This window comes from Symphodus melops (genome assembly GCF_947650265.1).
Source record: "Symphodus melops genome assembly, chromosome: 7".
Classification (NCBI taxonomy): Eukaryota; Metazoa; Chordata; class Actinopteri; order Labriformes; family Labridae; genus Symphodus; species Symphodus melops.
Genome location: NC_136697.1, coordinates 12,819,327 through 13,077,121, shown reverse-complemented (window position 1 = coordinate 13,077,121; position 257,795 = coordinate 12,819,327). Strand labels below are relative to the sequence as shown.

General features: G+C 40.1%; 14 protein-coding genes across 19 annotated transcripts in view; 9 read left to right on the top strand and 5 right to left on the bottom strand.

Moving 5' to 3' along the window:
* LOC306827198 (nuclear receptor subfamily 2 group F member 6-like) overlaps positions 1-3,356 on the bottom strand; it is a 6,940-nt gene extending 3,584 nt beyond the window's left edge. The window contains exons 1-2 of the mRNA XM_079348868.1: positions 2,303-3,356; positions 466-574 (exon numbers count right to left, since the gene is read on the bottom strand). Coding sequence (XP_079204994.1) covers positions 466-574; positions 2,303-2,571 — 378 coding nt within the window. The 5' untranslated portion in view covers positions 2,572-3,356. The remainder of the gene's footprint in view (positions 1-465; positions 575-2,302) is intronic.
* Positions 3,357-28,093: 24,737 nt separating this feature from the next.
* On the top strand, positions 28,094-34,264 carry plvapa (plasmalemma vesicle associated protein a). Its single transcript, XM_079348867.1, has 6 exons — positions 28,094-28,802; positions 30,531-30,594; positions 30,738-31,450; positions 31,893-32,670; positions 33,284-33,341; positions 33,952-34,264. Exons 1-6 carry the CDS (start codon positions 28,407-28,409, stop codon positions 33,983-33,985), a joined length of 2,043 nt encoding a protein of 680 aa, XP_079204993.1. The 5' UTR covers positions 28,094-28,406; the 3' UTR covers positions 33,986-34,264.
* Positions 34,265-38,749: 4,485 nt separating this feature from the next.
* Positions 38,750-45,475, top strand: LOC306827273 (uncharacterized protein). The gene is made up of 6 exons (XM_079348978.1): positions 38,750-39,447; positions 40,851-40,914; positions 41,058-41,770; positions 42,224-43,346; positions 43,960-44,017; positions 45,144-45,475. The coding sequence occupies exons 1-6, from the start codon at positions 39,052-39,054 to the stop codon at positions 45,175-45,177; spliced, it is 2,388 nt and encodes a 795-aa protein (XP_079205104.1). The 5' UTR covers positions 38,750-39,051; the 3' UTR covers positions 45,178-45,475.
* Positions 45,476-58,713: 13,238 nt separating this feature from the next.
* ano8a (anoctamin 8a) lies at positions 58,714-74,679 on the top strand. Its single transcript, XM_079347939.1, has 18 exons — positions 58,714-59,147; positions 61,652-61,762; positions 63,291-63,423; positions 64,315-64,453; positions 64,588-64,684; positions 65,707-65,823; positions 65,912-66,039; positions 66,389-66,550; positions 67,480-67,632; positions 67,982-68,108; positions 68,321-68,376; positions 68,463-68,537; positions 69,647-70,144; positions 71,292-71,462; positions 71,563-71,754; positions 71,839-71,970; positions 72,291-72,401; positions 73,397-74,679. The coding sequence occupies exons 1-18, from the start codon at positions 58,961-58,963 to the stop codon at positions 74,057-74,059; spliced, it is 3,252 nt and encodes a 1,083-aa protein (XP_079204065.1). The 5' UTR covers positions 58,714-58,960; the 3' UTR covers positions 74,060-74,679.
* Positions 74,680-75,268: 589 nt separating this feature from the next.
* On the bottom strand, positions 75,269-77,977 carry LOC306826562 (DET1- and DDB1-associated protein 1-like). Its single transcript, XM_079347947.1, has 5 exons — positions 77,612-77,977; positions 77,270-77,350; positions 76,849-76,900; positions 76,555-76,616; positions 75,269-76,452 (listed from the first exon to the last, which is right to left on the bottom strand). The coding sequence occupies exons 1-5, from the start codon at positions 77,618-77,620 to the stop codon at positions 76,348-76,350; spliced, it is 309 nt and encodes a 102-aa protein (XP_079204073.1). The 5' UTR covers positions 77,621-77,977; the 3' UTR covers positions 75,269-76,347.
* abhd8a (abhydrolase domain containing 8a) lies at positions 77,385-90,728 on the top strand. Of its 3 annotated transcripts, none has more exons than XM_079347942.1 (5): positions 77,385-77,546; positions 86,008-86,840; positions 87,436-87,606; positions 88,164-88,380; positions 88,465-90,728. In XM_079347942.1, the coding sequence occupies exons 2-5, from the start codon at positions 86,017-86,019 to the stop codon at positions 88,675-88,677; spliced, it is 1,425 nt and encodes a 474-aa protein (XP_079204068.1). In that variant the 5' UTR covers positions 77,385-77,546; positions 86,008-86,016; the 3' UTR covers positions 88,678-90,728. The 3 variants fall into 3 exon arrangements, with proteins under 3 accessions (XP_079204068.1, XP_079204066.1, XP_079204067.1); XM_079347940.1 differs by lacking the exon at positions 77,385-77,546 and adding an exon at positions 82,445-82,881; XM_079347941.1 differs by lacking the exon at positions 77,385-77,546 and adding an exon at positions 85,794-85,895.
* A 2,345-nt stretch (positions 90,729-93,073) lies between these two features.
* Positions 93,074-108,927, top strand: kdm4ab (lysine (K)-specific demethylase 4A-b). Of its 2 annotated transcripts, XM_079348619.1 has the most exons (23): positions 93,074-93,283; positions 94,295-94,456; positions 95,110-95,285; positions 95,410-95,524; positions 95,709-95,902; positions 96,061-96,110; positions 96,206-96,309; positions 96,413-96,550; positions 96,663-96,883; positions 97,956-98,122; positions 98,243-98,910; positions 99,291-99,401; positions 99,608-99,722; positions 99,894-100,069; positions 100,773-100,986; positions 101,964-102,043; positions 104,184-104,239; positions 105,049-105,157; positions 106,026-106,217; positions 106,722-106,892; positions 107,005-107,124; positions 107,351-107,443; positions 107,588-108,927. In XM_079348619.1, exons 2-23 carry the CDS (start codon positions 94,316-94,318, stop codon positions 107,723-107,725), a joined length of 3,549 nt encoding a protein of 1,182 aa, XP_079204745.1. In that variant the 5' UTR covers positions 93,074-93,283; positions 94,295-94,315; the 3' UTR covers positions 107,726-108,927. The 2 variants fall into 2 exon arrangements, with proteins under 2 accessions (XP_079204745.1, XP_079204746.1); XM_079348620.1 differs by lacking the exon at positions 99,291-99,401 and having other exon boundaries at positions 93,075-93,283.
* A 2,294-nt stretch (positions 108,928-111,221) lies between these two features.
* On the top strand, positions 111,222-162,762 carry st3gal3b (ST3 beta-galactoside alpha-2,3-sialyltransferase 3b). 3 transcript variants are annotated; one of them, XM_079347945.1, is made up of 13 exons: positions 111,222-111,245; positions 124,052-124,199; positions 131,992-132,060; positions 132,524-132,565; positions 133,753-133,795; positions 135,076-135,168; positions 139,164-139,258; positions 143,690-143,753; positions 143,848-143,943; positions 145,395-145,581; positions 154,795-154,941; positions 156,779-156,925; positions 159,240-162,762. In XM_079347945.1, the coding sequence occupies exons 2-13, from the start codon at positions 124,091-124,093 to the stop codon at positions 159,327-159,329; spliced, it is 1,182 nt and encodes a 393-aa protein (XP_079204071.1). In that variant the 5' UTR covers positions 111,222-111,245; positions 124,052-124,090; the 3' UTR covers positions 159,330-162,762. The 3 variants fall into 3 exon arrangements, with proteins under 3 accessions (XP_079204071.1, XP_079204069.1, XP_079204070.1); XM_079347943.1 differs by lacking the exon at positions 111,222-111,245 and adding an exon at positions 119,389-119,821; XM_079347944.1 differs by lacking the exon at positions 111,222-111,245 and adding an exon at positions 120,300-120,324.
* Positions 162,763-167,724: 4,962 nt separating this feature from the next.
* Positions 167,725-185,002, top strand: LOC306827138 (uncharacterized protein). The gene is made up of 5 exons (XM_079348805.1): positions 167,725-168,226; positions 168,877-169,179; positions 181,703-181,773; positions 183,011-183,224; positions 183,428-185,002. Exons 2-5 carry the CDS (start codon positions 169,065-169,067, stop codon positions 183,937-183,939), a joined length of 912 nt encoding a protein of 303 aa, XP_079204931.1. The 5' UTR covers positions 167,725-168,226; positions 168,877-169,064; the 3' UTR covers positions 183,940-185,002.
* Positions 185,003-186,434: 1,432 nt separating this feature from the next.
* Positions 186,435-188,128, bottom strand: ptger4c (prostaglandin E receptor 4 (subtype EP4) c; the record flags this gene model as incomplete). The annotated part of the gene is made up of 2 exons (XM_079348985.1): positions 186,435-187,120; positions 187,268-188,128. 2 exons carry the CDS (start codon positions 188,126-188,128, stop codon positions 186,530-186,532), a joined length of 1,452 nt encoding a protein of 483 aa, XP_079205111.1. The 3' UTR covers positions 186,435-186,529.
* Positions 188,129-207,437: 19,309 nt separating this feature from the next.
* pif1 (PIF1 5'-to-3' DNA helicase homolog) lies at positions 207,438-216,010 on the top strand. The gene is made up of 13 exons (XM_079348236.1): positions 207,438-207,592; positions 207,882-208,435; positions 208,526-208,649; positions 209,153-209,278; positions 209,912-210,065; positions 210,472-210,586; positions 211,495-211,601; positions 212,050-212,189; positions 212,854-212,960; positions 213,094-213,181; positions 213,872-214,017; positions 215,342-215,533; positions 215,668-216,010. Exons 2-13 carry the CDS (start codon positions 207,893-207,895, stop codon positions 215,710-215,712), a joined length of 1,887 nt encoding a protein of 628 aa, XP_079204362.1. The 5' UTR covers positions 207,438-207,592; positions 207,882-207,892; the 3' UTR covers positions 215,713-216,010.
* Positions 216,011-216,675: 665 nt separating this feature from the next.
* LOC306826739 (cytochrome b-c1 complex subunit 6, mitochondrial-like) lies at positions 216,676-218,420 on the bottom strand. The gene is made up of 4 exons (XM_079348238.1): positions 218,265-218,420; positions 217,731-217,790; positions 216,968-217,129; positions 216,676-216,838 (listed from the first exon to the last, which is right to left on the bottom strand). The coding sequence occupies exons 1-4, from the start codon at positions 218,310-218,312 to the stop codon at positions 216,806-216,808; spliced, it is 303 nt and encodes a 100-aa protein (XP_079204364.1). The 5' UTR covers positions 218,313-218,420; the 3' UTR covers positions 216,676-216,805.
* A 90-nt stretch (positions 218,421-218,510) lies between these two features.
* nsun4 (NOP2/Sun RNA methyltransferase 4) lies at positions 218,511-221,947 on the top strand. The gene is made up of 8 exons (XM_079348237.1): positions 218,511-218,688; positions 219,142-219,361; positions 220,056-220,215; positions 220,426-220,580; positions 220,691-220,851; positions 220,950-221,074; positions 221,199-221,331; positions 221,537-221,947. The coding sequence occupies exons 1-8, from the start codon at positions 218,596-218,598 to the stop codon at positions 221,678-221,680; spliced, it is 1,191 nt and encodes a 396-aa protein (XP_079204363.1). The 5' UTR covers positions 218,511-218,595; the 3' UTR covers positions 221,681-221,947.
* Positions 221,948-228,192: 6,245 nt separating this feature from the next.
* On the bottom strand, positions 228,193-235,810 carry dmbx1a (diencephalon/mesencephalon homeobox 1a). The gene is made up of 5 exons (XM_079348796.1): positions 235,540-235,810; positions 232,002-232,171; positions 231,693-231,871; positions 230,609-231,014; positions 228,193-230,341 (listed from the first exon to the last, which is right to left on the bottom strand). Exons 2-5 carry the CDS (start codon positions 232,153-232,155, stop codon positions 229,893-229,895), a joined length of 1,188 nt encoding a protein of 395 aa, XP_079204922.1. The 5' UTR covers positions 232,156-232,171; positions 235,540-235,810; the 3' UTR covers positions 228,193-229,892.
* Between the last annotated feature and the right edge of the window lie 21,985 nt (positions 235,811-257,795).

Sequence of the window (257,795 nt, the reverse complement as noted above, 5' to 3'; positions counted from 1 at the left end):
GATTCTGCCTGATCGAGCCAACATGTCGAGGGGCTTCTGCAGCATCAACCAGAGGCTTAAGGCTGTGACTGGGACACAGGTGTCTTAGCACTGGATCCTACTCAGTAACTCTAACACAGGCACTAGATTAAGCCACTTAGTACATGGCATTGAGCTGACATGCATGGTTCGCTTAGCCGTGATATGACCCACACAGCCATGTGCCACATTTTCTCTGCACTGAGGAGCTCATGGAGCCGAAAAGGCAAGATAATGACAAACGCAAATTTGACTGTGATTGATTCTGTTCTTTTCTTTGAATAGCTGATAGAAGGAATGAAAAGACTTTCTGGGGCTCCTCACTGAATGAAATATCAATAATTGTCCTTTTCTATATAAATCCAATTGCATTATTTCCAATATTGGAAATGTGCATTCATAGCATGTTCCGTCTTTTCAAGGGGTTCGGAGTTTATATATGCATCAGTGCAGACAGATACCTTCTTTGCGCATGCCAACACGGAAACACTTCTTTAGTCGACAGTACTGGCACTGGTTCCTGTGGTGCTGGTCGATCTGACACTCTCTGTTTGACCTGAGGACAGAACAAAGTAATTAAAATGGAGCTTAAGGTGTGCATTGTACCAGCCTTCTTCACATTTTTAACAACTTTTCCAAAGAATAATGATATTGCAATAAATGAATTCAGTGTGATTTATTGTAGGTGCTCTATTTCTTTTTTTAAGGCAGTTTTTTTCCACTGATCATCCTAGCTAAAAGGCTCATTTCTTTTACATTTCAGTTATATATCCCTGTTTTACAGGAATGTTGCATCAAAATACAATCTCTAAAAGTGTTAGTCTAGACCATGCAAGAGCAGTTTCATTTTACACCACATATATTACACTAAAGTGTTGGTGTGAAATATGACCTGCGTGTTAAATGAAAAAGTAAAGCTGCTCATGCAGTGAGGCAAAGCTGTAATCTTGTGTTCATCAACATTTTAATGTGCATAATACAAAGATGTTTTCACTGATTATAGAAGTATTTAGAGCATGACAATGACATGAACGTTTACAGTGCTCCAGTCATGATTGTCTGCAATCAATATCTAATTAAAAAGAAGTTCCAGCTTTTCTTCATCACATTTATCTATGAATTGGAAACATTTAGGATTTGGTCAGACAAAACATTTGACTTAAAGCTTAAACTTCTTCCAGAATGTTCTGTTAAAATCTGACATTTAACTTATGACAAGTTACATCTCGTTTCTCTTCAACAATCAGATGCAGGTGTTATTTCAAGACTGCAAAAAAATCCTACACCGCCTATTTATGACACACAAACAACATTATAACAAAGTGGGGCTGGGAGGAACAATTTTCATCATTGATTCATCTGCCACTTTCTTTTTGAATTACTAGTTTAATGATAAAATGTGAAAGAGAAACAGCACATGTAAAATGAACATCACGATTTCCCAAAGACTGAAGGAAACATTCGACTTGATTTTTTTAGAAATCTGGCCAAAACATAAAGTTTATCACACAAGTGGGAGGACATTTTGATTATGACATTTAGAAAGTAAAATAAAACACTGATCTGTACTTCAGTAACTCTAAATTGTTAGTGGTTCATATTTTTCTTGACATAATTGACAGAGTTTTTCAGTTCTATAATACTGACACCACAATACCAGTATATTTAATCATTGTTGTGAGGTGTATTTATGTATTTGTGAGATTCTTCAATTGTCATGCACAATTACAACTGTTCTGAGGTTCCTTCGTTTAGAGGTCTCTTTTTCTCGCACATATTTTCTTTCTTGCACAGGTTATGTACACTTCTTTATATCAATATGAGTCTATTTTTATTGCACAGGTTTAATTTGTAATTTGTTTACTCTTAGTCATATACATCTATCTATCTATCTATCTATAGTTGGCAGCAGATGTTTCTTTTTTTATTTACTTTACAACTATGAGTTAACTAATACAGCCACGAACTTATTGAATTAAATTACCTCATACTGAGGTCTTTCATGAAACACCTAGCGATAGATAGATAGATAGATAGATAGATAGATAGATAGATAGATAGATAGATAGATAGATAGATAGATAGATAGATAGATAGATAGATAGATAGATAGATAGATAGATAGATAGATAGATAGATAGATAAAATCCTTCAACATTTAATCGACAACGCATCTTAAGACTAAATGGTCTTACATTGTGTATCAATCACTTGCTGGCGTGTTAGGTATTCGGTTTCAAGTAGCTCACTTATTCATTTGACCCAGAACAGCCCTTTCTCTCACCTGCACGTGTAGCTGAGGTTTCGTCTGACGCTCCTCTTGAAGAAGCTCTTGCAGCCCTCGCACGTGAACACGCCGTAGTGTTTCCCGCTGGACTTGTCCCCGCAGACCACGCAGTCCACCACGCAGGCCTTGTCGTCGTCCCCGGCCTCCATGTCGCTCCCTCCAGCCTGAGGGGAACCGTCCTCCTCCTCGCCCCGAAGGTAGCTCTTGTCCCCCAACCCGTTCGTGCCCCCATTGGGATCTCCCCAGCCCCCACTCACCATGGCCATCGCTTGGTTACCGAACCACCGAGGAAGAAAATGGGACAGGCAGCCAAGATTTCTGGTTGCTGTCAAGGTAACACAAACATCAAAAGTCCAGCTTGTTGTTTCCTCTTTACCGCCGGAGGATCAATATGTTCTGCTTGTTTGCACTCTCATTAACGCATAAAAGAGTATTTAATAGTTGAACTGCAAAATAAACAAAACGTCATCGGGTTTAAAAAGCCGATATCAATGACAGAAGAATAGACTTTAGCTTTGAAGATGAGGGTGTCAAGCAAAAAAAAAAAAAAAAAAAACAACAGTTATGTCTCCTCCTACTCCACTATGACCTGGAAACAGTCTCAGTGTGACAACTTTAAGTTTTGCATCCCCGTTGGTTTCGGTACCACTGTTTTCTTCCTATTAAATATCCGAATCCTGCGTTTTGTTTTGTCCTTTTTTTTCCGGAAGTCCCTGAGAAATGGTTGAAGCCAGTCCTGCTCGAGCTGCCCAGTCGATCGCTGTCACGCTTCAGCCGAGGCACCTTCACACAGGAAACAATGAGTCAACCGTGTGCTGCACAATCTCTCACACATTAGCAGATAACGTAGGAAAATCCGTCTCTATGTCCCCTTTTTACCCTTTCTCTCTCCCTTTCTCACACACACACACATACACTCCCTGCTCGGTCTCTGTAGCAACGGTAATGGCTGAAAAAGGACCTCAGTGTAGCTCTCCATAGCACATGCCTGGAGAGGCTTTGACCAGCCCTCTTAAAGCAGCCCTCACACAGATTTATCTGCACACACCACTTATTCCTGCTACTCTGGCTAAATACAACTAGAAATGATGTCAAGCTTACCTCTGTGCGTCCGTGGCTGCCCCTCACTGGGAGATAAATAAATCCTTTTCTCAGTCTAGATCTTGCCAGGCTGCAAACACAGCTCTAGTATCATGCTGTAATCCTCTCAGCAGCAGCATTTTGACCCACGATGAAGAAATTCCTAATGTTCTCGAAACGACAACATCACTCTCTCATGGTCATGGGGGAAGCGGCGACGTAAGAATGCCTGCACTCCCATGAAGGAAAACAAAACAAGGGAATGATCTCTGATCTCTGTGTTTAAAACAAACACAAGAATAGCTTTGAAAAAAAAAAAAAACCTGTCTGTCTCGTCCGCTCAGCCCACCATAGTTCCTGTTGAGGTTTCCCTCATGCAGTCTTCTCCCTCCAGCCTTTTGTCAGTGCTTGTCCACCAAGAACTAATGACTTGCGGCCTAGCCCTGTGTGCTGCTTTTTCCTTGGTGTGTGCGTGTGTGTGTGTGTGTGTGTGTGTGTGTTTGAGAGGTGGGGGTGGAAGGGATGTGTGCTCCTCTTCCCCCTCTTTTTGCTCAGTCCAGAAATCAAATTAGAGAAAGAAGAAAGACTGGATTTCTCTGCGTTTGCTTGCCTTTTCCCTCATTGTCTGTTTTCCTCCAACCTATTTGTGTGGTTTTTTTTGAGAGAGAGAGAGGGAGAGAGGAAGAGATCAAGCAAAGCCAGAGCGAGAGAGAGAGGGAGGGAGGGAGTGTGTGCAGAGGGGGAGGGGGCAGGCTATGTATGTGTGCGTGTTAGCTCCCAGGGATTTGACACTGCTATTCAAGCCCTGCGGTTACCATGGAGTCGGCCGCCTTATATGGCCATCGGAGTCAAAGAGCAAAGAGAGTGGGCTGTGAGGGGCAGCATGCATGCACAAACACACACACACACACGCACACACACACACACACGCACACACACACACACACACGCGCACACACACACACACGCACACACAAAAAGGATGTGGAGGATCTCTCTCCTCAGATGCAGAGAGCATGACCCCGAGGCCTCAAGAACCACCCCGACAAAACCAGATTACTTTGGAGCCCTGCAGCAAATACAACCCAGCTCATCTCCTGCTAACCCTTTGTCTTTCAGGAAGCAATCAAATGCTACAGCTTAATGTGTCTAAACAATTTAAAAAGCCACAACATTTGCCAGATAGGCTATCTGTATGTCTCAAAGGGAGGGTATTTCTCTCCTGTGTGAATATCGCACTTTGATCCTGCATACATGCAATCTGCCCGCTTGAGAGCAGCTTATTGTTCTGGAAGTAGAGGTTAGCATTTTGTGGTCAGTGCTCATTTGCTGAATGCCCTCCTGTCTGAGCGCTTTTGTTGCTCTCGCTGAGATTTGTGTTCATGTTAGCCCAAGAGGTCAAACTGACTTTCACACCCACGTTGTGCTAAAAAGCCCAGGGTCAAATCCAGATAAAGGGAGTGGGGAGGAGGAGAGGTGACCCTGGATAAGAACTTTTAAGAGATAAGTGATGAATCTGCTTGTAAATGTGCAGCTCTTTTGGGGGTTAGTGGGCCTGCGCTCGCAGATACGTTGAGATGAAAGTGCGAGCTCCCTGAGAGATTCACTAGATGCAACCTGTTGTCTTATCTGGAGCATTTAAAGGCACTCTTCTCCCCTGACCGACACTTTTATGGCATCCCTAAATCTAAACCCAGCTTTACCCCCTAGGGGACAGAATTTATGTGTGTGTGACAGAGAAGCTTTGTCTTAGCTATTGTGCGACTAATGAGTCATCAGAGGATTGTGTGAGTGTTAATTTGAATGAAAGTCCCCTTAATTAGGCCTCTGTGCCTGCTTATTGTCACTTTTTGTGTTGGGAAAGATTAGGCTTGTCAAATAAAAACAGGGGTTGTCAAAGGAGAGGTGATAACCACAACACTGATAATCAATAGATTACCCAAGAAGCACTACAAGTCAGTTAATTAGTTCTATTTATAGTTAAATGTTTCTGTTTTTGTTGGAGGTATTCTCTCAGTGTTATTTGGTTCCTTCTTGTTGAAGTCTATTTTTAGTAAGATTTAATAGTCGCATTGTACTGATACAGTGCAGTGAATGTCTTCAGTCAGAAATGCCATCTTACTTTAGTGCACATCCACATTTACTTTTCATTATATCTGCACAACATGTCTGCTGTTAAGAAATGCGAGACTCTGGATCTCTGACTTCCATCATGATGTTGCAGTTTAATATTGAAACGTTCTGTCATCACCCTAAGTAACATACTTTGCTCTCTACTAGATATAAAATAAAACCTTTTTTATAGGTGTCGAACATCCAATCCAACTTTGTTTAATTAAGCACTTTAAAACAACCACAGCTGACCAAAGTGCTGTACAATAAATTAACAAAAGTTAAAAAGCCATAATACACAATCATTTAAAAGACATAAAAAAATGACTCATGATATGCTGTAAAATAAATACATAAAATAAATCATCCTATTCGGTGTCAAAGGCCAGGGAGAAGAGATGGGTTTTAAGACACGATTTAAAAACAGACAGAGAAGAGGCCTGTGTAAGGTGCTGAGGCAGATCGTTCCATAGTTTTGGAGCTGCAACAGAAAAGGCACGGTCCCCTCTGAGCTTCCGTTTCGTTTTGGGCACCCTCAGGAGCAGCTGATCAGCTGACCTGAGAGAGCGGGTCGGTGTGTAAGGGTGTAGGAGCTCAGAGAGGTAGGGCGGGGCAAGACCACTGAGAGATTTAAAAGCAATAAAATCATTTTAAAATTGATCCTTAAATGCACAGGAAACCAGTGGAGGGAGGCTAAAACATGAGCTTTAATGCTTTGCAAATAGTATCGTCGTTAAGATAACATGCAGTGTAAGTAGAAACTGAATATACTCAATCTTTTACAAAGTATGAAAAAAGATTCAAAGCGACACTGTCCATATCTATCATTTCCACTCCAGCGTCTGTTTGAGAGATACCACTGGGGGCAGGAGAGACGTGACCTTTGAACCGCCACTCAGGAATGTGTTTGCTCCATGGAGAGGAATCCACAAAATGCAAGACTGCAAAGATGTCTGCCAACCCGCCAACCCCACACATACATTTTCTGTGTATAACACTGAAAGACAGCTGAGACTGAGACACTGAAGTCTGAAAGCTAAAACAGATCAGAAAAGTCAGGTTCCTCACATGCCAAATATCAATTTGCTCATAAAATCCAAATGTTTTTTTAATGCCTGAGTTGCAGTGCCGCTCTTGTCGACTTATAAAAAAACTATGTACAGTATGTTGTTGAAAATGTATGAATAAATACACATAGTAGTTACGCGTTTCCTCAAACACATAAATGACCTTCCCTAGACCTTTGTCCTGCTAGCCTCTTTATTGTATTTCCACAATACGTCCAGGTCAACCAATGTGGGAAGACACCAGATAATATCCTGGAAAACTAACTGTAGCCCGCTGTTGGCCCGGTTGTGTATGTTTATATACTGACCAGCGCATGAAAAACAGCTTCATACTCTTTTCTGCCTTTTCAGTTTAAACTGTGATTACATCCAGTCACACGTCGTGTTATGTTGTGACCGTTGATGTTAAATCCATAAGATGACGCTCGACTGACATCCTTTTCACGAGTAAGGTTTATAACAACAGAAATAAAGAAAAGCACTTTGAGAACCATATCTCAAACTGACCAGAAATAGCCCCTGATAATAAGACGTGCTATTCTTTTATGTCTTACTGTAATTAAAACAACTCCCCGAACCTGAGCTGGTGTGGGTTAATGTAATTTTAATGACCACTTAAAATCCTCACACTGCACAGCTACCTTCTATTACAGCAGCCATTTTAAGCCTTTAGCCCTACTGTATCTAGTTTCCACCCCCCCCCCCCCCACACACACACACACACACACACATTTATTCCTAATGCACCTGCAGGAGTGGATGTAAATGGAAAAAAATGTGTTTGAAAGTATTCTTTAAGTGAGCATCATCTACTTAAAAAAAAAAATCCAGGGAGAAATATATTTTAGACAATCGATCTAAATTGTCCACATTTATATTGATTTTTAATCGCAGTGTGAGTTATAATCACATCTCTCCTAAATCATAAAGCAAATAATAAAGTATACTTTGGAGTCTCTTTATTTATCCGACAGATTTTCAATCTAATAGAACAGAATTGATCCTCTCAGTAAGTGCTTGGAAAGAATTGATGCTTGAAATAGAGCTTATACCTATTTCATTAATGTGCAGGCTGCATACGTTCCTATCTGGCAGTTGCAGATATCTGAACAGCGTGTGTGCAAATATTCAGTCATCCGAAGGGTCACCGATTTTACCATTAAGATCTAAGTACACTGTTCTGCATTTATGATTTCTAAAATAGTAAAACCATTTCTTTTCATAATTGTACCCACAATTTCAGTTCCACAACGTCAACATTTTTTGTTTCTATAGTAGGCCTAGTCTTTTCAACTTTGCTCTTTTGCTTTTTTTATCATTTCCATAAAGAAAAAAACATACTTTCTAGTGAATGATCAGTTGATTGAATTGGATCAAAATGAATCACATCCAATTGAATGAATTTTCCCAGAATTAGCTCGTAGTCTATGCCTTTCTGCTTGTTAAAAGAATCTCTTTCTTTGTTACTCGTGTGTGTTTGCTCATTTGTGGTTTGATGTTGTGTCTCAGTCATTTCTATTACAAAGAAAACACAATAGACCTTGTTTAAGTTTCATGAGATACATTTTGTTGAGATAAGGCACTTTTCAAATGGAAACTGTTTGATAACTGCTCAAAAATGAATCACTGTAGTCAGATTTAAAATCCTTCACAGTTTTATTTGGCTTTGAATTGGTTGGGTCATTAAATCCACGCTTTGGCATTTCTAAGCTGGCTCAAACACAAGACGCTCAGTTATTGACTTAGTTAACATTTCAACCATTTAAGTTAACCATTAAGGTCTGTTACAGAGGCTCATACATTAACAAATACGACCCTCCACCCCCACTGTGTGTCCGGGTGTCAAACGTTAGCCTGGCCTCTCCCTGAGGCATCCCCAGCAACCACTGTAATTTAATCCCAGGGTGTTAGCGTGTGCTTTCAACCACATCAGCATATGGAAAGCAGGTCTTTACTTAAGGTAATCATGAGGCGTCTGTGCAGCCTTCTTTGCGGGGTCTGCATTCTTCATCACGTTCTGCTGGCTGTTAAATGTTTAGACTTGCAGTGACAGCTTCACCCTGAGACCACGGCGACCTCTGACCTCTGAGGAATGGACAAGCCTGGAAACAAAAACAGAGGCTTTTGTTCGGGTCAAAGGAAAAACATCTGCTGGGCTGAAGACAGAGAGAAGAGGGGGATTAACTCTTGGGTATTCATCATTCGCTCCTTTCAGTCACCTCTGAAGAGAGGTGGCTGATGGGAACATGCAGAAAGCCACTGTATGTCATGTCATTACAAGCCGAATCTCCTCCTTATTTCACCCGTTAATGCCCCAGCTGCCTCTTGGCTCAGCAAGAAAAACTGATTTCAGAAAAACAGAAGATAAATAGAAAATGAGGGAGAATTCCTTTGATATGAATGCTGCCGTCTCTCTTATCTCATCACCACAGGAGCCACCGGTCACAGCTACTCTCTCATTTTTAAATTCAATTTGAGCTTCAATAAATGATCTGAGAGGATTGCACATCACTGTGCCTCTTGAGAGAAATTCATTTGAACAATTCTGTCTTTGATACCATCCTGCATTGTCATGATAAATGAGTGTCTGGGTTTTTTTAAACCCGACTGAAGCCGTACAGTGTAATTTAAATTTGTATGATGGGACGTTGCCCTCTCAGGAGCGTTGATGACAAAAGAAACACATTTCTACTCTTTCACTACCAAACACAAACTGTGGTTATGCACATGTGGTCATTTAGCATCACATTGTTTATTTGTCTCTGTTAAGTCTGATGCTCATCTCAGGTGTTTACCACTTCCCCTCTGTTCCCTCTCGGTCTCCCAAATAACAGAGACCTCTTTCTCCAGGCAGGACATTTGATATGGCACATGGCTGTGATGTGAGTAACCAGATCCTTCAGAGCAAGTTAGCAATTAGCTTAACATCTCTGTCGAGAAGTGTTACAGTATGACTGAATGTAATTCAGGCATTATTACTGAAAGCTTGTTTGAGCAGGTTGACTGAGAAGTGTTTAAGTAAAAAATACAGTTGATTTGTTTCCATTAAAGATAGCAGTTATTTTGGATATGCATTTATGAAGCAGTTACCAGGCAACCAGTCTGGAAGTTACTGCACCCAGCAGACAAGCAACAGAAATCACAACGTTTGTTGAACTCGCAGTTACAAAACTCCTGAGGCACTTTGTTCATTTTAATGGTACAGATCATACTGTGATGGGGGACTAAGGGAAAGCATTACGTCTTGTTTTGTATGGGGGTGCAGAGCATTAATAAGAGTGGGAAGGGATTAGGTTTTATGAGATAACTCATCTGTAGACTCAGTGTCTGAAAAGGGAGGAGTAAGCTAGGCTAACGTTACCGACCTTAAAGCTCTGAGGATCACATGCTAATGTCTTGTTACATTTCCTTTACACCGCCAGTTCAAAATTAGACCAGTATACGACCGATGCGCCTCGCTGTCAATATAAATGTCACGGAGGAGTAATGGTGGGGCAACACCAGTGTTGTCCTGTCTCTTCTGCTGTTAACACTGATGCTGAGTTTGTGTCACGGTGTGTGTGTTTGTGTATGTAAAGCTAGCATTGTAAAAACAAAAATACAAGTTAGGTCATAGTATGTGTTAATGTAAATGTAAATAATGAATTGAAAAGAACCACTTTCATATCAGTTACATATGAATGATTAGGAAACAGTTTATGTAAGCGGAGCATGAAATTAATGGATGGATTCTGTCTAAGAGATAACAGAACGCTGTGGTCAGGAAATAGTTTTGTCACCTTAAATGTGAAACTGTTTATATTTGATCACATTTTATTTCTTTTTGGAAATGTAAACAAACATGAGGCGGTTCATCTTTAAATGGCTACAAAAAAAAAGGAAAGTCAACTTTAGAAGAGGCCTATTTTGTCCAGGTTGGACAAGCATGCTAGCTGTTGCCCTTGTTTTCAGTCTCCATGCAAAGCTACGCTAAGAAGCCAATAACAACAGGAATATTGTTAGCAAGTGGCTGAATAAAAGTATTTCCCAAAATGCTCAACTTTTGCTTAAAGAATTCAAAATGTGTTGTTTATATGACACTGTTACGGCCCCAGTCACACACCCTCTCTGGTGTGTGTGACTTACCTTTGTTTTTGAGTGAGTGTGTATAACTGTCCCGTTAGTCCTGATTTTGTTCACCTGTGCTGCCTGCTGGAAAAGCAGGAGGCAAATAACCAATCAGAGGCCAGTCCTGCAGCCACACACTTTAAGAAGCTTGGTCAGCCAGCCGTTGGGTGCAGCTCTGTTTGTTTGGAGCTCGCCACTGTGCCTCTCATTTGTTTTGTCTGTGTGTTAATGTTTCTTTAAATAATTTCTTTTTTACTGTCTTTTGTTTTCTGAGGCTTTCGTTTCGGTGTTTGGCTGGGTCAGGTATTAGTATTTTTGTTGACACACTCTCGCATTAGGTTTTGTATTTGTTTAGGAACACTAGGTTTACAGGTGCTGTTTGATTTTGGTTAGTGTAGTTAGGTGTTTTCATTTATTTCACTATCTAGATTTAGTTTAGAATACTTGTGTTTTTTATTTGAACAGCACTAGTTGGCCCTTTCAGTTTGCCTCACCTTTTGTTATGTTTCGCAATTTGCTTCTGTTGTAATAAATAACTTTTATTTCCCAAAAACATCTGGTTTTATGTTGTTTCCCCTTCCCTCCACGAGCCGGGTCACAATGGACACAAACATGTTTTTGTAAAAGTGCATTGAAATCAGAAACGCTGAAAGCACATTCCTGCCAGGTTTGAGTTCAGTAAGTTTTTAAGTCATAAATAAACAACATAAATAAAACAAACACCTTTTTAAAAAATTGGTTATCTTATTCATCAGCCACTACAGTTTACATGCTTAGCATGGAGGTATAATCTCCTGACTTCTAGCATGACTACATGTATTCTCTAAAACCAGGTGGCAACATTCAGCTGCATTACATTGATTCCCCACTAAGTGGCAGTGTTTCACACATTTAAGACCACAGGTGTTGAATGTTGGTTCAGTCCTCACTGGGAAATTCTACATACAGTAAATCACTTCTATCATAATGTAATTCACCAAGTTTCCACAAAACATTAGCATTATTCAAACTGTAGTTTTCTTGCAAATCAGCAAAGACTGTAAATACCCTGGGCTGAAGAAGCCAGATCTCACAGACTTCAATAAGAAGTTGCTTATTCAGTAACATTTACTCAAGCTTTGTGTAAACTAGATGTGTCTAACTCTTAACTTGTATTCAGTTTTAACTCACCTGTTCACAAAGGTGAAACGTCTTAAGGGTTGACTGAAGGGGCTGATGAGTCAGCTTTTGCAAAAAACAATAAATACCCCGATTTTAATCATTTTCTGGATAGGAAGGCCTTTTTATGGTGTCAGCGACCTCTCCTTCTCAACAATGTGCTTCTAGTCCCAAACCAAGGGCAAAACAATCCCATCAGACTCCTTGGTCTGACAGGAAAACAGTCCTGTAAACAGTTTGTTTTGTGTCTGACAGAACATTTCAAAATCTCACAGTAGACAATGTGCAGTATGAAACTCCTTATTTGATTAGGCTAATACACACTGTATAACTCATCATGTTTTTCAGACAGTTGTTTAAGAATTTGGCCCCTCATTATGCACAGTACCACTAGGAGTAAGTGAATTCTTGTTTCTGTAATTTGATGGCAACAAAAGCAGTTTACTGCTTCACCTCTCACTTGTTGAGGCGCTCTCATTGTTAGCGTTTTACCTCAAAGTGCAGGAGTGCAGGATTACAGTGTTACAAACCCTTCAAACAGGATACACATATATCCTTTCTGTAGGCTAGTGGATATTTCCGTTTCAGACATACACCATTTAACCTTTGACCAACTCAGTCTTTGTTTCAGTCATTACCCAAAGAGTAGGCAGACAAACAGTTTCATGTTGAGAAGGTTTATTGAGATAACAGTAAGATGGACTGAATCTGACAGCTGCTGTGAGGTTATAAAGCAGCTCAAAAAAGTCACTCACTGTTTAAATAAGTGATGTGAAACTGACACTACTCTCATGTCTGTTTGGAAGCAATGAACCTGCAGCAAGCAGGTGGTTAGCTTAACTTAGCATAGCGAATGGACGAAGAAACAGTTAGCAGCCCTTTGTTGTTGTTGCTTTGTACTTTTACACTTGTTGTGGAATTTTTCCATTACCAAAGAGTGAAAATAAAGAGTGAGAAAATTTATTCAAAAAAGAACCCCAAGATCGATCTGGTCTCAGTGAACATTTATTCGAAGGCAGAATCAGCGTTCGAAGACCCCTTACTCACACGATGAGGAGAGAAAGAGGCCCCGAGAAAAAGCAAACATGAACACTTATACATTTCCATCACATTACACAGGGCACTCCCCATCACCACACAGAGCCACTGCCCACCTGGCAGGGCACGATCTATCTCCTTGTGTGAGAAAAAGAGCCTTCTTGACTATTTACCATGTCCAAAGGCTGAGAAGGAGATGGAGTCTAGTGAGAAAGAGCCTGGGTGACTCTTCCCACATGTACAAACGGTGAGAAATAAAAATAAAGGGTGAGAAATGATGGAAAACAAAACACCCAATAGGCTGTGCATGTAGTATTATAAGACATTTCAAATACATTTTATATGACAGATTCTATGAGACCTTTGTACAACGCATATATTACACATGGAGTAAAATTTTCCATAACACTGCTCCCTTTTGATTACATGTTAATCACACCATATGAAACTTGGGAAATGTTCTTAAATGTGTGAGCAGTCCCAGTAAACCAAACATCACTGTCACTGCTGGACTCTCACAATTCTTAACAACAGGGGAAGTCATGGAAAGGATTTGATATTGAACAGTTTGGTTAACTAAGCGCTGAACCAGAGCTCTGGTGCAGGGAATAACACAACAAGATAAAACAACCAAAGTCAGTTGCACAACTCCAATAAACATAGCAAATTTATCATAGAAGAAAGAAAGAGCAGGAGTCATTAAGAGGGATATTACATCCTGCAATGGTACCCAAATATGTGCCTTTGGGGTCTTGACGAGTAATACAGACAGAAGGGTTAACAAAGACGTTGAGACCTTTTTTAAATTTTTTTTTACATGTACACTGATCAAGATTGAACACAAAAAGCATTCGTCGGTGCAGTGAAGGTGAGAGGATCACGAAAAACAATAACTTCCATCACATTCTTACCCCATGGGTAAGATTCAAAGTCTGAGTCTGGTTTCTTTTCCAGTGAAAAGTTTGCGTGTGGTTGTTTTCCACAGTAAGAAAACAGAAGTGAAAACAGCAAGCCGTAGGTGTGGTATGGGGCAATAATCCACAAACTATGCAGCTTTCATTAGTCATCCTTCCTGGCCACCACTTGAGCAGCCAGATGTCAGATATTGTCTGAGACGAAGTGACAGGGTCTTCCCAAAGGGACAACCACAAGAGGAGGCAAAAGATGGTAAAGGCAATGGCTCTAATGGTGGCCACACAGGAACGCTCTGAACTCCTCGGCGTCATTATGGGGCTGGATTAGGGGCAGCTACTGGGGGCTCTCCAGTGAAGAGGCGGCAGAATCCAAGTGGCCATCTCTGCGACCTTCAAACGATGTGGGTCAGCAGAACCTGGTACGGAAGTAACCGGCTTTCTTTTCCAGTGAAAAGTTTGAGTGTGGTTGTTTTCAAAACAGAAGTGAAAACAGCAAGCCGTAGGAGTGGTATGGGGCAATAATCCACAAACTATGCAGCTTTCATTAGTCATTGTTACTCCCTCCGAGGTCTTAATCAAGGCTCAAGTCGTTTGTTTTTGCTCACAGACATTTATTTAGCCACGTCTTCTTCACGTTACCAACGATGCCAAAACAGTGCCAAATAATGCCGTCAGAACTAATAAAATAAGCAAACAGAACTTACAATTAGTCTGACATCCAAAAAGAAAACACATTGATTTCACATACATATCAGAAATAATCATACCTCATTGGCCTCATAAACTCCAAGGGAATAAAGTTTCTTTTAATCCGAGACTCCATTAACGCCTTCCACATCAAACACTTGTCGTCCCATGCTGCTTTCTTTATGCGCCACCTATTAATTTGTCCCCCCAACAACTCAATCAACCGGAACAAAAAATATGTTCCCCACTCAATATACATGGGTTTGTAACCAAAATAAAAGGCACATGAACTTGCATAAATTAACCCAAAAACATACCTTTTTACTCACACTTTGTGTACAATATGAACTTCTATTTATGCATTGTATTTATTTATCTTCACCAACTATGAAAATTATGAATTATATACATGTTGCTTCTATCAGCAGCTACAGTCATCCTTCCTGGCCACCACTTGAGCAGCCAGATGTCAGATATTGTCTGAGACGAAGTAACAGGGTCTTCCCAAAGGGACAACCACAAGAGGAGGCAAAGGATGGTAAAGGCAATGGCTCTAATGGTGGCCACACAGGAACGCTCTGAACTCCTCGGAGTCATTATGGGGCTGGATTAGGGGCAGCTACTGGGGGCTCTCCAGTGAAGAGGCGGCAGAATCCAAGTGGCCATCTCTGCGACCTTCAAGCGATGTGGGTCAGCAGAACCTGGTACGGACCTAACCGGCGCTTGGACTTTCAGTGGCGGTGCCTGTGGTCCTTAACAGCAACCTACTGTCCTGGCCAGAAAGTGTAGAGCAGTCCAGAGTCTATTTCATCATGTTTTGTTTTAATAAAGCAGTAGATGTAGGAGTTAGTCTTGTGCTGGTTTCCCCTCCAGTGTTATCTGGATGCACAAACAATGTTTCATAAAAGCTAAGTGAGGTGCGTGCACGTGTGCGTGTACGCATTGTGATGGTCTTGGGTCCGTTGCTATGTTAAGGCCATGGAGAGTGGAGGAAAACGGCAGGCAAAAACTCACGTCCACACGGATGCGGGGATTTCAATGCTCGTCGTTTATTAAATAAACACTCCAACCTTATCAAGCCCGGTTGTACGGCTACTATCGTTTCACACATGAACAAAATAGTGCCATATTTGACCATCACTGTTATTCTATGAAGTAAAGAAAACAGGAGCGAAACAAAATACGTCAGACCAGCGTAGTGTGCGGATCGTTCCACGAGGAGCAGGAAGCACAGGCACTGCTTGATGACGTCGCCACTAAGCGACACAGTATACACATTGGTAAAGGTACATTCCATAATCACAACTGTTACAGCATGTACTTGAGAACTAGCGGAAGTGCTTTTGTCCAGGGTAACTTGGTGTCTTCACAACATTTAGCCAATTTGCTTTTTTAAGTGCCATTAACGGCACCACCTGACTGTAGATGGGGAGTGTTTTTTAGCTTGAACCTGAACAGAGCACTTACTTTTTGTTTGGGCTTTCTTAACAAAATGGATGCAATTATCACTGGAATTTAGGTTGAGGTATGTCCCACCTTGGGACAAAATCTCTGTCAAAAGAGCTTTTGCGACGGCACTTCTGTCAACATGTTTAGTTGGAAATGCTTCTACACACATGGACGAACATGCAAACCACAGTTTAAAAATAGGTTCACATTCAAATTTCAGAGAAGAGCAGTGTTTTCATAGTGCTCCAAAGTCAGGAACTACTCCGAAGGGATAACGGGAGTTAGTGTAGATTGTGACAATTTTAGCAGATGCTAATTTGCAGGCCTCAGTTAAAGCCACAAGTTCTGCTGTTTGTGCAGAGCACTAAGGTGACAGTGAGCCAGAGGCCAACACATTGGTTTTAGAGCAGACAGCGTATCCTACCCTATTCAGTCCAATGTCAGAGCGGCAGGAGAAACCATCAATGAACAGATTATGTCAGGGTTAATCAGCGGTCGGTAAGAGAGGTCAGGACAAGGTGTGTAGACCTGACAGTGACATTAGGGAGGCCAAGCAAGATGGTGGAATAGCACAACCACCTGGCAGCAGACAAGTGTCATGCTTTTTGATCAAGCGAAATAATGTAAAAAAATATAAGAAACAAGGACTGTAAGATCAGAGCCAACAATGTCACCTGTGAAGCCAAAACAGCTTCTTCAGCTGCTGCTACAGCTCTAAGAAACCCAGGAAGTTCCACAGCCACAGGGTCAAGTTTGGATGAAAAGTAGGCCACCGAGCGAAGTTTATCACCATGCATTTATAACAAGACAGAGGACAGAAATCCTCCCTTTTCATCCGCCGTTTGAACAACAGGACAGGAGGGGTCGGGAAGACCCGAGGCAGGTGACGACTGAGACAGAGCTTGTTTGAATCAGAATCAGAATCAGTTTTATTGACCAGGTATGTTTAACACCCAGGGAATTTAATTCGGTAGACTGTGCTCTCTTTCTACAAAGTAAACATTAAATAATAACAATTAGCGAAAATATAAACAATTGCTCAAAGGAGCGCTCAGCTTCAGGGAGAAACATGCAGAGAGAAACTCTAAACTCTAAACAACTCCTCCTGAGGCTCCATCAAGGACACACAGATAGCCGCCACGTGGGAGCTCCAAAACAATGTTTCTGGAGTCAGTCTGTCAGAGGTTTTTCATAAACACGGTCGAAGTCGTTAGACGCATGAGAGGTTCAGTGTAAGTCAGTAGGTCGCTTGAGGTCTGAGTCAGGAGCAACTTTTTCTTTTGTCATTTTAAGAAGTTGCTGGGTCGATTGTCCTAACTGTAGTCTCAACTCATAGATACATTTCAGTTCAAATAGGGCACATTGTACTGCTGCAACACGAGTCAGGATCATCATCAATCTTACAATCGAACAATCTTAATATGATCAACATCCCTCATAGTTTACTGATTTTATTTAACCTTTACTCAAGGCCATTCAGATTCAACTTTTGTTCAAGCTTTTGAATATTCCACATCTTTCAAAAATGACTGATAACGTTCAAGATTTTACCCAACATGTTAATTCAATGTAAACTTTTCAACTAACCACAAAATGTTCTTCTTTTTTTCATTTGAATTTTTTTACAAATGTTATTCAGACTATACATTTTTATTGTCATCGGTCAGAAAATGAACTCCAGAAGAAAGTAAAATATTCATGCAAAGATTGACTCTTTAAACAAGTTATACAAACATGCTCAGTGTTTTTAATCTAAATGGACTAACTCTTCCTTTTTAAATAGAAATAACAGTGTATTTATTGCATATACTGTGATAGACTTTTTGTCTGATTAGAAAGTGCTGTGTAAGTAAACCCACCCAAAAAGAAATCCCCTCCATGTGTTTCCTTATTTGAAATTAAAGTAAAAAAAACAACCCACTTCAATGTCTTTTAAATCAAAACAGTGAGTGTTTATGTCTCTTCTGTTTCTGATATCCTGCTCTACTGGCGCCTTTTATCTGCAATCACATCCAAAAAGATGCTACAAGTTTGACCATCAATAGTTCTTCTATGAGTAACTGCTTCCTGTTAAGATGAGGCTTGGCACGATGGCCGCCATTCCAGGAAATCTTAGTGGCAGTCACAATTAGTCTCTTGATTTTTTTTCAACTGAAAACGATTGGTGTGAGAGTGTGTTTGCCCTACGAGACAAAGAGCAATTTACCAACATCATCGTGTTGGACTGAGACGTGCAGTTTCTTTTCTTTTTTTTTTTTTTGAAACAGTGATGTCGGTGACCTCTCCTTGCTCAACAATGTGCTCCCAAACCGAGGGCAAAACAATCCCACCAAACTCCTTGGTCTGACAGGAAAACAGTCCTGTAAACACACACACAGTTTGTTTTGTGTCTGACAGAACTTTACAAAATCTCACAGTAAACACTGCTTTCACAATAGAGCCCTTACTTCAATACAAGATGAGTTACTGCACAGCACGTCCTCTGTGACAACTCAAGGCTTTTTGAACATACTGTCCAACCTGTGTAACCGTTAACAACATGAACAGATGAAACACCTGCAGGAGCTTGGTGGGGTGAGGGAGCCACGTCACATTTGGCATTTTCACCATGAGGTGCTGCCAAATAAGGCTGTTCCACACCCACATGTTCAATCTCTGATAACAGAGAAAAACAGTTTGATGGAGCAGTATGAAATTTCTTATTTGATTTTTCAGACAGTTGTTTAAGAATTTGGCCCCTCATTATGCACAGTACCACTAGGAGTAAGTGAATTCTTGTTTCTGTAATTTGATGGCATCAAAAGCAGTTTACTGCTTCACCTCTCACTTGTTGAGGCGCTCTCATTGTTAGCGTTTGTCGTGGAAAATTCTCCTTTTACGAGGTGGAGAGTTGCTAATTCTCAAAAGAAGAACTTCACGGTGGCGCTTGAATCAGATCTCTTTTAATACGTGCAGCACGGAGGAGAGGCCAGAGCATCTTCTCCCGAACCTTTACATTACAAGTCCTTTTATACAATACAGAGAGATATGGGGAGGTGACCTTACACTTAACAAATGGTGATCTTAAAGTTTAGTGTATTCTGTCTGTCTGGAGACAGTGACTCTGTGATAATCAAATAACATTTACATTCGTATGGTACTGTCTGCGAAGGAGGAGGCCCTCCTGTGGCTCTCTGACACCTCTGTTCAGAGATGTCTCCTGAGAGTCTAGGTAATTTCCCACATTCCTCCCTTTTTGACACAAAGTGTCAACACAACATTTGTACCAGAAATTACCATACAAGGTCATTATAACAGACTGTTCGTTACAGTGGAAATGAATGAAAACAAATAAAAAGTAAAAATAAAACAAAAACAAAACAAAATAATAACAAAATAGGCACTTATGTTGTTGAAACAGTTCTCTGTGGCAAGTTTTTTGATCATGCCCTTGTTGGATGTTCCGATCCTGTGTTGAATCTTGTGTCTTCATCTGTTGTTGCACACAGTCCATGTTTACCCTTCTGTAAGAGATGGGGTGTCTAAGTATCAGTATAGTGAATCAGTTGATGATAGGTAATCGTCCCACGGCGTCCTCTCTCAGCACTCCGTAGGTTAGATCGTCGTTCTTCCGTCGGTGCCATGGCTCGAAAAAGGTTTGCAGTGATCTTGGTATCCCTCTCAGCTATCCGATCATCAGTGGATGTTGTCATCATCTCCAGGTGTCCCTCTCAGTTATCTGGACAGCAGTTGTTGTTGTCAGCAGCTCCAGATCTGGTTCTTGTCCACCGTGGTTAAAACGTCCATGCTTCCTTCTCAAGTCCTTTCCATCTCCAGGCTGGATGTTGTGGAGTCTCACCAATGTAGTCCCCAGAAGGGCCGCTTTCACCTTAGGGAAGACAACTTAAAAAGCATGGTTATCCACCCCTTTGACACATGGTCAAGACCATGTGTCAAACTTTTGACGCACAGAGATGTCTTTGAGGGGTAGAAACATATTTTTTACAGGAAAAAACATTTGTAGAGTGGGGGAGACAGGTGAAAGAGCAGCAGTCCCAGGAGCTTCAAATCCCAGTGACTCTGGGTCATTAGCACCTGTATGAGCTGACATTTACATACTGATGAAATGCATATTTAAAGTCAGTATGTACTGTGAAATCCTTCCCAATAGTACAGCTGCCTGAGCAGACAGGTTAGCAGTGTTAGTACAAACAAATCAAAGTTAATGAAAGGAGTGTCAAAGAGTGCATCTCTTGGTTTTGACACAGACAGGGGTGTGGTTCTCCATCTTGAGCTGTAAAGAGTAAGGTTAAGACTGTTCTTCATTTTAAAATCACATGAGTGCACAAAAAGATTTAAAAAAGTTGGTAGTGTCTGGTAGTCGTAGACAGAGAGAACTCGATAAAGCTTGTGTCAAGTCAGTTGAAGCTTTATCTGCGTCAGGAGTTCAAGTCAAAAAAGTCAGTCATGGCCAAAATTCTACCCCCATGTGTGGGGGTAGGGAGATCTCCACTATTTTATAAAATCCATGGACAAACAATAGCCTGTTGAAACCAATGAGGCAACCGTTTGTTTGTTTTTCAGTTTTATTAACATCCAAGATTGTGGAGGTATATCAGGACCAAATTTATGAAACTCCGGAGTAAAATAATGCATTTTTAACAAACTAAAATAGTTTGCAAACTTGTCCTGCAAAATTGAAGACCGTTTTTTTTTTTTTTCCCAGAAAACAAAAATGGACAAACAACAAACACTGTCTCAGCTTGACAATGCCTCTGCATAGGGAAACATATACACAGACACTGCCAACATACTGAACAAGTGTATTAATACACAATGGTTGATAGAAACTAATTTCTCAGCTCTATTTCAATCCAGAGTGAAAAATTGAAGAAGAACACCCTATGGCGTCTACATCCAAGAATAAAATGCACCATTGATTGTGAAAGCAACCCAGAACTGTGAGTCAAGATGAAAAGAAATGCTAGAATTTGCATTTGTTAAAACAAACCAAAAAACCCAAGCTGATTAACATAGGTGTTACAGACATCTGTCTGATGCTGACCACCTTCATTTACATCCCTTAAGTACTTTAATGAATTCCAACCCCAATTTGTTTTTTTCTTCAGGCACGATGGGGGAGGTATGGTGAGATTTAGAAAATTCAACAATAGCACCTTAATTTATAAAACAATGATTTCAAAACAGTCTCAGGACTAAATGGATATCTTTTAATCTCGTCTAAAATAAAATTTTTGACTGGAAAACAATATACTATTCTATTTCTAAAATTCAAGATTGTTTAAAATTTTAATTATCATTACAGTGTTAGTTGCTATGTTTATTCTTTTTCAGTCGAATCAGTGTTTCTCTGTGTGTAGGTGTGTGTGTGTGTGTCTCTGTATGTGCTGCTCACTACTCTGACCTTCCTCCACTGTCTCCTCTGGCTGTGTCAAGAGGAATCCTACAACAGACACCTTCAGGTGGTGAATGTGACCAGGATTCTTCTGGATCTTGTATTAATCTCAGGATTCCCATCTCCTTCTCTCTTGTAGCATTGTTCTTGGAGTCAGTGCTGTTGCACTTTTCAGTTCGATATGGACCCCGTCTTCTTCTCCTTCTGCTCTTTGGTGGCAATCTCTGTCCAGGACTCTGTGGCCCATCAATCTCCAGTCTTTTTCAGGTGTTTCCTCTGCAACCTCCTTCATGTTGTTTGGTTGACATGGCCTGTGTAAGAATTCTTTCTTGGAGAAACAGAGTTACTTGCTTAAAGAGACAGAAAAAAAAAAAACTTTTAAATCCAGGTGTGTGGTCGGCCCCCCTTCTTTCCAAGAGTTTGTCTGGTGTGCTTGACCTCCTGTGGAGGAGGTGTTGCTGCAGAGTTGTAGGTGTGGAGACAGAGGAGGAAGTCACATCTTAAAATCTAACCCTACATTTCTACTTGTCCTTCATTTCTTACTTAAAACCTCATTTCTCTTCCCTTTCAATCTCTACTAATTTTGAAAAAACAAAAATCAGTCTATCTTCTTTCCTACTTTCATTTTTACCTTTTAGTCTAACATACTCAACGCCATCATAAAACATTCTGTGCTTAATTTCTTTTAATAGAGGACATCTCATGTGTGAAAAATTGCTAAAGTTGAACATCTCTAAATCACATAATCCCCATTTGTCTGCTCTTAATTCAGCAGAGCCTGTCAGAAAAAGAAAAAATCAGATATAAATGTTTATTTTTCCCCGTTTTGTTTTCTCATGTTTTCAGTGACTCACTGGGACAGATGTGCTTAAACGTTCAATGGGCTTATCACTCACACAACTTCACAATCACACTGATCTTCCCATACAGTGTATGGTTGGATCTTATCAAACATACACTAAAACTTTTTGCAACTTAATTCAGCCAGGTGGTTTGTATGACACATAAGTTCCGAGCAACGCACCTCAATAGCATACAATCTGCATGCCAGACACTGAATGTCGCAAACAAAGTTTTGATTTTTGATTATCACTCATACGCCCATTTTATTTTAGTGGGGCCTTGTATATCTATAATAATCGTTGTTTCGCATGTTTTATTCTTTAAGTGCAGACAGCCTCGTGCTGTTCGTTAGATATTTTAGTTTCATTTTTCGTTTTTTCTTTTTCTTAACTTTTCTCGTTTAAGACACTCTAAACATATAAAACGCACTACACAGCAACAAAACACACTACACATCAACCTCCATCACCGCGCAGGGTATGGGAATTACCAAAACATAAACCTCCAAGACCGGTATTACATGGGCATGGCGTCCATAAAACACTATATGGACCCGAAAAGCATAACTGAAACCACCCCAAAGGACTTAAATTACGTTTCAGCTACCTAGGCTTTTACAAATTGAGCAAATGATTCAAACGCCGTACTCACTTAGATAGAGCGTCCGCTGTCTGCACCCTGTATCTGACGTCAGGTGGGATCCAAAATCTCCTTTTGTCGGAGCGGAATTTCCCCGGCCGACAGCTCCTTCAGTTCAGTCTCAGGGAACAATCAGCGGAACGTCTATCCCATCCTCTCGTCGCCATAATGTCGTGGAAAATTCTCCTTTTACGAGGTGGAGAGTTGCTAATTCTCAAAAGAAGAACTTCACGGTGGCGCTTGAATCAGATCTCTTTTAATACGTGCAGCACGGAGGAGAGGCCAGAGCATCTTCTCCCGAACCTTTACATTACAAGTCCTTTTATACAATACAGAGAGATATGGGGAGGTGACCTTACACTTAACAAATGGTGATCTTAAAGTTTAGTGTATTCTGTCTGTCTGGAGACAGTGACTCTGTGATAATCAAATAACATTTACATTCGTATGGTACTGTCTGCGAAGGAGGAGGCCCTCCTGTGGCTCTCTGACACCTCTGTTCAGAGATGTCTCCTGAGAGTCTAGGTAATTTCCCACACGTTTTACCTCAAAGTGCAGGAGTGCAGGATTACAGTGTTACAAACCCTTCAAACAGGATACACATATATCCTTTCTGTAGGCTAGTGGATATTTCCGTTTCAGACATACACCATTTAACCTTTGACCAACTCAGTCTTTGTTTCAGTCATTACCCAAAGAGTAGGCAGACAAACAGTTTCATGTTGAGAAGGTTTATTGAGATAACAGTAAGATGTGGGTGAAGTATCCCTTTAACCAAGATAAGAATCAACAAAGAATAAAGTGTCAAAGAAGAATTAGTGTCAAGAGTGTTATTACAAAGTTAGAATATGTGGGGTATTAATGTTATTATTTGTGGCTGTTTGACCTTTCGGTCTCACCGTAGTTTTGTTACTGCCTACTGCGCATGTGCATGTTGTTGCCGAGGAACCATGTTACCTTTCGTGCACGTTGTAATGTTGCTCTCCACAAGTACGCTACATAAGGTGTTGAAACGTGTGCATCGCCTCGTTATTTAGGCTAAGTACACCACAGAATACAAAATCACAAAGTTAGATACAAGGAACAGCAGAGATTAAAGTGTCTAGATGTTAATACAAGTTAAAAAAGACAAGTTACAGTAGATACAGAGGACAGTAAAAGGACATGCATGTAAACGGATGAAAGCAGACGTGAACAGACGTATATGATGTAAGCAGACATGCAGTAGACTATTGAAACAAACTGTAGTACAAGAGAAGATATAAGTGGACAGTGATCGGACTAAGATCTAATCATTCAAAATGTATATATGTAATGTAATGAACAGACATAACAGAACTATAGTGTAGTAAATGAGAGTATAAATATAATCTATAACTATAAAGCTATATGCAGATACTAAATAATAAAGTGATAGTGGTGCATGGCAGATGGTGCATTCGCGCTAGCTCCGTCACAAGTACAAACAAGAGGCGTTTGCAGCCCAAACTCGACTAAATAACTGGCTTCAGGATCAAAATTAATAATTCAATGTCTGATAAACTTACAAATTCATTCACTGAATCGGTTGCTCTGGACTGCAGACCACTATGGTAATGGTGGAAGATAAGGGGTCAGAAAATGTACTACAGATAACATATGATCCACTTTCAAGCTGCTGTGCAGAAAAACTTAAAAAAGTTATACAAACATGCTCAGTGATTTTAATCGAAGTGGACTAACTCTTTCTTTTTAAATAGAAATAACAGTGTATTTAATGCACGCCTACGCTTTGATAAGACAATGTTTTGTCTGATTAGAAAGTGCTGTGTCAGTAAATCCACCAAAAAGAAATCCCCTCCATGTGTTTCTGTATTTAAAAATTGAAGGTAAAAACAACCCACTTCAATGTCTTTTAAATCAAAGCTGAGTGTTTATGTCTCTTCTGTCTCTGATATCCTGCTCTACTGGCGCCTTTTATCTGCATTCATCTCCAAAAAGATGCGACAAGTTTGACCATCAAGAGTTCCTCTATGAGTTACTGCTTCCTGTTAAGATGAGGCTTGGCACGACTACAATTCCAGGAAAACGTAGTGACAGTTACACTTAGTCTCTTGAATTTTTTTTCTGGAAATGATCAGTGTGAGAGTGTGTTTGTCCGACGAGACAGAGGGCAGCTTACCAACGTCATCGCATTGGACTGAGACATGCAGTTTCTGAGAAACACTTAAAGAAAACGTCAGAGTGAGGACGAGAGCTATTGTCATCATGGCCTGCTGTGCACAGGAAACCCATAAAAATGTGTTTGGCATATTTATGGAGAGGCTGCACACATCACAGAGAGCCTGGTCAGGTCCGAATGGCCTGTCGGAATCCAAAAGTGTTGTCAATATGTAGGACACCTAATCCATTACACCAGTATGACTTTTTTTGTTCTGCACTCTTAAGTTAAACACACTGCCAAAACATTAAACATGATCTTATATTTTATGTGAAAGAAATAACGTCAATTTTTTAATTTCAGTTTGCTTTGACGTAAAGCACATGAACATCCTAAAATGGATTCACATAAGAAACCCCAAGGCTGTGTTGTGCCTTTGTTAAAATAACAAAAATGTTATTATAGGGCTTTGAAGCCTTTAAATGTGTTCTATGCTTTGCAGAGAAGAATTTAAATTATAAACTGAGTGTATGAGTAAAAGAAGTTAACATCAAAGTTACCACCAATGTTTACTCACAAATACAGATTTCTGATGTCTCTTATAAGTTATTGGTTACCAAGAAAAGGTGTGTGTGTGTGTGTGTGTGTGTGTGTGTGTGTGTGTGTGTGTGTGTGTGTGTGTGTGCAGGTGTGTGTGTGGTGGGCGGAATGGTTCAGCTGCCTGCACGATGCATGCATGCACACACATGTATGATTATTACAAGAAAGTAACACATGAACACATGCATGTGCGTTCTGTAAGTACTTTTTTTGTATTGTGTACACATGTAAAAAGACAAAGAAATATGTAAACAAGATATTTAAGAGACAGAATCCCCTCAAAGCAGCTGGACCAGACTCTGTCTCTCCCTCCACCTTGGAGCAGCACTGTGCTGATCCGCTGCCTGCTTCGAGTCCTACGCATTCATCCCTGTCCCCAGAAAACCAAGGACCACAGGACTTAATGACTTCAGACACGTCGCCCTGACCTCTGTGGTGATGAAATCTTTTGAGCGCCAGACTTCCAGGTGAAGCTGGGGAAGAATGTCTTAAACACCAGGACCATCAGCACTGGCTCCCCTCAAGGCCGAGTTCTTTCTCCTCTGCTCTGCTCCCTGTACACTAACAGCTGCACGTCCACTCACCAGTCTATCAAGCTCCTCAAGTTCGCAGACGACACCACCCTCATTGGACTCATCTCTGGTGGGGATGAGTCTGCCTACAGGTGGGGGACTGACCATCTAGTGACCTCGGGCAGCGACAACAACCGAGAGCTTAACTCTCTGAAGACAGTGGAGATGGCTGTGACCTTCAGGAAAAAAGCAGCCTCCCCCAGCTCCATCACCATCGATGACTCCATGGTGTCTACTGTGGAGTCTTTCCGCTTCCTGCTGACCACCATCGCCCAGGACCTCAAGTGGGAGCTGAACGTCACCTCCCTCATCAATAAAGGACAGCTGTACTTCCTGCAGCAGCTAAAGAAGTTCAACCTGCCAAAGACCATGATGGTGCACTTCTACACTGCATCATCGAGTCCATCCTCTCCTCCTGCATCACAGTCTGGTACGCTGCAGCCATAACAAAGGACATGTGCAGGATGCAGCGTATCATTCACTCTGCAGGGAATGTGATCCGCTGCAATCTACCATCTCTCTACGACCTGTACACCTCCTGGACCCTGAGGCGTGCAGGTAAGATTGTGGTCAACTCCTCTCACCCTGCACATGGACTGTTTGAGACTCTCCCCTCTGGTAAGAGGCTGAGGTCCATCAGGACCAAACCCTCTCACCACAAGAACAGTTTCTTCCCCTCAGCTGTCAGCCTCATGAACAATACCCTAAGTACAATACCCTTTGCTAAGTTTAGCTGTTAGCTGACGCTGACAGTGAAGCTGAAGTGTCTACACCATTTCCTCTGTATCATCATGAAAAGAACAGGATGGAGAGAAAGCAATGATGATTGATGAGTAAAATCCAGAAGTTAAAGTACTTAAAATCCCTATCAGAAATGACTGGGTTAAGCCTAGCCACCAGACTAATAGTAAACTCTGTCAAAACGTGTTAATAAAATCATCAGTATAATAGGAGTGTGAAGTGAAATGTTGCTTAAAAACTTAAAAATCTTAATCTCTGTAATAGGCTCTGTCAATCTTTGACAGAGCCTATTACAGACCAGTTCCGACTCATGTGGCAATAAATGTTGGATGAGCACAGAGGAGCAACAGAAAACACATGGTGATGTGATTTTATTTTTAACAGATATAGAATAAGTGTTTAACTCACACACCACTTAGTTTGCTTTTCTCAAGAAGCATTAGGCTACCTGTTGTGAATCATGCCTCACACAAAAAAGCTCTCAGAAAACCAACATTAAAGAATTTTTGACTTGCATAAAGCTGGAAAGTGTTACGAAAGTATCTCTCAAAAATCCTTGATGTTCATCAATCCATGGTAAGTCAAATGGTCTATGAATGGATAAAGTTCAGTACTGTTGCTATTCTTCCGAGAAGTCGCCGTCCTGCAAATATGACTGCAAGAGAACAGCGCAGAATGCTCAATGAGGTGAAGAAGAATCCTAGAGTTCCAGCTCAAGACTTATACAAATCTATGGCACATGCTAACAGCTGTGTTGACAAATCTACGATATACACAAAACACTTAACAAGACAAGACTGGAGTTCATGGAAGGACACCATGGAGGAAGCCACTGCTTTTGCAGTATTCAAAAGAGCCACTGAATGAACCGCAGCACAATGACAAAACATCCTGTGGACAGATTAAAATAAAGTTGAGTTGAATGAGGCAATAGTTGTACCCATGGAAAGGGTTGTCTGTTGATTAAAAACCAGGCCCCCATAGATGATATAAATGTGTGTGTGTGTGTGTGTGTGTGTGTGTGTGTGTGTGTGTGTGTGTGTGTGTGTGTGTGTGTGTGTGTGTGTGTGTGTGTGTGTGTGTGTGTATGTATGTGTGTGTGAGAGTGATGCTTTGCATTGGGAGGAATGGCCAACAGAGCAGGGGAATAGCTTTCCAAGGGAGGCGACTGAGGTCAGGGAAACCTCCTATCATAGGAGGTGGCCACAGTGGGTTTAAATTCCTACCCATGTTTACATCTCACAAATTCTGATCAATTCTTGTGCTATCAACACTGCATAGAGGAAACATCTGGGCTATGACTGTTAAATGTTTGGCTTTTGTTAGAAAGAGAGGCACAAGCTTTCCAGGAGACAGACTCTGAGACCTGCAGTTTGGTCTGAGATAATTCTGCTTTGTTTTATCTTTTGGATCTGTTAGCTCTCAGAGTGCTAGGGAGGACCGTTTCTGTCTTCAGGTTTAGAGATGAGCCCTATTTGAACTTGGCTGGCTGCTCATAACTTTCCTCAAGTCTCTGTCTGCACCCTACATCTCAGTTTTTTGAACCTCCATCAGCACCCATGTACAGCAGTGGATACTCCCATGTCTCTAAGTACAGCCCGCAGGCCAGAAAGAAGATGAAGCAGCACTCAAAAGGAAAGAGCTGCGGCTACTACATGCGCATCGTCTTCTTCTTTTCTTCGCTCATCCAGTCTCTGATCATAGTGAGCCTTGTGCTCTTTCTGATCTACGGGAAGGATCAAGACTCTGCTTTAACGACACGCATCCACGACCTGGAGGAAAGCCACAGCCGTCTCTCCATTGAGAATGTGGCCCTGAGGCAGGAGAAGAAAAACCTGACCACCTTTCTCAACGCCACCCTGACTGAAAAAGCTTGCAACGACAGAGACCTTGCCAAACTACGAGACTACACCAATGCCTCAATAGTCCTCATCAAAGATATGGACATGAGGCTGGTGAGAAATTTAGCATTTTTTGTCTTGTTATTGAATGACTCTACTCTGAATTACTCTAATACTTATACCAGAAAATGATATCATACATTTTAGTTACATTACTTATAAGGGAGGGAATATGACATTTTAGAAGCTCCTCTTGTTAATGATCTCTAATTGTTTAAATTCCTAAAAGGCTGCCATATGTAATTTTCTTAATTAATAGAATTTTTTTCAAAAATCTGATGGTTTGATGTAACTGAGGGAATATTGTCACACCCAGAAATGGTTTATAGTCACAATTCCAAAAGTAAGTTGTAGTCATTACAAAAAAAAGATGGAGGCCACTGTAACATGTATGTTTCTCTAAAGATATTGTATTGGAAACAAAAAGGAGCAATGATGGTGATAAGGTTTTCATGAAGGAGCCTTTTAGTTGCACTGAGAAACAGAACCTTTGGGATGCTGTAAATAGATGTTCTTAATGGTGAAATATCATGAGCACCTGGTGGCAAAAAGGAACTGAAACAAAAATAACCCATTGTGCAGGTGTTAAGCAGAACAAGAAATCATCAGATACCCTCAAACAGACATCTTTCTTAATGCATGATGAGAATCGAACTATGAAGGAACAGATTTTATTCATGGGGCTCAACTCCTGTATGGGGGAGTAATTGCAGTCTAGATTTAAAATGTAATATGTTGTTAAAATGTCTTTAATTACTAAGGTGTACTTATTAAAGAGTTAGTTAGTTGTTAGTTAATGAGCTCAGATATGATCAGTGTCAGCGCTATGGAGGGGCATTCGCGGGCCAGGCCCCCCCAAACACATCGCCCCATGATTTGTGAACTTGTTTTATGCTGGGGAACCACCAATAGTTAATTTATCTCCAAGTATCCAAGGCAGTATATATAGTCCCTACCTTGACATTGTCTTCTCAATCACGGTGGGTAAAAATAACTAAAAAATCAATATGATTTTATGCTCATTCACAGCTGTCAAATGTCGCATTAGATTGTGTTTTGCATGACTAGCTCACTATTCACTCAAAATTGATGCCAATTTTTCAAAGAGATTGATATTTTCTCCATCAATTCTGGTTTGGCTTATGTCATCAAACATCCACCAATTACAGGTCCCAATCACTAGCTAGCCCCAGTCCACAGGCCAGATGTGCACAATAGCCTAGTTGATGACGAGCAACGTGAAGTTGAAGGTCCAAGGAATGATCATGCTGCCGCGTGTCAAACGTGTCAAGCGTGCCTAGGGTTGCCGACCCCTGGGTTACATCCACAATGGTGTGCGTGCCCCCCGGAGTAGTCTCAATGCCCCCCCACCTAACTTAGGCTGGAGCCGACACTGGATACAGTCATCATGTTCAAGCATTTTTATGTATGATTTGTGTATACTGATATATCAATCTAATGAACTTCAAAGGAATCCTACTGATTTAAAAAAAAAAAAAAGGAAACCACTACGGCTAAGGTGTGTTTTCTTTTCAAGTAAATACGATAGTCAAAAAGACTCATACAGATATCTTTTGAGAGGGATTAGAAAGGCAATAACCAATATTTCTTGTCATGTCGGACTTTTTCTAATACTTTGGTGATTTTTCAGTAAAATCACCAGGGCTTATGTTAGAGGTCATCTGTAAAGTAACAGCTTTTGTTCCATGTATAAAGCTAAATTAACAATTCAGTAGCAAACATCTCAAAGACTAATGACTTTTCTTCCTTTTTTGTGAACAGATGCAATGCTGGAGAGAGTTGATGGCTAATAAGCGGTGTGCTCCTAACCCATGCCCAGTGTGTCGTAAGTATGACATCTCTTTGATGAGAAGTCAAAACAGTCAAATAATTCAAACATTGTGACAACATGAATTATTTACTCCAATGCAATTGAAAATGGTGCCATTTTTGTTTCAAGCTTTTCTGCCTCTTCTTTTTTTATATCAGCAAATAACCCGTGTAACTGTGGGTTTCTGGTGGATCAGCTGAAAGCCAAGCTCCAGCTTGAGGAGTCCAACTTCACTCAAACAGTACAGAGGATGAGGATGGATATGGAACAGACTGAAAAAGAGAGAGACAACGTAATCTTGGAGGCCATCCATCTGAGGAGAGAAAAATCAACACATGAAAAGCAGTTGGAGGACTTTCGACAGAAATGCAAAGATGACTTTACCCTGTCCCTGAGTGGTGTCTCCAGTGTCTCCAAAGCTTTCCTGGAGAAGATCAACTCCGTCTTCCCATCACACATTGCCTTCCAGCTCACCTGTGACAAACAGAGAGAGCACCTGGAGCAAATCCGCACCAATTGCTCCAGCCTGTCCAGAGAGGTGGAGGACAGGTTCCAGCGTTACCTGAACAGCGTAGCAGACCAGGTGTCAAGCATCCAGGCCGAAAGCAGCCGCATGAAGGCAGAGAACTGGAGACTGTCTGAAGACTATCGCTGGTGCAGCCAGAACCGTACAGGCCTGATCCAACAGAACAGACAAAACCAAGAAAAGCTTCAGCTGAAACATGATCAGGAGAAGGAGAAACTTCTGATGGACAAGATGAAGCTACATGGAGAGATTGATGTCTTGGAAAACAATGTCAACTATAAAAGTAAAGAGGTTGAGTACCTTTCAGAGAAAATCAAATTGATCAACATGTCCTGCATGTCCAAGGTAAGAAAACAATTAGCTCAAACAATTTCATGACACTCATAAACAGCTCAGCAGGGGTTAATGCATGCTACATGCTGGGCATTTTAGCTCTTTTGTATTATCTTCACTAAGCTTTTCAAAACAAAAGGTTTAAATTAAATTTTGCTTGAAAGAATCACAAAAAAAATAGAAAAATACATGTACAAAACAGTCCAGCTCCAGTCAAGGTGCAGAGCTAGTTGAGACAAGCATCATGAATCATAAATGAACAAGAAACAAACATGTGTAGTTGTTTGTAGTTCTAACTAATAAGGTTCAGGTTGTTTCATTGTTCTGTATATCAGCATAGCTGGGATTCTCTTGAGTATCGTAATGACAGTTTTGACTATACATCACAAAACATTACATCAAATGTAATTAGAAAAAGTTTTCCCAAATTAACATTGCTCTTATCTCATTTCAGACGGGATTAAACACATTTCAAGGAAGCACACTCCAAGGTGGAGGCCCAAATCTATTCAATAAGCCAGCGTCAGGGTCGAGTTCAAGCACTGGTTCATTTGGGTCATCAGCATTCAATAAGCCCTTATTAAATGGGGCAGGCTCTTTCAGCTCATCTGGTTCTTCCCTTCCTGGGTCAAGCAGCTCAACTGGTTTAGGATCAAGTAAGCCTGCATGGATTGGGGGATTTTTTTCAAGTAGCTCCACCGGGTTAGGATCCAATAAGCCTGCCTCAACTGGGTTGGGCTCTTCTACTTTATCTAGTTCTTCCCTCTTTGGGTCAAGTAGCTCCACTGGGTTAGGGTTCAATAAGCCTGCATCGACTGGGTCAGGATCTTCTAGCTCATCCCTCTTTGGGTCAAGCAGCTCAACTGGTTTAGGATCAAGTAAGCCTGCATCGACTGGGGGACTTTTTTCAAGCTCAAGTTCTAGCTCTAGTGGAAGAGGGTCTTCACCCTCTGGGTCCAGCCCAAATCTTGGTATAGGAGGACTTGGCTCAAATAATCCATCGTCAACTGGGAAAAGCTCCTCAGGGTTTGGGTCATCTTCTGCAGAGTCATCTACTTCATCTGGATCAACAAGTAAAAGTAGTTCATCCAGCTCTGGCCTGGGTTGGTTTGGGTTTGGAGGCAGTAGCTCAGGTCAAAGTAAGACAGGAAGTGGAACAGGGAAAGAAACATCAGGTGGGAGTGGATCATCATTTGGATCAGGAACAACCGGTCGGTTCGGAGGTGGCTCAGGTAAGGAACACATAATGCAGTAAACATAGTTGTTTTATTTCAGCTCATAGTTCATCCTAGATGATAAAAATGTAATATATTCATATATTTGAGGAGTCCAGCACATTGTTTGTTTTAATCTGACCAGTTTTATAAGTAGTCCATCCATGAGATCTGTCCCCCAGTATAATAGAAGTGTAGAACAGTATAATTGGTGTGTAAAACATTGAGGATTATTACTAAGAATTACTGGCTAGTGTAATGGACCACTGAAGGCTTCAAAGCTTCGATAATAAACCAAAGCCAGCTGCATGGATGGAACAAATGAATTGAGTGAATTGACCATTTAAAAGCATTTTAAGACATGCACATGAATACATACATGATACACATGTACCAGGTGAGCGCCACAGATATTACACTAAACCATTGGTTTGTATATAAAGTGTCCACTGTGATTCCACAATTTCAACCAAATTTACATGAAGGACTCTTATTTTTGTATGTTAATCCTTGGTGGGCATACAAACTGTTAGCAGGTCTTTAATCATATAAGATATTTAAAGCTTTTCAATGTTTCAGATTTTTTAGCTTTGTTCAAAAAAATCTCTGTTTTCTTTTGTTTAACCAACAGTCAATGTTGCTCAGCACCTTAAGGACCTGCAGCGCCTCATCAACCCTGCCGTCCCTGAGTGAGTACAACATTTCTTTAGCTTTAAAAGGTCTAAATCCATCCAGTCATGGCACTAGTGAGTGTGGTTCTGGTATATCAATAGATACCAAAGTGAAGAGTGTAGTCTTGTTCTTTTTATGTGCCCTTCAGTAACTGTGTTATGATTTGGCACTGTATGATTAAAAAGATTATTGATTGAAATCCAAAGGCACATTAGTTTTTTTCAATAATTAAAAAATTATAACTTTACTCTGTAACCCTCAGCCTTGCATGTTACAAACTTAATAGTAAGGGACATCACAATTTAGGAACATGACATCCAGCTCAAAATTATACCTCACTGATGAATGTGCATTGTTTAGTAGTCACAGAATGGTTTATGACATAAAGGAATAAATGTAAATGTGTTGTTGACCACATCTCCACAGTTCATTTTTGCCTTTTTGGATAGCATAGCTGAAGAGAGACAGGTAACATTGAGAGGAGATGAGGTTGGATTTAAATCCAGGGCCGTTGAACTGCAGCCTCTGTCAATGGGGTGTGTGATATAACCCCTTGGCTTTCCAGTGCATCTAGTTGTTTTTGTTTACAACAAGACAAATACATCATTTTCTTTCTTTTTTCTCCAGGGAGAAACAAGATCAGTCCAGGATGTTGGGTTAGTCATCTGGATGAGAAAAAAAAACAAATCATTAAAGAGTTTTATCTGCTACATCTTTAACACACATCTAAATAAAAGATACTCATATTATGTTAACATATTTTATCAGATGTAGCGTATACTATAAACTGTGACAACTTATACTCCAGTATGCATTTAGTAATTTGAATTTCTTAAGCTCTTATGAATGTGAATTTTGTATAAGGATTTGTTTTATAATAAGCACACTTTTTTTTTTTTACATTGTAGATAATTTGAAATTAAAGGCTTTGGTTGGACTTAAGCACCTTGCCTGTCTCCTCTTATTAAACAAAGCTATTTAAGATATATCACTATACAGATCAGGAAAGAACTGTTTGTCCCTATGTGCGTCACCTATTGTGTGGGTAATAATCAACAAATGAACATCAACACCCCACCCCTGTCATGATTCACACACAGTTTATGTTTACCTGCCAAACTGTCAGTAGGCCAGCTGAGGGAGATGGGAGAAACCTTTGGAAACGTTCTGGTACATGTTGTTAAAACAATGTGCCACTTAACTCTGAGAAACACGGATATGCTTAAATAAATCCCAATATATCTCCTGTAAACAATAAAACAGGAGGTGGGGATGAAGGGGCCCTTGTTCTTTCTTTATCAAAGCCAGCTTAAAATTAACATTTTATTTTTAATCTTCAGGTATTTCTTGGCAAAAATCAAAATGTTCAAATGATTTTTTTAAAAATATTTTTGAATACCTGATTCAGAGTTTATGAATGGCACTTTTCTTACATATTGTGATAGAATTTTAAAATATGTTATCACCGTGAATCAAACAATTTCAGTGCATATTGACTTTAATTTTGACCTGCACATCAAGCACCATGTAGCTAAAATGGAGCAGAAAAAAACTTCATTGGAAAAATCACAATCATGATGCTATTCTGTGCAAACATTTCCTGCTATCAAAATATTATCCTGTTGACTCATCTCATTTCTGTATTTCATTTATCTACTATTTTTAAGGTGCTGATTGTTCATATGCACACATGGTGAGAGTGAATGGAGAAAAGGGTGGATTTTTCAGTTTTCTACAGGGCTGTGTTCGCTCACCCCTGCTTTATATATTTACACAAAACATGCAGAAGTAAAGAGAGCAGAACCATTTTGAAATTTTCTGACAATTCAGTTATTATGAGTTTACTGCATGAGGATCAGTACAGCCATGGCCTGATTGTTGTTGAGTCTTTCTTTGAGCTCAACATCTCCAAGACAAAGGAGATGATCATAGACTTCAGAGCCCATACTCCAAAACATCACCCCACAATTATCAAAAACCAGGAGGTTGAATTTCTAGAATTGTCTTGGGATGATAATTGAAACTTACCTTTGATAGAAATTGTGTTGCAGTCTGCAAAAAGGGGCATCAATGTTTGTTCTGTCAGAGGAAACTTTCCTGATTTCATGTTGACATGAAACCTGATGATTTTGTTCAACAGAGCTTTTATTGAATCAATCCTGTCTTTTCCTGTTGTTGCGTGGTTTGGTAACCTGACTCTGAAAAACAAAAATGATCTCAAGCAAATTGTGACGTGGACGAGCAAACTTATAGGACAGTCTAAATCCATCTGATGGATCTCTGTTCTTTACAGCAGCAGCGCGTGGCGAGCCGCGAGCATTATTCTTAAAGACAGCTCTCATCCTTTAAATGGGGAGTTTCAGATTTGCTGCTCCTAAAGGGAGAGCAAAGCACTACAGGAACTCTTTTGTACCTTCAGCTATAGCACTGCTGAATAAAACTAGCACAAGATGATGCACTGTAACCATTAGTCAGGTTCACTATATAATTTTGTGGGATTTTGGGGGGGATTTGTTAAACTATACATTTTTGGAAAGGTTTTGGTACAAGGACTCTGAAAATCAATGTTTGCATTTGCCCAGACGTTTATGTGGCGGCCATCTTGGATTTGAAAAAATGGCTGCAGTTAAACTTTAAATTGTAATATCTCAGCTTCTGAATAAGCTTAAATGTTGATTTTAACTGCTAAACACACATTTTCAGGGTCAGAGAATCCAATGGTTCTAATTACACAGCTACACAACTTTACCATATTAACCCATAGATGCATTGGTGGGTCAAAAATGACCTGGTGTGGTTGTTTTCTTGCAATATGATTAGGATGAAAAGTTGCTCACATTTCCTCAAAAAACATGTATTTTTTCATCATCTGATAGAAATACATCAGTTTTTTCTTTCAGTTTAAAATTAGCTAATATAAAACGTAGATGTTTTGGAACTATCAACATGCACATTTAGACCACAGCTGGGAGAAATTGTTGTTTACTCCAGGCTGCTTGACATCACAGATTATTCTAGGTGGGTCACTGTGGCACGACCCTGATAATGATATCTGTTGAATATGTGCAGAGCCTTTGGAAGTGTCTGGCAGTTATGTTTAAGCATGACACTGAACCACAAGTGTGATGCTAAATCATGTCTCCTGCAGTATTCATCTGATGTATAAATGTTCATCAACATGAGCTGTCTGAGTCTAAAGAGTCTTATTGTGTGAAGTCAAGTCTTGATAATTTCCTCGACAATGATCAGCTTTTCTTAGTTTTGGCAACAAGATAGTCAGTCAGATCACTTAGTCTTGTCATGGGAGACAAACCTGCTCATTGGGATGTGGTAGATGTTGGTATAATCTCTGACGTACTAATGAATAGAAGGTTTTTTATAGCTTATTATCAGGTGTCTGTTGGATGACTTCTCCATGACCAGATGTAATCGATGTAATCGATTTTCATATGCTGTTTCCTTTGAATTGCTTTCACATAATGTTGTATATCGCCACCTTCCTAAAGTGCATACGCATAAACGTGTGCTTAAACCTGCCTTAGAACTTGAATGTAATTGCCATGATTGCGATGCCATGATGCCATGATGTTACGAAAACCAGCTGATTGATTGGAGCCTAATTGGAGCATGCAGTGAACATATGCACGATTGTGATTTACCTCTCAGAAAGTGTAAAGATCCAGCCTTGCTGAAAGAGAAATTGCAGCTGGTAAACCATCTTAAAGTCTCCTTTATAAAAAAAAAAAACATTATCATCATCATGAATCATTTCAAAAACCATCATGACCATCCTTAAGGTTACTTACTACTTACTAGGTATTCTTGAAAGAGTCTTTTGCCTTTTCTTAAAACTGCAAAGAGCCTTGGGACGCTGTTGTGAAGGTTGGATCATAAAACTTTAATTGGCAGAACCTAGTGAGGAGGGAGTGTAGACCTGGATTGGATTAGATAAGGAGGAGTTGTTTATGTCGTTGTTCTGTTAACAAGAGCACAATTTTAAAATATGAGCAATAGGAAGCCAGAGCAAGGAGATGAACAGCGGAGTGGCATGCTCTTTAAGATATATTGAAGACCAGTCATGCTGCTGCGTGTTGTATTATATGCAGGGGTAGAATATGCCGACAACAGGCTGACTAAGGAAATGAGAAAACCGTCTTAACTAGCCGTTAACACTTATTGCCAAAGTCACAAGGACATGTTCAAAGAGTCATTTATTCCTCTTATGTTAAATAAATGACAGATCATTTTATTAGTATGTAAATGGTCATCTACTCTCATAACCTTTTGGGTAAAATTATTTTAAAAAATAATATATTCAACATCTGGTTCAGTTTTTTGTGTTTTCCGTCGGCACAACAAATCTACCTCAGGGTAGGCCTATTAATAAAGAAACCTTCAACCTTGAAGTCGAAATTACCGTTAAACCGTAAACGTATACGTATACGAACATAAAGATTTGATAGTTACCATGCATACACCGTAAATATTAAAGTCCACACAGATCACGGACTGTGTTGAAAAGTAAAAGTACAGTGCGCTCTGGTTTGTTTGTGTGTGTGTGTGTGTGTGTGTGTGTGTGTGTGTGTGTGTGTGTGTGTGTGTGTGTGTGTGTGTGTGTCAGCTCCGTACTAAAACATGCACACAGCAGAGAGGAGCTGCAGGTCGGATACACCAGAACTCCGTCAAAGTCATCTTATTTATGAAAACACTCGGTTTGAAAAACGTAGTTTTTTTTGTTGTTGATAAATCACATCCCTGTTGAGACAAATACCACGATATTCTGAGCACAGTTGATTGTTTATTTCAATGACAAGCTCCATTATTCCGTCAGTGTTTTAAGCAACAAGGAAGTCATTGCGACCTGAAACAATGACACATTAAAAACTCAAGTGTTTTCAAGTCAATAGGCTCAAGTCCAAGTGAAGTCACGAGTCATTAGTTTTAAAGTCTCAGCGGAGTTGCACATTTTCTGTGTTGTGTCCTTTATTAAAATAACACAAATGTTATTATAGGGCTTTGAAGCTTCTAAATGTGTTATATGATTTGCTGAGAAGAATTACAATTATAAACTGAGTGTATAGTTAAAAAAAAAAAGCTTTTTTAAAAAAAAGTTACCATCAGTGTTTGCTCTGCACAGAAATGCAGATTTATGATTCCTCTGTGCATGTGTGTTTGAGTGTGTGTGTGTGTGTGTGTGTGTGTGTGTGTGTGTGTGTGTATGTGTGTGTATGTGTGTGTATTTGTGTGTATGTGTGTGTGTGTGTGTGTGTGTGTGTGTGTGTGTGTGTATGTGATCTTCACATTAGCCAACAGAGCAGGGGAATAGCTTTCCAAGGAAGGAGACTGAGGCAACTTCCTATAATAGGAGGTGGCCACGGTGGGTTTAAATTCCTACCCATGTTTACTCTCACAAATTCTGATCAATTCTTGTGCTATCAACACTGCATAGAGGAAACATCTGGGCTACCCCTGTTAAATGTTAGGCTTTTGTTAGAAAGAGAGGCACAAGCTTTCCAGGAGACAGACTCTGAAACCTGCAGTTTGGTCTGAGATAATTCTGCTTTGTTTTATCTTTTGGATCTGTTAGCTCTCAGAGTGCTAGGGAGGACCGTTTCTGTCTTCAGATTTAGAGATGAGCCCTATTTGAACTTGGCTGGCTGCTCATAACTTTCCTCAAGTCTCTGTCTGCACCCTACACCTCAGTTTTTTGAACCTCCATCAGCACCCATGTACAGCAGTGGATACTCCCATGTCTCTAAGTACAGCCCGCAGGCCAGAAAGAAGATGAAGCACCACTCAAAAGGAAAGAGCTGCGGCTACTACATGCGCATCGTCTTCTTCTTTTCTTCGCTCATCCAGTCTCTGATCATAGTGAGCCTTGTGCTCTTTCTGATCTACGGGAAGGATCAAGACTCTGCATCCATGACACGCATCCACGACCTGGAGGAAAGCCACAGCCGTCTCTCCATTGAGAATGTGGCCCTGAGGCAGCAGAGGAAGAACCTGACCACCTTTCTCAACGCCACCCTGATTGAAAAAGCTCGCAACGACTGGGACCTTGCCAAACTGCGAGACTACACCAATGTCTCAGTAATCCTTATCAAAGATATGGAGATGAGGATGGTGAGAAATTTAGCATTTTTTCTCTTATTATGTAAATGACTCTCTTAACCTTTTACCAGTCACATAAGATCAGTACATGTCTGAGTCTGAGTCGTTTTACTGTCAAAAGTGTAAACTTACAGATGAAGGTTAAAATCTGAGAGCGATACTTGCATTGCTTTACTTTAGTGAATCCAGAGCAAAGTTGTCAAAGCTGCAGTTTCAATATTGTGATACTTAAATCATGACAAGACGTATTATGTGTAGAATTGGATTATATTAACAGATAACATTTAAGAGAAGGAGTACGTGTTCCTCAAAGGCTGTCATGTTGAATACATGTCCAGAAACATCAGTCTAACATCTAGACACTTTACTCTCTGCTGTTCTTCGTATCTAACTCTGTGATTGTATTCTAACTTTGTACTAACATCCTTGACACTTATTCCTCTTTTACACTTCTGTGTTGATTGGTTAAATGTTTTAGTATAGTTGCACTGTCGTAATTTGCTGCTCTATGTGCCCTTGAATTGCCCCCGGGGACAAATAAAGTTTTTTGAATTGAATCGAATTGAAAATTCTATTTTGTTACATTAGTTATAAGGGTGGGAATGTGAAATTTTAGAAGCTCTTCTAGTGAATCTGATGGTATGATGTCACTAAGGAAATACTGAACAGTGATGGTGATCAGGTTTTAATAAGGGAGCCTTTTAGTGGCACTGAGATACAGAACCTTTCTGATGCTGTAAATATCATGAGCATCTGATCACAAAAAGGAACTGAAACAAAAATAACCCACTGTGCAGGTGAAAACCCTGCCTAGAACAAGAAATCATCAGATACCCTCAAACAGACTTCTTTCTTAAAGCATGATGAGAATATTCAATATGGAATATTTATTGACTATGGTGATAATTACACAAACTCTACATAACACATGTAGAACTTAGTTAATGTGCTGGTTACAAAAGAGATACTTTTGATTTCATTCTGTCCTTTAGGTATTTTTTATTTATTTTTTTTACAAATATTTTCCTCCTTGTCTTGTGAGATCAAATATACTCATCATGTTCAAGAGTTTTTACGAGTATTATTTAGGTATACTGATGCATCAATCTAATGAACTTCAAAGGAATCCTGCTGATTTAAAAAAAAAAAGGAAACCGCTACTGTTTTCTTTTCCAGTAAATACGATAGTCAAAAAGACTCTTATGGATATCTATTGAGAGCGACAAGAAAGACAATACCCAACATTATTTCTTATCATATTGGTATTTTGTAATATTTTTTCAGTAAAATCACCAGGGCTTATGTTAGAGGTCATCTGTAAAGTAACAGTTTTTTTTCCATGTATAAAGCTAAATTAACAATTCAGTAGCAAACATCTCAAAGACTAATGACTTTTCTTCCTTTTTTGTGAACAGACGCAATGCTCGAGAGAGTTGATGGCTAATAAGCGGTGTGCTCCTAACCCATGCCCAGTGTCTGGTAAGTATGACATCTCTTTGATGAGAAGTCAAAACAGTCAAATAATTCAAACATTGTGACAACATGAATTATTTACTCCAATGCAATTGAAAATGGTGCCATTTTTGTTTCAAGCTTTTCTGCCTCTTCTTTTTTTATATCAGCAAATAACCAGTGTAACTGTGGGTTTCTGGTGGATCAGCTGAAAGCCAAGCTCCAGCTTGAGGAGTCCAACTTCACTCAAACAGTACAGAGGATGAGGATGGATATGGAACAGACTGAAAAAGAGAGAGACAACGTAATCTTGGAGGCCATCCATCTGAGGAGAGAAAAATCAACACATGAAAAGGAGTTGGAGTACTTTCGACAGAAATGCAAAGATGACTTTACCCTGTCCCTGAGTGGTGTCTCCAGTGTCTCCAAAGCTTTCCTGGAGAAGATCGACTCCCTCTTCCCCTCACTCATTGCCTTCCAGCTCACCTGTGACAAACAGAGCGAACACCTGGAGCAAATCCGCACCAATTGCTCCAGCCTGTCCAGAGAGGTGGAGGACAGGTTCCAGCGTTATCTGAACAGCGTAGCAGACCAGGTGTCAAGCATCCAGGCCGAAAGCAGCCGCATGAAGGCAGAGAACTGGAGACTGTCTGAAGACTATCGCTGGTGCAGCCAGAACCGTACAGGCCTGATCCAACAGAACAGACAAAACCAAGAAAAGCTTCAGCTGAAACATGATCAGGAGAAGGAGAAACTTCTGATGGACAAGATGAAGCTACATGGAGAGATTGATGTCTTGGAAAACAATGTCAACTATAAAAGTAAAGAGGTTGAGTACCTTTTAGAGCAAATCAAATTGATCAACATGTCCTGCATGTCCAAGGTAAGAAAACAATTAGTTCAAACAATTTCATGACATTTATATAAACAGCTCAGCAGGGGTTAATGCATGCTACATGCTGGGCATTTTAGCTCTTTTGTATTATCTTCACTAAGCTTTTCAAAACAAAAGGTTTAAATTAAATTTTGCTTGAAATAATCACAAAAAAATAGAAAAATACATGTACAAAACAGTCCAGCTCCAGTCAAGGTGCAGAGCTAGTTGAGACAAGCATCATGAATCATAAATGAACAAGAAATAAACATTTGTAGTTTTTTGTAGTTCTAACTAATAAGGTTCAGGTTGTTTCATTGTTCTGTATATCAGCATAGCTGTGATTCTCTTGTGTATCCTAATGACAGTCTTGACTATACATCACAAAACATTACATAACAGTACATCAAATGTAATTAGAAAAAGTTTTCCCAAATTAACATTGCTCTTATCTCATTTCAGACGGGATTAAACACATTTCAAGGAAGCACACTCCAAGGTGGAGGCCCAAATCTATTCAATAAGCCAGCGTCAGGGTCGAGTTCAAGCACTGGTTCATTTGGGTCATCAGCATTCAATAAGCCTGTATCAAATGGGGCAGGCTCTTTCAGCTCATCTGGTTCTTCCCTTCCTGGGTCAAGAAGCTCCACCGGGTTTGGATCTAGTAAGCCTGCATCCACTGGGTCAGGCTCTTCTAGTTCTTCCTTCTTTGGCTCAAGTAGCGGGTTAGGATCCAATAAGCCTGCCTCATCTGGGTCAGGCTCTTCCAGCTCATCTGGTTCTTCCCTTCCTGGGTCAAGTAGCTCCACTGGGTTTGGATCTAGTAAGCCTGCATCAACTGGGTCAGGCTCTTCTAGTTCTTCCCTCTTTGGGTCAAGTAGCTCCACTGGGTTAGGATCCAATAAGCCTGCCTCAACTGGGTTGGGTTCTTCTAGCTCTTCTGGTTCATCTTTATTTGGGCAAAGAAGCTCCTCCGGGTTTGGATCTAGTAAGCCTGCATCAACTGGGTCAGGTTCTTCTAGTTCTTCCCTCTTTGGGTCAAGTAGCTCCACCGGGTTAGGATCCAATAAGCCTGCCTCAACTGGGTTGGGTTCTTCTAGCTCATCTAGTTCTTCCCTCTTTGGGTCAAGTAGCTCCACTGGGTTAGGGTTCAATAAGCCTGCATCGACTGGGTCAGGATCTTCTAGCTCATCCCTCTTTGGGTCAAGCAGCTCAACTGGTTTAGGATCAAGTAAGCCTGCATCAACTGGGGGACTTTTTTCAAGCTCAAGTTCTAGCTCTAGTGGAAGAGGGTCTTCACCCTCTGGGTCCAGCCCAAATCTTGGTATAGGAGGGCTTGGCTCAAATAATCCATCGTCAACTGGGAAAAGCTCCTCAGGGTTTGGGTCATCTTCTGCAGGGTCATCTACTTCATCTGGATCAACAAGTAAAAGTGGTTCATCCAGCTCTGGCCTGGGTTGGTTTGGGTTTGGAGGCAGTAGCTCAGGACAAAGTAAGACAGGAAGTGGAACAGGGAAAGAAACATCAGGTGGGAGTGGATCATCATTTGGATCAGGAACAACCGGTCGGTTCGGAGGTGGCTCAGGTAAGGAACACATAATGCAGTAAACATAGTTGTTTTATTTCAGCTCATAGTTCATCCTAAATGACAAAAATGTAATATATTCATATATTTGAGGAGTCCAGCACATTGTTTGTTTTAATCTGACCAGTTTTATAAGTAGTCCATCCATGAGATCTGTCCCCCAGTATAATAGAAGTGTAGAACAGTATAATTGGTGTGTAAAACATTGAGGATTATTACTAAGAATTACTGGCTAGTGTCATGGACCACTGAAGGCTTCAAAGCTTCGATAATAAACCAAAGCCAGCTGCATGGATGGAACAAATGAATTGAGTGAATTGACCATTTAAAAGCATTTTAAGACATGCACATGAATACATACATGATACACATGTACCAGGTGAGCGCCACAGATATTACACTAAACCATTGGTTTGTATATAAAGTGTCCACTGTGATTCCACAATTTCAACCAAATTTACATGAAGGACTCTTATTTTTGTATGTTAATCCTTGGTGGGCATACTAACTGTTAGCAGGTCTTTAATCATATAAGATATTTAAAGCTGTTCAATGTTTGAGATTTTTTAGCTTTGTTCAAAAAAATCTCTGTTTTCTTTTGTTTAACCAACAGTCAATGTTGCTCAGCACCTTAAGGACCTTCAGCGCCTCATCAACCCTGCCGTCCCTGAGTGAGTAAAACATTTCTTTATCTTTAAAAGGTCTAAATCCATCCAGTCATGGCACTAGTGCATGTGGTTCTGGTATATCAATAGATACCAAAGTGAAGAGTGTAGTCTTTTGTAATGTGCCTTTAAGCACTGTTTCCTCCAAGCGGCTCAGTTCGGGTTGTCTCGGTTCAGCACGCATTTTGTGGCATTTCCATAGACTAAAGCCGGAAAAGATTCCCAAATAACTGATTTGTACCGTCCTACTTTTTGGGACCCTTCTGTTGAGGTGCCAAAAATATCAAGCCGATCCTAAAAGTTGGAGCGAAACACTGAAGTTTGTTGATTGGTTGAAAGAATTGTCACTTCCCGCATGACAGCGGCAAACACAACCCCACTGTTTCAATACACAGTCAATTGTTTATTTGTCTGTATTTCTTCTCGCAGCATACAGCCCTCTCTGAAACAAAGCTTTACTTGCGTTTCGTAATAAAAAGACATGCCAATGACAAAGTAGATGAACTGCTGGATGTCTTCCATCATTGGTCTTTGTTTATTTTATGATGTTTTTCTCCTTTGTTGAATTTATTTGAGGGTTAGCTGTTAACGATTAGCTGCTATCATGTGACGTACCAAAGTTTGGAAACCAAAGTCACATTAGTTTTTTTCTTAATAATTAGAAAATAAAACTTGACTCTGTAACCCTCAGCCTTGTATTTTAAATCATTCAACAAATGTATATTTAAAAAAAAATCAAATCAGGCAATTTTAGTCTTTGGTTAATAGTAGCTATAATGGGTTTGTATATGTGGCAGTTAAGGAACATGACATCCAGCTCAAAATTATACCTCACTGATGAATGTGCATTGTTTAGTAGTCACAGAATGGTTTATGACATAAAGGAATAAATGTAAATGTGTTGTTGACCACGTTTCCACAGTTCATTTTTGCCTTGTTGGATAGCATAGCTGAAGAGAGACAGGTAACATTGAGAGGAGATGAGGTTGGATTTAAATCCAGGGCCGTTGAACTGCAGCCTCTGTCAATGGGGTGTGTGATATAACCCCTTGGCTATCCAGTGCATCTAGTTGTTCTTGTTTACAACAAGACAAATACATCATTTTCTTTTTTCTTACTTTTTTTTCTGCAGGGAGAAACAAGATCTATCCAGGATGTTGGGTTAGTCATCTGGACAAGAAAAAAACAAACCATTAAAGAGTTTTATCTGCTACATCTTTAACACACATCTAAATAAAAGATACTTATATTGTATTAACATGTGTCAAATGTAGCGTGTACTATAAACTGTGACAACTTATACTCCAGTATGCATTTAGTAATTTGAATTACTGAAGCACTTTTAAATGTAAAAAATGTGAATTTTGTGAGGATTTGTTTTTGTATGCAACTTTGTATGAATAAGCGCACATTGGGTTTTTTTACATTGTAGATAATTTGAAATTAAAGGCTTTGGTTGGACTTAAGCACCTTGCCTGTCTCCTCTTATTAAACAAAGCTATTTAAGATATATCACTATACAGATCAGGAAAGAACTGTTTGTCCCTATGTGCGTCACCTATTGTGTGGGTAATAATCAACAAATGAACATCAACACCCCACCCCTGTCATGATTCACACACAGTTTATGTTTACCTGCCAAACTGTCAGTAGGCCAGCTGAGGGAGATGGGAGAAACCTTTGGAAACGTTCTGGTACATGTTGTTAAAACAATGTGCCACTTCACTCTGAGAAACACGGATATGCCTAAATAAATCCCAATATAGAATTTTAAAATACACTATCACTGCGAATCAAACACTGATTTCTTAATTTTGACCTGCACATCATTACGGTAGATAAAATGGAGCAGAAAAAAAATAAAACGTTATGAGAACAGACAAACATCCTGTACCTGCACTGTGAAAGGATGGGAGCCTTCTGTTGAATCAAGTTCCAAAAAGTATTGTGTTGGTGCCAATTATTAAATACAGTTAGTCATGAGAGAATGGAGAGCTCTTTCCTGTCTAAAGGATATCCTTTGTTTAACATCAAGTGTTTTTCCACATTTGGGATGTTGAGCTCGCTGCAGTAGCTATGAGGATATTAAAGGTCAACTGTTGGCTGCTTCAGGGACTTGCTTTAACAGTCTGACTCAAACACAGGACACATTAAAACAACTTCATTGGAAAAATCATGATCATGATGCTGTTCTGTGCAAACATTTCCTGTTATCGAACAATTTTCCTGTCGACTCACCTCATTTCTTTATTCCCTTTGCCCTAATTACAGAGTTGACAATCAATATGTTCTGCACAGAACCATTTTATATTGTAAAATACATCTTCTTTACCCTATGTACACTAAATACAAACCCTGCAAACAGAAAATATCCTAGCACTGTATTGTAGGTAACACTCAGCAAAAAAAACTCAGGAACACATTTTGAACACCCCGGGATTTGGCAAGTTCTACTATTTAGAAATTATGGAGGGGTCTGACATTTACAACATCGGTGTATTTCCACTGTGAAAGAAAGAATTAAAAAAAAAAAAAAAAAAGTAAATCACATTGTATGATTTTTAAATAATTTGATTGTAAATTATTGCTGCACATAAGTATTTGAACACCTGGTAATCAGCAAGAAGTCACAACTCTTAGTAGCACCTGTTTGAGCTCGTTAAAGACACCTGTCCACCCCACACCTGTCGGTCAGACTCCAACTCCTACAATGGACAAGACCAAAGAGCTGTCAAAAGACTGTTGGAGCAATTGTTAGAAAATGGAAGAGGCTGAGGATGTCAGTCTCCCTCGGACTGGGGCTCCATGCTAGAGTTCACCTTGTGGGGTATCAGTGATGAAGAAAGGTGAGGAATCAGCCCAGAACTACACAGGACGAGCTGGTCAATGACATGAAGAGAGCTGAGACCACAGTTTCAAAAGTTACCGTCGTCATGGTTTAAAATCACACTCACATTGTACGGAAGGTTTCCCTGCTCAAGTCATCACATGAAGTTTGCCGATGACCATCTGAATGATCCAGAGGAGGCAAGAGAGAAAGTCATGTGGTCAGATGAGACCAAAATAGAACTTACAGCATTGTTTAAAACTCTTCATGCCTAATCTGTTAATTAATGTTGCTTACAAATTATGTGACAGCTAAATGCACCTTTGGTTGACTAAAGTCCAAAATGTTGTGACCTGTTTAATGTGTATGATAAAGTATGGTGGAGCCTAGAGGCCACAAAGACTGAACAGTTAAAGCATAGATGTTTGTTAATTCCTCCACTATTTTTCATATAGATAACGATATTTCACTTTTTGCAGTTTTTTGCAAAACTGTTGTCAAATTCCCTTACACCGCACGTTCTTTAGGATTGAGAAGCAAATATTAATCTCTTTATTAGTCTCTTGGCCACAATAGGCATTGGGTTTTACAAGAGAAAGAGAAAAAAATAGACCTCCATCCTTCCTTCCTGTTTACTTTGTAACTAGTGCCCCTCTTCTTCATTGTTGGATCATATATACTGTGCACACTGTGTGATGGTTTCTCAGAGTCATGCACCTCACTCAGTACTAGTTGAAACATATAAAACTGAGGGATGACCTCTATTTAGTTATAAGGTGCCAAAATTTCCCCTTAAAGTTTGATACAACGAACTAAACACATTACACTTTGATGTTTTTCCTCATCTATAAGCTTGTGCATCATAGAGGTTCAAACAGAAAGGTTGAAAGACCTGACATTTAGTCCCGCTAATGATGGTGACTTTGCAACAAAATCAAAAGATTTAGGTGCACAATCTGTCATTTTCGAAAAAATCTTGTCAACTCTCTGAAATGAACAAGCTCTGAGATTGAAACAAAAACGTGGTATTATGTAATGTACCCTTATTAAGGTGCTCACATCAGTTTGTAAGTCTATCAATAGTTGTTCTTGTTATCAAGTAGGTCATTATTTAGGTCACATACTGGGGTCAGGATCGTCCATTGTGAATGGCTTGAGGTTATGTGACTTCCACATTTAGTTTAACTTTGCGGACATTGACCTTTAGTGTTGTGGACAACACAGTCACCAAAGATGTAAACTTGGGGCCGTTGTGTCGCCGTTTGCCCAGCCACCTCCCTCCTCATCCTCCTCCTGATGCAGGAAAGGGACCTTGTGCTCATGATTACGACCTCCTTCCTCACGTGGGGTAGCAGGACCATGAGCTCTTTTGTCTTCCGCTGCTAATGTGGCTGCTTTACTGTGACTTCTAATTGCATTTCCTCTTTGCCTGGCCCCTCTTGGTCCCATAGCAGCCCAGGCCGGTAAAAACATCAAGGGGCAAATCCCTTTCTTTAGTGAAGATACTGTAGTGTTTCATGGCAGTAGACGTAAATGCTGGAAACAGCTGGGAGCGAAAACATACCCAAGCAATGTCGTCCTTTTGTTTTAAAGTTCTTTACTTTCACCTTGACCCCTTTCTCTGAAAGAGTTAGTGAGGAAAACATTGTCTAGTTTATTAGCTCAGAATGATTGAGTTTGACTTGATGTAACCTGTGTTTTTGTCACCACAATCAGGAAGCCTCAGGTTTGTGGGGAATCCTGAAGTCATAAAACTGTGTCCTGAAGTCAAAATTTCATGAAACACAAATTACAACTTTTCTACGTCTTATTACTGTACCCCGAACATCTTAGCTCTGCACCTCATATCTGGGGTGTTTTTGAAACCTATTAGTTGGCAAAGTAGAAGCTATTTTAGACCTACTGGATTAAATTGCTTTGAGTTCCATCGGTCCAAACCAACCATCTTAACTTTTAGCATGCTAGCGCTTACTTATTAGATTTTGGAAAAAAAAAAAATACTGAGGTTGTCAATGCTTAGTTGTAGATATGGTGAAAGAATGTATAAGCACATAAAAGTGGAATAAATGCAGAAATCAGGAACAGTGGTTTGTATTCAGTATAATAGTAACCATATTCAACATCTTTCGACATAGTTTAGAATTGTAACAGACATTTGTGAGTTAGCATAATTGAATTATTGGGGGATCAAATCAAACAACAGTGAGCAACGAGGGAGGTGAAGTAAAACGAGTGTCTGTGCTCTCCTGTGCGCGGTGAGGTGAGTGATGATCCCAGTGAATGAAGGGAGTGTGGAGTCGCAGAGCAGCAGGTGAGTATTGTTGTAACACTGATGAGGCAGGGAAGAAACATGAGAAAGTTAGCAACAAGGTGAAACATGAGAAATAACATTTTTATTAAGAAGGTTACTGGAGCCAAGATTCGAGGTACGCTACCACTGAAGTAGTAACAATAATCCAGCAAGGAGTGGTTGAAGAGTCCAGGTATATATGCACCGGTGGTTGATGAGATGATGAGGATCAGCTGGCTACCACGCCCCCGCTGATTACACACAGAGGACACACATGGTCAGAGAAACAGGAGTAGCAAGACAGACAGGTGAAAACAGACAACACACAAGTGGGAGGGCACTATACAGAACTGAATTGTAACAGAGCGTTTCCTTAAAGCTGAAAACATTGTGAATGTCGTAAGCTGAGCTGCTGTAAACTATCCCATACTCAGAACCTCACAGCTTGTTCAATTAGGACAGAGATACTGAGATAAATACCAATTCCCCTCATCTGGTAGAAAAGACAAGCAGGTGAACTTTGTAATGCAGTTAATTTAGGATGTATTATCAATTCCTGTTGCACCACATGACTGTATAAACTGGTATATACCATAGTAGCTGGACATGCTGGTTTATTTTAGTGCTTTTCAAATGCTCATTTTAAAAACATATTTCTAAGAATAATCGCTATGTATCTGTTTTACATAATTAACAACATTCCTGTACAAAAGCTTCTGGTATCATTTGTTTTATTTTTAATGAAAGGAATTCACTCATTTAAACAAGCTAATTAATTAAAGTAACTGTGAATTAAGGTTGTTTATCTCTTTCAAAGTTGAGCCCCTCAATTCAGATTCAGACTCAGACAACTTTATTTATTCCAGAAGGACAATACAGTGGTTAGTGCGCATGTCCCATACATATATACATGTTGACCCCTTTTCATGATTGACTCAGTGTTTTCCGAAAACTTGAGTTCAAAGTTGAGCATTGTTCCAAGGCATTTGTATGAGTCAACTATTTTTCTTGGTTTGATCCAACAGGCAAGGCAGACAAGTGTTCGCAAATTGTTGGCAAATTTTGCAAAGACAGTAGGAATTGGGCATGATCTGACAGCACTCACTCTCATTGCCCTGTTAAGTGTCGCATGCATTATTGCTGTCTGCCCAGGGCTCCAACAGACCCTAGAAGTGCCCCTGCCATGGCCTGATTCTTAGCCCTGAAAAAGGGACAGCAGATCTGTGTTGTCAGCGAACTTTACCCGATAACTGTTCTCTTGTGAAGACATTATTGTCTTGGACATGTGACCGTTCACGAAAACCTGCTAAACTGTCTGTTAAAAAGTTTGAAAGCAGCATTAGCAGTAGTTCAAAATGAAAGAGTAGTCTTTCAGTTAAGATATGTGGCTGCATTTTGTTAAAAGCTGAAGAAGAGTCTGCAAATAAAAGTCTTACAATGAGATTTAGATTTTTCAAGGTGCTTATATACAGCACTCTGGCTTAAATGAAAAACCTGACGTCATCCACACCATTGCCAGCTTGAAAGGTAAACTGAGGTGGATCAAGCTGATTGTTTATAAAGAAGATGACTTCTAATTACTGTGATAGTTACTTCATCTCAGTGTTAAGAAATATAAAGTCATCCATGATCATTAGTAATGCATTGTACTCCTACTTTCAAGTGTTACCAGTAACAGAACTGCAGTTCTCCTGTTTTAATCCATCACAACCACTGAGAGTCATGTAATAGAAACATGTATGTGAGCTAGCATACTCTGGGGTAATACTTTCCTTTTTTTTTTTCTCCTGGTAGTAAAATATATTGTTTGAGGATTCTCAATTCTTATATTATTTTGACTAAACAGAAATTAAAGCCATGAGAAAAAATAAGCTCAAAGAAAACCCCCAAAACTTTGATTTAAAAATCAGTCGTCGTTTCTTGAATGCTTCCATGAAAAGAGTCATCTGATGAAAACTATATATACAAAACAGAAGTACTGTTGCCAAGAGACAAAATACTACAATATTTCAATAAAGGTCCAGTGATTGCAGGCCAATATAAGCTTGCATTAGATTTTTCCATGTTACAGTATTAAAAACTTCTTCTTTTTCTTATTGTCTTTTCTTACTCTGCATTCTGATGATCACATCTTTTTTTGTTCTACCACACTTCCACAGGAGTGGTTTCTTTTGTCCTGTTAAAGAATACTTTTTCTGCTGAATTAAGAAATTAAATTGACTTGAGAGTTAAAGTCAGAGGGCAGAAGGAGATATTTGAACCACAACGTATACGGTTTTGAACAAAAAAAAAAAGAGAAGAGAAACAGCAGTAGGATTTCATTGTGATCGTGTTCGCAATATTTGGCAGCAGATGGCGAGCCCTGCTGGTTTAACTGTCTAATGCCTCCATCTAGTGCCCATAGTAGTGTATCGTTAACTGCAATTGGAGCTAGATTACTGAGTTAAATATGTAAATACATTCTAATAGTATGCACAAGCTTAATCTGGTGGATAACCTTCTTTTTTCCCCCATAGTCTTGAGTCACTTTCTTTGCTTCTCCCTATTTAAAGAAGAGAAACAGCAAACAGGAAGAACTTAGGGAGGGACGGCCAAACAGAAGATGTGAACAAGTAATTCGAGAATTCCAAGAAGTGTCTCCCTGACTCTGTTATGAAAACATACACAGTTTTATTTGTGTTGTTTGTGGAAAATGACACTTACAGAATTAAATATAGGACCATATGGGGTTCTGATTTAACTCTCTAAGCTGTTTCTTTCAGAGTGTTTTTAAAGTGCAGTGAAGTGCCTGACAGGAAACAGCATGTGTACGAAGTGGATGTATAACCTTGATTTTACCAATTGCTTTGTGGACTCATCCCCCTTTCACTGTGTGTTAGAAATGATCACATTTAGACAAGATGGCAGATAGCATTTATATTGGCCTGATTTCATAGTGAAGTGATAAATGTCCATGACAGATACACTGCTTTATTTTCGATTTTACTCCAAACAGAACCAAACAACAAGCTGCTTTAATATTATACTTACATGTGGTATGACTTCTATTTTCCTTCAGTGCAGTCAGCCTCTGCTGGCCATGTGAAAGAATGCAGGTTAAAGGCACTTTAACACTGGCCTCTCTCTTAAAATCGAGAGGTTATGTTCACTTCTTAGTCCATTTTATTCATTTCTTAGTCCAAGTATGTAGGGTCAGTTTTTATAGACTTTTCAGAAGATTTTTTTTGTCTTTTGTCCAAAACAGAATGGATATGTTCAAGGAGGCAATGGCTTTACCTCTCAGGGATCTTGAGAAGAAGTTACAAATAAGGGCTTCTTGATTAGCCAATTAATCTATGGACCCTGTCTCAGTTCTGTTTAAGGCTGGATTACCCACCACTCAAAGCAAGAAGATTCCCTAAAAATGGTGCCTTAAAATGGGGGTTGAGAACCCTCGGTAGGTCGTGAGATGGATTCCAAAAAGGCGATTGTATTCTTTTGTGTTTGAATATTAGTGCATGTGTGGCTGTCATGAGCTGAAAGCTTATACCTGCCCTAAAAGACCCCCTAACACCAAAATGCTCATTTTAACCAACAAGATGACAGTTGATTTTATTTGACTGATTTATTAGCCTACACATTTGTTGGTAAATGAACACTGTTACAGGCCACATCAAAAGTTTTTACTTAAAAGCCATCCTGTGAAACTTTTTTTTACTACAATAATAATTTTACTATAAGTTATTTTCTATCTTCTTTTTTTTTTACTTGCACACAAAAGTGAGACAGTAACAACTTGTGTTTTTAAAGAAGTAGCCCATCTGACCAAACAGCCATGTTGAGAGTTTTGCCTTGAAAAAGGACACATTGTACCCATTTCGCACCTTTTAAAAACAGTCTCATTTGAGTGACACATTCTTTGGTTCAAATATAACTTGAATCAGGCACCAGAGGAGGTTTGTGAATCTGTATCAAGTAAACCAGCTCTCTCAGAGAGCTCTGTTTTGGTGATCTATTTTGACCTCACTTTATCGTGAATGAAACCTTCTATCATTGAGACCAAAATATCAACTAAGTCATGTGACTGATTTTAGCGAGACATCTCTGAAGCATAAGCATCTGGGATGCAGTCATGACAAGTTTTTTTTTTAAACTTTCGTTAAGTTATGAAGTTGTAGCTCTAAGTCCAACTCGCTGTAGCCTGACTGCAACAAGGTGTCGGTTTGGTTAAAGCAATGTTCCTCTAATGCTTAAACGGTCCGGGAAAGCCGAATCTGTGAATGCGTGAACTTTACCGAAGTTTCCTCTTTGCCTTTCACGCCTCATCTAAGTGTGGTGATTAAGGCCTATTGTCACGCTCCGGGGTAGGAAACAGGGAGGAGGACCCAATTGCAGAAAATAATTATTTATTTTAACAAAAAGGTAAAAACAAAAACTTACTGAGGAAAAAAACTAAATCCAAAACGCCGAACATCCAAATCCAAAATTCCGGGCACTAGCACAGGAAACAACCGACAGCAAAAGACATCCAACAAGACAATGACACGACAAGAAACTCAGGCAAACACAGAGACTAAATAGACATGGGGTAATCAGACACAGGTGAGACTAACGAGACAGGTGAGGAACATCAGGGTAATCAGGAAGGCGGGAAACACAAGGAACAAAGAACACAAGACCAGAACACTGAAGACAAGTACAAAGTAAAACCTAACACTGACACCACCAAAACCAGATATACAAAATAAAACAGGAAACACTAAAGACTAGACTTAAAACACAAGACAGGAAATAAACTAACAGGCAACATAGGAGGACACAGGGATACAGGAAAACACACTAAGGACTAAAGTAAAACACACTAGGAACATACATACACAGAACACGAGGGAAATAATGAAAACTAAAACAGGATTAAATACTGAACAAAACCAAACCATGACAGTACCCCCCTCTTAAGGGACAGCTCCCAGATGTCCCAAAACTCAAAAAACCACCCCAGGGTGGGTGGAGGGGGTCCGGAGGAGGGACTCCGGACCTTCAGGCATACAGGCCTTAATCAGTTCAGGTGGACGGCCTGGAGGCCGAACAAACACGGGAGAGAGTTCTGGGGGACGGCCGGGAGGCCGAGCAGACACAGGAGAGAGCTCTGGGGGACGGCCGGGAGGCCGAGCAGACACGGGAGAGAGTTCTGGGGGACGGCCGGGAGGCCGAGCAGACACGGGAGAGAGTTCTGGGGGACGGCCGGGAGGCCGAGCAGACACGGGAGAGAGCTCTGGGGGACGGCCGGGAGGCCGAGCAGACACGGGAGAGAGCTCTGGGGGACGGCCGGGAGGCCGAGCAGACACGGGAGAGAGCTCTGGGGGACGGCCGGGAGGCCGAGCAGGCACGGGAGAGAGTTCAGGCATCGACTGGGCCGCCGAGGAAACGTCATTGGACGTCGGCCGGACTGCCGAGGGAAGCTCAGGCGTCGGCCGGATCACAGAGAGAACATAGTCGGACGTCAGGCGGACTGCCGAGGGAAGCTCAGGCGTCAGCCGGACCGCAGAGGAGACGTCGTCGGGTGTCGGCCGGACTGCAGAGGAGACGTCGTCGGGTGTCGGCCGGACTGCAGAGGAGACGTCGTCGGGTGTCGGCCGGACCGCAGAGGAGACGTCGCCGGGTGTCGGCCGGACCGCAGGGGAGACGTCGTCGGGTGTCGGCCCGAATGCCGGGGAAACCTCAACTTGACTCCAACAGCGTTCAGCAGGCAGGGGAACAGGAAGCTGACAACGCTCTGCCGAAGCAGGTGGCAGACGGCGTTCAGCTGGAACGGGAACAAGCAGACGGCGTTCAGCTGGAACGGGAACAAGCAGACGGCGCTCTGCCGGAATGGGAACAGGAAGCAGACTGCGCTCTGCCGGAACAGGGACAGGAAGCAGACTGCGCTCTGCCGGAACAGGGACAGGAAGCAGACTGCGCTCTGCCGGAACAGGGACAGGAAGCAGACTGCGCTCTGCCGGAACAGGGACAGGAAGCAGACTGCGCTCTGCCGGAACAGGGACAGGAAGCAGACTGCGCTCTGCCGGAACAGGGACAGGAAGCAGACTGCGCTCTGCCGGAACAGGGACAGGAGGCAGACAGCGCTCTGCTGGAACAGGGACAGGAAGCTGACAACGCTCTGCCGAAGCTGGTGGCAGACGGCGTTCAGCAGGAACGGGAACAGGAAGCAGACAGCGCTCAGCCGGAACGGGTACAGGAAGCAGACGGCGCTCTGCCGGAACGGGTACAGGAAGCAGACGGCGCTCTGCCGGAACGGGTACAGGAAGCAGACGGCGCTCTGCCGGAACGGGTACAGGAAGCAGACGGCGCTCTGCCGGAACGGGTACAGGAAGCAGACGGCGCTCTGCCGGAACGGGTACAGGAAGCAGACGGCGCTCTGCTGGAACGGGGACAGGAAACGGACAGCACTCTGCTGGAACAGGTACAGGAAACGGACAGCGCTCTGCTGGAACAGGTACAGGAAACGGACAGCGCTCTGCTTGAACAGGTACAGGAGGCAGACGGCGCTCTGCCGGAACGGGGACAGGAAGCAGAGGCTTAGTATCGGGCTGAGGCTCTGGGGAGCACAACGGCAGAGTTACTGGGGGGCTGGGCAACCGGGAGCCACGGCGACCACCTCTCCTTTTGGGGCCACCACGAGTGCCAGTAAAAATGGCCAGGCGGGTGCCATCAAATGGAGACTGCGCCGAGGCACCATAAGGCCGAAGCCAGGACTGAGGCTTAGGCTCTTCTTTGGGCTGAGGCTCGGATTGAGGCCTTGTGGAGCACAAAGGTAGAGTCACTGCTGGGCTAGGCAACCGGGAGCCATGGCGGCCTCTCTTCCTTGGGCCTCCTCGGTTCCCAGTAAAAATGGCCAGGCGGGTACCAGTCCATGGAGACTGCTCATAAGAAGCAGTGCTCCGGGCCAAACGAAAAATATTTTGAAAATAAAGTATTTTAGAAACACCGTCCATTAAATCAAAATCTTCTGCTGGGTCCATTGTTGGTCGTGTCATTCTGTCACGCTCCGGGGTAGGAAACAGGGAGGAGGACCCAATTGCAGAAAATAATAATTTATTTTAACAAAAAGGTAAAAACAAAAACTTACTGAGGAAAAAAACTAAATCCAAAACGCCGAACATCCAAATCCAAAATTCAGGGCACTAGCACAGGAAACAACCGACAGCAAAAGACATCCAACAAGACAATGACACGACAAGAAACTCAGGCAAACACAGAGACTAAATAGACATGGGGTAATCAGACACAGGTGAGACTAACGAGACAGGTGAGGAACATCAGGGTAATCAGGAAGGCGGGAAACACAAGGAACAAAGAACACAAGACCAGAACACTGAAGACAAGTACAAAGTAAAACCTAACACTGACACCACCAAAACCAGATATACAAAATAAAACAGGAAACACTAAAGACTAGACTTAAAACACAAGACAGGAAATAAACTAACAGGCAACATAGGAGGACACAGGGATACAGGAAAACACACTAAGGACTAAAGTAAAACACACTAGGAACATACATACACAGAACACGAGGGAAATAATGAAAACTAAAACAGGATTAAATACTGAACAAAACCAAACCATGACACCTATGTTATTTTTTAAATCTTTCAACATTGTAAAAAATAAGACAGACATTATTTATAAATTGATGATTGTTCCTCTGTTGAATGCTTGCCTGGTGGGTTCATTTCTTTTTTCCTCATATGTCCACATAGAGGTAGGTCAGAAAAGTTGTATTCAATTTTGTTCTTTTTTTTTCTCTCAACCTTAACCCGCGTGATAAGCATCAAGAGTCCTTCATGTTTGAGCAAGGCTCATTTTTTGACTGTTGTCGACGGCCCATGCCCAGCAGCTGTGGTGTTACCTCTGGAAGAGAGGGCCTGTAAATCCAGGCTGGGAGATCTCCTCCCTATGCTGTAGTAGCCCTTTCTCCTTCATAGGTAACAGAGGCGTAACATTGACTGCCGCTCTCACAAGCATCAGCTGGCACATTCCCATGGGCGTGGTAAAAAACAACCCCCAAATGTCCCTCTCCACCACCGGATAGATCAGTCCTTCTTCCAGGGGATGCTGTGGGGCCAGAGGACGCACAGTTACAGATTTTGGCTGCCATTTGTGGTCTGTCAGACAGAGTGGCAACCATTGAGGCTCGTTCTCAATGTGTGGCCCAATCCGAGGCAGATCATTTAACTGGGACTTCCCAGGCTCACCTGCCAGCATATAAGGAGCCACTGGCTGTTCATCCCGATTCAATATCCCTGTATATAAGGATCCCTTCTGGAGGAAGTCGGACACTCAGAGCCTGCTTAGGGAATACAGTGTTCACCCCACCAGGAGGACTCTGCAGCTGTGGAGGTCTGTGCTGAGGAGACTAACCACATCAGCAGGCTCTGCGTCCATGGTGGAACTGCAGGATGCTCACACAGGGAGTCCCCTTTGGGACATCTTTCTTCCAGGCGGACAATAGGGTTCACAGATGCCTCCCGCACTGGGGTGCCGTCTGGGAGGGAAGAATGGTGAGAGTTCTTTGGATGCCTCCATGGGGCACTGAACACATCAATGTGTTGGAGCTGAGAGCAGTGTATCTGTCCCTGAGAGCTCACCTGCCACTCTATACCACATAAATCACCAAGGGGGCACAAAGTCTCCGTGTCGTCTCAAGGCGGCTTGGAGACTCCTACTTTGGCCCTTCCCAAGCCTGGCCTCCTTCCGGGAGAATGGCGATTCCAATTCCAATTAATTCCATCAGACCCGTGTGGTAGAAGATAGAAGGATGGCTTCATTCATGGCAAAGACCGTGGTGACTGCCATCATTTTACTGTACAGTGATGGTTATCATTGAGTCTCATAGATCCATAGCTATGAACTTACATAAGCTAATTTAGGAAACGCTCCTATGAGTCATATTACGTGACAGATGGCCTCTACGGTCGTATAGGTTGGAGGACTTGTTGGAAAAAATGCAGACCTGGGCCATTTTTTTTCTCGAGGCTGAGGGTGGAGTCCATTGGTGGAGATATACATATGGGGGAGGAGACGGTATTATTTTACCAAAAATCCCACTTGTGATATCACAAGTTGTAAACATTTGAACAGAGCATTTTTCTTTGTGTTGTAAGACTTGTGCAGACCACAAGGAAAGGACTTCATAGGTTTAATTCACATTCTGAGGGTCAGTAGACACCCACATAGATGTTCAAAAACACTGTAAAAGGGGATTTGTGCGGTCAATAAGACAATGTTAACATTTCACAGCAAAAAAATGTTTTTAAGTATTTGCAAATAAAATTGCAACACAATGTTGGGCTATGTCATGACATAAAACTTGAAAGAGCAAATAAACCCCAACTATGTTAATTTATTCATTTAAAAAATATAGAACGTGATGCATTAAACCACACAATTATAAAATGTGCATCCCCCATACACATATTCATTATGATCAATATAACCGAAGGCATAGTCAACTGATCCCCTTGTAGCTCTGCATGAGGAGTTATGACTATAGGACACCTAGTATAGTCCATGTTATGTCACTGTTAACAGCCCTGCAGCCTGCGCGGTGTTCCCCTCAATTCTTTCGTCACTCCTCAGTCACGACTGTTGTGCGTAACGTGTAGAAGCCATGATCATCTCACTCCTCCTCCTCACGCTCATCTACCAAATACACTGAGGGCTTTCCGTTTACATACACCAGGCATGCAATAAAAACACAGTCCCCCGTACTGTGTTGTTTTCCTGTCCCACCAACACACATACACACACACACACACACACACACACACACACACACACACACACCACCATGCAGGCGGCGGGCACAGGAGCAGCTGATACCGACGCTGCTGTACAGAGTAGCGGAACCGCAGACGTCGACGACAGCGACGGGGCAGGGGAGAGGATGGAGAGGACGGTGCCAATCGAGCAGCAGGACAGAACCAACAACCAGCAGCAGCAGCAGCCCACGTCCTTAACGCCGTCCGGAGTGCTCGGTGAGAGACACAACGTCAACACAGGAAATACAGTTTTTGTCTTACGCTTGCACAGATCGGATGAGTGTTTGTGCTCAATTGCAACGAAAAAAACATGACAGGGATAAAAATAATAATAATAATAATAGGCTACTGTGCATGGGTATAATGATGCAGTCATTGGTGCTAGATAGCCTTCAATGAATGACTCACGAGATACTTAGGAGTCAATCATCAGTCAATGATTTCGTGCGTTTTTTTTCATGGTGCGCATTCCGTTTCACACAGGCCCGGAGAGAGTCCGACTGTGATGGTCCACAGGTGCATGCAGGAGTCATGTGCACGTCCTGACGGGCTCTGTTACTTTCAAGAGTGTAAAAGATGGATTTGCGCTGCAGGCTTAGATGGGTTAAGTGTTTACATGAGAGCTATCCTCGTGAGTGATTGAACAGTGTTATGGAGGTTTTAGGAAATGTACGATGAGGATTTTTAGCAGCAGCATTGTATACTCAGATGATGCATGGTGATCTAAGGCATACCTTGCATACCTTGTTATAGGTGTACTTATGTTTAGTCGTCTACTGTAGATTTTGTGGATATGAACATTTACAGCCTGGATGTCTTTACTGCAGTTTGAGATATTTCAACCACATTCATGACCATACAGACTCACAAAAGTCTAAACAATTTTGTCAGCCAATAGTGCTTGTCAGTTACACTTTCGCATTCCGAGGATATCTGGCACAATAGGTTTCTAGTCCCTTTTCTACATCTGTTTCAAATGTATCAGTGAGATAGGCTTAATGATATCTGTTAGCTGTGATAGAGTATCAATGATCATTTGACAATCACCTTAGTTTAGGGCTATGGCAGATTTATTACAACAGTAGTTGTGTGATGTTGTGGTGCATCGGATCATTTAGTGTAAAAGCCTTTACAACATGTGCTCTGGTTCTCCCGAAATATTGGTTTAACAAGAGATTCATATTGACATTGTATTGCATAACTGTAATTGATCAGCTGGGTAAACTGTCTGACATTTAATAATTGCGTACAATAAAGAACAGGCTTATCCAGTCACTTTCTTAGAAGGGCCAGATTTAAAAAGAGGCGTAAAATGTGCCATACATTCATGTCAGACCTTCAAAGAAACATTTAAATGTGTCAGTGATGCTCCTGTCATTCTTTAGGGAGAAGTAGTTTCCTGTTTAAATTCAAATGTTTCTACATTTGATACAATTTCCTTATTCCATTTGACTCAACTATAATCCATCTGCTTCCCCAGTCTGATAAAATGTTTGATAAATTAAGTATCATAGATAGATTAGGGCATTGCCAAATTGTGATTATAGAAAAAAAAAATTCTTACCATGTGGCTACTAATTGAATCAGTGTGACACAATTAATATATATGACAAATTTAAAAGCTCAAAAAATAAAGTGTAGTTTAGCAGTTAATGTCTATATGTGTACTGGCTTTAACAAGCAATTTTGTCAGTATGAATTAGAGAGACCGTCACTCAAGTCATTAGAAACAATGCATGTGAAAGAGCATTCAATGTCAGTGACACAGTTTGAATGCTTCGACATTACACACACAGTCAAACACAGCTGAACCATCAGTGTTGCTCAGGGATTCATACACCCATCATATTAATAAACCACGAATAAACTTCTTGTATAGAAGTGCAGCTCTACAGCTTTAGAAACATGATCCTTTCGCCTTACTTCCTTTAATTTCTTATTGTACCGTTTGTATTGCTGTCCCAGAGTGTGAAACATAATAGTATATCAGAGAGGTGACTTTAAATTAGAGCAATATGACGTGCTCTGGATGATGTGCTAATGCAGTTACGCTGCAGAAAGTGGACTCTTAATCCTCACATGCAATGACAGAGAGTTACAGTGAGACTCAGAGAACAGTGGAGAGAGCGGGTCGTCACTGGGGCGGTTATGCAGCGTCAGACACAGAGTGTGACTTGAAGAGTGTGACTTTAGAGTGAGAACCAACGTGCGAAAGAAGAAGAGCAAAAGTGATGACCTCAGCTCTTACGTTGTTTTGTGATAAGTGGGAAAATACAACTGTGAGGGCCTGTTGCTTCAGCTCCGTTTAACAGCTTTAGAGATGGACTTGAAAAGCAAGTTTGTCGGTTATTTACACAGCATCCAGTTTAGAGATCATCTGTGTTTGTGTAGAGCTCATTGAATTTGCTCAAGGTCATGTGACCAGTGCTGCACAGTAATCCTTCACGCTGGTTGAACAATTGTCTTAGACATTTCTGTCTTTTGTCTCCACAACAAAGCAAAACACAAACAAACAGGAGATGACAGAGAATATGTTAGAGAAATAACATTGGGATGGGTTGCAAAGTGAGACTAATGACTGTGTCCTTGATTGCCCTGATGCCAAAATATCACCAGCTGCCTATCAGTCTTTCTGCCCGTCTGACCCTCATTTAGATTATTAACCTTATTTTAGCTCATTCTCACCTTTGCAGCTTGCTGATCCTTTATTTCCTTTTTAGAAAAACTCTTTGGGAAGCGTCTTCTGCAGGCCAGACACTACATTATGTCCCGGAAGTCCTGGCTGAAGATGGTGCCTACCGAAAACTGTGACATCCTGATGACATTTCCAGGTATAGTAGGCGCTGGCCTGTCCTCCATGTGATCCTCATTCAGTGTGTTTGGTGGTCAGCCAGCCATTCAGGCATGTCATTGGGACTTTAAATAGTCCCAAGTTTTTATCATTAACTGTTTCTCTGTCTATAGACCAGCCTGTCCTGCAGCATATAAACGTGATGCTGTATTTTTAGTTGCACAAAAATGTGAGTAGGAAGCATATTATCAACCTTATAATAATGTGAGAAACTTCATAACTAAAGACAATGTTGACAAAATAAAAAAAACACACCACATCAAGTAGCTTTATCTGCTGAAGCTAGATTTTTTCAAAGGACATGTGAAAGAATAATCTGTCCCAACTGGTTGTCTCTGTTATTCTTGTGAGTTGTGGATTTTAAGTCTGCCAAGTATTATCATGATTTTTTTAATATACTTTTTTCTTGTGTTATAGACATTCATAAATAGAACGTAGTTTAATGTCATAAGGATTCAATTGAATTCAAACAAGTAAGAAGTACAGGCATGCACACAGAAAACTGTTTTAAGAACTGATGTTTTTTATAGAAAACACAAAAAACTCCAAAGTGCTGTCTTTCTTGCATGGTTATAAAAACCTTCCCAACCTTGTCAATGCAATGTAAATAAAGGCCTTTCAATCATTTAAAAAGAGAGTGCCTTGAAGTTTTCTCTTCTATGTTATCATTTTAATCCTCCTTCCTGTGTGTGTGTGTGTGTGTGTGTGTGTTTTTTTTTTCTTATTATAATAATAAGACTGAACAACATGCAGTATACAAATGATATTGAGTTGAAATACAATTCAACAAACTAATATTTTAGAGAGGTCTGCATCTATTCTATTTGCCCTTCCTGTTGAGAATATATGACGGTGCTGCTGGACTCTCAACTAAACAAATGTCAACAGGTTGAACAAGTGGACAACATGAATAATTCAGAATAATGGTTGGTTGGTAGTTTGAATTATATTATTGGAAGGTTGCCTCAGAACGTGTCTAGAAATTGGGGATATTTTCCAACCAAAGTGCTATTTTACTGTAAATCTGTAGAGTGAAGTGAGAGAACGATAAGACCCCTTTCAGTATAAGACCTATAGATGATAGCGCCTTCATTAGAATTGAACAATAGTGATCGATTGCTCCATTGTTTTATTAAAATAAAAAGCTCACAGAAAGGTTTTATTCATACAGTTGGCTTGAATCCGAGTGTGGACAGTCCTGAGTTATAGCACGTCCTCTCAGCATATATACAATAAGAAGTGACGCACATAGACAGGGTTTTAATGGGACTGAACTTTAATAGTCACCACCCTCACACTGCTTTCTGCCATCCTGTCAGAGGGGTGACTGATGTCGTGCCTCTTAATGCAGCAGCAGCTCATCATGTCCTGCCTCTGGGTAACAGGCCTGAAAATATCTGACGAATTAAATTATTGTAGACAAAGAATGAATTGTTAAAAGCTAAATTCAATGGTCCGTAAATGATGAAAAATCCACCATCAAACAAACTACTTTTACTCCCTTGTAGATAACATCGATGACCACACTCTGCTGTGGCTGCTGAATAAGATTCGTGTTGGGATCCCACAGGTCAGCATTCAGATTCGACAGCATAAACACACCCAGACACAAGCCTTCTTCATCACGACAACATTCGAGAAGTAAGACTTTAACTGTGTTTGTATGTGTTCATGTATGAGTGTGGGTGTGTGTTTGGATGTATGTGTGGGCTGTTCATTTCTTTCTTTGAACTGTTCTCAGAGTGGAGTGTGGCTTGTTTTCACTTTTCGAAGCAGCTGATGAATTTAGGACTGTTGTTAGATTAATGATGAGGCAAAGTAACTCCAAATCATTCCTCTTGGTTAGTAGTAACAATTTTAGCTGCATATAAATGTGATGGAGCACAATTTTTCGTAACGGAAGGATGAGGACCAGGTTTTGATGGTTTAAGTAATAACCCAAACTTAAAGTTGTAAATATATCCATTAGATTTCAATCAATCTTTATTTGTATAGCACCAATTCTTAACAATTGTTATCTTGAAACACTTTTACCTGCAACAAAAGAGAGGGCAGAAGACCATATATTATTTACAAAGACCCAACATTAATCCAACATGGCAAAAAATAACAAGAAACCTTAAACAAACTGAACAGGAAAAAAAAGAAACCCTCAAGATTTACAGAGGAATACAATGTTGTAAAAAAGGAAATATTCTTTCAAAGATAGGGCTGAATTTACACTGAGCATTTGTTTATTATAGACGTAAAATTCAAACAAGGAGTGAGTTAGTTTAGCATAAAGTGATGACATATTGTGTTGTTCCTATTGTGAAACTATTACTTGACGCACTTCTCAGCACAAATTCAGAATTTCTAAACTAAGATTTAGAGTCATTATCAGTCACAGCTTTTATCTGAAGCTGTTTGTGTTTTTCCTGTAAATGCACTTAATCTGTTGTGCATCTGCAGGCCAGCCTGCTCTCACTCACAGTGTTTGTCCTCAATCAGATTTAATCCTGCTTCTCACTTTCCCTCTGTCCTCTCCCTCAGCTTACTGCAGGGGGCTGAGCAGATGGGCATGCACAAGGCCGTCAAACCGCAGTTTGGTGGCGGGATGCGGCGCTTCGCCTGTGAGGAAGACAACATCTATGAGAACATAGAGAGCGAGCTCTGCTTCTTTACCTCACAGGTGTGAGGTGCTTGTTTCTAAAATGCAAATTGTTACTTTACTTGTGTTAAGTCTGTCTTTTGCAGGTTCACTTAAAAGCAAAAAACAGGATGTATGTAATTAGTAGGATCTGTCTTCCATGACTTTGTTTTCAGGAGCGTCAGAGTATTATAAAGTATTGGCTGGACAATCTGCGAGCTAAACAAGGGGAGGTGCTTCACAACATTCACTTCCTGGAGGGACAGCCAATCAGTATGTAAACATTTATTACAAAAGCCCCTTTGTTCTATTTATCGTCCATTCTACATTTTTAGTGCATCGAATTAGGTTTTTCATTGAGGACCTTTATCTAAGGCTTTCTTCCATAATAATCAGAGTGAATTTTCAGGTGTTGTTTGTAAAGTTTATTTGTTAAATATAACTTGAGCTGCTGGTCATTTCTCAGTTCTCAAGCTGCTAGATCTGTCTGTCAGCAGCTGAGGATCTGCCCTCTGCTGGTTTGTGTTTTACTTCTCAGATCTTTTAGACTGTCTTGGAAGGGAGAAGTGTCTGAAGTGCACAATTTATGCACAGCAGTGCCTCTCGGGTCGGTGCTTGGTACCCTTCTCTACTATATAAACTTCAACCTACCTAAACAGCACATCTCCTTACACTGGCTCCCAGTTACTGCTCACATCAAATTGAAAACCCTGCTTGTTTGCTTACAAAACTGCAACAAAAATGGTTGCCCTTTTACCTTAATTCTCTCATCCAGGTCTACACTCCCTCCTTCCAACTATAGTCTATCAATGAAAGGTGTCTCTGATCAGGCATTCACAACAACACCCTAAATCTCTAGACTCTTCTCCTCTGTCGCCCCCCGGTGGTGGAACAAACTACCAAACCCCATTTGATCTGCTTGGTCTCATTTGAAAAAAAAAAGCAAAAGACCTAACTCTCTCATGTACACCTACAAACTTGATGATGATATGTTAATATGTTTTAGGATGTGTAAAGCACTTTGAATTGCCTTGTTGTTGAAATGTGCTATATAAATAAACTTGTCCTGCCCTGCCCTGCCCTAGGCTGATATATTAATTATGCCTTGTGTCACTTCCTGTAAGCTTTGTTTAACCACACTTAAAGCTGTACATTTGAACTTACTGACATTCTTTCCTCCTCTACAGATCCTTGCTTATGTTGTACCCACTTGATGTATGTGGCTTAGTCTGCTAAATGATTAGGACCAAGTGTATCAGTGTATTGACATGTATCATGTATTGTGTCCTATGAAGTACCAGAGCTGGTAGCTCGAGGAGTGATCCATCAGATGTTTCCTCTCCATGAGCAGAGGATCCTCAATCAGCTGATGACATCATGGGTCCAGGCTGTATGTGAGAGGCAGCCACTGGGTAAGGAATGCACGTTCAATGTAAATGTTTGAGACATGATGAATGTGCTTTTTTAAGGAAGTTGTTTACAAAATTATCGGCTTTCTAGATGATATCTGTGACTACTTCGGGGTGAAGATCGGCATGTATTTTGCCTGGCTTGGTTTCTACACAAATTCCATGCTTTACCCTGCTGTCATCGGTTTCCTGCTGTGGATCCTCGCAGAGGCTGACCAGGTACTGAGCTCAGTTCTTTAAGAAGATCTGTCTTTTCAAACTCCTACATTAGTGAAAAACACACTTTAACTGTCACATAATTGGGCACTGCCACTTTGTTTTTTACTTCATCCACAACTGCTTCTGCTATGTCAGGAAAGTGAGGATGCTACAGTCTTTAGTGCCTAATTTGCTACCTATCTTGCAACATATATTTGATTTCCTTTGTGTGTTTTCCAAGCATAAGACAACAAGAATCAGCAAGTTGAAGCTGCACAATGCTTCAATGAGATCATTAATCAATTGTGCCGATATAGCAAAGTCAGGCTTACAAGGGTTATAAAGTATGTATCTTTTGATTCTCTCACAGACCAGTCAGGATATCTGCTGTGTTGTGTTTGCCCTCTTCAACGTTGTCTGGGCGACACTGTTTCTGGAGCGCTGGAAGAGGCGAGAAGCTGAGCTCGCCTACAGGTGGGGGACCCTTGACACCCCAGCTGAGTCCTTAGAGGAGCCGAGACCACAGTTTAGGGTGAGAGGATTGCTTCTTACGTTATAGTATGCAAATATGAAAAAACAGTGTTGTTTTGTTGTGGATTTACAAAGGCTTTATTCTTTTCCTTCTGCATGCGCTTAGATACTGTAGACCTCCCAACATTCACAGTTGAAATCTAACTGGTAGTGTGCAGTGACCTGTAGGGGACACTTTAAGGGTTAATAGACCTCTAGACTCTGAAAATGTCATAAATCAACAATCACATTAGATACAATTTATCAATGTCAGATCCTTTCTCACGTAGAGCTGCAAATGTGGTCTGGCTGCGGGTTTTGTCAGTGAGCAATTGCGTAACTCTGCAGTGACTGGGTTAGCACACAACACATGGAAACACAGTCATGTTTACAAGAGTAGTGTGTCTTCAGTCAGCATGTGCTCAGAGACGGAAGGAAGAGGGGTTTGGTATTCTCACCCCCCACACTCAGCCTGCACGCTCAGCCCCCACCTCCTGTTGTGAGCAATGAATAGAGGGAGGGGACGAGGGGGAACCAGTTTGAAAAAAACATGTGAGACGCACATGCAACATGCCCGGCTAGCTCAGTCGGTAGAGCATGAGACTCTTAATCTCAGGGTCGTGGGTTCGAGCCCCACGTTGGGCGCAAAATGTTTTTGGGATAGCAGCACACAGTTAACACGTGACCAAATGATGTGGAAATGTATGGCCACAGTCAATAGAGGGATTATGGGTTAATACAAGTTGTGTGAGAAGTTGCGAAAGTTTGACAAAACCAAAAAACGAATGCCAGAAATAAATTCATTTGATGATTAAAGATGGATTCGAAAAATAATTAAGCTTTTGGGTATTTTGCATATTTAAAAGCCACTGTCCAAATAATGGGATTGTAATTGTGATTTTAAATAAAGCCTTTTCCCAGCTGTTATCTCTTCCTCGTCTGTCTCTGCAGGGAGTGAAGCGCTGCAGTCCTATAACGGGCTGTGAAGAGTTCTACTACCCGCCCTGGAAGAGAGCTCTGTTCAGATGGCTGGTCAGCCTGCCCATCTGCCTCCTCTGTCTCTGCTTTGTCTTCCTCGCCATGCTGCTCTGCCTGGAACTGCAGGTCTGAATACATAACACGGCATGAACGTTATGCAAGACATGGCCTACTACTGAAGAAACAGGGTTGATATTGTTTGAACGTATTTCTTTTGAATAAACTAACTGAAATGGCTGGAACAGCTTTAGAAACTGAAACAGCAGCATTACAACACATTATAAGGACAAAAGTTAGGATCCAGTAATACAGTCAACTTTGTGTTAATTATAAAAGGTTGATTAACAGGTTAAAGAAAGCCCTTTTCAATATACTTATGCTATTGAATTTATATCTATTTTAAAAATAGACGTGGGATTTAAGAAAATGAAAAGGACTTATCAAATATTTATGCTGTGTCTAATGCACCAAACAGGAAGTGGTGATGGAGATCCAGGAGCTACCTAGTATCACAAGATTCATTCCTAAGATACTCCTGGCTCTTACTGTGACTGTATGTGACGAAGTGTATAAAAAGATCGCCTACTGGCTCAATGACATGGGTAAGAGACTTGAAATATACTCTGGGCAAAGTTGTCTTCAGTTTTCTCTGTGACACTTGATGAGATAAATAAATTCATATGTCTCTGATTGTTATCAAGGTTTGCCTCTCAGTCTTTTCTTTTTATTCTCTGAAAAAGATCAATGAGACACGTACACGATAAAACCTTTACCTGTCATTCTACCTTCAGTTAATAAACGCTTCTTTCCCCAGAGAACTACAGACTGCAGAGTGCCTATGAGAATAATCTCATCATCAAGATGGTTTTCGTAAGTCATTGTTCCTCTTAAGATTTGGGTTACAGAGAGTTTGTATGACTGCTTGTAATGTTTCCTTCCTGTCTTTGTTTTTACAGTTTGAATTCATCAATTCTTACCTAAGCCTTTTCTACATTGGATTCTACCTCAAGGACATGGAGAGACTAAAAGAGGTGACAAAAACTGTGGGCAGTAACGCAAACCTATACACAAAATAATGGTCTTCAAGTGGCATTAGCCTTCGCAAAAAAACTGACTACTAATTCATGGTCAAGTTTGTTACAGTATGTCTGCCTGGCAAGTTTTTCAAAGGGCAAAAATGCAGCGAACAGTCATAAAGCTGAAAACATACTGCTCAGCATGTGTTAATATTTAACAATAGGATTTCTGACGGTTCGACAAAGGCAGCCTTTTTACATCCAGCTTTTATGGCGCTACATGAGTTGATTGAAAAGCGATCAAGTGTTGACACGTTTCTAAAGAAGATGATTGTTAAAGGGGGTTTTAATTCACACTCAATGGCTCACTTGCTGATGACAGAAAAAGAATTGGTGGAATTCTGCGTTGTGTGAGATTCATGCTGTGACACCGGGATTCTTTAAACTCTTTAATCTGGCAGGCTGGCAGCAGAAAAGCACAGACAAAACTCCAAATGAATTTCTCAGTCCGCTCCAGATTCTAAACAGATTAAGTAAAAGTACAGTGTGTATTAATGGGCGTGCACGTAGCGAGCTTAAATTGTCGTACACTACTAGTTATGCTCCTTAACAAATAAAATAATATATATTTAGAATATTTCAATGAAATCAATATACCAATGACCAAGAAAAGACTGTAAAACACTCACAGAAATATCCACAAAATAACGTAATAATTAAAGGATGGAAGGTGATAAAAACTTAAACAAAACAAAGGACACTCACCTCTCCCAAAAGCATTTGTAAGAAAGGGCAGAGGGGAGGCAGCAAAACGAATACATAATAACAACCAAAGAAGAAGAAAAGAAAGGAAGGAGGGGCTGCAGACTACAAAACAAGACTTAACAGACAATTGGCAGGTAATTTTGTGTAATTATAAGAACAGACAGTGAAAAATGCACAAACATATATGACCCTGTTACACAGGGATAGCACTGACACAGTGCACACTGGGATCATCAGTATTAAAATATAGTGATACCATGTCCCTGTTCATCTGTAACAAGATGTATTAGGGACTATGTGCATGTCATATCTTCAGCACTCATTCAGAACACTTACATATGTTGTCCTTCTCCTCACAGATGCTCGCCACTCTACTGATCTTCCGCCAATTCCTACAGAACATCAAAGAGGTACTGCAGCCTTATATCTATGAGCAAAACAAGCTGGGTGTCTTCACCCCAAAGGTGCTGTGGGAGCTCCTCCAAGCCATCATGCTCAAATATGGCCGCTTGGCTCTGGGAAAGGCTCAAGCCTCAATGACAGCTTATTCCTTCCTGAGTCCCAGAGGGATCGCTGTCAGTCACACCGCTAACGGTAACCCTGAGCCGAGGAGACGAGGGGATCTGAAAGCCGGATTCAGGCTGTCAGAGGAAGAGTGGGACATGAGTGACAGCAATCTGAAGCAACGTAAAGTCAGCTTCACAGAGAAGGTCGACTACCAGGACGTGACCACAGAAGCACAGCCGGTGTTTGACAGCTTCCTCGAGGACAGTCCAACACTGGTGGAGGAGGGGATGGACCCGTGCAGTATTTTTGACAGCTGTGACGATGACAGTGATTGTGAATCGCTAAGTCAAGTATGTGATCTGCTTACTTTTATGACAAATCACCCTTCCACCTTTCTGATTTTATCCATCCCAACCACTGCTTTGATCCAGACATGGCATACGACCTGACCTGGAGAAAAGCACTTCTGTGCATATTAAATGGGTACAGGGCAATCAAAGCAACACTTTAAACAACAAAGGAAAGTCTGTAAACTGTCTCCATGCAAAAACTATACAACCCAAGGCCAAATGTATATTTATATTTAAGTTTTCAACTAATCAGAATTGTATCCAGAATTTTTTCATTAGGCCGTGACATTTTTATATAAACACATCTTATTTATATGAACACGTCTGAATAGCAGTTATTTACCATTTTTGCTCTCCTAATCATGCCTAATTTAACCACACACCCTAAACTTTCACACAGTTATTAAATACACATGTATTGGTACTTTTATTTACTTATTAACATGACAGTGATGAACCAGATACATTTGGCTTACACGCTTGATTCTCAAGGACTCATCAGTAAAGTGTTCTTCCAAATGACACAGTGAAACTAGCAAGAAAAGCTGCTGAAAGAGTGTCACAACAAAGCCCGATAAGTTGGTTTTAACTGAAGTCCACCTCTTTATGAAGGGGTATTAATGAGATGTCTGGAAGATTAGATTAGATTAGATTAGATGACTTTATTGAGACCCATGCAAACCCTGAACGCCCTCAACATCAATAGGGTGAGTGTCTCCTTGATGGTCAGTGTGCATAACTATCTAGCCCAGGGTGACAAACCTTCACAAACAACCCTTCAATAATGACGCACAAAAAAATATATACAGAAAAATATAGTATTACATTATCGTTTTTAAATATCATTAAAGCGAGATAAAAACACATTTGTTTTATTTTCATTAAATGTTTTTCTTTTTTGCTGTCTTACTTCATCTTTTTTTTCCATATCTCGGAGATGAAGATTTCTGTATTATGCATTTATTAAACTAAATGACAACTGCAGCCATATATTAATCTAAATATATATTAAGAGAGTTCCAAATCTTAAAATACATGCTACGTATCTAATTTGTATTATTAGACAAAAGTATCCTTAAACTGTAGATTTGACAATACCTTAGCATTGACTAGAGAAAGTATTGTAGTCTAATGTTTACCTTGGCAGGAAAACAAGGAGCGTGGGACCTCTCCAAAGGAATCTGACTCTCTCTGTCAGAGAAGAAAGACCACAGGTGAGGGGAAAGAGGAGAAGAAGTCATGGATTGATCCACCTAAAGAACCTCAAACTGTCACTCTGACCCAGGCTGAGATTGAGAGCTGTATGCAGACATACGAGGTGAAGAGTTTTACTTTTTCAAAATGATCTTTCATCTTGTTAGAACATCTGTAACCATTTTATAACAACAGCTTCTTTTTTTTTTTTCACTTTTCGACAGGACACGCTGCAGGACTATCAGGAAATGTTCATTCAATTTGGTTATGTGGTGCTTTTCTCCTCTGCATTTCCTCTGGCAGCCATGTGTGCACTTATCAACAACATAATTGAAATCCGCAGTGACGCGCTGAAGCTCTGCACTGGCCTGCAGAGACCCTTCGGACAGAGGGTGGAGAATATCGGACAATGGCAGGTCAGTGTTAGCAAAATATCAGTGGGGCCTTCAGGCTACATTGAACACAGGCTAAATGTCTCGATCTCTTCCACTCACCATCAGACTGCAATGGAGGCCATGGGCTTGATCGCCATCATCGTAAACTGTTACCTGATTGGTCAGTGTGGTCAACTGCAGCGTCTGTTTCCCTGGCTTAGCCCTGAGATGACCATCATATCAATCGTCTTACTAGAGGTAAGAACTGTGTTGTTTTTGATCAACAGGTTTGTCTAAGATGAGTTCTGTAAGTGTAAGAGAATTTAGTTTTTATTCCCAGATTTTACCTTGAAATGCTACCACAGGCAGACGTATAAAGCCAGCTGCTTTTATGGGATTTGTAAAACTTTTAAATATGAATGAAGTAAGTGAGTTAAGTTATCGATGAAAACCAAACCTCATCCCAGTTTTCAGTATTTGTTGTGATGTGCTTGCTAGAAATATAGAAAGGAAAATTGATTGTGTCACGATGTAAACGTTTGTTGAGCCTGTCCCTCTGTGGTCTCGGTGGTTTTCAGCACTTTGCAATCCTCCTAAAGTACATCATCCATGTTGCCATCCCTGATATCCCTGGCTGGGTAGCAGAAGAGATGGCCAAGCTAGAGTACCGACGAAGGGAAGCTTTCAAGGTATAGTTGTGTGATAGCTTGAAAGACCTTCGGCCAACACAAGGCTCGCTGCTGGCTGGACGCTTGTGTGCAAATGATATCATATTTTCCAACATGTATGCCTGTGTACCCTGGTTTGTTCGTTGTCTTGTCCAAACATAAACACTATTGCAGCATTTCCTGAATGCCCTTAAGAAATGACTGTATGTGTTTGACTGCTTGTGTCATATTGGTATCACATAAGCGGCTCCTGTTTTGATGGTGTCTTAGGTTTGTCTTGTCTTGAGATAGCGAAGTAACATATGTGTCATAAACACATTATTGTGTTGACTAAGCACGGGACAGGGGGACAGAATTATTTAACAGTAAAGAACGAAGATAGGCAGATGATACCAATCCTTGATAACTCCTGTGAAAAGTAGCGATTTACCAAATATCATGTATTAATGTAGTTAAATAATAAGCTAACTAATGAATTATATAATACATCAAATTTTGAGTAAAAATGTCAAGTTAATATCAACTCTAAATTTCAGAAAGTACAAGTAAAGTGGAAGTACAAAGAAACACAGAAAGAACGTCCCCACATAACTACACTACATTTAGGTTGATTTGACAATGCAAGGTTATTGTAATGTTTAACACAATCACATATGAATTATATACAGAACCTGTGATTAAAAGTACACATATTGCTTTAACTGAAAACACCTAAGCTTCATGGGTTTGTTGATCACGTGAGCCTGAAAATGTTTCATTCCAGGGCCTCTATAATAATCATTAGCCACCAGAGGTCGCTGTGTTCACCTAGTTTAAAGCCCTTCGTGTCAAATAATTTCCAGCATAAATAAAAATGACAAAGACTCAGGTACTCCTCAGTAACACTTCAGTGTCAAATGATCCACCATGTGCTTGTCAGCATTGCTACCTTACATTACTTTATGTGCTTCTTACTTGGTTTTCTTCCCTTATCCATGTTTCCCTGTGTCTTAATTGTATCTCTCTTACCCCTTCAGAAACATGAGCAGCAGGCCCAGCAGCACTTCCAGCAGCAGCTCAGGCGCCGTCGTGACGAAGAGGAGCTCCAGCGTCAGGCTGAGCTACAGGTCGAGGCCCGCCAGGAGAGCGACTACCACAAGGCAGACTCCCAGCACCAGCACCACCATGACAAAGCAACAGGGGGCAAACCAGGAGACAAGCCCAAGAGACCAAGCTCCCTGCTGGGAAACAACAACGTGATGAAATTGAAGCAGATCATCCCTCTGCAGGGGAAGTTTTCCTCTGGCACCTCACGCTCACCTGCTCAGTCCCCTACAGGAGGAGAGGCAAAGCTGCCCGGATTTCTCAAGTTTTTAAAGTCACCTGAGGTGAAAAAGGAGCCAGCAGTGGCAGCTGGAGCAACTCCGGGGTCGACCATGGCTTCTTCAGCAGTCCCCGGTGGCCATGAGAGATCACAGTCTCCTAACAGGACATTCAGTCCAGGAAAGCTGTTCAGTTTCAGCAAATCAGAGGGGACTGTGGTGTGTGTGAACGGGACACAAACAACAAGTCAACCTGCTAACACTCAAGCAAACAGAGCTGAGTTAAACACAAGCCAGGAGGAGTTACCCTCTAATGAGTCAGAAAAAGGAGAATCAAAACAGTTGACTGATTCTGAAAACTCGGGTCCCAAGAGTTAATAAATATTCAATGATACCAGTGTAATATAATGAACTGATAGCAATGTAAACAGACTGTAAGAATCTGTACTGTAGGGGAGCACATAAGTCACAAGGACCACATGTAAGGTCAGCAAGTGCTTGACTTTCACTCTCAATGCAACTTACTCTGCACAAAGTATTCTACTGTATCTATTAACACTTGATTATCCAGCTTCCATGTAAAAATCTGTACAGTATGCGTTACTCTGTGTGAACAGGGCTCGATGATACAGCCACAATACTGCATGACCGCCTGGTTTCAACAGCTGGATTGTTTTTTAAAAAAAGGACCTGAGCATCAGTGATTTGACCTGCAGCTTCCCGTGCTTCGTCTGTTTGTCGTTCTGATGCCCGTTTTTAACGCATGCTGCCTCATGTGCATGCATTACGCATTTATCACCTATTTTCAGTTGCATAGCACTTTTAAAGCCATTGTATTCCTCCGCAATAGGTCTGATTATACTCACTGTGACCTTAAAAAATATTCTATTTTTCTGACATTTTATTTTCTATGAATTATTTTACTACATGAATTAGTGAATGTACTTCGATGATGCAAATAAATATCACACTTGAATAAACATCCATGAAGAGATAAAGCATGGACTTATTTTGTCATCATCTAAACAAGGAGCATGCATTTCAACTAAACTGATGAACTGAGTTACAGCCTTTACCGTATGTCACAGTGCAATCTATACAAGAACAACTTCTGAAATCAACAATATGATTACAATCAACTCAAAGCAAAGCATTGAACAGGTGATGGAGTACACTGCATGTTTGTGGTTTAAAGTCTTTCTGGAGAAACTTCAACTGTCTATTTAAGACAAGAAGCCAAACTGAACATGTACTGGGTAACCTTTGATTTGTGACCAGAGTAATAACATGCAAAAATAATCTCAACTGTCATTTAGAGGAAACATGATTGAGAAAGTCTCACACATTTGGCTTTTTTTCAGACATGCAAAAAGTGATATTTGTGTGAATGAGAAGTGTTTATTATCAACTTGTTTTGACTTCCTTCAGCATAAAAGAAACAGCGGCTGGGCAAATGAATAAAAAAACAACTGACTTAAAGCAAATTCAGAGTGAGTTGTTCTCTTGTTACCTGATAAAGGACAAATAGAAATTACAATATGTATGCCGTACAAAAAATATTTGTGGAGTATTTCAATGAGTTTTACGTTTATGACCAGCCCACAATTTATTAAGCCCTGCAGTCAAAAGCCAAAAATAACTTCTGAATACGATTCAAACGAACAGCCTTTTTAAAGATGACGTGAATGGCACATTTATACATCAGTCCAGTGAAACACCTGTAATCATTATCTCTTCCATAATACTACAACTGTTTCTATAAAGTTATAAGAACGAGTGATTGAATTAGGATTTTAATCTAGACATCAAACTGAAGATATGGCTACAAAATACAACTGTACAAAACAAAATGTGCATCCTCTAGTATAGGACTGTGTTGGCTTGAATAAATCCAAATTAAGGGAACATGCTAGAGACCGTTCAACAGTTGCTCCCTTCATCACCTGTAAACACATAGGTGAATCTGAGACATGGTGAAACCTCGCTTGTTTCCATGTAAGGCAATTAATCATAACATTTCTTTCCTTTCAGTCCACAACAACCACCCCCAAAAAAAGGTTTTGTTTTCAGTTACTGTTAGTACAGTAAAAAATTAGAGATGAACTAAAATACATTTTAAGGATCATCCACTTCACGTTTTAAAAATAAAACTTCTGAGTAGAAGCCACACACGATGGCATGTCACTTAAACATATACACAGACTTGACCTAAGACATGCATATCTCTAAGATGATGTGAACAACGACCGCTGTACACCCTGAAAGAGCAGCAGAGGCAACAAATGTACTTCTTGCATATTTCAAAGAAACCTGTGTGAGCCAATGTAAGGGAACACAAGAGAGGAGAGGGATAAGGAGGTAGACGCCTGTTGTTTCAACTACAAAGACGAAATATGAGGCAGAGGTTTTTCTGGGAGTTAAGAAAATACTAGGGAGAGTATCACACAAGGTGATGGGACTGTTTTTTTAAGTAGGAAATCTGAAGCAATAAGCAAACATCAAGAGCAGTGTTTATTAATGTCATGTTGGTTATGATTTGAAATATGTCGCTCCTTGTGGGCTTCAGTTGTCAGTCCTGGGTTTGAAAACAAACATCCTGCATCTGTGCGAACACTTTCTTGGTACAGCTCAGTCTCTGCTGGGTGTGCATCAACAGCACAGACATTTTATGAATCCTCATTCAGCTCCCGGCAGTCTGTTCTGGCAATTTTTCGTGGAGGCGCTGTGTTCTCCCCCTCTGTTTGTTCTTGCTCTCGCTTCTTTGCTGCATTCTGATGAAAGGAAGACGGTAACATAATTAACAAACAAATGAAGCATCTCACAGAAGACTGCTAATGTCTTTTTGATTACATTCAATATCTTCAAACCATTACCTTTTTGTCCCACTGTTGATGAAGATACCGCAGTAGGATGTTTGTCTTCTCCGTGACAATGACTGAGATGAAACAACATAAACAATGACCATGGCATTGTAAAAAAAAAAGAAAAAAGATGCAGCTGAGATCGGCTGTTACTATGGAGATTACTATCTAGATAAACATGTTAAATAGCTAATGTAACAAAGATGAATATCAAGAGAAAAGTTTTTGATGGATTGGTTCACTAAGATATTGTGACAGAAAGTATGCTTGCAGTATCTGTGAAAATTCAAAGATCAACACACTTACTCTGCTCTGATGGATACTCCCGAGTTGGAAGATACACAGATGGTCTACGGTTCTAAAACAAAATCCAGATCTCTGTTAGTCCACACAGTGGATCAAATCATTCAAAATGGTACCACTTGAACAAAAGAAAGAACATTTACAGGCGACATTATGTTAATCAATTAAAAAAAATGTATTTGTCCCCGTGGGGGAATTTAAGGGCACACAGAGCAGTAAATAAACAACACTGCAGATATACTAAAAAATTAACCAAAGTGTCAATAAAAGAATAAAGTGTCAACAAAAGAATAAAGTGTCAAGATGTAAGTAGAAAGTTAAAATACAAAATTCCAAAGCTAGATAGAGCGGACAGCGATCAGAGAAGAGGTAAACAGACTTTATGATGGTTGTGTCTTCATTTGGAAACATAAAAGAAACTTACTGAAGCTTTGCATACAGAGTCCGCATGAAACCTGCTGAAGTTAGTCTTGTTGTACACAGGTAGTCCCTTTAGGAAGTCTTCCTGAGAACAAAACACACACAATAGAAAAGAAGCACCACACAGTTTAAAAGTAAATAGTATCCGGGATTGTAGCGTTGAAGAAAACCACCACATCCATATACAACAGAGGAGTAACAGAGATTAACTCCGTGACGGTATGTTGGACTAGATAACGTGGCAGGGACGTTTACTGTGGCTGTTTCACAATCCCACACAGGTGAGGATCAACTAGTTCAGGCAAACATACATTAAAAACTCAGAAAGGTTCAGCTGTGAACGTACCTTCTCCATTTCGCTCCGTGTCCCCTCTTCAGGCCTTGAACTAGAGAACCGACAGTGGAAAAACCAGCAGATGCTACTGGTGTTGCTAGCTCGTCACTAAGCCTTGTTGTCTTTGTCGTAGCCAACACACCGGTTTGTTTACCCTTTTGAGAGCTTCTTCTGGCGACTAGAAAACGTAAAGTGCTTTTATGGCTTTGGGATTATGACATCACGCCACTTAAAATGAGTCGAAAACGTTCCCTTATTATCAGATAACTACATGAAAACACTAATGAACGTTTCTAGAAAGCTAACTTGCTACTTGATCACAACCCCATTTTTGTTGTTCCTTTGGCGGGGGCGTGTTCCTCATTGAGATTCCACGGATTTGATTGGTTGAATTCTTCTAGCCTTGTGACGAGATACACACAGCACCACGCTGATTGGCTAAATAGTGATTATGTAACACATTTGTCTTCCAATAGCAGCGGGCTTATGACATGAAAACAACTCAATAGACTTTCTACAGTATGACCTCCATGTAAATTACTTTTCAATGTAATATCTGCTTTATGAGGGTGAGTGGATCTTTATCTACAGAACTATTAAACTATTAAACTATAAAACATTTAGTCTCATTAGATCTGTTGTTATAGCCACGTACACGTTATTCTTCATGCTGTTGCTTCTGTAATAAGCTTTATTGAGAACTCTTTCATTTTTCAGCATTGAGCACTTGGACAGATAAAGAAATAAAAGTTCCCGGATGTTCTGCTACAATATACCAGATAACTGAAGAAAACTGCAAACAGCTAACTGAAAGAGATCAAGATGTGCTGAGAGCAGGGCGAAGTCAAACTCTATATTCAATCATGCCTGCAAGACTGTGCTCTGAAGATGTGTACATATTTCATGCAATACTGGCATGTTGAGGTTATCAATGAATTACCTTTTGTATTGTAAATTACACCTATAGATTCTTATGAAAAGGTCTCAGATACCAGGTCAGATTTAAATCAGGACTGCAAGGACCTGGGATTGTAATCTCAGTATAATTAAGCCTTTTCCTTTACACGGAAACTGTGACATTAGACTAAATATGTCACAGCGGTAAATACCTTTGCAACTTTTTCATATACAAAAAGATGGCAGCCATTTTTCTTGTAAGTCAAACATTCATCTTCTTAAAATATCAAACTCTTCATTACTCCACCTGTAGAAACCAATTTATTGTGTGTATAATTGTGTATTGTATTTAAATTGTTTGGTTTAGATGTCTATTGGTTTACTTAATATGAAGATAGATTAATATGATATAATATGATTATAGCTCACTCATGGGTGAACAGAAAGTATGATTGGACACTGGAAAGACACCACACCATCACAAATACATATTCAATTTATATCATTGTTTTTAATTTTCTAGACATCTGCTACAATTAATTAATTTTGACCCAAAGGTTATGGATCAAAAACACTGGTTGAAACCACCAGGCTTCATGTTTCCCATGGCAACAGCAGTTTCTTTATGTTGAAGGTTAGTTTTAGTCCTCCTGCCCTGAACTAAAGCAGTGGGACTGCCAAACAAAAAAGGTTTCATCACTGAATCCAATACCAGTGTTCTTTGTAGAACGCTGCCAGCATTCAAAATCAATGCATGCTTCCTTGAAGTCTTGCAGTTCTCCAACAGGGCTCTTCAGTGTGAGAGGGATTTGCGTCCCTTAAACATGCGTCGTAGAATCACCTCGATGCCCCCTTTTGAACTGAGCCTCTTGATCCAGCCGTGGGTCCTCTTGCGTTTGATGTTCTTGGGCTGATACTCCGTGCCTCTTTTCCGTGTTCGTACCTGCTGGTATTGCCATGGAAGCTGTTGGAATACTCCTGAACCCTCAGCTTGTGAAGACAGAGGCCCACATCTGGAAACTTGAGTCCCTGCAGCTGTTCTGGGTACGATCCAGTTGCTGAATAATCTAATGTGAGAGACCCCAGTCACTGCAAGGCTCCCTGCAGGTGAGCTGTTAAAAGAGCAGAGATTAAAATTGTTATTGAAATGTTACTTTGAAATACCAATATAGTGATTATAGCAACTCATGTGTTGATTAGTCTCATTTATTGATCCTGTGCTTTGTTTTTCTAGGTTGTGGAATTGTATTTAATCACATTAGCTACCTTTTTTAATAGAGATGGGACCAAGCCAATCTTACATCAGTATTGGGTCAGATATTGATGTCATTTAAATATCGGATATTGGACTGACGGGCCGGCGCTAATCCACACCAAAGACTAAGAAAGACGGTTGGGCACTTTTAACACTCAACTCGTACAGTCGCTATTTAAAGATATTCAGACTGAACTGTAAGAAGTGTCCACAAATCATCAACATCAAGACAATGAGATGGGACAGATCCTTCTATATGATCAAAATACAATTATTACACTTAAGTTAAATTGAAAAACTTAAGCCTGTAACTTCTTCTTGTTTTCATGTAAAGCCAGCACAAAGCAATGCAATGCCAGGTTTACTTCAACTTTCTGTAGCTTTACACATAATACCACCACCACCACCATCAACAGCAACAACAACAAAACATTGTTAATTATGATTTAAAAGCAATATAAGATACACTATCAGTGCATATGTATCGTAGCTGAAATAAGAACATTAGTGCATCTCTATTCTTTAACTAACTCAATGTGTTCAAGCATAGGACATGAGTTAGATTTCGCACGTGTGAAGTTATATTTTATTGATACAGAAAGACTGAAAAAAAGAGTTAAACTTGAACACAACGTGTGGCAATGCAACTCAAAATACTTGGACAAATACATTTTTATTCAATCACATGATTAAGCATGGAGGTTTCACTTCATACTTGAGTGCAGAAATTAAAGATAAATTTGGCTTTGTTTAAATAGTTATTAACATGGGTTACATACAATCTCAATGAAAACATGATGAAAGTAATGCCTTTCAAGAACAATACAATGCACACTTTTCTAAATACTTACACAATGAAGTTAGTTTGATACAATGTTATGAAGCTTAATAAAATAAACAAATTGGACGTCTTCTAGCATGATGATGCTAACGATGAGCTAACGCTGTAAAGCAGCTTGCCGATGTTTCTATTGTAATAAAACAAGACTGCCTTTTGTTTTCATCTAACATAGAAGTACGTAGACTCTGTTACCTGCTGAGACGGGATATCACACGTAGTCGAGAAAATGACGACTGTATAAAGCTCATTTTAGATATTTATACAGTTGACACAAGCATGAGAGCAGTGAATGTCACAGGTCCTGCGAATGTGAAGCCAAACTATTGGCTGAGAGGTCTTAACCAATTGAAAAGCTTGTTGCTGCACTACGTCACTGTATTTCCCTGCGTTTGCTTTACAGGTGAAACCCTTTGAGCACTTTACCGACCGATGACAACTTGAATATATAAAACTGTTTTCAGGGGCTAACAGCCACATTGTTCGAGCTATTGTTTGATTTGATGTTCTGCCAGGTGTCGAAAGCGATTTGTATACCATCCCTATTCAGTGTTAAGATTAGCCATCTCTCAGGAACATGTGCTGACAGATTATACATGTGTTGTTTTAACGTGGGCTGTTACTCCACTGTTAAAGGTCAGTGCTTTCCTCAAAATGCTGTCCTAAGAGCTTATGTCATTGTATTTGTGGACTTCTTGACAAACTATTTGAAGATCTCCTCTGGTAGATCTGAAACAAAAACGGTTACAGAGTTAATTTGTAAGTTCTCCCTATATGGCCTTGTAGTCCTAAATTAGAAAAAAAAAGAAAGAAGAAGAAACCATGCAGTTGTCTGCGAGGTGTTGATGATGGAGGGCGTTTGAGATTTTACCCATAATTATGAAGCAAAGACATGCCTAGTTCTAGTCTGCAGTTGTGACACGTATTGCCATTTGTCCAGGTAGACCTACAGTAGGCCTACAGGTACATTGGCCTTTTTGTACATTTCCTCATGCTAGGTGGATGCATATGTCACCATAATCAATCACAAATCAATTGTTCTTTTCTTGGCATTGAAAGTAAAGCAGGACTTATTTCTCAATAAGAAATCAATTCTCACTTTGAGGATGAAAAATGTAGGCCTATACTTTGAATAAGCACACCTAGATAGCCTATGCCAGCAGGAGGATATTCAATGGATTTACTGAAAAGGTAAAGGTATTTAATATACCTAACATCTTTTCACAAACCCTTAAATAATACAAAGAGTTTGGATACATAATGTTAATGTTAATCAGATCATTTTGATTAGATGTGTATGTTCATTGGGTGGATTAAAACAGATATGCACTGATGGACTCTTATTGATAGTGATGCGATTGAGATTAATAACTGTTCTTTAAATGCTACATCAAAACAACCGATCTAATACTAACCTTACAGTCATATAATTGGATTTGGATCTTGAATCATTTGAACGAAACTAAATGTGCATTCACAGTCACAGCAGTCGTTTCCACAACAACAGACAGTTCACAGCTGTTGGCTCTGCTTCCCACAATCGTCACAGCTGCTCAATCCGTGACAGGCACCGATCTGTCCCAGTTTGTTGATCAAAGTTTCAGGGTGTCACAGTTTATCTTAATCCAATAGTCATCATTAGAGTTTAAGCAGCAATAACACGTATTCAGGTGTTTTTTCGTGATAAATACAGTACGGGTTGTGACACACATGAAGGCTTGATCAGGGTCAAGATCCATCTATTTAACTGGTCAATTGTTTTTATCATTTCTGTCACTCTCCCTTCCCTCACGCGCGCGCGCACAGTCGCGCGCATTTAGCTTTTCTTCAGCCTTGGCAACAAGGAAACAAGCGTTTCTCATTGGCCTCCTCGCGGTGTGCTGATGTCTTCTATTCGCCCTGCTCACTGCCACTCAGGAGCGAAAATGCCTGAAGATCGCAGTGTCTGCTGCGGATGCAGGAGCAGCAGGGCTGGGCAGGGTTCGGCCTGAGTACGCAGTGGATGCTGAGGAGGAACAATCTGCCGTCTTGAATCGTGATGGGTATCTTATTGAAAGACACCTGGCACACTTGTATGAATGCATGCTTTATCATCAATCCAAACATGCCCGTGTGCAGTGAGAGTATAGTGTAATGAGGGTAATAAGCGGTGTGGACTATTCTGCAGCAGCTCTAGCGTAGACAAATTGTTGCATCAAATGCAATATTTTTTTCAGTTCAGTTTCTTTAGCCCTTAACTGTCAGCATTTGGCGCCGATTGCTTATCACCCTGAATCATCTCTAATTCTGCAGGTAAGGACACATTTGTTATTGCATTATGTTTTGTCATAATTCATATTTATTGGTCATCAGACAGGCCATCTCTTTATCTGCATCGTAAACAGATCCACAACTACAGCATGCAAATGTCCTGGGAAAATGCAAACATAATACATCACCATCAATCAATAAAACATGCATAGCATCGTGCAAGACTGCCTTAACATTTTTTTTATCGTTTGCAACTTTGCTAAGACATTATTGTTTGGGCCAATGTCCTTGTATGTGCATTTTATTTTTATGTACACATCTGATGGTACTAGTTTACGTCAAATCATTAAAACTGCGGATTGCGGCTTCATCTTTGTTTTCATAACGTCAAAGCACAAAGCTGTAGGACTTTGTGCTCAAGGCATTTTATAACAAGATTTATGTTTAAGATAATAGTCACGATTTTACAAATATATAAATGTATAGTTTATTGTAAGTCCAAATATGATGCATCATGCCAGACTGGGCCGTATTTTGTGTGCTTTGAACTAGTGCAGCACAGAGTGTGCCAAATGTGTGTTACTGTAAGGCTTGGCAGACACATCAACCTACATTTTCTGCAATGCAGACCAAGACAAACATGGCTGAGTAACTGTTTGACTTTAGGGTTTTTCGGTTTCATATGTGGGCCCATTTGTTCCCCGCAGCCTTCTTCAAAGCCTGGTTGACCGTAGTGATGGATTGTAGGTCAGGAGGAAAATCCCTGACATGACAAGGCTGCAGACCGGTGTGTGTTGTTTGTGTTTTGTTAATGAGGTATAATGGCAGCTGTTGTTCTCCACCAACACTTAACGTCGTCATGAAGCGCTTGCATCTAAACTGGCACAATGGATTGGTTCATAATACAATTACAGATAGACCTAAAAAAAATACATATAGATAGATAGATAGATAGATAGATAGATAGATAGATAGATAGATAGATAGATAGATCATGTATACATACATACATACATACATACATACTGTACATACATGCATACACTTGGCTCCCTGGTGTAATTAGATAGCACACGATGCCCTGACCTTCAGACCATCCTGCAGCACCAACAAAAACACAACTGGCATGAACATAACATACACATGTGCAGCTGCATACTCAGATAAACAAGCTTTATAGACGAGGCGTGATGTGTTCAATGTCTGAGTCATTATTTTATCTACATGGGGTTGTTTAGAAACATTTATTGTTAATATAGTGACTTAAATGTATAGTGAACAAGACCGCCAGTGACAAGGTTGATTTTTAATATTAATACCTGTAATTGTTGCTGCAATGCAGGCAAGTAATAAACAGCCAGCTGTCTAAAGAACCCTTTTTAATCAATAGTTTTGCCTACAGGGGTTACCACATCCATAGGAACAGAAACATAGTCATATGAGCTTTGGGAGCATGATTGAAATGACTCTGTTTAAGTATCTTCATATACTGTCAGTCTATGATATTAATATACTTCAATCATGCATATTTATATATAAATATACTCATCTTTCCCACTTGCTGCCTAAATCATTTCAAAACTTTTTTTAGCTAATTCGCAGATCCATTCTTTCAATACAAGACACACAGAGAAACTTCAGACACAGAGACACTTCATCCTCCTCTTTGTCGCACTACACAGACTCAGTTTTCTTTTGTTTACAGAGGCTCAATACTCTGGAATGCTCAACTTCATGTAGTTAAATTATCCTCATCCCTCAATATTTTAAATTAAACTAAAAGCTTACCTGCTAAATCAGGACTCCTAACAGTTTCTTTTCAGAATGGTTGTCTTTGGATCATTATCCCCTTACAAGCTCATACACTCATTTAAATATTATTATATTACATTTATATTCTTGTTTTTTATTTCTGACTTAAGTGTGTGATACTAAAATGGCACTTGTATTGCTTTCCTTTATTATTTGTTTTTATTTTATTTATTTATATATTATATATATATTTTTTTTTTTTTTTTGCTTTCTCTTTGGTTGTTGATTTATTTTTCTATATTTCTTGGGGAGGTCCTTTCTTAAACCCATATAGGGTTTTTTAACCTCTCCCGCACTTACTATTTTTTTGTTTAATGTTTTCTTATTTGTGTAATTGTCTTTTTGGTGCAAATAACAAATGAAAAAAAAGAAGAAAAAAAAAGACTATGACCTAAAACACTTGTTGCGCTTCAGTGCAATGAGCAGAATTGTAAGATTTACAAAGGCAGAAATATCCACAGAACCCTCTTCTTCAAATTGTGTAGGACAAGGAAACTGTAAAACCTTACCATGTAGAGTAAACATGACATTTCACATTCTATTTCCTTTCACCAGCTTGTGTTTACATGAGAAACTAAGAACCAATGATACTTTATTTGCACCGATGCCATGATGTGTTTTAGCCTACGGAGGAAATGAAAGATTATCTACGTTATGAGCTCATTTTAACGGAACAAGAATAGCTTGGAAAATGGCTATCACACTATTATGATACATACATAGAGTTGGCAGGCATGAACACAGTCATGCCAAAATAAGTGGGGATTTCTATTTATATATATCCTGGTTCTTCTGACCATGTGAAAAGGAAAGGTTATTAATAGCAGACGTCTAGGTTGGCATGTGAGTTGTCAGTCTTCACTGACATTGAAACCATAGAACTGTTGGGCAATAAGTATTGTATACTTGTGCATCTGTCTTCATATGCTGTTATGAACGTGGAGTCTCTCAATGTTAAGCTTCTTTGTGACCCAGGTGAGTGAGTCAAAATGGGTGCTTCACTTAAACTGGCGTTGGCTTTTGTGCTGAGGTGTGGAGTCTGTCAAACTAAAAGCATCCCTGCTGTTGGTGTTTCTCATTTCACTCATGGCACTGTAATCTGATGAAAGGATAAAGAGAACCGTTTCTTTGTCGCTGTGTTGCTAGGAAACAGCTTGAGTCCAATATTAATAGAGACCATGCTAGGAACAAATTTCTTCCTGTTGAGCTGTTGACATTTGAAAAATTGCCAACAGGAAATTGAGGTGGAATCATTTCACATTCTTTATGTTTGAAACTGAAAACTGTCTATTATGTCAGATTTTGAATTCTACTGGTAACCTGCTTTGTTATATCTGTTTGATGTTGTGTATTTAGGGACGCACCATGTTGACCAGTATCACTGAAGGAATACTGTGCTGCCTGACTGGGAAAGCTGCCAGCCTGGTCTTGCCCCTGGAGTCTTCCCAACCTTCTGATGGTTTTGAGTTTGTGGAGGTGAAACCTGGGAGAGTCCTTCGAGTGCGGCATATTGTCCCTGAACGACAGCCGGTAGTAACAGAAGAGAAAATCACTGGCAAAGAAAAGACAGAATGCGACTATGAAGATGACGACCCACCTGAGGATTCCTATAATGAGAGCGACTATGGTAGCAATGTCCACTGCAAGAGGAAGATCACTGTCTACCGTAATGGCCAGCTAGTGATTGAGAATCTAGGTGATGTTTTGCACTCTGAGATTCTGCAGTGTCAGGACGGGGATCTGGAACCTTGCAGCACTGTCGAGGTGGAGCTGGCTGACTACAAAGAAATGCCCTCTTCCCCTGACCCTAACCCTCTTCCCTCTCCAGTTCCACCATCCCTAGGGGAACAGAAACCCGCTCCACCTCCACGCCGTCGCCGTCGCAAGCCTAAACGCACAGTGCTGATTGACTCCAAGAGGGTGATCTCGAGCTGCAAAGGGACACACTCAGATGTAGCGCTGTTTTTTGTGCACGGCGTGGGAGGCTCTTTGGACATTTGGAGCAGCCAGCTGGACTTCTTTTCTCGGCTGGGCTATGAGGTCATTGCACCTGACCTGGCAGGGCATGGAGCCAGTACTGCCCCGCAGATCGCAGCGGCTTATACTTTTTATGCCCTCGCAGAGGACCTTCGTGCCATCTTTAAGAGATATGCTCGTAAACGAAACATTCTCATCGGCCATTCATATGGGTGAGTTGGGTTTTTTTGTACAATCAATCACTGTCTTATTCTTACAGTCAAAAAACTGAAACTCAACAGATATTGTGGAATTTAAAACATCACAAATATTGAACAGCACAAAAAAACTATCTACCACCGGCAAATAACGAAAAACTATTCTTTGACAGAAAGGGCGGTTATGATCTATCTATCTATCTATCTATCTATCTATCTATCTATCTATCTATCTATCTATCTATCTATCTATCTATCTATCTATCTATCTATCTATCTATCTATCTATCTATCTATCTATCTATCTATATATACACACACACACACATATACACACACACACACACTATATATATACTGTATATATATATATATATATATATATATATATATATATATATAAATATGGTGGTCACAAGCTTCAGCAATGCAGATGGGCTCTAAAAGTCACTGGATTGGTTTTGATATTGGGAAATGAAGTACATGTTAATCAATCGATTATTGCACACTTAAGAATGTCTTTGAAAAAAATCCACAGCTAATCAAAGAACCTGCTTTTGTTTTTTATTCATTAACATGCTTGACCCCTCTTTCATTATATCTCTTCCAGAGTGTCTTTCTGCACCTTCCTGGCCCATGAATATCCCGATCTGGTCCATAAGGTGGTGATGATCAATGGAGGGGGACCCACAGCTCTGGAGCCCAGTTTATGTTCAATTTTCCAGCTACCATCGTGTGTCCTGCACTGTCTGTCACCCTGTCTGGCCTGGAGCTTCCTCAAGTAAGAGCTGCAATTCCATTATTGATGTTCCAATCCCATTACTTCCATACATTCCATAGTTCCATACTTTACTTTCCAGATAACTATTCTCATACCTAGAATTAAGTATCAATACACAGTGTCACCTGATTACAGCATGAATAAAATAAAATCATATCAACAATAATGCATTGACTTGGTGATACCTTGTACCCGAAACTACGTTTTAGGCAGTATTGCTGGCTGATCTCAATATAGACATCGATACTGGTATCAGTATCATTATCAAACAACTGTATTTTATATAGTGCCAACACTAACACAGCACATCAGAGTTACTTCTACCTGTACTTCAGGGCAGCCTCTAATTGTAATAGTTTAAACTAAAATATCATATATCATATATCACATATATAAAAAATCCTACAGCTCTGATATCATATTACTTTCTCAGTTCTACTATTGTTCCTTTTTGTAATATGAACACCTGAATGACACAAATACAGTTTTTAGACATTGAATTGAAACCACTGAACTTAACTTCAAAGTAACCATTTCTGTATTTTTGACAACTTTAGAGCTGGATTTGCCCGTCAGGGTGCCAAAGAAAAGCAGCTGTTGAAACAGGGCAATGCCTTCAATGTCTCTCCGTTCGTCCTACGAGCCATGATGAGCGGACAGTACTGGCCGGAGGGGGACGAGGTCTATCACGCTGAGCTCACTGCACCAATCCTGCTGGTTCACGGCATGTGTGACAAGTTCGTGCCCATGGATGAGGACCAGCGCATGGCAGAGGTATGATACCTCTTAAAAAGTGATGCAAGCTTATTCATGAAATGACATTGTGTCTTAATTTTCTGCATCATGCTTCCTTTCCAGATCCTTCTTTTTGCATTCCTTAAAGTCATCGAGGAAGGAAGTCATATGGTCATGATGGAGTGTCCCGAAACCGTCAATACCCTCCTCCATGAATTCTTTCTTTGGGAGCCTGATATGTCCATAAAAGACAGCCGCAAGTCGGACACAGAGAAGAATGTTGTCCTCAGTGACACTTTCCCAACACTGAAAAGCAATAAATCTCTGAACAAATAACCAACGAGGAGTCAAGTTCGATAACAGAACCCAGCAGAAGGCCTTTTTTGGCATGTGTTCTTAAGGCTGCTCCCCGGCTGAGAGCTGTTACAAACAGGGCCACGTCTTCAGGATGCAGACGGCCACTGGTGCTCAAAGATAAAGTGGGACTTAGTCATGGTGCCGACCAGAGAACGATGGAATGGACATAAAGATAAGAAGAGTGGATGCAAATATAGTCAGTTTTGCTGTTCTTTGATACCAGTCTGTGCTCCATCTTGTCATGTTTGAAAAAATGACACAACATGTGAAGATCAAAAGGACTGTGTCCATTTGTGATTTGTGTATGAAAAGTTTTCTGGTAAGAACTGACAACTGCAAGAAACAAAATGCTTCAAATCAATGAGATGGTGTGTGAATTGTCTCACCTTTATCTTCAATACTCTGTAACGTATTGCAGAGCTTCTGTTTAACCTTTACAAACTAGTCTGTTCATGGGAAACTGGTAGAATAATATGCACTAAAATGAGGGATTACCAATCAGGTTTTTTCATGTTATGGTAAAGGACTGAAACATAACTGTTGATAATAATAGTTTCTCATTAAATAGGGGCTGAATAACAGTGGGAAATGGTTAAAGACATTTATTGTCTAACAGTATACATGCAAAATATCATCATACTTCAATATAAATGTTTATGTTAAATTATTCCAGAAAAGTAATCACAAAAATACAATGATAACGTGCAATCCAGTCACCTATTAACCACATTCATTCTATGTGTTGTATACACTTATTCAGACTTTAAAACTCACAATCAAAGCAGCTGTTCATAGATTGGCTCACGTTTTATTTGATTAACAAGCAATTTATTTTTCATATAATGAACTCCAATATTGAAGCTTAATCAAAACAGTGATGTGTGTCTATACGAAGCACAATGTAACATATTTGCATGAAAATGAACGACTTAATGAGACATTTATTCAAACTGGTTCTAAAAAATCAAAGACAGATGATCACTCACATGGATGACGTTCCACCTTTGTTCTATCCATTTGTAAATGATATCCTAAGGATACAAAATATTGAGGCTCTGCATGAGTCTAGATCATGAAAAGTATTTCATCAGACAGTTACAATATATTCTCATATTGTAAAATTCCCAAAGCACTCTCCTCTAATGAAAGTGAAGTATTATTTTGCCTATATTCTGAAATAACAGCAGCTGTCATAAAAATACATGGTTTTGCTTCAAGATGTTGTATCTTCAAGCTGATAAATGCAGGAGTGTATGTTCCCCTACTACTTTCCAGTGCATCCTATATTTATCTCACAGTGTCAGACAGAAAGAATGAGCAACACTTAATGCTCACAGAAAGACATTCATTCATGGGTGCTGCTTTGTCTCATAATGGGACTGTAAGGTGAGTTAATGCACAGTCTTTTGTGCTCTCTGACAGTTCTAATCTGTTGTTTGGATAGTTCATACTGCTATGAGTAGAAGATGGTGGACAGGTGAGACTGGGTTCCCAAAGCCCATATATATATATATATATATATATATATGTGTGTGTGTGTGTATCTGAGGCTGCCAAAGCAGAAAATCCTCTGCAAAAAGGGATGTTATATATGCATTTTGACAGAATGCGGATGCAACAAGACTGGTCTTATGCAACTGAAACAACAGAGAGAAACAGAGTGGAAATAAGCTGACAACTCAGAAAATATGATGTGTTCCCAATGGACTTCTCCAAAAACCAACAAGTGCTGCTGATGCAATGTACTGTGTGTCTCCTTTGGTGTCAGTTACACTGTATGGACTACAGGGTGCACTTGTACTTCTTATTATGCTAAAATTGTGCATATACAAACTGTCAGTGCTCCTATGTGCTATATCCTTTGGTGGTTAACAAAATGTGTTAATGTTATTGTTGCATTTATTCAAGGGAATCATAATATATGCACTGCCTAAATGATGATGCATATAATATATATCCTATCAAAGCTGGTGAATTCAGTGTATGAACGTGCCTTTACTGGCATGAAATAAAACTATGTTCACAAACTATGTGACTTTGCTCATTTGTTTATTTGCAGAATTATCATAGTAAGTGCTCTATGCACCAGGAATATAATAATATTATTAATATGATACATTGAAATACTTCATAGTTCATACTTCAAAGTACACAAAATAATTGGTGATATTTTTTTGAAGATAGAATGTAGTCAAGATTATATACCTCGTGATTATTATACAATTGGCTCAACACATGACATAAAGCATCATTGGGCAAATCATATTATCTCAAATCAAATTATTTAAAGGTATTTATTCGTTATGTACACAATTATCTATCTATCTATCTACACTCAACAAAAATATAAACGCAACACTTTTGTTTTTGCTCCCATTTGTCATGAGATGGACTCAAAGATCTAAAATTCATTCCAGATACACAATATTACCATTTCTCTCAAACATTGTTCATAAATCTGTCTAAATGTGTGATAGTGAGCACTTTTGCTTTGCTGAGACAATCCATCCCACCTCACAGGTGTGCCACATCAAGATGCTCATCAGACACCATGATTAGTGCATAGGTGTACCTTAGACTGTCCACAATAAAAGGCCACCCTGAAATGTGCAGTTTTTGCTTTATTGAGGGTCTGGGGACTCAGAACCAGTCAGTATCTGGTGTGACCACCATTTGCCTCATGCAGTGCAACACATCTTCTTCGCATAGAGTTTATCAGATTGTCAATTGTGGCCTGTGGAATGTTGGTCCACTCCTCTTCAATGGCTGTGCGAAGTTGCTGGATATTAGTGGGAACTGGTACGCGCTGTCGTATACGCCGGTCAAGCACATCCCAAACATGCTCAATGGGTGACATGTCCGGTGAGTATGCTGGCCATGCAAGAACTGGGACATTTTCAGCTTCCAAGAATTGTGTACAGATCCTTGCAACATGGGGCCGTGCATTATCTTGCTGAAACATGAGGTGATGTTCATGGATGTATGGCACAACAATGGGCCTCAGGATCTCATCACGGTATCTCTGTGCATTCAAAATGCCATCAATAAAATGCACCTGTGATCTTCGTCCATAACAGATGCCTGCCCATACCATAACCCCACCACCACCATGGGCCACTCGATCCACAACATTGACATCAGCAAAGCGCTCACCCACACGACGCCACACACGCTGTCTGCCATCTGCCCTGAACAATGTAAACCGAGATTCATCCGTGAAGAGAACACCTCTCCAACGTGCCAGACGCCATCGAATGTGAGCATTTGCCCACTCAAGTCTGTTACGGCGACGATCTGGAGTCAGGTTAAGACCCCGATGAGGACGACGAGCATGCAGTTGAGCTTCCCTGAGACGGTTTCTGACAGTTTGTGCAGAAATTCTTTGGTTATGCAAACCAATTGTTTCAGCAGCTGTCTGAGTAGCTGGTCTCAGACGATCTTGGAGGTGAACCTGCTGGATGTGGAGGTCCTGGGCTGGTGTGGTTACACGTGGTCTGCGGTTGTGAGGCCGGTTGGATGTACTGCCATATTCTCTGAAACGCCTTTGGAGACGGCTTATGGTGGAGAAATGAACATTCAATGCCCGAGCAACAGATCTGGTTGACATTCCTGCTGTCAGCATGCCAATTGCACGCTCCCTCAATGCTTGCGCCATCTGTGGCATTTTGCTGTGAGACAAAACTGCACATTTCAGAGTGGCCTTTTATTGTGGGCAGTATAAGGTACACCTGTGCACTAATCATGGTGTCTGATGAGCATCTTGATGTGGCACACCTGTGAGGTGGGATGGATTGTCTCAGCAAAGCAAAAGTGCTCACTATCACACATTTAGACAGATTTATGAACAATGTTTGAGAGAAATGGTAATATTGTGTATCTGGAATGAATTTTAGATCTTTGAGTCCATCTCATGACAAATGGGAGCAAAAACAAAAGTGTTGCGTTTATATTTTTGTTGAGTATATCTATCTATCTATCTATCTATCTATCTATCTATCTAGATAGATAGATAGATTTCCTTATATAACAATTATAAATTATGATGACAAATATAACTAATGAATATCAATTCCTTATGAGTATAAATCAGATATTAGAATCAATCAACTTAATTTATATATATATATATAAAAAAGAATATAGCTATGTTAAAGTGAAAGAAACATTTAATTTCAATGTTTTTATATGTAATTAATTTAAGCATTTATTTACAAAAGCTCAATATTTAATTGACTTTTTTTTTTTTTTAGAGTTCATAAGTTTGAGGCTCATTGTAGATTTGTTAAAATGTGCCATGAAAGAAACGGCGAGGATAGCACCACAGATTCGTGTTTTCATCCATCATATGACGGGTGGTCTGAGCTGCCCTCTGATTGGCTGAGCGTATCCCATGCGTGTTGTGGTAAACAAAATCCGAGGTGCGTGCGTGTGCGTGCGTAGAAGTGGTAATGGAGGATGGTGATCTACACACAAGGGGCTTTAGTTAGCAAGCTGTCTTTCTTTTTTGCTCACAGCTGCCGTTTCAAGTGAATCACAGGTATATATTTTGCAACGGAACAACGCCTGAGTCGACAGAGAGTCGCTGGTAAGTACTCTCATATACGTTAGCTTCTTAACTTACAATGCTAACCTAATAGCCGGAACTGGCTTCGGGTGTCGTCTATTTCCTGGACCTGGTTCATCTTCCGCGCTGCTTGACAGTGATGGTACCTGTGCTGGCTGCTTAACTTACTCATAGAGTTGTTGATTAACTCATTTTTGAGTAGGATATCTGTGATTTTATAATTAATTACACTTCGTAAGATCGTTTAAAACGTTTACTCTTAAATTGGTTGTCTGAGAACTTATAACAATTACTTTTATGTGTTGTGACAGAAACGATGATTTCCTGTTATTCAGGAAATAATCATGTCCCTTCCGAGTGATAACGTGATTTGGTGTCTCTTAAAAACACTTGTCGTTTTCGTCAATAGTAAAAAGCAAGACAACAAATTAAATCTGACAGGAATACCGTGATATACACTGTCACGTTAATGGTCCAGAACTAAACGGGACATAAATACGAGACTGAACATCGATGCTATCAGTTAGCTCATGCTATGCTAAGTCTTAATGTAACAAGTTAGCAAATGAGCTATTGTTGGCTAGCTGAGCTTCTATGGAGGGACCAAGTTAAAGAGACGCTAGATGAACCAATCAGGGAAGGAGCAGCGGTTTCCCAGGCTCACCCGCCTCAGTGATTAACATACTGTAACAGTGTGGTAAATAAAATGTTATACAGCGTAGTGCTTTTTCTCTTCATATTCTGTTTCTGAAAGATAAGATAAAATAATATAAGATAATATTTAAATAATGAATAATTTATTCATCTCGCAGATGAAGAACTTTGCAATGTTACAGCAGCAAAACAGGAAAGCAGAAGAAAATCACAGTGCAAAAATTAAATTAGATAACAATATAAAAGAAAGATGCATTAAACATAGTTAAAGCTCTATGTCTGTACAAACGGTACACACATTTAGTACATTTACTACACTCCACTAATAAAAATAAAAATGTCACATTGTAAATATCAACATTTCTTCTCATCAAACAGGAGCTGCCACTGAGTTTTGGGATGGCGTCGGATGTGGTTTCCCAAAACCATGGCTCTAAAGGGATCATGACTTTTTATCCCACTGCTGAGGAATTCAAGAACTTCACTCGCTACATTGCATATATAGAGTCACAGGGTGCACACAAAGCGGGCCTGGCTAAGGTAAGTACTGACTGCCTTAATTCACAGGCCGTTTCTCACACTTGTTGTATGAGGTAAAAAAAAAACAATACTACAAAGATCATTGAGAGACATGATAGCGTGGCGTCATATCTGATGTTTTTTTATTTTATTTTTTTTATTAATTCAAATCAATTCAATTAAAAAAACTCTGCACCCCGGGGTGCAATTCAAAGGCACACAGAGCAGTAAATGAATTACAGCGCAGCTATACTAAAATTTAACCAAAGATAAAGTGTCAATACAAGAATAAAGTGTCAAAATGTAAGTACGAAGTCAAAGTGCAAAACAACAAAGTGAAATACAAATGAAGGCATAAGAGGAATGTGATTGGACTAAAGATGTAAACAGAAATATGCAGTAAATAGGAATTATATATATATATCTCCAACAGAATAAAGTGGAGTAGTTCATGAAGAGCAATATAAACATAATAAACAGAATAAACAATATTAGGGAGTTAAGGTAAGCGTGTTTACACTGGCTTGTCCTGAATTTCCCTCGGGATCAATAAAGTATCTATCTATCTATCTATCTATCTATCTATCTATCTATCTTGTCAAAAAAAAAAAGAATCTCCCCCAATATTAACTGGTGTTGACAACGCACTGACTGTCCACTTTTTTTTCTGCAAGATTGTACCACCAAAGGAATGGAAGCCAAGAAGCTCCTACGATGATATAGACGATTTGATAATACCGGCACCCATTCAGCAGGTGGTCACAGGACAGTCAGGCCTTTTTCAGCAGTACAACATCCAGAGGAAGTCCATGACTGTTAGAGAATTTCGAAAGCTTGCAAACAGTGACAAGTAAGAGGCCTAACTTCTTTTATGTTTTATATATGCCCTATTGATAACAGTGAAGTGCATTCCTAACTTTAATTGCTGACGTTCTTGTATGGTGGGGAGGTAATCAACTCTTTTACGATCATAGGTTCTGTAGTCCACATTATGACGACTTTGAGGAGCTGGAGAGAAAGTACTGGAAGAATGTGACTTTTAATCCACCCATCTATGGAGCTGATGTAAATGGAAGTCTATATGACCCCGTGAGTGGACCCTAATTATATGTTCTTGCTGGAGTAAATATTCATCACTAGTGATGGGTTCTCCTAATACTGTCTTTATATCCATTGACCTGACACACAAGGGATGCCTTTACAGATACGGACTATTGTGGCGTGTATCATCACTTCAGGTCTCATCTGTTGATGCTCTGCTTTGCTCACACAGGAAGTCAAAGAATGGAACATCTGCCGTCTGAACACCATTTTGGATACTGTTGAATGTGAAAGTGGCATCACTATTGAGGGTGTAAATACACCCTACTTGTACTTTGGTATGTGGAAGACCACCTTTGCATGGCACACTGAGGATATGGACCTCTACAGTATCAACTATTTGCACTTTGGAGAGCCCAAATCATGGTAACATGCAAACTGCTCTTTTCTTTATGATTGTTGTGTTTCTAAAATTTGATGACTGACTTTGTCCATATTGTAAATCGACTGACGTCCCACTGCATTTTGTATACATAAATGCATAAAACATGTCATTTTTTAAATTGTTTTTATTGTATTTCCAGGTACTGCGTTCCTCCAGAGCATGGGAAGAGATTGGAACGTTTGGCTCAAGGTGAGACCCCAGTGTTTTTTTTGTTTTGTTTTTTTATCATATCAAGCTGTTAAATACCACGACCTCTAACATCTGTCTCCCGTCTCATCTCATAGGCTTCTTTCCTGGCAGTTCCCAAAATTGTGAGGCCTTCTTGAGGCACAAGATGACGCTCCTCTCTCCTTCTATATTGAAGAAGTACAGCATTCCATTCGATAAGGTATGTCATTTTATTTCTCTGCATATCAAACACTACCTTCTTTTCTTACCTGAAACTAATGTCAAAGCTTAAGTAACTAATCATTTTATCACCACTCCCAAAGATTACCCAGCAGGCCGGAGAGTTCATGGTAACCTTCCCCTATGCATATCATGCTGGTTTCAACCACGGTTTTAACTGTGCAGAATCCACAAATTTTGCCACAGAGAGATGGATTGAGTATGGCAAGCAAGCAGTTTTGGTAAGAAACAATGATAACAGACACAACCAGGACAAAATCTGGTTTTAGCTTCCCATTAAGAATTTAACACGTGCATTCACGTCGAGATCTTTTCTGCGTCCGCTTCCTTTAGTGCTCGTGCCGTAAAGACATGGTAAAGATCTCCATGGATGTATTTGTGAAGAAATTTCAGCCAGATCGCTATGAACAGTGGATGGCAAGGCGAGATGTGGCACCCATTGATCACTCAAGGCCCACCCCGGAGGCCAAAGAGTTCCTTGGAGAGTCCTTCAATGACGTCACCAGCAACAATAACTCAAAGGAGAGCTGTGGGGAGGACAGAGAGAGGAAGAGGTGGGTGTCTTTTTTTTTTTCTTTTTTCTTTTTTTTTCGACCAATCAGCGTACTTCAGTGTTTAGCTTTTAGGGTCGGATTGATATTCTTGGCACCCTAACAGAAGGGTCTCAAAAAGTAGGACGGTACGGATCGGTCATTTGGGGATCTTTCCCGGCTTCAGTCTATGGAAACGCCACAAAATGCCAAACCGAACTGAACCGCTAGGTAGAAACGGGACTTAACAAACTGACCAAACACTTCCTGAAGCGTTGTTGCTAATGGGCTGGATTTGTAGTTAGATGTACAATGTATTCTTTAGTTTATGTCACACTGCAGTGTTGATGAAATCTGCCTGTGCATGTAAACACTATACTTTATTGGACGTTGTTGCTGTTTGCTCATGACAATGTTCCTGATGTTTTAAATTTGAATGTTTTTCAATTGGAATAGAAAGTCTACATCTCGCTGCAGTTAATGAAATGACTGTTAAGTATTTTTTTTTTCCATCAGTGGATTTTTTCACATCAAGTGAATCCACGGGCTCTCACGCACCAAGGAGATCATCGACCGTTGGTCTTAGTTGGACCATCGGCGAGTGGTCGTCGCCCTAGTTTTTGCGTCGTGTCCGACTCTGACGCTCCTCAGCTGCCTTTTTTTGCCAGTGAGAGGAATCACTCTGATTGGTTGTTCGGATGTTTCATTTATCTCCAGCTCACGACACAGGTTCGGGAAAGCCCCCTGAGCATGCTGCTGTCGTATCCCTGCTTTCACCTATTAGTGCGCAGTCCCCTCTTCTTTTCTTTTCCCACTAAAAGAGAAAGGGCTGACAACGCCAGTGCCACTTTTAACTTTTTATCAGACATCACTCTTGGTCAGTAGTGACCTATAATGCAAGTGGTGAGCGACAGCGGTGAGAAAACGCTTTTCTCGTATTATAACAACCGACTACCACCTGCCTGCTGGCATGGAGTTATTTCCTCTCCCACATGCGAGAGGTGGTTCTAATATCTACAACCAAAAGACAATGGGTCAAAGATTCACAGCTCATTTACTCTGTCTTTTTTTTTTGTTTGTTTTACTAAACCATCAGCCCTACACAAAGGATAGAGACCAAAAGACACCGAGTGTGTCTCGATCTGCCAGACGAGGTCATTCCCAAAGATGAAGATAATGAGGATGTGGAGCAGTACGGGAAGCGCCCCAGGCTTAGCCTTATACCTCCACGCACTGTGTCTCAAGATGGGAAGAGAAATAAAGGTATTTTCAGCTCTGCATTCACTGTACTCATTTACCCTGTCTGTTCAGTGAGCCTTGAATTGTTTGGTCGGAAGCCGAATTAAATCAGTTCAATCAACTGACCTTTGCTTGAATTTCCAGGCCCGCCGAAGTTGGTCGTCACACCGACCAAGCTCACTTTATTAGATCCGTTCCACAGGAGTTTAAACGGAGATGCAGGCCGACCCCCTCATTACACCAAAACCCGCGCGCCTGCAATCTCCTCTCTGTCCCAGCACAGAAACGGACATCTATCAATATCGGTGTCGCCTTCGTGGACAGAGGTCAACACTGCTCCGGCCCGCAAAATGGGAGTAGCTAGCCTGCTCTTCCACAGGACTCTGAGTCCAAAAGACACTCTTCAAGTGCACAGCTACACATTAGAGAAGAAGCAGCAGCAGCAGCACACGCAGCTTCAGGTGCACAGCTACGCCAGAGAGCATCAACCACGTCATCTACAGCACAAATCCTGCACGCCGTCACACACCCGGGTTCAGTCTTCACCCGAGGCCCCCCGCTGTGAGGGGGCAGAGCTTCCGTCGGAAGCGGAAAAGTCCCTTCCCAAAGAAGCACTGGATGGATCACAAGCACGGGGTCTTGTGGAGCAAAAGGAGGAAGCGTCTCCAAAAACAACAGCGGTTTCGGTGAAGCTTGGGGAGAAGGAACCTGAAGTTGAGCCCACCAGCACGAGTGCTTCCTCTCCGTCTCCAACACAGCACAGAGAGGCAGACAAGGCGCAGCACGAGCCCCCCAAGAACAACAAGAGAAAGGTCTTTAAATATTTATTTATTGTACGAATGAGCTTGTGAAAATGGCAAGTTTTATAGTGCATGAGTTGTCTTTCCTAGAACCACTAAACTCAGTGAAGTCATTAATCCTAAATCCATTGCTTTCTTCTATTTCGCTTTATTGCATGAAGTCACTGAAAAGTAAGCAACAAGACTTTTTGGTATCTCTGTACTGGTGTGTTTTCCTCGCATGACGTCTGCGTACTAATCCCTTTGAGCTCAACGTTATAACTGATCCTACTGACGGAGCAACCCTTCGGTCTTCTGGTGGCAGAACACGCACTTTTTTTTTTTATTATTACGCATCATTCCAAAGTCTGCCGTAAATCTCATCGATGTTAACGATGCTGTCCAAACTACAGAGTTACCAGTGCCCCCTTGAGGATAGTGGCATTGTCATCGTGAAAGACACCGTTCCTTTAAGGAAACCAAATCATGATGAGACGAAGGTGACCGCTCACAGTCATTGTCACGTAAGTGGATACTAGCTTGTGGCCAAATTGTCAAAGGGATTTGTGGACCCATTGTGTATCTGGAAACATTTGCATACCAGTACAGAGCTCCCAATACGCCCGAGAAGTCCTCATGACCAATCATGTCACCTGGATCATCACCGATGCAGGTTTTTTTAATTCCCTGTCAGAAGCGTTGCCTTGTTATACTCTTGTTTGTCCAGCAGATGTCAGAAGAACAATCCTACTGCAAGTCCATAGTGAAGAAGCACCAGCAGCAAGCACAGCTGCCGAAGCTGCCCCGTCATCACCCTCTGATCAGGGAGCCGCACAGTGACGATGGTACGCAGCGTCTAACTTCATCTGCTTCATAAATCAGTGAATACAAATTCAATGACCTGTTGTTGTGTTTTCATTGTCTCTTTATCCATAAACCGACTATGGTCCAAATGTCTTTCTGATGTCTTGTCTTCCTCCTTCTTTCATGCCCATCTGTCGTCACCCTGTCTATAGATTGGTATGTAGATGTGGAGGAGGATCAGGAGGAGAAAGAGGAGTGGGCGAAGCCTCTCACCCAGCTGTGGCAGTGTCGACCCTACAACCCACAGGCAGAGCGCGAGTACAACAAGAGAATGGGTCAACAGGCCCCGTACTGTGCCATCTGCCTGCTGTTCCACTCCTACCATCAGGTGAAAACACTGAATGATCTTACGAATGGGTTAGCTTATGTTTATTGATCTTTTCCAAATATGGCATTCAAGGAAGAAAAAAAAACCTAAAATATTTCATTATCACAAAGAATGAAATTGCAGGGCAGAAACAGTGAGGACCGACAAACAAACAAACAAAAACAGAACTTGTAATGACAGAGACCTGTACTGTAAAGAGAGTCCAACATACAATAATAATACATTCAATAACCCTAACATAGGAGATCAGGCTAGTTCAAACCTGGTTTGTGACCCTATCAAGAAGGGAAGTCTGGATTTCTTCATGTGTGTTCACATATAAAGAGTGTGTGTTGTCTGCCTTCAGGATATGGATGCATTTTTTTTTTTTTTAAAGCACACCATATAAAAAATGAGTAAGTTACAGACATCTAGACCAAATAAAAACAAGCTTCTACCTGATTCAGTCAGTCAAATACAGATGTCTTATTCATGCTTTGTCTTTTACACGTTATTGTTGTAAGAATGTCTGTGGAGAAAAACAAAGTGCACTTTTGCAAACGTGATGTCATGAGTGAAATGTAAACATTTCTAGAAAGTTAGATATTTCTTATCATACTGTATTATGTTACCCAGGCAAAACTCACTGAAATGTGTCCAACTGACGATACGTGGGAAAGAAAATGTACTGACAAGCCTTTGCGATTCTTTCCTCCCCCTAAAGTCCGAGTCGGGCGGTGCGAGCTCATGCGTGACGCTGGTGAACCGTCCAGGCGGCCTGCAGTGGTCCAAGCCGCTCATCCCTGAAATGTGTTTCAACACCCAAACCAGCAAGACGAGCGACAGCGGGGAGGGACAGCTGTCAAACCCTCACGTCATGGAGGACGGGACGAGCCGGCTGGTCAGCTGTGCCCAGTGCTGCGTGCGCGTACATACCAGTAAGTCTGTGATGATCGGGCGTGGATGTGAGCATGCATAGATAGTAACGCTTCAGGCGTTCTTTCTTAAATATTCAGATCAATTTTTATATATCAAGTTATTAAGATGAGGTGCACACACTAATACCACTTTATTTACCGTAATTTACCGTAAATTCCGGACTATTGAGCGCACCTGGATATAAGCCGCACCGGCTAAAAATAAGTAAATAAATGTATTTGTACATATATAGGCCAAACTTGATTATAAGCCGCAGTTGTCCACGTTGTAACAGAGCTATTTACATCGAAAGACGTGACACTTTTAATTAAATACGTAGGCTACTGGTAACATTCAGAAATACGAAGCCTACTGGAAATCCTTTATTGAACAGTGTCTGTAACTCGGCTGATGAAAAAGATGACCGTAATACATTTCACAAGAAAAAGTCCATCCATTCACTGCCTCAGAATGACTTCATTACTCACTTCCTCAGTCTCTGTTGTCGCTGTCAGTGTCATCTTAACGTGCAGCAGCTCTGTTAGCTTCTTTGACAGCCAGGTCGATCGCCTTTAACTTGAAAGCTGCATCATATGTATTTCTCCGTGTGTTTTCCATGATGAGGGTGCGTGCATGAAGCGCAAAATGACTGATATTAAGATCCGACGTGACGAGGTCAAATGTTTTTGCAGCAGAAGCTCATTGTCCCACAAGAAAAATCCATAAATAAGCCACATCCTTGTAAAAGCCGCAGTGTTCAAAACGTGACAAAAAAGTAGCGGCTTATAGTCCGGAATTTCCGGTAAATGTTTAAAGAAAACTTTTATGGTGTGAAAAAAAATAAAACACAGGATGCCGGCAGTTTATTTATCTTTAATAAAAGAAATGTATAAAAAAGATTAGATTCTCTCGGATTAAAAGCGTCATATTGCTGACAACCAAACCGATGAATGGTTTCTGTGGACAGTAAATGTGTGACTCTTTTCTTCCTCTTCAGGTTGTTATGGTGTGTCTGGTCACGGAGCCGAGCTGGATGACTGGCTGTGCGCCCGCTGCGAGGCAGATGCTGTCACTGAGGTTAGTGGAGTGGAGCTCATCTCATCAGAATCATTTTGATCACTTCTCGAGTTGTTTTTCAAGGTCACTTGGTAGTAAAGAACTTTAAGTTTCTGTTCAGTTTGAAGTCATGCATCATTTTTACTAATATGACAAAAACTTTAAAGATCAGTATTTTGAGCTTTTTGTTTGGCTGTAGCACAATTTTGCCCTTTTTTATAAGACCAAAAATACACGTGCCAGTACACACTGTATGAGGTTTATTCCTTGACTTAAACTTGTGATCAAACAACACAAGCTAGAACCTGCAATACTCAACTCACGGCTCCTTTTTAATCCTATTTGGGGGCACAAAAAAAAGATCCCTCAGAAATATTCAAAAGGAGAACTTTGTCAGCAGAAAAGGTTAATTGCATGTCACATCAGTGTTCCCCACAGACAACGGCATAACTGCTGACCTTTTTTCCATCTGTGTGAGTGCCGTCGTAAAACGCAGATCACCACTTTTCAAAATGTGGCTGAACTTATTCAAGTGTCGATGAATAAGTATTAAGGGAATAAGGAGAACATAACGGAAGCAAAATGAGATGAAAGTTGTTTGTGACACAAGTGATTATAAATTGGAGAATAAATCACAATTAAAATGATATACAGTATTTAACCTTTTATATACAGTAGATCCTAACATAATGAATACACATAGTAAATAAGGCCCACTAAGGTTTACATTATAAGATAATTCTGTCTGTTAATTTCTCTTTTGAAACTTAATAGAACTGAAGTAATATTTGTGGATGAATCAGGATAACAACAATAATGATAAATTCTAGATATTGCACGTCATGCTTTCATTTCTTAATCAACTATCTATTATCCATTTACTAAATTCTGTTAATAGTCATTACAGTCAGAGAAGAGATTTTTGGATTGTGGCTCTTGCAAAAACATGTCATGTCAAAGTGGCTTCTGATTTGGGGAAGGTGGTGGAGCAGCTGATGTGGAGTGTCTTAACGTAGCCAGCACGCCGGCCCTCCCTTCACACAAATAAACTCTGTGTGCTGCTGCTTCCTGTGTTCAGGCAGAGTGAGAGCGTCCTCGTCCTTCCTTTTTGAAGACGTTGTTTTTCTTAACATTGTTTTTAAAAACGTATCTTCAACTGTCCATTGATTTCAACATTCCTGTCCGCTCAGAACAATAGACAGTCGTTGGGAAACATTCTGGGAATGTCGCCCAGTGCGACCACAAACACCTTCTGACCAGCAGTGAGCACGCTTGACTTTAAACTTGAAACCGACTTGAAATGTTTCTCAGCTTATTCAAATGTTTAACCTGATGTCAGAAGGATCACTTAGTTGGCAGGAAATATTACTGATGAATATTGAACATGATCACACCTCTTGACTGTTCAGTGAGAAAGCGAGGCAGAAAGGTGAGAGTCTGATCATTTCATTTGATGGAGTTACATTACTAGTGGCTGTTTAAATAGTTCTGTAATGTGGACTGTAAAGGCAAAGAATGCAATTGATGAACTATTATTGTCAGGACAATTTAATACCAAAATGACCAACAGGGTAGCACATGCACAGCCAACCCCCCCTCTCAGCTGCAGGAACATACGATGAAAAAATATAAGCTGTGGCTTGGCACCTGATGTCTTCTCCTTTATATTCCAGTTGTATATACCTCTTGTATATTACAACTTTTTACTGCAGTAAACAGTCAGTGTTTTGTTAAGAACCTAAAATAAAAAAAGGTCCAAAAGTCTTTTGTTTTTGCTGTGAATTAAAAGTGCTTTTGAGAACGGAAACAGGGGGTCGCCGGTGGCGCAGCGGCAGTGCGCGCGATCCCACTTATCGAGGCTCAGTCCTCGCGCGCGGGCGGCCCGGGTTCGCGTCCGGCCTGTGGCCCATTTCCCGCATGTCTCTCCCCACTCTCTCCCCCCTTCCGACTCTATCCACTTTCCTCCCTCTATAATAAAGGCATAAAAACGCCAAAAAAAAAAAAAGGAAAAAAGAGAACGGAAACAGTCAGGTCAGACCAAGTCAAAAATTGAAATCGACCAAAGAAATTGCAGTCAGTGCCTCTCTGGTGGCTAAGAACAAAAGAGTCCATTTCCAGAGTCACCATTTTAAAGATGACCACATTGTGTCTGTTCCTCCAGGACTGCTGTCTGTGCTCCCTGAGAGGTGGAGCTCTGCAGCGAGCCAACGATGACAAGTAAGTAAAGAGCATAATATTGACAGTCACAACAACTTCATGTCCTTAACCTTCAGTAAATTGTACCTTGATCAGAAGCGTTGAAGTTTTATCGTGTTTGTTGAGTGGAAATGGACGAGGCTTGTCCCTGAGTTGGAAACGACACGTTCAATCAGATTCTTTACGTGTTTTGAAAAATAATAGTGGGTGGGTTTTTATGACTTTAGATCTATTATCCTGTTAGTCTGACAAATCAGCCCAGCTGTAATTGTATTTGTTAATGTTATAATTTCCTTTAAAAGTGTCTTTAACACTTCTTAAAGATCATCATATCATGGAAAACATTGTGGGGGAGAATTATTTTTTAATTTTTTTTAGCTTCATTACATTTTCATTTTCCAGAGGATTCAGTTCTATTTCTATTATTTCATGTGAAGGTGGAGATATGGAGAAAGTATTATTGATGGCTTTATGATATTTACTAAACAGGCGTATGTCTGACTGCTTGGTACACAACAGATGTTGTACCTCTATTTGGTCTCCGTAGACAAACCCACAGCTGTGTTTGTTTTTTTTCTGTTTGTGCTGAGTCAGACTTGTGTCCAGTCTTGCTTCATGTGCGACAGTGTAAATGAATGTCAGTTGACTCCTTTTTTTTCTCTTTTTCGAATAATTCACCAGAGTCACACAAAGAGTTTCTCATTAAACCATTATATGTGTTTTTAAAGAACGAGCCTCTGTGTTCAGAATTCACTAACATTTGGCTGTACAATTTTTTTCCCTGAACGTTGAACTGGTCTTTATCTACACCATGTTTGCTTTTGTCACAGGTGGGTTCATGTGCTGTGTGCCATCACTGTGCTGGAAGCTCGCTTTGTCAACATCACTGAGCGGTGTCCTGTCGACCTCTCCGCCATCCCACTGCCCCGCTTCAGACTGGTAAGACCGGGCGCAGACACGGCGCCCTGCGTTTGGTCTGACTGAGACCTGAAGTGCAGCCGTTCAAATGGACGTCACTGTTGATGCGACGTGATTTAAGCGGGGCCCCTCTGTTTGCTGTTGTTCGACTAATCATTAGCTGTTTTCACACATCCTAGTAAATACGTTCAACATGATTGACAGTATGAACTAAAGAGAGGATGAGAACATGATGAAGCACGTGTTGACCCTCAGTCAGACAGACTTCATGACAAACAGAGCTGTTCTCAGATGACCTCTGCTTGTTGTTTCCACTGACGGTTAAATGTTCACCGTGATGAAACTGGTGTTGGCGCCTTTCGGCTGTCCCTGCTCAGTTTCACTTCTCGTTCTCGCCCCTGAACGTGTGTGGAAAAAAATGCTTTTTACCGTTTCAGCTGTGATGGCATTTTATGAAGAAAAAAAAAAAGGTCACTGAACTGCAGAACAAAGAACTTTAACTTGAAGTGAATGTGAAGGACAGTTTAGTCGTCTCTCCTGACTTCTGTTTGAGTCACCTTTCAACAGGCTTTTGGAAATGAATCAGGACAAAAATCACTACAGTTGTCTCTGTGTTTTTTTTACCGTGCTGACCTTGGTCTCACTTTGAGAGAAATCAAATGGAAGTTGCGTCACGTCCCTCTAAGGTCTTTTTGACCCAGTTCCCGTCTGGGTCTGCCTGTATTTGTGCTTCTTCTGACATTTTTCTCTCTTTCTCCCTCTCATCCTCCTCACTCGGCTCGTTTCCTTTCTTCTCCTTTCCTTCCTCTCTACTTCCTTCACTTCACCTACTCCTGACTTGTCCTCTTGACCCCACACTGCCCCTTTCAAACATGCGTTGCTCTGGTAGAAGTGTGCGTACTGCAGGAAACGGATGAAGCGAGACTTGAAAGGATGCTGCGTCCAGTGCTCCAATGGACGCTGCTCCACCGCGTTTCACCCCACCTGTGCCCAGGCAGCTGGTGTCCTCATGCACCCAGACGACTGGCCGTTCATAGTCTATATCACCTGCCACAGACACCGGACGCCCGTCATACCTGAGGTAAACTAGCTGTGTTTTATCCGTTATGTGCAGGAAGGCGCACACTTCCTGTACGTCAACTACCAGCTCTTTTCGCTTCTGCTCAGTCAGCCATGATGCAAATTGGTCTTAAACAACCAGAGGGATTCTTACTTCTGTAACTTACTTTTTCATGCTGCTGTGATTCTATAATCGGGGGAGACAGCCATCTGTATGGTCATGTCGAGAAATATGCAGACAATGTTATGCAAGAACACGCTCTGGGGATTCTTGCTGTCATGGTGTAAGACTATGTGACGACAAGTCCGGGCTTGACTGTGGAATAAAATGCACTATAGCAGCAGCTGGAAGTTTACACAAAGAAGAACAGTATCAAACACAATATTGGTTTGTTCCTAACAGAAGACAGACCCTGGCTGCATTGTCTCTTTACACCTGTGCTGCTTATTGCTCCACTTATTTGCTTATATGCTGAGGGGCCATAAACTCCTTTTTTCACAGTAAGTCTCCATATCTGCCTCCTAGCGTAACAAGGCCTCCATGCGAGAGCTGATGGCGGGGCAGAGGGTGATCTGCAAGCACAAAAACGGCCGTTACTACCACAGCGAGTTGATGGAGCTGACCACAGCCACCTTCTACGAGGTCGTGTTCGACGACGGCTCCTACAGCGATAACCTCTTCCCCGAGGACATCGAGGTGATGAATTAGCTTCCAGTCAAGCACTTATTTCTTTTGTTCCCTTTCTTACATTTCTTAGGTTTCTTTTTCTACGTGCCTTGAGTTCACCTTTCACACTGCCTTCCAACAGAACCGTGACTGCGTCCGGCTCGGCCCACCTGCTGAAGGCGACGCTGTTCAAGTGCGATGGACGGACGGGCTGATATATGGAGCCAAGTTTGTGGCATCACACTCCATCCCGATGTACCTGGTAAAGCTCCCCGCATCTGTCTCTGTCCCCTGGTGCTTACTGAATACTGTGTCTCCTCCATTTGAGTTCTGTGCTTGGTTAGATAGAAATAATGATGTGACAACTGCTGGCAAATTGTTCGTAGTAGTAAGTGCTGCATTGTGATAATATATAAGACACAACTCAAGCAGGCTGACTGTAAAGTAATGGTTTAACTTTTCATCTTCTGTGTGTTTGTGACACTAAGGTGGAGTTTGAAGACGGTTCACAAATCTCTGTGAAGAGAGAAGACCTCTACACTCCGGATGAGGATCTGCCCAAACGTGTCAAGTCCCGCATGGTACCCTGCACTCTTTGATCTCATCAGAGTGTCTTTGAACCATCTTGTGCTAACAAAACCTACCGCTAGCCACTTTTTTTTTGTTGTTGTTGTCTAGATCAGAAAGTGCTCATTTCTCATTCCAATCCTGTGTTTGCTCCTCAGTCTGTGGCGTCCGACATGCGGTTTGAGATCTTCACAAAGAACGAAGTCAAAGAGACCTCGAAGAGGCAACGAGTGATCAACTCCCGATACAGAGAGGACTACATCGAACCCGTCATTTACAGAGCCATCATGGAGTGACGTCCATTCCTCTCTGTTTCTCTCTCTTCTCCCTCCTGCTTTCCTCCTCTCTTCCTCGCCACAGAGAGGTGCAGCACCACCTCCTCTCTTCTTGGTCCGGCTTCTCTGTTCTTCTTGCTACGACTGATAGGAATGACCAACACACCCTCAACTCCTCTTCTTCCTTCCACTACCTGTCAGGCTTCATCTTTATAAACTACGGCTGGGACTTTAAGAGACTTTTGTGTGCATTGAATTATTATATTTTTAGACATCCATTTCTCATTTATATCACTTTGGTTTATATTTCCTTCCACCGTTGCATTTTCTTCATTGTTTTTCAGCAAGAAGCCATCAATTAATTATTTAATATGAAAAGGCTGGGCTGTCTTACTGCAGCAGATGTTATACCACCATGATATAGCAGCTGTCAACACATCACACCCAGCACAGGAATTCTACTTCTCTTCTTCTTTGAAGTAATTTATCTCTGTTATTCATATATATATATTTTTTTTATAATTGATCAAATATTTTGCAGTGAAGAAATAAGTGTTCAGGATAAATTCGGGTTTTAAAGAAAGCATTAGGTTTTTTTTTTTTGTGTATTTCAACAAAGGCAGAACTGAAAAGTTTCATCCTGTTAGCTGGAGATCACAACAATTTGAATCAAAACTTTTGATTCATCCAGAACTCTTTGAGTTGATGTCCCCAAAGAAATTAATGTCTCATTCTGACACATCTGCAGATTGTACTTTACACTCTGTGCGTCTACTGTGAAGAAAGAAGAAAGCTGGTAAAGGGCCTGAGCATTACATTTTAGAGCGCCGGGCACGCTTTGCTTTTCTTGAAGCTTTGTCATAACTCCTGTAATTAATGTTATTATTACACTTTATTTATGCCAGTGCATTGAGTTTGAAACAAAGCTATTTTTGTCATGTCCTTTTCACAGTCTGTAGAAAACCTCAGATGTATTTATATTTATTATATTGAAAGGTTTTCAGACATCCTGTTTAAACTTCCAGGCCCACTTTTCCTGTTTCGGGATTGGACGGTGTGAATGCCTGTGTGGGTGGAGTCGCTCTCAAAGCAAAAAGCACTTATTGTTCCCTCCTGCCACGGGACATTTAGATATTTTTGTGTGTTCTTGATGAAAGTTAGCTTAAGAGATGAACATTGTAACCAGGTTATAGTTTGATCTCAAATAAAAAACGTGGTAAGAGGATCCTTTTCATGTAGAGTCCTTGTTTATGTGTCATGTCAATATCTTTGGGGTAGAAAAGTTCAAGGGGATCTGAGGCATTATTCACAAAGTACTAAGAGTTGCTCCTCGTGACTACATTCTATGAAAACTCTAAGAATCAGGACATTTTCTCAGCATTTAGACTAGATCCTTGTAAAGATGAAAGTTATTCACAAAGCATGTTGAGAGCTGCTGCGAGAGCTCCTACAGTTTAAAACAGTTCGGAGTAGTGAGGACTTTCTCAAGCTGAGGAGAAAATGAAATATTCTTCAAACACTGTGAAGAATATGTTTGACTCGTAGGTGGGCTGAACAGACAGAACAAACATTTGTTTTTCCCTACATGTGGTTACCTCCAGAGGATGCTTCCAATCACTATTGAAGGTTCTTCATGGTGATATAACTATCAGCATGTGAGGAAGCTGTTGCATAAGTGAGCATCTGCTTTTAAACATTGTGTATGCTATGTGTAAGTACGTTTCACAGATGACATCATTTCATAGTGTTCATAATTTCACAATGTCTGACCTTTTTCTCGCCCAGTTTTTTCTTTCTTTCTTCTTTTGATTAATCTATTACAGTTTCTGAAAATAATGTAACAACGGGGTCAACCACGCCTCCACACTAAAATAACTCTTTTTGTCTCTGCCTTGGCCAGAGTCCAAGCAAGGATTATTAGCCTAGGAATGATTTAGGAGCAAAGTGATGAGCTTTCTGAGGGTTTTTGCAGTGTGTGAATATGGGCCCTGGATTCTGAGGTAGAGCTGCTTTTCAGATCAGGTTATATGGTTGTGAATGTTTTATTAGTTTTTAACTTTTGCTACATTTTGACTTTATCCATTTAACTTTAGTTTAAAAACCCCTTTATGCTGGTTTTGTATGGAAATGATGAGATTTAATTTCTGGTTCATCAGTTGTGGTTTTCTTGTGTAACTTGTCAGAGAAGAGGCTCAAAGGAATTGGAGAAAAAAAAAAATAAATGTAAAAAATCCAAAGAACTAAATAACACCAAAAGATGAACAATAACCATCCACAAAAGACAAACACACAGGATGTCAGTCAGCAAGGTTGTGATGAAGAATAAAATTTTCCTGAATTTTTTCAGGATTTTTTTTTTATATTCATGATATATGGATATACAGTCTATAACAGGGGTAGCCAACCCTGGTCCTCGAGGGCTACTATCCTGCATGTTTTAGATGTCTCCCTCTTCCAACACACCTGATTCAAATGATTATCTCATCATCAAGCTCTGCAGAAGCCTGATAACAATCCTAATCATTTGAATCAGGTGTGTTGGAAGAGGGAGACATCTAAAACATGCAGGATAGTAGCCCTCGAGGACCAGGGTTGGCTACCCCTGGTCTATAATATAAAAAAATAGGTTGATTAATTTAAAGCAGTTTAATGTACATCAATGTTGAGACATAACTTGCCCTTGTGGATATTAATCAAGACAGTTAATTCAAATAACTGTTACTATAACTTTATGGTTTTCCTCTTGTCAGTCCATCCACTCAGAAGGACCTGTGGACAGCTGAGGGAGTTTATTTCTTCCCTTTGACATTTACTAACCTGGAACAATATGCAGTAATATAAATGCAGCACATGAGAACAAATACAATCTATGCTGACTTGTTTTAAATGATCTGCATCTGTATTTTCTAAAGAATAAACCCATCCCTGTGGAATGAGGAGGATGAAACCCACTAGCTCCCTGGGTTCAGGAGGTGTTCTCAAAGGCCTGAAAAGGAAACACGCTTTGGGTGAACTCACTTTCTGTTTATCCTGGCTGTACATAAAGCAGGAGATATTGCAAGTATTAATAGTAGTTATGTGGTTGAAAAACAGTTGAAGTGTATCTTTAGTTAGGATTTCCCATTCTCACTTCCTCCTAATCTGTAATGATGAGAACAAACACCTTGGACGCTTTAAAAAAAGTTATTCACCTATTTTACTTTCAGGTCTTTGCCTGCTGGCATATTCTGGTTTTGTTGCATGCCACGGTTTTTACTGTTGATAAATGTTGCCTTTGTTCATAGTAACCACACCTGGTCGAGAAAGCCAAGACGACAAAAAGAGCGTTTTAAACTGGAAATTTTTTAAACACCAATCTGATGAAGCATCACAAGGAATGTTTGTAATAGAGATAAGACGGGTATATCGTGACAGGGCATGTGACTCATCTGAGGGACGTGCCAGTTTCCTCTTCCAGTCACTTCAGTTTCATCCCTCAGATCAGATGGCAGCGCTCTCATTTATTGCATAAACATGTGAGGAAACAAAAAGAAGCTTCAATGTAAGTGTTCAGAAAGATTTATTTAACTTTTCGAACCTTTTGTACCCGTTATTAACTGTAAATGTATGAACATTGTGAGTCATCTGTGAACCAAATCATTTTAATGACCTCTCCTTTGATTTCTGTTATCGCCTCATCTGCAGTGGTTGTTTTTTCTGTTTTTCTTAAAACAATTACATTTGGTATGTTCACACTGTGTAGGTTTTAGTTTCTCCTGTAGACAAAGCAAAACATGTTATTTCTTTACTGATCCTTAAACCTACAACTGTCACGGCTGGTGAAAAACCAGGAAACTGGAACCAATTGTTGATGTAACAAAAATATATATTTATCTAACCAGAAATCAAAACAAAAATATACTATTCAATGAGTAAAAAATCCAAAGGGTAAAACACAGGAATTTACAAGCCGCAAACATGAATGGACATTCAACTCAATGATCAAACAACACAAGGAAGAGAACACTGGGACTAAATAGACACAGGTGAGACCAACAAGACACAGAGGCTGGACGATGGACCATGCTCAGCAATTAAAAAAACAAGACAGGTAACATTATGACCAAACTATGAAACATTAACACACAGGGAAACAAGAAACACTCAGAAAAGGGAGAACTTAAACAACAGAACAGAAATCTCAACTAAAACAGACCAAATTCTTAGAAAAGGAAATTCTTATTTTTTTTGGAATGTGAAGTCTTTATTTTGCCCTTTAACAAAATGTAAAAATAAATAAAAAACAAACATCATTTGCAGATATTTATTTTGTTTGTATCACATTTGATACATCAGGCATTACACGCAATTCACAAGAACTTTTCTCCTTGGCATCTCATCTGATGTTTGTTTTTTCAAACCGCTTCCTATTTCAATCCTTTTCTTTTCTTTGTGGTGAGCAAGAATGTCCTCTATGCCGCTCAAATTTCTATCGAGGAAGGCCAGGACATCTTTTGTACAGTAATTCTTTTTAGCCATCTACAACATAGTTTTATCAATTTTGAGTCCAATCATTTGTTCTAAACATTTCAACATGTAATTTGTGTAATCGATTCATCAAAACATTGCACTGTGGTAGACATAATGCATATTGCACCAAGAAAAAAAGGAAAATGACTTATCACTCAATTTCCCTTTTCACCTGCTGTGTCAAATTTGATACAAACATCTGCATGTTTTTTCTATAAACAAAAATGCAATAAAAGAAGTAATTATATGTTGCGTCAACAGAGTAAATGCCCCTTTTAGGATATCAGTAAATATGTAAAAGAAAATCTCATCATAAAGTCTTCAAAATAGCAATAAGTTTCTCCTTGACACAACCAACTGGGGAATGATAGGATTCAGCCATTTTGGTAATTTGTCAAAGTTATTGTAATACAATGGTTTTCCCCTAGGGGGCAGAAGACAAGTATCAGATTGTTTACAAAAGGGTTTTGAGCAAACTTTTTACCATATTGTGATGCAATTGGTCTTAGAAATGTATCAAATATGATACCCATGGCATTATAGGGATATCTTCTACAAAGTCAATGAGTAAAGTTCTTAGCTGTTTTAAAGTCACTGCTACATGTTTTTCTCAATTGTTGGTTGAGACCAAAACAGAGATACAAGTAGCATAAATATTTGGAATAGGAATTCAGGAGGCAAACAATTAAATTCTAAATTAATGCTTATCTTGCTTTTAGAGAGGCATCAACATTTTTTTCAGTTCCGATCCAATTCCATTCAACATACGTGCCGACACTGATTCCGATATTTTTATTAACTAATGGTGTTATTGTTGCCGTTGGTAAAATGCATAAGGCTACACAAAGTTGTAGTTAACCTGACATTGCATTGTTCTGGGTTCACATACAAACAAGAAGCAGCAACAGCTGTAAGGTTTTCAAATTTAACTGAAGTGTATGAATTAGACTTGAGATCATATCGAAGGGTCTCACCTTGTCTGGAAGTGTTGAAGCTGATGATTTGTGGACACTTCTTACAGTCCAGTCTGAATGTCTACAAAGAAAGATTGTGCGAGCTTAGAGTTGTTTTGAAGTGCCCAACCATCTTTGACATGGATCAGTGTTGTCAAATGTGCCTATGATTTTTTTGGTGTGCAAATTGTTTACAGTCCAGTCAGCAACCTGAAAAACAATAATGAAGTCAGATTGGAGATATAAAGTTTAGGAGTGCCTTGTTTGCCACAGTTGTCTTCTCATTGAAATTAATAATTGTCAATGATTAATGATCGTCATCTGATGGAATAACAGTGGGAACTGAACTGCATTAAAGTCAGATAGTTCCTGCCTCTTTTAATCTTTTTAGCTTAAAAAAAAAACCCAACAACCTTGAATTTCCCTCAGGATCAATAAAGTATCCATCTATCTATCTAATCTTCACACTGCCTTCTTCTGTATATAGCCAAAACCAGTCAAGTAGCAGGCAAGGTAAGCACTCGTCATATGAACCCCAACCAGAGCACTTTCAACATCAAAACATGTTATCACTTACTCAAAGATCTAGTTTTTACTATGCATAATCAGTTTGTAGAAAATTGTTCATCAAATGAACTTAAAAAGTGATGTCCATTTTTTTATTCCCCAAATGGCAGGTCAAATCATTAACACAGGCATGAATATTAATGAAAACATATTTTAAAGCAGAAGTATAAAAGCAGCAGGAACTTGAAAGTTGTTTTTTATGCCAGAGCTGCTCTCACTCAGTATCGGGTCTCTCAGTTTGTCAGGTTATATTGTCTGCAGCCTCACACCAGTCACGTGGTAGTCAAGTGACAGAGCTCAGGTTACTTTGTGCTATTGATGTCTGATCTCCAGACGCTGGTGTTAATCAAGAGTTCACTGAGCTTCTAACCCAAAAACCAACGAACTAGATTTAGTGGTCGCACAACAAAAGAAATGGGTTCTTCTGTCACAGGAGGTATTTAAGGGGGTTTCTGCTTCACTAGACATGACAGTCAATTTATTCACAGAGCACAGTGTTACAGTATAAGTAGAAGAGACTCCAGTGTTTAATAATTAAAGTGTTTCTTTGAAAAAAAAAAAAAAAAATCAGTAAGACAAATGTGACACCGTGGCTTCATTTGAAATAAGAATTACATGTGTCTTACAGTGAAAAAATGCTACAAAGGATAAGTTAAAAAGAATGAGGGAGTGAGCAGCTGTTATTTGTTGGTTTTTAGCAGCGTTATCAGTAGAAACACCTCGAGAAATGTCTAAACTCTGCACTGCTACAGGTGTAATCTCTGTATTACTAGTCTTCATTTTTCTTAAACACCTCATTAAAAACCGGTCCACATTCCAGGTCTTTCAGTCCCAAAAATAACACTTTGTTAAATTACTCAATTAGACAGAAAATAAATGTGGAGAGCCATTTACCTTGTCTTTCACCCTCAGCAAGAGAGGACTGTGTGGCTCGCTGAAATCCATATACTGTACATAAAGTGGACATTTGGCCATCGATTGATGGTACTCAATTTTTAAGCCTGAAGTTAAATATTTCTGGCAACAGTCCTGCTAGTGAAACTAGCAAAGTAACTAGCTTAAAAGGCTGCGTTTTGCATTCTTAATGTCCACCTATAGACTAAATCCACTACTTAGATCATAACCAACTTAAATAGCATAATACAAATTGATGATAAACATGAAACTTTTTTTTGAGAAAACATGGCATCCGTTTAAATACTTTGACCTCAACATTTTCAATTACTCTCAGTGGCCTTATGTTGTATTTAAAAATTACATGGTTTCATCTTTGGCTTATATTCTAACCTTTGTCACGGACACCAGTAGAAAAACAGGGAGGAGGATCCAATTGCTGGTAAAAATACAAAAAGGTTTATTTAAACAAAAGGCAAAACAAAACTCACTCAAATAATAATCCAAAATGTCCAAACGAGAAGAAAAACAAAATAAAACCAAGTGGCAGAACAAAAGCAAAACAAACTTACTTCAATAATAAATCCAGAAAACCCAAACCAAAATAATCCAGGGAGAAGAGGGAGACAAACTAGACACAGACAACACATGACACTCAACCGACAAACTACAACAAACTGACAACACGAGGGAAGGAACACAGAGACTAAATAGACAGGGGTAATCAGACAGAGGTGAGACTAATGAGACAGGTGAGGACAATCAGGGTAATCAAGACAGGAGGGAAACACAGAGGCAGGAAACCAGACAACACTGAAGACCAGAACTACAATTTAAAACAGGAAACACTGAAGACTGAACTAAAAAACTCACAAGAGGCAACACTAGAGAATTAATACAACAGAACTCAAAACACTGAAATAAAACAAACCAAACCATGACAACCTTTACAACTCTTTCTTTACAAATAGTATTCTATACATTTAATTTCACAACGTATAACATTTTTCTGAAGGACATGACAAGAAAGTAGTCACATGGGGTTTCTGGGTTTTCTGTAATCAATGTACAGAAAGCTATGTTGGTAAGATAAAGTAATCCAGGCATTACACAAGTACTCTCACCTTAAAGTTTAGTTTCTTCCCTCAAGGTTTTTGATATCAAAATAATGTTTGTCTACATGACTGAGATGCCAACTCTTTTAAAAACATACGAGTTTGTAATGTACAGTAGATGAACTGCTCAGTCAAAATATCTGTACCAACATTTGGTAACGTGATGCTCGATCTGATAAGACACAGTGTGTGTGTGTGTGTGCGTGTGTGTGTGTGTGGGTCGCTTTCAAAAACAGGAAACCTTTCTTTCTTAGTAAAACGTATGAAGAGTTCAACCGTGCTAATAACAGTAAAGGATCTGCTTTTAAAGCCGCGTTGCAAACACATGCACATGTGCTAAAACACTTAAATCAATGCATCTGGTTTGTCCAGTGTAATTGCTATGTCCCCATCAAATAAACTTTAAATAAATAAAAATGATTATATCAATGATTTTGAACATTTTTTAATGTAACAACTGATTACTGTGGAACAGTGGGTGTTTTTTTTTTTTTTTAAGGACAGCTACAACTTTTTAAAGCGCAAACGTTTTACTAGAGTTTGCATGTCAAAGTCCAATAGAAAGGAGTTCTAAGTATCACTTACTTCCCTTTGTTACCATTTTCTCTCACTGCTTCCCCTGTGTATTTCTCATTTCCCTTCTTCTGACTGTGACTTTACTGTGAATTAAGTTTTATTTGTCTGAATCTGGCAATGTACTCAAAAGCTGTTTGCTCTCCAATTAATCATTATCAGAGACAGTGGACCTCTACCCAAAGCACCTCACGAGGGGACATGAGCTATTTGTCCATGAACAGGAGGTCCATATGGGGTTTTCACACGTCTCCATTGAAAGGTGGTCACATCTGAGCTGGATTCAGGGCTACGAAACAACAGAGAGGACTACAAAGCCCACAGTCGGAATAAAGGTTGACAGCAGGTTGGTGACAACAGGAATTACCAAAGTGAGTTAACGCTTTAGGTACTCTGTGTGCTCCTGTGTACTTAAAAAGTCAGAGGGAAGACATTTTAACTAAGGTCCTCACTTGTTTTGTCTAAATTCCCTGTTTTTTATTACATTTTCATCGGACACAGCAATAATACACTTAAAAAGCATGCAAGCTTTCCTCTCTGAGCATGACGCTCGGGAGAAATGGCTACTGGCTTTGAGTGAAGTGAATTAAATAAATACGTCTGAATACAAGAGAAACAGCAACTAGAAATCTGGCAGATTGGTGCAGTAAAGTCTTAAATCAGATCATGTGCAATGATAAGTGTTGTGTAGCAGAGACCTTAACCCAAGGCTAATCACCTGTCTTTTCCTCCGGCAGTGTATGCACAGTACTTGTCACAACCTGCCTGCTGTGTTTCCACTTCCTTTGCTACATTTTTGCAGATGTTCCTGCAGCCCTAAACAGCAACAGGCACAATATTTAAGCATCGAGTCTGAGCATGAACACATACAACTCGCGATGATGTAAGAACAGGATGTATGTGTTTTTGTTTCCGGGACAGAGACAGAGAGTCTAGATGTCTGAGGGTGTGAAAGTTGATAAGTGGCCTTTTCACAGCCAAGAGAAAAGGAGGAGACTTCTCTGATAAGAATAGAATAAAAGATAAAGCACAACTATCCCCCACTTTGACTCTGGTGATTTGTTTCACTTTGTTATTTAAAGTACTTGTTTTATTGATATAAGCTAAGAAATTCTACATCAGTCCACTCCTACATTGTGATTGCACTTTTTACAATGTCATTCTTCTGGCTTTGCAGAACTGTTTTGTAGCATCACATTGCTAATGATGCTTAAATCAAGTTAAAGAAGAAAAGATCAGAAGTATATAAACTTTATTACAGGCTCTAAGCCCAATAGGCAGATATACAACATACTGTATATCCAGTGTGTTTCCTCATTCCACATTTGAGCAACAACCCACCATCTACTGTGTTGCTATTAAGTTCATGTAAAGCACTTTTTTCTGTTTTCTTGTAATGGGACTTCCTGTTGTTGCCACCTCATTAAGCAGCAGACGACAGCAATCTAAGCCTAAAGGTCTCCCTGAGGCTCTACTTTATCACATGATGGATCGAGCTCATAATCGTCTGAGAGATCCTGTGTCTGCATGCACACGATCTCCTCCTGTCCCAGTTCCACCAGCTATATGTCTAGAAAAACCCACTGTATTTTACTTCTACTTCAAAAGTGCATTTGAAATCAGAAATAGCTACATTTTCAAGATCACTATGGTTTAAGAGAAATAGGCGGTTACAAGAAATGATCATTCAGCTTGTTTAAACGAATGTACAAACTTCAACACTGAGGTCTGCATGGCACATATCTTTGATGTCAGGCTTGCAGTGTGGAGTTATGGCTGGGGGGGGTATTTGTACCTTTTTTTAATTTTTTTTTTTACAAATGTCATGATCATTAGCTTAAGCTATTTTGCTTCAATAAACTTAATATCCTTCTGTCTAAAGCTTGGTTTAATCAAAGAATGACGAGTAAACACAAGGCACTTGACTATTCAGCAGATATTTTTAAAAATGACTTCACTGTCAGGAGTTATAAAACAAACCGTATTCACATAAGTCATAAAGGTGTCTTACAACACATATAAAAAGATTTAAATCTGACTTCTGTAGGAAGATCCAAGGGAGAGGTTCAAAGTAAGGACCGGGAACCTTATCAGTGAAAAAATAAGGTTTTAGGTAAGAGGAAGACCCATCTACCTATGGGTACACATAAAGTTACCTTACCATAACTGGTTCTTCGATTTAACAAAGACAAATTCAACTTTTCTTCAACTTAATTTAAAACCAAAGCAAACTCAGACATCACAGTAATAGAAACTTCCACTAAAACAGTGTGGCAAACTGCTCAATGAGTACTGTTAGTGGGAACACTATAAGACTGAATAAAGGAGCAAAGAGGCTTTACAATGATGTCATTAATGATTATTTGTAGCATTTTAAGTGTAATTTAAAAAGCTTAACATTTTAAAGAAAAATCCCCAAAGTAGTTCAAAGGGAAGGTTGGATTAGAGTCTGTTGAAAGAGTATTGGATATGGATTTAGATCAATTCGGAACAATCCGTTTTACAGAGGACTATCTGAAAAGACAGAAGCGTTCAAACCCGGCTTTGACTGTTCCAGGATGTTGTCTAAATTAATCAGATATGAACTACTTTTATACCAAGTTATTAATATAAGACATATTATTCAAGTTGCTACTTATAACACAAGTCATACTTTTAGCCAAGCATTATTATGTTTGGCTCGCTATATGTCTGTCTCTGTTCTTCTTTGTGCTGCTGTGTGTAGCTCTATGTGTCTTTCTCTAGACATTTCTTTCTTTCTCACTTTCTCTGCAGATCTCTGTTCACCGAAGAGCCATGTTCTGCTCAAAGGTTTAAAAAAGAAGTGTATACCTTACCAATGATGCCAAGTGTGTGCTGGGTACTGGATAAATAGACTTGCATATAATGTAAAGTGCCAGCAAATTCAACCAGGCTACGTGATAAATTAAAAAAACATGCCTCTCAACCTGCACAGCCGATGAAAAAAATATTGCTGACCATGCACATTGCATCACACTGTGGGGCAGCCAGCTCAACAAGCTCCAGAGACGTACATTATCGCTTTGCTGCCGACCACAGACTGTTATTACACAGGGCGTGAATGTATATTGTCTAAGCGCAAAACCAAAACCTTCAACAATGCGACAACACCAAGGGAAGAAGCGGATGAGAAGGTGCTTTCATCTAAACTCTGTTGTTAAAACAGAAGGGGGCATCATAAGTCAGTGATACCTCATGTGACTGTGACTGTAGACCCCTTGAGCTGCTGCTGCTGCTGATGTTGATAATGTAGATTGAGGGGGGTGCTTCGTTCACACTTACTCTTCGTGTGAAGTCGAGCTGCTTAGACAGACAGACAGTAAAAGGAAAAACACGCAGTCAGTGGTCGCAGGGTACTTTCACGGTTTTCATCAATATGGCTTGGAGACGAGGGAGAACGCGGCCGTTGTTTTATCGACCTATCCGTTATTTACACTGAGACTGGTGTCGTCTCTAACCCGTGGACTCGAAAGAGAGAAGAAAAGGTAACGTCTACCATCCTTTTCATTGCCTGGAAATGACGAGAAACCGTTTCTACGCCGTATTTTTTTGAACGACAGGGATGATGGTGGTGGTTGGTTAATTTTTGGCAAACCGTTGGTAGTGTGTTCTCCTAACCTCAAAGGTGTCTTTTGTAGACTCGTTGTTTTTAAAATGCTAATATAAATCCTCCATGTGTGGGCTGTTTCTGCCACTGACTGCGTCTGCTCAAGCCCATGTCTGACCACAAACATTCTTAACCAGCGCTGCTGTGTTTTTACGCTGCAGGCCTGCCGATGGGATCAAGGCAATTTTCCCACTGTGCCAACGTAGCGTTGTTAGCATAGCGACGAGCTAGCCTGAGCTAACTGTAGCTGCGCGATGTTTGGAAGTTGATTTTCTGTTTGTTTGCAAAAGACCGTTAACCGTTAGTTATGTGCGTCTCTTCGTTTAATAATTAAAGTGTGAACGGAGCATTTCCCAGGTACTACAACCCCTCCAGTAAAAGGTGGGACACATTGTACCTGGAAAGATTTGTACTTCTAAGTTACATCTTTGAATTACGTGAGTTAAAAAAAACAAAACAAAAAAACCTTCCGTTATTGTTATTTTATTTCGTTAGCCACTGAACACAGTTAGCAGCAACTCGTTGCGTCACGTGACAGCAAGGTATACCGAAATGTTAACAAGTAATCATTCGACAAACCTGTAAAACACAGTGCTTTAACTGTATGAAATGAGTGTGTTTTAAGCGGAAAGACTCTGCTACTGTCGGAACATGTTACTATAGGACGTAGTGAGTTAAAACATTGTATTATGGGACGAGGTGCGCTTGTGGGTACACTTTAGTTTCTCCTACTTGTGACCTTGTTTGTTGCTTTTCTCCCATAAATATGTTAGGGGTTTGACAATGTTCAATAAGAAGTGCACATGCAACACGTGAATTATCCATAGTGAGAAATAAAACCAGTGTTTGGACTGCTGTAGCTGCTTGTTTGTACACATTTCAACAATAATATAAAAGCAACAGTAAATGCTTTCAAATATATTCCACAGGTGACTATTTGGCATTAGAGAGACTTTGTTTGAACATTAAACTGCAACCTGAACACATGACAGTTCATCAGTTTACCTTTCAAGCATTGGCACACTATTTAACATAGTTTTGTTTGTAAAATGCAGTACATATTATTGACAGTTTGCATTATATTGTAGCCTGTATTAGGGATTGCATAAAGAATTAACAAGCTGTATACTGGCGGATAGCATCTGTTGCCTCGTGGATTAGGACCTGCTCTTTTGAAATGCATGGTTTTGCAAAGGTATTACAGTCTTATCTGAGCTCAACTCCCTGCTCTGAAGCTCTTTCAGTCCCTCATTTGCACATGCCCCTAGCTGTGCTCAAGATCACATGTTGATGCCCTGGGTAGAATATTCTTTTAACCCCTTAACAACCCCACCAAAAAAAAAGCTATAGAAAACGTGTTTGTTTGCACTTCTTATTGCCTTAGGTGAGTAATGAAGGCAATCTTTTTTTTGTTATTCAACAGACCCTTTAGTTTTTGAAATATTAACTTCTACCAAATGGTTGAGATGTCAGTTGATGGTTACGTATGACATTACATGCAAATACCAACCAACAGGGCATTGGACATCTCTTTATATCTTTAAGTATGTGACAAAAAATAGGGTGATTTAATTTCAAGAAAGGAAAGTAGAACATCAAACAAGGAAATACTGCATTTGTTAAAAAAAAAAAAAAAAATCATCTTCGCTAAATCCATGTTGAAGTACAAAAGCACAAAATCCTCAGAATCATTGCACTTGTAATTGAATGCTATGTGAAAAAAAAGTTCAAGTTTAGTTCAAAAACTAAAAAAGAAACAAAGGAACATTTGCATGTCTTCAACATTTCTTTACAACACTGCTCAACTTTAGTAGTGCAACAAAACTTGAGGTTTTTGTGGCACAAGATCTTTGTGTTGGGTTGACTGAACTATTCTTGCTGGTTTCTATTTGAACTTAGAAAAAACCTTTGAGCACAGTACAACACGGGCAAAAACATAAAAAATATTCTAATTCCAACCTTTCACCTCAACACACCTCATCTGTGCAACGGCGCTAATGCTTTTTGAGCTTTTAAACCAATTTACTTTTGATGGTATGCTACAAAGCATTCCAGGTTTGAGTTCAAACACAGGAAAACACTGCATTTCTGACATCTCCACCTTGATGCACCCTTTGGACAGAGGTTGGATGGTATTTGTATGTAATGTCATACATAACTATCAAGTGACATCGCAACCATTTGAGATGTAGAGGTCAATATTTCAAAAGTTTAAGGGTCTGTTGAATAAAAGAAAAAAAAAATTGTCATCATTACTCCCTATAAGTGACAAATTTTATTAATGGTAGTAATATTAGCATTGCAGCTTGTGACATTTAGTTTAAAGGGAATTAGTTATGATAATTATGATTTCCCGAGCTTTACGCTTTGTTTTTACAACACTAAATAATATGAATGAAAAAATTACAAAAGTCATTCAGTGAGGATTTTTTTTTTCAGATTATTCATGTTTATTATGATTTCTCATTTCTGCAATAATTGATGATCTCGAAGGCTCAATTGGATTAGATTTCATGGCAAATGGTCAATTTTAATTACATTAGATGAATGTATAACACACCATGAAGAGACAAATCAATTTGGTTGAACATGTTTATGAAAAATTATTAGATTTAGAATTGAACTTTTTCCTGCTATCAAGTAACATTTATGTTCAGTAAGCCCTTCATCACTAATAGCATGTTAAAAAAAAAGGATTCTTTCCTTTCAAATTTTCATCAAAAAAGTCAAAATGTCTTTGATGATTTTCATGTTTTGAGTTCCTAATTGGTGGGGGGAGGGGAGTGGCCAACCATTTACAGCCACAGTGCCTTCCACAGTGGATTACTTTAGCTTTGCATACGTCTACCAAATGGTAGAAACGGCTAAATCAGTTTGTGTTAAGTTAGACACTCCTCTTATTGCAATATGGTGACTCAAACTATGCTCAACCATTTGGTCGAGCAGGCAGTTAAAGGGTTAAACTTGTCACTTCAAAGAAATGCAGCACAGTGTGTGGTGTTCAGGGACACCCTGTTTTTAATTGAAGCTGTACGTGAAGCTAAGATCAAAATAGTTAACATTTGAAAATAATTGAACAGTCATGGTCCTTTGTTGCATTTTCGCATATGACAGTGGACTAAGGGTGGTAAGAAGGATTTGACGTGTCCACTCAGACACACAGATGACTAATGGATTGTCTTGTATGCTGTCGGGCGTCACGTTGACTGGACATGATTCATTGCCAATACTGCGCCATGTTTGGCTTATTAACATTATGTACTAAGCAGACAGTCAGTTCTCGTATGCCTAAGACAGGTAAAGTAAAGCTAACTGACAAGACAGATGAATTAAACAGAGTGGTATTTTTTCATCATTTTTGACTGAATAAACTTACAACTATTCAGAGCTAAACCACAGAGCCTTCTTTTTCATCATAGATGTAATTTTATCTCGAGCAGTTAGGGTGTGGTTTCCTGTAAACATGTAAAAAAAAAAGCAGCAGCAAAGAGGGTTGTCAAACGGATGCTTCAACAGCTTGTGATAAGCGACCGTGTGCAGAAATGATCAACTCTCCGAAGTCAACCGTTTTAGTGACACAAAGACAGAAAGAGCTACTTTCAGCTTCTGCTTTGTGCTTCTTCTTTTTGCATCTCCCACCCAGGCAAGATTACTCAGGCTTGCCACAAACAAAAGTGGCTTTGCTGCCAACAATTGATTATTTATTGTTTCATTTGCCATCATAGACGACCCTCCCGACAAATATAGCGACATGTATGCCTTCAGCTTTGGTGGAATTAGACCAAAAATGATCTTTAATGAGAGCCTGTTGTTTTTCTCAGGGGTTTTGTTATATTTCTCCTGTAGGGAATAACCTACCTTTCTTAATCTCCCTTTCACCTCCAACCTGTGTTCAGAATCGGAGTACAAGGGAATTTGTCCAGGTGTGTTGATGCAAAATGTTGACCTCACCTTACCTCACCTCCCTCCCTCCCTCCCTGTATGTTCTTGCACAAGCTTTTACTTTGTTGATCTATGAAAGTCAGTTTCCCTGTCTCTGTTGACCTACTGTAGATATGTTGTTTCTTGGATGAGTAAATGTTGTCTCTGTGTCCTGGTGTCCTATCAGGTGATGACGTGGATGGTGCCATGTGAATGACTGCAGAACATGAAGCCCACACACAAGCTGCTGTTCGTCCTGTGCCCCATGCTGGTCCTGGGCTTTATTTACTACTCCTCTGGGAAGCTCCATCTACCTGTGTGGGGCCAGAAGTCTCGTAAGTGATCTGTACAATTCTTCTGTACCATTTATTTATCAGCTCACCATCCGTCTGCCATTCCTTTTGAATCCCACACATATTTGTATCTGTTCGACAGCTGCCTCTGTTTTGCTGTTTGCCTTCTCTGTGCAGTTAACTGCAGTCTTTCTGCTACATATGTCAAGCTGTGTGTTGCGTTAAATATCATAATGTCTTTCTTTGGTATTTAATTAGTTTTTCATATACTTCATTAAAGTACTGGATGGGATAAGGGGAATTCAATTCAATTTGCCTCAACCTTTGGTGTAAAGGCCCCGACATATTTGGTGTAAAGGGGATCGGAATTTCTGATTGGCTGTTGAGCTAAGCGAAACAGGAAGCCAGTGCACAAGAAGAAAAACTAGAAAACGGCTGACAACGCTGGTGCCATTTTCAGCTTTTTATCAGGCGTTGTACTCGATAAGAAGTACCTGTACTACTTGCGTTTAGCGACAGCAGTGAGAAAATGGGCGTCTCATATCATTAAGTAAATGGTTTATTTCTCCGCAGTCTTCCTCGCTCCCTTAAGGTTTCACCTTTTTGGTTTCACCTACGTGGTGTCTGGCTGTCGGCTGCAGTCTTTGTGTTGTGTTCTACTGCAACTTTATGGCCAAGATAAAAGGTGACGTGAGGCAAGGCCACAGGCGGCTAGTTCTTTGTCATCTCCTTGGGGTGTCAGGGATGTTTATTTTTTTATTAACAAAAGAAAATATTGTGCCATCCTAAACAGTAGACAACGATGGATGGATGGATGGATGGATGGATGGATTTACTTTCTTGATCCCAAGCTGGGAAATTGTGGTGTTACAGCAACAGGACATCAAACACACAATGTTAGTAACAAACAGAACAATATAATATGTGCAAAAAACAGTGATGACAGTTGTAAGTGAGCAGTATTGATATAGAGAGCAAACATCAGTGCAATAGACAAGTTATCTGCTGAAACTATTGACTATAATGAGGAGTAAACAGACAAAAGAAACTTAAGTGATGTCTATATTAAGGTGAAGGAGTGTAGACAAGTTCGACAAGTTATCTGCTGAAACTATTGACAATATGATAATGATGAGTAGACAGACCATAAACAGGTCTGTACATCTAAAAATGTTGCAAGCTACGTGTAGAAATGATTTACAAAATATACAAAAGTATCAAAGAAACTAAACAAGCAAAACAGAAATATAAACAGTATTGGCAGACTCTGAAAAGGCACAGCTGGAGGAGCCCAGAGGAATGGGGGTAGGTACAGTGGGAGGAGATCTCAGAAGCTGCTTTGAAAAGATGGTTTAGGGGCGGGGCCAATGCTGTACGCTTGAATGTTGCGCTGTGCATTCTGGGAGTTGTTGTATTTCAATCACAAGAGCTAAAAATAACATTTTCTCCCTTTTCTCAGTCAAGAAGGCACCGATCGAAAGAAAAAAAAAATCACATTTCGACTACATATATGACCCAATGTCACTATAGATGCATGTTTCAATAACTGAAGTATCCCTTTAAGTTTCTCTCTGCTTATCAAACCCAGATATGGATTGTTGTGCCACAAATGGAAATGTGTTGACATCCTTTTTACCTCTCTTACTGTAAGAAGAGCTACATGTGTGTGTGTTCATCTATTAGGTGAATGCCTGATGTCTGCTTTGAGAGAGCATGTATACCCATTTGCTCATTTGATGTTGATGACTGGAGAAATGGCTTTCTTTTAAAAGAGTTCCACACTTTGATGATGAAACATTTCCCTCTAAACTGGAAATGCAGTTTCGCAACGCCATTTACACACACTGAGAAAACATAATGTCGACTTTCCTCTTTAAACACTCCTTGTGTGTTTGGGTGTTGGTCCTTATTCAATGAGACTTCCTCATGTTGTATATCCTGAGTTTTTGATCCATATTTAGAAAATAATGATGGCAGACCTGGATGTTTGCCTACTGTTACTCATTGGAAAATCTTCAGTCAGAATATACTGTAAGATCAGACTGATGATGGAGGAGGGCAGGAAATTATCTCACCCTCTGAAACAGTTGGTCAAATCCAGCAGAGGGGGCTAGAAGTTTTCGCTACAAAGATTTTAAAACGTTCTTGCTTCTGCCCCCCAGAGAGCAGGAAAACATTAACATGGAGCAGCTTTTGGCTGAGGAAACATACATATGTATCTGTGTTTTGAACCATATTCAGGGTTGAGATGGGATGAAAACCAACTCATAGTGACAAGTTTGAAGAGGTTGCCCTGCCTTTTGTCCTTAATACCTTATGTGGATTGTAAACCCTGGGGATGAAACTGGAGATTTTGATCATATAGTTAAAAGTCTGTTTGGATTCGCCTCAAATTTACAGAGACATTTGCCCATTGCTGTCAGGTCCACAACTCTGCCTTTGGGATGCATAAAACAAGAAAAGAACGGAGTCTGCAACATTGATAAATGAGTTGGATTATGTTCTTGGTCAACTATTTGATCATTCAGGTTAGCACAGGCACCCAGCCATTCCACACTAATCTTTCCTCAGGTCAGATGTTGGCAGCTTCCACATTTAAAAAAAAAATATATATATATATATATTTTCTGGCAATTCTTGGGAAATGAATCAGACAAAGATACATTTCTACTTGGTCCAAATGTTGTGTTGAAATGGAGAAACATCTGAATATTGTAAATCAGGATACTGATAAAGAAGCTATTTCTTCAACAGCTGAGGGGCTTCTAAAGTACTGGAGCTAATGCTGCATCACTTTGTGCTGCAATAATACTGTCATTTTTACTGAGCATGACAGAGAGCTGATAATGATGTGTTTACCTTCTTTTTCTCTCACCGCTGATCATCCAGCATTTTCAACCGCTGTTGGGAGAACTAGGATTATTAAATGTCCTTGGTCTAAGGTGCCTCACTGTGTTGACCTTCTTTGTGTGAAGTATTCTGTTACATTGGATCAGAGCTGTGGGAAAGATAAAGGACATCATACCAGGTTGGCTGTGTAACTATCTGAAAGGTTTGTCATGCCAACAGAAAATAAGCTTTGAATTTGTCTGGTTTATCATTGCTGTTATTGTTTGCTTATTCAATATTGAAATAGAAACAGTTCAGAGTTGAACTTAAACGATCCCTTGACTTGTTCTGATATTGATCAGATTTGCTTACTTTTTAAAGTAACCTAAAATCTGCAGCTTTTAGGTGTATTGCCCATCTCCAGCTAGTGGACAGAGTAAATATTGTTAAAGCTGTGACAGTCTCTACAGCCAGTAGAAAGGTTTCAGCAACTGCCCATGTCGAGGTATCTTAATCAGTGGAACGTCGCCAGTTTGCTCATCTAAACTTTGACATTTCAGAAGACTGTAAAGATGAACTGTGTGTTTCTCTGTCTCTCCACCTTACAGTTTGTGATGCAATATCACAGTTTGAAAATACTGTGGTAGCAGTATGACTGGCTGAGTACTAAAGACAGTTCACTCTCATCATTTTCCCCACAGAGCTGAATTTCTCAACTACTTACCTTCTCAGTGTTGTGAAACATTTTGACTTCCTTTTTATCTCGATATAAAATATAGGCCAGGGTTGTCCAACAGTTAGCTCGGGAGCCTCTGGTAGCTCGTGGACAGGTTTCCAGTAGCTCGCCTATAGGTTTACTGACTTTCTGAAAATTAAAAAAAAAAATCATTTCAACAACAGTAAACACACCTCTTCCCACTATTCAGTGTAAAATAGTATTGTTTTCTTGGATATTGACGTTAATTTTCAGTTAACATAGCTGACCTTGTGGCACAATAAGAAGTTGAACATATTCATGTTTATTTTCTTGGATGTTGACGTGAATTTAAGGCGATTGATTGGCTCATTGCAATTTCACACAGCAGCTTCCTTCAGCTGATGTGGGTGCAAGTAGCTCTTAACTACTTCACTATTTTCAAAGTAGCTCTCAGGTGAACAAAGGTTGGAGACCCCTGATATAGACTAGAATGATTTATATGATAGTGTATGTATAGTTAAATTGAGAATGTTTGCTTTTTTTCTTCAGTGACTGTTTAACAGACTGCTCAACAGACAAACGTTTTTATACAACAGTCATTTCTGTAGCTTTGTGAAAGAGGGGCAAAGTGGACTGGAAGGGAGCTTTGATTGCAGAAAGAAATACTGCTATTTTACATTACTGCTGTGCCAGATGTTTGGCTCTGCACAGGTCAGAGGGAAACGATGAGCATGTGGATGGTTCCCTCTTGCCCTCTATCCTGGTCAACTAAGCTATGCTGTTTGACTGAGAGGATCAAAACTGGATAATCTCTCCTCTCCATTCTTGATTTCTAGTGTTAGACGCTCAATCATTGCTTCAGAGACAGAAGTGGAACATGCAACCCGAGGCTTATGTCCTGCTCAGCAAATGTATCGTAATCCCCACCAGGATGTAAGCATCCTGAAACTCACCGGAATTATCTGCAAACTAACTTTTAAAGTTTGGTGGAAAAATGAAAACATTAGTCAAGACATCTGATCATGTGTCAGTTGCATTTCCCTACACATTACAGTATGTATGTGATTGGACATTGTGCTGTGACAGGAGCTAGATTCACTCACAGTAAACCTGCTGCTGTGTGATGATCGCCCAGACGGTCACTTCACTCACAACGATTGTGACTAGTCATGCTTTTCTTCTTCAGTGCTTATTTTTTTGATTTCTCAGGATTAGTCATGTCCTAATGTTTTGAGTTGTTCATTAAATTGGGGCTGAATTCTGAACCTGTTTTCAAAGTTGACTCTGTTAATCCAATCCCAATGTCTCTGGTGTTTGTTCTACTGTTTAGTATGATCTTGTCTGCCAGCTTGTATCAACTTCACAGTAGGTGTATGTCACTGTGTTGTCATTCCTTCATTAATAAGGAGTATACCTTACATGTGCCCTTTACCAATAGAGACTTTCTTTTCTTTATCACGACTCGGTGAGTATATTGAAAACCTTCTTCCTTTTGTCAACAATAACAACTGTGTTCCTTTCATCTACAAACCACAGTTCAACATGTCATTCAACATCCTGTTGAGAAGGTGTTCAAAACAAGCTCAGCTCATATTTAAACTGCAATATATATATTTATTCAGCACGTCACTTTCAACGTAGTGTATATTCTAACCGCAATATATTTATTACTCGGCATGTGGCCTTCAACCTGTATATTTAGCTGCTACTGTCTATTTAGACTGCACCAATGATTCATATTTATTGTAAATGTGGTTATAGTGTTACAAGTATATTTGTACATTTATGTTTATATTATCTTTGATACTTTGACATGGCATCTGTTGCGCTGGATTGCTCTAAAAGCATTTTGTTGTACTTGTACAATAAAGTTCCTGTTGATACAAACTGAGTACTCATGGTGGTAAAGAGAAAAGTTGTTATTGCCTCCAGCTTGTTTTGAGTGTCAATATAGGCAATTACAAGGCAACTGTTGTCATTGATCCGTGTTCATGTTGTGAGCCAGCTTTGGAGTATTCAACAGTCATCTGATTGACTGACTTAGTGTAGCAGGACCAATGTCAAAAATGTTAATAGAAAACCATTGATTGTATTCTTCATCAGGTATAATGAGCTCACTGTTTACACAGCTCACAATAAGTGAGGGATATTGTGAGGTCCTCAGTGGGTTTCATACATAAGGTGTTTTTTTTTTTTTTTTCATTTCAGTGATTTTTGGGATAGGGGGGCAATTGTAATGTATTAAGGTGATAGACACACCTCATTTAGTGTTTTCCACGTAATGGTCTCACTGTGTGTAGTGTGTCTTACATATTAGGGCCAATAGCAAAAAATACAAAAATACAAGCCTTTTCAATGTGGCACCAATTTCAACATTCTGGGGGTATAAAAAGCTGGTATTGTCAGTGAGTCATTCCCAGTTCATCATTCAAGCAGCCATGAACAGGCGTCACGTAACGGATGAGCAGCGCCACCTGGACACAGAGCGCTACTAACGAACCATGGGCCTCATATTTTGTTTATTGTTTGAAACCCATAGCAAAAGGAAAAATCTTTTTTTTTCTTTCTTTTTTTTCTTGCATTGTTGTTCTGGAAGAATGCACATCGTTTTTTTGCTGATTATTTACAAGCTGTGTCTTCATATGTGAATGTTTTTGAACTTTACCAAGGCAGTGCATGTATGGCGTTACATGCTCTGCGGAACACTTTCCATCATGGAACCCACAGCATGACTTTTTCATCACACTGACGCCATCGCACTGACAACCTTTTTAAAAATTGATGAGAAGGAAAGCCTTGTTCAAGGCTCCGGAACGGCACCATGTTGTGGAAAAGATAGCCATTGAAGTCAACTACCTTTTTGAATTCAGAGCCCCCGAAAGCATCGTCCCTTACAAGGGTCTGCTCTGCTGCTAGTAACAGGAACAGCACCTCAGGGTGTCAGATCACACTTAAAATTAACACCTGCAGGGTGTGAAATGAATTTGTTCCACCAGCCAAGCTGCTAACAGCCACTGAAATCAACCTGCTTTATTATATGGCTAAACTGCTTTTCTAAAAATCAAATGCTGCATTTAATGAGGTAAATGTTGTAGATGTGAGACAATCGAGGTTGTTTATCGACGCGTGTATTTCAGAAATGTTTTAGCAACATGGTAACAAACGTATAAAGTAACTTCACGTGATAGTTGTTAGTGACATACTGTATGCTCCCCTCTTGCTTCATGGTTTCATTAACAGTTAGGTCAGAATGTGCTCTGGAAGTTTCCTGACTTGGCTTCTCTCGTCTCAGAGCTGAGCTGCTCATCTCTGATACACCTATAGAATTTCAGCCAGAGCAAAGTTTTACCTCAAAGATATCTGTAGCTTTTCTTAAACCCAGAAGGCAAGACTCTGACTTATACAAAAGTAATGGCACTCGATCATCACTTGTGTGTGCCCGTGTCTGCAGAGACCCTCTCCTCTGCCTGGATTGAGATGCGTGTGTTTGGTTTTGGTTGACACAGTTTGTTTCTTGTTAGGGAGCTGGTGTGTTTCCCTCAGCCAATGACGGCGCACAGGTGAGTTTAGGAGTGGATATAACTCAGTGATAGGACTTGATTCAAAGTGATGAATATGATGGATGGGAACATAACGGCAAATAAGAGAAAATATGATCATCGTGAGGCGAAACGCCGAGCGGATAAAACTCTTTTCAAAATGAGGGTGATTTTGTTGGTTTTCCTCCGCAGACGTGGTGTTGGCCCGCTTTCTCTTGGACGGGGCTTTTTGAAAATCCTTTTCATTGGCAGTTGTCCTTTGGATTATTATGACAGGTGGAAGATTGACTTTTTTCACCTTTTCTTCTAAAAACCTGTTTTTTTTTTTGTTTTTGTTAAGCTAACCTTAAATAAAAGTCGACGCTTTTTAGATCATCGTTAAAACTTTTTTAAATGAAACATTTGAAAGAGGAATTTGAATAGAAAATCTGCTCCAGCTGTCAAAATCTAGTCCTAACAGCTTTGAAGAGATTCAGAGTGAATCAGTCAGTTACTGAGGCTCAAGTCCTGCACCATAGAACTGATGAACTGTTTGTATGGCTCTAGAAACAGGAGGCAAGCTCAGCATTAAACCTTTTAATGTTTTACTCTGTCTGTCTGCCTTTTGTGTGCATCTGTTTTTGTGCGTAGCCACGATCTTTATTTCGCTGATGTTGAAATGATCTTTTTTTTTTTTTTTTTTAAACTGGTGAGTTTGGTGTTAAGTGTTGTGGTTAAGCTGCTTCCACAGCTCTCAGTGATTAGTCTCTTAACCACCTTTTGTTTTCAGAGAATGATGCAGAAGGGACAGCTGTAGCCCTGACAAAAGGTGCAGAAGTGAAAAGAATTCCAGGTAGAGGTACTGAGATTCTGCCCATTCACACTGGGTGACTGTCAAATTACTGTGACGCAGAGTTTTTTTTCTCCCTCCCCTGCAATATAAACCTCTGCTAATGCAATAATAAAAGATCGACAATTTTACCACTTTCATTTACCTTTCATCTTTTTATGTTACCAGCGTGTGTGTGCTCATTCACTCACTCAGTCTTCATGGGTTACTTTGAATCTACCACAGCTGTAATATTCACACAGTGGGGCTTTCTGCACTTCATTTTCCACTTCATTGGACTTTCTGCCTTTGAATAAAGATTGGGATTGTGAACTATAATTCAGCCTTCTGGGATTAAAGCTATTAACCGTTCCTTCTTCTCCTCCTCTCTTTTGCTCTTTGGTTTTTGACATTTGCAGTTGGCTTTGTTTTCAAGTCCAATTCCATAACAGACTGACCTCAAAGTTGACTAAACTGACATTTTGTGTTTCAGAGATGGAAACGGAAATCCCCGTGGGACCAATAGTAGGCTCAGGTACATCTGTAGTCCCACCTACTGTTCACTCCACCCCACACACACACACACACACACACACACACACACACACTCTTAAAGCCAATAGATTGGCACATTTTAAAAATTCCTGCAAAGCCTCCGCCACCACATTACGATTTGGAAGCATTCGTTGTTTCTTCTTTACAATTTTAAAAATTATTTTTAAGTGATTAAATTAGTAAAATCAGACATTTAGTACCAAACTGAGGGTTACACTGCCACACTCCACATGAAGCTGCAGAGTGATGCAACACTGCCCTCTGTTGTTTTGGCTCAGTTAACAAAAGGTCGGCATGTGAGGCAGTCTGCAGGAGTTTTGGTGCATAAAGGGGTTTTCACAGACCAACATTTGTGTTGCTGGTTTGGCCCAGGCTCTTTAATTTCTCCCAAGCTGCTGGCTCGACTTGGCCCTCTGGCTGCTTTATGCTTCTCTCTACAGAAGCATAATACATGCGCACAAACTCACCCATATTGGCTGCTTTGGCAAAGACCTCCATCCTCCAGGGCAGTGTTTGGATCCTTCCCACCCTAACCAGCTATCACGCATTCTCATTGTCCTCTTTTCTTTCACTTTCTCCTTCAGCTGCTCTGTGAAGACGAGATCTGCAACCACAGGAGCAATCTCCCGCTCTTCCTGCTTTAGCTAATGCTAGTTATAACAGAATAACACAGATGGATAGTTGTAAGATAGTATGTGTTTCATAGACTTTGTATACTTAATAATACATAAAAAACAAGGCTTTAACATAACATTCTCAACATCTTTCTGAATAAATTTCTCATTTTTTTCATATCCTTCTGTCTTCTGCCTCAACGCTTCACCACCAGGCACCTATTGGTTGTCGATAGGTGATCTCTAACATGTTTTCTAACTTTATTTTAAACTCAACAGATTGTTTTGGCTCGCATCTCCCTAAAAACGCTTGTTTTATCATAATCTTTAATTCTAATGCTGTTTTTTTTTTTTGCACTTTGGCTGTATTTTTATTTTTACTTGTTAAAATATTCACAGGTTGTTTGCATCTACAGCTAATGAGCTCCCGGATGAACAGCTTTACATTAAACTAACCACAGTTTATGATCCACCTGTAGAAAGTGTTTATCCCCAAGATGTGGCCTTTGTGCTAATGGCTTTCCATCTCTCTCTCTTTTGTCTCCTTTTCCAGTGTATGATAAGCAGGGCTTTCTGCTGCAGCTGGACACAAAGCTGTGAGTACTTCTGACTGTTCAACCTTTCTCTCATTGAATGCAAAGTCTTTCACAATTCTCCATCATGTTCTGTGTGAGGTACTTCTGACTTGTTATATGAAGCACAGCTGAATTAGCGGTTACACTTTGACTCCATTAGTTCAGACATATTTTACAGCTTTACCATCGGAATACTTTTTCACACGGATTCTGGCTGATTAATGGGGTTACCGTGACGATTGCAAATGTTAACCCTTTAATCAGTAGGTCAATGAATCAGATTTGATTCCTTTAGATAGCAGATCATCAATCAACAGGTTTCACTGAAGGTCTGAGTATTAGACTTTGAGATTGGCGTTTATCGAGGCATACGTGTTTTCCTGTTTGTTCCAGAACCGCTGTCACGGTGAGAACACACTACATGGACTCTTTACATGAGCTGTGTGTTTGTTGATCTGTAGACAGTTCGCTGAATTGGTTTCAACACTTGTTTCAAACCGCCATGATAGGACCCTTTCTCCGGCCCTCCGTTTCACCGCGTGAGAAATAATCTCGTGCCGCTTTCACCGGCCTCCCACCCAGCTCGCAGCGCACGTCTGTCCGCACTCTGCACGCACACTGTAAGCAGTGTGTCAGCAGTCACTTAAAGGTGGTTTTCTAAAGGGTTCAGTTTATCTAATACTGCTCCTTACATTATATCTACAGTGTCATTTATTATTCCCTTAAAGCATTTGCATACAGTGGTGCAATTTATCGTCAAGGGAGTGATTACTTTTGTGATTGGGGTTATTTATGCCGAGCAGGTGGTCATGAGATGGGAAAGTGCCCCCCTATGAAACACTCCCTTATCATCCGATGGGCTGTTAAAGTTAAACTGCAAGTGAACAACATTCTGGCCTACTAATAGAAATATATTATCATAAAATACGTTGACACTGTTCTTAAGTCTTTGATATCAGGCCTCACATCATGCTAAAACGTGAGCCTCTCTCCTCTCTGTTTATTTGAACTGTAGCGGCGGGCATTCATCAGGTTATTAATGATCATGCTAGTAATTGGAAGGTTTGCGTTCGAGCCCTGCTTGGTGATTATTTGAACAAGGCCCCTCTGCTTTGTCTTGCCACACACGGATGATACGCGGCGCTCTTGCTGAGTTCTCCCACTTACAAGGCAACCCGATTTTTCTTATCTGTCAGGCACATTGTTTGACAAGCTCAGCCTGGGCTTGGAATAGTGTCATTATAATTGATAATCAGCTGTCATGATGTGTCTGATGAATCACCTCCTCTTTTCATGTGCAGGCCACCAGAGTTGGCATACAAGTATGGAAACCTCAGCGAAGGAGTGTGCAAGCCGGGGTATGCAGCAGCCAAGATGACCAACATCTATCCCAAGTGAGAAGGATTGCGCTTCCTTACTGTTTTGAGACGCGTGCATGCTTCAGCAACTTCACACGCCAAATTAAGAGCGTCCTAAAAAGAAATCACTTTTAATTGCATGTCAGCAGGAGAAAAGCTGAAACTGTTTTTGAGCATACCAACGTGCATGATGTCACCCCTCAAGCCAGCTTGGCCTTGAGGGGTTTGAGTCAGAAACAGAGAAGCCCCCACATTCCTGCCCAACGTTCCCCAGTTTCAATCGGCTTCTCCCCAACCACAAAACCTCGACTGTGTCCTTGTGATCCCCCAGTTACACAAAAGGACCCTTGTTAGTTGAGCACAAGATCTCTCATCTTTCCTCCTATCGCATCCTAGAGGCTTCGAGGCTTTCTCCATGGACAACACCAACCAACTTCCTGTCCTGACTCATCACGAGCTTCCTGATACCCAGCCCACACAGTCCGCACAATCCTCCACGGCCCTCTCTGATGTCATTGGCTCTTTTGATTTTTGTCTTTGCCTCTTTTTGACGCCAATCTCAGCTTGATCTATAGGGCATTGTCCAAACAGCATTCTTAGAGCTGAGCTAGTAGAAGGGAAATTTACTGTGCTGCTGAACAATAGCCACAGGCACTTGAGGCAAGCTTGTCGGCCCACTTTCAAGCATCAAAGAAGATTGTTCTATTTCCTGAACTCGTGTATGGCTTCCAGTTCCAAAGTTTCAAATTATGTTGACATATTTTACCACAGTCCTGCGACCAAACTCCCTATAAGGTCAAATCAGATTAAAAAGACACCATGTGGATAAGGTGTTTGAAAACGTTTTAGTTGGGCCTTTCAAAAATGTTACTTTCTGTGCATTTGAGACAAGATGACGAACCAACCGACTTTGAACAAAAAGCATCAACGTCTGTAACTTCGCGCTCCTACCCATTTAAGATGGATGAAGCAGTTTTGTGGACGTGCCCTGTAACTATCTGAGAGGCAATGTGTCACCAAAGTTCTCCTTCTTAATGACTTCCTCTAATCAGCCGCGCGTGTCGGATCAAAGTTCTGTAAAACAACAACAAAAAAAAAACCCCAGCGGGAGTATGCTGATTGCTAGCACCCTCACCTCAGTCACAAGCAGGTCAATGAGGATAATCAACGCTGCACTTTGTTTCCACGCATGGTTGTGTCCGTATGCTAGAACCGACACAGTCTTGTATGTGATTTATTATGAAGTCTGTAGAAGGGTTCAACCAATTAACACTTTGTATGTTCACTTGTGTTTTCTTTCTTAATCTCAGTGTGCTTTGTTTATTTACCAGGCTAAACAGATCCATTTAGTCCTTGTTTATTTAAGGCCTTGTTAGCATTTTGTTTAAATAGGTGTGGCCTGTAGTTCAGCTGTTAGAGAAAACTACTTAACCCTGAGCATTGAGGTCCTCTGGCTGTCCCTCTAATCATCTCCTGCTTCCTCCATGTTTGTCTTCTCTGAAGCCCCTGCCCTGCAGAATCCAATTTATTTTCCACACCTCCCCTTCCCTCAGCTTTACCCAAAACTGTTTGTATTGGAGCCCTAAATCAAGTGGTGGCTGTGAACTTGAAGCGGCACGGTTATGAAAATATTTCCCATGAGACACGGACCTAGCAAAGGAAACGAGCACAATGTGTCCCCTGCGCGTTGTCTGTTTTGGGAGCCCTCACTTTTTATTTAACAACAAGCAGCTCTCTGTCTCTCTGCTTTGTCAGGATGTCAGTGACTGACTGTTGGTCAGGGCTCAGTGACTCGCAATGGTCCTGTGTTATTTATAGCCCCTCTTGGCCTCAGAAGTCTTAGGTTTAATGAATCTCCATTTGTTTTGGCAGGACAGAAGTCTCTGAATGTGTCCCCCCCCCCACTGTCAGGTGATTCAGAGGGGGGAGAGAATCAGACAGGACTGCCTCTCCTCTTGAGTCTCTCTTTGTTTTCATGTTGTGAGACTCTGGGATAATGAGAGTATCAAAGACGGATTATGGTGCTTAGAATAAGTTGAAACTAACTGGAAGGCATCCTAATAATGTCCCCCATGTTTGGTCATATTGCCTCAGTACTCGACATACTTCCTGTTCATGGCAGCGCTGGTATGAAGCCATCCAAGATTCAAGATTCAGAAACAAGAGTGTGGTGTTCTTGTGTGTCCGCTTGATTCCAGTTTAAAACACTTTTCCTTGTAAGTGCGGTCTGTCTGCTGTTGTGGGCATGATTTATGTTAAGAAGAAAGGAAAAAATATTTAAATGTGTTTTTGTGTGCGAGAGCAATGAACAGCCTCAGTAAAATGCAATAGATTGTCGCTGGTGGTCTGGTTTCTGCTAATGAGACTACAGCAGTTTTTGTAGCTGTTCTCTATCATAAACAAAATAATGCACACCAGCTCAGTCGATCATTCCGAGGCGCCTAGTATTGTCTTTTTGTGCCTGCGTGTGTGTTTGATTGATCATTTAGGTCTGAAATGGACGTGCATTGAGTTCCCTGCATGTTTACTTGAGAAAGCGCTCTCGCTCTCTCGTGTATCTCCCCCACCCATCCCACCCCCCAGCTTGACAGCGGGTCATAAAAACACACATCCATCTTTAAGCCACACTTGGGTTTGCAGGCATGACTAAGGAAATGGCTTCTTTTGATTTTAGAGCTGCAATTAATCAAAGTGCGTCACATTCAAACAGCTAACACACATACACACTAATACAGACATACAGGATAAGGAAGAGGCGATGCTGGAAGCAGCAGTTCACAGGGCATTTAAAACATCGGTCACAGGCATGGCGTTGAATATCAAACTGAATTTGTACTTTGTGTTGAAGGACTGTTTGCTTCTTGTAAGAGACGTTTAAGGTGTTAATCTCTTAGTTCACTCACAAACTTTCTCCTGTCTTATTCATTTTCTAGCATTGAGCGTATATAAAGATATACGCCATCTCCTCCTGTTGTGCAAAAGAGAAGCCAAACTATATCCCGCAACTGAAGCCAACATATAGTGCTGGTATCATAATTTGGAGCCCTTGCATATACAGTCTGACATAGTTTTAACATCCCACCCCTTCCACTTACAGAAAAAAAAAAAAACATTTTACATTTAAAACTGACAAGTCCACAGCAGAAGAGATTCTTGTGTCTGTTTGAAGAAGACATCGATAGCTGTGGAATGTTAACCAAGTCCTGTGCCATTGCTCTTTAGGTTTCCTCTCACTGCTCGTCCTCTTCCCTGCTTATCTGGTGCACACAGCGCTGAATGAACCACGTTTCAAACAGAGCTGTCAATCATGACATTATACCTCTTTGTAGTGTTCAGTTACCTAACTAAAATAAACTTGTAATTTTTGGGCACAACATCATCAGCATAAGAACTGAACATAAAGATGGAAACTGTGTTTGAGGAAAAAAATGGACATGTAATTGAATTAATCATTTCACCCTTTGTCCCAGCGAGTAAGGGTAGCTCCAAATGATTAAGCTTCACTTTTGGGGAACATTGATGTCGTCAATCTTCTCATAACGTCTATGGTTTGTAGGAATAGTGTTGCCACAGATCATTTAAAGGAAAGTATTCAGTTTGGCGTGTCTTTGCAGATTTAGTACGCCCGTGTGTTAACTAAGATTTAGTCCCTGTTGAAGAGGTTATCTAGATAGTTTATGTACTGCAACCCTTCAGTGTCTCTGCCTGCCTCTCATGTTTTATTACCCACTTGGTCTCCAGCTACCTTCCTAATGTGTGTGCATGCTTGTTATAGTGGAGGATTTGGGGATGCTGTTAAATGAATGAGATTGAAATAAGTGAATTTGTTAATTACTTTCTGACTAAACTTCACCAAGGACATTAACACCAGAGTCAGTGTTAGCACACATGGGAGGTAAGAGGCTGTGTCGGGGGAGAAAGCAGAACAGTAAAAATTATTGAGGAGTGGCTGTTTTTTTTATTGTTTGTATGTTTTTTTTTAGGTACAGAAATTCTTCTGTCTTATGTTCTTTTTTCACTTCTTGTTTCAGGTTCATGAAATCAGCACCCTGGTTTCTTGATCGGAACTTCAAACGTTTAGCAAAAGTTAGCAATTACTTACCTCCGTTTGGATTCAAAACACAAGGTAAGACAGGTCTCTTCAACAGTTACTTTTTAATGACATCTATGGTATATTTTATGTAAGTTTAAAAAAAACAGAACATGTATGATAGTTTTGATCTTGTGTGTTCTTAGTCCCTCTGGTAAAGTATCACTTACAGAGTAATAAACCCTTTCAGACAGTATGAAACCAATATTTGTTTTGCATGTTGTCCAGATTACTTAAAGTTTGATCAAAGTTGCCCATATCACAACAGAGCTCTAAGATACAAAGTGAGTAAGCTGTGATACTGTGTGGACTTTTGGTCAATGATGTACCTTGCTGGACTTATCGAAACAGTCTGAACATCTCTCTGCAGCAACGCCATATATGTCCAAATAGCTGCTTTATTTTAGCTCTCTTCATCATCAAGGTTTTTCTATGAATCACTCTTGTTCAGCTGTGGAAAAAGCCAGTGTTCTGCCTCGTTGCACTCGTCATCATTTGTCATTGTGATATGGCTGCTGTTTTTGGCACTGTTCTAGTCTATCTCAGGATTGTAACCCTTCTTTGTTCTGAGTTGAGACAATGTGAGATAAGTAATTCAGCACGCTGTACATTTAGTCATTTGAAGTGTCCGCCAAAGTTTTGCTGTCGTCAGTTATTCATCCGAATTAGATGGAATGCAAAAAGCAGCAGGCTTCTCCTTATTTTTCTTGTACTTGATGTTGCAGTAGTTGTAGCTATCAAACACAAACTCCAAAATATTTAAAATGAAAAGTCTGGGTTAGCTCCAGATAAGAGGTGTCTGTTTATTAAGATATTGAGTGAAAGGACTCATCACTGAGTACATTCTCCATTGATAAACTTTGATTGAAGCTTGGATTTGACTTCATAACAACCTTTTTGATTTCATCCCCTGATTTAAAATATGATCTTTCAGAAAACACAGTAGAGAAACGGTCATTGAATAATGATGCATTCAATGAAACTTTTGTTTATTATGCTGCTCATCTCTTTTCTTAAGTTGTAGGTGGCGTTCTTACCCATGAATAGTGACCTCAGATCACTAAAGGGAAGAAGAGTTTTAAGAATTTTACCTGAACACATCTTGTTAACAATTCAGAATGGATTTGGGTTTGTTAGCCAGATTTAAATTCAATAAATCCCCATCACCTCTTAAGGGTTTGATTTCCATTTATTAACGGATTGTATTCAGTAATTTTTGACAGGTGATTCCTTAAACATCAAAACTCTTTAAAACAAGATTCCAAAGCATGCCTTTGAGCTGGAGGATATGTCAGAGAGGAGGAATAGAGAGAGGATTTGTCAAATTGTATTTGTATTTTTTAACATGGCACATTCTCCAAAAACTGACTAAAAATGTCCACTTGTTACCGCGGCAACATGTCATGAACCCACCTGCTATATTACACATGAAACTGTAACCTTCTGAACAGGTGTATAATTTTTAAGTGCAAACTGTTTTTGTATCTCTGTATTCAAGAATGTTCTAAATGTTCATTTTTATTCTGGACGCTGCAGATACCTTTATTTGTCATAATATAGAATCCTTTATAAGTTGTGTTGTTTTGTTTGTCAGATGTATTCTATCTTGTGAGGGTTCAGGCTTCATCTGCCTGTAATGCCTCCACACACAGTACTTACTTGTTCCCTGATCTGAACACACTCTTCAGATACCAGACCAATACACTGTGCGATAACATGAACCTGGCTTCTGTGACATGCTCTGTCACATATTTTCCAGTACTTAAGAGTAGAAAACACACACACACACACACACACACACACACACACACACACACACACACACACACACAAAAGAGCGCTCCCTGTGTGAGTGTCACACCTGGTTTCTGTTTTCCCCATGCGGGAGGGGGTTCCCTTTTAGCGGTATTCATGTGGAGAGATGATACGTGTGGCTCTTGAATAGAACGCCACAAAGGATTCCAAATTGGGAACATGGAGTGGTAATGTGTGAGGGCGGGAGTTTTATTTTTACTTTTCATTCAGCAGAGGGGTATCTTTGACACGAGTTGATCCGCCCTGAGAGAGGGGCCTGAATGTGGAGCTCTTAGTCATCAGTTTGGCTCAATGATTTTAAAAAATATATTCAAAATAAATCTTGTTTATTGCCAATTATGTTGTTCTGCAGTTAAAAGTCTTTGTAAGGGATTTAGTTAAGTGAAAGAGGCCTTCAGACAGTAATTCCTACAAGCAGTCATGACAGACACTCACAGAAATCAGCTCTGTGTGCAATTTCCACTAATGTTTAATTTATTTAGATTATAAAGCTTACTGCAATGGCAGGATGATGTTTACACAGGCGCCCCCCCATCAGAAACAGGTTCAGCGCATGCTGTATAGTCAGACAAAACCTAAAGCGCTAAAGTTCAACCAAAAGATAAGCCGGTTAGTTCGGGAGTTACAGCCTTTAACTATTTTATGCATTGGAAGACAATTTCCAAAAATAAGATTCAGTGAATAGATAAAGTAAGATATTGCATTGAAAGAAGTACCCCGATATATGGAATATAATATATGGCAGGATATTGAATTGTAACTCCTTTACCATGTGAAGTGCTGTATTGCTTGTTTCTTGTCAGTACAGAATTGTCATTACACTCATTCATTGCCAATATGCAGGAAACTCCTTTCTTCAATTAGAAAGAGTTCAAACACACCTCTGATTTGTTGTCATCCATCTGTACATTTCTGTTAGGATGTTTAGTTAGGAATATAACTGATTAATTACTCTTCACACTACAATCAAATGATCGTTTATCTTTTCCCAGATTCGGTTGATTCAAAGACCTGCTAAAGTTCAAGCGGAACAGATACCTTCCAATTCTGATATTTTCTATTGTTTAGGCTACTCTCTTCCCAACAATGTGTCTGTGTTTGTGTTATGGGATGTATCCGACGTTCCTCATTTTACCAGAAAAGATATTTGTCGTTATTTGAGTTCCATGTAAGCCTCATACCTGAACCTACCGCCATTTGTCTGCGGCTCATCCACCAGACATACTTAGCTGACATGTTTACTCGGTTACTTAAAACAATCAGCTTCCATGTCGTCTTCTGGAAGAGAGTCGTGCCCATTGGGAATCTTCACTTTGCACCCACTTGGGTCGAAGTGTGGTCTTTGGCCTTGTGTTTATGCCGCTCAGGGTGATGCTTGATGCCAGACATCGACACCACATCCAAACAACGGGCTGTTGCTTTGCTCGGCTCTCCTCAGCAGGTTAATCATTAGGATCGTTAGCCAGGGTGAGTGGATTGGTGATACGTCTTCTCTGAGCTCTCAGTCTAAACTTTTTTCCTTCCACTTTTGCAGTTTCACTTGGCCCTGCTTTGGAACATATGGCCAAACTATTAAGTGAGATAAAGAGGGCAATGAAAGAAACCTCTCATATTTAACAACATAACACCCAGAGGCTCTATTTTCTCCATGCACGATGCAAATAAAAGAGAGATGATTAACTACCAGCCAGCAGCTTCTTCTGTTTTGCTTCCACTTCATTATAAATGTAAAGTGGAACAATGAAACAGCTGTAATAAAATCTGCAAGCTTAGGATGTTATATTTGTAATTCGACCTTTATAAGAGACGTAAACGTGATCAGGAGCAGACAGAAATATATCAGACATCTAAAGCTGGAAGCATGACTGCAGCAGAATAGCCTTTATAACATTGCAAGAATGTGTGCTATGGCTAAACATCTCCGTATTTCAGCCCACCATCACACGGGTGCTACCCACGCAGGGAGACCAGCCAAACGTTGGCCACTTCATTCGACTCTGAGGAGAATGTGCTTGTTTGAAAACAGCATTCCTCTCTGAGTGCTTTTATGGGAGATTTTTCTCCATACACACGCATACCATCCTACAGCCTGTACGTCTGTCTGTCCAAGAGTCACTCCCCTCAGGATCACAGCAGCTTTTTCCCCCTCTATGATCCCATCAATGCTGTATCTACGGCCTGATTGGTTACTTCTTATCGGTGGCTGAATAAACGGAGAAAGGTGTTCTCCCCTCCGACTGTCTCAAGACCACCTAGATTGCAATAGTTCTAGCTGCTAGTTGAAGTCTAAGGCAGTTGGTTTGTCTTTGAAAGTAGAAGATCTGTCCTTTTCTTTTTTTGCCTCTTGAAATATCTCAATTTCGTGATAACATGACATCACTTTGTCCGTGCTGCTTAACTGATGGACTTCTCCATAAATAGCGAAATCCACATTTTTTCAAATCATTATTCAGGATAATTCTTTATGGTGTAGAGAAGTGACAGTCATTACACTCATTCATTGCCAAATATGCAATTAACGCTCAGTGAGTTTATAAACAAACCACTTAGAGTATTAACAGTTTTACACCGGTGTAAAGAAAGGCATATGTATTTTTTTTTTTTTTTTTTTAGGGTTCTTAACCTATCTTCTTTTTCTTTTTTCCTCCCCAGAGAGAATCATAGACAGCATTTTAGCCTTCACAAATAATTACGGATTGGGAGAGCAGCTGGACAGGTACTTATCACTTTTGACCCTCATAATGAGATTTTTGTTTCAGGCATTTATCTGTTGTCAATCGTACTCACTTCTGACCTTTTCCTCCGTGCAGTCTCAGCTGTAAAAGATGCGTCATCGTGGGAAACGGAGGAATCCTGTTCAACAAGTCTCTGGGCCCCCGGATAGATGAATACGATGTTGTTGTGAGGTAAGATGATGTCAGTGTTAGGTTAACAGCTGTGAATATGATTGTCTCTTAACACAGTATTGTAAGTAAATCATGCACATGGTGGGGAAATTAAGAAGATGGTTGGGGGGAAAAAGTGTGATATTTAAAGGCAGGGTAGGTAGTTTTCTTCAGAAACACTTTTTAAGATTTCGGTTGAATTTTTTTCTCTCGTTTTTTTAGGTCCTGACAGTAACTAATAATTCATGTGCTCTGAAAAAGAAGTCAGTTCAGTTTGGTTCGTCTCGGCACAGCACACATTTTGTGGCGTTTCCATAGACTAAAGCTGGGAAAGATCCCCAAATTACTGACCCGTGCCAAAAATATCAATCCAACCCTAAAAGTTGGAGCTGTTGTCTGTTGATTGGTCCTGTACGACAGCAGCATTAAAAGACAAAATCAACCCTGCAGTGTTTTAATACCTAGTTGATTGTTTATTCCAACGCACAGTTTCTCATTCAGAGGTGTGTTTATTGTCCTGATATGAAGCGTCCGTAGCACAAACTACAATGAAGTTATTTCTCCTCTCTCTTAAATAGTTAAAAAATATTCTGCAGCAGCGTTCACGTTTGAGCCCTTAGCCCAAATAATATAATTTTAGTTTCTAAAGAGATAAGCTGGAGCTCCATCCTTTCTTTTCCTCTTCTCCCTCTCCTTTCTCCTCCCATAAAAATAAAAAAATCAGCAGCTGCGGTCATATTTCAGGAGCGGCTTACTGCTGCTGCTAACTGCATACAGGGGAAAGACTGCAGTGACAAAGTAGATGAATTGCTGGATGTTGGTCTTTGTTTACTGTGACATGTTTTTCTTCTTTGTGAAATTCATTAGATGTGTATTTTGTGTCACGCTGCTATAATGTCACGCTGTTACATAGCTGACGCGGCTATCGGTATCCAGCTTCCACGCCGCCTACCGAATATGGCACGGTCGGCTGTGGCAACGCAAACAGGGTCAGGCTTTACTGAACCAAACTGTACTGATCCAGGCTGCTGTGTGGAAACTGGGCTTAAGTGAGGGGCGTGGCTTTTGAAGGAGCACAGTGGGGAGGCGGTGGGTGAATACGGAGAGGAAGCTACTTTAAAAATCATGCAAGTTTTTGAAAATTATCAACCCTGCCTTTAATGTAAGGTTTTCAATGTTTTAATACTTGTGAGTACCACATGCTTTAAAACTATTGTTTTATTGACTGGTTGTATCAAAAGTGCAGTAAAGCTTTAAAACAAACTCTAGTTTTTGGTCAGGTTCCTTGGATTTCCATTTTTGTGGCTGTTGTATTGAATCAGGTTTTGATACTGTTAGATTTCTTTTAGTGTCATGTTTGGTACTGTGACAACCCTATTTTACTGATCTTTATCGAAAGTGCATTAACAGCAGAAGATACCAAAACCAAATTCAACCCACCAAGCCTTTTTTTTTTTTTTTTTCGTTGGCAGGTTGAACGAAGCTCCAGTAAGCGGTTATAGCAAAGATGTAGGGACCAAAACCACCTTAAGGATTACTTATCCAGAGGGAGCAATCCAGAAGCCCGAACACTATGAAAAAGACTCACTTTTTGTTTTTTCGGCTTTCAAACCACTGGACTTTAAGTGGCTCAAACACATGGTCTTCAAGGAGAAACTGGTAAGGACATTTTGAAATGCTAAGGATTCAGATCTTTTCCTGCCCCCTCACTGGTCTGGGTGTCTATCTACATTTGTCAGGATGTCTGTGTTATATGTGTTTCTTTTTCCCCCAGTTTAACCTCTGATCACATTCTGTACATTCCTTCCTGTGGAAATGCAAACTGTTTTGTTAAAGAGGACAGCGTGAATCTCTGTTTTATAGTGGAGATGTTTTAGATGCTTTGAATGCTTAATGTGGAAAGGTTGTTGTGAGAAAGTAATGCCAAGCACGCTTATTTCACTCTTATTTGCCCTTCTCTCCCTTCTTGCTTTATGTCGAGTTCATTCTAAGACAAATCTTGTGGGCGTCCTTCAGAACTTTTAGAATTGCTGCTGTGAGTCGACTTCTTAAAACGTAAAGGTCAGACTGATGACTGAGCAGGCTTTTTTGAAGTTTACAAAAGATATTCATTGTTAATTCAGTCTGTCCTTTATATTCAGTGTGACTCATTAAGCACTTAAATGGGCTTCTTTAGTATCTCTCTGACATGATTTGGGATCCATTCATCTCCTGCTCAGTGGGAGTACTCAGGAAAGCTCTTTATAGAGTCATTAAAGAAAAGGCTGTCGTATATTTAAAGGACCACACCAGTGGGGGGGGGGGGGGTTCGTCATGTTTTAGCTCATTTATTTCAAATTGCAATACTTTTTTTTTTTTTTTGTTGCTGCCTCTTACTTTTGTTGCTATCTTTTTCTAAAGCATGGCGTTCTGTGTAATAATAATAATAATAATAATTTTATTTATAGAGCGCTTTTAGACAAAGTGCTTTACACAGCTTAAAAGCTCAACACACAGACATAACACATCATTAAAAACATCAGGCATAAACAGCAGTGAAAAGGTGGGTCTTCAACTTTGCTTTGAACACATCAATGGAACAAGAAAGTCTGATGTCCGCAGGGAGACTGTTCCAGAGAGTGGGAGCGCGGAATGAAAAGGACCGCTCACCAATAGTCTTTTTGTGAACCTTAGGGACAGCTAAGAGGCCAGTCCCCTGTGAGCGAAGTGACCGAGCAGGCACATACAAATCTAAGAGACCAGTCAGGTTATGCTGGTGCAGAGCCATTTACAATTTTAAAAGTCAGCAGTAACACTTTAAAATCCGCTCTGGCGTGAACAGGCAACCAGTGGAGAGAGGAGAGCACCGGAGTTATGTGCTCATACCTGTTGGATCCAGTAAGAAGGCGTGCTGCAGCGTTCTGCACCATCTGCAGACCTCGCAGACTCTTCTTGGGCAGACCCGACAGAAGGACATTACAGTAATCCAACCGTGATGACACAAATGCATGGATAAGAGTCTCAGCATCATTAAAGGACAGGATTGATCTAATCTTAGCGATGTTTCTTAGGTGAAAAAATGACACTCTTGTCACCTCTTTAATGTGAAGGTCAAAAGAAAGAGTTTGATCAAACACAACACCAAGATTTTTCACTCTGTCCCTACAGTAAATGGCACAGTCATCAAGTGACAGAGTAAAGCCATCGTACAAATGATTCAGTCTTGCTGGGCCGACAACCATCATCTCGGTCTTGGCCGAGTTAAGAAGCAGGAAGTTTGAAGACAACCATCCTCTAACAGCAGCTAGACAGGACTCAAGCTTCGACGCAACAGACTCATTACCTGCTACAATTGGCATATACAACTGCAAGTCATCTGCATAGCAATGAAAAGCAATCCCACACGAACGCAAAATGTGACCCAGTGGTGCCAGATACATAGAAAACAGCAGCAGAGAGTACATTGGCTCAAACACTGTAGATGTCAATACTCTTAACAATATGTTCCACATGCTTTGAAACATTGCTGCAGTTTGTTGTGAAATAACACAAACACATTACAAATGTCAAAAGTTAGGATCAACGAAACTATGTTGTTTTAAATTCTGCAAAAGAAGGAGGACATTCTCTTTTTAAAGAACAGGTTTCATTTGGGTTGAAGCGCTAAAGCCCCTTTCACTGTCGTCGTTTTGAAGGATGCTTCTGTCTCATTTGGAAACAGAACAGGAGAAGCAGCTGGGTGACTTTGAGAAAGCAGCTGTCAGCTGGATATTTTTTTAACAAGGTGACATTTGTGGAGAAAAGGAGAGGAAACCTAGGAGGAACAGACAATAGTATTATAATAGGGGATAAAAAGGTCATTCGATGGCAAGCTGAAATGAAACTATGGTGTGAGTGTGGCGTGAAGGTGTAGAGAATAGAGGAGAGAGAAAGATGGAAGGGGGGAAGGGATAATAGCTGGGGAAAAGAAAATGAGCAGTGGAAGCATCAGTAAAGTCAAATGGAGGAAAATAGCTCTTTGGCTGGCTGATGGCCTCCTTAACCTTTGATAGGGCCCAGATTTTTCTGCTGTGTCGGAGGGAGCGGACAGTGGAAATGGCTGCCTGGGATAATTGATCTGGCCTCTGGCGTCCAACTCAGCTTTGTTCTTCTGAAGAAGGAAGAATGTTTCTCATTGGCTTGAATTTGGGAACAATAGAAAATGGAGTTTTATTGTCGGTGCCTTGATGATTCTATGGAAAAGAGAGATGTGCATGTCACTGGAATGTCATTATGGTACAACATTGTTAAGCTAAGCATAATATCAAACACATATTTAAACCACAATACTAAAAGTAACTTTTCATATTGATGCACTTTCCCATTATTTCCTGGATTTCTTCATTACTTTTGGTTTCTTTAAAGTCCAAAACCCTTTCATTTTTATTTTAATGTAAAACAAACAGAAAATCAATTATTTGTATTTAAGGGACTGGAAACTGACTGTATTTTTTGTTTTTTTGGTGAAAATTCTATTGACTATAAAACACTTATCGAAGAGTTGCAATTTTTTCTTTTCTGTCGATCGAGCAAGCATGACGAGACTTTTTTGTATGAATCTGTTTTTATGTCTAAAGCAACAACTACAGTAGAATGAGCAAAATATGATTAGTTTGTCAGGCAGGTGAGTGACGTGGACTTAAATCAAGTAGCATGACCACATTTGCAAAATCACACGTTACCCAGGCAACAGTATCTGTTTTTAATGGAAAGTGGATTTGAAGTGTTAAAAACAGCATGAAAGGGCCTGAAGTCCCGTTAACAGACGCTGTTATCCGAGCTTCTTTATACCTGACTCCCACCCAGCCTACACTAATGCAGTGGAAACATAAACATAAAGAGACGTTTGTGTACATGTGTCTTCGAAGAACTTGAGGACACATTTCCAAAACAGTGACTCATAAATGTCACATGTTTAGTTTTGACTTATAACTAGACAGCAGCTATCTATATCAATTAAAAAGTAAATCGTGGTAGATATGTTGTTTAAAGAGTTTAGCTATTTCAAGATATTCAGCTTAAAATCCACCACAGATCTGCTTAAATTCATCTCTTTCTCTGCGTTATAAATTCTTTTTCTTTTTTTTCTTTTTTCTTTTTTTGCCCTATTGTAACTTAAGACAGTTGTCCCGTGGGAGCTTTTACGTGGTTCTTTGTGTGAGCTGCACGCTCACGGCTTCAAGGGATGTAAAACCTTTTCACTTTGCCTCTGCGGTTATGAAAGCAAGTGTATGTCTCCTTCTTCCCCTTTGAAGGGTTAATGGGTGGTACATGCACATTTGTATGCACCCGCTAGTGACTCATCCCGCCAGTTGTGTCAGTGTGCTCAACTATCCTGCGCTATTGTGGCTTTCAGATGCCTACAGCGGTCTTGGGTGGCTAAACAGAGTACCAATTAGCTAGGCAATTTCCCAATCTGTTATTTAGTGTTTTGTAGACTCATAAAACACAGAGAAAAAAGTCACTCACTAGAACACGCAGACTTAAAAACTTGAAAAATGTGGAAGGAAAAAAAAGGCCACATGTTCAGATAGAAACATAGTTCTCATTCTGACTGTGGCGCACATTTTAGGTCATTGAAGCCCCTTACTACATACATAATTACAGCAGTGCTGCATCACAAGGCTTTAAACTTCCCTCGTCCCTGGTTACCTCGGGTCTCCGTGATTACCACTCTGTCACTCCCCTCTAAAGTCCGACCCCACATACGCAGCCGCTCGGTTGATTGCCCAGTTACATTGTGTTTACAAGTGTAATCAAACATGATTCCCACAAGAGCTGATATTCTCTTCTTCGTTTCTTGTCTCATTTTTAATTCTGCCTTCATGCACGCTGCTCCGTGCACACAGAGCCGCAGTTGTTTGTATATACAGGGATATTTTCAAACAGAGCCAGTGAAGGATATACAGCCGGTGGTAAACACCGGGTCTGAAGGTGGAGTGTCGGTGTTCTATCTTGCGTGTTTGTTTACAGGAGCTATCTGTGCTCTCTACTGGCCAGAGAGAGAAATGATGGATGGAGACAGTTTGAGGAAGAGAACACTTCTCCTTTCATAGAAAACCATCCACAGGTTCCTCATTAGATAGAACAGCATGTTGTGATGGAGGCAGTATTTAAAGACGCTGCACTTTGAAAACTCCTTCCCTTCCTGCTAGAATATTGTTACGAAGCATTCCCCAATTGTTTACCTCCCTGTAGCACCCAGCTTTTCCAGTTTACTCACATGCTACTCTAGCCTAAGTCCAATGTAACTGACTGAAGACAGAAGTATCAGCTATAAGGTTCTTTTTTTAAAAAGCCATAACATCTGTGCAGAAGCCTAAAGTAGCATGCATACATGCGTTCATAAACATTTACATACTTGCAAATGTGGATTCTGAGCGTGATCCAAGTGACTAACATAGGGTCCGGGCGTCACTGATTACCATGTGTGTTGTGTTTCATATATGAGTCACCTACCACTCCTGCAGTGATTAACACTCCAACCTGTACTCTGGGCATTTGAGTTTCTGCAAAGTTTAAAGAGGACGTGGACTTGTGAGTGATTTGTTTTGTAGTCAGATACCAGCATGTCCTGTCCGTGGGCCAAAGCAGCGACCTCTCTCTCTCTCTCTCTCTCTCTCTCTCTCTCTCTCTCTCTCTCTCTCTCTCTCTCTCTCTCTCTCTACACAGAGACCAGCTTCAGCATAGTTTCAGGGTCAAAACGTGTTGGCACTGTGTTTTCCCCGTTTGCCGTCATGGGAGTGTGCATACAAAGGTTTCACACACAGGATAACCTCAGAGAAGCCGGGACGAGAGAAACCACTATGACCTAAATGAGAGCAGAGGTCTTGTTATGTGTCAAGAAAAGGAGATTTTCAATTGGTGCATGCTTTAAATTCCAGGCTAATAAAGCCAATGTAGTAACCACAGATATCTGGATTTTCCCCCTTTTCAGATCGTAGAAAGAAGTCGTGGTTCACCTTAAACCGTGCTTACTGTCATGTGTGCTCCTTTTTAAGCTGTTTTTGTAACTCTCATAGTATGAAAGTCAGCATTATCACGTTTTGGACCGTGGTGGAAGAACTCTCTCTTTTCAAACATTCCCTCGGAAACGGTTCCTCTCTCGTTGGAGCCCTTTTTGTGGTGAGACGGTGCAACTTGTAAACTCAAAGGCCCGACGTGTACACAGTGCTAATGACCTCCAGACAACCTTAATTGTGATTGTTTGCAGTTTGGGGCTGCTGATGTTTTTGTTTTTAAAATTGCTCAAAGTCTACCTTCCGGAATCCACTTCACCTCGTTTGAGTCGTCCTCTACGTAAACATCAAACACGACCACATCCTCAGACGCTGTCCAACCTGGGGAGCTTTAGATAGAGCCAGATTGTATGACGGCTGCCTATCAAGGAAGGACAGACATCCGTACCATTTCAGCCGTAATATGAGATGATTCCACGAGAATACACAAAAACTGTCAAATCATACAGATAGTGTTTGTGGTGAGGATTTGTGGCTGAGAGAACGCTGAGGTTTGTTTATGTTTGTTTACACTGAAGCGCTTTAAAGCCACCCTTCGTAAACCAGCAGATGTGAAACTTTCCCCTCACATTACAGCTCGGCTCAGTGCTCCACATGTCTACGCTCCCTCAGGAAATATAAACTAACATGCCTGCCTCTGTGGATACAGAGACACGTTTAAGTTTAAAGGTGATTTAGGTTTCACTGGCCACACTGAAAACATAAACACAAGTTCCACTTTCTTATTTGGGTTTTTTATATTTGTGAAGTGCAAATGTGGCGCATCTTTTTTTTTCTTAGGCATCTAGAAAAAGGATGCATATCATCGACGTTAAAGCCAAGTCTAATTGAAGCCTTAGCCCATCGTTACCTTTGTAAAGGACATCATATTTAGAGTTTTCATGAGGGCAGTCTAAAGTGCTTATTTAGGTCTTTTTTTATTTTTATTTTTAAGAACGTACATTTTTCATTGAATCCCTCATTTCATCTCTTTCCTTTACCGAATGCTCCACTTCCTTTTCTCCATCTGTTTGATCCCACGCTTGTTTCGCATTCAGTAAATTCCTTCCATACTTTCGGACACTGTTTCTGCCCAAAAAGGGTTGTTTTATCACCGTAATTGTTTGAGGTTCTACTGTTGCTCTCCTACTTTTTAGTCACATCATTGTTTTAATGTTTGAGTTTAGTTTATTTGTCTGGACAAATCAAGGCCAGTGTACAAAAAACATTGGGGTGCTTTGTACCAAATTTAGCTAACTAGCTCATTTCCATCCGTAGTCCCTCGAGGCAGATGGAGGCGACAGTAAAGCAGTAGTAAGAAAACATATTTGTTTGAATCTTTGCAGAAATAAGTTAATTTTGAGCTCAATTTGGACAGTAACTTGACTCCGATCAACACAAGTGAAGTTGTTTCTCCTTCTGTATGAATCACTTGACCTCCCTGCCGTCTTATCTCCTCTTATCTCTGTGCAATTCCAACAATTAGCTCTCCCAGTTCAGGATTGTTTTAACAGGTGCTTTAGCAGTCTGCTTGGTCTAGTGTACACACTCACAAACCTATAATCTAGACTAATATAACCATAAAGCTGTTAGGAGAGAAGAGAGACGGCCCTTTCATCGTGACCGCAGCCCAGTGACAGCTCAAACGCCACACACACACTCTTCAACTTCAACTCACCTTGTTGGGGTTTGTATCAGCAGCTTTCTGCTCTGCTGCTGAGCTCTTCTTCGCAATCTTGATGCACATTCTCACAAAGGTCTGCAGTGAAAAGAACTCAAGGTTTCTATATCCTGATCTATCCACTGCTTTCAGTGCGGTACGGTGTAATAATAGATGTAGGTATGGGGACCAGTAGTGTTAGGTGGTTAGATAAAAAGGAAGGGAGCCTTTGTGAGAGAAACATCTTTTATCTTTCAAGCTGTTTACGACTGGATGTTTGTCTTTCAGCAAATACTTTCATCTTTAGTTGTTTACTTAATTATACCACAGAGGCTGGTAGAATGCGTATTGGATCTTAGCTTGTGCGATTGCTGTCCACTTCACTCTTCATTCGTGCACATTTAAACGCACACAAGGTCTGTATTTCTGTCGGAGCGTCTCTGAAGTTGTTTGAGCTGGACAGAGTTACTTTCACTATGATCCTCGCTGGTTGGAGCTTTTTGTTCAAGACCTTTTGAGTGCATAACAACTTCCCACATTCCTAAACTCATAACTGTACTCATAAGCCCTCCCTCCTGACAGACCTGAACCCTTCCATACTAATGACTCTTACACGACTCAAAAAGCCACCTGTACTATGCCAGCAGTCTGAATATCTTCAAAGAGATCTCCGCCCCGTGACGTTTGTCTCTATGTACATGTCAGGTCACTGCAGTTTAAAGCGAGGGGCGTGTGTGTGTGTGTGTGTGTGTGTGTGTGTGTGTGTGTGTGTGTGTGTCATTAGCGTCTCTCCATCCAAGACTAAAGACACACATTTACTCTTTATTCAGCGTACAGAGACGCGAACACATCCAAACAACGCTACTAAATAGATTGCTGGCAAACACAAGCTGTGTTGACAGGAGAGATGAGCTACTGTTCCTGTCACAGCTTGCCGAAGGCACAGAGCTGGGCCCGCGTTCAAAAAGCACCGCCACTGTTAAAGCCACAAAGCCAGCAAACTTGTTGCTACTGCCCCTGCCAACACACACACACACACACACACACACACACACACACACACACTCTCAAGCACTGCGGTATTGAAGGCAGCCCGGCGGGTGCTTGTCTATTTGAACAGGTGATTCCCATTTACATCTGTTGCTGACCCTGTTGGCTTCTTGCCTTTTAGGAAGTCACTCTGTCAGGCGAGTCAATCACGCACTGCTGGTTTTAGAGAGGACTGACTTGTTAAAAGTTTCATCTTTTCACTTTAAAATTCTAAATCTGCTGCACTTTGTTGTGAAAGTGTATGTTGGTGTTGTTTGTGTCTGAGTTTCTAAAGTATTGGCGGACTGTTCTTTTATGAATGCGTAAGTGCAGTCAGTCTAAATATTATTCTGGTGGTTCTGCAGGCCTGTCGAACAGGTTGATGGTAATTATGTTGTAAAAGAGATGAGTTTCCACAGAACAGGGTGTGATTAATACCGCTTCCTTTCACTGTCTTTTTGAACCTCAGATGTTGCCGACATTGTTGGTGATTTCCAACATTGTTTTACGTTGTGCTGCAACTCGTGCGCTTTTATTGAAAGGTGATGAAAACTCTTTCATTGCTCCCAGCTAAATCTGGTAAATGAGTCTCCTCCAGGGCAGCTGCACCCTTCACCCACCGCCTGATTCTGCTCCTCCCAGAGCTCATAATTACTGATGTCCTGTGAGCCCCTCGCCCTGACTTCATCCATTAAAGCCCCAAAAGCCATTTCCCTAATCAGAGCTAGGTTGGGGTCTGGCTCCTGGTCGGCTTCTGTGTTTAATGTCAGCAGTTCAGAGGAATATCTCCCTTTTAAAGTGGGGTTGGTGAAGTGCTGTTAGCTGCCCACTGTATTGGTGTCATTGGAGATATGCAGGCGACATGTTGTGTATGCATATGAGTCGAGCCCAACAGTCCTGTTTATGATGAATAACTCTAATAATATAGAAAGAGACAGAAAAGTGTGCACACAGATGTCCTTTAGCTTTTTTGTTTTGCTGTTCGAACCCAGATAAAAGAAACCTAAAGGTGTCAGATTTGTGTGCTCACTCTTCTGTCTCTTTCTAGTCTTATTGCGGTCGTGTACCTTTAACTGTGTTTTCTGTCGAGTGTGCTCCTTTCTTTTTCTTTTTTTCTGCTGTTTTTGTAACTCTAATAGTGTGAAATCTTTTTTATATCCACCTCAGAGGGGCGTCGAGGGTTTCTGGAAGTCGGTAGCTCACTATGTGCCTCGGGAACCGACAGAGATCCGAATCCTTAACCCATACTTCATCCAGGAGGCCGCCTTCCAATTCATAGGCCTGCCCTTTAACAATGGCCTGATGGGCAAAGGGGTAAGACACGAGCAGACATCAGGATTTTCACTCCTTCTATTTGAACAAATCAATTAGTTGTTTGTTTGTTTGTTTTGTTTACCTTCATGGAAACATAGCATGCTGAAAATTCTCTGTAAAAAACAAAACAAAAAAACGTGGAAATGCAACTCACCCAGCAGTTAAAATCATACAAAATGATAAATATGGATACTAACTGAGTCTCTGCAGACATTAAGCTCACATTATGTAAAATAAATTCTTAATTTGCTAATAACTGATAAGAAAAGAACAATAGAGTACTTGATCTGCTGTTTCTTTATTCATTAAATGCCCTTTGCTTCAGTTAACATTTGTTCATCACTGTTATTACAGGCGCTCTGTTTATGGAATAGCTCCACAAAGCGACTGTAGTAAGGTGTTATTGCACCTCCTACATATGTCACACTGAAATTGACACAATGATGTGGATTAAAAGGAAATACAAAAACAATTTGCTGAAGTTTGTATTGTTTAGATTTGATGTAAAGAGCTAAGATACAAACGTCTCTTGTGAATCGTGCTCGTCTGGACTCGAGGTATCAGGTCTTGATCAGAGACGAGAAAACATTTAGTTTGACAGCGAAATAAGAATTACTGGGAATGACCACCAGCAAGAGTTAAAAACAAAGTAATGATTATGGGACTCTTAAAATGAAGCACTGCTGTTTATGCACACACTGCTGCCTATAAACAGGACCATTGATTCATGTTTGAGTTTAAGGATAATCTTTATTGATCCCCCAATGGGAGAAATTTGGGTGTCACAACGGCTCCAAAAAACAGTTAAAACAGGGAATATAAACAGCGTCAATAGCAAAAAAGAAAAATAACGGCTATGATCAAGTTTACATTAATTAAATAAAGGGGATAAAAAGTGTGTGTGTGTGTGTTTTCTTGGTAAGTACATCACATCTTGTTAGACATTTGGAGGACATAAGGTGTGTTTCAGCGTACCTCTGCCCTCTGGGGTCACCAGAGCGCCCCTGCATGAACCCCTCTCTGCAACATGTGTTCAACATGTGGGCATCTGGCCTGTGTGTGTGTGTGTGTGTGTGTGTGTGTGTGTGCGTGTGTGTGTGTGTGTGTGTGTGTGTGTGTGTTGATCATTTGTGCAGCAGTGTCCCGTACAATACAAGCTGCACAGTTGTGTGTTTTGGCACATTCTTTACTCAGAACACTTTCCTGTTTTCTCTTTCCATCTTAGTTTATGTTTATGTGTGTGGAAATTAATGAAGAGGTCTATTTATCATATCGTCCTGTTTATGTAGAGTGTGTTTGTGCTTGTGTGTGTGTGTGTGTGTGTGTGTGCAAATTAATCTGTATTAGAACACGCAGTAGGGGGCTGTACAGCTGCTGGTTTAGGTCCACCTACCCTGAGGGCTGCAAATCAGTGTAATGATTTAAATGGGGCCTCTCTCCACTCTTTCTTCTGCACCCACTTTTTTTCCTCCTTTGTTCTCCTGCATCCACGCACACAATCCCACTCTCAGGCAGACCCTGTACCCCCCAGATCTCTGACAGCCCAAGGCAGTTAGGAAGCACAGTTCAACCCTGTAGATCAATGTGCCGTAGCAGGGGTCTGCAGGGGTCGCGTCTTAAAGGTAACAGTTAATCATCGAGTGCTCAAAGTCAGTTAACAGTAGTGGAGCCGAACAATGACAGAGGTGCAGACACACACTAATATCAAAACCACCATCAGTTTTAAATTAGGCTGAAAAAGGGTGATGCCACGTGTTTTGTCCTCATTTATCTCCAGGTTGTATTTAACAGAGTGTATGTTAAGTTCTGACTATTTGAGGGTCTGTTTTCTCTCCAGAACATTCCAACTTTGGGGACAGTCGCCATTACTATGGCACTGCACAACTGTGACGAGGTGGCGGTGGCTGGTTTCGGCTACGACATGAACACGCCGCACGCACCTCTGCACTACTACGAGACTGTAAAGATGTCTGCTATTAAAGAGGTGAGGGGTTTTTTTTGTTGATTCATTTCTTTTGTGTGTTCTTCAATGCTCTATTTTTGTAGGTAATCAAAGCATCGTAAATAACCCGATTTATTATTTTCCCTCAAGAATGTTGGGATTGATATTTTCGACAGATCTACCTAATTGACTGTAAAGTCAACTTTGATGAGGAGGGACCACCGCTCCTGTGAAGGAGGGCAGGGGTAGAGAAAAAATACATTCACTGTGCAGTTTGAAAGTGATGTCAGTCCATGAGAGAGAGACAACAACCAGTGTGCTTTGGCTTCATAGAAATAAAAACAATATACAGTATATGTTGGTGTTTAGTTTGTTCTTGTGTGTTTAAAACCAGAAGTGTGTTTCTCATAAACAGACTTTATAATCTTGTGAGCCTCAAAAAAACCCGCAAAACTTTCAATACAATATACTCATATAAATATAAGAACCCTGTGTCATAATCCTTACAAACAAAAATTAAAAACTTAAAACACTCAGGAGTTGAATAGTAAATCTTTCAAATTAAAATGACACTGTTCTGTCATCAGTTAACTGTTACTGCATCTTTCTCTCCTCTCCATCGGTCATACCTTCCTCTCCGTGTTTACACTGACGCCCCATGGAATCAAAGATGTCATCCCTATGATGACACACGTAAACCATGAGCTCAGTATGATGATGACCTCTGTCTAAACTCTCAGTGAACCGTTTGGCATTTATAATCATCGTATTCATCAACACTGTCGCCGTCGGACACACGTTGATGATTGATGGAAATACATGGAGCTTTTTATGTTTGGAAGACAGAGCGCATAGACTCTGTGACATTATCCCACCTGGGTTTCATTTTTTGAATGGATGATTCAAATCACAGTGGAATTAAAGCAGCAAGACAAGATTCACCAAAAGTGAGAATAAAATGTCACACAATGAGGCAGCTTGGTGACCTGCCATGGATTCCAGGCCCTCCCTGTTTATTCTCAATACAGTTAAATCAAGGATACAAATCACATTTTAATTTAAAGTGTTTGTATATCATTTATGTGTCAAATTGTCTTTATTATCTAAGAGGTCTTAGTTTAAAAACATGTTTACCACTCAGCTAAACAGTTTCTCTTGCATCTATGGCCCCAGACTGAATGTTTTATCCATTGTTTTTATGATTAGATAATCAAACTTGACTGATCACACAATGTGGCTTACAGCAGCAAAGAAAGGACAAAAAAAAAATGAAAAAGAAAACAACATACAAGCTGAGGCCTCTTCCTCCTCCTCAAACAGAAGCCTTATTTAAGATTCTGCAGCGACTTCACAACGAAGCGCTGTGGTCATTATGTCTTTGTTCTTTTAAATCGATTCTGCGACAGAGTGGTATTGGTGTTCCAGTCTGTAATTTCACATTGTGTGCATTGAAGAAGCATGACGTGTACTGAAACAGTGAGAGCTACACACACACACACACACACACACACACACACACACACACACACACACACACACACACACACACACACACACACAGTGCTGTTCTCCTCCTGCTCGCACTTAAAAACACCTCTGTCACTCGCTCCAATGGTGGCACAGGGCGCTTTTCAGACTGCTAGTTCAAAGTATGATGTGACGTCTCTCCTTCAATGTGAATGTCACAGAGGCTAAAAACCAAACAAACCTCCCCCAACATAAACGGCCTACCTTCCGTCAGTTTGCAGGCTAGCTAGCTTATTAGCTTCCCAAATGTAGCATGCCAAACAGTGTACATTTAAACAACCCACTGAGGGTAACTTTTCACAGTTCAGATGCTGAAGAGTGCTGGTTCTTACTCCTCCAGCCCTGTGTCTTATGTTCCTCCAGTTTAAACTGTAGCTCATTGCTTCCCGTGCTCCTGCTGTGACTAACATAGTAGACGGAGGTCCGACCCAGACAGGCATAGATTCTGTCAGACTTGCGGGCCTGCAGGATGGACCAGAGGCAGCTGCAGGGCCTAACCTCCTGACGCTCTCCCTCCTAATCCCTCTTGTATGTATCTTCCTCCACCCTTCATCCTCCATCATCTTAGTGTCTGAATCCCAAAACACCACACAGGAACCGACAGCTTAAGTTACATGTCAGAGTGATGGACTGAATCCTCACAGCACAGCAGGGAGGAGAGCTGACCTACAGTGACTTTAAACACACATATATGCTAATGTGAACACCCACGTTTAGACACGAGTAATGCAAAAATCCATCAGCAAGCTACAGGTTTGAAGATGGTTTCTAACATTATTACAAGTTTTACTTTACACTAAATACATTTGTTGTTCTATTTCCTCCACAGTCCTGGACACATAACATATCCAAGGAGAAGGAGTTCCTCCGCAAGCTGGTGAAGTCCAACGTCATAACAGACCTTACACACGGTATCTGAGTTTACACCCAGTTTCCTTCAGCCTTTCCCAAAAGGACTCCAGGAGCCGAGGAAGTGGATTGACACTAGGAGAGAGAGAGAGAGAGAGAGCCCTAAGAATCGAGGTGGCCCCCTCGCTTTCGGGGCTCTTTCATATCAAAGACGATCATTCAAAAACAAAAGAGACATACAGGACAGTTTCTGTGGAGAGATGCACACATGTGCCTTCTGAACCAAAGACTCCTGCTGACTGAAGCAGGCGAGGGGGGAGGACTGGATCTGCCTGGTCTTCATCAAGAGACAGTTGCAGGAGATCTCTGCCCGCCCCGCTCTTTCCCCACCACTTCCAGCCCCTTCGATTATCACACGAATGAATATTAAGAGCAAAGGGTGACCCGTCAAATTGCATATGTCAGGATTCAGCTCGACTCGCTTGCTAAACTGATAAAGGGACAGAAGAGAAGCGGAGCGTGTCAGAGAGGTGTGTAGGGGAGGGGTGGCGTATCAGCAGTGCCAAATGTACCTCGTTCAGAGGAGAGGGGGTCGTCCTCTTCTTTTACTGTCTGAATGTATTCACTTTCCTCAGTGTAAATATCAAGGGTTTTTACTGTGTTTTTAAACAAGCTGCAGCAGCCCCCCCCCCCCATCCCCACCACCTACCATTTGTCCATTCTTTCTTTCTTACTGTCTGTCCAGGGTCCAAATTAACTCTTGCCAAGATATAAGACAGTTGACACATTAGAGAGATGACACATACTGGACATCAGTGTTTCAGCAGTCCTACAGAGCAGCTTCTGTCTGCCTGTTAAGCTGGATCCACACGCAGTGTTTGTGTGTAGAAGTCACCAGAAAGAGGACGAATACAGTTAAATTATTGTCAATAAAAGCCTTAAATTAGCTTATTTTAATAATGATCTTATTTGTTTTAAATTACAGTAAAAGGAAAAATATGTATTGAAGTTTGTAGGTTTGTCAAAAAAAAACTAAAGTATCGTTAGAATTGTGGCTGATGGAGTCTTTTTGGCGGGTCCAGCAGCTCTGAGAGGTGAACTCTGCGTCTCTTCCTGTTCTACCACCTCTTCGTCTCTTTGTAAATCCCTCTTTCTGTCGCGATGACTGTCCTCATCACTTCATCAGCTGTAGGCCTCGTAGCTGCAGTGTCGACGTACAGATAAATGTTCAGTTTGTCTGATTCCTTTTTCAAACAAAAAAAATCCTCCTGTTGCTGCAGACTTTCTCGTTCTTCAGTAAATGGTGATGATGACAATGAATATATATATATATATATATATATATATACATATATATATATTTTTGTTTTGAGGTTAACTTTATTTATTTTCTTACAAAGTCCCGATGTGTGGTGACAGGCAGGCCTGCTTTCTCTAGTTTCTGTTCAGAAAACGACATGTTAGAATTTAGTTTTGCTGAAATTCACCATCTTGTGCTTCCTCAGAAACTCTATCATATTTAAGGTTGTGGAAGAAGAAGAGTTGAATCCATTGAGTTTGTCATTCATTGGTTCAGTGATGAATGATATTCAGCAGAACTTTCAGTCCTGTGCTTTACGGGGCGAATGTTAACACAACACGTGCTCTTTTCTGCGTTGTTTATGTTGTTCTTTTTTTGTTTTTTTTAATTTCTTAGTACTGAGAGCATCTGTTGGCCACTCGTTTTCCTACTCAGATCTCAAATCACCATCACTTGTGCCCATTCTTTTCAACACATGAACATGCTCTCAGTAATACACCGACACACCTCTGACTGTCTCCCTCCTCGAACATGATGCAGGAATCTCAAAATATCACATCCTTGATATTTTTCGAAAAAAAGAAAGAGTGAGATCATCTTTATAGTCATGGTGCATTTAAACCCTGCTTTACTAAAGCAGGCTTCGTTTGTTTTTAATTTAATACTTAGTAAAATGACTTTAAAGATTTAAAAAAAAACTTCATTTTATAATGTGCTTCTTGTTTAGAAGGGATCATTACTGTATCCACACACAGACGCGCCTTTCTTTCGATCAGTGAGCAGCTCTCAGCTCTTCAGCGCGTCCCTCAGTCTTGCTGAAGTGTTTCCTCTGGGTTTGACGGATGTTCTCTAACTCTGCCTTTCTTTGGGATTTTTGTTTCTGAAAGCAAAGGTACAGCTGATCATTGAGGCACTCGGTGCCTTACACCCTCACCACCATGAAAGTGAAGGGAAGAGTTTGACCTGTTAACATAGCTACAGTTGATCCAGTAGAAAGATCAGCTGCAGGTGTAAGCACAGTCACTCCTCATGTGATTTAAAAACAGTCTATTTTATCCAATGTCTGACATCAGTGACATTATATTTAGTGAAGGATGACTTAAAGCTCAATACTGGTGGTTTTTGTATGTTAAAGTCCATAAACTACAAACACAGAGGTGGCTTGACCTCTTGTCAATGGTTACTTATTATTATTCTTTTCAGCTCTAGTTTTGGTGGCTTTCCACTACAGAGGCACTTTTCACAGGTCAAGAAGTTTAGTCCTCTCCTCACTCAGTCTGTGTATAACAGCTGTACAGTTACTTTCTAAAGTGTTGACTCTTGTGAGCCTGGATCACACTCGTGCACTAAAGGTCAGGATGTTTCTGCTCGCTGCTGCTACAAATCTTTTCCTTTAGACCCCTGGCTTTGTTAAAGTGTACTGCCAAATCACCTGGAGTACTCCTTTAAAGATTGAATATGACTGCACATTGTTGAACGTGACAGCAAGTGTGAGTTTAAAAGTTCTCTTGTGTGACTGCGACAGATATTAACAAAGTGTTTTATGAAGCTTGGAATGTTTTTTACCTAGCTTCTTGTATCGTAGATCAATCTAAAACCGTATTGTATGTTTTGGCTTATGGTTGTATCAAGTGGTGAATATGTGCAATTTGGGGTCTAAAAGTTTTAAAAAGAGAAGGAAAAAAAACATGCCAAGCCACCAGTATGGTCTTTACAGCTTTGAGACTGAGCAGATCCTGTGTTGGAGGGAGTCTCTTTTTCTTTTCTTCATAGTTTAGAATTTTTACAAATGCTGGAGGAGTTCAAATGAATTGAACCCAAATCACCTCTATGGAGTTTCTCTTCATTCAAACCGGAATGTATTTGCTTTAATCATTCGACGTGTTTCTGAGATTTTATTTTTTCATTTCATGTTCATCACCAGTGGGAAGTCGGAGTGATCAAGTGTTATGTCTTTTTTTTCTTTCTTTCTTTCTTTTTTTTTTACATGCAGTTCTAAATGGCTTTCTGCAACACAATAAAATGAGTTTGTAATGGATATTTGCCTGTGCATGTTGTTTGCATCCTTTGACTGCTTCTGTGGAGCAAATGGATATTTATTTTCACCGCTCGACATTGTGTTTTGTTTTGTATTGGTCATTTTGTACATACATATCTGTACACTGTGAATTTTCAGCATATATAGTAAATATTTTTTGATGTATTTAGTCTACTCTGTTTTATCTAAGTTCTGAACATCTGTGCAGATGGGGGGGTTTTTTTTGAGCTCAGCGTGGCCTTCGGTGCCAAAAACGACTGTGCCTATAGTTGGAGAAACCTTTTTGTTTTGCAGAATACATCACATATTTAACGGCCTGTGTGTCTCTTTGTAATGTTACAAACTGCAGGAAAGGTGAAGGATGGATGGAAAGTATGAACAACAACCTTTTCTTCTAGCCTGAACTCGACTACCTGCAGAGGAAATCATTTTTCCTGATCGTGCGTCCGCCAGACCTCCATGTAAATCTTACTCTCGTCTGTACTCTCACTTTCCTTCCTAATCCTGTCTCTGTTACCCGTTCTTCTTATTTTTCTGTCTTTTACTATTTCAGCATTGAGTTCTACTCTCCCTTCACCTGCTCGACCCTAAGGCAGATCTTGTTTCATTGCTGCAGCCATGAGGGACCAATTCAAGAGCTGTTGCGCACGCACAATATATACACACACAATAAACACAGTTATTCAGCAACAGCCATGAAACTCTCACTCACTTTCACACACCACAACATCAACATGAACCAGAGGAGTGTCTCTGAATGAATGAATGAGAGCAGGCCGTCCAGCTGTGCTCGTGTAAGTCAGTGTTGGTGTGAGGTGAGAGAGCACGAGACACTGAGGGCCCTTAAAGCGCCACTGGATCGTCCCATCCTGCTGTTAATGGGGTGCCAGAAACTTTTGGTCATGCCTCACAGCTCAGCAAAAATAAAAACACCTCTCCCTAAGCTACTCTGACTCGACAGATTTCCTGACCTCCGTAGGGTTGGATTGAGGATATTTGCCACCTGGGATCTCCCCGAGGCAGCTGGCTGGCCGGCCAGCCAGAGGCGGACCTTCCTGTCCGTCCTGCAGACAGGAGTATGAGCACGCCTGCACCTCCTCAGCCGGCGGGCCTTTTATTCCCAGCGACAGGTCCCCCCGCCCCTCCTCCTCTCTCAAGGGTTGGAACGGAGGGGCCACGACCCCCGGGCTTGAAATTTAAACTCCTCATAAAAAGAGTTGGAACGAGGAGAGAAAACACCCATTGAGACTCCCTTTTTTCCCCTTGTTTACTCAACGTCGGGTCAGCTGAGCCGAGGGAAAACAACATTCCCTCTCCACACTGTGGCCCACATTCTGTCAGTTCACCTTTGTCTCTGATGGGACACACCTACAGGCCGTCATGCACCTGTGTCACTGAAGGGAGTGTTTCTTCTTGCACTGACAGCCTCTAAAATTGAAGTGCACAATGATCATTTCTATAAAAAATCATTAAGGTTATTTTTAAAATATAACAGAATATTCTAGAGATGATGAGAACTGATCAAAGTGTGAACATTTCAATGTTTCTAATAGTTTGGCCGCGCTGTTGCCATGGAAACTGGATACACAAGAAGTGAATGTAAGAACAAGTCAACTTGCGTTGGTTCAAAACGTGTAATATTGAAACTTGCCTTTAAGATTGAAGTATAGAGGGGTAAAATAAAGTTATCTTTATCTTTATACAACTTGTGCAGTTTGCCACATCTTCATAAAATAACAGTAAACAAATGCTATTAAAGGTTGACTCATGATAAACTCCAACAACATGGCGTTCGAGTGATGCTATAGAAAAGTTTCAGGAGCAAAAAATGCACCTCTTCTGGCATTGCAATAAACTCAAAGCTATCCCTCTCCCCCATTTTCCTTCTTAAATTTTGGTTGATTATTCGACTTAAATTCCAACCTTTCTCTCTGTTTCTTTCTTTTCTCCTATCTGAAGGGTCCCATAGGGGCTTAGGCCGAAGACGCTTCCCCAAATCAGTGACAACAAGACTATACATGTCACCTATTTCCTCATCCTATTCAGATATGATTAGTATACATTAGTATGATATACTAATCATTGTATTGCATGCTAACACATTAAAACAATGTTAGGTACATAATAGTTGTTTTACTACTACATAACATGAACACACCATGTTCGTGAGCATGTTAACACACTCATAAGCATTTAGCTCAGAGAACCTTATTTGTGCTGTTTAAATTGAGGCACCCAAATGAGTCAAAGTTATCTCCATTCATCTTTCCTCGTTTGATCGTTTTAGCTGCACTCCCTTTAGATAAGCACAAGGCCAGAGGGACACACTGAAGCTTCAGCAGTTCACACTGTTGAAGCTTCACACTCTGCTCAGCCTTCATCCATCCCCATAATAAAGCCTCTAATCAGCCACATGCTGAAGCTTTGCTTTATGATTTGTTTATATGAACAGTGATACAACAAATCTGGAGGACGCCTGCAGGAACGAAATGCTCTGATGAAATGTAAATGACTGTAGATTTATTTATGTTGTATTCGTTGGTTTGAGTTAATGTGGAAACATGTTATGGACTTCACTGTTTTACTCTCCAGCTGAAGTCTGATTTTGTCCCACAGATTTGTTTAACAGACCCGGGCTGGGGGCTTTGGACAGTGTGCTGGATGAGGGGAGTTCACTCCTTGAAAAGTGAAAACAAACTTTTAAAGCTGGAACCCGCCCAAGAAAAGAAAGGCACCTTTGGATGAAGAGGAAGCGAGTGGTGAGAAAAGGGACTTGCTCATCCAGAAGAAACCAGAGAAACCTTGGAGGAAATTGAATCTCTTACTTAAACTGTTTTTCACATCTGGAAAATTCAATCTCATACCTCCTGTCTGTCCCAGCCTTTTCCCTTTAGTATCACCACCCAAAACCAAACCACTCCCCCCCCCTGCACACACACACACACACACCCCAATCAGGTCCTGAACTGGGATGGAGTCAACTGCTCCAAAAGCACAGACAACACTATGTTTCAATTGTTTTATTTAACAAGGTAATTAACCCATTAAGATCTCTTTCACAAGGCTGACCTCGCCAAAAAGGAAGCACATGTCATAATAAATATTACATCATTAAGAAACAGCTGACAAAACAATAAGTTAAGGGAAAACAATAATCACAATGTGAAAATTGGTTTACAGATGAGGCACAGAGTGTTGATGACATTACAATTCAAAAAACCCAGCCACTGTCCAGTTGTCTTGTGTTTTTTTTGTCTTTTAAGATCGTGCCAAAGGCTTCAAGTGAAATGAGATCTGCCATACTTTAAGTCATTTTGGAGCAGCAAAATGCTTTAAACGGTCTGTGCACCTCCTCACGAGCACCTGCAGTCTATGGAGAAAACACAGATGGCTTTCACTGGAAACAAACAAGTGATTAAAATCTCACAGTCTCATAACTTCTAATTTAAAAAAAAAAAGTGCTCATAAATTCTGTTTTTATAATCTTACAAAGAAATTAAAAAATCCACAACAGCCCTCATGTTCCTGCAGCTTTCCAGAGATTCATGTGCGGCATGTTGTGTTCGTGTGTGTGCTAGAGATGCATGCATGTTGTGCTTGCATGGGGTTTAACTGAGGGTGTGCAAACAGTGTAACGCTGCAAATCCCTCTCACAATGCAGAACAAGTTCATCACCATAGCTTACAGTGATGGATGATGTAGACACTTTGAATGTAAGGACCTGTTTGCATTGTGGTGCCCTCTGATGAAACTACACCACCTGACCTCTGATGGAGTTTATGGTTGATTAATTGTCACTCTGCGTGTTATTAACAGATCTTTCAATAGGAGGGTTAGCATTATGGGTTAGTTTGATGTGTTTGATCATTTTTATTTAAGGAGTAACACAGGCTTGTTTAGGGTAATATCAGGAGGAGGAACAGAAGAAACGCAAGTTACAAATCCTAGATTTATTATTTTATTATCTCATGGTACATTCCTTCATGTCATGCACCTCAGCTGTGTGCATTGTTGCCCTGTTTGTCGCTACTATAAATAGCGCTGTGGCAGCGACCTGGGATCCTCCCTGCATTTGTCTATTCCTCTTTACTGAGAGTGGGCCCAGAGAGGAGAGCTGAGGAGCTGTTTACCCAGCCTTTGTGCTCAGCGGGCCTCAGTGTTTACCCTGCAGGGAGTGCCTCAGCTGGAGGGCCTTTCCTTGCACGGTGGGTAGATGGAGCAAGGTGGCATGACAGAACAACACAAACTTGAGGGATACTGATGGAGGGTTGTTGCTTATTGGTGCATGTGGTGAAAAGTGGTCTGGGGTTTGTCAGAGGAGTCCAGGCTCAGTCACTGACAGGACTCACTTTGCTCTTTCTTCAAGTGTGACAGCAGGTGACACAGTGAAGTACAAGAGGCCAGAGCAGGACTGGCAAATATAAGAGGGAGAGTGGTAAACAAGCATGAGTGAGTTTGTGTACAGAGTGAAGCCTACAGGTGCACACGATCAATAGTGCACACATGGAGAAAGTGTGTGACGGACCTGTCATACACAGGTCGGTGTCTAAATGTTCGGGGTAATAATTGTCCACACTCTTTGAAGTGGCTGCACTTTATATCAGAAGGTCAATCAAACTACGAAAAGACCTTCAACCTTTCCTTGAATACAAGGAAATGTAAAATAACTACAGTGATGCCGGACAACTTCAGTGACAGTCAACTGCAAAGAGACACTAATTGTTTGAAAAGAGATGAGACCCTGAAGTGACACAAAAGGTTACAAATGGACTTAGCCTGGCCTTCTGTTGTCTCTTTGTGTCTCTTTCAATCAGGGTGTATAACTCCTTTATAGGTGGGTTAGGGGCCTTTTAAATGTCTGAGCCCAGGGGCTCATGTCTCATAATCCGCCCATGCACCCTTCAACATTTATGAGTGTGCCAGAGTAAACACTGAAGGACAGATGTGTGACTCTTCCACTGGAGCACTTCAGAAACGCTCCATGACAGTCTGGAGTGACAATCTATCCCTCCCTCCCTCCTCTGAGCACACGAACAAAAAGACATCTGAGCTATGTTGATGGGGAGGAAAAATCTCAGTACTTTGTACAGCGGCGCTCCGGTTTCACACAGTCTCTGACAGGCGGAGCGGCGCGCTGTTTTACGCATAGCCTCCAGTCCTGCGGGGCATTGTCGACATTGTTTAGTAGCTGTGTAGTAGACACCTGAGAAGATTCCAGAGCGACACAATCTCTGACAACTGGATACCTGAGTCCAAAGTAAAAGTTTCTCAAAGAGAGAAGGGCTTGTTGGAGACGCGGATTACAGCTGCGTAAAGGCAGGACGCGCGGACTAATTACTTACAGCAAGATTTTAAACGACGAAGCTGGGTACTTCTAAGACAGAACTTGACGTTCAAATTCCCGTAAAGACAAGCTGACAAGTAAAAGAAGACGAAAAACCAGGCTACCCTGTGATGTCGTCCTTAAGTTATGGACTGCGCAGAGTCTCTCCCCGGACGTTGTGATTCTGTTCCGACCTTGACTTCAATTTAGGGAGACGCGGAACATGTTGTGAGAAATTTCCCGCGGAGTTATTTACTCATTAACTATACAAGCTGTTTGGAGGCAAGACTGAACAGGTTATTGGAGGTAAGCAGAGGGGAGTCATGCCTGAAAAACTGGCTTCATTACATTTAACGCTGATAGGATGTGAGTCAGCAGAGAGACGGCACAAGCAGCAAATTAAGGACAAACATCTTTACTCAAGAGTGTGTCTTTCCGTCTCGTCCACCGTGTTGGAGTGTTTATGTTACAGCAGACAAACCTCTGCTCAATTAGGTTTTATATTATAGACAGGCTTTGGGGTGCATGCGCCATTCGGCTGTAAAGTTTTTTTTTCCTGACCTGGAAAGCTTTCTGTCTGCAAAAGTCTCAATTTAGCTGCTCGTTTGGTCTCGTATTCTTTCTTAAAATATACATTCCTTTGACTTGACTTAGGTTTGAGATGTCATATTTTTTTCTCCAGAGGGGTTACAGCTATTTCAGGACTTTTTTTTTTTTTTCAAACAAATACAGCCTACTTATATATGCCAGTATGTGTTAAATGAAAACATGTACCATGCTTTATTTAACAAAGACTTAATTTGTTTTAAAAAAAAAAAAATCTAATGGGGAAGGAAATGGGAAATTTCATCCAGTTCAATCAAACTTTAAATGCAGTTCTGAATCTTTGGATCTGTTTTATACATTCATTTGTTCGTAGTTTAACAGTATTCATTTTCCCTGTGTTGTTATCCGAGGTGCTGAGACTCTGACAGGATACCCGCCAGAGTTAAAAAAAGGGTTTTTGGCCGCGTAAAAGGAGGAGGAGGAGGCGCCTTTCCCGTTGAGGCAGAGCCGCATTAGATGGATTCTTCATGTTTGCTTCGGCCTCAGTGGAGACAGTTTTCTGTAAACACTTACAAGCCGTTACAGTGAGCTGTAAAACATGTCACATCGCCGCGTATGGATAGTCCAAAACATGATCTGCACCGGGCGAGAAGGAAGCGACTCGCTGGTCCTCTCCGGTGCGCGCTTGGAGCAGACTGCGCACAGGACAGCCGGTAAGAACATTTAACAATGTCTTTAAATACGAAACAATCAACGCAATATCCAAGACATTTAGAGAAATAGCTGTGAATGTACTTCTAATGCGTGATGTTGCTGTGTACGCAGACCAGCCTCTTGTCTTTATGTTTGCTGTGACAACACTGAAAAAGCTGTTTGATGTTTGATTTCTTTTCACATCAGAGGCTCTTTTCTGAGCTCCAAACTTCCTTGCACGCACCTGCCAGCTGTTCAAGGCTCCACTGACTGCTGGTGCTCTGGGTCATCGTGACCTGGATCCAGTTTGAGATTTAATTTCGTGTTTATTGGGGGTGTTGGTGAAACCCTGTCTAGGAGGAGGTGTTTGTTCTTTGAGATTTTATGAAGTGAATTTTTCTGATTTATTGTGTGAAGTCTTTACAAGGTGCTAGAAGGTGACTGTGAATGTTGGAAACATGTAAATCAAAGTGACAGGGATATGATGTGTGTGTGTTCTTATGGATGAGGAGGAAGTAGTGGTGGTCAGGACGTCTTCCAGTGTGACCCTCTCCAGTGGTGGTGGGCTGCAAATCTAAATATCAAAGTGAGGGACGCACACACACACACACACACACACACACACACACACACACACACACACACACAGCTGCATCCATATCCCTCTTCTCTAGCATCGCTGTTGGGATCAGAGATAAGGTTTTTCTGTCTCTCTGTCACTCTTACTCAGTCCGTCTAGTTTCTGAAGATGTCTTAATGAGTCTGGTTCTGCTTGGGTTCTCTGCCTGTTGGCAGGAAGGTCTTTTCATTGGCATGCCAAGGGTCTCTATCATTGGAGGGATTATTAATGGGTTTCTTAATCTAGTACTACAAAGTGTCCTTCAATACATTTTCTTGTGATTTGCTATATAAATGAAGAAATATTGATTTAAAGATTAAGGCATTTTGATGTGTTGTAAAGGACTTTCTGATTTGTAGTTTTACACACTTCTCCAGCCTGGTTTATATTTGTGGTACTTTCTATCCAAAAACTGTTTGTCAAGATCCCTTAATTGGAAAATGGAAACAAAACAAAACTTCATGTGTCACCCTGATGAGTGTATGAACTTTCATTCTTTCTCTCTGACTCAGTGGCCCACTGACGCACTCCATCATGTGCATGTGATGATTAGACAGGCCTCCAACGTGAAGAGTCAATGTTTCTTTCTCATCCTTTTTAAGCATTTCAAAGCTGATGTACTTGATGAGTTTGTGTGTGAGCCAGCTTTGGAGTCACCTGAGACATGCCACACATCCCCAGCAGACTTCCCCCACTGAATGCCTTTGGAAAGTGTTAAAACATGTCGTGAAACAACCTTGTTGTTCTTTACCGGTGTTGTCTAAAATCAGCAGTTTGTTCTCAGGTTTGAACATGAGAGCATTACCTCTGCTGCAGGCATCTCACACTAACCCGTCACGCCGCCACAGCTTTCACTTCCTCTGGTCGAAGGTCACAGGGTCAGCGGTTCTGTCAAGGGTCAGGTACAGCAGGCGGGTGTGTTCTCTTTAGCAGCAGCCTGCTGATGTGTGGTCTGGTTTGTTTAAACTGGCATGTGGCTTTACGAGAGCTAGCATGCTGTTTGTTGCTGTGATGGGTTTAACTCTTTCTTCATGCTGTTCTGTGTCATCAAACTCAGTGAAGGTCAGTTTTAACCTATCCTTGAAAAGTGATTGATTTTCACTTTTACCACTCATATTCATACGAGTTGTCCCATAAATCTAGATGGAGACGATGCTGCTCTTATAGCTGTATACCTTCACTTAAAATAACCTGGCATTCAATTATGGAGATTAATACTATGTTTATTACTGTGAAATATGCTGAGGGTGAAAATCCTTCTTAAACTGAAATGTTACTCTGGAAGATCATCCAGTTATCCAGACACTACACCTGTCTGTCGTTTGTTTTATGTTTGGTTTTAACCTTCTGTGTTGCTTTTATCCTATAAGGCAACCTTGGGTGGCTTGAAAGGCGCCATTAAATAAAATGTATTATTATTATTATTATTATTATTATTGTATCTTTTTCATTTTCATTAATTTTAGAAAAAAGAAAAGAAATCACTTCCATGGGAATGTGTATAAAAAAATTATAAGGAAAAAACATTAATGAACCGATAAAAAATGAACAAGTCAATGACATTTATTAGCTTAAGTCACAAAAAGACTCTCTTAGCCTTGTGTTGATGATTTGTTGTTTGTTGAGTCTTTTCATTGAACGGCAACGTTTGCTCACTGTGATGTTGTTTTTTAGCTCACACTGCTTAAAAGTTGCTGTTCCTACCCGTCTCATCCTTTATTCTCTTAATTCTTATAGCAGTGTCTTATGTTGAGTCATAACGTAAATATTGGCCAAAAGCCTATAATACTGAGTGTGTTGAGAAACATTTACTGCTACAATGACAAGAATGACTTTAAACAACAACTCTGTATCTTCATTTGCGCACCAGGACACTCAACACTACACTGATGTTTTACAGCATAATCTGAGCTTCCTAACCTTTATTCATTGGAGCCCCCACACTATTTGTATAGAAGAAAAGTTGAGCCCCCCTGGACCCACAAAGAGAAAGTGATGTACTCCTACAAATCAACATGAATATGTGTTTTCATTGATAAAATCCTCACTCTTGTTCTGTATGTATGGAATTCAGGTATGGTGGGAATCTGTCTGTTAAAGATGGATATGAGCGTCTTGCAGTCAGCTCTGCTCAGCCTCACTGTGTAATGTTACTATGCTCACTAATGAAGACACTGCAGAGAGAGAGAGGGAGAGAGAGAGAGAGAGAGAGAGAGAGAGATTGATTATGCAACCTGAAAGTGCCACAGGGCAACTCCAATCTGGAAGTGCTTAGAGTACACAGAGAACCACCGTGATTCCTTCAGGGCAAATTGAAGGAGGCATGATCTGACAAAAAGGAATTTCAATTTGTTAGATGTATTCCTTCAGACAAATGCTTCCCATGCTACTTCTGTTTTCTGCAACCAGGCTTCTATAGCGTGGCACAATTTTGTGTAAGCACACTTGGGGAATTATTTCTGCCTCTGATGTTGAATTGTTTTGCTGTTGTGAAGTACTTTGACTTCTTCGAGTTCAAACAGCTCAAATCATTTAGAACAAAGGCGCAGTTAATACTTTGAAGCCGCTGATGAAACGTAAAGCAAACTCCTGTCCTTATCGTAAAATCGTAAAATCTCCCTCTTTAAAACAACTTTTTCTCAAAATACAGAAGAATGTTAAGTAGCCCAGCGCAATGTTTGTGTCTGTGAGAGCTGTTTTTTTTGATACAATAAGCTGTATTCTTCTGAAATTAGCGGGTCAGATTCATTAATCACAGCGTCTGAGGGGCTGCTTTGAACTATCAGGCCAGGTCATTAAACCCAGTCTGTCTGGGGCACGAGCGGGCGACACGGAAACACTTTGGAGAGAGCTGGTTTACCCACAAGACACACTCATAATGACCAATGTGTGCGTGTGTGTAGGTGTGTGTGTGTGTGTGTGTGTGTGTCACAGATGGCCACTTTTCTGAGAGCTACTCTCGGGCTCAGTGTGGGCTTAATTTGGAGAAATAACAACATGGGTTGGGAGCAAGGAAAGGTCGCGGGGTGGGTGGATGGTGGGAGAGGGGATTTCTGCGGGTGAGTGTGAATTTTTCTGTTTTAAAGTCAGAGGTTTTGTGTTTGTGTGTGTGTGTGTGTGTGTGTGTGTGTGTGTGTGTGTGTGTGTGTGTGTGTGTGTGTGTGTGTGTGTGTGTGTGTGTGTGTGTGTGTGTGTGTGTGTGTGTAAATTTCCTCAATGGTAAAAAAGATGAGTTTTTAAGGTCTGTTTGAGAGGAAATAGGCAAAAACAGAAAGAACAAAGCTGCGAGTTGTCGAGTAGTAGATGTTCATCTCCAGTTTTACCGTGTGTTCTCTCTGCGGCCTTTAAAGCACCACCGTCCTCACAAACACCGGAAAGTGAAACCCTACCCTCCGATCATCGCTCCAATGCTGCTAAGATGTGTTCCCATTTAAGGTGAGGCTCACTCAGTCGCTCTCTGTGTGGCTTCCTTTTAAAACCAACTTAATCAGGCAGGAATTTGGGTTATTAGGGTCAGGGACAGGGGGGAAACTGGCTCAGCGAGAGACAGAGTGAAGAGGAGCGAGACGGTGAGGACAGATGTGTCGCATCAGGAAGCTGTCCTCATCTCAGAGATCATGGGAAATGCTTCCTGCAAGAAGGATGATTTTGTTACCTTTAATTTATCTTATTGGGTCACAAGACACGTATACGTCTGTTGCATTGGGAGTTTCTTTGTGGCTAATTGGTGCTAACTGAACATTGGCAAAAACTTTCCAGTGACCCTGCACTCTTAATCTCATAGAGTCCGTTGTACATCGCGGGAGTTACAACTGATGTGGAAAATCTTACAGCAGGTTCGTTTCACGTTTTTTCTGTACTCAAAAATGTCTCTGAGACAGTTTTGTGTTTCAGTAGGACATGATCATCATGGTTTAATAAAGTTTGTGTTGGGTTTTTTTTAGGTTTAATTAATCGTTCATATTGATAAAAGCTGAGACATTTCTTAAAAGTGAGACACTAATACAGGATTGTTCTTGTTTATTTACTTTACGCAACTCTGACATAGTTGTTGTGGAAATGTTTAAAAAATATACTCTCCCTGCAGATGCAGTGGAACATCAGTATTTGATTTATGCTCTTTCTGTCTACATGGGAAATGTCAGTCTAATATTGACTCTGCCTTTAGCGCTGTTTTAGTCTCCAAAATGCCAAGAGGGAAGTATCACTCATTAGCTGCTACATGCTTCAGGAGTGTCACCAGCTAATTTCCTCTGTCTGCTGTTTGGTGCTGAGCAAGAGGTGCACAAATCAGAGCCTTCTGAAAACAGCCATATCAGTCTGAAAATTAGGCTAATGCAAAACAGTAAAGTTTGGGTCCAAAACAAATTCACAAATATCCTAAATTGAATCAGATACAACTGCAGATTGGCGAGATAATTATTATAACAAACAGAAAAGGGGATACAGTAGGAAATCAGGGGAAGAGAGAGAGATTGGAAAATGTAGTGCTGATAAGGAGCTGTCGGCCATTGGCACACGAGCTTTAAAGCAGATCTCAAAATGGTACTGATAGATGTAGTCCTACGTAAGAGACGTTTTTCTCTTTCTAAGAGTTTTTTTATTTGAGCAGATTGTTTTTCTTGTCATGTTCATGAGAAAGATGAGCAACGTAAAGAAACAAGAGACCGGCTGCCTGAAGTTGTTCTAAGATTTCATTTCTGACAGATGACCCACTTGTATTTCTTTATTATTCTTTGCATGTATGATAGACTGGTCTTTATGGTTTCTTGTGGAGAGGAGGACAATGTCACAAAACCAATAAATGTCTTAATTACGTGTTATTAATGGACTGATTTAAAGCCAAATGATGCAGCAGGCATGAGGGCCTGACAGGAACCGAGTACCTACCATTAACATGAACATCCTACGTCTATGTTGGATTGATCAAACAGGTAGTGATTAGTGTGGCATGTAGCAGAGCAGAAATGTGTTTACACATAAAGCAGGGTTTTGATTTGCATATCTGGAACCAGCTCGAGGGAGTGTCTATCCGAGTGTCTTATTCAACATACTGTATATTCATAAACATTGCTGAATAAACTGTTATTTTGTTGAGCTTGTTACACCATATCTTTACGTAATACATCAGTATAACAGATACAATGCATCAGAGTGAGCATGTGGGTCCTTTAGCAGACCCAGGTGTCTTTACTAGCAGAGGTAATAATAGCTCTTTCCCTCTCTTTCTGTTTGTCATAATAGAGCCATCAGGGTTGCAGTTCAGGGTTAATGTTCTGGTCACAGACAACATTTTTACACCCCATGGAAACGTGCACTTTATTGAGCTTATGTGACCTGCTGATCCCGCTGCTTTGGTGACCTGCAGTAACTTTCCACGGCACTTTTGGCAACCCTAACCTGCAAGTGTGAGGGCGTTAATCCAGAAGTGTTACACTTCAAACACTTTTTTCTGCACTGAAAGTGTTTCATTCATCCCACTGAACAACCATTAGACACGTCTCCTTTGCAGCTCTGCTCTTTGGCATGAAAAGAAAGCTGCAGTTTAGTGGAGTAAATCACTAATCACTTAGATTTATCACAAGGCGATCAATAAGTTCTCCTCTAATAGCTTCTTTTGAATGGGTCCAGGCTGTGCTGTAAAACACTACAGGCAGTTCACACTCTCCTTCTGTTACTCCTGAACAAGCTGAACATCAGTGTAAAAATACACTTTAAAGGTTTCTGTCTGCTAAAAGAATGATCTTCCTATTCACTTACTGAGCTAAATGTTTCCAGTGTTAATGTTGAGTTTGAAAAGGGTTGACTAAACTCGACCTTTTTGTAAAGTGTCTTAAGGTAGCATTTGTCGGGAACCGTTGTGATATGAATACAGATTGATAGATTTTTCTTTTGGTCTTCTGACAAATTGGTGAAATGAACTTAAACAGTGACATGGTGATAAAACCAAAACAACAACCTGAAGGGTATAAAACAAGCAGTGACAGTAGAAGCAGGGTCACACTTTAGTTTTTCCACATAAACTTAAGTCATTTAGTCAATAGAGTCAGAGAATGGCATGAAAAATGATTGTTTACCTTGTCCTATTTGCTGAAAGAGACCCCCTTTTTAACACCCATGAAGCAAAAAAAGATGGCTGCCACCAATAGTTAATACTTTTTAACAGTTATTAACTAAGGTGTAGTTTTTTTTTCTGCAAATATTTTGGCGTTTGCAACTATATCTTCTATCAACCATCTGATAACTAACTTGAACTAGAAGTTTAAATGATTGTTGTGACTTGCCTTGAAGTACATAGCTTCTTCATTTTGTTGCTCTGATTGGTTGTGACTCACAGAGTTTATTTTAGTCTCATTGATCAAACTGAAGATGAACTGAGGATTTCCAGTCAATTTTAATTTCCAAAATGTGTCTGTCAAAGACAGACTGGAAGCTGACAGGAGAGTCTTTTTGTTTTATTTGTGAATATGTCATGTTGGGCAAAGTAAATGCCTACAAGATAAGGGTTTACCAAGGTCACTATATTGTTCATAAAAGTCTGTACTAAATGAAAAGGTGACGTGTCTGTTTTCTGCATTGGCCTGGTTGTTTTAAAATATTTTAATGGAGCCAAGCGAAGCCCTGAATATGTAATACACAGTCAGATAGAGTTTCCCTCCCTGAATGTTTCTCTCTTGATATCCTGTCTCTTTCTGGCCTGTTAGAATCTCAGACACCTCCAGGCTCAGATGTTGTCAGCCGGTTAATAAAACTTCCTGGTGGGAGAAACACCGAGAGGAGTGAGGTCATACTCATTCAATCCTCTCTTCACCATCCTCCTCCAGGTTGTGTCGTGTCCACACCTTTAATTACCCTCGCCCCTGCATGTGTGTGTTCACCAGTGTGTGTGTCCAGAAACTGTGTGCAAAATTAACTTTATCAGGTGTTTTTGTGGCAATAAAAGGATTACAAGAAAAAGTAGCGACGGACAGAACAACATGTGTCAGTGTGTGCACATGTGTGTGTGTTTTGGGGTAGCTTGAGTTAAGGGGGGCCTCCCCATCTGAACCCAGGCATGGGACCTGCTATCTGTTTCTCATTTTGCCGGCGCTTTGCGGTTTTCCAGCAGTGACAGGCCTCAGAGTGGAAACTGGCACTAACGAGCAATTACATCCTGCCTGCCTGCCAGGGATTATGGGATTACAGACTGATCGGGCTTCACTCCGCACTCTCTTTCTTCACTTTTTTCATTCCCTCGCTCATTCACCTTATCTTTTCTTTTCCCATTCAAAAGTTCAATTAGCTTTTTTTTCTCATTTTCTTTCACCTCGACCATAATCCATGCCCCGTTTTTAAATCACTTTACTTTTATCAAATGATTTTTCTTTGTCTATTTCTCTCTATCAATCTTCCTGCTCTTCCTTTTTTCTCCTTTGACTTTGCAGCTTGCATGCTGTTGCTAAACTGCTGAAGAGGGACATTATTTTAGTCTGAAAGGGGTACAGAGCACCTTTCACAAGAGAGAAATACATTTTTTCTCATCTTGATGGATCAGGACAAATGAAAAAGCAAAAACAGGACTCCTGGTCATTATATTAATGTCTATAAATGTTGTATTACATTTCTATATACGTCCCACATAAAAAGTCTTATAACTCCATCAACGAAATGCTTCAAGTTATATTAACAAAACAAGTTTTCACACTGCATATATGCAAGGCTTTGAGGCACATGTAAGCATGGCAGATATCAACATGCTACGTTTTGTTGGACCTCCACAGATTTCTTAGTGTCTGGTAGTGATCAGACGGCTCTCCTGGTGATCTGCTTCTCCCTCCTGCATCTCCTCTTACACTGCAGGTGTCTTTTATTGAGCCAGCAGTGATTTACTGTACTCTTGTTTTTCTCCTCGCTCCTGCAATCAGGCACTCCAGTAGTGACAGGTTAAAGCTGGAGGTCAGAACATTTCACGTACGTGCATGTGCGCACACAGCAGAGAACAGTGTGTCTCTCTAATAGGAGGTCATTATCAGAGAGGATTGGCCTTTTAGAGGGAGGCACCACAGGAGAGCTTTGAGATTTCTTTTTTTTTCCAGGGTGAGAGGTTTATAGAGGCTCTATGGGCAGAGCACAGGTCTGAGGATGTAATGGGATACAGTAGGAACCAAGACCCCTGATCAGAAACACAGTAAGTTTCTTCTTAGTAAAATTATGAAAATGTATAATAATACAAAACTGAATCGCATCACTGGAAGTAATACATTTGCATAATGCCTTTTCTAGAAGGTCAAACAATGAAGCTAAAAAAATAAGTGTTTGGTGTCTGAATTCTCTAAGACAATATGTAACAAATGTTTTAAAGCTTAACTGTGATGTCCTTTGGCTGAGCCCTCTTGTTTCTTCTTCTGCATTGTTTTAGCCTACAGAAGAAGTAATAAGTGAGTTTAATGAGCAATGTTACATGATATACATCAAAAATATGGTTTTGTCTCAACCAAGTCATTAATCCCATTAAAGAGCAATTACTTTCCCCCTGCTGAGTTTGACCAGTTAGCTTTTAGCATGTAACGTACGATTGTAAATAGACAGTTTTTTCACTGTTTTGAAAAACTCCACTATTTATACTGTGTTGGCTGCAAACACATTTTACTGGGAAAAAAATGGAAAAAGTGAAAAAATAAGCTAAAGCAAGGATAACTTGAATTTCCCTCTGGATCAATGAAGTATCCTATCTATTTCCCCCCTCCCCGATTTCTATTTTATCATTTTAACATGCTATAAATCCTTAAATGTATGTCATTAGGCAGTACGCTTACGTAGAAGAAAGGGTTTATATTACTAAATAAAACTGAGGCCAACTTTCCAGCTAGAAATTTGACTTCAACATTTTTTTAGAGATAGCTTGATAAAGTCAATGTTCTGAAATGACATTAAAAAGTGTTTAAGCTAACCACACCAAGTGAAGCCCAGGGAAAAGCACAGACGATTACTGTTACTCTGATAAACAGGGATAGTTAGCTATGACCGTTTACTTACTGACCATTCATTTAGTGGACATGTGCTTTATTTACAAGTAAGATATCTGAAGTTGGCTGTGAGACAATGGTTGAGAAATTGTAATGATGAAAAAAAGGCCCTAATATCGATGTTTTGGTGAAAGGTGCTGCTCACTGCATATATTAGGGCCTACTCTGAACTCCTCTGGACCATGTTTTCAACTTTGCTGTTCCACCTCATAAAAATCCCCCTGCAAAACATTCCCATCCACTCTCTCAAAGCACTTATTCCATATTTGTAATAGCAGTTTACAATAGTCTAATAAACTGTGGAGAAAGTGGCAGACTCTTTTTTTTATTGGTTACATTGGTTGTACTTGTTTCAGGAGAGTTTATCCACTTAAATAACTGTGAACAACAACATCAGCGAGAAGGAGCAACAACACAAATGGAAGGTGACAAGAAGTCGGCTCTCCAATTAGCAGACATACAGCTGATGGACAAACCAAACACTTTAATCATCCAAAACAAGGAAGAAACACATGTCCAGCTTTCTAAACATGCACATAGATCATGCACTGGTGGATCTGAAACTGAACACAAACACATACACACACACAGACACACACACATCAGTAGGCTAGTGTCAGTCTGGAGCTCTTCAAGGACCCCTGTCCTGCTCTTCTCTTCCTCCTGGCCTCTCCCACCCACTTCATCCTGGAGAAATGATGCAGGCCTCAGGCTGTAAACAGCTCCAGAGAGCTGGGATGAAATGAACCAGCAGACAGGCCCGTGTAGACTCCCAGATTGCTGATCTAAAAGAAGCTAAACACTCCCAGCTGTGGCATTAAGGACCCAGAGTGGCACCTCTCCTGAGGATCTGTAGCCCTCTGTCCCGCCTCACAGTGCTGATAGGTTTTAAATCAGCTCAGAGATGGAGAGAGTCAAAGGGCTGAGGAGTCGACACAGTTAGGTTTTACGTTGCAGCGGTGGTGTGCTCTCTGTTTCTTAGGCTGAATTATGATCTTTGACTCTTTCACCCCTCACTGTCTGTAACTTTGCTTTCCCTTAACCCCTTTTTCTCATTGCACAGGAGGAACTGCTGTGATTGTTTTTGACTTCTAAATAAACACTGTGCTCTAATCTGTGAGATCTTCAAATGTAGGAACAGTACACACTCAAATGCATTACTATGGGCGTTCAGATATGCTTTAGTTCAGTGCCAAGGTTAAACAAAGCATCCTAGAGATGACAGATGTGGTTACATTCAGGAAGAGGTATGAGGGCGGGACGTTGGGTCAAAAAAATTGAAGTCAGAGATGGTTTCTGAATTGAGGAGATGATAAGCACGCAAGCATGACAAGTTTATTCCATCAACAGAAGTTTTAATGTACTATACAAACAACACGGGGTGACAATGTGTGTTCTTTGTAAAGAAGCCCAAGTAACGTTGAGTTTACGGTCCTTTTGAACTTTGAGCAAAGCTGCTATGCAAAGCAGGATTACTTACGGTTTTTAACCTTGACATAAGAGATAGTCGAGATAACTTATCTGGAAGCCCTCAAGTGATCAAGACCCCCCACAAGTCTATGCATGCAATTGTTGATTAGGTTAGTTATCAAGCACAAATACAGAACTATGGCTATTTTAACATTTCTGAAATGATTGTTTGATTATTTGATTGGTTTGGAATCATGGTTAAAAAAAACAACATATCTGAAGATGTGCTTAAAGGCTCAGGGAATTTGTTAAAGGCAGGTCTTATTATTTTCAGCTCTTTCAGACACTTCATCAGTGTTTTACTTCCTTCATAAATTTTGTAGCACTATCCCCTCTTGCAATCTGGGGACCTTTTGCACACTTTCTAAACACACTCATTAGTAGTTCAGACACAAGTCTTTTGTTAAGAATACGTTTGTGTAGACCTGTTCTGTTTCTCATTTTATCACTAAAACATATCAAAATGTATGTTCATTTTTGACATCAACGTATCACTCTCTTTTGTGGGTCCTTTGGGGGGGGGGGTTCACATTTCTTTGATACAAGTAGAGGGGTCCAAGGAAGAAAGGCTTGGAACCACAGCACTAGATATTCTGGAGATCTGGAGTGAACATACCCGGTTCTGTTGATCAATTTATCCACCACTGAGATGATGAGCAAAATATTGAAACTACTGTTGGATAGATTACGTTAATATTTCTAACAGATGTTCATGTTGCTCAAAGGATGTACACATATGACATTTATTAAAAATGGATGTAAGAGAGAATGTTGAAGTTCACTTAATACTTCTAAAGTGTGTGATTCTTTACCTCGGCAGCGATTCACACTTGGAGTGCTCCAAAAGAACCTGATGACCTCATGTTTCAGGCTGTGTGGCGCTCCACATCGCAGCCAGCAGTATCCTCCACCCTGCACGTACTATATATAAACATCTGATTCCATAACACCTCTTATCACCTGTCCGCCATCTCTGTGGTTTTTGTCTGGGACCTCCGCGAAGTGCTCTTGCTATGCCTTCTTCACCCTGCTCGTACCTCTGCCACAGGAATAACCCTGAAGAATGCCTTTGACCAGTGTATCGCAGATGTTGCCTTTTGTTTCCACTTGAGCGGTTTGCATGGGTGTATGAACTGACAAGCCAACACTGGCCACACGAGCTGGCAGCAAACATTGAAGCAACAACAAACATGGTGTCCTGGTGCATTGAGGACGTGATTTATGTGACATGCTGGCTTGCTCAGGGGCCCACAGAGCTTTGTTTTGGTTTTTTTGTGTTGTTTTTTTTTACAGTAAATGGACAATTGTGAATGTATAGACATGATATCACCCGCATGTTGTACCTTCAGTTTATGTTACCCTTTTCAAAGGGGGTTCTGGGAGGAGGAAAGTTGACATAGTGAGGCCTTGTTCTCGTTCTTACATTCTTGTCATTCTCTTTCTCTCCAGGTGGGACAAGATGGAGAGTTTGTAGGAAGGATAGACACGAGATTGCTTCTGTAATGTCAGCAAAGGCCAAGGTTTGTGAAAAATAAAAATGTGGCCAAAAGTGCAAAATGTATCTCCCTCCATCTTTTTCCCTACTATCTTCTCCCCATCGCTATCTCTTCCTTATTTCTCCTATTTAACCTATGAAATCACCGTCTCTGCAGATAATCCCGCCTTATCATATTTCATATCCACTTTAAAGGCTATAAACCAGACGATTAGTTATGTGTGTATAAATTGTTAATGTAATATATCCCTCAAGGCTCACAAATCAGCTTTCCATAAACTATGTCAGCACTGAGGTAGCCTTTGCTGAACTATTAGCCAATGAACGGAGCTTGAGCCTGTGCAGAAAAGAAAGCAGAGTTATTTGATTTAAATATTACATAAGAGCAAGTGAGATCACTTTCTATGAACTAGGCTAAAGACAAAGTGCGGCTGTTAAAGGTGCATAAGGGCAAGAGTGTTTTATGTGCTTTCATTTGTATTATCTCCTTTTCTGATTTGGCTTCTATTCTGTAATGCACTTTGTCAAATTAGTGGTGTTATATTAAATAAGGTCACCATGAGTGCAAATGAAAAAACAGCCAGTTCCTTATGGTGGCCATCGTTATTTTGTAACATCTTAAAGTGGACGACAGATCTGTGAACCTTACCTTTAAAGACCTTTAAGAAAAATAAAATGTCATCAAAAATCCACTTAAAGGATGTGTTGATGATTTGTGAAAGGCATTCTTGCTTGTTTGTTCAGAATAGGGAGTTATGTATGCTGAATATGAAGCAGGTGCTTAACTTCGCATACAAACGTAAGGAAACATTTTAAGTCCTTAAATCTTATGTTCAAAGGTAAATACTATAAATTCAACGACCTAAACCTTTAAAACAGGTTACATAAGATGTTCCGATGATCTAGCCTTCATACAGTATGGTGTAGAGAATTCAGACTGCCTTATTTTAAAAAGTAAAGCAAGTAAAAGTAACGATATTTCCCTAAAAAGCTGGTTGAGACCAAAAAAAACTTTAGGTAATGCTAAATAAATATGCAGTCTGAGAAACTGCCAAAGACAATAGCTGCTAACAGCTTTTTTGGTGTCATGTCCTGGTCATGTTTACCCTTGAGCCCAAGTCACCAAGGAGCCAAATAATTAATGCAGGGGAATGACCTATACTTCATGGCCCTGTATTAATCAACTGTATTAAAGAAGTGATCATTCAAGATAATCAGTGAAACAAAGCTCAAACTAACAGTAGTGTATCTGCCTCCTGTAGGTGCTGCTGTGGGTTCTCTTCTCTCTGCTGCCTCTCATAGAAGGAGCTCATATGAAAGCTGCTGCTGCTGGTGTGGGATCAGACTCGGGCCGGGCTGTGGGCCTGCTGGGTGGTCAGGAGGAGCGTGAGTTCCCTGTGACGCTACCTGAGGTGGCAGAGGACGAGGAGCAGGAAGATGACAGTGACCCTTACTCCACTTGGCATTCTCTTTATGGTACTGAAGCGCTTATGAAAGTGTATTTTCATCGAGTAATGTCTGCTTCACCAGACATTACTAGATGGGACTCTGCTTTGTTTTTCAGTCACAATATATGTACATGTGATTTTTAGAGGTGAAATCTGAGATTTTACTGGAGATGTTGCATGTTATTGAATTTCATTGTAATACTTTGACCCAATCTTTCCCCTCTCTCGTAGACCCCTTTGTGATAGATGAGGTGGATGACCACCCCAGTAGTCGCTGGGTGGGACGCTCTCCCCGCTCCTCTGACCCCTCGGAACCTCAACCCAAGGGATCACCAAAAAAAAAGAAGAAGAGGAAGAAGAAAGAAAAGGAGGAAGCGGTAGAGACAGGAAGAAGAGACAGAAAGGGTAGCGGTAAAAACAGGCAGCCGAAGCAGAGCAGCAGGGACTGCCGTGTGGAAAAGAGAGAGATGAGGGTTCGGGACCTCGGTTTGGGATTTGACTCTGATGAGATTGTCCTCTTTAAGTTCTGTGTCGGCTCCTGTCAGTCCTCAAGAACAAACTACGACCTCGCTCTGAAGGCGCTGCTCGAAAACGGGTCACTACCACGGCGCACTGCTCGTAAGGTCAGCAACCACCCGTGTTGCCGGCCTGATCGGTATGAACCTGTTTCATTCATGGACGCTCAGACCACCTGGAGGACCATCCAGTCATTATCTGCTGCCAGCTGCATGTGTATGGGCTAAAAGAAAGGATGAAACCACAACAAGGAGGAGATGTGTTGCATGTCCTGAACAGAGATGAATCAAGAGGCTCAGTGTGAGGATGGTCAGAGGGGGGCGCTGTCACACAAACACAGCCAAGGAAGTAAAAGAGCCTCTGTATATTTCCTTTTGAGGGTGGAGAGGTCTGGATGCCGCTGGACGAAGGAGGTCAAAATCAAAGCCTGAAGGGAACTCATCAGGTTAACAGTCTAGATTTATTGTTGTTTCTTCAAAGAGATAATGTTTTTTAACTGAATAGCTGTTAACTAATGGGGGAACCTCCACACCAGTTGGCTGACATTAAAGAGACTGAATGGACATGTTTGAGTTTTAATGAGCAAGTCCTCAAGGCTAAAACTCAAATGTATAAAGAAAAGACACAACACTAGGACTGACACTGACAGTGAAGCCAAAACCTCATAAAGCAATACCATTTATGTCACATAAAAACAGGCATTACATTGTTTCTATGTTCAGATGAACTCAGCCAAATGGATGCCATGCATCTTCATGTATTACTGTGTCAAAGTAAAATATATTTATTTCTGATAAATTATTTATTTATTATAGCTTGATATGAGAGCTGTTTTTATTAACTCCATATTGTGGATAAACATCTATTTATTACAAAGACTCAGATTGCATGTTGACAGCTACATCTGCTTATATGCAGTATGTACATTTCTTCCTTTTTTTAATGCAGATTTTTACATTTATCCAGCATCTCATACAACATGTCAGCAGATTCTGCTCAGAGTAATATTGGAAGCAATAAACATTTCTGAAATGATTGAAGTTATTTTATAAAATAAAATCCAGTTCACTATGGCATTGAATTCTTTTTTATTTTGTTTTGAAATGCTTATCATTAAATAAGAAACAAATCCACCTGCATTGAATCAATGTGGTATATTTGGTTAAAAAGAGAGTTTGACAGTTGATATTTGATTTTGCATCAGTGTTCCAGAGCGAACAGGACCTCAAATTAGTTCTCATCTTAATATGGTGAGGAACTTTCACTCAGTTACGCTTCTCCGGTATGTCACGTTAATATTATTGTTTTATAAAGTGTACTTTATTTTTGTATGGCATAATCCTCCAAAGGAATAAAGCTTTTTAATATGTCTTGTTATCACTGTTTAATGATTACATCACAAGTTTTCTGAATATGACCTCCATAATAGTTTGACTATAAAAGGGAACAGCAACACTTGGTTTTCCAAGTTAGGTTTTAACAAGACTTTTTATGTTATAGCGCCACCTGCTGGTTTTAGAGTGAACACTAAAATGTAAACCTGTTGTCCTCAGTTTGAACTGAAAATATTGTCACCCTCCTGCCACCTGTCGGTTCAAGTGAGAATATAATTGATTCCATTTAAACCATTATAACAGATCAAACTCCGCAGTGTGTATCTTTCTTTGTAGCTTTTTATTGATTTGTATTTAGCAAAATACCACAGTTCGTCAACAGTAATGAAACATTGTGTTAAATATGAAATGTACAACAAAACTGGAGATGTCTCAAAGGTCTACATTCAGTTTTCCCTGCAACACATTTAAATAGCACAGAGTGAAGTAACAGCCTTAACAGTTTAATAAAGTGTAACAACAATACTAGGCCAATACGCAAACTTTTTCAAATATCACATACTGTATGATCCACGCAGTGCATCAAACTCTGATTAAGTCAGAGGAAGTATTTGTACCCATGGGGTATAAGTTTATTCTGTTTGAATTTGGTTGAAAATTGTGCATATAGACTTCATCCAATGAGCAGAAATATTGGTCCAGAACAAATGAGTTTATCGTCTGTTCTCTTTCAAAGGGCTTTGTCACGGCCCTCCATCTCGACGATGTTCCCTTCAGCGTCTTTTCTTGACGCAACGAGCATTCAAGTAAGCAAACAGCAAATACATTCAGCATTAGACGCTAGTAGAACAGCGACAACAATTGGTCAAATCAGCAGGAGTCAAATATTTAAAACAGACTCAATTTCAAAATGAAGACAATTAAGACTAAACATGATATAAAAAGTAAACCAACTACATTGTTGTAACTGTTGTTTTTAACATCAATCATTCACTTGTTGCCTAAGCGAAACCAAACTGAGGTTCAGTACATTAAGGACAAGAGAAAAACACGAGTGTGCGTCTGTACCAGGGGTGCGCAAAAGGATAGCTCATGCGCTCAACTTAGATGGCAAAAGGCTGTGACAAAACGGGGTTATTTGATGACCTGTCAGAATCATCTATTGTGCTCCCGTTGCAAACCGTTGAATTTTTGTGGCCTGACTTCAATTGTGAATCCTCTGCAGCAGGTTTTCCTTCACATTCACTTCTGACCCAGAGCAGAGATGCTCGTGTTGCTGAAGTTTCCATTCATTTCAAAAAGGCTCTGCGTTTGATTCTAACTCTCTGAAGGGACAAAAACATCTAGAGTGGAGTTTACCACCTGGTAGCGTTGCTTCCTCACAAAGATACATTATAAAGTACACATTCGTTGTGCATTTAAAGCAGCTGCAGGACAAAGATACATTTTTTTTTTCAAGTGATTGGCAGACATGACAGGTCTGTCAGAGGCATTTCGCTGACTGGCACGAGCTCGGTGTGCTGAACGTGCAGGTGACAATGTCCACTCTCACGTGAGCAGAGAGTGGCGTCGTTACACCGCGCGGAGACGACCTGGTTGCCACCTCCTCTTTAGACTCAGCTGTTATATCCTCCTCACAGGCGAGAATCGCGGTCGACTCGACGCTAAACGGGTGAAAGTTGGCACGGGCTGTATCGTATTCCCACGCCTGCCTCATAGCGAAGTCTGTAAAAGTCTGGTGCCTGATGGTCACACGGTGCTCCACGTCGTTCCTGTACCCTGCTGTGCGTATTGACGCGTAACTGGTGTCATTGCTGTTCAAAGACGGAGGGGAATGTTGGTCTCCTACCCAGCCAATGTTGTCTTCCCTGCCGCCTTTAAAACAGGCCACCGTCCTTTTTAGCCTCTCACAGCCCTTCAGCAACAGATTCTTTCTGCACAAAATATACACCCAGGGATCCAAGATCGGGTTGAATGAAGCGAAGCGGATCGCCAACAGGTCGCTCCTATAGTCTGGCTTTCCTCCAGCGGATATAACAGTGGGGCCATAAAGCTGGTTCACGAAGATCCGTACCTAGCCCACCAAAGATACATAATAACACATTTTAAACATTTTATGACAGATACATCGACACCAATTACGATAAGTATTTGGAAAGCCTCATGCGCGCGCATACAAACAGACACAAATGACAAAAACAAGTAAGTGTACAGTTCTTACCACCAAAGGAATTGAGCAGACCAGGAAAACGATGGTCATGAAGATCAGAAGCCAGAACATTTGGATCTCCGCTGCTGAGGTGACGGAGGGCAGCCTTGGGAACCGGCGCCGTGATCCTCCCTGCTCACACAACTCTGTCCTTACTATCCCCGTCGTCTGGTTCATCCCTACCAGGGACTTGCACACCGCCACGTTACACAAAACTGTCACTGCGATCAGCAGCAGCATCACGCCTCCATACAGGAAGGAGTAGCAGGCACCGAGCGGGTCAACTGCCCTCCAGTCTAGAAAGCACCATGTCCCTGGAAAATGCCTGACATGTTGTCCGAAACCAAAACTAGGCATAATGCACAGCACGATGTTGGCCAAGTAGGTGACCAGGAGCGCAAATCGCGCCATCGTCCTGTCTATGTGCTGAGAGTAGAAATACGCATGGTTTATGGCCAAATATCGTTCCACAGCCATGGCGCACAGGATGGACATCCCGGCTGAGCCAAAGAAGAGCATGGAGAAGGAGAAGAAGTGGCAGAGCAGCGCTCCTCCCGGCCAGCGACTGGCAACGTATGTGGCTATCACCACAGGGCTGGTGAAGCACGTTCCCAACAGATCCGTGATTGCCATCCCGCACACCAGAGTGTAGAAAGTGGTTTCCTTTTGTTCCCTCTTGGAGATACGCAGTACAATAATGGCGATGAGGTTTCCTAAGACTCCCACAGCGAACATAGTGGCTGAGGTGACCAGAGACTTGGACTCGAGCTTGAGGGCAGGGAACGCGCTGTTGTTCTGGTTGACAGAGAGAGACGGCAGTGGGTCAGAAACATTCGTGTCCAGTTCTCCAAACGCAACAGTATCGTTTATCATAATACCAGCAATGCACAATGGTTGAGATGGGAGAACTTTCTATGATCTTTAGATATCTCGCTCTGGACAGAAGAAAACTAAATAGCAGCATAAAAAGTGCCGTATATGGGAGAGATCTTCTGTTCAGTTTCCATTAGTGTTCAGCTCGCGGTGTTCCCACATGAAGGTTTGCCTGCTTTTGTTGATACTGCTCGCTTCTGCGGGTATTTAAGCCGAGTGCTGATGTCAGAAGGGTGACGTAGGAGCAGCGATCCGGGTTTCCTAACGATTTCATTTGTACAACCAAAGAATCAATCAATACGCAGTTCTTTATCGCAACGTAACAATCCAGAGCTGATAGCGTCATATCACTTAACCCAAGAGCCAAATACCCGTATCTTTGATAACAAACAAAAACTTGTTTGTGGGTGAAATTACCCTAAAAGTTAGCTGATACAAATACATTTAATAATAACAATAATAATCATGTTGTCTCACAGAAACGTATTACAAAGAACGCTAGACTTTACAATTTGTTATATTTTTTCATCAAGGACTTTATTTTTCACAATTAAAGTTAAGAAAAGTTGCACTTAGAAACTGTTTTATATATATACTCAAAGACCTAATACTGTATATGTGTGAGATTCCCATATCTTATTCAAAAAGGACATTTCCAACGGCTTTAAAATAAATATTACAACAAGGCCTACATGTTGGTCATTGACTCTTCGTTTATCTAGAAGAATAAAAAATAGTTTGACTATATGGTCTGAAAGAGACTGACACGGTGCCGATAGGATCATAAAATCAAACTTCAGCACCACGGTCAGCGCTCAATGAGCTCCAACAGCAGATCTGTTTAAAACCACACACTCGGCAGTTAAAAGGTTAACACAATTTGCATAAAAAGATTAATTTAGATAACATTTAACACGTAGGGACAAAGTCCAACACGCGTTTAAACATTTCATTGAAACCACCAGTGCACTTACAATAAACGAAATGCCACATAACTCAACCCATCGACCACAGAGCCTCTATTGACCCTTGAAGAAGTGGACTCGTGCGGACACGTTGTCAATGGCACCTATCTAATGTATTTGCAGCCTCTCGTGTTTATCGGTGAACTGGTGTTGACTCTCCGTCTATTTGTCACAAGAAACCGTCCTGCAGGTAAAGTCAAAGTTTCCAAAATCCCACATTTCTACACACATGAAAAACACTTTTATGCAGAGGAGGACTGTCAACAATTATAGTTGTCAGCTGCGTTGTACCGTTTTATTGTAATTTTAGTAGAAATAAATCAAACTCGAAAGCATTGCAGAGGATAGCTTGAATTTAGAATCTGCTTCAGAGTTTTCCCTCTAAATACTCTGTGGAAGATTTTACATTTGGACTCAATCGTCCTCCAACCTGACGAAACACTGCTGACAACAAAGACCTTCTGTTTCTATAAATCTTCTGCATTTTGTGTCTGCACACTTGAGCAGGCGCAACAAATAATGTGATTGACAGCTCTATCGGTTTTACGAGGTTTGGCTGTACAAACAGCAGGTATTGAAAAGGAGGTTGTGTACAGAGTGCTTTACGTTTTCTAAACGTATTTCACAAAAATCTCAGATACAAAATAAACGGAATAAGCACATTAAATAAACGCAGGTACTGAATTATTCAAAGTAAAATAAAGACATCCTCGATCATCGACATAAACAGCATCTTTCTCTCCGACACACACACACACACACACACACACACACACACACACACACACACACACACACACACACACACACACACACACACACACACACACACTCCCTTTTTCTCAGTTTTCACTTTTTTGGGTCGTATTATGAACCCTTTTCTCTTTCCCATTTCCCTTGGAATATGTGTTATAAACTCTGCATAATAAACATCCCAGAGGCTTATAAACTACACTACTAATCAAAGGGTTCTCATTATTAATAATTCAGTGGTCTATCTGTCTGTAATGAAATTGAACTAGGCAACCTAGCATTGGCCTTTTAAATCTGGGATAGCAAATAAAAAGACCCATAGTCCTTTGGGTGTGAAGCCCCAGTGTCAGATTCAGTCTGCAGGCTGTGTCCTGTTAGTAGTTTCCTTACGCACAGAAAATGAAATGAAAACAGGCGACATGTTTGATCCATATGCTGTGGAAATAATGTTGCATGTGTTTTAATAGCTTTAGAAGATGCCGGACACTGAACTGAATACTGGTGAGTGGCAGGTCTGTGTGGTACTTCATGTAGACAAGACAATACACCAAAAATATACTGTAGGCTGTCTTATATAATGACACTACTCTCAGAGGTCGATGTAATTGTTCATTAGTGCACACTTTTATCAAAAGAATTCATAATGTTTTATCATCGTATTACTGTATATCTTTAAAAGGAAAACCTCAGCTGCAAAGTCATTTCATATACAGTAATTTCTTGGCTAGAATTCAGCAGTTCTTGTAGTTTTATGCTCAAGTAGTTTTGTCTCATACAGAACAATATTGGTAAGACAGCCATCCTAAAGTGAACCAGTTGTTACCATCAACACTAATTGTTAATACAAAATTGCTGATAGTTAAAAAAAAAGTGGCATTGACTTAAGTTGAAAGGTGTATGAGTTAGAACATTTAAATGCAACTAAACCAAACTTTTTTTGAGGTTGTGATATACAGACATCTGACTCTTGAATGTTTGATTTAACGACATATACTGTATGCATATTGCAATACGAAGCCTTTAGTCTATATTGTACAGTGGTAGCGTGTCTTCATGTATTGGCCTTCTACTACTTCTACTCCACCTGTACATTTCATTTCATTTTTTATGTAGCGCCATAAGACAGAAGGGCCAGTGACAAAGGCACATACACACACACACACACACACACACACACACACACACACACACACACACACACACACACACACACACACACACACACACACACACACACACACACACACACACACACACACACACACTGTAGTAGTAGGACAATCTAATTATGAGAAATGAAATAATACATCATTCACAAATTCATCATTCGCAACAGAGGACAGGTTTCAGATTACACTGTAGTGAAGGCTGCTGCTCTCTCTATGTAAGTGGATTCCTCTCTTCCTTTCATGACGCCTCCTGGGTGCATGTGTGTGTTATTGTTTCTGCCCCCTCTGTTTTAATATCCCGAAGCTTTCAGACGTCAGACCCTCTGATGCCCACACATCAAAATACACTTTCTCTGACACACACTACCTGAGGGTCTCCCAGCCACCCACACATGAAGCAGACACTGAGTGGGTTTAATGAGGACGTGTAAGACACGTATAGTGCATCCAGAAAGAATTCACAGTGCTTCACTTTTTACACATTTTGTTATGTTACAGCCTTTTTTCCAAAATGGATTAAAAAAAAAATCCTCAACATTCCACACACAATACCCCATAACGACAAATTGAAAAAAGTTTGTTTGACATTTTTGATAACTTATTAAAAATAAAGAATGATGCTATACGCTTATAGCACACCTATTTCTGGGCAGTTTCTCCCATTCTTCTGTGCAGTACCTCTGTATCTCCTTGAGGTTGGATGGGGAGCGTCGGTGCGCATCCATTTTCAGATCTCAGAGATGTCTGTTCTCTGGCTGGGCCACTCAAGGACAGTTGTCCCGTAGCCACTCCTTGGTTATCTTGGCTGTTTGCTGAGGGATCGTTGTCCTGTTGAAAGATGAACCTTTGTCCCAGTTGAAGGTTCAGATCGTTCTGGAACAGTTTTTCATCAAAGATGTCTCTGTACATTGCTGCATTTATCTTCCCTCAATTCTGACTGGTCTCAGTTCTTGCTGCTGAAAATGTTCTCATAGTCTGAGAGTCCTTTAGGTGCCTTTTGGCAAACTTCAAGCGGGCTGTAATGTTCCTTTTACCGTGGAGTGGCTTCCATCTGGCCACTCTACCATGCAGGCCTGATTGGTGGAGTGCTGCAAAGATGGTCGTCCTTCTGGAAGGTTCTTCTCTCTCCTCAGGAAAATGCTGGAGCTCTGTCAGAGTGACCATCGGGTTCTTAATCACCAATTGTGTTTTTATGAATGTTAATTTTATCGATGTTATGGTTACTTTGTTGTTTTTATCTCTGCTTTGTAAGGTGACCTTGAGTGTTTTGAAAGGCACCTTTAAATAAAATGCATTATTATCATCGTTACATACAATTCGTTTGATTCATGGCTTGGTTTGTGCTCTGAAGTGCACTGTCAACCGTGGGACTTTATATAGACAGGTAAGTGCCTTTCCAGTCATGTCTAATCAACTGAATTTACCAAAGATGGACTCCAATCAAGTTGTAGAAATGTCCCATGGATGATGTGAATTCGTACAATGTGCATGTGACTTTTTGTTCTTTATTAGTGTGAATGCTTCAAAGCATTCAGACTATTGTTATCCAAATCTTTATACTTATTTTTAATGAAGTAGCAAACAACACTTTTTTGCTTTGTCATAATGGGGTATTGATTTAATCCATTTTGGAATAAGGCTGTAACATAACAAAATGTGGAAAAAGTGAAGGGCTGTGAATGTCTTTTACATATGGACCGCAGGGATTCCCCTTTCACATTGCATGGTTGAATCTCTTTCTGAGCCACTAATCAAGAGTCCTCAGAGAGTTTGTGCAGTGTGAGGGGTGTACACACGATTTCATTAGCTCAGCTGTGAAGGTCGGGGGCTGATAATTGTAAACCACACAGGCTGGTTTAATGGTGATAAGGGTTTAGACTGCTCCTTTCTCACTGGTTTATAAAATTGAAGAGCCATGGAAGATTCCCTGTCTTATTATGAACCAAAGTCTTCAATTGATTTGCTGTCTCAGTGGCAATCAATATGTAAGTAAGGTATCGATCAGTCTGTGATGTATTCACAATCAAAATGTCAAACAGGGATATTTTACTGATTGGATGCAGAGATGCAATTTAAAAAAAATCCTGTTGTGTTCAGGCTAATTTAATATCACTTGATCTGTTGATTGTGAGAATGAAAATAATCACAGCGGTGACCTTCTCAGCTAAAATTAAAAACACAAATCAAAAGGTTTAGTGTTTGTCTGACTTCATAGACACCTTAAGTGTTGTAGTTATTCTTTAGTCCAACAACGGCATACACAAATTATTATTTGCTCAATAAGTACAATGGCACAGCTTATGTAATGCTTTGTTTGACAGTTACAGAAACTAAATAGAAGAAAAAAAAACAGACAGATTTGCACTATTTTTTTTTCAGCTGGATGCAGAGAAGACAGTAGTCAAGTTTGTCACCGCTCCCTGTTACAGTCCCAAACATACCTTCACTTTATACATGCAAGCAACTAGTTGAGCTTTACAGTTAATTATCTGCTGTTCAGCAATTTTGTGACCTTTCAGTCCAAAAGGACAACAGCTTATCCCGTATCCATGAGCACTTTCTAAGCTGAGCTAAGCTAAGATTAGTTAAGATAACGTAAAACAAGCTAGGCCAGGGCTGCATGGTGGAAAAGTGGTATAAAAGTTCCTGGCTGACAATTCTATATGAAATGCATGTTCTCCGTGTGCATGCATGGCTTTCCTCCGTCCCTCACCCTCCCACAGTTCAAATACATTCTCCTTAGGTCTTAGAATCTAAAAGTGTCCTTTGGTGTGCATGTGAGTGTGTCTGGTTATTTGTCTCTGTATGTTAGTCCTGTGATTGACTGACCAGTCCAAGGTGTACCCTGCCTATCACCCAATGATAGCTTGTGATCCTGAATAGGATAAGTGATATACAAAAATAAATATAAACTAATGACTAAGTTTTAAAACTAAGCTTATAAAATATTCTTCTCAAAAGTTATTTTAATAATTAAATAAAAACACAAGAACACTGCCTCTTCTTCCTTTTTCCACTACGAGCAAAGCATCTACAAAAGTGTTCTAAACATTTTCACTTCAAGGTCCATTGGCTTAAAGCCAGTCATTCCCTGTGCCAGCACAGGTGAGAAGACAAACACTGACTACATGCTCACTGACAGGAAACTGTCACAGGAAATTCTGATTTCACTGAATGTGTCATAATTTGGCAGAAGTGAAAACTGCGGATCTAAACAAAACAAAATGTAAAAGCTTTTTGCTTTTCTTTCAGTAATTACAAGCCCTTGGATAATTATATAATAATTAATAACACAGTCTGTGTAATTCTGGTGGAAATAAACATTCCCATCCCTTTCACATAAAAAAGTAATTCAAAAAGATCCAAAAGTGCTTTCTGTTCTGGAGCAGCCACGAAAAGACAGAGAGACCACCAGATTAAATGTATTCCTCGTTCAAACACTATGACTCCTGAGGGCTTTAGGATGATGGCAGGTCTCCTCTCTGAGCTGAGAGAAAGAATGAGCTCTATGTCTGTGACGTTTGCACTCAGCTGTAATTCAATAGTGATGCTTCCCCGTCTCTACATGACGTTAAGCTGCAAAGTACTGGCGGTGGTATCACTCCACTGTGATGTCATGAACTAGCCTGATCAAATGTTTCTGCACCCATCACTGGTTTCTCTCTGTCATCCAATCAAATCACTGCTTGCTGCAGCCCACCAGGCTGATTACAAGAAGGAACTGAGGCTCATTTACTTTCACGATATATTACGCCATCTTATTCCTGTTTCTGCTCTCTTGATATGTCTTTATTTTCAATTTATTTAAATGAGGGTTGTTGTTAATTTTTTTGTCTGTAGAACTTTCACATGAGAAGCAAGAACACTTTTTAATCAAGTGTTATCAGTTTCTCGACTGGTATATGGATAGAATCATCAATGCATGTATACCGACCTATAGCGTGTATGGTACAGTAAAGGTGTGTGGATAACCACTTGATTGTGTAATTAGTGGGCATAGTTTCTCCACTGCATATGAAGCCTTGAGTACCATGGTATACATAAACACAATGCTACACAATTTTCTCTCACTGAAAAAGTTGAGATCAAACTTACAGGAAAGCCATTTAAAATAAATAAACAATTAGCCTGTATTACAAAAAAATATCCAAGCAATGAAACATACTGTCCTGGTTAAGTTCAGTAGCTAATTTAAATCAGTTGATGTCTATTAGAGGAAGCAACCTCCTCTTTTCACTTATAAGCAACTTTAAACAAAATGCACCTTCAAACAGTTGTCATGAATAGAAGAAAGACGATATGTACTGGGCAGTCCACATATTTATTTCTGCTGTACAGCTGTGGATTTTAAAATGGGGCTTAATGGCTTTTTGATTGTCTTGTGAAGTCTGCCTCTCATGGTCACTCATAGATCTGCAGTTTTCTCAACATATGGATTACTGATATATTTAGATTTACCTCAGACATTTGTTCCTCCAACAAATGATAAGACATGTGCATTGAAAAAAAAAAACGTGACTATTATCAAGCTATGTCTTGAATACTAACATCCCACACATATCCCACGTCTTATGTCAACTCAGGTCAATCTTGTGTAATAGTTGCAACTTGCAGATCCCTTTTAAGTTACTTTTACTTTTCTCTGCGACAGTAATAGTGTGTTAATGCAAGTCCTATGCACCTCCATCACGGAGCCTGCTTTATACTAAAGAGCCAGGAGCTGAAACAAATGTTTGTGGTGAATTCCTCTTTGGCCTCTTTTCTGAAAGCTGTTACTGTGTCTTGAAGTCATTGAATAGATGTGATACTGCTTATTGTTTATTCTATGAATCAAACATAAAAATAAGATTGAAACTTAAATATTCAAAATATAATATAGTTTTTTGGCTGAGTGCTCCCTGTCTTGTCATGAAAAGACAAATGTCAATAATATAACATCATCAGGGGAGATCTCTCCATCCACCCTCTGTGTCTCCTTCCCTCTCTCCCAATGCAGCCATCAGTGCTAATGCTCCTCAGTACTGGGTTTTCACATCATGTAGCAGGATATTAAACAATTTCATCACTGGAGCCACTGCTGCAAACACTCGTGAAAATACTGGCAACACAAACATATACACCAGCTAAGTACTGACAGATTTCTGCCAAGTTTATGAATAAAATATGAGTTATGTTATGTTGGTGCAGTTGAGAGCCAGATGTGTTTGATTTCTGTTCTCAGAGTACAACAAAACTGGCATGAAAATAAAGTACTACTTTAAAATATGTTGTGTGTTTATACAGAATGAAAGCAAAATTATCTTGTAAATGCTAGATTTTTAAAAGTTTGATGTTCATTATTTTAGTAATGACTTTTAAATTGGCTCCCCTTTCTCATTTTACTGTGAATGCATGTCATACAGATCCAAGGCTGATGTCTCAAATGCCAGTACAACTTGTACACCCATGATGGGCGCTAGGTTAGTTTTACATTTCAAAGACTGCATTTGTCAGGTTTATTGACTATCACTCTGAGAAACAGAGAGAAAATAATGCTTGGATAAAGCTGTTTGCTCAAATCTTCACATCTGCTGTGGTTTATTTGACAAGAAACAACAAACAAACAAAGAGCAGCCTCGGTTTTCTCAAGGTAAATGCTTGTAAAAAAAAAAAAAAAAAGAATAAATAAAATCATTCCCAACCTGTTTTGCACAGTATCGAGTATCACAAGAAATAAAGAAGGAAATATTAATTAAAAAAAAAAAAGTGTAACTGTTAAATGACCCTTAAATGCTCAAAGTAAATAAGACTGTTACAGGAAAGGATTCTCCATTACGAGAAAGGTCAAGTGGGTTTAAGGTTAAAAGCAGCTTATTTTTTCACCTCTTAGTAATTAATCTTCAGGCAATAACAAACTATCATCTCACCTCGTCTTTCTTTCTCAAAACAGTATTAACCTCCACAGTCTAGTCTGCAACACTTAGGCGTTGTAATCCAATTACTGTGTCTTTGTCTTACAGTATCGCTTTCGCACCATCCAATACTGAGCAAGTGAGGGAAAGAAATCAAATTATCTGCTGGATAGAAGACGTTCAATGAAATGAGGAAGTTTAATAAGAATTTCTTTTTTTTTTTCAAACCCCCCACATGAAGGAAGATCGTCAGATTTCATTGCTCTATAAGATAGCTTATGGAAACACATTCATTGTGTGATATGAAAACAGTGTTTTAACAAGTTCTCGCCAACATTATGGAAGCAATTGCAGGAAAAAAATCAAATCCACAGAACACACACACACACACAACCCCCCCCCCCCAAAAAAACCCCACCAAAAACCACACACACACAATTGACAGTTTAATATAATGACTTATAATGTTTAATATACCATGAACAGGGACAGAGCCTTCCTATTCAAAAAAGGAGTTCATTGAAGGTGTGTGTGTGTGTGTGTGTGTGTGTGTGTGTGTGTGCAAGCGTGCGTGTGTCAATCTATTGTTTCAAAGAAAAGCTCAAGTAAATCATTTAAACTAGAAGTAAAAAATTACACTTTCAATGTTGTATAATCATGCATGCAAATATTTGTCTGGTTCTGTAATGCCCGACTTTTAGTCATCATCAGATGTTCTCTGTTTCAATTGCAGTTGTTTGGGTCTCTGTGATTACTCTACACCTGGACGGCAAGAAAAAAACCACACCCTAAAACTTGTAGTTAATACACTACAGGAGTTTTTGTTGATCAATTGAACGGCTTTGATGTGTTAATAAATTTGATCATAACTGATGGCTTGCACATTTTGTTGGCACTCGACTCTGCTGGGTTAGAAGTATCCCTCTAAGCTAGGCTAACAGGCTGCTAGCTCCAGCTACATCTTTACTATAAGAGCTACAAAGTCGTTTCAGTTTTGTTGACTAACTTTAAATGATCAAATGAAACATTTTCTTTAAATCTTGAGCTATTTAACAAATATTAAAATGAGTAGGGCATTTGAGTTCATGCATGGTCTTTAAACCATCACTTCTTGATGTGTATTATTTACTGTCATTCATCTCAGCCCTTCTCATCACCCCTAATACGGCAGCAACAGGAGTCAAACTACATTTTTAACTACATTCACAAGGCCCTAATGCCAAAACATTGTGGAGGCATCAACAAAATATTCAGTAATTAGAAATTGAATGCCTTTGAAAGGCAATTAAAAGTTGTTGGAAATTACTCTGTTTGCCAGAGGGAGTTACTGTAGAAACATCACAGACAGAGAACAAGATGTGCTGCCATAGATTAGTTAATTGGTTGTACATTTTCTGTCTTCACACCCATGTGTCATCAGCATCTTTGTCACATGAATTGCAGTAGTCGTTTAACTTTCTCACCTGCAATATTTTACAAGTGACAAACAAAAAAAAACACAAACCAGAGATGGCACTGACAGTGGATATTGAATTTCTTTTGTGGGGGAATTAATACTGCTTGTTTCCCCAGAATACCATGCTTTAAAATGAAGTACAAAAAGATCAATATGTGAATAATGTATCACAATAATTCTCCAACAGTTTCTGGAGCCTGACTTTTTCTTAAATCTTGACAGCTTAGCTTTGACATTATACTGTAGACAGACTGTCAGCGTCATACTGTCGCTCAACATGTCATATCAATGCTTTCTGTCCTCAGTAATTTATGAAGGCAAAAAAAAAGAATCATAAGGTGACGCTACACTTCAGTAGTTAAATGTATTCCTTTTAAAGAGGCTATGTAACTTTTCACTGTTGTCTGTCATGTTTTTTGCTCCTTTTAAAGTTATCTGATATGAAAAATTAGGTGCCTATATAAGCCGGTTGGCTCTTCTCAATGTGAGGGATTCAGGACGAATTCTAAGCTAAAGCGCTACAGATGTGACTTAGTCATAACCACCAGGCCATCAAGAGATTTCATCTCCCAAGATGAATTTTTAATCAAATCTAAGGGGTTTAATCTGTGATTGTTGCAGCCAATAACACCTAAATTCATGGCTCTCAAAAATCGTAATTCAACCTGTAAAGGTAAATCACACTTCTGTGAGAAAAACACTCAGATAAACCAACTTTTAGCTGAGTAAACTATTTGTTTTGCAGCATCTGATTTTTGTGTCATTCACACATTTGTTAAAATATACAGAATCTGTATTGCCATGAAATGTCTTACTACCTTCCAGTGTTATGCAGAATGAATCAACACAATATTTATGGCAGACCTGCTTTAGTTGTATTGTGCCATTTTAAACCATACGTTAGAGACAGGGATACTATCCCACCACTTCTAGCAGCTGCTTCAATAGGTTTTCAGCACTAATGGGAGGCATCCTTGTGTCTCATCAGGCCTTATCTGTCTGGCCAGCAGCTCTGCAGGGAGTCTTATATCAATGTGACAATATAGGAGGGAGGAATGCATTAAAATATGACTCAAGAGGAATCTTTCTTGAAAGATGAGACCTGAAATTACAAATGGGAAAGTGACAAACTTCAGGGACTGTTTGCAGCCCAAAAGGAAGAAATCACTTTTATACAGTATAGTCCATGAAAATTAATAATGATTGAATGTATTTTAAAAGGAAATTGATGTAGGTTCACTCAGAATCAGTGCTGTTCAGAGAGAGTATGCAGGGCTGGAGGTGAATTTAAGTAAGATCAGGGACATTTTCCAGGAAAAAAAGGGTCTAGCTTTTCTCCTATCTGGAGAATTTCTCATTTCCATTATGAAATGTAGCAGGACTGATGATGATTAACCCATGAACCAGATTTTAAGCCGCATCTAACCAAAAAGTTCAAACAATGGGTGAGACGTGGAGTCACAGCACTGTCTTTTGGTCGAGGATTTCATAGACTTTAAAACCATGTCTGAAAGATATGACCTTCCTCGACAGGATTTTAGGTAACTCCGACTCTGATGATTTTAAAATAAAAATGTTAAAGGACCTATGCCAACAAATGTATCAGGTATCTCACAGATGTTCATCAGGGCTGTCCAAAATGATTGCTGATGAATAAGACAGGTATATGGTGGAACTAAGAGGTCATTCAACAAATGAGGCAAAATGGGAAAAAGAATTGACTACTGCTTTTACCCCTGAGGAAAGGTCAAACATAATCGATACACAAATCAATACCACAGCCTCACAATTGTGAAGGGATTTTTCATGTGTTAGATTTCCAAAACAAAATCCAGTCCACTCAGTGCACAACCCAAAGGCTGGAGAGGATGTGGTCACTGTATGACCGACCATACACACTTTTTTAGGGTTGCCCAGCTCTAAAACGCATTTGGTAGGATTTCCAATCATTTTGATGATGACAGTACAATCAGAAGAGATCTGCTATGATATTGAATTCACTTGTCCTGATGTTTAAGGAATGTGGACCAATAACTCTTGTAAATCTTTACAGGACACAAGGAAAGGCCAAAGTGAGGACTCCATAATGAAAACACCCAATATTAGTCAGCGGCAAGACAAATTTAAAAACATGCAACAGTCTAAGACTGCAGAAGGACAAATGTGACTTGAATTTCCCTCGGGATCAATAAAGTATCTATCTATCTATCTATCTATCTATCTATCTATCTATCTATCTATCTATCTATCTATCTATCTGATGCATTCTGGGAAAACAGGACACATATCTCACACAACAAGGATTTAATCTGTTTTATAGATCTGATACAAACAAAACAATGTGATAATAAATGTGCCACGATGGATAAACACTTAGATTTTAATTAACATTTAATAAACTTTCCATTCTCACATGAAAGCATACTAGTGTCACTTGTCTTCTTTCAAACTGATTTTATTTTACACAGATTTAACTGAACAAGTTAGTTTGAAGTTTCGCTGTTTTGTTTTCTTGGTGAGTTTCAGGTGAATATATTTCAATCAGGAGAGACTTAATTGAGAATGAACAATTATTTATTAACAATGAAATGTGCCACAATTATAGAATGAAATGTGCAAAGTCTTTTGGGGGCTCGAGTCCATCATGACGACTTCGCGTACTCTGAGGGGTAATGAGGCCGACGCAGGATAGGATGCGCCCCTATGGAGTCTAGACACTGGTGGTGGTGAAGAGGAATGGAGGCTGTGATGAGGAGTGGGTTTCAGCCTGGGCCTGGACTCTGCTGAGCTGGATGGAGGTGACTGAGGCGGAGGAGGGTTGCAGCGTGAGCCTGAAGCAACAGAATGACTGTGGAAGAGTGTTTTAGTGTTTGACAGCAGACAACTGATTAATTTAGAAAGTTTGTGGCAAAGTCTAGTTGGTTAATTCCAGGATGATACATGCCCATGATCAGCTGCTCACTTGAGAGAGAGCTAGCGATAGGAGTAGGGGGTGTGGTTTGAGAATGAATGGGGAGGTGAATGAAGGAAAGAACACCAGTCTACCCGTCTGAACTTACGCTGAACCCCATTACATGTTGTCTAATGAAATATGAAAATATCTGGTAAACATCTATGATTAACAAAATCCAACTAAAAACCAAAACCCAATCTGAGCCAAGATACTCTTAAAGGTGAAAGCATTTTTTTCTCCAGACTAAATATCACTCCTGGTAAAATAAAGGACATTTTAAGCTCAAGAAAGATGAAAAAGTGTATTTCCAGATGTAAACTATCTGTTCCAACTAGTAAGCTCGATCTGCCACCTTGAACAGTGATTAGAGGACCACAATGGTTTCTGTATTTTATTTTTGTCTGTCTGTCTGTCATTGAGTCAGAACATATTTCTACTGTATGTTGTGCAACTTGCTGTGCCTTTGCCATCAATACTGATCTTTCCACATGGGAAAACTTACAGGCTTGGTTTGAATTGGTGTGAGTTTGATCACCATAACAGCCTTTTCTACAAAGGAACGATGCACGCTGTTTTAATTAGCACGATTGATGATGTTCTATTAGACACATTTTCTACTGATACATCACTTACAGTATATTCTGCTTATTGTCTTGTGTTTTTTCTTCGGGCCGCTCATCCTTATTATCGCTATCTATCTCTGTGTTTTATTGCAACTTTCGAACCTTCCATTCTTTTAACAGTTTCCTCTGTCCTCAAGGGATCTAAATGCCAGAGACAAACCGAGCTGTGCATGTTAAGGTTTTCTTATTACAGTACAAAGCTCAATACCACAGAGCGAGTCAACATTGAAATTATGGACCTGCATTTTTCAAATAAATATCTTCTCTTCTTCTTCTCCTCCTATTTTATTTGTATTTGTTAAGTTTTACTTCCGAAAGAGAAGGATGCAGCGGCATGTACACAAAGACGTGTGCCTTACAAAAGCAATGTGGACATGATGAACCATGCCACATTAAATATGTAAAATCAGGGATGAATTTTCACTATGTAAAACGTTGTATTCCAATTTTAAAATGCAGAGTCTATCTCCCATTAACTCATTTATCATCATAGAAAAGCACAAAAAAGTGTTTGTCATCTGTTTACACTGGTAATTATAAGCCACATCGTTGACTTTTAATGAAAATAGTGCACATCAGAATAAAAAGCAAAACATTTAATTTAATTCTGATTTATTAGAAAACAGGGGTCATACTATTCTACTTGACTTAATAATTAAATGGTTAGATTGCAGCCATTTATAAATGTCATGTCATCCGAGAGTAACATGATGGTACAGTGGTAAACAAGGTACTCAGATCATATAGGTTCAATTGAAAGAAGAGACTTGATTTGAACTTTCAGAATGTTCTTGAAATATCAAAATAAATCCTCAAACATGACGTCCCCCATTCGTTAATTATTTCTAGCAATAATCACATGAAACATGATAACCCTTTGACACAACACATTGTTTCTCTTTGCTATTTTTTTTCCTGAGTGGGCCTATATGTTAATACGTCATATCATAATTGGATCATTTGTTTTGTGTTTAATCATTCGTAATACATCTGCATCTGATATGAAGTGGTGCAAAATAAAGCCACTACAGTAGAAAAGTTGAAAGTTACATACATGCAGTAATCGCCCATAAATCCAACCCAGCCTTCTTGTCAAACATAAAGGATTTAGAGGGATGTGGTCATGTCTTGTTATTACTGAATGTATCGCCTGGCATCAATAAATCCAAATGAATCATCCACAAAAAAAGTTAACTAAAAGCGTCAAACTAAAATCCACTGCTTGGATTGTAGCTGCACTTTCTCACCTCACATCGCAAGTTAAAGAGCAACACTCCATTATCTACCGGACTACAATGAGGATCTGCACCCTGAAGGAATTCTGCAGGCATTAGTCAGTGGGCATGTGTGTGTGTGTGTGTGTGTGTGTGTGTATGTGTGGGCATGTGCATGTGTGGGAGGACAGGTAGGTTAATGGTTGGGTGAATGTGCCCTTTAGACTTTGACAGGATACATGTAAGGTTTCTGTCTCAGTCGGCAGTTTAATTACTGTATAGAAACTTAATGAAACAAGGAAATGCAAAGAGAAGAAGGGAAGAAAATAAAGGAAAAAGAGTAACTAATACATGAAATGATGAAAATCAAGCTTATGTGACGCCATTTCAGCCACTGCTGAAATTAAACAGTGTAGGATAATGCACTATGGTGGAAAAATCTCATAACGGGATCATTGCAACAATCCCTTTTTTTTATATGAATACTCTACCAATCAACTTTTCACTCTACATGAAACATGATGCTACACGCACATACATTCAGGCCCAAGATACACACAAGCCCAGACAGAACCTCTAGACATGTATGATATGGAGAGATGTCAGAGTGACGGGGGCTGCACACGGACTAGCATATGAATGAACATGTGAAGCCCTTTGTCCCTTGTGCCATCAAACTACAACTCTTCAGTTGGAGGGGAAGAGTGTTGTTATTGTTAATTATCTATTCAAAATCATTATGTTATTGTCTATTTATAAACACGAGGACAAAAACACAACTGCTGTGACTACAATCATTGGTACTGCTATTCTTATAAAAACTTGTATATATAGAAATGTCTATTGCTGCTTTTGTGTACAGTACACAACATGTGTAAGGACAATGGAAAGAGTTAGTCCCTACAGTCAAAACAAACAAGCTCTATTTAACATTGCTATGTTACATAAGGTTAAATATCAACTGGACTATGACGCTCTTATAATGTTGTATTCATGGAATTTTTCCATACATCCATTATGATGCTCTTCAGAAAAGAGCGATCAGGATGATACAGAAGATGAGTCCGAGAGAACAAACCAACAGATTATTTCTGAAATGATAATTTGTTAAACTTGAAGATCTGATCCTTTTAAAGATCCTGTGATTCGTGTTTTAAGTATGTGCTTCATTTGTACAGAAGTTGGTAAAAGAAGACATAATTCTGTAAAACACTGGTCAAACTAAATTTCAAGGTGATTTTTTTAGAACAGCATTAAAAAAAAGATGCGCTTCACTTTACGGAGAAAATAAAGGAAAAGTCAAGAGAGAGCCCTACGTTGCTGTGTAAACACACAATTCAAAACTCTGTAAGTGAAGAAAATGTTAAGTGCAAGTCTGAAGAATTATGTTCAAGTTGATTGGATTTAACTGGTCAACTCTTAAAGTTAAAGGTGTTCTTCGTAAAGGCCAAAATACAAAGAAAGTATTCCTCTGTACTGTTTAAAAAAAACTAATGAAATGAAATGGACATTTCTGTATAAAAGACCTAGTCTGTGTGTTCACCATGATTAAATGGTTAAAAAATTAATACAAACTTTGAATCCTAAATAAACACACAATGTAGGAGTTTTTGTTCAGACTCAAACAGCTCTAGCACTCACTCAAAAAACTCACTTCTATCTAATGAGTCATGCCACCTGCTATAGACAGTTATTTCAACACCTGCAGGTCAGCAATAAGTTCACTGTAGGATTGTTGGAGTTGAGCTGCATCAAAATGAACCATTCATCTACCTAATGATGAGAGTGTTAAAGGTCGGGGGGAAATTGAAAACAGTGTCATCCTGTGCCATCTGAATGTAAAAAACAGAACAATCACACCCATAGAAACTTAATGAAAACATATTTTAATGCATTATACTCAATGAGCTCAATATATATCTAATAGAACGCTGTGCAATCTCCACATAAAGCTTACCACCTCCTGTTATTCACATTAGATGTAGTTTTCCATTTTCACATTATGCTGAGAAATTACTGTTGCTGCAGGTCTTTTTTTGTTTATCTGTCATCCAGAGTATTAAAAGTTGTTGTGATTTTGACAGAGCCTTGTGCTGGTTATGTGCTCATATCTACCACACAGACTGTGTTATCTGTTGTAACATCAGAGGCCTGTGTTTACTATAAATATACCTTCTGCACAGATCACACAAGCACAGTCAACTTAACCCTCCTCTGTTGGAATCAACAACCCGCAGGAGAACAAACCACCTCAGGTTACAACTTTAAAGTTGTGAAATAACTGATTTGATGGGGAAAAAGTGATACGTTTCATTTTTTAACAGGAATATTTTATTGACATGAATAAACATAGGATGGACACTTTTCATTGCTTCGAAAACGCCCTCTCTTGCTGTTGAGCATATTAAACTCCACTTGAAATCTTCTCACAAAGGATGAAGTTCTGCCTAAAGAGAAAGCTCATTAACATTTTGCCTGCAGGAAGGTCATCATGTCGGAATGTTTTGCAGCGGCAAATAGACCCTTCTTTAGACTGGCCATCTTCAGTGTTCAAATGGACACCCACAAAGAAAAAAGATCAGAAAAACTTTTACAACATATGGACTTCATGTGTAGAGCTGTTCTAAACAACATTTTTATTGACGTATTCATAGGTTTTTATTAAAGTATGTGAAAAAGGAAAAAAAACTATGAAATATTGAGTATCAAATATGATATGAGGATTTTTTTTCATTATTCTGTTAGATAAATTAGGCGTTAACGTGTTGACAAGGACTGTGTCTTTAAACAGCACTAATCAATATTTTTGTTACTAATGTTTAATTAGGTGACTGTGTAAAAGATAAAAGGCGAGGTAACTAAAAAACAGATCACCAGGCTGGCCGATAACTCTAAGAGGAGGATAAGGTTTGTCTGTCTTCTCAAAGTGTCTACGAACACAAGTGCTTGTTAACAATCGTATAATTCAGGAATCGTAAGGACAGAGTCACATTGGAACATTGTTCTCTTTTTCTTTCTACACAAGTATTACCCAATTACAGTGCATGACAATCTCTCGATGTGAAGTCTAATGAACAAATGACTCAAAAGGCAAAAACTGTTGAATCTAAAACAGCTTGACTTGTTAATTCTTATGAAACACAAAGTTTAAGTTCAAGAAGTTTGTATTTGAATCAAACAAACTTCAAGGTAGTGGCATTATTTAACTTTTATATGCTGACGCAGGTCATGATTTGACTCTGAAATCAAGCGTAGGTACCTCATTAAGTTCTTCCTCGTCGCCTTATGGGTTCCAGAGACATTCATGGGATCCTGGTAGATGATTAGTGTGCTCATCGTGCCTGGCACAGTTCACAGCCCACATCTGAAGGATCAGGCATTAGTCACATTGAAATGTATTGTGTTCTACTAACCTTGTCTATGACAACTTCTCTGCTTTGAATTTAAGTCCTCTCTCCAATTCTGGTAAGCATAACAGGATTTACAGAAAGTGCAGCCACGTGAAGAAGATAAATACTTTGCTGATTGCTGGATGACTCTTGCCTTTGTGTTTTTTATTTTCAATAAAGAGTATGATGGTGAGCCAAAGATGTCTGATGTGCTATGTTGAGTGAAGAAGAAACTGCTTGTCTTGATAAACAAACCACCCAGTTGAGAAAAGGTCAAAGTGTCAAAGTGAAACAGCATCTCTGCTTTGAAATGGACGTTGATTGTGGGTTTAACACACCTGCACGCCAATAGAAGATTTTTAAATTCTTTCACATTTTTATTGATTAATTTTAGGCTAATGTAGACTATGAGCAGCTTTATAAACGGGTCCCAAACAAACACAAAAACAAACTAAACACAACCATGATTCTCTTTCATCCCCCTTTATGAACTATTTAGTATTTCTCTCTGAATGAACAACATTGTGATTGTGAACACGTAGCAGGACGAGCACAATATATCTGTTAAGTAGTGTTTTTTTTAAGTATAGTTTCACAGAAAGGGCGAACATACAAAATTAACATGACCGCGTTTGGTGCGCGCAAAAACGAAATGTAACATACGGAACTATCTGGCTCAATAGAGATAAAAATATATATATCGTCTATGTCTGGCTCACTGATTGTTTTTCTTTTTATAACTTACCTTTAATTTAAAGACGCCGACGTTATACTCCACTTCCTGGTAGCCATGCGTATTTCCCCAAAATATGACGTAATCTGAATCAACGCCAGGGATTTGTCGGTTTTACTCAGGGGCGTTTTTCCGTGCCTGCCATTGGACGCTAGATTAAATCTCCTCCGCGTGATTGGGCAGGAGGGTCGTTCAGCTATTGGCTGACTTCACGCTCTGACAATTTGAAAATTAGTGATCGTGTACACACAGAGAAGCAGCTGAGAAGAGAATACAGACAGAGAGAAAGATTAGGACGTGATTTGTTCGAAAATAAAGGTGAGATTTGGATTAAAGCTTCTGCGCTAATGTAATGTTATTTATACTCGTCACGTGCGGTTTTATAAGTAGTTACAGACTACAGTATGTTTCAACAACATCACGATGTTGAAGATTGATTGAATGAAGCTCAGCTGCGGTGAATTGTTTTAGTGATGGTTCAGTTTTAAAAGCCATCGTTGTCTTCCTTTTTATGCCTATTCGCCCTGAACTGTCAAATAATTATTAGGCCTTAATCAGAAGCTGTTTGAACTGATCCTCGACTATTGTTGACTATTCTCTTCAACAGAAGTTGTTGCAATGGAGGACGAAGCTCAGCTGCAATGCTCTGTGACGATGGAGCAGTTAAACTCCTCCGGCCAGGCCACTCGGAGGCAGGTCCTCCGTAAGGCCTCTGTTATTTTGGGCCGGAATGAGTTTCAGGAGATCATTCTCCGGATCCATGACGGAAAAGTCCCCCAAAGTCACCGTCTCAGAGAGTTCAAACTGTTCACAAAGTTTGCCAGAGAAGGGAAGTGCACGATCAAACTGATGCCCGAAAATATCCAGGTGCTCATGTCAAACTGTCCCACGGACAAGCTGAACCTTTTTCTGAAAACACTGAGCATCAAACACCAGGCTTGGCAGGCCAGTAAGCCTCTGAGTGACAGAGAGAAGCTCAAAGCTGGTCTGCCTCGCAGTTTCGAGGCCATCAGCCCGCTGCAGCAGAAAGACATCCAGAAGGTCAACGAGCTGAGGAGTAAAGCTGCTCCTAAAGGCCTGACTGACCGCACCAATAAGACCACCGTGGCAGGGACAGGAAAGCAGACCAAAAGGTCAAGATGTGACACTAACTTCAGCCCAGTAAGTTGAAAACACAAAACAACATGCACGTCACAAGCCTTCTTCTTTGTATACAATTTGTGTTTTTACAGGCTGTGTTGATTATTTCAGGTGAAGTCCAACCCAAGCAAGAAGCCCATCCTTTCTCTGCCAGCACGTAAGCTGAATAAGGAACAGGCAGCCGTCCTCGGTGCTGTACTGAGTGGAAAGAATGTTTTCTTCACTGGAAGCGCTGGTGGGTTTTTGACAATAAATACATTCAGATTTTAAGTCTGGAATCACTAGATGCCCTAAACAAGTTGTTCTTGCTCATCTGATTTTCTCAAACGTGAATGAATGAATTGAATTAAATGTATTTATTTACCTAATATGTCTGAAACCAGTTTTTCCTTGGTTTCTCTGTAAGCCACTTTGTGATGGGGGTTCTGAGAACCAAGCACTTTATGCACTATTCACTCAACCTGTTTACACATTTTATGTACTGTGCATTGTGGGTTTTCTATGTTTGTACATTGATGTGATTGTGTGGTATATGTGAGCAAACCAAGACAAATTCCTATTAACTTAATTGTTGACTGGCTAATAATAAACTTGAACTTGAGAAGTGCTTCTTACATAATCACAAGTGGTTTCTATTGTTAAAAAAAATGGCAAAAAATCATTTGAACTTTATTTAAATGTCTATGAGTATTTAGTTGTGGGTAATTATTTATGCTAAGCTCTTGATGTGTTTTCTAGGCACAGGGAAGTCCTTCCTGCTGAAGAGAATCATGGGATCGCTCCCTCCAAAGAGCACCTTTGCAACAGCGAGCACAGGAGTGGCTGCTTGTCACATCGGTGGAACAACGCTACACAACTTTGCTGGTCAGTTGTTATGGATATCTGGGGAGATGCAGCAGATTTTATGTAATCTTGACACAAATAGCACCCAGGAAATGACATGTAATCAAGGGTAGGAGATGAAAAATTATCAAAATAATTGGTGTACTGCCAATTTCACCTAAAAGCCTTTCCTAAATTGAGGTTGTGCTACCAGCTAAAAAAATTGCTTTCGACACTAAGGGAGCAACAAAAAGTCCTTTTTTTTTAAACTGATAAGTGTATTGATTATTTCACCATCTCTCTCACACACACACATAGTAGTCTACAAATAACCAGAGACCATGTGAACAAGAGTCCAAATTGGAGAGAATGTTTTACTGTCACAAAGATGAGTCAGAAGCCCAATAACCCACAATTACTCAAAAATCTAGAGTGGTGTTGTAATGGGTACTTTTTGAGACTTTACCTCTCTAACGATGTCTGTGTAATGGCATATTTTAGATTGAGTCTTTGATTTAATACCAGATAGAGTCTTGCATGTCTTTTTAAATGAATGCATGTTTTTACATCATAATGTACAGGAAAGGCTGGAATGACAATTTACATGAATGTGAATTTGTGTCTCCTCTGACCATCTGTCTTTCTACCTTGTGTGTGTATGTGTGCGCTCTTCAGGTATTGGCTCAGGCTCAGCTCCTCTGGAGCAGTGCATCGAGCTGGCTCAAAGGCCCGGCGTCCTGCAGCACTGGACTAGATGTCGACACCTCATCATCGATGAGATCTCCATGGTGGAGGCCCAGTTCTTCGACAAGCTTGAGTCAGTGGCCAGGTGAGATGAGATCAAAACTTAATAGTAAACTACTGTAAGTCTTAAAGTATTGTGGCATCCTCTCGCTTTCATCCAAAAATCTCAATTGGTGCATACATTTCATTTGATGAAGAGAATTTGTTCTTTTCACAAATTATAAAACAAATGTGATTCCTGTGACTTTCCTCAAACTCTTGATACCTGGATTAAAGCTCGTCAGTCAGCTGGTGTTGAGTAAACAGACACCCTTTTATACCTCACAACACTGCTTTGACAGATATGGCTGTTTGCCCAAACTGTAAATACATTTTAAAGAAGCACAGCCAAAAGATGGTTTAGTTTATCCTTAGTTGCAGTCATATAGAAGTTATTGTTTACTGTATTCATCTTTCATGACTTGGAAAGTCACATCACTGACCTCTCTTAGGTCGGTGAGGAGGTCTACGGAGCCGTTTGGAGGCATCCAGCTGATCATGTGTGGAGACTTCCTCCAGCTGCCTCCTGTGTCCAAGGGAAAGGAAAAGGCCAGTTTCTGCTTCCAGGTTAGACTGCTGTGAATCCTCCACTGTTGGTCAATGCCATCGTCTCAGTTAGTGCAGTCACACTGATGTACACCTTTACTGTACATTTTGACTATTATAATTTATTTCAATACTGTTTGACTAGCTTTGCCACAAACTGTTTTTTTTCATATACAGGCTGTCAGAGAAACATCCATTTAAAGGAGCAATATGGTACTCTGACGCATTGCGTCTAAAATTGTTATTACGGTCCAAATATTGGACAGAGCTTTTTTTTTTTTTTTCCCCTCCCTAGACAGAGACGATGCATAGGCGGGTTGCCATGTAGCAACAAGGAAGCGTGAGTGTTTAGCTGCTCTAACGTCTCCATTTTTCAAAAGCATCTCCAATATTTATCCTAGTTTCACTACGTCTCTTGTCGTTGAGCTCATTAGAAACATGCAAAAGCTTTTAAGGTCAGGGAGAATCAGTTTTATCTGAATTGCTTCTCTTGCTCGCTTACATCACTGCAACACCAGTTGGTCTGCCGTGATAACCGGTCTCATATCTGGCAAAATGAGGGGAGTCTAAGATGGTTGTGTGTGGGGGTGCCTTAAAACCGCCTACCTTCTCTGGTCAAAACAAATACAGACCAGAATCTAAACTTGGAAGGAGGAGGACATACTGGCTGCTGCATTGTTGTCACAGACGCCAGCACTTCATCAAAGCATGTTTTCTTGCTTTCCAGGTTTCCTTGCTTTTTTATATGATATAGTAAAGTTATCTTTTGATTTAATCCAATAAATATCTTAAATATTGCTCCTCTCAACTGGTATAATTTGATCTTTAGTTTCAACATGGGTGTTCCAATGTGTTGTGTTCTTCCATTATGCAAAAAGTTTTGAGTAGAGTGAGTCATTGGCATGTACTCATGGTGGTCTGTGCTTCAGGCCAGGAGTTGGCGGAAGGTCATCCAGCTCAACATGGAGCTCACAGAGGTACGGAGGCAAACGGACCAATCCTTCATCTCCCTCCTGCAGGCGGTGAGGGTGGGCAGGTAAGATGATGGACACTGTTAAAACAATCACATTTATTGCATAGATGTATTCCTGTTCTGCTTGTACATTCCCATTCCACGCACTTTTTTAAGATGCATGTTTGGGCTTTTTTTTTGTAAAGACAGGACAGTGGATAGTGGAAGAAATGGGGGAGAGAGATTGTGGAATGAAATGCAGAAGTGGGTTACAGGTATAGATTTGAAACCGGACCACCTGAGTCTGTAAATAAATAAAATAACCACTGTCACCTGTTCCCCTCCACACATATTTTTTGAAAGTACTACCAACAGAGTAGTTCATTGTGTTGTCAACCGTGTGTTCCATGATGCTTTTAGAGCTGTAGACACTGTTCAGATACAGCCACCCATGGTTAGTAGTTACACAGAACATTTTGCTCTGCAACAAATAGTTTTTCACTTCCCTTCTGTCTTAATAAACACCACTCAGGGTGACAGAGGAAGTGACTGCTAAGCTGCTGGAGAGCGCCTACCATCACATTGAGAGAGACGGCATCCTGGCCACCAGGCTTTGCACACACAAGGACGATGTGGAGCTCACAAACGAGAACAAACTCCAACAGCTGCCAGGTCTGAAATCTTAATTCTCCACTTTGAGCTTAAAGCTTTTCAGCTTGGAGAAAGTCTGACACAGATTCAGGTGAAAATTGGCAAGGCTGCTGTTTACTGGTTCAGTCACGTCTTGTGATCTTTTTGAAACCTATTTCCTGTAGAGATCAGGCTGTGGCAGAGTTCTCTTGTTAGATTCCTGCTGTTTCCTGTTCTGCAACCGGCTGGCATCAGAAACTGTGGGGAGTCTTTCTTATTGCTGGAAATTTTAATTAGTTTTTTTTTAACCATTTTCTTCTTTGAAGTTGTTAATCTGCATACTCAGCTTGGATAAATTTATGTTTAAAGAAAAAGTATAACAAAATCTGATTGGGGAAAAACCTTCGAGATAGTTTTTTTTTTTAATTAGGACCTTTCAGTAGGTGTGGATTTTGCTGCCCTCTGTAGACAAAGTAGGTAGAAATTAGTCCAATTTCAACCACTGATAATCTGGATTTTATAATCACCGTCTGTCTGAATGTGCTTGATCAAATCAATTTGCTCATAAATGAATAAATATGGATTACCTGACCCTGTATGGCAAGAAGGCACATTTGATCCAAAATGTTGATTTCAGATTTAACTGTTTGATGAACCGTCTTGTTCTGAATCGCTTTTTTAAAAATGAAGCTTTCCTGTCCCTCAGGCTCTGTGTGTGTGTTCGAGGCCTTGGACAGCGATCCTGCTCTTGTGAAGACCATAGACGCTCACAGTCCTGTTAACAGGGTCATCCAACTCAAAGTGGGAGCTCAGGTAGGCCTGTGTGTTTGTGTGTATCCCAAAGCTCCACTTTTGCATGTAACTTTGAAATGTTGACTTGTTTCAAGAGTTACACATTGAATGAAAACCACCTTTGACATCAGAAACGATGCTTGTTCTTTTCAAGGTCATGCTGACAAAAAACCTGGATGTCACTCGAGGTCTGGTGAATGGGGCGCGAGGGATCGTGATTGGATTCGAGTCTGGAAAACACGGTCAGTATAGTAACTTGATGTCAACATATTTGTTCAGAAAAGCCAGAATTAATTAAAAGTACTTGCATGTTAATGTGTCCAAAGTGACGAGATCAGCTGTAGATGACTTTCCCAGTTCAAGTAGGATGACCAAAGCCTAGCCTAGCCTAGCATAGGGGGATACAAACTTGCAAGCAACCACCACTTGACTAACTCAGAGTTAAAAATGATTTACTGTCGTATTGAAACTAAACTGAAAAGTTGCTTCTTCCTTTTTTTTTTTTTTTTTTTTTTTTTTTCCTTGGATGAGTGCAGGAAATTCTCCTGATGGAGATCAAGGAGAGAGATAGTGACATGTGAAAGAGAGGCAACAGTTGGATTTGAGGATTAAAGCCTCTGTACTTTGTTAGTGAGAGTTCATTTAATGACAAGTGACAACAAGAGTTCAAGTGCTAATTGTTTTTCTTTTCATCAGGTTTGGATTGAAGAAGACTTTTAAGTTTGTAACTGATAAACTGCTGCAATGAGTAGCTGCTAACATAAACGTATCTAATCCAAAGTCATGACCAAACCCTACAGGCAATCCCAGCCATCAGTATCTCTTAAAGAAAACTACAACATAGTTACTTTCACACAGCAGACAGCAGTTGTGAATAGTCTTTTGATTGTCTTTCCTGTGGTTTGTGTGCTGACTCATTCCTCGTTCCTCAGGACTCCCACGGGTGCGTTTCCTTTGTGGCGTCACAGAGGTGCTGAAGCCCGAGCGCTGGGTGTTTAAATCTGGAGGTGGGATCCACCTGAGTCGACAGCAGCTGCCCCTCAAATTGGCCTGGGCCATCTCCATCCACAAGAGCCAGGTTAGCACAGCCTCGCTCACAGCCACAGAGTACTGCCAACAATCAACGACTATAAAGAGAAAAAAGCTCCGTCTGATGGCTTTAATGTTACTGTCTGTAATCTATTGTTCAGTTCCGTGTTGCCATGGGACTTTAGTTAGCTGTCTGGGAGACTCTTTAATGAATGACTCACTTGATGAATAGACGTTTTCATTTAATTATCCTTTGCCTTATAGTTTTTCTTTTAACGGTGTATTTGTGGATACCTCCAGGGAGCTAGATATTGGATATGTGTGGACCATTGTCTCTGAGTTGGCCTTGAAGCTCAGTCATTGTCCACATTATTGCTTCTAATCCAAGGTTAAGAGCCTGGGGAGAGAGAGTGTCTCAGTAATAACATACTACGTTCAGATAATCACACTTTTTTTTTTTTTTTTTTTTCCTTTTTTTTTTTATTGCAGTTTCTCACACGAAAAAATGTTGTAGGAAAAATCTCCCAGTACATTGGGAGGGGAACTAAAACAAGACAAACATCAGGTCTACCTGCTTCTATTGGGCATTGTAACAAAATCCTCATAGTCTTGATTTGTCTGTCACCAGCAGGCCAAATTAAATTAGTTTAACTCGACGTGAATCCAACATGTGGAAGCACTTTGGCAGAATCAGGATTTTGAGTGACAGTATGTTTTTCTTAAATGTCCCCCAGAGGAATAAAATGGACCACCAGGGCTCCTTTTTAGAGCACTACAAAATTTTTAGTAAGAATGATGGCATCCACTTTTAAGACCTGGGTGTCACTGCGTAAAGAATTAATGTTCTTGAAGTGTGCTGATGGTCTGTTGAGGTTACCAAGACGCGAGTATGTAATTAAAACGTGACCATGATTTCAGTCGACCAGGGGCATCCTCTCCACCTCTGCTGTAATCCGTCAGCGTGCGATCAAGTAACTGCCTCCACCAATCCCTCAGCTGTCTCACTAGCAGCTCCCACTCTCCTCCCTCAGCAGATTGCGTCTGCAGACGCTGAAATTGCTCGGAGAGAAAAAGGTGCCTCTTGGTAATTGAGTTTACTAGTCAGAAGCAGTGCGTCACTGGTGGTTGACCCCCAGCAGAGGAGCTAAAGGAAAGAAGAAATCCATATCTGCAGTGACACAGAGAGAAAGTAGGAACAATAGAAAATTGATATTGGAGAATGATGAGGTGGAATTATTGATCGTGTGGCATTGGGATAATAATATAGTTGTACTGTCTCTAAGTTAATATCAAGCAATAGTGGTAACCCGTAGAGATGCGCTCTGCTTTCATCTTTCATTCTGACCTGTATCCACTTTGTTCATTCCTGTTAGGGGATGACTCTGGACTGTGTGGAGATCTCCCTGGCCCGTGTCTTTGAAAGCGGGCAGGCATACGTGGCCTTATCTAGGGCTCGGAGCCTGGAGGGTCTGAGAGTCATGGACTTTGACCCCCATGTGGTCAGAGCAGATCCAGATGTTCTCGTCTTCTACAAGAGACTGAGAAAGGAGAGGCTGCTCCTACAGGTGAGGATAGAGCTCTTCCTCTTGTCCTCATCAAAACCACAAGATAATGTAGTGCAATAAATGTTTTTAAAAAAATATATACATTTACATGTTCACACATTTAACGTTGTAAATGTCATCTGTGTTCTCTTCAGGCCTCCATGGAGGATTTTCTTGGCAACAGAGAAAACTCCAGGTGATGCGGTGAATTCATCATCATCCTCTCCAGTAACACTTTGCACCGTGTGCATGACTTATCTTCACATTACCCCTTTACATTGCACTCTGGACATTTAGGTTTTCTGAATTAACCGCCAACATGTCAAAACATTTTTACCTCACAGGTTACTTTTACAAAGGTCACAGTGACACCCAGTGGTTAATGCTGTAATCGTTTAAGATTTTTTGTTTTTAAATGCTGTTTTATAAAGAACTTTGATTTTTAATGTATTATCATGATTTTGGCATGTATGCAAATAAAGCTTTAGTCGTCTTGCATCTCTTGTTGGCTCACTGGTCTGTTAAAACCCACCACATGCACACTCAGAATTCTGCAACAAATGTTTTTACATTTTTGTACGTACGTGTTCATTTTCAAAACCTGGTTTTATTTCTTCTATGAGTGAGTGGTGAAGTTCACTTGCATAACCAATAATTACACCCAATTAAAACTGTTTATAATCTTACTATTTTCATCCAGGTATACTCTAGTTCATTCATAAATTTTAATCCCACCAAATCTTCATGTATTTTGTAAAATGTTATTTTTGCAGTATTGTCTACGTAACCCAACTTAACCCACTAACGTAGTCAGACATTTCCCTATATCAAACCCTCAAACAGGAGATCTTACATAGCTCCAAGTACGCTGATGCAAAAACTTCAATTTGTTACCAAAAAGAACTCAGTTAATGAATGATGCATCTCAGACAAGTTGTAAACCAAAAATAACTTTATAGTCCGGGGAGAATTGTGAATCCAAGATTTAACCTGAGAGAATCTGGTCCCAGAGCAGCATCGCTGTTTTTGCATTGAATGAAACACAGTGAGGGATTGCCTGATTTCCTTAATCAACTATTAATAACTATGATGCAACCATTTTCTTTAGAAGTGATTCTTATTCACATACTGCCTCTAACAACATAATGTACTCGATACAGAAATAGTGAAATTACAGAGTATTTAGTTTTGGAAATAATTTACATCAATACACAGGAAGACAACAGAACTACTTTGATTATTTTACAATGTAGAAGTTAAAGATTGTACAGCTGCAGGAGCTGGGAGAGCTGGTCATTTCACATTGTGGAAAAGCTTGTGTGCAACCTGTAATGATAAAGAGGACATAGTTAGCGCCTTTACTGATAAAAAAAAAAAAATCAATCCACAAGCAGCTTAACGTCTCATGATAAAGAAGGCCTATCGTATTTTCCTCCACCTCTGTCTGTCACTTACACAGTGGTCCCTTGCATGCAAGAAGTCAAAGAGTTCTTCTGTGCATTCCTCGTTAGTGCTGGACCTGGAGCCGACTCTGGCCTCGCAGATCTCCAGGCGCTCCTTTGTGTGCACACAGTGTTCAGTCTGCTCACACTTGGTTCTTATTGTTTCCAGAGGGTCCTGACAAGCACAAAAGAGAAATGACATGTAATAAAACCACAAAGACGTATGCTTTTGAAATCTTTGCAGTAAATGTAATCAAGCAGCTTTTTATCTAGAGAAAGGACGAGGAATATACACTTTTTAAAGAAACACTAAAGCCGCTCATCTCAAAGATAATACTTTGTTTGGGATTTGTCAGTCCTGTATTTTGTACAAATAATTTAAATCTACAGACTAACTAGGAATTATAGTTAAATAAGTAGAAGTATAGATGGCCTCAATGAACTGAAACTTTTATTATTGTATTAATGTCAATGTACTGTTAAACTTTCCACCACTGAATAAAACAAAACTACCGTAGTATACTGATGCGGAAAATAACCGATTGCATACAGCTTTGAAGAGGTTATTCAACATCTTCACTTAACTTGAACTTATACTCAGACTATTCCTTTAAGAGAAATTTCAAATGTCCTTAGTGTATACTTTATTGTCATGATACTTCTCCATATATGTTTTTCTTTTTTTACCCCTTACAAAGTTAGACTGTTTGTTATGGCAGCTGAATTCCCTATTAATTTTTAAAAGAAAATCATAAAATGTATATGGTCACACTTACCACCATGTCTTCCTCCTCCTCTTCTTCCTCCTCTTCTTCCTCAGCAGGAGCATCTTCTTCCTGTTCAGTGACAGAAATATAGCGGGTTTGTGTTGGTCTAAAAATAAAACATTTATAAAAAAAAAAGGACAACAAGCTGCATTTCAAACTAACTTGTGCTCTAAAACTATAATACTGAAAAAAAACCTCAATCAGATTGCAAAGTTCATTCATCATCTTCGTGTCTGTTCTATTTAATCCTGATGACACCATAGACCATCTACAACCCAATTGTCGCGTTACAAATAATATGTACCGTGCAGGAACAGGTATCAGACAAAAATATCAATAGACAATCAAAGTCATGTAATGAAACATTTACTTTTCATTTCAAAGGACCAGGTCATTCAAAAAAGGAGAAATGTAAATAAAGTGTTAAAGGAGCTCAGACTTGATAGTAACTGTGTTACATCACAAGCGTCAAATGGACCGGCAGACTTCAATGACACTATAAAGAAGCGACTAAAAACAAACACATCTGTACTTTTTAAATACCTCGTCTTCAGGGTCGCCGTATGTGAGCATCTTCCTCTCGAAAACCATGATTACGGCCTTTAATTTACCCACAAATGTCGGCAGAAGACGGTCGTCCTAGCTCGACTGCAATGCTTGTGGTTGAGGACGTGAGGTCGGTCACTCGAAGGAAACGACCAGAAAATCACCGGATAAAGTCTTCTATTGGTTGGATGGATTATTGATGTAGATCTGGACCAATCTCCTTCTTAGATGTTATGTAAGGCCCGCCCATTACTTGGTCAAACCCAGCGGAACTGGGAACCAATCTGCCTAGAGTTAAGACGGGTCTGAAAAGCAGGCGCACAGAAACATGTCGCTGCTCATGGACACCAGACTCCTACTAAGAAAAATTAAAGATTTAAGAAGTTTAACGCCGAAGCGACACAAAGTGAAAGAAAAATGGGTATGTTGTCAATCCAGTAATCGATAGTTCATCAAATTTAAGTTATCTATAAATTAAAATGATATTTACGTCAACAATATCCATCACAAAACAACACATTAAATATTTGAAAATTGACTGTTGAATTTAAACATTATATTATATATAATAAACCATGTCAAATACAATATGCTAAAGCTGGACATAAAAGTCGTCAGCACATGACATTTAAATAACTATATTGTAATAAACCATGCCATTGTGACTATTGTAGATAAAAATGTAACTAAATGTATAAAATCTGTACTAGAACTACATCTAAAATTGACTAAGACTTTTTAGACTTCTCATTTATTTATGTCATGTCAGAGCTTGTCCCTCATTGTTTGACAGATACAGAGACAACAGGAGACTGATGCTGGGGCTAAATAAAAGTTTAAACTCATTGTTTTGACCTCCATACCTTTTGTGCAGGCTGCCACACGTGCCAGGTATCCTCCCACCACACTGGCCCTGCGACACTTTGATTCCACCTACAGCATCCAGCTGGGGAAGCTGTGGCCCTCGGTGCGAGGCGCCTTGCTGTCAGAGAGGAAGTACGGAGCCCTGCTGAATAACTTCGCCCGTGATACTCTTCTGGAAGACTTTGAAGCTCAGGGATGCAGAGACTTCATCAGAGACGCTTATACAGAAGGTAGTTGTTCATCGCCAGTGTTTCCAGTTGAACCAGTGGAGAAAGCAGTGTGACCTCAATAATCACACAACACAGATTTACACAACATTTACTTTTTACAGGATCCTTGTAGAATAGATAAAAACACATTCTCTTTCACTGTCACATTTCTTAAAATTATATCAGAAAATATATTGTATAATATTAAAGTGCATGAAAAGTTGTAGTTCTTAAATATATGAAATTAGCCTTAACGTTCAGTTAGCTTGTAAATGCCAAATCATGCATGTTTGCCAGAATAAAAAAACAATTTGTCACTGAAATAACTAATGATAACAACTCAGTCAGTTTACTTTTTTTTTTTTACATGCATTGCTCTTGTTTGTGCATATTTATTTTAATCTAGCTAAAACTCTTTTCCAAAGTCTTTTCCTTGTATTCTGACCTGCTATCTAGACCATTTGTTTTGTTCAGTTAATCATGATCTTAGCAACAAATTACTGTGATATTAACTTCAAATTTCAATGCTAAGCATAGGTTATTTCTATGTCTTATGTCATGTGACATAGAAAAACATGTTTCAGTGAAAAGTCTTCAACAGTGGTTGATTACATAGTCAAACTGCAATGTGTTCAGAAAGCTACTAATAATCCTCTAAAAAGTTCCATTAACTCTGTGTTTTGAATTAATAAAACACAATCTTCTCAACATGTAGCTCAGACACGCGTGGAGAAAGAAGCCGAGGAGGAATCCATCCCTGTTTCAACGAAGAAATGCGACTCTGACAGTCAACAGTTGTCTCCTCTGCAGCTCAGTCTTAACATCAAGTGCTTAGTGTTTCCAAGAGGGGACATCACCAGATTCAAGCCAGCTAAGTAAGCTTATGTATAAGTCCATAATATTTGATATATCATCTAAATGTCTCTTTGTGTCAGAATGTTTACTTTACTTGTCTATCATGTAAAAACATTGTTGACAAGAACCCTGTTTATAACTTTACACATGAATTGTTATTTGTATGAATACATGTATTTCCTTTATGGTTTCGTAAGCCCACATACTTTGTGTTCCCTTTGTATTTAAAGACCAGACACAAATAGGTTGCTGAGTTATTACCTGATGGATGCAGCGTCTGTGCTGCCATGTCTCGCTCTGAACGTTCAAGGTGGTCACAATGTGCTCGACCTTTGTGCGGCTCCAGGAGGCAAAACCCTCGCTTTACTACAGACACATTCTATCGGTAAGAGAGTTACTTTTATCTAAACCCAGTTATTCTACAGTGAAACTGTCTTCCTCTACTATTTGGAAGTATTTAGTAGTTGTCCAAGTCATTTCTTTTTTACGACAAAGGTTTTTTGTGCGTGAATGACATCTCTGCGTCTCGGACAACACGACTGAGGAAGGTCCTCCAGAGCTATATTCCCAAGGAGCTTTTGACTGATGAGAAGCTACGCATCACCTCCTTCGATGGAACCCAGTGGGGCGACATCGAGAGGAACACTTTTGACAGAGTAAGCCAATGGGAAGTATTACAGATGCTTTAATTAATGTCAAGTGTATCAAGGAATCATCACTTTCTCCTCCTCCATCTTTCCTGTATTTTTGTTAGGTCCTTGTTGATGTTCCCTGCACCACAGACAGACATTCGCTCATGGAAGACGACAACAATATATTCAGTAAGAACAGGACGGGTGAAAGGAGAAGGCTGCCAGAAATACAGACTGAGCTTCTTCTGTGAGTTAGTGACACTGTCAAGATGGTTTGAATGTTTATGCAGTTACCTTTTCTCACATAATTGTACAAAAAACATATTCCACTTTAAGCTACAATTACACAAACTTTGCTCTTTATCTTTCAGGGCAGGAATCCTAGCTGCTTGTCCGGGTGGGGAGATTCTTTACTCCACCTGCACACTGTCTCAGATTCAGAACTTGAGTGTGGTGGAGCAGGCCATCTATTTGGCTAAAGAGAACCATGGCATCCAAATCCAGGTCAGTGAGAGGCACACTGTAAACTTCACATCAGAGATTCAGTAATATCTTCAGGAATAGAGTCAGACAATTACTATAAAGACTTTAACCCCCAGAAAAATAAACAAGGCTCTCTTGATGATGAAACTGGGAGAAAAATTTGTACAAATAATTTTCCCCTTGTTGTGTTTTTTTCCCCCTTTGTCCTGATCATGTCTAAATTCAGGTTGTTGACCTTCGAGCCCTCACACAAATGTTTAGGAGAACCTTTCACTTTGCCCCCGACCTCCCCCTGGGTGAGATGGTCATCCCACACTTAGCCGCTAACTTTGGCCCCATCTACATGTGCAAACTGAGAAGAATCACATAAACTGTGGACCGAAAGACTCTTTACCGACTCAACCGTATGTATAAAGTGTGTCTGCAAGACCAGGAAGACCTGCTTCATCATGGTTGGGGACTTTTTAAACACTGGACTGATAGCAACTCCAGAAAACCGAAAAAGAAACAGCTGAAAAGTTATATTATAAAAATGGACAACATTAAATACAGTTTTATGTTTGAAAAGCACACTCAAGTTCAAACAATATGGTTTGAATTTTTTTTGAGCATAGAAGTGCCAATAAATTCAAAATCATCATGAAACATGCATGTACTGGTAAGTATAATGGTTTTAAAATATGAAAACACACAACATCTAGCAGTTCTTTAGGTAGACATGATGGTTTTGTGCTCTTTTCCCTGTCCTGTACTGAACTAAAAAGAAACCTACACATTTTCAGATACAAAGCAGAGGTAAAATCGACTAGTTCCTTCAAAACAAAAGCAAAAATACTAAAATATCCTAAATGATGTTGCAAATGACTCAAACACACTCTTAATATGTATTGCTAGAAAATGATCAGTCTTATAGCTGATTGCCTTGTTCACTTTTGAGGGTCATATAGAGCTGTCCATCCTCATTTCAGTTTGTTTCATAGTTGTCTAAAAACTCCTCAGAGGAGCTTTAAACAAAATAACAAATAAATAATGACATGACTTAATGCTAGATTATCAAATTATACTAATCAATCTTTATAGATCCAATCATCTATTTGCTTGTGATTTTCCCAGCTTTTTCATAATTTATTCAAGAGGTAGTTTTATTTTTGTCCTGTAGGTGGCAGCCTAAGTCAAACAGGAAAGTATCCGGTGTGGTCTGTGTACATTTTTGTTTGGGAACTGTTTAAGGTGGCAGCAGTTCCATTTCATCCTGCACAGAGTCAGATGATAAAGACTTCAAGCTGCAGAATCACATTACTGAAACACAAATTTCCATCATCCTCTGGTCCCTTTAACTCTCCAAAGAAAATGTGTTTTTGTTCTATGGTTATTCATCAGGTTTTATAGCTTTGCCTAATAATGCAGTATATGGCTATGTTGAAGGAGGGAATAATGAACAGGCAGGTAATGACTGATTTGACCATTTGGCTTTTCCACATCTGAATCTCTGCAACTTTCATTATAAAAGCTGGATTGACTTGTGTTTTGCATTGACATCACTCAGAGGTGAAATGTTTCCTCTTATCATGAGCTAATGTGAGAGCAGAGGTGCCTCTTTTTTCCATCACACCGCCGATGACCCTTCACGTTGTCCTGCACAGGAAATGTAGCGTGAAAAAGGTGTGTATGTGAATGTGTGTGTTCCTAACGAGTCCACCATCCACATCCCGCTGTCATTAAGCCGCTCCAAGCGCAGGAGCTGACTCCCATCCCTGTGCAGGGACGGACGGCAGCCATGCGGCTCCCAGATGAACATTAAAGAGGCAGCAGAGAGCTAAAATGGGATGCTTCTCCCTGTTTTGCCCCTCCGCTTTTTGATTCCACAGATGAGTGCAGATAATTTCCTGTGCGATTGTGAGTGATTACTGTATTACTGCGGTAAAAGGGGGATGTATCTGGGAATGCACAGGGAATTAATGACACATAAAAACTATTTTTGTATTGACTGCTTTCGTCTCCGGGGCCTTGAATGCCTCCTCGCACATCGTGTGATTACCTAAACGTATTGTAAATATGTGTTTCCAATGGGCTCTTACATAAATTTACATGTTTTAACACTCAGGAGACGGCAAACTGTTAGAGATGAGTTACTCTCTTTTCTGCCCGTCTATTGACTCCACTCGCTGTCTGCTTTATTATTGAATTAGCCAATGAGCCTCTGTGCGTTTCTGTCCCTGTGTGTAAGCCTGTGTTAGGGAGACATATGCAGTGCATTAGAAAGATGAATACTGTGGATTTAACCACACAACCATGCCTCTGTTGTCTTTTCAAATACAATTTAAATGTTGCCTTTATAATAAACATGCAAAACACTCTAATAGTCTTGTTTTTTCACCTCTGACGCTGTTGTCCATCAGTAATGACCCCCATGTATTCATACCAAACATCTACAGCAGGTTTTAAACGACAGCAGCAGGGACAATGAACACGTCGGCCTACAGGTCTTTTAATACAAGTCTTCTGCCGGTGAACATAAAAAGCCATGTTTCATATACATAGTGATCTAGTTGGAGTTTGTGTATTTGAAGCGTCTGCTGATGTTCCTGCTGTAGTGTATTTCCAGCCCAGAGGTGTAGATCAGACGCTGTGTCCCAGTTGGCGTTGGGAGCGGGGATTTAACCAGTGGGGTCTTTGCCACAGATTCACTGAAGCAGTCTGAGTCTAGGGTGCAAACTCAGCTGCTCTCAGACACAGGCCAGACAAAGATATGTGTCTATAGGTTTGAATAGTGTGCTGTACAGGGCTGTTACTTCACACCTGTGTTACACTTGACTTTCTTCTTCTTTTTAGTTTAATTTGTGTTTTCACATTTTTATACGAATACATTTTATAGGGAAATACACTGAGAGAATAGATCTGCTTCAAAAAATTGGTTTTCAGACTGACTTGGTCTCACTTTTCTCGAGTGGTACTTCATTCTGTCATGATTCTATTCAAGATGTGGTTGTTTGGACAGATGATCTGACACCATTTTTTTTTAATTGTAGAGATTCTCTTCTTTTTGCACCATAAGGTAACAATTACTAACAATTTTATTTAAACAAATTGTGGCTCTCTGTTTGCTTGTATTGGGTTTTTTTTTTAATATATCACGAGGAAACTTCAGACAGTCTTTATTTAACTGTTAACATGTCACAAAGTGATATTGGGATATCGGTTTAGCCCAGACAGCAGAACAGTACAAATACACTGATCACTGGATTTGACTCTCAGCCGTGACCATTTGACGCACGTCATCCCTCACTCTCTCTCCGCACATTGCCTTTTTCTCTCACTGTCAAATAAGGACAAAACGTCTTTTAAAACAAGACAGATTTCTTTGCAAACCTCCTTCAGTGGGGCTCTTCAGTGGTTTCATCCTAAAAGAAAATTGTCAATCAAATCCACCCATGTGATCGAACGTTGTGTTCTGATCCAAAGAGTAGCTCTTTGAGCCCCTTCCTTCACCCAAGATTTGTAAACTGAAATTTGTCAATAACAGGTTACGTTATGTTACTCCTTGTCTGTCTGTGTTTGTTTTTCTTTGTCATGGGCTTCCCAGTGAATCTATTTTATCACAATTGATAATTATAAGGGAATCAGATTTTTCTTTTGCCTTGCTTGAAGACTTTATCCATATCACAATGAATTTTTTTAAATTTCTTGTAGAAACCTGTTATCTGGTTACACATGAACATCTAATCTTGCAACACTGATGTTGTTGCATGACATACACCATTTACACACTTTTTTCTCTACGTTTCTGAAGGTGTTCATCCTCACAGTCACTGTCCTCTAAGTTGCTTTGTTTGCATACCATATTCTCACTGATTGATGTAAGTACCCTTGGACAGACGCCAAACTTCATATATCGTCTCTCAGAGCCTCCCAAACAGTTCAGTGAGGCCCGCATTGGAAATGCAGCCGCAGGTTTAGGCTGCAGCCAGATTAAAAGGAGAGAGAATGGGGTTTTTCTTCTCTCTAAGAAGATTACCCGGGGAGGGGTGAGATGGCAGTCAGAGTGTTTAAAAAAAAGAGAACAAGAAAATGAAAGATGAAGTGGAACTAAAGGAGGGTGGCCCATGATGCACAGTTTAGACACCTGTTGACTTCCTCATGATATCACTTTTTCCCTTGTTTCTACATCTCTGCATCTGTTTTTATCTTTCTCTTGACTGATTAGTTCTTCAACGGATGAAGATTAAATCTTTAGATTTATAAATAAACCAAGGATTCTGGTTTTGTTGCATGTTTTAGAGAAGTTTTGGCATTTAGAAGTATCATGACTGAGTAGAGTTTTTATTAGCTTTATTTGTTAGCGGTTCTTTTTTATGTTAACATCTTGAGCATGTGTGCAGCTGTGAGTCCGATTATTCTTTTGCTTCTCTCTTCCTTACGTTCCTGCTGCTGGTTTCCAGGAGGGCTTTGATGTGTATCTGAGCAATGCACTATTAGAGGGATTTCCCTGGGCCTGACAGCTCAGAGAATATGCTGCGAAATGGCGATGCCAGTGGGCTAAAAGAATGCTGGAAACAGGATTAGGATCATATTCTGGCAGACCCTGTCACCTCCTCAATGGGGCGAGCTCTCTAACGCTGGCACTTTTCATTCTCGCCATGGTTAAAACCTTTAGGAGAACCATGGAGAGGAGGGAGGAAAAAAACACTGATTGAATGGTACACTGTGATTTTTGTGTGGGGTGCATGGTCAGAGGGTGTGTGTGTGTGTGTGTGTGTGTGTGCGTGTGTGCGTGTGTGTGTGTGTGTGTGCGTGTGTGCGTGTGTGCGCGCGTGTGCGTGCGTGTGTGTGTGTGTGTGAAAAGGCAACGAAAGTTAAAGCAAGAAATACAGAAAACCAGTCGACCTGTTTGTCCCATACAATCCCTTATTTTTTCTTCAAAATGAAACCTTGCATTTATTTATCGTCTTTGATTTTCCTTATTTTTTATGTTTGACTGTTTTATAGATAATATAAAGTGTAATAATGATAGTAACAAAGTGTAGATGCAGACGTCTGTTGGATTAACACATTAAACTGAAGGTGGGGTGTTGCACAATTTCTTAAAGATTTTCCTGCAAAGTATGTTCACTTTTATTTTTTTATTTTGTAAAAAATATGCGGTAGCTTTAAAAAGCTTCCACTTTACTTTTCATTTTAAACTTTTTTCATTGCTGATTCTTAATACAAAACCCATGAAATACATTTGTATTAGCAGCTATAACATGAGAACACTCTGCAAAGATCAAGGGGATAAATACTTATGCAGGCACTAGATTATTACTTTTATTAAATTCTTATTTCACTCACAATATGTATCGGTTAGAACACTGGTAAAAATAATTGTCTCAAGCTAAGATTGTAGTAGTACAAATTCTCTTTATTTGATGGATAGCCCCTTGAGCTGATCCATCTTGTTTTTAAGGGGGTCCAAAGAACTAAAGTCTTAAACTTTTTCTCACCAAGTATTTTCTTTGTGTCTCGATAATGCAATTATAATCTTTGGTGACTTTTTTCTGTCTGCACACACACTCAGATGCACACGTCACAAGTTGCTTAAAGGAAGGTAGATGGAGTTGTGTGTGTGCCTATAAATAGAAGATTACAGCTGTATAGTGTTGAATATACAGCCCAGAGTGTTAGAGATGGAAGCACCTGATCCAGCATCAAGGGCTCAACACACTTGACCCTGCAGCAGTACAATCTAGCATTCCCTGTTCAACCCTTAGGCTGTGTGTACATGTGTATGTGTGTGTGTGTGTTTGGGGGATGGTGTTATGAGAAGAGAGAACATTTGGAACAAGAGTAGTGGGTTATGTTCTCTGCCGCAGAGCCCCATGGGAGGAAACAGTGCCGTGTAGCTGGATAGATTCCTCCCATGGATAACAAGGACATTCACTCCTGCTGCATATCCACACCACAATCTTATCAGTCACACAATCAGGGTGCCCTTGGCTGAGGACAAGCACACAGATGTTCATGGTGTAATAAAACACAACAAGGTGAGGGTGAGGTGTTACACCCACATTAGCGCTACTAATCTGGTGAGATCATTATCCCATTTTTTGGGTTGTGGTCATCCATAACAGTCTGAGAAAAACTGCTCAATTCATCAGCCAAAGTGTGCTTGTTATTTACTTACACACAGTGGGGAAACACATGTGAAAGGTCACACTAATAGCAGGGCATATCACAATGTATGTTTATGTTTAGTTTACTGTGGGAAGAGCAAGGGCACATTAAAGAGGCGATGGTAGGGGTGCTCAAGTGGCGTGTGTGGAGGGGCAGGGTTTTTTCAGGGGAGGGGGAGGTGGGGGTCTGTGCGTTTTGACAAACCATGCTGTTAAAGATATAATAGCAGCATAATCACTGCCCCGGGCCGTCATTCTTCAGGATAATGGCCTGCTTATTCATAGGGGATGGCTTATGTCTCCTTGCTGATACTTCTTTTATTTTAGGTTTTTCAGATTAGGCTTTTTTTTGGTCTCTTTTGCAACCATAGACTTTGTCTTTCTGCAAACTCTACTTAATAATGTAGTTGTTTTTACATTGTTCCTTTAATTTTACCTTTTCCCCATCCCTTCATTGTCTTGTTTATTTAACCTGTATCACTTTTTTTCTCAAGCGATATCACAATTATATAATTTCCAATTAAATTCATCTGCTTTTTAATACGTTACAATTGCGAAGTAGGAATTTGTTTGTATTGTTTATTTGATCAAACTTTTTTTTTTCATTTGCTTACTTACTGAATTAACAACAACAAAGACATAGACACCTCAACAATAATGGTATTGTTTGTTTGTTTGTTTGTTTTTTTCTAAATTCAACATTTGTAATAAAATAAACGTAAAGAAGTCATCATAAAGATCTCCAATCACTGTTTTTATTTGTGATTATTTTACAACAACACTAGTTCAAGTCTACATTGTTAGAGAGGAAACAACACTGTTGATGGTCAACTCACTCTTTCCTCCTCCATTACACATATACAGTATCTACCACTGGACCGAGTCTGACAGACGGTGAGAGGGGAACAGTAACAACAGAACTCAAACAGAGTCAAGACAGCAGGACACAGAGGAGGAGGAGGAGGAGGAGGAGGGTCAATTATTCCTTGAAATATTTTCACTTTACTTAATGGATCTGTCTCTCAGATACAGAAAGTGGCAGTTTTCCAACAACCCAAACTTCTTCAATTGCATCTTTTAAGCTGGAAAAAGTGAAGACATTTGGAAATTAATTAAACCCGTATTATTACACAGACAAACCAGAAGAGGAGGGTAGACATGCTGCCGGTGTGCTTAGCAAATACAATCTTGCAATCTGACAGCTAAAGAAATGTTATCAAGTATACAACATATTAAGAATTTTACAATTACCTTACAAGTAAACATTAATAGATAGACTTTTTTTGTATTTTACATAACTAAAATAATGTGCTTTTTTCATATTTGCTCCCAGATTACATGAACAGAAAACATCAGAGCAGTGTGATTCTCCTCGTCAAGTGCTTACAGTCGGCCGGGCTTTCAGTGAAAAGCTGCATGTTTCCTCAAGAGACTTTCAAGGCCAGAAACAATGGAGATATTTATCCAACAGTTTACCTTAGTGTCCATCATTTTATATTAATCCCAATTGTTTCACAGATTTGAAAGTGATACCCAGCGTGTGTCTAGTCTTATTGAGCGTTTCAGCACACAGACCTTGAGGGATTTATAAATTTGGTCTTAAATGGTATTCATGTTCATAATTGCGTCTGCCCCGACTCCCTCAGCCCGGGGCAAAATGTAATTAAAAGCTTTGAGAATTTACTCACTGAAATCATTTTCTCATTATCCAGCCAGCCTTTTGCACAAAGCGACATAATACTGGCCATTAAACCGGTAAATTAGTCACTTTTAATTATGCTGTTGAGGACAACATGGCTTGAAATGTATTTTTATTTATGTGCTGTTGTGTAGTACATGCTTTGTACACAACTGCTGCTTAATTGAAATGTCAATGTTCCTTTTTCTCCTCCTGTCTAATGAGCCTAAATCCTTCAAAAGTGCCTCATTTATTAACATTTTTCTAGTAAACATTATCTGCATTGTTTTTTTTGTTTTTTTACAGTGTGTACATGATCAGCTGTTTGACATTTTCAAAAGTTGATTCGTTTCAGATGTTAAGATGGTCCAGCAGACGTTTTCTTCTCAGGAAACAGTTCAGAATACGTTCAGTGTCCTTTGAGATGGATATTCACTTCAAATCAGGTTTTTTTCTGGCAATTTTTGATATCTATTGGGTTTGTCTTTTTCACAAGGTTAAAGTTTTGGATTGAAAGCTGCTACAGGAGCTTAAAGGAGTCAAACAAGTGTGGCCTCAGTTGAAAAGCTGGCATCCTGCAGGTCCATGTTGGCATGTTTTATTTATAGACATTTAGATGTCCGGCACCCATGTACTCAAGTAGACTTCAATCCATGGTTCCTAAAGAGCTATAACAGCCACATAGACAAGCAGTAGGATGAAATGATGTGTTGGCCGAGTCTCTAAACTCCCTCTTACTGTCCTTCATCTGGTTTTCAGTTAGACATGGTGTCTAGTCCCAGCGAGGCAGCGTGCTGTTTGGCCCTCAGACGCAGGTTTTCAATGCTGGTGGTCTTGTTGTTGTGGCTGCTGAGGCTGCCGGCAGCCGACGCTTGCAGCAGTGGGCTGTTCCACACCTGCTGAGCATGATGGGAAAGGGACTGGTAGTAGGACTGGCAGGGTAGAGAGCCCAGCGGCGCCGGGGGCATGTTCACATTCATGCCCAGGTAGGGGAGGGAAGAGGGGGCGGCAGCAAGGTCGAAGGCAGGATAGTGCACCAGGTTGTTGGTGGCGGCCATGTGCTGACGGAACTGCTCCTGCAGACGGAACAGGCTGAGGGGGGAGGAAGAGTACGAGTGACTCTGAGAGAGAGGAGCACTGCTGGTCAGGCCACTGCTGGAGGAGGAGGGGGAGGGGGTCACTGAAGGGGAGACCAGGGGGGAGTCTGGACAGAGAATAGAAAATATTATATTATATTATGATGGGAATGTTTAAACATAAAGAGATGCCATGAGTCAAGAAAAGTATGAACACAGATCAAATTCCCACTGTGGAAAAGTGACTTATTCCTTTATAATATAGCTGTAATGCTTATTTCAATAGCTTAATTGACCAACACAGGTATTATTAAAAAAACCCTCTTATTCTCTGTTTGTTCCCAAGCAATCACTTTTGTATAGACTTGTTTTTTATAAATAAAGCTGAGTCTTACCTGGTTTAGGACTTAGTCTTTTGCAAACAGGAGAGACACCCCTGGGTGTCACCGCCCTATCACACTTCATATCCTCTCTCTGACATTTACTCTCATCTTCCTTATCCGTGGCATTATCCTCTGTCGCTGACTCGCTGCCAGAGTGTTCAGCCGAGGTGACGTTCAGCTCCAAGTCCAGAGGTACAGGATGGACTACAGGGCCCTCTATCTCCAGAGAAGAGGAGGAGGAAGAGGAGGAGGAAGAAGGAGGGAGCTGGGTTTCAGGAAGTACAGTTGTGGAGGCAGGTGTGTCCTCCTTCTCGCTTCCTCCTCCTTCCCCTGAGGCCTCCTTCTGCTTCTGGAGCTGCTCCTTCTGCAGGCTGCGCTGCTTCTTACGAAACTTTGCTCTGCGGTTTTTGAACCAAACCTGAAGACAGACAGAAGAAGAGGAAGAATTAGAGGGAGCACAAGCTGGAATGATGAAGAGCATGTGAATGAAGAGTTAAGATGACAACCACATACTTCAAATAAGTATCAGATAACTAAGTTGCATCTAAAAACTCAAAAGTCGATATGTCCACAAGACTGGACATAATTAACTCTAAATGTAAAAGATAATGATCTCAATTAAACTTTAATTAGTTTTAACAGTAATGATAACACTTTAATATAGACTGCCGTCAGCATTTGTTGTATCCAGACAAATAACCCATGTTTTCTATTGTATTGGCACTCTTGGAAAGTTCTCCCAGCAATGCACAAGTCACTTATTTATTTTTTCAAAACAATAGCAACTTTTTTTATAAATAATGCAGACCATATTTAACTGTGTTTGATACATATATTTCTTTAAATGCAACAAAAGAAGTCATACCAAACAACAGATTTGTCCACCTTCATAAAAACACAGACTGGCATACGGGTAAAAATAAATAAACAATACTAATAATAAATAAAAAATACTACCAATAAAGAAAATGCATTAAAATGAAAGGAGCACACTGAGGACTTAACATAAAATACACGTATGGATTAAAGCCCCAGGGTTTTCCGTATCACCACATTTTCTTCCCCTTCGCTGATGCATTTTTGTATTGTGTCATACCTGCACGCGGGCCTCTGGCAGGTTGGTGCACATGGCCAGCCGCTCCCTCATCACCACATCCGGGTAGTGAGTCTTCTGGAAAGTTTTCTCGAGCGCCTCCAGCTGCTGTGCGGTGAAGGCGGTGCGGCTGCGGCGTTGTTTGCGGTGCTGAGAGCCGTAACGAGCCTCCAGGATGATGTCTTGAAATGCGCAGCCGTTTGGAAGGGAAGCACACACGGAGGGTTTATTTTACTGCGCATGAGTCAACCACAGCTACTTACTTAAGGACTTTTTGTATCTGTGTCTTTGTGCGAGTGTGCACTTAATTACCAGCAAGTCTTTCGGCCAGAGTGAGCGCGTGCACGGACGGCCGGTAGTCGGGCGCGTGCTGCGCCTGTTGCGCGGCCTGCTGGTGCAGGTTGTACATGGCGCTGAGGGAGTTCATGGCGTGCAGAGAGTAGCCGTTCACCCCGTAGTGCTGCATGATGAGAGGTCACTACCTGCGGGCCAGAGAAGAGGATGATAATGGTCAAAGAGAGAACAAGAAAGATAAGCGCGTGCCGCTAATGGACACGTGAGTTATACTGTCTGTGTTTTTTAAAGACGAATAATAATCTGTTTTTGGTTTATTTATCCGATTGAAAGGCTACAAGCACGAACGTTCTACATGTCAGCGGATTCTCGCGCTCTAGGGCCAATAGATTTAAATGTGCCCACTCAGACAAAAGTGTTATCCATTAACATCCAATTATCGGCCTGTTCAATCCATTAATTATACAAAACACTTTTAATTGGGGTAATTATGACTCGTTCCCATAATGAACCGTGACAGATGCTTTATTCATGAATTTATCTTTGACGTTTCGAGGATCTTAGAGAAGCCAAATCCCCCCTGAAAACGCTGCTTTGACATATCAGGACAGAATGAAATGTGTTGGAAAATGAAATAAGGAGATTTGTTCCGGGTCTCGTAGGGGAAAAAACTGCAGTTGGATCACTGGATTATATTCTAATAGGCAATTATTGAGTAAATTATATTCTCAATCAATACTGTTCGATTTTACAGACTGACATTTTTTTAGTATATACAACATTTAAAACAAAGCTTTGGATTTTATTTCGGCAATATAATGATAACATATCCATTAAATTGCAGGTCGGAATATTTGAAGTTTCTAATGAAACTGAGATACCAATTTGTGTAAAGAAAAATGTGTATAAGAGCGTTTTATATTTGGCCTATACGTTTCATTTTCCAAACTCATTTTTCTAGTTCTCCTTCACGAACAGGTTTCCTATAAAACGCTGGAGGACACGATTAGATATGTATTAGCAGGGAGAAGACGAACAGGAGGGAAACACTCGGAGGCCCAAACAGATATTAAAACTATTAAGAGAGACCACAGGCAGAAGATATAACTCTTTCTGCTCTATGACATGCAGGTACAACATCCAGGAAACTGGTTATCTTCATGAACTATACAGTATTAATACTTTTATACAACTTCCAGGTTTGTATTACACATGTTCCGTTATTGTTTCAGCCTGTGGGGTTTTAGGGTTTTTTGAGCAAGCTGTATATTTTAACAGACTAAGGAAAATAAATCACAGTTTCTAAAAGCAAAATAGCAACTGTAATTAAAAAAAAATACGATTAGGATATGGATTTAAATGAATTTTTTTTTCAAAAGTATATCAATCATGCAGAAGCGTTGATCTGCATTGTCTACCTTTTAATTTAGATTGATTAAGCCACACTGGTAAAGACAGGCCGATGTCATGACTAGAAATGAATTTGGCCTATTCAGTCATTACTTTTAGGCCCTAATGCATTAATAATATAATAATAATAATAACATTAAAAGGCTGTTACGAACCTTTAAAATAAGACAGGATTGAGTTGTCGTTCTTGTAAAAGCAGTTTTTCTCTGTTTTTAAGTGTGTGCGTAGTTTTAAGTACGACCGTGTGTGTGTGTCCGTGCGCGTGCATGCGTGTGTGTAATGCCCGCAGTGCCCAAACCCAGCCTATTAAGTGTCCGCGGCGGCTGATGAATGTGATCAGAGGTCGGTTGGGAATAGTTTAATTCGCCGGGACAGAAGGTGCTTCGCTAAACATTTACTTTACTCCCCTAAGTATTTGAGTTGAATGGTCTCCCCCCTCCTCTTCTACGCCTCACCCCTCCCCTCACCCTCTCTGGCGGCCTCTTATCCCATCGCCCCGGGGCAACGTTTTGGCTGAGATGTATGGCTTCTCCGCGGGTAAAAATATGCATGTTGATCCCCATTTGGCTCCCCGTCTAATGGAAGTGCAAATAGGTTTCGACTGCGAGGCCCTCCATTTATCATCACCGCTGACACGGTCGGACGTACAGTGGGACTGGCTGGTTAGCCCTGGGTTGGAGTTTCCGCGTGTGCGTGTGCACGCGTATGTGCCCCAGTAAAATAATAATAATAATTAAAAAGCATTTGTTCTCTACTCTAAAGATAAGGATATGATTTTTTTTATTTGATAAAGCCTTAAATCAAAGTGTATTTTACAAGGGAGGAAATAGCCAACATTAGGGCATCAAGTACAGACTATATCTGAAAATGTAGACTACAGATTAGTGGTCTATTTTTGTAGGATTATACCTCTCTGAATGCACAGGTAAAAGTGAGAGATGTTTGTATTCTGTATTCTACTGTCTTCACAATTCATTAAAAAAATCATGCTTTCAAACTGAACAGTTCTTTTGAATACAGGTAAACTTTTAGCCTCTAGCCTGCCTCTTCCTGATTACCAGCTTTTCTCACCTTTTGTACACATCTCTGGTTCTAGCCTGTATCCTCCGTCCCATATCAAATGCAGCACAATAGCTCATCACAGTGAGCCTGTCAGCGCAGTTATTGTCATTCATAAGCCCCTCTGTGCTCCAGGCTCTGGGCCCTCCTGGATGCCCTGCTCAATGTTTCGATTATCAAACCGTCATTATGTAAATTGGCATGTACAGTGCAACTCTTTGATCCGGCTAAATGAGGAAAAATGTTATTTGCTAACAGCCCCCAGGGGCAGGAGTCAAGCTGACAATCTGCTCTTTGCTGTGTCACAGTGTAAACTGTCAGAGGGCGAGGGACGAGTCTGTGATTTTGGCTTTGTGATTTTAGGATGAAATAGAATGCAGAAAGCAGATTGAAAGGTAGAGGTGTCTTGATGTCTGCTTTTTTTTTTTAAATTGTTATTGTTTTTTTTTTATTGTTATAGGCGTTTACACGAAATATTGTAATATTTTAACAGCATGATGGCGATAATTGTTGAAAGGCTAAATTGAAATAAAAAATGCAAAAGAGAAGGCGCATCCTCCAACACAACCTCCAACTTAGTCTATGTGGAAAAACGCAAAGCAAATGTATTTTATGAGTAGCATAATACTAATTTTAGAGGGGGGAAAACAAAACTATTTCGAAGAGACCAGGCAGCTAACATGTCAGAATCAAGAAGACTCCCTTTTACTATTGGGAAGGCTATTGTATTTTTAGGCTCGAGCACAATTTGATAAAGTTTAATTAGCAGGAAATTATTAGTTACACATTTGAGGTCAGGTCGTATTTGCGGTTACACATTCATACTTAAAAAGTATTATTACTTATTCGGTGAATATAAAAATACAGAGGCTGGATGTCTTAAATGCTGCACATCTAATCGTCAGTTAACATTTGTTACAGGCTTCGGTTCGAGACACATTCAACTTTAGCGTTTCCGATTTAGAGACACTTGGGCTAAAATGGGACTCAGTTTCAAACAACAGCAAATAACTGTAAAGAAAATCAACATGTGAAAATGTCTATGTTTTATAAATAAATCTTTATGAATAAAGACAGAAGCATTTACCTCTTGTTTAGACAGTTGTGTTCTCCGTCACTTCTTCCACATGTAAGACTCCGAGTTGAAGAACTTCTTAAGATTTTAGATTTTTCTTTTCTTCTCTTCAACCAACCATGTGTTGGCTTCTCGATATACAGTATATTTGTCCGTCAGTGAGGTGAAAAGTCAGAGAAAAGTGAAAGTCATCCGGTCAGTTGTTTCACTTCAAGTCCGTCCTGCTCGCGCTCCACCTGCTCTTCTCTCGTGCTGAGTTCTCCGCGTCTTGCGCACGAGTGGGAAGCCGCCATCTGCTGGTGCGCGAGAGCCCGGTGATGGGATTTTAAGGAGAGCTTTGCGGGTGTCATGATGGCTTCCTATTGGTTCCTTGTGCTGTCAGTCAGGTTAATAAGATACCAGATCGTCCAGCGGTGGACTCCGACACCCAGAGTCATAAGAAGTTTAAGTCAATTTTGTCCGCTTAGCCGTGTCTATACATTATTTATTTTAAATAATGAATATCACCGAAATATGACAATTTACATTTTTCACGTTTGGCAAAATTAGTAGATTTATTTTTAGAATAGGTTTCATAAAAAAACTGTTTTTATTTATTTGCAAAAAAGTGAAGTGAAGAGAATATAAGTCATTCTTATATATATAATTAAAATAATACATTACATATATATATAATTTATTATTTTCTTTTTTTTGAAAATAATTCTGAATTCAAATCAAGATGATATTAAGATGACACGTTCAACCAAATGGCATTTGTATAAAAATAATAGGCAGATGCACATTTTTTTATTCAAAAGGCTTCTACCGTCAAAGGGCACTTGGAGCTTTAATCCAGTTGCCACTCCTTAGTTTTGTGGGGAAAAGGAACCAACCTTAAGTTTGTTTGCTTTTCGGCTTCCCCTTCATGCCATGGAGCAGAAAGGGAGACTTTGGAGAGATGGCTAATAGATGCCAGGGTGCTGTCTTTAGACTCTTTCTCGGCCTGGAAGGATTTGGGATGGGATAGGGAAGACAAGACGCCATCTCAGCCTCCAAAAACCCCTGTCTTAAAATGACTGCGGGTAAGAGGATTAGGGCAATAATGCCCTTCTCTTCTTGAAGGGTTTTTAGAGCAGATTTCTTCTCCCGAAGCAAAACCGTTTAGGTGGGGAATTAAGGGCAGCGCAAAGTAGCCTTTTAATGTAAAGCTTGCATATTTTGTTGGGAATGTGTTTGGCCAACGACGCAGTTTTATCTCTGGCCATGTTTCACACATTGATGCAGTAGACAAAAGATTGCATGGAATATAGAATATTAATATGCGTTTTGACGCAACTAAAACACAGCTTGAACTAAACGCGCTGTTTTTAGACAGTCAATGGTTATGGACAACTGTCATTTTGAAGTCGACATTTAGGGCAGCATGTCTCTGATTTGCGTTTGTGAGAGACGAAAAGGGTGGCAGGACAGTTAAGGTCAAAGCAATTTTACGTCAAAACTCTCATATTTACGTAAGCCATTTGACCTGGTTTTGATTTTTAATAGCCTATACAACATTAAATTAAGTCATGAAGACAAAGTTGTCATTGGGTTTCTTTCACGAAGATGATTTAGATTTTCCTTAATTTCAAAGTCATTTTAATGTTGTTTGATCCTTAAACAGTATATTATTATTATTAGCTGGTAATTTACGTATTTTAATTTTTGTTCTCTCAATGCGCGATTTATAATTTTTTGAAACACCTTCAACTTTTCCATGTGCTCTTCAAACTATCTCTTACGAAAAACTCGTGTGCCTTTCTGCTCCAATCACTCGCTTTTTTTCCTCCGAGGTCTGAGAAAGAAAGAGGATTAACTTGTGAACCAATGGAAATAAGAACTTAAACGGGAGGTAAATCTGGCCACTGTCTCTTTGTGAGGACCGTCTCTAAAGCAATTAAAGCGAGAAAGAGTTTCTTCTCAGCGCCTCTCCACCTAAAGCTCCTTAGAGAGACTAGAGCTGTCCAGCGCGTCTGAGGGGCTTAAACGCCCAAAAACTGCTACCCTTTCCCCTGGACCCGGCCAGGCACGATGAATATAAGGTGCAGGAACAATGACCTCCACGTGATATACAGCCAAACATTTAAAAATGTTTATATGGCGACCTAACGTGTATTTTAACCTTTAAAACAGTGTTGTTTCTTCTGGGATAAAATGTCTGCTGTTCCTGTAGACCATTGATTTCCTGTCAGGCTAAACCCTTTTTGTTCCCCCCTAAACTTGCAGGTATCTTTTAAGTAAACTTTGTCATGATGTTTAAACCTGCATCTGATGGGAAAGAAAACAACAACAAGATCTTTAATGCTGTGATTTTTGCTCCTCTCTGAAAGCTAATTAATACTCTTAATGATGTTTCTGCAACTTCATGAATACATTAAGTTTGCAATCCAGCAGGCCTCAGCCTCCCTGCCTCCATTCAAGGGTATTTCAGCATCTGTTCATCCCACAGCAATTAATCATTTTGATGTGTAGTTTAAAATCGACTTCTTGCAGGAGACCCTTTTTGACAAGAATAACAAAGCAATTTGCCAGGAGCCACCTCTTAGACACGTTATTAGCAGCACTTTCACTGCAAGACCCGTTGGTATTTATTTATTATTTAAAAAGAGTCTGTATTACAAATGAATTCAAGAGGAAGGCGATTTTGCAGTTTTATTGTCAGCACCACGCCTCTGAATCCTCCTGAAATCCTTTTTATTGGTGACACGATCCCAGGATCTCCTGGGCAAATCCCTCCTCTCAAAGTTTTCAACCTGTCAGTTCCATCTAAAAAGCTGCATAATTCCCCTTCTTTTTTTCTCTCTTTCCATCCCCTCCTCTCTTTCTTCTTGCCCTCTTTTCTCCCTTGTCTCAGTCCTTCTGTCTCATTTCTTTTCCTTGCCTTCCCTCTCCTCTCGCTGTCTCTCTCTCGCTCTCTCTCTCTCTGGCCCGGATCCTTCTGCACAAGGGGCCCCATTGTGTAGTCCTAATCCAGAGGCAACACAGCTTTAGGGACATGCAGGGATAAAAGGCCCATTAAGCCCACAACTTTATGGGGGCAAATCTCTCCCTAATCCTTCGCTTTATCTAAACAAAAGCCCCTCTGCCTTAATCCACCTATGTGTTGAAAAAAAGTGTGGAAAAACTGGAGAGTGTCAGAGAAGAGAAGAAGAGAGAATAAGAAAGAATAGGAGAAAAAACTCACACACTGTAGGATTGAAGTAAAGCAGAGATCATAAGGGGAGGGTCGAAGTTTCCTGGAAGAGCTGAGTTAAACTGACAAGCTTTCTCCTGCATGGAGGAACACTCACATGTGTAACTGACTGCTGTATGAAACATGAGAGTCCTTTTGTGAAGATCATTATGATTACTGAAGTGCCAATTAGCCAAATATATATATATATATCTGAAGTGTTCAATTGAGCTCTGATATTTGTAGTCATAACGGGTGTGATTGAAGGTCGGAAGCCTCTGTGTTACAATAGCACCAATATAAAGAGACTGAGCACAACTGAAAACAGCTTTGTTACTGCTTATAAACAGAGAGTGTATGAGTTATGAGTGTATTAACTGACCTGAAAAGTAACTGGACAGGCTGTAATTCTTTTTGATTAGTTACAGCTTTCTTCACTGTTCAAGCTGAAAATGCTCCAACTGGTCATAAAACATTAACGCTCCATGAAGAACTGACCGATAGACTGACGGACAGACGGACGGACAGACAGACAGACAGACAGACAGACAGACGGACGGACAGACAGACAGACAGACAGACAGACAGACAGACAGACAGACAGACAGACAGACAGACAGACAGACAGACAGACAGACAGAGAGATAGATAGATGTGAACTTTTAATTTGAGATTGTCAATAGTTTAATGTCAGTAGTACTAGAACCTTTGAATACTTTAAAGTGCTTCAGTTTCTGTTTATATTTTACACGTCACAGTCAAAAGTGACCCCAAATATTTACCTGTCAAAATCAAGGCAATCTCTGAACAAGCTGATGTTATAAGAGGCAGGGTCCTCACATAACCCTTTCATAACATTGACACAAGCCTGCTTTGCCATATTCCAATTAAAGAAATGGAGTTCATGAGGCCAAATCTCAGCGCTGACAAAGCTAAAGCTCCTGTGTGAAGTCGGAATCCCTTCTCTTCCCCTTAAACATCTGTCTTTACTACGGAAAATCCCTCTGTATCTTCCCAACAGCAGACCATCAGAGCCTTAATCTGGAGATGGTTTAACCCACTGAGAACTTCAGTCAGATGGTTTTAGTCTTAGCTCTGAGGGATAGGTGCTGACAAGGTAAAACCTGAATTACGGGTAAATATTGACTCACAAACTAGAATTTTAGACTGTTTAATGAGGCACACTGATTTTGTCAATGATTTCCTTTCTTTAAAACTGTTATTATTTTCTTTTAAATGGTTACATTTCTGTGGCCCTACCAGTCCAGTTTAATGTTGACTTTACTTTCAGGAGAGAACTCTTGTTTTGTTCCCTTCAGTAAGAATATCCGATGATGTAGGGTTTTAATCTGAGCTCTGATACATAAAAACTAACGCATACAATGTAGGCTGTGGTGTGTATAGTATGGCACATTTACTGTGAGACTGATATTGGAGGGAAAAAATATGATACACTTTTGATTTTCCTTAAAATGTAATTCATCTGTGGCTCGTTCAAAAAAAAGACACCTCACCAATCTATGTGTTTACTTTTCTTTTTTTTTGCTGCACTCATCATGTTGCCTTCATTAACACTCTCAATTACTGTCTCCTCCTTGGCTCCGTACCTTCCTAATAGAGCTAACAGGGAGTTAATGAAGCAAATAGTTGGGACAATTTAGTCATTAGAGGCAATTAAGACAAGCCAATGCAATCCAACTCAGACCAGGAGACGAGTGAGGGAGAAATCCGACAACCAGCCACCCAAACCAAGCACACTCCTCTGCTCAGTGTAAAGAAAGCCTTAGACTGGATTGAAGGAATTTCCCCTCTGGTGGTACCACTGGTAATACTTGAACCATTAAAAGACTGATCAGAAGCAGGCTGAAAGCATCTCTCCCCTTTTCCTCCATATGGGGATTACTTTGGCCTCAGGAGGAGGAAAATGTTTCCCAAAGAGGCAGGCAGACGGCGGAGGCAGACACAAGGAAGGCATGCAGCCTGGATGCATTCCACCACAATAAAGTATAAATCCTCCTCTTCACAGCGTATTACAGGAATGAACATAAGGGATTGTGTCATTGTTGCCCTATAATCTGGTTTTAAACTCCTTGTTTTACAAATGGTCCCCTCTAAAAAGCTCTTTTCTTTTTGTCTCTGTCTTTTTTCCCCTCTTTTCATCCTGTATTAACCTGCTGTATTCTCATCTTTCATTTTTTGTTTGTATGTGTGTCAGATTTGGTTTATTGTAACGATCTATATTTTTAGATTTCCTAGTTAATGTACCAAAATGCTGTTTAATTGCAAACATGGAATGTGGATCTTCTCCCACTGAAAATGTGTTGTGTAACACATGTCCTTGTGATGGTATGTTCCTGTTTAGAGGGTCTCAAAAATATCTTTAACACTGCAACATATATGGATATTGTAATTTTCCAAGTGCCTTTCTATGTGTCCTTGCCCTCATAAGCTAAGGGTAATATTGTCTCCTGCTTTAGAAGTGGAGATGGAGGCACTTTTTTCTCTTCACTGAACATCCAGCATGCATGAAATAACTCCTGATAGAAACGCTCAAGTTGACGTTGTCTTCTGCTTCTCTTATATCTTCAGACAAAATACATGGTATATGTGATACGGAATAAAAACTTACCCTGATTAACTTTTGAAACTGGCCACTTAACATCTTGTCCTGAGGAAGAAATCAAAGCAGCTTTTACTTTTTGTGTGTTTGTACTTTTTTAAAGTTGTGTCATTTGAGAGCTTTCAGGTTTTATTATACAACATTTGAAAGGTTTATGAAGCGTATAATAAATATGTCCTAACTCATTATAATGTTGAGATATGACCCTCTTTGAAGTCAAACTCCCTCTGGGTTGTTCTCAGCTCTGAGATCACACTGATGGGACAGCACTTCCTTCAGCTTGTTTATGTCACTCAGAGACTCATACATGTTTTTTCTCATTAAGCCTCCTCTCTAACTGTGAGCCCTGCCTACAGGCTCAGTAAAAACATCCTGGTAACATGAGATCTTTTCTGACAATAGTCCATTTGTGAGTGTTTATATGCTTTACTGGCCATTAAGTAATTTGTTGGATTATGAATCTTTTTTTTCTTTACCTACTGTCATGGCCTCAAGACAAAAATGGACATCCCCACCAGCCTCAGCTGATATTTGTCAATCAGAAAATGTATCCATCTATTCTTGAGGTAGATGGACAAGGAAAAGTAAATGCTCGAAAATAGGATTTAACTCACGTTTAGCGGCAGCCTCAAGTGGGTTTTAGCATTCCTCCATTGGCATCAATTTTCTACCTCAGTTGACTTTTATAACATTCAGAATGGATATGTGAATTTGGATGCTTGATTGGTCTTCTTCAGTTATAGTTAGACCAGAAATCAGCAGGGAGCACTGTGGTCATGTGGGTGGGGTGTGTTTCACACACCAGGCTCTCTTTATCCCTTTTATATTGCCAATACAATCCAATCCAACTTTATTTGTTAAGCACTTTAAAAAAACCACAGCTGACCAAATTGCTGTACAGAAGAATACATAAAAGCCAGTTAAAGGAATGTATTTATGCCTCGTTCAATGTCAAATATCAGATGCACAGAGCCATAATGGTAGGGTGAAGTCGTTTCCCAATGCACCAGAGGTGGTAACAAAGGTATCGAGAGGTGGTATGGCATCACGTCTGAGTAAGCAAGGCAGAGCTGCGTTGTGTATCTGCCTGTCGAGAAACTTGTGCTTGTTTACAAGTCGTCCTTCCACAACGCTGTGACATCACATCTCCCATTTGTCTTTGGCTGTGTTTGGCTATCAAAGTTTAACAAATAAAGCACAAAAAAAGAAGAAAAAGTGGCGGGATATTTACCTGTGACTTTGCAGCCTAGTGCAATGCGATATAAACCACAGACCACAAGGATTCCCCACTAACTCCAAGTAACAGATCACTCTGCTTGCCATATAAGGCAGTAGTCAAGTAATCTTGACAGGTTTGTTGAACAAAATAAGCTCTTCATCAGACTCTTATTAGGAGCTGTTAGTTGTGGTGATTGAGCATTGAAAGAAACAAGTCACTGTGACTGATAAGATATGTGGCTGAGTGAGTGCAGACAATGATTTATGGAATATCAATGCTTCCTTTAAAAAGAAATTTCAGTTTGATGAATTTGCACTTAAAAAGAGAATGATAATTATTGTTTCAAACAGCAGTCATAGTTGATATAGGTTTCTTCTCTATTAGAAACATTATACATAGCTGTCGAAGCATTCTTTCTCATGATTAGTACCACACCCTCTGATGGTCTCAGAGAGGGTTCCTTCTCCCGTCTTTCCTCGTTGTAACTCCTTGTCTAAGTCTCACAGGCCCTGTCTCTCCCTCCCTCTGCTCCTCCTCCTCCTTTTTCTCATCTTCTCCCTCCATCGCCTCTGAAAGAGGAACCTGCTGGGCCCAACTGTCTGTGTAACGAGCGGGGCAGGACAGTCACAGTGGGGTGTACCATTGTGCTTGTCAGTATGTTTATACTTGTATGTGTATAGTGAGCATGTTGTGTTTGTTTAAAGACTCTCAACATGAAAACATACTTAAGGCCTTATTTGCTGTCACCTATTAACTTAACACACGCGTACAAACACACGCAGACACACACGTAAAAAGCACACACACACACACACACACACATGTTCCACCTCTCATTGATCCTCCAGCACTCCTCCCCAGCAGGGAGCAAAGGGAGGAGGTGAAGCAGGAGGCTAATGGATACGTTTGTTTACCTATTTGTCCTTGACATGATCAATTGATCAGCTGGCTAATTCACTGCCACCATGGGCTCATTACATTTTCATTTAAATTGCAAATGGCTTTCTCCAAGGCTTCATCTTTTCTTTCCATTTTCTGTGTGGGTGTGTGGCCTGTACAGTATAGATGTGTTGTACACACCGGTGGCGCCTCTACAGTACCGACATAATGCCCTCATCTGCATCCATTTATTTATCTGTAGACCATGTGACTTTCAAGACTCGCCTGTCGTCCTTATTTCCCATTTTCTTTAGAGTACTATAGCGGTGATTATCTGTCTCATAAGGTTGGTATCAGTCATTATATGGCTATCATCAAGTCCCACTGGACAGTAAAAGCTTCTGATCTGAGAAGATTAAAGTAAACGATTACTGATGTGGAAATTAAACAGCGAGTAGCCTAATGAACAACCGAAATGAGCAGCAGCAGATTGACTTCGTGGAAAATGAGCTTCTGGTAAAAAAGTTTAAACTCCAGACTGCATCTTGAATTCAATAAAACGGTAGAACATTTGGAAACAGATAGATGCCAAGTGCTATTTTGATCCCCTCTCTGACTCAAAGGAATAAACTTATTGTAATTTAAAAAGTCTCTTTAATATGAAGCAGAAAGGCTTAACAAATAGACCCAGTTAGATTTTGATATGGATTTGAAATGGATTTATTGTCCCAGGAGGCTATAAACACCTAACTGTTATGTTATGAATGTAGTTACATTCTGAAGATAACGAAGGCTTTAATTCCTCCTAACTATGAGTATACATCACCTTGTCTGTGGGTTCATATTAAACAGTGGTATGACTTCCTGCCCTTTCTGCATGCATAATGCTTAGTTGGTTTAGCTTTGTGGCTCAGCAGCCAATGGCAGAATTAGGAAGGACATCAGTATGTTACCTGATTTAATCAGGCCTCATCTTTTTTTTGTTTCCATTTTAACATCTGGCTCTCCCCTCTATCTCTCCCCACTTCTCCACCAGCTGGTTTGGTATTGGTTGCACTTCCCAACACATCACTCATCAATGCATTGCATATATGACTCATCAGACATAATTATGATTGATTTGACTATAGTTTATCATAAATATACTGTATTTCCTTTCAACCTTGTTTATGTGTGGTAACCTTCTTTGTCACTATTAAACAAAATATATGATGTGTTGGTTGATGTGAGTTTTTTAGGGAGGTGTTCCGACATCCAACTATCTTACAAGATCAATCAATCAATTAATCTTCATTTGTATAGTGTCAATTCACAATAAGTGTTATCTCAAGACACTTTTAAAAAAGCAGGTAAAGGACCTTACTCTTTTTCTGTTAACATTACAAAAGAGCAGGTAAAAAAGACCATGCTCATTGTAATGTAAAAAACGGGTAAAAACCCATACTTGGGTGGCAAGAAAAAAAAAACTGCCCTTAACGGTCAAAAATCTTCAGCAGTCCCGTGATCATGACGGAATAGTCATCCTCTAAACTTCACTGGGCTTGGATAAGGTGCAGAAAGAAGGATATGATAGGATGGGGGTGAGATTGGTTGTTTAGGCAGGCCATCTTCACAAACAGTGCAGTAGGTCGACAAACTACTTTTATTTTCAAGTATTACCTTCACTTTACAAACATGAGATTTTTATCAATCGGCTCATCAACTTCAGCAAGAAAAAATAATAAGCACATTTCTACCAAAGTAAGGAACTGTTCCTTTATGTTCAGGAGGTTAAACAAGTAAATGTATTTCCTTATATTTCCCCCCTGAAAATGACACTTTATTGGACAAACAGACTGATGTTTTAATGACAGGTCTTTATGTCATGGGATTCATTTGCTTCAGTGGCTTTTTTTTGCTATAATGGGCTTTATATGATGACTCCTCACCCCTGTCAGATTCCACCATGATCCACCTAAACACACACATTCATCGACACTCTAACACACACACACACACACACACACACACACACAGTACACACACACACACACAGTACACACACATTTAAAAAACGCACACACGGGTCTGATCAATGGTCATAAATTTGATCTGTGACAGGCCTGACACCTGCACCCACGAGGCCTTTAGTCACTTTGTTTCTCTTGACCACTCTGTATGCAACACACTCTCACATAGACATACTCACAAACACACACAAACACACAGACAAGCACTTTCCCCCTCTCTCACTCCTTCCTTCCCCTGACACACTTGTCAAGGACCTCGTTGACCCCTGACCCCGCCCCACTTGGCTCAGTTATTGATTTTTTCCTCCGACCCTCTCAATCTGGGATGAAGAGGGGTGAGAACGGGAGAATTAGTCGCCATAGTCAGGTATAAAGGAGGGGATGCTGAGGATGAAGGAGAGCGATCAATGTGTGCTGATGGCTGAGCTTACAGCAGCAGAAACAACAGTCAACCATGGAGAAAATCAAACTGGCTGGAGGCAAGATGTGGGAGGAACACTGATGGGGGAGAGAGAGGGGGGAGGCTGCAGGAAGGTCTGGTTTGTTGACTTTTACAGCACAACATCTTAAAGGATTGTCAATTTGTCTTCTTGTTCAAGCATTCTGATGCTTGTTTGTCTTGTTATCTCTCCTTTCTCTGTATCTTCCTCCTGAAATCTAAATGTATAGATTGTACATATAAATACATACAGTATATATAATTGAGGATCTGGATTTAGGTATGTGAGGTTTTCTGGTCTGTGCTTGTAGCACCTTTGCTGTTTGAGTAGTATTGACATATCATCCATCAGAAGATTTGCAGGAAACAAAAGATGCTTGAAGAGGAAAAGCAGGTAGAATGCAATCCACAAGATTATATCCCAACACAGATTAACTTTATGACAGCATATTTTAATCTCCATAAACAGATATCTGCATGGAAGTGTAGCTAACAATCGGTTTTAGATTTAAAAAAAATTCAATTTAAGCAAACATTTGGCTCGATACTGTCAAGTCAGCCAATATGCTTTTAGATTTTCCTTGAATGCACCATAGAGGATTGATCCGACCTCCATTCAGCTTTTAATGTCTTTATTGGAGAGACAGGATCGTGGATAGAGTCGGAAATCAGGGAGCGAGAGAGTGGGGATTAACATGCAGGAAAGAAGTCAAAGGGTTTCAAACCAAGGCCACCTGTTTCGAGGAGTATGCCTCTTTACATGGGGTGAGCAAAATAGCAAATAGGCCACCTGCGCTCCAACAAACAAGTTTCTTCAAGGTGTTTCCTTCTCTTCTTGAGGACAGACCATATAACGCTTTCATTTTTACAGTACATTAAGCTGGGCTCTTGTAATATAGCCATAAGAAAGGTCCATATCTGCGTTTTGTAAACATAACAATGAGCATGGTCTTGTTACCTGCTCTTTTGTTAACAGACAAACAGTAAGGTCCTTTACCTGCTTTTTGTAAAGTGTCTCGAGATAACACCTGTTATGAATTGAAGCTATACAAATAAAGATTGATTGATAAAGATTGATTGATTGTTTTACAAATATGCAGCATGATGTTGTTGCATTGGCAAACCTAAAAATGATCAATAATTAGTTAATGATAAGAGAATCAGGTCTGTTTTCTGGTTCATACAGCTAAAGTAAGCCAGAGTGTAGCCTCTTTTTTTAATTTAGTATTTAAAGTTACACTGAGACTTATCTGCAAGATGATGCAGATGAACAGACCATCAATACGTGGTATGTTCAGGTATGGTAACACCACTTGTAGAACCACATGAATACAGTTTATTGTTTTTAGTATTAGATTTTAGAGGGAAAAAAAGTAGCAGTTGATGATAAAACTCACAGGAATATAGGGTAAAAATCCTAAATCCTAATTTCCCCCCAAAAAACATACTCAAGAAGATACCCCCAAAAATGACTGAAGTATTGTACTTACTTCAGTAAATTTACTTTGTTACAGTTCACAATGGGCTGAATGTGACCCTGTGTAACCTATGGCTTTTACAAATAGAACTGAGATGACTATATCTACTGTTATTAACTTTCTCTTAATATGTACGCCAAACAACCCCATTACAAACCTAAAACAAACCCAAAACTATATTTCAATATGTTTTTGCTCTTGTTTCAAATTAAGGTTTTAAAAACCCAAACGCAGACAAACAAGTCAATTGTGTTTGACAATATTAAGGTTTTGACTTTTATTTTTTTTTTCTATTTAACTTAAATTTAAGCTTGGTCAAAGTCTACATAAATACCATCCAATGTTGACTAACCTGTCAGCATCACATTCTTGCTATTACATTTATGATATTGAAATATTCATGTCAGCGATGTTGGACACATTTTAAAGAGGCAATAAATTGATAATTTTTGTGTTTATCAGATTAGGTTTGATTCCAAGTCCGATGACATGTTACCTCCTTTTGTCTCTCCTTGTTTTTCTGCATCAAACACAGACACATCACGAAGGCAGTTCTTAGATATGTGTGTGTGTGTGTGTGTGTGTGTGTGTGTGTGTGCTCTCTTTAGTGGTAAGCAAAAGCTTTTTAAGCAACCATGGGTCCTTTTTTAACGTGGCTTTCAATAATCCATTCTCGCTCCTCCACTTCACCACCACCCCCTCCCCATGGATCAGGTTAGAGATTTCACAGCAGTGTTCGGAGGTGACACACTTAGACATAATCTTTTTTTCTTATTTAATTTCCCACCATCCTCTCAGCTGATTCTCCCGCTGTCACTTTAGACGCAGCTGAGAGACTGATTTGGCTTCCATAATCTCTTCTTGCATTCCCCCCTCCTCTACTGGAGGAAACCTCAGAATATCATAAGGAGATTATTTCATTCGTAATTGATTGAGTGGCTCCTCACCACAGACCAAGATACTTCAAAGTGTCTGAATTAAGACTTGGGGTTGAGTGACTGAGGGAGGCAGGGGTGTGAGGAGGCATCATGGCTGCATGAGGCTACGGCCGGGGTCGAGCAGCTGAGCCTCTTTGGCTGGCAAATAAGAGTTGAGTCTGATCCTGTGATGGCAGCTAATTGGCTAAAGCAAAGTCAGGGCAACATTTAGATGAGACTTCTCAGCTCCTACAGACTGATTTTCAGGCTACAGCCCGCTCTACTATAAGGCACATACTTGTGAGGAAAAGTTTGTCAACTTCTGACACAATTGTACCTTTTCCTGGCGATCTTATTTGCAGTTCACAGCCGTGTTGCACATATATAACAAACCTTTTTTTGTTCCTACTTTTTGTCTTTTGTAAGACATTTTGGAAAATAAATCTTTTGCTTGCAAAAAAGGTTAAGATTGTTATCACTCTAATTTCTGAGTGTTTAATATAAGCTAGGAGAAGTTAGCGTACCTTAGTAAAAAGACTAAGCTAACCTGTTCCTGTTGGAAGGTCATGAAATCCCACTACCAACACTTTTGATGTTAGCTACTTTGTCTCTTTGATGTAAATTATAAAGTGTGAAAATAGTCAAATGGTGTTGTATTTGAACGACTGCTTCTGTGCTATGAGCAGTGACTTATAGTATACTATTTTTTTTTTTTAAAGGTTTATTTATGGCCTTTTTGCCTTTATTGATAGGACAGTGGATAGAGTCGGAAACAGGGAGAGAGTGGGGAGAGACATGCGGGAAAGTGGCCACAGGCCGGACGCGAACCCGGGCCACCCGCGCGAGGAGTAAAGCCTCGCAACATGGTGCGCGCGCTGCCGCTGCGCTATCGGCGCCACCTATAGTATACTATTTTTAACACATTATTATGAATTAAGCTAATTTGATGTAAGTGGTGAGCTTTAGAGGTTTGCTCAGGCAGATGTTTTGCTTTTTTCTTTCTCATGCCTGTTTAGTAATAAATGCCGGCAGGCAATGTTAGCTTAGCAACTGACTCAAAGCAAGAGTAACAGCCTGGCCCTGACAAAATGTACCAAATGACTAACCTTGTCATTTTTTATCATTTCAGTACCAAGACTGTGGTCTAATTTTTTTTCAACCAATTTCGGTTGTTAAAGTCATGTGCAGGATGTTTCTTGGGCAGACGGTATTAGATGTATGTTAATTGTTCACTTTTAATTTTGGGACTTTTTGAAAGATTTTGACTTTGTGTAAAATGTCTGTTTAATTTTAAGTTTGAGTTGGGATATGTTATAGCGTAGCTTAGCAATAACATTCAAAGCAGGGACAGCTGCAGGTAATTATAACCAAAGAAAAACAGAATCGTCACATCCCGTGTGGCAAACAAAACCCCGCTGTGTTTAAACCATTGATTGTATCACACTGCAGATTGTTTACGTCTGTATTTCTCCTCGCCTCACACAGCCCTCTCTGAAACAAAGCTTGATTGAGTTTTTGTAATAAAGAGTCACATGCCAGTGACAGAGTAGATGAATTGCTGGATGTTTTCCATTGTTGGTTTTGTTTTTGTCGCGTTTTACTCCTTTGGGAATTTATTAGTTAGCAGTTAGCTGTTAGCTGCTATCATGTGATGCTATGTAGTGGCTATCGGCATCTGGCTTACACGCTGGCTGTGGGAACACAAACAGGATCAGGTTTAATCGAACGAAACTGTACTGATCCGTACCGGACTGCTGTGTGGAAACGGGGCTTTATAGTGTATTGTGAAAGTATGTGGCCATTGTTGAAACTTGGGAAACTTACATTTCAGACATCACTAGCCTGTAAAAGCCTCTCGTCCCCTTCTTTTACCTTGATATACTCAATCCTGCAGATTTCCAGCTTCCTGAGCACTCATCATTTGTACTCACTGCCTGCTCATACCTTCCTGCTGCCTTCAAGCTCTTCACTTGGTGCCGGAAATAACATCGACCCCCCCTACTGCCTGCAAGGACTATCCAAGTCTCAGGTTAGGCATTATCCTGCCACTCCCTAAAGGATTCAGAGATCCCATATGATCACTTATGGGCAGGAAGCAAAGCGTTTCGGACCTGAAGTAGTGTAAAAGCAGTTTCTCAAGTCTCTATTTTATATCTTTTCAGCCCAAATCACCCATCTCTGTATAATTTTCTCAAAGTCTTCCTTTTCTCTCTCTTTCTCTTTCCCCCCGTTGGTTACTTCTCCGACTCGCCCTTTTGTCCCTCCATCACCCCTCTTCTCACTATCAGTCCTGACCCAATGCTGATCTTAATCCTCTTACCTCACGGCTCCATTACCCATTTCAGCCATTTTGCATACACACCAAAGAAAAAGGGCCTCCACTCCTTTTTCTCAAACCCCAAAGCTCAGACCCCCAATCCCCCGAAATAAAGATCTTCCAAACCTCTACCACATATATCATCTCTTACTGTATGTGATTTCATTTTCAATCAAATGTGGACGTTTCCTAATCTGAGGGACTACTTTCATGGAGGGCCAACAAGGCTATGGAGGCAGGGGATAAATTATTCGTACCCCTTTTCTTTCTCCAAGCCCTCATCTAAATTGAAAATAGCGTAAATCAGTTCCCGGGCGGGTGTGGTCGAGCTGTGGGATTATCTCCTGTTTTGTGTTGTTTTTAATCCCTAAATGCCACTTCTGGTCCCAGTGCTGCTGATAGGGAAATGCATATGTAGAACTACACTGCTCGTTTGCTGTATAGTAATTTACAATGACATTGTTGATAATTTAAGGGGACAAAAGTCAACCTTCAAGCTATTTCTTTATTTTATCTGAAAACATGCTTTCATGCTCTGTAAATCATCATGTCAGCAATCTCCTTTTCAAGCAGCCATGTATGATCTCTTTTTTTCCTTCCCTGTCTTTTCTTTCTAATTTACTGTTTCTGTCTCTCATGGGAGAGATTAACCCTTAATCCCCTAATGTTCCATGGTTAATTGATATGATTTAACTATTACAAGGCCCTGGGTGGTTTCACACTGCATCCTTAGAGAGCGTACTCCGCTGAGTACTGTGACCCTCCCTCGTTCTCTAATCTGACCCCCCTCAAACTGCATACCCCTTTTTTCAGCCAACTCTCACCTATATCTGTCTTTCATCTGAATCTTGCTGTGCCTCCTTTTTCCCTCGACCATGTTTCCACGCCTGTTCTCCTCTCTCTCTTACTCCCAAGGGTCACCATTCATAAGTCAGCGGAGCATGCTGGGAGTTTGTCTGCACTTTAAGACTAAAAGTTCAGCTTAATCAAAGCCTATGTGCCTTGGGATATTGAATACTGAATACTATTGGAATTATGTAAAGTGTTCGAAAATAAAAATTTATCTAAGGAAAAGCTTCCATTTTGTCCCCTATCCATCTTATCGGTCACCAACTTTATGGTGAAGGACAAGAAGAAAAAAAAGCTATGATACAAAAACGCTAAAACTTCTTTGCCTCAAGAAAACCTACACTATAGCAGTCTGTGTGCTAAAAGTATAAAAGTCACTTTCTTCCTATGATTTTGTGTTTGTTCTGCCTATAATAATGGACCTGAGCCCTTTTCAAACAAGCACAAAACGAACGAAAACTCCAACGTTACTTGAACTTTTTTACTGCCAGCCCCCTTATAAAATGTCCATAAGATGTCAGGTTGAGCTGACGTGTAAAAACAGCAGGTGATATTCAGGAAAGTTCCCAGCATGAAGGTGAGAGGGGGTGTTAATGTTTATATCCGACTACATCTGCATGGTCAGATCTTCTGCGTATAATGAGGCTGCTTCATTCTCTTTTCTGCCTGGCTGCAGCTTTTCCCATCTTTCACTGGAACTGAAAGGTCCAATTACACTACACTCATGTAATGGCAAAAACTTTAGCATCTAACTCTGTTGATTCATCAGCCATCTTAGGTGTGTTGTAGAAATTATGTCTTTCATTTTGTTTCCTCATCTTTCCTGCTAGGAACCCCTGTCCCTAACAGTGGGAGGGATGAAGATCAAACTTTCAGTTTTTGTGCCTTAGCTTTACCAAATGAGCTCTCTGGGTGTCATTTTTATCTAATCATTGTAAATCCTTCATAAATAGCAAAACCTCAAGATTGTTAAGGTCGTCAAGGCAAAAAGTGAAGTTGTTTTGTGTTTCCCAGGGTGGATTAAAAAGTAAACCATTGAGGAAAATCCCAGGATTTCCAAGCATTTCCCACTGCAAATCCAGCGATTATCTACATCTCTGTTGCTGATAATCTTCTAATCTTGTTTGTGCAGTAGAAAAATGATGCCATGAAGATCCAATAACAAGAAACACTTAAGACTTGTTTTAGTTTATTGTTTGAAAAAACATTTGTTGTTGTCTTTTACTGCCCTGAAATGACTATTTAGTGAACATTTATTACCTTTCAAGGATCAGAAAGCGACATGTTTTTTGAAATAATTTTTTTATCCTGACATCTGCTTTTTGTATTTAGTAATTCAGGTAAGCTTGTCCATACTCTTCTCCTATGTCTGTATGTTAAATATGAGGCAACGGCACAGAGATATTTAGCTTAGCTTAGCTTAGCATATAGACTGGGAACTGGGGGAAAGCTATAGTCTGGGCGCACCTCCGGAGGTAATTCATTAACACACTGTTAGACAAAATGGTTTGATGAAAAGTGTTGAAGCTAAACTGGGATTGTAAATGTTAGACAAACCTAAGCTAGTAGTTTCCCTTTGTTTATAGTCTTTGTGCTAAGTTAACTGGCTGATTGCTTTGTCTTTATACGTTGTACAAATATGAGAGAGGTATTCTTAAGTCTTAATTAAAACAAAAAGGAGCTGTATCTCTCAAAACATTTACATTTGATTTGAATACAACCGGCACATAATTAGGTACAATAATCAAGCTGTAGTTTATGGCAAATAAAAGGTATTGTACGGCACTTGTGATTTCCTTGAAATCAGTAGAGAGAGTTTAAATCAGAATGTCTTAAAACTTCTCCACGTTGAGATGTTCCTGACTATTTTTAAAAACGGTAACAGACGTTGAATCCTACATGTGGCTATGTGGTTGACTTGTGGTAAAAGAAGGAGCTTTAATGTGACACCCTTACATTCCTCATATACATCCTTCTCCCTCTAAACCCATGCAGAGTGTGTTGACTCTATTATCAGTCCTGTGGTGAAATGTTACACCCTCACTACAAATACGTAACATGATCTTCTTTTCACCACATCTCTCTTTCTTCTCCTCACATCGTTACTTCTTTCCCTCCTTCCTCTCTCACTATAAATACTTACTCATTTTCTGACATGCAGACACAAATCACTCACACACACACACATCTCCACCACCTGCATTGAAACCTGAGAGTGTGTCGGTGAAATCACTGTCATATTTCTCAGGTTGATGGAACATTCTGCTCAGGCCTGAAAACATAATAAATAGAGGGCCGCGCTGTCTGCCATCAGATTTAGCATGCATTTGTAAAGTGATCATTCTCTAACCCGCAACCTCCTTGTGTCCTTTTATCGTTGCAGAGGATCAAAACATCCTACCCTCAGTTTTAAAATTGAAAGAAAGAAAAAAGGAGTAACCTCAGTAAAGACTTTTGGGTTCTTGACAATTGATCTGGGTCCTGAACATGTCTAGTCTACCTCTTTTTGAAAGTAACACATGAACCAATTTTAGAGCTGCTGCAACAGGCTGCCGATTCTCAGCACCCGGATTGTTTTGTTTTTTCAAAAGGTTCTCTCCGGCATAAGGGAGTAATAATCTAAAAGTGGAGATGTTGTGAGACTGTAATTTTGTCATTATCTCCAATCAACTTCATAATACTAATCGTATGACAATATGGTGTTGTCCCTTTCATTGTTGCAAATCGTGGTTATAAATTCTGAAAGAATAAATTAAAACAAGTAGAACACATACACAAGCTAATAAGCTTGAATTTCAACATCAAGCTTTTTCATCTTCTTTTTTATCAGTATTGTAAAAACACCTGAAGAAGTTGCTAGCAAAGACTAAACTTAAGACTAGAAAACATTCAATTGAGGATGGCTCGTCAGAGACCCAACGAAAGCAGACTTTTTTATATTTGGGAGCGTTTTTATGCCTTTATTAGAGGCCAGGACAGTGGGTAGAGTGGGGGAAGAACATTCAGGTAAGAGGCTGATTCAAACCAAATCAGTCAAACCAAATCTACTGTATTGAGGACTACAGCTATAGCATAGCGCTAAAAGTTAAGCAAATGAATACAACTGTAATGTTTCCAAAAATAACCTGAACATGTATGTAAGTACTTGTGCGTGTGCATGTGTGCATGGTTGTGGTGTCATCTGAGGACTTGGCTGTACTTTCCTCAGGGAGCTGTGGTGAGGTGCTGAGGGAACATGTCGTCAAAGGGATTCAGAGGAATAAAGGTGTTTGGAGCATTAATAGATGACTAAGAGATATTTTGTCTGGGTGTGTGTGTGTGTGTGTGTGTGTGTGTGTGTCCTGTGTGCATTCAAGGTTATGTGTGTGTACTGCCCTGCCATTTACCTTTTGGCTCACCTAAATGTCTGTGTCCACTCGTCTTTCTTCTCCTCCCACTCATCCTCTGAGCCCCTGTAAGTCACTGAGGTATTTCCACAGCAGCATGTCAGTGTTAATATTTACTCTGATCTCATGGTTGGAGTCAGGGGCAGCTTCTAGTCGCCAGAGACACACCGCTTAAAACCTAGCTGCCATGTTTACTACTGTGCCAAAACTACTGTTACAATAGAACAGACCAAAATAAAAACTCCTGAAGATCTTTGTTGTTTCATTTTGGCTGCACCCCCATAGCAATTCAGCCACATATTTTCACTTGGATTTTGCTAAATCCCAGTGAAACTAACAACATAAAGTCTTAATCAATCCCAATTATGTTGGTGTAATTTATTGCTTAAAATTGCAATTAAGATTCTGTCTCCAAGGACCAGGTTATTAAAGATTTAAACAAAACCGTCTCAGACAGGATCAAAACCTGTCATTTGTTTAGCTGTTTTTATGTCAATTCTAACCTGTAAATTGAATGTTTCTCCAAAATATTAAATTAAAACATTCAAGGAGAAACAGCCATGTTTTCACCTTTTTGATTCTTCAATTAAAGATAACTCTTGGGGTTTTAGATCATATATTTTAGTGCAATTTCTGTGAGAAATTCAGGATCAGGCCTCCAAGCCTGCTTGTCACTGAAGCATGTACTGAGCAGACCACTGAAAGAAAATCATTCAAAATAGCTATACTGTGAAATGAAACTGTATATGTTCTGCTCTTTTTATTTACAATGCATGATGGTATATTTGAGCTCCTGCAATGAAATAATACTTCAACACTACCAACCGAGAGTGGAAAACCTAACATATGGTGGATGTATAAATTGAGCAGAACTTAGGAAACGGCATAAGAGTTGCATCATATCTTTTTTTTTTTTTAATTACTAATAATAACTACTAATAACTTCAGAAATATGAGTTTGCTCTTCTGTTTGGTTGGGAGACAAAACTTCGTATTGACTTTTTTGTAGCTGTAAACAATATTAAAATAATCGATGTCCAAAACATATAATTACATTAAAAACATGAACCAAAATATACACATCTATTTTTTTTTAAATGTATTTATTATTTTTAGGTACATTTCTGTTTTAAACCTAAGTGTCCATGGTCTTGCCTTTTTCTCAGTGCAGTAGTACGTATAATGAAGTGTTTATCTTTTCAAGCTTGTGTTTCCATGGAGCTGAGTTGTCTTGGTCAAACCTGTGGGTCACAGGGTCGTAAACCCTGAGTAAACTTCAAGCTGCTACCTCCCAGCAGGAGAGAGAGGCCTAGTCAGTCTCTTCAGATCAGCTGCAGATCAAACATAGCGCTGCACTGAGGGAAAAATGAGAAGGCTTGTTAAACAGCAGCAATAGATTCTTGTATTTCATTCCCAGCTGGGATTTTAAAATATTTTTGGCTACAGTTTATAATTGTTGATCCATGTTGGGTTGACTTGTTTATTTGTGGAGCATAAGCTTTTATCATATAATGTTTAAACTAAGATTTGTATCGTTTATTGTCTATTATCCTCCTCAGATTCTACTCTGCAGAGATTAATTTAAAAGTCTTAAGCAGTCCCTGGGCTCTGCCTAGTGTCCTGTGTTTCTCTTGTTCCAGTGTTTGCTCTGCTATCACAGCCGAAATCACACTTTTAATTGGCCCCTGGCAACAATTTGACAGTCGATAGAGCAACGACCCTAATTAAACACCTACTTCTCTCTCATTTGGCATCAACAGAGGGAAAAAAACAATCAGCAATGTCTGACTGTTGATTGAGAACAGTGATGATTTAGTTAAACTGAGAATCCGATGGCTGCCTCCCTCAGCCCGCGATCAGCACACAGAAACACCTTATCCAGTCAATCCTACAGAGAGAGAAAAAGAAAAGCTGGCTCCTTTTTCTTTATCCCCAAAGCAGGATAACAGCCTGCGTTAGGGGAATATCTACGCCTGCCAATTGCAGTAATGGCCCCTAATTCCAAATTAATTCAGTCTAAATGAAGTGTCAGAGGGAGATTGATTTGTTAGAGCTGCTGTCTTGATGAGTGCTGTCGTGGGAGGGAGGTGATTAGGCGCTGAGGCCTGGGTTGTTCTTACTGCCTGAGGGTTTGGGGCTAGATTTTTTTTTTTGCAGACCCACAGTTGGGGCAGTGCTGGCTTTCTGTGATGACAGGTAAAGGGGACGTGTGGCCACCAGGGGATGAAGTCCACAGAACAGGAAGTGGGGTCTACGTGATCTGGGGCTAATTTTTTTTTGTTGAATTTGAGGGACGATCTGACGCCGAAGGGGAGTTTAAACAGGTTTCAGAATGCTGTGAAAGATTTATATGGTTCCTGGTATGATAAGAGAAAAGGTAGGTGCTACCTTTAAGGAAAAAAGAAGTTCCTTCTGTTTTTAAATTGCTAGATTAAAATGAAGTGAATCATACAATTCTCCAAGGCCTGTATGTTGTTTTTAAAGAGGCTGTATGACAATAGATCTGTAGATATATCTTATCATGCTTTGTTACTTGATAGATTTTAAGAATAAAGTTGGGGAAAACAATCTAAATAAAGTCTGATTAAAACACTACCTTAAATATCTAGAATAGCAAGAAGTCAGGGATCTAAGTTCTGATTAAGGAGTTGCCATATTCTTTTGTATTGTCTTTATTATCTGGAGTTAAGAATAGTTTTTATAAATATGTTTAAATTATTATGTTCATACAGTGGCGTAGACATTATAGAATGTCTTGTTTCTGTTTATCACATGTACTCTACATAAAATGTGGCTATTTTTGTTGTAACATGACAGAAGAGTTCATTGTTTTTGGACTCTTGTGTCGAGGTGTCCTGTCACCCTGTTTCATATTGACACAGAAATCAAATACTTACAAACTATTTTATTTGTAGAGAAAACCACTAGAACCCCCCCAAAGAAGACCACCTCACTTTCAGTT

Coding starts and splice junctions, on each gene's coding strand:
- plvapa (XM_079348867.1), top strand. CDS start 28,407: ATGTACAGCAGTGGATACTCCCATGTCTCTAAGTACAGCCCGCAGGCC. Junction 31,451..31,892: donor ACATGTCCTGCATGTCCAAG/GTAAGAAAACAA, acceptor ATCTCATTTCAG/ACGGGATTAAACACATTTCA. Junction 33,342..33,951: donor ATCAACCCTGCCGTCCCTGA/GTGAGTACAACA, acceptor TTTTTTCTCCAG/GGAGAAACAAGATCAGTCCA.
- LOC306827273 (XM_079348978.1), top strand. CDS start 39,052: ATGTACAGCAGTGGATACTCCCATGTCTCTAAGTACAGCCCGCAGGCC. Junction 39,448..40,850: donor AAGATATGGAGATGAGGATG/GTGAGAAATTTA, acceptor TTTTGTGAACAG/ACGCAATGCTCGAGAGAGTT. Junction 43,347..43,959: donor TCGGTTCGGAGGTGGCTCAG/GTAAGGAACACA, acceptor TTTAACCAACAG/TCAATGTTGCTCAGCACCTT.
- ano8a (XM_079347939.1), top strand. CDS start 58,961: ATGCAGGCGGCGGGCACAGGAGCAGCTGATACCGACGCTGCTGTACAG. Junction 59,148..61,651: donor AACGCCGTCCGGAGTGCTCG/GTGAGAGACACA, acceptor TTTCCTTTTTAG/AAAAACTCTTTGGGAAGCGT. Junction 71,755..71,838: donor AGAATATCGGACAATGGCAG/GTCAGTGTTAGC, acceptor ACTCACCATCAG/ACTGCAATGGAGGCCATGGG.
- LOC306826562 (XM_079347947.1), bottom strand. Junction 76,901..77,269: donor ACTCTGTATGCAAAGCTTCA/GTAAGTTTCTTT, acceptor ATTTTGTTTTAG/AACCGTAGACCATCTGTGTA. Junction 76,453..76,554: donor ATCAACAGTGGGACAAAAAG/GTAATGGTTTGA, acceptor TCCTTTCATCAG/AATGCAGCAAAGAAGCGAGA.
- abhd8a (XM_079347942.1), top strand. CDS start 86,017: ATGTTGACCAGTATCACTGAAGGAATACTGTGCTGCCTGACTGGGAAA. Junction 86,841..87,435: donor CTCATCGGCCATTCATATGG/GTGAGTTGGGTT, acceptor TATCTCTTCCAG/AGTGTCTTTCTGCACCTTCC. Junction 87,607..88,163: donor CTGGCCTGGAGCTTCCTCAA/GTAAGAGCTGCA, acceptor TGACAACTTTAG/AGCTGGATTTGCCCGTCAGG.
- kdm4ab (XM_079348619.1), top strand. CDS start 94,316: ATGGCGTCGGATGTGGTTTCCCAAAACCATGGCTCTAAAGGGATCATG. Junction 96,884..97,955: donor GAGGACAGAGAGAGGAAGAG/GTGGGTGTCTTT, acceptor CTAAACCATCAG/CCCTACACAAAGGATAGAGA. Junction 98,911..99,290: donor CCAAGAACAACAAGAGAAAG/GTCTTTAAATAT, acceptor TCCAAACTACAG/AGTTACCAGTGCCCCCTTGA.
- st3gal3b (XM_079347945.1), top strand. CDS start 124,091: ATGAAGCCCACACACAAGCTGCTGTTCGTCCTGTGCCCCATGCTGGTC. Junction 124,200..131,991: donor TGTGTGGGGCCAGAAGTCTC/GTAAGTGATCTG, acceptor TTTTGTTTTCAG/AGAATGATGCAGAAGGGACA. Junction 133,796..135,075: donor CTGCAGCTGGACACAAAGCT/GTGAGTACTTCT, acceptor TTTCATGTGCAG/GCCACCAGAGTTGGCATACA.
- LOC306827138 (XM_079348805.1), top strand. CDS start 169,065: ATGTCACATCGCCGCGTATGGATAGTCCAAAACATGATCTGCACCGGG. Junction 181,774..183,010: donor TAATGTCAGCAAAGGCCAAG/GTTTGTGAAAAA, acceptor TGCCTCCTGTAG/GTGCTGCTGTGGGTTCTCTT. Junction 183,225..183,427: donor CACTTGGCATTCTCTTTATG/GTACTGAAGCGC, acceptor CCTCTCTCGTAG/ACCCCTTTGTGATAGATGAG.
- pif1 (XM_079348236.1), top strand. CDS start 207,893: ATGGAGGACGAAGCTCAGCTGCAATGCTCTGTGACGATGGAGCAGTTA. Junction 208,650..209,152: donor TTTCTTCACTGGAAGCGCTG/GTGGGTTTTTGA, acceptor TGTGTTTTCTAG/GCACAGGGAAGTCCTTCCTG. Junction 210,587..211,494: donor AGGCCAGTTTCTGCTTCCAG/GTTAGACTGCTG, acceptor TCTGTGCTTCAG/GCCAGGAGTTGGCGGAAGGT.
- LOC306826739 (XM_079348238.1), bottom strand. CDS start 218,312: ATGGTTTTCGAGAGGAAGATGCTCACATACGGCGACCCTGAAGACGAG. Junction 217,791..218,264: donor ACGGCGACCCTGAAGACGAG/GTATTTAAAAAG, acceptor GTCACTGAACAG/GAAGAAGATGCTCCTGCTGA. Junction 217,130..217,730: donor AGGAGGAGGAAGACATGGTG/GTAAGTGTGACC, acceptor TGTGCTTGTCAG/GACCCTCTGGAAACAATAAG.
- nsun4 (XM_079348237.1), top strand. CDS start 218,596: ATGTCGCTGCTCATGGACACCAGACTCCTACTAAGAAAAATTAAAGAT. Junction 220,852..220,949: donor AGAGGAACACTTTTGACAGA/GTAAGCCAATGG, acceptor TATTTTTGTTAG/GTCCTTGTTGATGTTCCCTG. Junction 221,332..221,536: donor ACCATGGCATCCAAATCCAG/GTCAGTGAGAGG, acceptor GTCTAAATTCAG/GTTGTTGACCTTCGAGCCCT.
- dmbx1a (XM_079348796.1), bottom strand. CDS start 232,155: ATGCAGCACTACGGGGTGAACGGCTACTCTCTGCACGCCATGAACTCC. Junction 231,015..231,692: donor TGCCAGAGGCCCGCGTGCAG/GTATGACACAAT, acceptor GTCTGTCTTCAG/GTTTGGTTCAAAAACCGCAG. Junction 230,342..230,608: donor AAGACTAAGTCCTAAACCAG/GTAAGACTCAGC, acceptor TTCTCTGTCCAG/ACTCCCCCCTGGTCTCCCCT.